This window comes from Oryzias latipes, chromosome 23 (genome assembly GCF_002234675.1).
Source record: "Oryzias latipes chromosome 23, ASM223467v1".
Lineage (NCBI taxonomy): Eukaryota > Metazoa > Chordata > Actinopteri > Beloniformes > Adrianichthyidae > Oryzias > Oryzias latipes.
In genome coordinates, this window is record NC_019881.2 from 23,704,609 (window position 1) to 23,931,585 (window position 226,977).

At 49.7% G+C, this 226,977-nt stretch overlaps 21 protein-coding genes, 4 long non-coding RNA genes and 2 other non-coding genes across 41 annotated transcripts; 12 read left to right on the forward strand and 15 right to left on the reverse strand.

Moving 5' to 3' along the window:
- Positions 1 to 21,236: 21,236 nt before the first annotated feature.
- On the reverse strand, positions 21,237 to 23,886 carry rpl18a (ribosomal protein L18a). The gene is made up of 5 exons (XM_004086966.4): positions 23,762 to 23,886; positions 22,781 to 22,960; positions 22,563 to 22,692; positions 21,574 to 21,683; positions 21,237 to 21,366 (listed from the first exon to the last, which is right to left on the reverse strand). Exons 1-5 carry the CDS (start codon positions 23,777 to 23,779, stop codon positions 21,274 to 21,276), a joined length of 531 nt encoding a protein of 176 aa, XP_004087014.1. The 5' UTR covers positions 23,780 to 23,886; the 3' UTR covers positions 21,237 to 21,273.
- Positions 23,012 to 23,140, reverse strand: LOC111946975. The gene has a single exon (XR_002872841.1). It is a non-coding gene; the product is annotated as a small nucleolar RNA SNORA68 (small nucleolar RNA).
- A 12,322-nt stretch (positions 23,887 to 36,208) lies between the features above and the next one.
- On the forward strand, positions 36,209 to 44,648 carry xpot (exportin for tRNA). 2 transcript variants are annotated; one of them, XM_023952674.1, is made up of 26 exons: positions 36,209 to 36,365; positions 36,738 to 36,831; positions 37,636 to 37,846; positions 37,941 to 38,023; positions 38,098 to 38,154; positions 38,221 to 38,290; positions 38,373 to 38,591; positions 40,246 to 40,430; positions 40,506 to 40,674; positions 40,743 to 40,979; positions 41,048 to 41,086; positions 41,154 to 41,216; positions 41,283 to 41,407; positions 41,480 to 41,624; positions 41,695 to 41,814; positions 41,883 to 41,977; positions 42,059 to 42,128; positions 42,198 to 42,436; positions 42,505 to 42,790; positions 42,862 to 43,051; positions 43,133 to 43,249; positions 43,322 to 43,437; positions 43,539 to 43,586; positions 43,653 to 43,724; positions 43,856 to 43,912; positions 43,993 to 44,648. In XM_023952674.1, exons 3-26 carry the CDS (start codon positions 37,757 to 37,759, stop codon positions 44,017 to 44,019), a joined length of 2,919 nt encoding a protein of 972 aa, XP_023808442.1. In that variant the 5' UTR covers positions 36,209 to 36,365; positions 36,738 to 36,831; positions 37,636 to 37,756; the 3' UTR covers positions 44,020 to 44,648. The 2 variants fall into 2 exon arrangements, with proteins under 2 accessions (XP_023808442.1, XP_023808441.1); XM_023952673.1 differs by lacking the exon at positions 36,738 to 36,831.
- Positions 44,649 to 45,377: 729 nt separating this feature from the next.
- Positions 45,378 to 49,140, reverse strand: rtcb (RNA 2',3'-cyclic phosphate and 5'-OH ligase). Its single transcript, XM_004086964.2, has 12 exons — positions 48,767 to 49,140; positions 48,387 to 48,465; positions 48,249 to 48,316; positions 48,078 to 48,177; positions 47,849 to 48,005; positions 47,627 to 47,783; positions 47,399 to 47,558; positions 47,152 to 47,327; positions 46,139 to 46,327; positions 45,961 to 46,071; positions 45,766 to 45,885; positions 45,378 to 45,694 (listed from the first exon to the last, which is right to left on the reverse strand). The coding sequence occupies exons 1-12, from the start codon at positions 48,857 to 48,859 to the stop codon at positions 45,587 to 45,589; spliced, it is 1,518 nt and encodes a 505-aa protein (XP_004087012.1). The 5' UTR covers positions 48,860 to 49,140; the 3' UTR covers positions 45,378 to 45,586.
- A 126-nt stretch (positions 49,141 to 49,266) lies between these two features.
- On the forward strand, positions 49,267 to 56,596 carry fbxo7 (F-box protein 7). Of its 2 annotated transcripts, none has more exons than XM_004086965.4 (10): positions 49,267 to 49,652; positions 50,438 to 50,560; positions 50,638 to 50,833; positions 52,069 to 52,278; positions 52,355 to 52,499; positions 52,568 to 52,651; positions 52,720 to 52,815; positions 53,239 to 53,415; positions 53,679 to 53,719; positions 56,151 to 56,596. In XM_004086965.4, exons 2-10 carry the CDS (start codon positions 50,439 to 50,441, stop codon positions 56,436 to 56,438), a joined length of 1,359 nt encoding a protein of 452 aa, XP_004087013.1. In that variant the 5' UTR covers positions 49,267 to 49,652; position 50,438; the 3' UTR covers positions 56,439 to 56,596. The 2 variants fall into 2 exon arrangements, with proteins under 2 accessions (XP_004087013.1, XP_020557846.1); XM_020702187.2 differs by having other exon boundaries at positions 49,267 to 49,625.
- A 1,533-nt stretch (positions 56,597 to 58,129) lies between these two features.
- kiaa0930 (KIAA0930 ortholog) lies at positions 58,130 to 66,112 on the forward strand. Its single transcript, XM_023952235.1, has 10 exons — positions 58,130 to 59,084; positions 62,386 to 62,534; positions 63,013 to 63,117; positions 63,199 to 63,276; positions 63,351 to 63,452; positions 63,958 to 64,098; positions 64,355 to 64,543; positions 64,611 to 64,770; positions 64,845 to 65,000; positions 65,067 to 66,112. The coding sequence occupies exons 1-10, from the start codon at positions 58,940 to 58,942 to the stop codon at positions 65,105 to 65,107; spliced, it is 1,266 nt and encodes a 421-aa protein (XP_023808003.1). The 5' UTR covers positions 58,130 to 58,939; the 3' UTR covers positions 65,108 to 66,112.
- A 374-nt stretch (positions 66,113 to 66,486) lies between these two features.
- Positions 66,487 to 71,114, reverse strand: nup50 (nucleoporin 50). Of its 2 annotated transcripts, none has more exons than XM_023952234.1 (8): positions 70,709 to 71,114; positions 68,637 to 68,738; positions 68,479 to 68,562; positions 68,225 to 68,408; positions 67,529 to 68,146; positions 67,361 to 67,445; positions 67,120 to 67,238; positions 66,487 to 66,952 (listed from the first exon to the last, which is right to left on the reverse strand). In XM_023952234.1, exons 2-8 carry the CDS (start codon positions 68,703 to 68,705, stop codon positions 66,753 to 66,755), a joined length of 1,359 nt encoding a protein of 452 aa, XP_023808002.1. In that variant the 5' UTR covers positions 68,706 to 68,738; positions 70,709 to 71,114; the 3' UTR covers positions 66,487 to 66,752. The 2 variants fall into 2 exon arrangements, with proteins under 2 accessions (XP_023808002.1, XP_023808001.1); XM_023952233.1 differs by having other exon boundaries at positions 70,697 to 71,111.
- On the forward strand, positions 68,696 to 70,933 carry LOC105353864. Its single transcript, XR_002289929.2, has 2 exons — positions 68,696 to 69,159; positions 69,219 to 70,933. It is a non-coding gene; the product is annotated as an uncharacterized LOC105353864 (long non-coding RNA).
- Positions 71,115 to 73,011: 1,897 nt separating the features above from the next.
- LOC111946906 lies at positions 73,012 to 74,900 on the reverse strand. Its single transcript, XR_002872716.1, has 2 exons — positions 74,660 to 74,900; positions 73,012 to 74,099 (listed from the first exon to the last, which is right to left on the reverse strand). It is a non-coding gene; the product is annotated as an uncharacterized LOC111946906 (long non-coding RNA).
- Positions 74,873 to 97,342, forward strand: phf21b (PHD finger protein 21B). 5 transcript variants are annotated; one of them, XM_023952105.1, is made up of 13 exons: positions 74,873 to 75,181; positions 86,320 to 86,583; positions 89,522 to 89,614; positions 89,823 to 90,137; positions 90,228 to 90,374; positions 90,453 to 90,504; positions 90,785 to 90,861; positions 91,001 to 91,049; positions 95,083 to 95,105; positions 95,190 to 95,348; positions 95,417 to 95,483; positions 95,559 to 95,662; positions 95,735 to 97,342. In XM_023952105.1, the coding sequence occupies exons 1-13, from the start codon at positions 75,128 to 75,130 to the stop codon at positions 95,957 to 95,959; spliced, it is 1,629 nt and encodes a 542-aa protein (XP_023807873.1). In that variant the 5' UTR covers positions 74,873 to 75,127; the 3' UTR covers positions 95,960 to 97,342. The 5 variants fall into 5 exon arrangements, with proteins under 5 accessions (XP_023807873.1, XP_023807871.1, XP_023807872.1 ...); XM_023952103.1 differs by having other exon boundaries at positions 95,083 to 95,348; XM_023952104.1 differs by having other exon boundaries at positions 90,246 to 90,374; positions 95,083 to 95,348.
- A 215-nt stretch (positions 97,343 to 97,557) lies between these two features.
- arhgap8 (Rho GTPase activating protein 8) lies at positions 97,558 to 102,521 on the reverse strand. The gene is made up of 12 exons (XM_004084786.3): positions 102,146 to 102,521; positions 101,775 to 101,879; positions 101,397 to 101,484; positions 101,120 to 101,251; positions 100,710 to 100,796; positions 100,516 to 100,614; positions 99,139 to 99,249; positions 98,998 to 99,071; positions 98,838 to 98,915; positions 98,638 to 98,766; positions 98,463 to 98,566; positions 97,558 to 97,861 (listed from the first exon to the last, which is right to left on the reverse strand). The coding sequence occupies exons 1-12, from the start codon at positions 102,177 to 102,179 to the stop codon at positions 97,655 to 97,657; spliced, it is 1,248 nt and encodes a 415-aa protein (XP_004084834.1). The 5' UTR covers positions 102,180 to 102,521; the 3' UTR covers positions 97,558 to 97,654.
- Positions 102,522 to 102,588: 67 nt separating this feature from the next.
- LOC101164618 (death domain-containing protein CRADD-like) lies at positions 102,589 to 107,609 on the reverse strand. Its single transcript, XM_004084789.4, has 2 exons — positions 107,136 to 107,609; positions 102,589 to 103,880 (listed from the first exon to the last, which is right to left on the reverse strand). The coding sequence occupies exons 1-2, from the start codon at positions 107,431 to 107,433 to the stop codon at positions 103,573 to 103,575; spliced, it is 606 nt and encodes a 201-aa protein (XP_004084837.1). The 5' UTR covers positions 107,434 to 107,609; the 3' UTR covers positions 102,589 to 103,572.
- Positions 107,610 to 108,513: 904 nt separating this feature from the next.
- LOC110013716 lies at positions 108,514 to 111,983 on the forward strand. The gene is made up of 3 exons (XR_002288862.1): positions 108,514 to 108,723; positions 108,838 to 108,996; positions 111,873 to 111,983. It is a non-coding gene; the product is annotated as an uncharacterized LOC110013716 (long non-coding RNA).
- LOC101164124 (suppressor of cytokine signaling 2) lies at positions 111,672 to 118,970 on the reverse strand. Of its 3 annotated transcripts, none has more exons than XM_023952356.1 (5): positions 118,636 to 118,970; positions 117,933 to 118,082; positions 112,325 to 114,197; positions 112,145 to 112,225; positions 111,672 to 112,020 (listed from the first exon to the last, which is right to left on the reverse strand). In XM_023952356.1, the coding sequence occupies exons 2-3, from the start codon at positions 118,048 to 118,050 to the stop codon at positions 113,722 to 113,724; spliced, it is 594 nt and encodes a 197-aa protein (XP_023808124.1). In that variant the 5' UTR covers positions 118,051 to 118,082; positions 118,636 to 118,970; the 3' UTR covers positions 111,672 to 112,020; positions 112,145 to 112,225; positions 112,325 to 113,721. The 3 variants fall into 3 exon arrangements, 2 of the variants coding, with proteins under 2 accessions (XP_023808124.1, XP_004084835.1); XM_004084787.4 differs by having other exon boundaries at positions 112,107 to 112,225; XR_911608.3 differs by lacking the exons at positions 111,672 to 112,020; positions 112,145 to 112,225; positions 112,325 to 114,197 and adding an exon at positions 116,585 to 116,871 and having other exon boundaries at positions 118,636 to 118,961.
- Positions 118,971 to 119,428: 458 nt separating this feature from the next.
- opn1sw (opsin 1, short wave sensitive) lies at positions 119,429 to 121,008 on the reverse strand. Its single transcript, NM_001104656.1, is given in 5 exon segments — positions 119,429 to 119,732; positions 119,831 to 120,070; positions 120,181 to 120,346; positions 120,414 to 120,582; positions 120,657 to 121,008. Coding segments are annotated over 5 exon segments (1,008 nt in total). The 5' UTR covers positions 120,997 to 121,008; the 3' UTR covers positions 119,429 to 119,639.
- Positions 121,009 to 122,187: 1,179 nt separating this feature from the next.
- mir729 (microRNA 729) lies at positions 122,188 to 122,287 on the forward strand. Its single transcript, NR_107219.1, has one exon. It is a non-coding gene; the product is annotated as a microRNA 729 (primary transcript).
- Positions 122,288 to 128,438: 6,151 nt separating this feature from the next.
- Positions 128,439 to 143,145, forward strand: tnpo3 (transportin 3). Its single transcript, XM_023952159.1, has 23 exons — positions 128,439 to 128,673; positions 129,505 to 129,705; positions 131,677 to 131,750; positions 131,837 to 131,993; positions 132,193 to 132,336; positions 132,415 to 132,590; positions 132,669 to 132,807; positions 133,051 to 133,197; positions 133,271 to 133,378; positions 133,454 to 133,545; positions 133,615 to 133,754; positions 133,825 to 134,016; positions 134,473 to 134,564; positions 134,664 to 134,740; positions 134,979 to 135,039; positions 139,358 to 139,498; positions 139,687 to 139,803; positions 139,987 to 140,081; positions 140,368 to 140,524; positions 140,594 to 140,761; positions 140,830 to 140,942; positions 142,353 to 142,436; positions 142,568 to 143,145. The coding sequence occupies exons 1-22, from the start codon at positions 128,554 to 128,556 to the stop codon at positions 142,411 to 142,413; spliced, it is 2,772 nt and encodes a 923-aa protein (XP_023807927.1). The 5' UTR covers positions 128,439 to 128,553; the 3' UTR covers positions 142,414 to 142,436; positions 142,568 to 143,145.
- Positions 143,146 to 143,417: 272 nt separating this feature from the next.
- Positions 143,418 to 149,594, reverse strand: irf5 (interferon regulatory factor 5). Of its 4 annotated transcripts, none has more exons than XM_004085025.4 (9): positions 148,800 to 149,594; positions 148,076 to 148,250; positions 147,470 to 147,656; positions 147,363 to 147,385; positions 147,261 to 147,288; positions 146,906 to 147,175; positions 144,167 to 144,556; positions 143,979 to 144,097; positions 143,716 to 143,904 (listed from the first exon to the last, which is right to left on the reverse strand). In XM_004085025.4, exons 2-9 carry the CDS (start codon positions 148,247 to 148,249, stop codon positions 143,716 to 143,718), a joined length of 1,380 nt encoding a protein of 459 aa, XP_004085073.1. In that variant the 5' UTR covers position 148,250; positions 148,800 to 149,594. The 4 variants fall into 4 exon arrangements, with proteins under 4 accessions (XP_020556101.1, XP_020556100.1, XP_004085073.1 ...); XM_011493415.3 differs by lacking the exon at positions 148,800 to 149,594 and adding an exon at positions 148,356 to 148,779; XM_020700442.2 differs by lacking the exon at positions 146,906 to 147,175 and having other exon boundaries at positions 143,418 to 143,904.
- A 102-nt stretch (positions 149,595 to 149,696) lies between these two features.
- Positions 149,697 to 161,198, reverse strand: LOC105357947 (cadherin-related family member 5-like). 3 transcript variants are annotated; one of them, XM_011493416.3, is made up of 15 exons: positions 161,073 to 161,198; positions 155,414 to 155,516; positions 155,118 to 155,323; positions 154,995 to 155,051; positions 154,829 to 154,921; positions 154,168 to 154,254; positions 153,987 to 154,097; positions 153,715 to 153,879; positions 153,160 to 153,256; positions 152,980 to 153,086; positions 152,707 to 152,907; positions 152,510 to 152,632; positions 152,172 to 152,250; positions 150,506 to 150,693; positions 149,697 to 150,211 (listed from the first exon to the last, which is right to left on the reverse strand). In XM_011493416.3, the coding sequence occupies exons 2-15, from the start codon at positions 155,484 to 155,486 to the stop codon at positions 149,918 to 149,920; spliced, it is 1,881 nt and encodes a 626-aa protein (XP_011491718.1). In that variant the 5' UTR covers positions 155,487 to 155,516; positions 161,073 to 161,198; the 3' UTR covers positions 149,697 to 149,917. The 3 variants fall into 3 exon arrangements, with proteins under 3 accessions (XP_011491718.1, XP_020556098.1, XP_020556097.1); XM_020700439.2 differs by having other exon boundaries at positions 155,414 to 155,537; XM_020700438.2 differs by lacking the exon at positions 161,073 to 161,198 and having other exon boundaries at positions 155,414 to 156,087.
- Positions 161,199 to 165,127: 3,929 nt separating this feature from the next.
- On the reverse strand, positions 165,128 to 173,964 carry LOC101173120 (D(4) dopamine receptor-like). Its single transcript, XM_004085024.2, has 4 exons — positions 171,276 to 173,964; positions 171,093 to 171,205; positions 167,363 to 168,024; positions 165,128 to 166,753 (listed from the first exon to the last, which is right to left on the reverse strand). Exons 1-4 carry the CDS (start codon positions 171,468 to 171,470, stop codon positions 166,551 to 166,553), a joined length of 1,173 nt encoding a protein of 390 aa, XP_004085072.1. The 5' UTR covers positions 171,471 to 173,964; the 3' UTR covers positions 165,128 to 166,550.
- Positions 173,965 to 177,923: 3,959 nt separating this feature from the next.
- On the reverse strand, positions 177,924 to 178,880 carry atp6v1f (ATPase H+ transporting V1 subunit F). The gene is made up of 2 exons (XM_004085894.4): positions 178,653 to 178,880; positions 177,924 to 178,270 (listed from the first exon to the last, which is right to left on the reverse strand). Exons 1-2 carry the CDS (start codon positions 178,808 to 178,810, stop codon positions 178,069 to 178,071), a joined length of 360 nt encoding a protein of 119 aa, XP_004085942.1. The 5' UTR covers positions 178,811 to 178,880; the 3' UTR covers positions 177,924 to 178,068.
- A 5,796-nt stretch (positions 178,881 to 184,676) lies between these two features.
- lamtor4 (late endosomal/lysosomal adaptor, MAPK and MTOR activator 4) lies at positions 184,677 to 185,673 on the forward strand. The gene is made up of 4 exons (XM_004084087.4): positions 184,677 to 184,785; positions 184,859 to 184,942; positions 185,005 to 185,149; positions 185,215 to 185,673. Exons 1-4 carry the CDS (start codon positions 184,783 to 184,785, stop codon positions 185,310 to 185,312), a joined length of 330 nt encoding a protein of 109 aa, XP_004084135.1. The 5' UTR covers positions 184,677 to 184,782; the 3' UTR covers positions 185,313 to 185,673.
- Positions 185,674 to 185,771: 98 nt separating this feature from the next.
- LOC101172462 (ADP-ribosylation factor 4) lies at positions 185,772 to 197,888 on the reverse strand. Its single transcript, XM_023952394.1, has 6 exons — positions 197,741 to 197,888; positions 197,444 to 197,524; positions 193,934 to 194,043; positions 191,864 to 191,935; positions 191,667 to 191,792; positions 185,772 to 186,209 (listed from the first exon to the last, which is right to left on the reverse strand). The coding sequence occupies exons 1-6, from the start codon at positions 197,805 to 197,807 to the stop codon at positions 186,123 to 186,125; spliced, it is 543 nt and encodes a 180-aa protein (XP_023808162.1). The 5' UTR covers positions 197,808 to 197,888; the 3' UTR covers positions 185,772 to 186,122.
- A 298-nt stretch (positions 197,889 to 198,186) lies between these two features.
- gcc1 (GRIP and coiled-coil domain containing 1) lies at positions 198,187 to 201,025 on the forward strand. Its single transcript, XM_023952393.1, has 4 exons — positions 198,187 to 198,310; positions 198,533 to 198,957; positions 199,027 to 199,668; positions 199,731 to 201,025. The coding sequence occupies exons 2-4, from the start codon at positions 198,622 to 198,624 to the stop codon at positions 200,976 to 200,978; spliced, it is 2,226 nt and encodes a 741-aa protein (XP_023808161.1). The 5' UTR covers positions 198,187 to 198,310; positions 198,533 to 198,621; the 3' UTR covers positions 200,979 to 201,025.
- Positions 201,026 to 201,203: 178 nt separating this feature from the next.
- Positions 201,204 to 211,198, reverse strand: dennd6b (DENN domain containing 6B). The gene is given in 21 exon segments (XM_004084947.4): positions 201,204 to 201,440; positions 202,872 to 202,946; positions 203,022 to 203,124; positions 203,209 to 203,318; positions 203,379 to 203,432; positions 203,519 to 203,608; positions 203,672 to 203,736; positions 203,799 to 203,864; positions 205,855 to 205,949; positions 206,029 to 206,124; positions 206,199 to 206,259; positions 206,262 to 206,320; positions 206,391 to 206,446; positions 206,514 to 206,576; positions 209,427 to 209,506; positions 209,586 to 209,691; positions 209,763 to 209,843; positions 209,911 to 210,017; positions 210,088 to 210,130; positions 210,200 to 210,238; positions 210,854 to 211,198. Coding segments are annotated over 21 exon segments (1,848 nt in total). The 5' UTR covers positions 211,130 to 211,198; the 3' UTR covers positions 201,204 to 201,317.
- Positions 211,199 to 211,233: 35 nt separating this feature from the next.
- lta4h (leukotriene A4 hydrolase) lies at positions 211,234 to 216,545 on the forward strand. Its single transcript, XM_004084948.3, has 19 exons — positions 211,234 to 211,380; positions 211,863 to 211,993; positions 212,071 to 212,191; positions 212,560 to 212,628; positions 213,884 to 213,988; positions 214,073 to 214,125; positions 214,202 to 214,274; positions 214,375 to 214,515; positions 214,597 to 214,620; positions 214,706 to 214,776; positions 214,844 to 214,955; positions 215,031 to 215,175; positions 215,250 to 215,353; positions 215,454 to 215,524; positions 215,614 to 215,668; positions 215,737 to 215,832; positions 215,914 to 215,996; positions 216,064 to 216,168; positions 216,287 to 216,545. Exons 1-19 carry the CDS (start codon positions 211,234 to 211,236, stop codon positions 216,423 to 216,425), a joined length of 1,845 nt encoding a protein of 614 aa, XP_004084996.1. The 3' UTR covers positions 216,426 to 216,545.
- Positions 216,546 to 217,064: 519 nt separating this feature from the next.
- Positions 217,065 to 220,791, forward strand: LOC111946933. The gene is made up of 2 exons (XR_002872750.1): positions 217,065 to 217,169; positions 218,961 to 220,791. It is a non-coding gene; the product is annotated as an uncharacterized LOC111946933 (long non-coding RNA).
- Positions 220,792 to 226,977: the final 6,186 nt, after the last annotated feature.

The window sequence follows — 226,977 nt, forward strand, 5'->3', positions numbered from 1 at the left end:
AAAGCAGGTGACCTCTCGGGCCTCTCTGTCGCCTCCCTGCTGGTTTCTTGGTTTCCTCCTCGCTGAACTTCGAACGACGTAACTGAAGAACGGCGACGTTACGAAAGCCAAACACGAACAGAACCCGGAACATTCCATCTCCTTCACCTTCAACAGGACTATGGGTCGGGGGGAAGAGGTCTCGTTGGGTCATGAATAACAGCCCCCCCCCGGGCTATCTATCATGTGGTCTGCCCCCCCCCGGCCAGTCCTGACTTCAGCTAGCAAGCATGTGTCACCTTACGGCCAGAGAAGGTTCTGCTGCAGACCCCCCCCTGCAAGCTAACATGCTGTTCTTGGGGGGCACCAGGCTTCTGGACGGTGGCACAGGGAGCAGTGGGCCTCCTCCGTGGAGCAGAGGAGCGGGGGATCTATTTTTGGAGCTGCTGTTTCCGTTTGGAGCTCCAGCGTCGTGGAGGAGACGCAGGAACGCCGCTCTTTGTTTGGGTTGCGGCCTGTGGAGCTCAGAGCGTCAGTTATTCTGGGAGCAGAACCGGGTCACAGGCTTATTTTGGAGGTTCCATGCAGCGTGGGCCGTCCTGCTGCGACCATCTCTGCAGCAGTGATGCAACCAGGAGGACGGGTTCTCTGACGCAGTTCACTGGGAAACCCCTTCCTGATTCCCAAAGCCCACCGTCTGGACCGCTGCCACCAGCGTGCGGGTCCAGAGCGCGCGGTCAGATCCGGCACCGCAGGTCTGACAGCCGCTCCGTAGAAGATGCAGAAACAAACAGTTATTTCTGTTTGGAAAAGAGTTTATTTTCATCCAGAAAAAATATTAAAAAAAGATCTTCAAGCATCTGGAGCTGAAAAGGTTTCCAAGAGGCTTCAGCCTGAAGACTACGTCACCCAAAGACACAGATCCACGAGGAAAAACATTTGGAACTTTTCATTCAGTCCCAAAAACCGCAAATGTCTTCAAGGATCCAGACACTGATCTACAGATTCTACAGATTAATGTGAACCTTTTTAGAAGGAAACCACACAGATCATGACGTCACGGTCAAACAGCAGGAGGTCAGAACCTCATCAGATACAAACATCTGTCGGTGGTTCTTCTAACTTCTGGGCCGTGTGAGGTCAGGCCTTCTAAAGCTTGCTGGACCTACATGCTGCCTTCAGGTTCAAGGTTACGGATCCAGTTCACTCCAGATCCACTGAAGACAGAATCTGATCAGCTGAAGGTCCACTAAGGACACACATGAGATGTGAACCACAGACAGATAAAAGTCAGAAAAACGAAGACCCTAATGAACGCCAACACCAGTGAGGAGCTCCTCCCACCATCTTCATCGCCGCTCTTCGTCAACAGACAAACATGAAGAGAAATGAGGCCCAGAGAAACCAGGAGAAAATACTTCAGATTAAAGACAATAATCAGAGATGGAGAGTTCAGCAGAGCTGCAGTTTGGTTTGAAGAAAGTCTGGATCTGCTCTAGAAAGTCTGGATCTGCTCTAGAAAGTCTGGATCTGTTCTAGAAAGTCTGGATCTGTTCTAGAAAGTCTGGATCTGCTCTAGAAAGTTTGGATCAGCTTTAGAAAGTCTGGATCTGATCAAGAAACTCTGGATCTGTCCTAGAAAGTCTGGATCTGCTCTAGAAAGTCTGGATCTGCTCTAGAAAGTCTGGATCTGTTCTAGAAAGTCTGGATCTGCTCTAGAAAGTCTGGTTCTGTTCTAGAAAGTCTGGATCTGCTCTAGAAAGTCTGGATCTGCTCTACAAAGTTTGGATCAGCTTTAGAAAGTCTGGATCTGCTCTAGAATGTTTGGATCAGGGCTAGAAAGTCTGGATCTGTTCTAGAAAGTTTGGATCAGCTTTAGAAAATCTGGATCTGTTCTAGAATGTCTGGATCAGGGCTAGAAAGTCTGGATCTGCTCTAGAAAGTCTGGATCCACTCTAGAAAGTCTGGATCTGTTCTAGAAAGTCTGGATCTGCTCTAGAAAGTTTGGATCAGCTTTAGAAAGTCTGGATCTGATCAAGAAACTCTGGATCTGTCCTAGAAAGTCTGGATCTGCTCTAGAAAGTCTGGATCTGCTCTAGAAAGTCTGGATCTGCTCTAGAAAGTCTGGATCTGCTCTAGAAAGTCTGGTTCTGCTCTAGAAAGTCTGGTTCTGTTCTAGAAAGTCTGGATCTGCTCTAGAAAGTCTGGATCTGCTCTAGAAAGTCTGGATCTGTTCTAAAAACTCTGGATCAGTTCTAAAAACTCTGGATCTGTTCTAGAAAGTCTGGATCTGCTCTAGAAAGTCTGGATCTGTTCTAGAAAGTCTGGATCTGTTCTAGAAAGTCTGGATCTGCTCTAGAAAGTCTGGATCTGCTCTAGAAAGTTTGGATCAGCTTTAGAAAGTCTGGATCTGCTCTAGAAAGTCTGGATCTGCTCTAGAAAGTCTGGATCTGCTCTAGAAAGTCTGGATCTGTTCTAGAAAGTCTGGATCTGCTCTAGAAAGTCTGGTTCTGCTCTAGAAAGTCTGGTTCTGTTCTAGAAAGTCTGGATCTGCTCTACAAAGTTTGGATCAGCTTTAGAAAGTCTGGATCTGCTCTAGAATGTCTGGATCAGGGCTAGAAAGTCTGGATCTGTTCTAGAAAGTTTGGATCAGCTTAAGAAAGTCTGGATCTGTTCTAGAAAGTCTGGATCTGCTCTAGAAAGTTTGGATCAGCTTTAGAAAGTCTGGATCTGATCAAGAAACTCTGGATCTGTCCTAGAAAGTCTGGATCTGTTCTAGAAAGTTTGGATCAGCTTTAGAAAGTCTGGATCTGTTCTAGAATGTCTGGATCAGGGCTAGAAAGTCTGGATCTGCTCTAGAAAGTCTGGATCCACTCTAGAAAGTCTGGATCTGTTCTAGAAAGTCTGGATCTGCTCTAGAAAGTTTGGATCAGCTTTAGAAAGTCTGGATCTGATCAAGAAACTCTGGATCTGTCCTAGAAAGTCTGGATCTGCTCTAGAAAGTCTGGATCTGCTCTAGAAAGTCTGGATCTGCTCTAGAAAGTCTGGTTCTGCTCTAGAAAGTCTGGTTCTGTTCTAGAAAGTCTGGATCTGCTCTAGAAATTCTGGATCTGCTCTAGAAAGTATGGATCTGTTCTAAAAACTCTGGATCAGTTCTAAAAACTCTGGATCTGTTCTAGAAAGTCTGGATCTGCTCTAGAAAGTCTGGATCTGTTCTAGAAAGTCTGGATCTGCTCTAGAAAGTCTGGATCTGCTCTAGAAAGTCTGGATCTGTTCTAGAAAGTCTGGATCTGCTCTAGAAAGTCTGGATCTGCTCTAGAAAGAAGAAAGGATTTTTACTTTGTAACCATTTACATAAAAAATATTCTAAAACTGGAATCACATCATAAAGACAACAACACACAACTGCATTATAGTAACACAGCTGCATGATTGCAACACAACTGTACAATCACTACACTGCTTAATTAGATCCCTAATCTGGTCATAACTCTGGGTCTCCAGGATCTGTACCCCTCTAAAAATTCTGCGGCTGTTTTTCAGCGCACAACACGCTCCGTCACTAAACCAAACGACGTGCAGAACGAGGAAAGCCGTGTCCTCTCATGAGGACAGACGTTCTTCCATGGCGTACGTTAGCAACACAAAACACAGAGAAAGCAAACTGCTGTTGGGCAGCTTGGCCATCACAGCCTGGGTATTTATGACATCACAGGGGAGGCTTCTTAATCTGTCCTGCAGAGTCATGGAAACCGTGTGGGCGTGGCCATGCTCGGTAAGATTGGAGAGTGTCCTTTGATGGGGAGACGAGAAATCTCCAAACACGTTTAAGGGCTCAGACGGTGAAAACTGTGGGGTTGCCATGGAGCCACCATCTTCAGTGGGCGGGGCTTTCACCAAAGAGCGCTGTTGTGGGGATAAGCAGGGGCTCGGCTCTCACCTGTAATTGCTGTTGTGCTCCCGCTCAGCAGTGAAAGCAGACTCACCTGAGCAGGTGAGCGGCAAACGTGGAGATTACCGACGCCTTTGATGTTGGCGGCTCTGATGGCCGCCATTGTTCATCTGCTTACATAATGACACCCTGCCCCCCCATCCCGACATGTTTATGATAGTTAGCAGAATTACAGCAGACGGCGGCTGACAGAAAGTCTGATTGTTCCGCTAAACCAGCACATGGGGGGTCATTAAACACAACTGTTGTGAAATCTTTCTACAAACTTTCTGCAAACATTCTTACTGCTGCTGCACCAGCAACCAATTCAGCAGGACTTCTGCAGGATGGAGATCAACATTTGTTGTTTTTTTGTCACTTTCATTTTTACTTTATTATTCAGATGTTTTTTCTATTTTCATGTTTCATTTCAGGCTGTTTGTGAACCAACTTCAACTTCAGTTTTTGTTTGAAAGTTGTACAGATATATTTATTTTTCCACTATCTGTCACACCTAGGTGTGCGAAATTTGTTCTCCGTATTCAACCCATCCCCTGGGGGAGCGGTGAGCTGCAGACACAGCCGTGCTCAGGGACCATTTGGTGGATTTAACCCCCCAATCCAACCCCTTAATCTTAATGCTGAACTGACTCGGCCTGGGTTTGAACCCAGTTACAGGGCGGACACTCTAACCACAAGGCCACTGAGCTGGTCCCCTGTTACCCAGTGTGAACCAGCCAAGCTCCGCCCACTTAGCACCTGCAATGACGGTAGATTTTACCAATCACCACTGAAATCCACAATCCACAGCTGGATCACATGATACTTCCACAAAAAGAGGCTCCGAGTTCCTGGAGGAACCTGGATCTGAGTCAGGTTCCTCTGGGACAATGGCAGGTCCGCTCAGCAGCAGGAACCCGGAGAAACGCAGTGCATGAAAGTCGGAGAAAGAAGGAAAGAGGTCAGAAGATGAAGCTCAGAAGAAACAGTCACAGAAAACTGACTCCATGGTGCTAATCCTGTTCTAACCTGGACAGTAACATCATAGATAATCACAGTGTCATCTGCATAGAAACAAGGTTTTTGTGGAGCTGTGTGAGCTCATTCCATAACATCAAGTTATCATCAACTCTTTTACTGGAAAGTCAGCGTGCAGACATGAACTTTATTCCACAGAAAGGATGAATGTTTTGAACAGAACAATGACTCAGCGTTTCTGCTGACCTAAACGAGGCAGAAGGTTTGAGGTCCCTCTGCTTCTGCAGGTGGTTCTGATGTCTGGGAGGTCCATCTCAGCTGCATCATCTCCCTCCTGCAGCTCAGAGTGATGTCAGCCTCTTCGTCAGAGGGGAATGACTCAGAGCAGTCCCCCCCCTCCTGAGGATTACCTTCAGACAGGTATGCACCACATGAAAGCAGCTCTGGCTGCAATTACAGCTCGCTGGAGGCTTCGGCTCCAGCAGCGCGTCTGCAGACTCACTGCTGCAAATGTTTGCAGGAGCCTGCAGCAGCGTGCACGGCTGCAGATGCATGCTGGCCGCCTCATCACAGGAGGCGCCGAAATACAGAACCATCTCCAAACTGACCATCAAACTCAGCCTCAACAGAATTTACAGAAGCTTGTCAGTTCTGGGGAGCCTCACCGATAGCCTCCTCCGTTACCATGGTAACGTCAGGGGGAACACCCCCCCTTCTACGTAGGGTCTCCTAAACCCCACGAGGGAGCATCCATTACCTCCTTCACACCAACTGTGAGGAGAACTTTGTCCCTGCAGAGCTGGTCTCTGAAGACCGCCCCCTACAGGCCAAAGCCTCCACGCTTAGAGGGATGGCGTGAGGCGCGAGGAGTCCAGGTTAAACGCTCTGAGTTCAACTTAGTGACCTGACTCCTCCCTCACTGCTGACACCATTAGTGAGAAGAAGATTCCAAATGAAGAAGTTGTGTTTAATCATTTCTAAAATGTTTTACTGTGCTGGAGTTGTATTTAACAAACTTATTTCTCACAAACAGCTTTAAGGCCAGAAACTCCCAATCAATCAATCAATCCTGTTGTTCTATTAAAGGCTGAGCATAAAAGCAGAGAGATGGCAGCTTCTCCTGCCAGGACACAGCTTCGGTTCGGGGTCTGGGGGGTCAGGTTGGGTTAAGGTGCATCTGCTGCCATTAAATGATGGGGGAGACCATGGCTGTGTGGGGGTGCACACTCACATCAGAGTCCAGCCTGCTCATTTTTGACCTTAAATAGACCTCCCTGTGACAGAGGCTCCGCCCACGCCTGGTCTGGACTCTGATTTGCAGATTTACAGCCGCTGGTCTTTGTTTGGACTCACACTTCCTGATGTGTCTTTTCCAAATAAATGGAATCTCTGGAAGCGGCTCAGGACACCCGCAGCAACCGGAAAATTCCTGCGAGTGGGAGCAGAATTTGGTGGCGTGTTTACCAATTCTGAGCAGATGTGGAAGGAGATGGGAATACCGCTCCGAGGAGGAATATTTATGAGGGAAATCCACACTCTTTGGCTAACGTACGTTCAATCTGAAGGGTGAAAGTTTTCAAGCAGCCAAAGTCGTGAAAGCAGATCTGCTCCTGAGCTCTGAAACCGGCAGGAAAAAAACAGATTTACGGCTAAACCTAAAGCCTGACAGAAAGTAATGATGGAGGATTACAGCTCTGCTCTGAATAAAAGCTCTGAATCCCATCAGGATCTCCTGGAGCTGAAGACTTGTTGGTGCTAACAGAGTGTCTGCTCAGCAGCTCCATCAGGAACTGCAGGAGATGCAGATGTCTGCAGGTCTTCACGGTCAAACCTGCAGCTGACTTCATCAAAGTCCTGAAAAGTCTGAGAATCTTCTGAGAAGAGAAACAAAGGAGCAGCAGCTGCTGCTTTGAAGTCCAGCATTAAGGACTTCACGCCGCCGCGGCTGTTTGTCTTCTCACCGCGTGAACCTCCACTCTCTCTTCATCTGTAATTCTTACAACAACAGGCTCCACAGCAGCAACAAACCAAAGCTTTCATTTCACTCTGCAATGCCAAACACCACAGGTCCACCTCTGCTGTGCGAGGTCAGGATGGAGGGTTTGGCCCTGAACGGTCGGGTACCAAATGTTTACCTACTGGGCGTTCACCCGTTAATCTAGTGGATGGAAGTGGGGCCCAGCAGATTGGCAGGCTGTCAGGAGCGTCGATAGGATCAGAGAGGTGGACTCTGCCGTCAGCTCAGGTTTGAGATCTGAGAATCCGGTTATCGCAGACCACTTCAGTACAGACCAATTCACTATAGACCCGTTCACCACAGAACCGAATACAGTACTGCAGACCAGCTCAGTACGGACCTGTTTAATACAGCTAAAGATGTTGAGGTTCTCTGTGGGACCAGGATGGATCAGGAATGAATCCATCGGAAGAACAGATCATGGTAGACGTTCTTGAGATCCACGCAGGTAGGGGGAGATGTTTGGACATGTTGAGAGGAGGAACAATGATGCAGAGGTTGGAGCTACCAGGAAAGAGGAGGACCAAAGAGGTTCATGGATGAAGCAGGACATGAGGGAGGAAGAGGCAGTGGATAAGGTTGGCGGGAGGCAGAGAGCAGCCGAAATGTAAAGAGAAAAAGAAAACAAGTTTTATTTAGTGCTGATCAGCCTTAATTCAGCTGAGCATTTGATCACAATTTCACAAGAAATAGGATTTTTGTGAAGTTGTGTACTTTGGTTTACGGTGTTTAAATTTGGTGAACGGTGTGTACTTTTGGTGAAGGGTGTGTACTTTTGGTGAACGGTGTATACTTTTGGTGAACGGTGTGTACTTTTGGTGAATGGTGTGTATTTTTGGTGAAGGGTGTGTACTTTTGGTGAACGGTGTGTACTTTTGGTGAACGGTGTGTACTTTTGGTGAATGGTGTGTATTTTTGGTGAAGGGTGTGTATTTTTGGTGAACGGTGTATACTTTTGGTGAACGGTGTGTACTTTTGGTGAACGGTGTGTACTTTTGGTGAACGGTGTGTATTTTTGGTGAACGGTGTGTACTTTTGGTGAATAGTGTGTATTTTTGGTGAACGTTGTATACTTTTGGTGAACGGTGTTTAAATTTGGTGAACGGTGTGTACTTTTGGTGAAGGGTGTGTACTTTTGGTGAAGGGTGTGTACTTTTGGTGAACGGTGTTTACTTTTGGTTAACGGTGTGTATTTTTGGTGAACGGTGTGTACTTTTGGTGAACGGTGTGTACTTTTGGTGAACGGTGTGTACTTTTGGAGAACGGTGTGTACTTTTGGTGAACGGTGTGTACTTTTGGTGAACGGTGTGTAATTTTGGTGAACGGTGTGTACTTTTGGTGAATGGTGTGTATTTTTGGTGAATGGTGTGTATGTTTGGTGAACGGTGTATACTTTTGGTGAACAGTGTGTACTTTTGGTGAACGGTGTGTACTTTTGGTGAACGGTGTGTATTTTTGGTGAACGGTGTGTACTTTTGGTGAACGGTGTGTATTTTTGGTGAACGGTGTTTAAATTTGGTGAACGGTGTGTACTTTTGGTGAAGGGTGTGTACTTTTGGTGAAGGGTGTGTACTTTTGGTGAACGGTGTGTACTTTTGGTGAACGGTGTGTATTTTTGGTGAACGGTGTGTACTTTTGGTGAACGGTGTGTACTTTTGGAGAACGGTGTGTACTTTTGGTGAACGGTGTGTACTTTTGGTGAACGGTGTGTAATTTTGGTGAACGTTGTGTATTTTTGGTGAACGGTGTGTATTTTTGGTGAACGGTGTGTATTTTTGGTGAACGGTGTGTACTTTGGTGAACGGTGTGTATTTTTGGTGAATAGTGTGTATTTTTGGTGAACGGTGTGTACTATTGGTGAACAGTGTGTATTTTTGGTGAATAGTGTGTATTTTTGGTGAATAGTGTGTATTTTTGGTGAATAGTGTGTATCTTTGGTGAACGGTGTGTATTTTTGGTGAACGGTGTATACTTTTGGTGAACGGTGTGTATTTTTGGTGAACGGTGTGTACTTTTGGTGAAGGGTGTGTATTTTTGGTGAACGTTGTATACTTTTGGTGAACGGTGTGTACTTTTGGTGAACGGTGTGTACTTTTGGTGAACGGTGTGTATTTTTGGTGAACGGTGTGTACTTTTGGTGAACGGTGTGTATTTTTGGTGAACGGTGTTTAAATTTGGTGAACGGTGTGTACTTTTGGTGAACGGTGTTTAAATTTGGTGAACGGTGTGTACTTTTGGTGAAGGGTGTGTACTTTTGGTGAAGGGTGTGTACTTTTGGTGAACGGTGTGTACTTTTGGTTAACGGTGTGTATTTTTGGTGAACGGTGTGTACTTTTGGTGAACGGTGTGTACTTTTGGAGAACGGTGTGTACTTTTGGTGAACGGTGTGTACTTTTGGTGAACGGTGTGTAATTTTGGTGAACGGTGTGTACTTTTGGTGAACGGTGTGTACTTTTGGTGAATGGTGTGTATTTTTGGTGAATGGTGTGTATGTTTGGTGAACGGTGTATACTTTTGGTGAACGGTGTGTACTTTTGGTGAACGGTGTGTACTTTTGGTGAACGGTGTGTATTTTTGGTGAACGGTGTGTACTTTTGGTGAACGGTGTGTATTTTTGGTGAACGGTGTTTAAATTTGGTGAACGGTGTGTAATTTTGGTGAAGGGTGTGTACTTTTGGTGAACGGTGTGTACTTTTGGTGAACGGTGTGTATTTTTGGTGAACGGTGTGTACTTTTGGTGAACGGTGTGTACTTTTGGAGAACGGTGTGTACTTTTGGTGAACGGTGTGTACTTTTGGTGAACGGTGTGTAATTTTGGTGAACGGTGTGTATTTTTGGTGAACGGTGTGTATTTTTGGTGAACGGTGTGTATTTTTGGTGAACGGTGTGTACTTTGGTGAACGGTGTGTATTTTTGGTGAACGGTGTGTACTATTGGTGAACAGTGTGTACTATTGGTGAACAGTGTGTATTTTTGGTGAATAGTGTGTATTTTTGGTGAATAGTGTGTATTTTTGGTGAATAGTGTGTATTTTTGGTGAACGGTGTGTACTTTTGGTGAATAGTGTGTATTTTTGGTGAACGGTGTGTACTTTTGGTGAACGGTGTGTATTTTTGGTGAATAGTGTGTATTTTTGGTGAATAGTGTGTATTTTTGGTGAATAGTGTGTATTTTTGGTGAACGGTGTGTATTTTTGGTGAATAGTGTGTATTTTTGGTGAACGGTGTGTATTTCTGGTGAATAGTGTGTATTTTTGGTGAACGGTGTGTATTTTTGGTGAATAGTGTGTATTTTTGGTGAATAGTGTGTATTTTTGGTGAATAGTGTGTATTTTTGGTGAACGGTGTGTACTTTTGGTGAATAGTGTGTATTTTTGGTGAACGGTGTGTATTTTTGGTGAACGGTGTGTATTTTTGGTGAATAGTGTGTATTTTTGGTGAATAGTGTGTATTTTTGGTGAACGGTGTGTATTTCTGGTGAATAGTGTGTATTTTTGGTGAACGGTGTGTATTTTTGGTGAATAGTGTGTATTTTTGGTGAATAGTGTGTATTTTTGGTGAACGGTGTGTATTTCTGGTGAATAGTGTGTATTTTTGGTGAACGGTGTGTATTTTTGGTGAATAGTGTGTATTTTTGGTGAACGGTGTGTACTTTTGGTGAATAGTGTGTACTTTTGGTGAACGGTGTGTACTTTTGGTGAATGGTGTGTATTTTTGGTGAAGGGTGTGTATTTTTGGTGAACGGTGTATACTTTTGGTGAACGGTGTGTACTTTTGGTGAACGGTGTGTACTTTTGGTGAACGGTGTGTATTTTTGGTGAACGGTGTGTACTTTGGTGAATTGTCTCCGTCTTTATCCCGGCATGTTTATCTACCTGCAGAAGGAGGAGGCGGACTAAGTTGTTGGCCCCACCCCCTACAGCCGACTGCAACAGAAAATGGTTTGACCGTCTTTGTGGAGTTTGTACAAACACATGTGGAACCTTTTATTGTATTAAGTGGAAAAGCATGAGCTTTTTCACTTAATTTCTTCAAAATCGGGACCATACCTTATCCGTTTGGAGAGCTTCAGTTTCTGCAGAGGATTGGAAATTTCTTCTTCTCCCTGCGGTCACAGAAGTTTGTCTTAAACAAGGCCGAGCCTTTGTGTCAGTCCGGACATGGTTGTGATGTCTGCCGGCTCTGATGTGGTCTTTGCTTATGTTTCCACCACATGTGTCCCAGAAGAAGAGCTGCAGCTAAAAATATGTGCAGCTCTATTTTTGACAGCAGAAGTCGCCCAGATGGAGCAGCAGCTCAGAAACATCCAACCTGGTTTGAAACATCAGGAATGAAAACATCTGAGAGGATGTCAGGTCTCTGTCCGAGTTCTATATCCACCTTTGGTTATGGTGAGGTTTCAGAAAACCTCTGGTTTGTGGCGGTTTCTCAGACAGGTCAGCTGTACACAAACAGGAATGTTTCAGATGACATCGTTCTTTGATTCCACTTCAGTTTAAACGGGTTTGTTAACCAAAAAGGATGACTTGTTGCATACAGCTCCGTCTAGTGGAACCGCTCTGCATGACAATGATCTGCACGGTTCAATGAGTGATGTCACTGCGACACGGTTCAAACACCAACACGTTCCGGCCACAGATACACGACTGTATTCAGTATTTAGTTTTCAGAAGTCTCACATTCTCGGGGGTAAACCTTCCCGTAATCAGTCTGGAGGGTTTCAGGGTTCTGATTCAGGCTTAGTCGTTAATGACCTTGAATGCAGCATCACCTAGCAACATCTGCGCATGCAGCTGCGCCTGCTGAAGAACCCAAAATCTTGGTCCCAGCTGTCCTTGAGGGTGGATATGGCCCGTCTGCAGGTGATTACGGTCAAACCTGTTCGGGACACACAGGTGACCTGCAGGAAATATGGTTATGGAGAGAGTACCAGTACAAGTACCAGAAATAAGAGCCGTCCACCACCACCATATATGGAGAGAAATTAGACTCAGTCGGATTTGTGCGTGCGTAATACTTGATTTGTGCGTAAATTAGGATTTGTGTATGCATATTCTTGCTTTCTGCGTTTGTAAATTAGGATTTGTGCATAAATTTGGATTTGTGTGTGATTTGTTACTCACATAATACGTTTTGTGTATAAATTAAAAAAATATAAAATGAAAAAATACAAAATGCAATTTACGTATGCACAAATTAAGATTACAACAGCTTGAAACTACTTACACACACACACATCTTTAAAAAACACGCACGAATCCCTTGTTACGCACACACAAAGCCAAAGTTACGCACGGATCTACCGTGAGACTGTTTTCACGTCTCACAAATTCGTCTGTAAGTGCTGCGTTTAAATACCAGTGGAATGCTCGGTCATTAGAATTTTCCTATCAGCCTTCCCTTCTAAACGTATTTCCTTCAGTGGGTGTAGCAGGGCTTAAAAAAACTTTAAAGGAAAATAGAAATTATCGTCTGAGAATATTACGTTCACTTTTAAAGGCATATATATATATTAAAAGTATATTATTTTCCGAGACACCGAATTGATACAAAATGCGTAACAGGAACGACCAGTAGGGGCACTGTTTTTTTCTTCCGGAAAAATCAAAGGCAGTCAGACTGAGAGAGTCACGGGAAGAATGGCGGCCCATCTTGGTGGTCAGCGCCCCGAAGTAAGTAGCCTCTATGTTCAACACTAACATCTACTGTCTTCATGTTTTGATTGAGTCATTGTCTGGATACGTTTAGAAGGGAAGACTGATAGGAAAATTCTAATGACCGAGCATTCCACTGGTATTTAAACGCAGCACTTACAGACGAATTTGTGAGACGTGAAAACAGTCTCACGGTAGATCCGTGCGTAACTTTGGCTTTGTGTGTGCGTAACAAGGGATTTGTGCGTGTTTTTTAAAGATGTGTGTGTGTAAGTAGTTTCAAGCTGTTGCAATCTTAATTTGTGCATACGTAAATTGCATTTTGTATTTTTTTCATTTTATATGTTTTTAATTTATACACAAAACGTATTATGTGAGTAACAAATCACGCACAAATCCAAATTTATGCACAAATCCTAATTTACAAACGCACAAAGCAAGAATATGCATACACAAATCCTAATTTACGCACAAATCAAGTATTACGCACACACAAATCTGACTGAGTCTAATTTCTCTCCATATATGGTGGTGGTGGACGGCTCTGTGAACCCGTAGAGAGAAAATGTTTGATTTTTATGTTCATGCTGCAGGCGCAGGGTGCATGTCAGGGTGAGAAAGGGGGGAGTAGGCGACACGCAGGCATCTTGTACAGATTTGGTATTTTTTCAATTCTCCTAATGCTACGGATGTACGAGGAGCCTATCAGTGCTGTTCATGTCATACGTGCACGCTCTGTCTGCGCAGCCTGGGGGCATGTGACTACGGCGCCAGAAGCATCGCCCTTTACAGCCACACCCACACGCTGCAGGTCCCGTTCTCTAGGACCTGGTGGGTGTGTCTGAAAACCAAACACCAGAAACCCCCAAAGACCCCGCATTCTGTCCCTGTGGGGAGTTATGTACACTGGTGGTAATCGTCTGTTTCAGTGTGGACTCTGTACCAAAGATTAGAAAGGAAATGACTTCACTGACGTACGTTTCAAAATAAAATACCTGAGGAACATAAAAGACTTTCCAGCATCAAGTCATTGTGGAGTCTCGATTCTTAAACCTGTACGACTCCTGTCTGACTGGAGTCAAGGCATGTGACTGAAGCAGACGCAGACTGAAGCAGACGCAGACTGAAGCAGACGCTGAAGCTCTGAGGGGTGTGGGGCACACAAGGACCAAAGCTAAGCTTCAGCATGAAGGTTAATCCAAGAACTGATCCTAACAACAAAGCCTGTAGCCTGAGGGCTGAAGCTGGGATTAATAAAGAACAAAGGTTGTTTATGGCGCGACCCCCCCAAAACACATATAGTCAGGTAATCCCCACCCCCCTAACACTCAGACAGACAGGTCACCCCTGCAGGAAGAGCTGTTATGGAGCAGCAGTGCAGCCAAAGATCGCCTCGTTTCAGTGAAACCCTCCACTCCAGTCGGCTCTGCGAGGCTGAAACGACCGCAGAAGAAGTCCAAACAAACCCTATTTACCCACAATGCCTCTGCAGCACCTGCAGCTCTTAGCGCAACTCAGCCTGAGGTTTGCAGGAATTCCATCCTTATTCCACAGGAATATTCCCCAGAGCTCCCATCAGGCCTGAAAATCCTCTTTATGAGCTCCTCGTTCACATCTGCTTCAAAGATGAGGAGCTGGAGAACGTTTCCTTGTTCTCATTTACAGACGCTTTCATCCAAACGAGGAACAATATCAGCTCGGTTTGGGTCAGCGTCACATGAACAGAATCACAAAGGAACCCTAAAGGAACTTGTGAACATTCTCAGAGGAACCTTGGAGGAATGTCAGAAGGATTTTGGTGGAAACCAGTGGAGTCTCAGAGGAACTTCAAGAAATTCAATGCCTTCATTTTCACTGTGTACGAGTACCAAAACGAGTACCAGTATGAGTACCAGAACGAGTACCAGTATGAGTACCAGTACCAGTACAAGTACCAGTACGAGTACCAGTACGAGTACCAGTACGAGTACCAGAACGAGTACCAGAACGAGTACCAAAACAAGTACCAGTACCAGTACAAGTACCAGTATGAGTACCAGTATGAGTACCAGAACGAGTACCAGAACGAGTACCAGTATGAGTATCAGTATGAGTACCAGTACGAGTACCGGTACAAGTACCAGTACCAGTACCAGTACAAGTACCAATACGAGTACCAGTATGAGTACCAGAACGAGTACCAGTAGGAGTACCAGTATGAGTACCAGTACCAGTACCAGTATGAGTACCAGTACCAGTACAAGTACCAGTACAAGTACCAGTACGAGTACCAGTACGAGTACCAGTACGAGTACCAGAACGAGTACCAGCTCGAGTACCAGTACAAGTACCATCAAGAGTACCAGTACAAGTACCAGAACGAGTACCAGAACGAGTACCAAAACGAGTACCAAAACGAGTACCAGTACAAGTACCAGCTCGAGTACCAGTACCAGTACAAGTACCAGAAAAGTTTTTCCAGAAAAATGGAGACTCTGAGGAAGACGAGATCCAGGAGGAGAGAAACATCCTATTCTATAAGAGCTAGAAGAGGAAGAACTTCAGAAGAACCATGAAGGTTCTCAGAGGAGCTGGGCCAGAGTCTGAGAACAACCTCAATGGAAAATCTTAGAGGAACCTCACAAGGACTTCAGAGGGGCCAAACAGGAGCCGTATCAGAACCTCACTGGGTTCTGAAAGCTCAAATGGACTTTCAGAAGAACCTTGGAGCTGATCGGAGCCAGAACTGTGCAGAATTTCCTAAAAAGCACACGCTAACTTCAGCCTTGTCGGGTCTAAGTTGTAGCGGATTTGTTAGCAGCGTCGCGGTAACATCAGAATCCAGATTGACCTGAACCAGTTTGATCTGTACAGAACTTCTGGGTTTTATTCATTATGCTTTTATTTTGAAGTCAAAGGTTGGAATTCCGTTCACTTTATATTTATAACCCGGGGTGGGGTGTGTGTGTGTGTGGGGGGGGGGGGGGGGTAGTCCTCCGTCAGGATGTGACGGACCAGAGACTGGAAACAAGCGCCAGCTTTCTTTCTGGACAACCTGCAGGAACTCTGCTCTGGAATAAACGTCTGAACTCCGACCTCTCTCAATGTTCTTCACCAGAACCCGGTTCAGTTTACGGAACGTCTCCACACGGCTGAGAGCAAACGCTAGACAGCCACGCCAAAGCCAAAGAACTGCAAGAAACAGAAACGGCTGCAGGAGAAGGCAGCTTCAAGTAAAGCAAAGGGGCTGCAGCTCCCTCTAGTGTTTGTCAGAGGAATTACACGTCAATGTGAAACCAACCAGAATACTGACAGAACCGCAACAGAACCAAGAACGCAGTCAAACCCTCACCGGACAACCCAACAGAACCCAGATGTTCTGAAACACGGAGATGAAAGAACCGCAGACGCTGAAATGTTCGAACCCCAGCGTCCGTCCGTTCGTCCAGACGCTTTCTCTGCAGCATCACCTCCACCTGTGGCTTCCAGACGTCTGAAACCCGGAGCAGCAGTCGGCCTGCTGACCCCAGATGGAGAGACGCGAGGAGCTCTGTGGAAAAAGGAGGTAAGATGCTGGAGGAGCCGCGGATTCAGACTCTCACAATGGCTGCAGTGATTCAAAGCTAAATTTAGCTCAGGAAGTCTGGGCGGGGCTTGTATTCTCACCAGAGGTATTATTCAGCCAGTGATGTCAGCGAGTTGCTGGTTCCAAACTGGAACAGGAGAACAGTAAATACATTGATGCATGCAGACTCTTAGAACCAAGAACCGTCTCTGACGCACAAACACCTCAGCAGCTTCCTGATCCAGATGGAGCATCCTTCAGAACCAGCTGATGAACACGACCGGATCAAAAGGAACAAATGAATGCTGAAGAACCCAAGAACAGCAGCCAGAGAACGAAAAGAAAGATGTTATTTAAGAAGAACAGAGGACAAAGAGGAGTTGCTGTTTTAATTAATAAAAACATTAAATTTACTCATAAGGATACAGTTACTGACCCAGAAGGCAGATTTGTAATCATTAATATATCCATTCAGAATAAGGACTATTGCATAGCCAGTATCTATGGCCCTAATGTTGACGACTCTTCCTTCTTTCACAGATTCTTCACCTCACTCTCAGTTCACTCTGACTCCACAATCATTATAGGAGGAGACTTCAACCTGGTTTTGGACCCTGAACTTGACAGACTCAGCACAGCAGTAAATCAGCGTACATGGCGGTCTGCAAGTATTCTAAAGCAGCACATGAATGATTTGGGTCATCCAAGCACTAAGGGGTTCACCTTTTTCTCTCCAGTTCACCACTCACACTCCCGTTTAGACTATTTATTAATCAGTAACTCTCTTTTAAAAAATATTCAAAGCTCCAATATCCATCCAATTATTATCAGTGATCATGCACCAGTCTCTGTAAACATTTCTAGGGAAAAATCCACACCCTCCGGTACAACCTGGAGGTTTAATACGTCTCTGTTAAAGGACCAGGAATTTATTGAATTCTTTAAAAAAGAGTGGGAAACCTTCTTAGAATTCAACAATACTTCTGAAATATCACCAAGTGTTCTTTGGGAAACAGCAAAGGCAGTCATGAGAGGGAAAATCATTTCTTATTCAACGCATAAAAAACGCAAAGAGAAAGCAGATTTATTAGAATTAGAAAATAAAATCAAAACCCTGGAGACTGCTTATGCTGCTTCTGCACAGGAACACATACTGGGCGACCTGAAAAATTTAAAGCTGCAGTTAAATGACATCATTAATAAACGAACACAATTTCAAATACAAAGGCTACGACTTGAAAGGTTTGAAAACTCTAATAAATCTGGCAAATTTCTGGCTAATCAGCTTAAAATTAATAGAGAAAAATCAACAATCACTTCTATTATGGACCAAACAGGGAATGTCACTCACGACCCGGTCAAAATTTTTAAAAACTTGTACACACCACAGATCAATCCGTCAGAGCAAAGTATCGACTCATTTCTTAATAATGTAAACCTACCCAGGCTAAATGAGGATCAAATCACAAACTTAGACTCTCCGCTCTCGTTGTCTGAACTTCATGAAGCTCTGTTACTTATGCCTAATGGTAAAGCACCAGGACCTGACGGCTTTCCTGCAGAGTTTTATAAAGAATTCTGGGAACAACTGGCACCAACATTTTATAAAACGATCACATCTATTAATGAGAGCCAATCAATGCCACCTAACATGAACTCAGCCAACATAATTCTTCTTCTAAAACCAGACAAAGATCCCACTAGTCCTTCAAGCTATCGCCCTATTTCTCTAATCAATGCAGATGTAAAAATTATCTGCAAAGCACTAGCACAGAGAATAGAAAAAATCACTCCTCACATAATTGACTTTGACCAAACTGGATTCATCACAACCCCAATGCATCAGTTAGAACTAATAAACAGACTTCCAACAGGTTTTTTCTTGGAAGAGGAACTAGACAGGGCTGCCCACTCTCTCCTTCTCTTTTTGCTATATTCATTGAGCCTTTAGCTGCAGCAATAAGACAGAATGAGAGCATTATAGGAATAAAAACCAAACACAGCCATCATAAAATTAGTCTCTATGCAGATGACATATTACTGTTTTTAAGTAATTTACATTCTGTAAATGAAACAGCAAAAATCATTAATGAATTCTCCTCCATATCAGACTATTCCATTAATTGGAATAAATCTGTTTTTTTACCACTGAACAGTAATGTGGAGCAAAGACTCACGATACCAGTCAAATCAGGAAATATCAAATATCTGGGTATCTATTTTCCCCCCAAACTATCAGAACTGGTGCAGCTTAACCACACCCCATTACTGAAAAGCATACAGGACGATCTAACACACTGGACCAACCTGCCTCTGTCCCTTATGGGCAAGGTAGCCACGGTAAAAATGAAAGTCTTACCTAAAGTTAATTATCTCTTCTCAATGATTCCCACACAACCGCCATTAAAATGGTTCAAAACATTAGACTCATCCATATCAAGCTTTCTATGGAACAATAAACCTGCAAGAATTAGTCTAAAAACTTTAAAATCTGCAAAAAGCTGTGGAGGATTAGAACTACCTAACTTCCACAAATACTTTCTTGCAAATAGATTACAATATATCTTAAAATGGTTAAAAAATAATCCAGAAACTAACTCATGGTTAGACTTGGAACAGGCGTTATGTGGAAAGATCAACCTGTCAGATCTTCCATTTATTAGCCAAACAGTTAAAAAACAGGATTGTTTCAAAAGTATAAATATAAATGCCACTTTAACAGCCTGGTGGGAATTTATCAAAATATCAAAATCATCAATTCAACCGTGCAAAATGACACCCATCTGGAACAACCCGGACATCCTTATAAACCAAAAAATGATATATATCCCAGCTTGGCAAGCAGGGGGCATAAAACAACTAGAGCACGTAACTATTGATAGAAGATTCATAACTCCCCAGGAACTTCAAGGCAACAAGACAAACATGGAATAAATAACTTCTCGGAATATCAGCCCAGTTCTGATCGGTTCTGAACGTCAGATGCTGCAGCTCCTCTGGGGACGGCCCACTGAAGCGACTCCTCACGGGAGAACCAGAGCACATTCTGCAGGGAAACAGCGGATTGGACCGGTTCTGATTGGTTCTGTTGTCGGATCTCACTTTGACATGTTTGTGGGGTTTTCGGTGAGGACCACGGCGTTCCTCTGATGTTCTGTGGCGTCAGTCAGACCTGCACTCACCTGCTGTGCCACGCCCACTCAGTCCCACCTGGCCTTTGACTTTCTGAAACTTTTGGTTCACCTGCTTGTTTGAAATGAATTCATTTGAATTTTTGTCTGTTTTTTAATTGTTTTTTTTTTTCCTGATTAATTTTCCTTGAAATATTAAACAAAGCTCCCCCACCAAAAACGGAAGCTGCTCCTCCTCTGCTGACGGTTACCTGGATCAGGTGTGTTCAGTCCATCAGGAAGCAGACTCACATGAGGATGATGAGGGTTGGAGACCCAGCTGTGAAGGTTCAGCTTCATGCCCGCCTCACCCCCCCAGCACAGCATCTGTGTTCCCCCTGAAGGTCAGTTCAGAATTCACGCTGTCAATCCCATTCCTGGGGGGGGGGGGACGACAATCCGTTTCTGAGGAGGTCCTGGAGGCTCTAGAACAAACCTCCTGATCTTCGTCCTCTGGGTTTGAAGCAGAACTCTCCTGAAGTTCTGGTGTGGAAGCAACCCCATACCATGACACCACCACCACAGGACGGGTCCAAACAGACTGAGAACAGGACGGGGGAGTCTGTTTTCACGCTTATCCCCCCATCGTCCTGACATGGGGGATGCTGTCAGGACTCGGCCAATCAGAGGCCAGCGGCTCATCAGCCAGTCGTGACTTTCCTCCTGCTGGCTCACTAACGAGCGCTGACCTTAACGAGCTTAACGAGAACAGACAAACCTTCAAAGTTCACTGCATGACCAGACGTCAGCGTGACGCCGACGCCTGACAGGAGAACGGCGCCGGGAGGAGACACCTGAACTTAAAGCACATAATGGGGGGGGGGGCATTTTCCCACAGTTTGACAGCCAACGTGGAGGATGTGGGAGGGGTCCTCTGGAGATGACTGACACAGAGGCATGATCCTCTGATCCTGCTCTTCTTCCAGAGGATGGAGGTCTTCAGTGCATCTGTGCTCCGCCTCCTTCAGGACAGGGGGAGGAGCTGAAGAGCCTCCTCCTCCTCAACTCATTCATCTTCACAATGTGAACTGCAAACACTTGGAAAAGTCCTAAAAGTTTCAGTAAAAAATGTCACTTTGGGTCCAAATTCACTGTAAACGTTTTCAGTGAAGTGATTGTAATGTTGTAAAGCATAAATAAAGTTTTATTTGCATTTCTGATCCGTTTCGCTAAAGTTTCAGTAAATTTGAACCAATCTGACATTTCTGTCTCCTTGATGAAGACCGAGGAAGAGGAGGAAACCCTGCTCTGCTTCTCCAGTCCAGACCCTGAACTTCCCTGTCTGGATAAGGGGCCCTCTGTTCGCGGCGCCACGGCCTCACCGCCGCTGACGGTTTGTCTCACCAGAATTTAATCTGAGGCTGACCCGGGTCAGACACGGTTCTTGTCAGATGAACTTCTGCATCAGAACAGGGGTGACTCAGCAGCGCCCCCCAGTGGACGTCTGAGGGAGCCAAAACTCCACCTCCGCTGAAAGCTACGGCAGCCTCTGAGGAACAAATGCCTGACAGGAACCACAAGCCGCTGGATCCAGTTCTGCACCGGTACTTAAGAACCTCTGGAGGCGTCTCCATGTCGGAGCAACTTCAGCCTCCGGTTCTGCTGACGTTACAAGGATTAGCGTTGATTGGTTCCACTTCTTGGTTCCATTTACCCATGTGGGTGTTCCCTGGTTCCTGAGCCCCCCCCCCCGACGACATCACAGATCACCGGGGGGTCCTGGACTGTGTGGTCACTGCTTCTGAGGAAAAGCTTTTTTTTTTTTTATAAAGAACATGTAGACCGGTTCTGCCCTCTCCACCCAAACATAAGGAGCAGCTCAGAGGTGGGTCAGAACCTGCCACAGAGCCCTTGGTTCACCGGGTAACCGGACCCAGCAGAACCAAACCGTGACTGACCAAACTGAGCATCGGGACACCCCTCCCCCCGAGGATGAGGGGCAATAAAGGTCAAAGACGAGTCGGTGTCTGTGGTCAGAACATTTTATTTCCCGGCCCGGTTCTAGAAGAAGGTGTTGGGTCTCTTGGTGGTGAAGCGGGGCTGGTGCTGGCGGCGCAGGACCCTGTGCGGCAGCGGGAACTTGATCTTGGAGTCCTGCGGGGAGACGGGTCACACGGTCAGGCGGCGCAAAACCAACATCAACCATCAAGTCTGTGGCCAGTTTCAGAACCGCCGAGTTTCAGGATGGAGGCCCGAACCCGGAAGAGGAGCCTGGCGATTTCTGTGGCGGGTATTTATCCGGAGCGGCCCGTGGCGAGGCCGACCGGAGAGAGACCCGCTCCGTACGGCGAGCGTACTCACATGGAACTGCTTGATGGCGGGTCGGCGGCACTTGTTAGCAGCGATGACCTGCACCTTCATGATTTGGATGGCGTGGGCTCGGGCGCGGTGGCGAGCCCCCATGTCGCGATCTGAAAGACAGAGAGGCGGGGTCAGACGTGCGGTTCTGGTGTGCAAACATAGGAGAGAGCCGTCCAATCACAAGAGGACGTTCATCCGGCGTCAGACGGCGGGTTTAACTTCCAGCACGCCATCAGCAAACTCCTGTCCAGAGACCACCACCGCACAGAAAACTAGCATAGCGGCGGGTCAACGCCAGCGTTTGGGACGCAGACGTACGCCGAGTCCCAACCCCCGCCCTAACCCCTAAAAGCCTTTGAAAGCAATGCAGACGCCACGCTCACTCACCACGGCGGATATGACATCATCCATTCCCCAAAGTTAAAATCTGATCTGTGAGCGTTTTAGAACAATTCTTTATGATCCACCGTCTGAAGACATAAACCTGGACGCTTTATTAAAAACATACTTTTAAATACTTCCGACGCAATGCATTGTGGTCTATATTCACCGATCTAGTGAGCATCAATGCACACTGGTTTTTCACAGAGACTTCTGGGAAATTTCTAGGGTTCTGGATCGTGAAATTGTAGATTCAGACACCATAGAATGGAGAACGCTCTATATAGAAGGAGGGGGGTTGGGGGGATTCAGACACAATCATAGAATTTACGTCTAAAAACGGGCGCTTCAATGCAGCTGGCGTGAACGCGGCGTGAAGATCACGAGCAGCGGGAGCCGGTGGAATCGGAACCGGCAGGATTCGTTTGACCAGAATCTTCAGATCCTAAAAACAGACGGCGGTTCTGACGTTTCCGTGAACTTCCTTCCCACCCCAGGAGGACATGAAGACCCCCCAGAGTTCTGACGGGTCACCGCTAGGACCAGGACCTCTGAGGTGTTTTCCCCGAGAAGGACACGCCCACTTCCTTCATGGTGGGGGGACTCACAGCACTGGGTGACGGCTCCAGACGTGGTCAGGTCCCGGTACTCTCTGTACATGTTGTGAGTGCCGCTGCGAGAGTCGTAGCGCAGCCAGATCCCGAAGTTCTTCACCTTCAGGGGCGATTTCTCATGCACCTGTGGGGGGGGGGGACATAGGTACTTTATTGTGAAAGGCAGCGGAGCAACAGAACCGTTTGTCGGTTCTGAAAAACCCGACACCTACCAGACCACAGTAGACGATCTCGCCAGAGGCCTTTTTCATCTTCCTCAGCTGGGAGACGAAGTACCAGAAGCGGGACTTGGCCACCACGTGGTTGGGGGCAAATATCCTCATGCGGTACAGAGGAGGGGTGGGGTTCTTGGCGGAGGGCAGCAGCCGCCCGATGACTTTGTACTCCCGAAGCTGCAGGTAGGATTCACAGGTGAGAAGGGGGCGGAGCAGGAGTGGGTGTGGGGGTGTTGGTCCCTGAATTCACTTTCAAAGGCACAGCGGCTCAGAGAAAGGCGACAGGGACCAGTTCCTGTCGGCACCCAGGACAGAGCGGCCCCACGGACAGGGGCCGCCTTTGGGTTAGGGCGCCCACGTCATCACTCAACAGGGTTTCATCAGAGCCCCTGCAGTAACCATGACAACGAACAGCAACAAGCACAGACCCCAGGGGCATCACGTGCAGCTGAGTTTGGCTCAAATTTCAATTAATACATGAAAACCATAAACTAGTTTCTATGGCGCGTGCGTGATCCTCGCGCGTTACTGTTACGATTATTTTGACATTTCTGTTCTTTTTAGCCTTAAGTCTGAACTCTTACTTTGAAAGTTTCAACTCAAGCTTTTCGTATTAAACCCCGGATGTACCAGCAGGTCTGAGACGGAGAACTGGACCTGGTTCCGGTGCTACAACTGCTAGACTGTAAACTACAATAAACGGTTTCAAAACCCGAAACCATCTGCGGCGGGTTCGGGTCTGAATTTGAACCGGACCGAGAGCTGCTCCGCTTCGACAGGACTCCCGTCCACATGGAGCCGCGCCGCCATGTTGGAGTAGCACGAGCAGCCGCACTAAAAAGACCAAACTCTCGCTTTAATCCGAATTTTTACGTCCGGTAAACAATCCAACAACGTTGGTAAAGATTCCCGCGGTCCTAGCAGCCCCGAGCGGCCGAGGAGGCGCCGCTCACAGCGGGAAAAGAAGCTTTTACTTACAGTTCCTGACGCCTTCATGGTTTCGCGCTGACGGCGGCGGAGAAAGAGAAGGCAGCGGAGCGACGACTGCGCATGTCAGCAATTACCGCTTCTTCCTCGTGTGTAAAGATGACGAAACTGCGCTGCAGCGACCCCCTCAGGCCACACCCCGAAACACAACCCCCCAAATGATGAGTTTTTACAGCAAAAGAACATGATCAGGGTCGTTTCTGGCTTCGTGGGGACCCTGTGCAGCGTGCTGTTTGGGGGCCCCCAGTTTAAAAAACTGTAATGAAGAGATTCCTCTTCTCGGTTAAACAATTTAAGAGTTAACTTTCTTAATGAGGAATTTTGGAGGGATTTTAATCCTGAGATCGTTTTTAAACTAAACATAAAAAGGCTTGACCTAATGTTAGACATGTCTTCTTTTGAAAAGGTTTGGGACCAAATTTTCCTTCTGACAGGTAACAGGAATAATTTAGCCGTGAAGGAAGCTCTTGAAAAGTCTGTTTGGTTGATGTTGTCTGTGTATCAGAAAGGAGTACAGGACATTGTTCAACGGATGAAAAGCCATGGCACATTTCTTTGTCACACAGAATTTAAAAGCAAATATCATGTGGAGTGCACATCTACAGTCATTAAGTCACTAATCTAACTCAACTGATCAAAGCAAATGCACAACATTCCTTGATTTTACCTCAAATCCCATCTTTGTTTCCTGATAATACTTTCAGATCTAAAGCGCAATAAAACATTTTTAGAGCATCCCTGACATCAACACTATTTCCTCTAGAAGAAAACTGGTTTTCAAAAAAGACACTTTTTGAAAATGAAAGGGGTCCATTTTGAAACCACATGTATCCCTGCAAAGAAGATCTGCATTCAAGGTTTAATATTCAAGATAATGTATGTCAAATAGATAGAAATGACATTGAAAGTCAAAAGCATCTGTTTTATGAATTTAACTTGGTAAAGAATTTCTGGGGAGAGACGGCTCTCAACAAAAAATATGATTCCGTTATTTATGCATTCTATATTTAACATGTTTGTATTGACAGAGGAAAGAAAATTCTGTTTTTCTTCAACATCTCAGCTATTTTTGGTCAATTTTTGTTTACAAATGTCGATTTCTTTATTTATTTATTTTTTTGAATGGATTGAAAATGGTTTATTTCAAGCTCAAAAAACAAAAATAAAACTAAACAAACAGCAGAAAGACACATGAAACCACAGATATACCAATTTTAGGACAATAAGTTGTGACGTTGATTGGAAAATACATAGATGCATACATCCACTTACACTTGTAAACAATTAAGTTGTTACTCTTAATCATAAATAGACACATCAACTCTTAAGCACACAGGATGTGACACATGAAACTATTACATATTAGAGTTTTCTAAAGGAGTTTCATTATTTGCTTGAAAGGGAAAAAGCGAGTTTATGTAATTCTACCCCTGTTTTTCTTTACATAACTTTTTATTTTCTTTACCTAAATTATTATTATCCCGTTTTTAACTTCTAATCGGTTATTTATACTATCAACACAGATTCAGGTCATTAAAAATCCATAATTATCAATAAGTCGAATGATAAAGAGGAAGTACATATTCTGTGAGCAGACATCCCATTATTTCACAAATCCTTATAGCTATGCACATCAAAAAGAAGTCATATTCCTTGTCATTGGAAAAAACGAATTTAAATCACATATCAGGAAACAAACCTTTTGATATGATGAGAACAAATATTGCTTTAATCATCTTTAATAATTGATTTATATTATTTTTTTGTTTAACATTTTTTTCTTTGGTCAAAGTCAGTGTCCTTCTGCCAGCTAATTCAGGTTACAGACATGGATAAAGTGTTAAATGGGAAGATTCTTTTGTTTTATAATTATTTATTTATTTAAGCGAGACAACAGAACAACAAAACAAAACAACAAACACTTGAAAAAACAGATGTGACAAACACAGACAGCTACCAACCCTAACACATGAAGTTTGTGTGTGTGTGTGTGTGTGTGTGTGATCTAAGGGCAACGAGAAAGAATTCCATCCCCAAGCTTGAACTAACCGTCAAATATTTAGGGCTACATCATTAGAGAATCATATAGATGGACTCGGCTCGAAACAACATATATAATTATGCATTCATTGTATTCTTGATACTGGAAAAAAATCAATAGTGGTCTCCCTCCTGGAACCCACTCTGTACATAATCATCTTGTCATTGTTTCAAAAATAAAGAAATAGATAAAACAAATAAACAAACAAAGTTGAGAGTCAGACGCCTGCAAATGAAGTGAATAGGACATTAGAGAGAGAAAAGGGTGAGAAAGGTGAGGGTACATGACAGTCACATATTTGATTCTCAGATGAAACTTAATATTGGTCTAGGAACTCCATGAAGGCTGACCATACTGATAGTGGTTTGGTCGTGTTGGGGGGAGAAGGTAATAAACTGGCTAAAGAAATATATTCAAGAAATAAATGTTTCCATATAGACAGGTTTATGGTGTTCTTTGATTTCCAGCTCATGAAAATTGTTTTTTTAGCTATTGTTATTGCTACAAGAGTGAATTTAATCTTAGACAAGTCAATATTCAAATGTGTTAATTCTGATAGGTCTTCTAAAAGACACAATGAGGGTGATAAAGGGATGGGGCGGGCCAAGAAGGTAGATAAGGTTTGGGTGATTTCTTCCCAGAATTCTTTAACGGGTGTGCATGAATATATGTGTCCGGGGTATTCTGAGTGCAAAATGAGCAGATCTCTGAATCATATCCCATTTTTGATATTTTCTCTCTTGTGTAGTGAATTCTATGGAGGGGTTTGTATAGTATTAGTTGTAAGTTAGTGTTTTTTGTCATAGTATAGATGTTTTTACATATTTGAACCCAGTGGCGGTTCTACACTGACTTACTCCCTGGGCGAGTAACCCCACAGCCCCCCCCCCCCCCCCCCCGCACACCTACAAAATTTGACAACATCCTGTTGTGTTCCCTATCTTCTATTTAGCTATTTTACACAAAAAATGCATGAATTTTCTAGACTCGTATTACAGGGGGGTCAAACGCAGTCACACAGTGGCCTAAGTTAAAAACACGCTTAAGGTTTTGGGCCGAAGAAGATAAACATTTACTGAACACACTAAAGCTAAACTTTTAAACCTTTTAAACTGAACTTTTTGAACATAAATATAAATAAAAACAGGAACACAAGTTAAACCTTAAATAATATTTTGCTCCCCATAGAAATATATTCTGTCAAAATTATACAAATATGAACATGCTGCAGGACAAAAAGCAAAGAAAGCCTGGAAATATTAATAAGAAATTACAAATCAAATAATTCCATTTTTTTTGCTCTTTTATCATTTTTTAGAGCATTTTTTGACTTTTTTTTTTTTTTTTTTGACTCCTGCTTCATTTTTAGCAATAATTTCTTAATGTGTGACGTCCTGTGTGTGTCTTTGTGAAACATAGAGAGATTAGATCTAAAAAAAAACTTATTGTGATTAATATGTTTAGGTCTTATAAAACATTAAAGACTAAATCATAGAACTCATCAGTGGGATTACTCCAAAAATATTTGGCATTTCCCTAAATTTGTGCAACACCAACAGCAGAAATCCTCCAAAAAAACTCAATCCATAAAAAATGGTCTGCGCTCACCCCCCCCCCCCCCTTCCCCTTCCCTCTGACACACGCGGCTCCGTCTCTATGACGGGAGGCGCAGCTGCGGCCCAGAGTTGATAGTCAGATAGAAAAAGACTCCCAATCACCTGTTAGTGTGATTCAGCCAGCCACCGGCGAGTTGCGCCCCCCTCTCGAGTTTTTTGACTTATGTTCCAAAGACTACCGCAAAGAGGTGTGGCCGCAAGCGTCTTGCAGCAGAGGGCGGTGGTCACGTGCGTGTCGGGTCTGCCATGTCAGCGCAAAGTATTGTGGGAAATAATCCCCATTGCCTGCTTTTGTCGAAATTGAGTTGAGCACGGGTGTTTGTTCTGCCCTATTCCTTTTCATGTGCCTGTTTTACGTTGTTTCACTCTGAGTTATTTCATCTAATTTTTTTTTTTTTTTTTGCACCATAAGTGTGAAGAGCAAATAGGATGAAGACATTCTTAAGAGTCTGATGTGTCAAAGTAAAAGTGCGAAGTGTTGGCAGCTGAAGCAATTTCAAATTAAAAGCTGCAAACTTCCTCTTTGAATATCGTAGCACAATCGGGCACGGCAAATGCCGCCCCCCATGAAGTGCCGCCCTGGGCGACCGCCCATATCTAAACCCGCCACTGTTTGAACCCAGAACTCAGTGTTACCAGAAATGGGAAGATCGTTTTCCCACTTTGTTTTGGGAAGTGATAAAGATTCATCTGAGAATATGATTATTTTACATATTTTACAGAGAAGTTTCCTAGTTTATTAAATCTGTTATGCAGGTGGAAGATCTAGATTTATTGTAGTTACAGATATTTTGGCTTCTATTGAAGATTTAAGTTGTAGGTATTCTAAAAATTGACAATTCCTGATGCCGTATTCTTGGATAAAATAAGAAAATTGTACTAGAGCACTGGAATTAAAAATATGTTTGAGGTGCGTAATCCCCTTTGTAGCCCAGAATTGTAGATTGATTGGATTTTTATTGCTTAAAAAATCTGGATTATTCCAAATAGGTGTAGAATGAGATACAGATAGACTTGAGTTTGTAATTTTATAGGCATTGAGAGTGGAGGCTATTGTCATTACTTTATAACATGATGACTCTTGATAGATTGAATTAGAAATGGGATGTCGGAGATTTGGAGTTCTTTGCACAGTTCTTTTTCACTATCTAACCAGATGGTGTCTGACTGAGTCGGATGAATCCACTCATAGATATATTGCAGCTGGTTAGCTAGCGAGTAATAGTAAATGTTTGGAGCGTCCAAACCTCCCTGAGATTTGGGTTTTTGCAAGGTGGCTAATTGTATTCGTGGCGATTTATTTTTCCAATAGAATTTTGTAATGATTGAGTCAAAGGATTTGAACCAGCTGGGAGGGGGTGGCACTGGAATCATTGAAAATAAACAATTTATTTTAGGAAGAATTGTCATTTTAATTACTGCTATTCTGTCCATGATGGAGATAGGTAGATTTACCCAGCGTTGCAGGTCATCCCTTACTGTTTTCAACAGAGGTGTAAGGTTGAGGCTAATCAGCTCTGAGGCCACTGGGGAAATTTTAATACCCAAGTAGGTGATGTGATCTATGCATACTGGAATAGCTGAAGTAAAGGCTGTATTTCCCCATTTAGTTTTATTCAGTGGAAGGATAGCTGATTTGTTCCAGTTAACCGAGTAATCTGCAATTTTTGAGAATTGATTCATTAATTGTATAACTACTTGTAATGATGATTGAGGATTTTGTAGAAACAATAAAACACCATCAGCATATAAACTAATTTTATGGTGGGCTAGAGACGTCTGGATTCCAGTTATGTTGAGGTTCTGTCGCATAGCTGCTGCTAAAGGTTCAAGAAAAATGATAAATAAGGAAGGAGAAAGTGGACATCCTTGTCTAGTTCCTCTGTGCAGCGTAAAGCTCTGTGATGTAATACCATTGGTGGTTATTGTGGCTGAAGGGGCGTTGTAGAGAGTCTTAATCCAGTTAATGAATGACTCCCCAAAACCAAATTTTTCCATGACACTAAAGAGAAATGTCCAATTGACTTTATCAAAGGCCTTTTCTGCATCTAGGGTAGCTAGGATGGTGTCTTCTTGCTGTAGAATAGAATGATGTCTTAAATTAAAGTCTTCGTGTGTTGCTAGAGGAAAGTCTTCTTCCTTTAATGAAGCCAGTTTGATCTGGGTGAATTATATGGGAGGTTACTTTTTCAATCCTGTAAACTAAAGCTCTGCTGATGATTTTTAAGTCTACATCAATAATAGAGATTGGGCGATAATTTGATGGGAGAGTTAGGTCTTTATTAGGCTTTGGGAGCAGAGAGATGACTGCTGTATTCATGTGTTTTGGAATTCTTCTGCGCTTGTTTCACCTTCATGAAACAGAGTGGTTCAGCACAATGTTTCGGGGCGTGTGTCAAATAGCAGAGATCACGTGGTTGATGACATATGAAGCGCCAAATGTATTGTTTGGTTGAACCACGGTTCAGATGTCACTTGTGTTCGAACAGGGGCGTATTCCAGAAAGCAGGTTATGCTAGCTCCCACGGTAAGTTTGAGGCTAAGGAAGTTGATAACCTCAGCTTTCGGTTCCAGAAATGGAGGTATGTTTGAGGGTAGGTCAAGTTGCCATAGCAACTCATGCTCTGAACATAACCTGGTCGGGAGCAGGTTTAGTTGAAGGTTAGTTTGTTTTCAGAGAGGTGAAGGAGCATGGCGTGTCCATTTGAAGATGATTTAGTGGATGAAGAAGCTCAGATAATACTTTTTCCACCATGAGAGGCTGATAAGACCACATATGGATGTTGGAAAGAGAAACTTTATACTTTGATCTAACTTCATTATTTGCTTCAGTTAAGATAAATCATTTTTTTGTTTAGTCAGTTTAAAAATAACACGTAGTTATCAGACAGTTATTTTACTTTCATTCAAATTAATTCAATTAAGTAGGTGTAACTTTGGTGCTGCTGTTAGATTGGCACCGCAAGGGATTGTGGGATACCATTCCCTTCGCCTGTCTGGACGGATTTGGGTTTAAGTGTGGCTTTTTGACCAAATGTGTTTAGTTATTTAGCTGTTTTACTGTGTTTAGTCTAGTTATTTGTCCTGTTATGTTTAATTCTTTCTGCACCATGAGTGAGAGGGAGGAAGAGTTTATATAGTAGCCCTACTGTGACGTGGCAGAATGATAGAGTCAGAGAAAGGGTTGTGTGATATCTTTAAGTTTGTCCATTTTGTTTAATTATTTTCATGTTATAAAAATGAGAATATCTGCAGGTTCAAACTTAGAAGTATGAGAGTTCAAGAATTACAATAAATTAAGATGGAAAAACATTTAATTGAATTGGAGAAATATGACATTTAGTTAGATAAATATGTAAATTTGAGTTGTATAAACAATTATTGAGTTTTATAGACGTAAGAAATTAAGTTTAATAAATTTAACTCAATTATTTGTTACCAATAGAAGTAATTCATTTAAGTTGGTTAAGTTTTATATGTCTATATACAGCGGGGAAAATAAGTATTGAACACGTCAACATTTCTCTCAAAAAACATTTTTCTAATCAAGCTATTGACATGAAATTTTCACCAGATGTCGGCTTCAACCCAAGTAATGCACACATAGAAAGAAATCCAAACATTTATGTCCATTAATGAAGTTATGTGTGATAAAGTGAAATGGCACAGGGAATAAGTATTGAACACGCTTACTGAAATTTATTTACTACTTAGTGCAAAAACCTTTGTTGGTGATTCCAGCCTCAAGACGCCTCCTGTATGGAGAAACCAGTGGAATACATTGCTCAGGTGGGATTTTGGCCCATTCATCCACACAAACTGCCTTCAAATCTTCAAGGTTCCGGGGGTCTCTTCTGTGAACCCGGATCTTCAGTTCTTTCCAAAGATTTTCAATTGGATTCAAGTCTGGTGATTGACTGGGCCATTCTAGCAGCTTTCTTTTCTTTTTCTTCAACCAGTTGAGTGTCACCTTGGCTGTGTGCTTGGGATGGTTGTCTTGCTGAAAGATCCACCCTCTTTTCATCTTCAGCAGCCTGGCAGATGACAGCAGATTCTGATCAAGAATGTCTCCATACTTTTCTCCAGTCATTATTCCTTCAATGATATGAAGTCTACCAGTACCACATGCTGAAAAACAGCCCCACGCCATGATGCTCCCACCTCCAAACTTGACTGTTGGTATGGTGTTTTGGGGGCTATGTGCGGTGCCATTTTTCCTCCAAACATGTTGTGTCTTATGACATCCGAAGAGTTCAATTTTGGTCTCATCTGACCAGAGTATCTTCTCCCAGAATGTCACGGGTTTATCCAAATGTTGTGTGGCAAACTCCAAACGAGCTTCAACATGCTTCTTCTTCAAAAATGGAGTCTTGCGTGGTGTGCGTGCATGGAGGCCATGGCGGTTGAGTGCATTACTTATTGTTTTCTTTGAAACACCGGTACCTGCTGATTCCAGGTCTTTCTGAAGCTCTCCAGGAGTGGTCCTGGGCTGCTGGAGAACCCTTCTGAGGATTGTTCTGACTCCTCTGTTTGAAATCTTGCGAGGAGCACCTGGCCGTGGCAGGTTTATGGTAATGCCGTGTTCTTTCCACTTCCGGATGATGGCCCCAATGGTACTCACTGGAACTTTCAGAAGTTTAGAAATGCGCCTGTAACCAATGCCTTCAGTGTGTTTTGCAACAATAAGGTTGCGTAGGTCTTTGGACAGCTCTTTGCTTTTACCCATCATGCAATGCTTCTTGTCTAACACCTTGCTGGTGAGAAACCTTTTTAAAAGGCATCAATCAGGACTATATTAGCTGATGTTACTTTGCACTAATGGGGGGCAGGTTAACCTTCTGAATACTGACAACCTCCAGCTGCTTTCTTGGCTTGCCAGACCTTTTTACTCCTCCTTTTCTTCATGTGTTCAATACTTATTCCCTGTGCCATTTCACTTTATCACACATAACTTCATTTATGGACATAAATGTTTGGATTTCTTTCTATGTGTGCATTACTTGGGTTGATGCCGACATCTGGTGAAAAATTCATGTCAATGGCTCGATTAGAAATATGTTTTTTGAGAGAAATGTTGACGTGTTCAATACTTATTTTCCCCGCTGTATGAAGGTTCTGAAGGGTTCTACTCACATTCTGAATCCGATCCAGATTGTTTTTATTGACCCTCAGCATCATGAGAGATAAAAACAATCTGGATCGGATTCAGAATGTGAGTAGAACCCTTCAATGTGACTTCAATGCAAAGGTCGGACAACATCATCAAAGCGACGGAGTGACAGTTGGAAAGTTTGGTCTTGGAGAAAGGAACTAAAGGGGAACCAGACTGGTGCAATTTGCAAAATCAAAAGGTTTGAAGATCGGAAATACCTTCTATGGGAAGAGGAAGATCAGAAAATGGACCTGGATAAGTCCAAATGGTGAAACCAGGAACGAGATCGATTATATTTTGGCAAACAAAAACATGATTCAGAATATCAATGTCATCAAACGGGTAAACATCGGTAGAATGGTCAGAAGTAAGATCAAAATGAATACAAGACTGGAAAGAATGAAAATGATGAGACCAAAAGGAGTGAAAGTAAACATCAACACCCTGAAACAAAAAGAAAATGAATTTCAACTGAAGTTGCAAAATCGCTTCAAAGCCTTGCAAGAAGAGGACAGTGTGGAGGAAATGGCACTTAACATCACAAAGACCATTAAGGACTGTGCTATGGAAACAGCAGGAAAAGAGGAAAGACGGCGAGAGGAGAAGCTCAAGCAGGAAACTAAAGAACTGCTGAAAGAAAGGAGAGCAATGGCTAAAGAAAGATCTGAATGACCAAGACAGAAGAGAGTACAACAAATTGTGTCAAACCATCAGGAAAAGACTGAGAGAAGATCTTAGAGAGCACAACACCAGGCGAGTGAAAGAGGCAATTGAGAGTGGGAAAGGATTGAAGAGAGCAAAAGAAAAAGAAGGCTAGAAGGTTCTTATATCAGCTTTGAAAGAGCAAGATGGAACCGTCCATCAACAGAGAGAGAATTCTGGAGAGGTGCGCAGAATTCTATGAAACGCTGTACAAAGATGCAGCCCAGAACCTCAGAAAAGAAGAAGCAGAGGATGTACCATCAATCCTTGATAGTGAAATTGAGCATGCCATAAAAGGTTTGAAGAATAACAAAGCACCTGGAGAAGATCAGATTGTGATTGAAATGCTCAAAGCCGGAGGTGAAGCTGTGAGATGGAAGCTGAGAACACTCTTCAATAAAGTGATAACTGAAGAAAAGGTACCCAACGAGTGGAAAAATGCCATTATAACACTCATATTTAAGAAGGGAGACAAGAAAGACCTTGCTAATTATAGACCAATCAGCTTACTCTCCCAAGTCTACAAACTCTTCATGAAGATCTTGAAGAATGGGATGAATAACAATCTGAGGGACCACCAGCCGCCAGAACAAGCTGCCTACAGAAGATGTCATTCAACTATCGACCATCTGCAGTCAGTCGTGCAAATACTCGAGAAAACCAATGAGTATAAAATACCCATTTATATGGCGTTTGTAGACTACGAAAAAGCCTTTGATTCTATCCTGCACAAGGCTGTTTTTGAGGCGCTAAAACAACACAGCGTAGAGGAGAACTAAATCAACATCCTGAAAGAGACATATGATGGAGGCACTGCTCAGGTTCAGAACGAATCACTTAGCCGAATGATTAAGATCATGAAGGGAGTGCGACAAGGAGACACCTTGTCACCAGTGATGTTCACAGCAGCGTTGGAAGAAATATTCAGGAGAATGGAAGCTGAAGCGGGAATTAACATCAATGGAGAGAGGATGAACAAGCTGAGATTTGCAGATGATATCATCTTATTTGTAGAAAAGGAAGAGGATCTCAGGAAGCTGCTCAACGATCTGAACAAGGAAGGGAGAAAAGATGGCATGAAAATGAACAAAAAAAAAACAAAATCATGTGCAATGAAATAGCAAGGAAAATGAGAAGGAAAGGAATAATTGTGGTTGAGAACAACTGGAGGAGGTGGATGAGTATAAGTATTTGGGAAGACTGCTAACACCAGGAAATGAGATGGCGAAAGAAATAGACGAGAGAGTAACATCCGCTTGGAAGAGATTCGGACAGTACAGCACGTTTCTGAGAGATCAAAAAATGTCCATGTGTCTCAAGAGGAAGATCATGAACACTGTCATACTGCCATGAATGACGTATGGAGCTGAGACATGGTCACTTACCAACCGCCAAAGAGAGAAACTAGCAATCACCCAGAGGAGCATGGAACGATCAATGCTGGGTGTTACGAGGAGAGATAAGGTCAGGAACGAAGACTTAAGATCAAGAACAGGGGTGAAGGATGTCATAGAGAAAGTGATTGAAGCCAAAGGCATATATATATATACATACATATATATATATATATATATATATATATATATATATATATATATATATATATATATATATATATATATATATATATATATATATATATATATATATATATATATATATATATACACACACATATATTCACCAAGTGTAGCGTAATTACGTTAACTCATATCCGGTCTTTGGGAACCGACATACCCAGAGTAAGCAAGTTTCAGCCAGAGTTCAGGCTTACAGTCAGGCTAGTTTAAACATGCTTTCTGGATTACCCCCCAGTAGTTGGACGCGCTATTCTCTAGAAATACTAAATGAATCCCGTATGTTTCCCGACCAGTTCTAATGTTTCCCCTGTATCTGAATCAGCATCAGTTCATTGCACTTTACCATGACTCCTCGTAAAAAAAAGTTCTGTGCCTCATGATCGGTTCAACTTGATTTCTCATAATAAAACAATACACTATGAACGTTGTGTAAAAAAGAAAAAACACTACAAGGAATTTACAATGGCATAGTCAATCAGTCTTAGTAGAGATAGCTTAGTGGAAAAATCAACGGGGTTTGTATCTAGAACTCCCGGGTTGAAGACCAGCATTAAAATTTTTTTCTTTTTGCTTTGCGTTCATTTTCTTCATGTGATGTGTGTTTTGCTGCGTCAAGCACTTCTCTCAGAAAATGTCACATGTTGTGTTACGTTGTTTTTTTTAATCATCATTAACAACATTGTTTTGTTTTACGGTTTTTCATCATCATTTACACATTGAAGTGTTACAAGGAGCTTGGTTGAAGCATAAGAAATACATCCAGTCCGCCACCAGAGGCCGCTGTTCTGTGGGGTTTCAAAGCCCTGAATGGTTGGTTCATCTTTCCGGCACAATGACATGAACCCCAACGAGGCTTCATGGGGCTTCTATTCCCATCCCTGAATGATGGCCGCTCGTTTTTCTGTACTTAACTGTTTTTTTCTTGCCATAATCCAAATTCTAACAGTCTATTCATTAGGACAATCAGCTGTGGATCCACCTGACTTCTGCACAACACAACTGATGGTCCCAACCCCATTTAGAAGTCAAGGAATCACACTTATTAAACCTGACAGGCAGTAATCAAAGCAAAAGGTGGCTACTATGAAGATCCTACAATATGACATCTTTTCAGTTGTTTCACATGTTTTTATTGTGTATATAATTCCACATGTGTTCATTCATAGTTTTGATGCCTTCAGTGTGAATCTACAATTTTCATAGTCATAAAAATAAAGAAAACTCTTTGAATGAGAAGGTGTGTCCAAACTTTTCCTCTGTACTGTACACATGTCTGTTATGTATGGATTGTTACTTTTGTTAATAAAGTTTTTCAGGGGAAATAAAAAACAACGTCTGTGCCGGTGCGCACTGACAGTGCGCAGGCTCGTGACCCGGATGTAAACCAGCACCGGACACGCCGTCCTGCCGAATCCACCGACATGCGTCTGAATTCCAGAGGACCCCCGGCTCTGTGCTGAGCGGAGAGCATCGGTTAACGGCGGAACAGCTCCGCTAATATACGGTGAGCCTCGCGCGCGTGTTTCGCTGCTCTGCGGGACGGAAACGCAGAGAAACGGCGGCTGCGCGCCGAGATGGACTCATGAGAGATGGTGGGTCCTCCTCGTGAGGGTGAAGAGTAGACAGGCTGGTGCTACGGGACCAGAACCGGGTCTAGAACACGTTAAAGCCGCCTCCATCTGCCTTTCACAGTTAGCGCTTTTCTGCCCGGGAGGTTCCGTTAGGGGCTGGGCGGGTTTTCTGTCCGGTTCCTCCCGGGTTGAGTCAGCCAGCCGCAGCTAACGCTAACTCACAGCCGTCAGCTGCGGTCCGCTTGTCGGTTCTGGTTCGGGTTCGGAGCCGAACTGCTAACGGTTACTTTCGGTTTCATTTGCAGAAACGTGTACCGTGCAGAACCGAGACTGACGCTTAGTGACGGAGGGCCGAACTGTTAACGTTACATTACGGTGTCATCCGGACACACGCGCCAGGTGAGGCCGGTCCTCCTCGGTTCTGGTGTCGCTCGGGCCCCAACGCTCTGGAAAGGGTGTGTCACGGGTTCGGTTCGATGCAGCCTCCGGGACTGTCGCTGCGTGACTGCCGCCGGTGTTGATCTGGTGTTCAGAAGTTGTTTACGTCACACGTTTGATAACGGCCTATTATCAAGACCGCAGGAAGTGACGTGTACCTACTGTACTACTGGACCCGACTGCAGGGACCCGACTGCAGGGACCCGACTGCATGGACCCGACTGCATGGACTCGTCTGCATCAACTCGACTGCATGGACCCGACTGCAAGGACCTGACTGCATCAACTCGGCTGCATTGACCCGACTGCATTGACCCGACTGCATTGACCCGACTGCATCATCTCGACTGCATCGACCCGACTGCAGGGACCCGACTGCATGGACCCGACTGCATGGACCCGACTGCATGGACCCGACTGCAAGGACCTGACTGCATCAACTCGGCTGCATCGACTCGACTGCATCGACCCGACTGCATCGACCCGACTGCATCGACCCGACTGCATTGACCCGACTGCATGGACCCGACTGCATGGACCCGACTGCATGGACCCGACTGCAAGGACCTGACTGCATCAACTCGGCTGCATTGACCCGACTGCATTGACCTGCTACGCCCGTCTGCATGAACCGGTTACCCCTCGGTTACACAGTCGGTCTGGCTGAAGGACCTGCAGGTTTGCAGATGCTCACCTGAACCTGTGGCGCTCCTGTCGTGGACGTGACCACCCGTCCTGGTTCTGATCAAAGCCGTTTCCCTGCAGACTCACCTGTGTCACCCGTGAGTGTGCAGGGGTGAGGGGTCGTCATCGATCCTGCCCCTCACCTTCCCCCCCCCCCCCCAGCAGATGACAGGAGTGTGTGTCAGACCACAGCTAACCACGAATGGCCTGCCAGTCTGTCACCGCCGCAGTCATGGACGAGCAGGCCCTGCTCGGGCTGAACCCCAACGCCGACGCCCCCTACAGGCAGAGGGTGAGAAGTGCTTCCTGATCCTTCATCTTAAGTCAGGGTCCCGGTGCTGTACTTCAATACGTGTGTGTGTGTGTGCATGTGCGTGTGCATGCAGGCCATGGCGTACTTTGAGCAGCTGAAGGAGTCTCCGGATGCCTGGGAGGTGTGTGCCGAGGCGCTCTCTCAAGGACTGTACAGGTGAGTGTCACGTGGGCTGACCCCCCCCCCCCCCCCCGGTTACCCTGTGATCATGTGACCTACTCTGTCTGCAGAGACGACCACGTGAAGTTCTTCTGTTTCCAAGTGCTGGAGCATCAGATCAAGTTCAGGTGAGGATCCTGTTAGTGAGGGTTCTGGTCCAAACGGAACCGGCCTCACCTGCTGTTCTGTTGCAGACACGCGGGTCTGAGTGCGGCGCAGCAGCAGCTCGTCAGGGAGACCCTGATGAAGTGGCTGCAGTCTCAGGTATGTTCTGGTTCTGCAGAACCAGCTGGCACTTTGTGGTCCTGACCGTAGTTTCCTCAAACGTCGGTGCGATTCCCGGCAGCTGATGAACGCTCAGCCTGAGAAGGCCTTCATCAGGAACAAGGCGGCCCAGGTGTTTGCGCTCACCTTCGTCAGCGAGTACCTGACTCTGTGGCCCAAGTTCTTCTTCGACATCTTGTCCATGGTGGGTCTGAACCCCAACGGCGTGGACATCTACCTGAGGACGCTGATGGCCATCGACGCCGAGGTGGTGGACCGGGACATCCTGCACAGCGCAGAGGTGAGGCAGAGCGGTCCGTCTGGGCGTGTGACGCAGTGGATGAGCTGCTGTTTACTGTCCTCCACCTGCAGGTGTGGAATGTCGTCGCGTGAGAATCTGACTTTTTCTTTCACAGCTCTATTCCGATACACCAACAACTCTCAGACGCACACAAACTGCAGTTATTTGTCTCCTGCGTGATAAATTTGCAAACAGTTTTTCCAGCTCTGTGCAGCAAATGGAACAGAAAGCAACAACTGGACTTCAGATCTGAAGGAGGGAGATTCCACACTTCTCCTTATGATTCAAGAACAAATGTAGGGAGGCAGAAATCCAAGCAAGGCCTTGGACATCAAAGTGTACCAATGTTCCGCCTCCTAGTGGCCAGAAACGGCCATTGCACTCCTGAATACAAGTCACAATGATGCATCATGGATCTACAGTTGGTGACGAACCTCAGGGAAGCCTGATGCATGGTGACAACCGTTTGGAGACATGAAGACGAGGCATTCATGTATCACCATAATCCAGCACAGATAGAAAAGTTGCAGCAACAAGACGCTTTTTTACTTGAAAAGAAAAACAAAACTTGTTACGGAAAAAAAGCCAAGTTTAAGTTTGAGCTGTTTTACAAGTTTTTCTATGAGGTTTAAAGGTGAGAGAGTCGTCAATCCAGACACCAAGGTACCCATGAACCCCCTCTATGACGTTTCCATCCAAGGTGGACACCATTGGAATTGTTTCAGGGAGCTTCTTTGGGTTTGAAAAGGTTAGCTCAGTCGTGTCAGCATTGAGAACTAACTTTAACTGAATAAGTGATGCAGGACAACAAAAGCTTTCTGCAGGGTTTCAATGGCCTGAGCAAGAGATGACCCATAACAGTAAATGACTGTGTCATCAGCATAAAGATGTAGATTAGCGTCAGACATTTTCTTCCAAGTCTATAATGTTTAACATAAATAGTAGGGGGCCCAGAACTGAGCCCTGTGGCACCCCCCTGTGGACAGTAACAAACGTAGAACATAGACCCTCATGTTTAATGCATTGGGTCCTGTTATCATGCAACTGCATCTCTGACAATCCAAGGCTGAGTAGTCTGCTTTTTATGGTCAACGGGGTCAAAAGCTTTGGACAAATCGATAAAAAGTGATGGACGGCACAGTTTTTCATCAAGTGCCACTATAATGTCATTTATCACATTCATAGTATTGCTGGTACTGTGCTTTTTTCTAAAACCTGATTGAAATATAGAAAGAATGTTTTCAGAGTAAAAGAAGTATTTCAACTGGTCACAGACTAAAGATTCCAGAATTGTGGATAAACACATAAACGTGTTATTGGCCTGTAGTTGGTCACGGATGGATCACCTCCTTTTAATAAACGCAAAACAAAAGCCGATTTCCAAACTGATGGAATGTCTTTAGTTTTGATTGAAAGATTAAACAGAATTGTGACTTTAATCAGCCGTGCGTCTGGTACGTCGACTCAAACGGCAGGAAAACCAACATTTACGCGCCTTCATACAGACTTTTCATTGGAAGTGGCCACTTGAACGCACGCCGCCACGGCCGGTGGAGACGGAGCCAAAGCTTGGCGCTCCAAACGGACGGGAGCGGAGACGATGCTCTTCTGCTAAAGGTCTTCTGCTCTCTGATTGGCTGAATGTGTGGCTCAGGACATCCGCAGAAACACTCTGATCAAGGACACCATGAGGGAGCAGTGCAACCCCAGCCTGGTGGAGTCCTGGTTCCAGATCCTGCAGACCTACCAGCGCTCCCACCCTGAGCTCACCTGCCAGTGTCTGGAGGTGGTGGGGGCCTATGTGTCATGGATCGACCTGAACCTCATCGCTAATGACCGGTAGGTGCTTGCCGTGCGGGGGCTCGGTGACACCTCAGTCCGCGGAGCAGCAGGTCTGAGCGGCGTCCGTTGCAGGTTCGTGAACCTGCTCCTGGCTCAGATGTCCATGGAGGAGCTGCGGGAGGAGGCCTGCGACTGCCTGTTCGAGATCATCAATAAGGGGATGGACCCCGTGGACAAAACCAAGCTGGTGGAGTCCCTCTGCCAGGCTCTGCACAGTGCCGGCTTCTTCAGCGTGGAGCAGGTGAGGCTCTGCTGCTCTGGCAGCCGTCTCCATGGGAACGCTCCTCCACAGAGCTCCTGTGCTTTCAGGAGGAAGACGTGGACTTTCTGGCCAAGTTCTCCCGGCTGGTGAACGGGATGGGTCAGAGCCTGGTGCTGAGCTGGACCAAGCTGGCTAAAGCCGGGAGCGGCAAGGAGGCGGGCGCCACGCTGCAGGCGCTGGAGGCCAAGGTGCCGCTGCTGCTGCAGCTGCTGATGCACGAGGACGACGACATCTCCGCCAACGTGGTGGGCTTCTGCTACGACTACCTGCACGTCCTGAAGCAGGCGAGTGTCCCTGTAGGTCACAGCCGCCTGGTTTCTGCTGTTGGTGAGCTCATCTTCTCTTCTTGCAGCTTCCTCAGCTGACGGAGCAGCAGAAGGCCCACATCGAGGTGAGTTCTGGTTCCTCTGGTTCTGGTTGGACCCAGCAGAACTTCAGCCGCTGTCTCCTCCCTGCAGGCCATCATGCTCGCCGTCATAAAGAAGCTGACCTACGACGACGAGTACAACTTTGAGAACGAGGTGAGTGTGTTTGACCCGAGCCGCTGGAGCCGGAGAACCCGCACTGACCCGGCGCCGCCGTTGCAGGGCGAGGACGAGGCCATGTTCGTGGAGTACAGGAAGCAGCTGAAGATGCTGCTGGATCGCCTGGCCCAGGTGTCTCCAGAGCTGCTGCTGGAGGCCGTGCTCCGCGTCTTCTCCAACACCATGCAGTGAGCAAAGCGCAGGCTGCTTCACGGACGCCTGCAGCTGCGCAGCTTCAGCTCCACCTCTGATCTCTGCAGGAACTGGCAGGCGGTGCCCTTCATGGAGGTGGAGGTGGCCATCAGGCTGCTGTACATGCTGGGAGAGGCTCTGCCGGCGTCTCACGGCGCCCATTTCTCTGGAGACGCGATGAAGACGACCACGCTGCAGGAGATGATGAGGACGGTCAGTCTCTCGCGTAGGGGCGGGGCTCTCGCGTGGGGGCGGGGCTCTCAGGTTTGTGGTTTCTCCTCAGTTGGTGTCCTGCGGCGTCAGCAGCTACCAGCACACGTCTGTTTCTCTGGAGTTCTTTGAGACGGTGGTGAGATACGACAAGTTCTTCATCGTGGAACCGCAGCTCATCCCCAGCGTCCTGGTGAGCGGGAGCCTCGGAGATGACGCACGTTCGAGCCCCAGGGTCTGAATGTTCCTCTCTGCCCTCAGATGGCGTTTCTGGACCACAGAGGTCTGAGGAACAACAGCCCAAAGGTCCGCAGCAGAGTGGCCTACCTGTTCTCCAGGTTCATCAAGACCCTGCAGTGAGTCCTGCGTGTGCGTGTGTGTGTGTGTGCACGCTCAGCTCTGTGCACGTGAGCCTCACTGCTGCCCCCTGTTGACAGCAAACACATGAACACATTTGTGGAGGACATCCTGACCCGGATCCAGGACCTGCTGGCGTTGGCTCCTCCTGTAAGAATTGGCGTTTCTTCGTCGTCTGCGCCGCCGTCTCCCCGCCTGACCTCGCTGTCGTTCCCACAGGAGAACGGCTTCACGCCGCTGCTGACCAGCGACGATCAGCTCTTCATGTTCGAGGCGGCGGGCGTTCTGATCGTGAACGGCGAGAGTCCGGTGGAGCGGAAACAGGCCCTGATGAGGAGCCTGCTGACGCCGCTGATGGACGCCTTCCAGCTGCTGCTCGCCAAGCTGTTGCAGGAGACGGAGGAGGAGCAGCAGGCGTCGCTTGCCGACGCCCTGAGCCACGCTGTGGGGTTCGCCAGGTAAGGTCTCAGGTGTGAGGCAGAGTCTAGTCTGTCTTCCGCTGTCAACCATGCGGCGTTTCCTGCAGCCGCACCAGTAAGGCGTTCAGCAACAAGCAGACGGTGAAGCAGTGCGGCTGCACCGAGGTCTACCGCGACTGCCTGCACTGCTTCCTGCCTGCGCTCAGCTGCCCCGTCCAGCGCGGCGTGCTGCGCAGCTCCGTGCGCTCCTTCCTGCACAGGATGATCATCTGCCTGGAGGAGGAGGTGCTGCCCTTCATCCCCGCCGCCTCGGAGCACATGCTGAAGGACTGCGAGGCCAAAGACCTGCAGGAGTTCATCCCGCTCATCAGCCAGATCACCGCCAAGTTCAAGGTACAGGAGCGGCGGAGGAGCCGCCCGCTACTGCACCGGCGCCCGCTGACCGCCCGCTTCTCCTGTTGCAGCGGCAGGTGGCGCCCTTCCTGCAGCAGATCTTCATGCCGTTGGTGCTCGCCATCTTCGAGGTCATGGCCCGACCAGCAGAGGAGAACGACCAGACGGCGGCCCTGGAGAAGCAGATGCTGAGGAGGAGCTACTTCAGCTTCATCCAGACCATGACAGGAAGTGGGATCAACGAGGTGATGGCGAACCAGGGTGAGCGGCGGCGGCGGCAGATAAGCCCGTCTTTGGTTTTGGGCAGTTGGACTGGCGTTCTGAGTCCGGTTCCTCCTCCAGGAGCAGAGAACATGGAGCGGATCCTGTTCACCATCATCCAGGGAGCAGCGGACCTGCCTGACCCCGTGGCCCAGAAGACCTGCTTCATCATCCTCTCCAGGCTGGTGGAGCTGTGGGGTGAGTGGACACCCCTCCTTCCTCCGCGTTCGCTCCTCTGTTCTCCTGCTGACGCTCTGCCCCGCCCCCCAGGAGGCAAAGACGGCCTGGTGGGCTTCTCGGACTTCATCTACAAGCACATCGTCCCGGCGTGCTTCCTGGCGCCGCTCAAACCCAGCTTCGACCTGTCGGACGCTCAGACAGTTCTGGTGAGTGTGGAGCCTGCAGAACCTCCTGCGTGCGTGTGTGTGTGTGTGTGTGTTCTCCTCTGAGCCTCCGTGTGTGTGTGTGTGTGTGTGTGTGTGTGCAGACGCTGTCGGAGTGCGCGCTCACGCTGAAGACGATTCACCTGAAGCAGGTAAGAACCGCACCGCACGCTTCCTGTCTGCGGGCCGCTGGCGCTGATTCTGCTGTCTCTGGTCAGGGACCCGAGTTCCTCCAGTTCCTGCAGCAGGAGTACCTCCCCTCGCTGCAGGTGACGCCGCAGATCGCTCAGGTAACTCCGCCCAGACCCAAAGGAGCCGCTTCCATGTAAACTTTGGGTTCTGGCTGAGCTGAGGTCCGGTTGGTCGTTACGTAGCTGCTGTTAACCTTTGAACTGTCCCCCCACCCCACCCCACCCCCCAGGAGCTGTGCCAGGTCCTTCAGCAGCCGGACATCAAAGTTCTGAAGAACTACATCAAGGTAGGAGGTGTCTGCTCCCCCCCCCGGCCTTTGTGTCACAGGCAAAGCCACGCCCCTGACCCCTCCCCATGTCGCTGCAGGCGTTTTTCCAGAGAGCGAGGCTGTAACCGACCCGAGCAGTTCGGACCCGAAAGGACTCTGCTGGACGTGCCCCCCATGCAGGAAGTGGGCTCAACTGCTTTGCACTTAGAAGAGGAAGCCGAGGAAACCCCCTCCCCCCTCGCCGATGGATGAGCCGTCCCCCTGAGGACTGACCCCAGACCAGACGCCGCGGTCTGTTGGGATGGGGGGGTCGGCAGGACCCCATAGATGTTTGCGATTGACGAGGTCATCGGGTCGGAGTCTGAGGACGTTTCAGGAACGGCGTGGAGACGACCACCAGAACCGCCTGGCTTTTATTGTGGAGGTCCGGCGGTCGACGACACAGAACTCTGGGTCTGGTGGTGGACCTCATCAGAACCACGGAGCTGCTGTCCTGCAGACGGGCCGTCTTCCTGCCCCGGACCCTCGTTTGGTTTGTTTTTTTAGGAAGGGATTTCATTTGACCTGCGGGTCGGAACATCGGTTCCTCTGAACTTTAGCGGGAACCTCTTTGATTTCAGGTTTAGGATGGATTCTTTGAGTTTCTGTACAAACATGCGGGTCAGACGGAACCTCCTGCCCCCCCCCTGTACTCTGAGGAAAGTGCCTGAGTGTTTTCATTGAAACGGTTGAATAAATCCTGCTGAGGTCTCCGCTCTGGCTGCTGTTTCCTCACACCACGCCTGCTGGGGGGGGGCTGGATAGCGGGGAGCGATGACGATACCATCAGCAGCTGAACGGCGAGGCGCCGCCCGACCGGACCGGACCTCCCTGGTTGAACCGAGCCCAGACCCCACTGAAAGCAGTGAAAAGAGGGAGCGGGAAAGCGGCCAAACACTGATGGAGGGGGGGCCGTCCATCAGTGTTATTCTTTTTTTTAATGTGTCCAATAACTGAGCAAACATGAGAGCGGAAGGACGGGTTCTACTGGTACAGAACGGGTTCCTGCATCTGCTGTTTGGATGAAGCTTTGTTTCATTTATGTTTGAAGTTTAGATTTTCTTCTTCTACAGAGGGAAAAGTGAGGGGGGGGACGAGTGCTGGACGGACAATTGTTCCTAAGATATTCCACCAGTGGGCCGGGTCAGGTCGGGTCCACTTCCTGTACCGTTGCAGACCCAGAAGAGCATCCGGGTCAGCATCTTTGTGTCAGACATTGTTTTCTAAACCAAGCTCTTATTGTGGGATCCACATTTTTGGTTCTAACCAGACCAAAAATTCAAAGTGATCCCAACTAGAACCAGAACTAGAACCAGAACCAGCTGCTTAAACTGAAGAGAGGATTTCAGCTGGTCCTGAAAAACTCCAAGAGGCAGGTTTGTGTAGAAGACCTGCTCCAGAATTTGCCGGATGGATCCAAAATAAACTCCCTTTAAGCTCAGACTTCAGCTTGCTCATCTTTTATTGTGAAAGTCAACAGGAAGTGTCAGGTCTTCAGCAAGACCTCCACGTGCAGAAGACGTTGGATCAGAGCCCGCTCATGCTGGAAAATAGAACCTTTATTTGAAACGGACCGGTCCCACAGCAGAACCGGACCTGAACATAAATTCACTGGTAAACAGGAAACCTGGGAGCCGTTTGGCTCGGCGGCGCTCAGCCTTTGATGACGGCGATGGGCCGTAGCTTGATGGCCTTCCTGCTGATGCCGGCGTCGTGACACGTGTTGACCACATCCGTCACGTTTTTGTACGACTCCGGAGCCTGAAACCACACCAGAACTTTAGGCTCTCAGCGCAACAGTCCAGTTCCCGGTGCTGGAGCGCCGGCCTCACCTCCTCCATGACCAGCTTGGGTGACGCCACCCGGATGGCGATGCCCATGTCAGCCAGCTTGTCAAGAACGTCCTGAAAGTCCAGGTTCCGGCGGGACTTTGCCCGGGACAGGGCCCGGCCCTGAAACCCCAATAGGAAGACGGGTCACTGACGGACCGATCACACCGCAAAGAACCGCAAACGAGCGACCCGTACCGCTCCGTGGCAGGTGGTGCCGAACGTTTCCGTCATGCCTTGCTCGGTGCCCGTCAGGACGTAGCTGCAGGTTCCCATGGTGCCCCCGATCAGAACCGGCTGACCTGTGAGCTGCAACGACAAGAAGGCGTGAGCGCGGTCCCGGCCTGCTACAGGTCCGGCGGCGGCGGCGGCCTACCTGGTAATCCACGGGGATCAGAGGGTGGTGCGGCGGGAAGGCGCGGGTGGAGCCTTTGCGGTGAACCAGCAGCGTCCTCTGCTTGCCGTCCACTATGTGCTCCTCCACCTTGGCGATGTTGTGGGACACGTCGTAGATGACGTGCATGTCCAGGTCGTCCGGCGTGGTTCCGAACACTTTGGAGAAGGCCTGACAGACGGAGACAGACGGAACACGTTCTGCGGTTCTGAGACTTTTCCCCAGTTCAGAAACGTCCTGGTTTGGCCATTGACTGTATAAGAGGATGAGTGGCCACGCCTCCCTGGCGTTCCAAACAGGAAGTGGCTCCAAGAAGCCAAAATCCCACAGACTTCTACAGAGAAATAAACAACTGTTTGGCAGAAGAACAGTTCTGGATCCGATACATTTGCTTTTTGTTTTTAAAATATTTTTTCTGTAGTTCAAGTCATAAAACGACCAATCAGATGCCTCGGTAAAAGCATGCGGTGCCCGCTGGCCCCCACCTCAGTATTTGATTGACAGATCTGAGTCGCCTTCAGTGGAAGGGGGTTTTTTAGAACAAGCTTACTACTGATTGGTGACAGCAGTTGCCATAGAAACGTTGTCTCACTGTCATCTGGCTCCAACATGGCGACTGAATTGGCTTCCTGGCTGGAGCCAGACGTAAGACGTTTTCTACACCAGTCCAGCTCAGTCCAGTTCTCTGATACAGTCGATGGGTTTGACCGACAGGCCCAGATAAACCCAGTTTCCACGTTCACCTGTTCAGAACCAGAACTGTTGTCTGGATACCTGACGGCACTTCCTGGTCACATGATGGCGGTGGACCGGCTCTAAACAGACCACCAGAACCAGTGTGGGGTCCAGGGTCCAGCCCAAGAACACTTTGACACACAGGTCAGAGGTCGACCGCCAGCTGCCCCAAAAGGCATTGGAGCCAAAGCCAGACGGCTCAAGAACCCGACCAGAATACAACCAGCGGATGGGTCGACACTTCAATGACCTGCAGGTACCTGTCTGGTGAGAAAGGTCATGGAGGAGCGGTTGACCCAGGCGTAGTTCCCTGCGGCCGCCATGCCCTTCAGGTAGTCCTGCCCCTCCTGGGAGGTGATGCGGGCGCACGCCAGCTGTCGGTCATTCACTGTGATGTTGTCGCGCTTCATGGCCTTCTCCATGGCAACCAGCGCATCTGTCAATAACAGCGCCAAAGGTTCACAGCTCTGCGGTCTCCACCACTGCTGGGCGGGTCACAGCGCTCACCTGTGGCCACCTGGTGTCCGAGGCCTCTGCTGCCGCTGTGGATCATCACGCACACCTGCCCCTTGTGGTCGATGCCCATCTTCTTGGCTGCGTAGTCGTTGTAGATCTCATCCACCACCTGGATCTCGGCGTAATGGTTTCCTGCTCCCAGAGTTCCCAGCTACCACACAAACACAGCCATCAGATTAAGCCACGCCCCTCAGAGCTCACCCGTGGGGGCAGGGGTACCTGCGGCAGGCCTCTCTTCTTGGCTTTGGACGACACCTTGTTGGGGTCGGCCTGCAGCATCCGGCCGTACTCCTCGCAGTGCTCCTTGTCCTCGGCCCAGGCGTACCCCTCCCTCAGAGACCAGTCCACGCCCATCTCCAGCGCCTCCTCCAGGTCTCTGTGGGGGGACAGGTGAGACACATCTCTGTGGGCGGTCCCTGCTGAGAAGGGGACATCACTCACTTGGCTCCCATCGGGATGACTCCTTTGGAGCCGACCCCCACCGGGATGTGGTCGAACAGCGACTGGGCCAGCTGCTCCTTCACGGGCTGGACGTCCCGCTCGTCCAGGTTAGTCCTTAGAAGACGGACGCCACAGTTGATGTCGAATCCCACGCCGCCTGAGAGGGAGCAGAAGAGTCATTCCCGGGAAGAGTCCTGACAGGAAGCGGCTTCATGGCGCCATCGGTTACCTGGAGACACCACGGCGTTGGGATCACTCATGTCAAACGCAGCCATGTTTCCGATGGCGAATCCGTAACCGGAGTGGACGTCCGGCAGACCGATGGACCTCTGCGGCAGGAGACACCAGTGTGAGTGCAAGATGGCGTGCACGCCCTAGAAAGTGTCACGCTCATGCTCACGTTCACGATGCCAGGCAGCGCCGCCACGTTTCCGATCTGCTTCATGGCAGGAAGGAACCCACCCACACCTGGGGAGAGAACCGAGCCGGTGAAATCCCGAACACGCAAGAGCTTTTGGCGGCGTGGCGATCAGCTGACCTCCTCCTCGACAGGCGTTACGAAGCTCCTCGAACATCAGCTTCTCCAGAGGCTCGTTCACGTAGAAGATCCCTTCAACCTGTCAGGCAGAGGCGGAGCCTAGCTTTATTGATCCCAAGACACGCCCACATGGTACCTCAACAGGTTGCGTCACATCACGTGCTACACTTTTGCTGGTCCAGAACACAAACCCAAAACTGTTTGGGGGAAAAACACTTCGTCATGTTGTAGAACAGTTAGTCTCACAGAAACGGTTCACTTCCGGCCCATTAGACACGGGACCATGTAGAATAACTGAACTGCAGTCAGAACCCGTCCAGCCCTCCCGAACCCGCTCCTGTTCTGTACGACTGTCCGGAACCAGATGCTAACCGGCTAACCTGCATGTTGGGCACGAAGCCCTTCTTAATCCTCCAGCAAGTCCCGGACAGCTTCTCCAGGTACTGCAGCTCATCGTTGTAGCTTCTGCTCATGGTTCCGATCCAAACGGGCCCCACGAGGCAGATTCACGTCTGAGAGCGGCGGTTACTCCACGCAGAAAAGCTCCCAACTCTACGGAGGCCGGGAGGCTCCAAAAAGCGATGTGACGCTCTAAATGACTCAGCAGAATCTTTAATAAAACACACTGAAGAAAAAAAGCTAAAATGATTTAAATTAATTAATCAAACATTTACTTTTTATTTACTTTTTGCAGAATTATAGTTTACGTTAGTTTTCTAAGCATTGAGCTGCTCAGTTTCCGTATTTTTCTTATGAAGTGATCAGATTCCGGTTGTTTTTCAAAATAAATTCAGCACCACGTAACATTTTAACAAGAAGTTTGTCCAAACATGATTGTGTGGCTGAGAATCAAAAGAAAAACTGTTGACCATCTATTAACTAATAAAGTAATATAGAAACTTTACATAAAAGCTACTTTTGATTTAAGGATTAGATTTCACGAAGTATCTATTTGGGCTCTTCAGTTTTAGTTTGCATTTAATTCATATTTTTATGCCAAATTTCTTAGTACATATTTGAAAAATAACAATGGCCAGACTAGTTACTAGTAAGGGTATTCGTTCATTTGTCTGCTGCTCCTCTAGTGGTCGCAATGACTTTTGTTCTGAAAATCCAGAGCGGAAGCTGTGCACGCGGCTCGACGCTGTTTGTGTTGTTGAGGTAAAAGGCCCCCAAAAGAGCCGATAACGACCCGTTTCCTTCATCCCGAGGTTCTCCGGGTTCTTTTCTGCAGCACAGGTGCGTCTTAACCGGCAGGTGAAGCAGGTGAGTGAACTTTAAGCCGAACCTCACGGACGTTACGCAGCAGTTTGAAGGTTAGCGCACGCGCTAAAGCGAAAATGATGAATTCTTGGTTTATGCAGTGATGCTGTTCATCCGTCTGCTGTGGTTTTGTGTAGTTAAACGCTGTAAAAGTAACGGTACTCCTGCCCGCAGTAACTAAGTACATCATTCAATTTACAGACATTAAAACTGCATCAAACCTCTGTTATTTATGCCCCCCCCCCGTAAAGAGACAGTTGGTATTAAAACTTTAAAACTTCCTTCCTGTTTATCATTATTATTACAACTTTCTAGAGGTTGTAAGAAAACTAATAATTCTATTTTAGTAAAGGGCGGGGCTTAATTAGAGCGCAGCAGTTCTGAACTCCGCCCACGTGCGCGCGGGGGGGGGGGGGGTAGCTGTCACAGGAATCTTTCCGCTCAGTTTCAATTCAGTTCTACGTTCAGAACCTCAAGGTTTGATATTTTGAAGCTGGTTTAGCTTTCCCAGTGAAGTATGAGAACATTGCAGGAGCGCGCCTGAACGTGCAGGAGCGCGCCTGAGCGTGCAGGAGCGCGCCTGAGCGTGCAGGAGCGCGCCTGAGCGTGCAGGAGCGCGTCCACGCGACCAAACCTGCATGACACCAAAGCAAAAGTGAGCAAATAAAGCAGCTTCTGCTGGAAACCATCAGTTTACTTCTGTGGGGCTCAACGTGTGGCTGCAGCTGCTGTTGTGTTTGTGGGTGCTCAGCTGTTTGTAAGTGGGGGGCACGTGGCTTTATCTGCAGCATGAAGCTGCGGGTTCGAATCCAGCGGCAGACCAGCAGGCTGGAGGTCCAGGGAGAGGCGCCCACCCTGCAGGAGCTGGCAGAGCTGATCCGGCAGACGCTGCTGCCGTCTCACGGACTCAGGTTCCTCCACCGCTGCTCGTCCGTATTGATCCTGATGTTTGAGGAAGACCTCCTGAACTCTGCCTCCATCCTCTCAGCGCCGACACGGCCTTCGGACTGTCCCTGAACGGCTCGGATCTGCTGTCCGACTCCGCCCAGACCCTGGTGTCCTGCGGCATCGACTCTGGAGATCTGATCTGGGTCCTGCTGCCCCCGTCTGCAGCTCCAGAGACCAGCGCAGTGACCGATGCTCAGCAGAGCTGCGGCTCCGCCTGCAGCTCCGCCCACAGCCAGGTGAGTCGTTTGGCTTAGTAAGTGAATGTTTTGACACAAAAGGAGGTCAGAAACCTTCATCCTGAAGAAGATTGGCCTTAGGAGGTCTGGACTTTAGAGAACTTCAGAGAGGAAGATGAATCCAGTGGCTTTCTGTGACGTCACTTTCTCAGTGGGGCGCCCCCTGGAGGCCAGACAGCCGTTGTGACATCATCATCACTGACGTCACTGACGCAGCGGACCATCAGGAGTCTGGTGGTCACGTGACTGTCGCTGTGCAGACACGCTTCTCTTCAGGTCTCCTGTCCTTCAAACTGAAGCGTTCTTGGGGGGTTCTGCGATGTCCTGAGGGGTTCTGGGATGTCCCGAGGGGTTCTGAAGGGTTCTGCGATGTCCTGAGGGGTTCTGTGATGTTTTAAGGGGTTCTGCGATGTCCTGAGGGGTTCTGCGATGTCCTGAGGGGTTCTGAAGGGTTCTGCGATGTTCTGAGGGGTTCTGCGATGTCCTGAGGGGTTCTGCGATGTCCTGAGGGGTTCTGCGATGTCCTGAGGGGTTCTGCGATGTTCTGAGGGGTTCTGCGATGTCCTGAGGGGTTCTGCGATGTCCTGAGGGGTTCTGCGATGTCCTGAGGGGTTCTGCGATGTCCTGAGGGGTTCTGCGATGTCCTGAGGGGTTCTGCGATGTCCTGATGGGTTCTGAAGGGTTCTGCGGTGTCCTGAAGGGTTCTGCGATGTCCTGAGGGGTTCTGGGATGTCCTGAGGGGTTCTGGGATGTCCTGAGGGGTTCTGCGATGTCCTGAGGGGTTCTGGGAAGTCCTGAGGGGTTCTGCGAATGTCCTGAGGGGTTCTGCGATGTCCTCAGGGGTTCTGGGAAGTCCTGAGGGGTTCTGCGATGTCCTGAGGGGTTCTGCGATGTCCTGAGGGGTTCTGCGAATGTCCTGAGGGGTTCTGCGATGTCCTCAGGGGTTCTGGGAAGTCCTGAGGGGTTCTGCAGTAGACAGGAGGAGCTTCTTGTCTGACTCAGCGGTGAGGAGCAGAAGCTCCTCAGAATCCAAAGGTGAAGATGGATCCAGACCTCGGTTCATTTTCAGAAGAACCTGTCCAGCGTTCTTCCTCCCCGCCGTTCCTGAAATGTTCCGGTTGATCTTCTGATGATGAAGATCTGCGTTCAGCCTCCTCTGTCTCCTCCATCTGCGACCTCTTGTTGTCTTCACGTCTTTCTGGTCCGAATGAAACGGCTTCTGTTCTTCCCTCCAGCCGCCTGGCAGCATCGAACCCGCGGGCTCGGCCCAGCCAGACGCTGACCCGGCGCCGCTCTGGGAGCCCATCCTGTGCAGCGAGGCGGAGGACGGTCAGGCCCCCCTGTCCCTGGACCTCCTCTACCACACGGCGCAGGTCAGCTGTCCTGACGACGCCGTGGTGGTGGCGTCGCACGTTCTCATGCTGGAGGCCGGCTTCACGTCGCAAGTGAGTGGAACGGGGGCTTTTTCTCTGTCCTGGGGGGTCCTCGGGGGCCCGGCGGTCTCACCTCTGCTGTCTTCAGGGCTGTGCGATGAAGCCTGCTGAAATGCCGGCAGGGTGGAGGTCCAGCGCCACCACCTACAGGCTGCAGTACACTCACCCTCTGTGTGGCAGCAGCTCTGCCTCCGTGGTGGGCGTGGTCATGGGCCCCCAGCTCGTCGTCAACGGTGAGGTTTTTCAGCGTCTTCAGAGGAAGGCGTCCCAGACTCTGACGTTTCCGGTTGGTGTTCTGTAGCCACCCTGAAGGTTCTAGAGAATGTGGGTTCGGTCCGGAAGCTCCAGTTGAAGGCGTCCAGCTTCGTGACTCAGGAGTGGGCAGGTAGGCAGGCGGCGGGGAGGCTCGACGCCGCAGCGCCGCTGAGTAATGCTGTGTGTGCTGTCCTTCAGGGGGAAGTGCCGCCGCGGCCTTCAAGGACCTCCGAAAGCTGTCCCGCGTCTTCAAAGACCAGCTGGCCTACCCTCTGATCGCCGCCGCCAGAGAAGGTAAACGCAGCCGAGGGGGCCGGTCTGCTTTTGTGAGCCACGCCCACAAGGAGGCAGAGGGTGGAGCTACCAGGAAGCTGTGGCGCCCCCTACAGGGAGCAGCAGAACGTTTGATCAAATGTTAGGGGTGCAGGTAGGGCCGGGAGAATGTTTGATATCACAATATCGTTTTATTCATCCTTTTTAAAAAAAGATTGAAATATTGTTGTGGCACAGACTTAGTATGTTTCTTGATATCCATCGTATCGCCAATACATGCCGCTATAAAATATTAAAAAGAACAGAAAATGCTGTCAAACAGGAAACGCATCATTTGAACGGCGATGGACTTCCTGGTGTCTCCCTGCTGTGGCTTTCTGTACCACTGGGGGGCGCCAGAGTGTGAATCAGAGTGGAGCAGAAAGCGTTTTCTTTCCGTTGCAGCCATGGCTCTGCCCTGGGCGTTCGGCCTGCAGGCCCTCCCTCCAGAGCTTCTCCTCAGGGTGCTCCGCCTGCTGGACGTGCGCTCGCTTCTCAGGCTGTCCGCCGTCTGTCGACTTCTGAACGCCGCAGCAGCAGACTCCTCGCTGTGGAGACACCTGTACCGCCGTGATTTCCCAGGTTAGAGCTGCTTCTCCGCCACGTTTTTTTAAACTTCAGAATCAGAGAAGCTGCACGTTCTTCAGCCAGAGACCAGCTGCGGACCAGGATTCACCAGGAAAACAGACATTTCTGTGTTTTTACACACATGTAGAGAATAAATGAAGCTACTAGTCTGATCTAAAGACGTCAGCAGATTATTCTTCAGTTTCTGTTGAATGTGAAGGAACCGCGTTTTCAGTCTGAAACATTTGGACCTCAATGATGTCATGTTTGTGCTTCAGGTTCTGGTGGAAACAGATCAAATGACTCGGACTGGAAGGAGGTGAGGAGGGAGTGAAACTGTCACACGGGTGTGAGATGTGTGGGGACCCACAGTGATGGGTCCTCCACGGCTTTGATTTCAGTCAAAGGAGGCTTTTAATTAGAAAATCTAACTAATATGTGTGAAGCTTAGAGGACAAACCAGAACATGAACAGAAGGAAGGTGGGCTTAATTCATGAATGAATCAGCCTGTAAACAGCCTGCAAACAGTCTGTAAACATTCTGCAAACAGCCTGCAAACAGTCTGTAAACAGTCTGCAAACAGCCTGCAAACAGTCTGCAAACAGCCTGCAAACAGCCTGCAAACAGTCTGCAAACAGTCTGCAAACAGTCTGCAATCAGCCTGTAAACAGTCTGCAAACATTCTGCAAACAGCCTGCAATCAGCCTGCAGACAGTCTGCAATCAGCCTGCAAACAGTCTGTAAACAGCCTGGAAACAGTCTGTAAACAGCCTGCAATCAGCCTGCAGACAGTCTGCAATCAGCCTGCAAACAGTCTGTAAACAGCCTGCAAACAGTCTGTAAACAGTCTGTAAACAGTCTGCAAACAGCCTGCAAACAGTCTGTAAACATTCTGCAATCAGCCTGCAAACAGTCTGTAAACAGCCTGCAATCAGCCTGCAGACAGTCTGCAATCAGCCTGCAAACAGTCTGTAAACAGCCTGCAAACAGCCTGCAAACAGTCTGTAAACAGTCTGCAAACAGCCTGCAAACAGTCTGCAAAAAGCCTGTAAACAGTCTGTAAACAGCCTGCAAACAGTCTGTAAACAGTCTGCAAACAGCCTGCAAACAGTCTGCAAACAGTCTGCAAACAGTCTGCAATCAGCCTGTAAACAGTCTGCAAACATTCTGCAAACAGCCTGCAATCAGCCTGCAGACAGTCTGCAATCAGCCTGCAAACAGTCTGTAAACAGCCTGGAAACAGTCTGTAAACAGCCTGCAATCAGCCTGCAGACAGTCTGCAATCAGCCTGCAAACAGTCTGTAAACAGCCTGCAAACAGTCTGTAAACAGTCTGTAAACAGTCTGCAAACAGCCTGCAAACAGTCTGTAAACATTCTGCAATCAGCCTGCAGACAGTCTGCAATCAGCCTGCAAACAGTCTGTAAACAGCCTGCAAACAGTCTGTAAACAGTCTGCAAACAGCCTGCAAACAGCCTGCAAACATTCTGCAAACAGTCTGCAATCAGCCTGCAGACAGTCTGCAATCAGCCTGCAAACAGTCTGTAAACAGCCTGCAAACAGTCTGTAAACAGTCTGCAAACAGCCTGCAAACAGTCTGTAAACATTCTGCAATCAGCCTGCAAACAGCCTGCAATCAGCCTGCAATCAGCCTGTAAACAGTCTGCAAACAGTCTGCAAACAGTCTGCAAACAGTCTGTTAACAGTCTGCAAACAGTCTGCAAACAGTCTGCAATCAGCCTGCAAACAGCCTGTAAACAGTCTGCAAAAAGTCTGTAAACAGCCAGCAAACAGTCTGCAAACATTCTGCAAACAGCCTGCAATCAGCCTGCAAACAGCCTGTAAACAGTCTGCAAACAGCCTGTAAACAGCCTGCAAACAGTCTGTAAACAGCCTGCAAACAGTCTGTAAACATTCTGCAATCAGCCTGCAAACAGTCTGTAAACAGCCTGTAAACAGTCTGCAAACAGTCTGTAAACAGTTTGCAAACAGTCTGCAATCAGCCTGTAAACATTCTGCAAACAGCCTGTAATCAGCCTGCAAACAGTCTGTAAACAGCCTGTAAACAGTCTCCAATCAGCCTGCAAACATTCTGCAATCAGCCTGCAAACAGCCTGTAAACAGTTTGCAAACATTCTGCAATCAGCCTGCAAACAGTTTGCAAACAGTCTGCAATCAGCCTGCAACCAGCCTGTAAACAGCCTGTAAACAGTCTGCAAACAGTCTGCAACCAGCCTGTAAACAGTCTGTAAACATTCTGCAATCAGCCTGCAAACATTCTGCAATCAGCCTGCAAACAGTTTGCAAACAGTCTGCAATCAGCCTGCAACCAGCCTGCAAACAGTCTGCAATCAGCCTGCAAACAGCCTGTAAACAGCCTGTAAACAGTCTGCAAACAGTCTGCAACCAGCCTGTAAACAGTCTGTAAACATTCTGCAATCAGCCTGCAAACAGTCTGCAATCAGCCTGCAAACATTCTGCAATCAGCCTGCAAACAGCCTGTAAACAGTCTGCAATCAGCCTTTAAACAGCCTGTAAACAGTCTGCAATCAGCCTGCAAACAGCCTGTAAACATTCTGCAATCAGCCTGCAACCAGCCTGTAAACAGTCTGCAATCAGCCTTTAAACAGCCTGTAAACAGTCTGCAATCAGCCTGCAAACAGCCTGTAAACATTCTGCAATCAGCCTGCAACCAGCCTGTAAACAGTCTGCAAACAGCCTGTCTCACCTGTTGCCATGTTTCCTTTCAGCTCTACAAAACGATGTTTGTCTTTCGCTCTGAAAGCCGCCGCAGCGCCACCCGACTGATGACCCCTCCTATTGGCCATCACATCTTTCATCCTTTGCCCCGCCCCTTCCCCCCTGTGCCAGGCATTATTGGGGGGGATTATGACCAAAGACCCAATCTCCCGCACGGCCTCCTGCCCCGCCCCCGACACGACCCCATTGGGCCCCTTTCAGACCCCCTTGGTCGACCGCTACCCCGGTTCAGATCATTTGGGGGCAAGGCAGCCGACATCCGGCGGGGTTTCATCTGAACATTGAATCCTGGAAGGAACGCCATGACCACACGTGGGGGGTGTGGCCTCCATGTGAGAGCCCCGTGATCCAAAGAAGAAATGACACTGTGCTGGAAAGCTTGATTTATTATTATTTTGGTTTTTTTTATAAACAGCTGAAGACCAGTGTGAAACAATCTGACTGTTCCTGTGTGTCCCTGAATGCACCACAGTGTTTTAGCCTGAAAGACTAACGCGGGTTTCTGGGTCAGAGCGAGCTGTGGTCGCCCTGACAAAACCACGTGACACACCAACACCTGAGTGACGGAGAAGGCTCCGTCCATCTGGTCTCAAACGTACAGGAACTTCCTTCAGAACCAGCGGGTTCTGCTCCTGATTCCGTCACTAAACTGCTGTATTCAGTCTTTACTGTCAAAAACGGCAGAAGAAACTTTGGCTTCCGGGGGGTATTCCAGAAAGCAGATTATGCTAGCTCCCACGATAAGTTTGAGGCTAAGGAAGTTGATAACCTCGGCTTTCGGTTCCAGAAATGGAGGTATGTTTCAGGGTGGGTCAAGTTGCCATAGCAACGCATGCTCTGAACATAACCTGGTCTGGAGCAGGTTTAGTTGAAGGTTAGTTTGTTTTCAGAGAGGAGAAGCAGCATGGCGTGTCCATTTGAAGATGATTTAGTGGATGAAGAAGCTCAGATAATACTTTTTCCACCGTGAGAGGGTGATAAGACCACGTATGGATGTTGGAAAGAGAAACTTATTACTTTGATCTAACTTAATTATTTGCTTCAGTTAAGATAAATCATTTTTTTTGTTAGAAATTTTTTTGTTAAAAATAACACGTAGTTTTCAGACAGTTATTTTCCTTTCGTTCAAATTAATTCAATTAAGTAGGTGTAACTTTGATGCTGCTGTTAGATCGGCACCGCAAGGGATTGTGGGATACCATTCCCTTTGCCTGTCTGGACGGATTTGGGTTTAAGTGTGGGTTTTTTACTAAATGTGTTTAGTTGTATAGCTGTTTTACTGTGTTTCACCGTGTTTAGCCGAGCTATTTTGTCCTACTATGCTTACGTCTCTGCACCATGAGTGAGAGGGAGGGAGAGGATGATGAGTTTATATAGCACCCCTACCGCTTAGTGCTGTTATGACAGTGACGGAAAATTCTTTAGTGAGTTTTTGCACTCGGTGCATTGTCTTTCCGTTCTTTTTATTGTTATACAAATGAGAATATCTGCCGGCTCAAACTTAGACATATGAAAGTTCAAGAAATATAAGTAATTAAGATGGAAAAAAGATTAATGGAGTAATGTGACATTTAGTTAGATAAATACGTAGATTTGAGTTGTATAAACAATTATTGAGTTTGAATTAATTTAACTAAATTATCTTTCAGCCGTGTTACTTTTTTGATGGACTTATAATTTTTAACCGCCGTCATTAAAATCTCAGACTCCGTCTCACTTCCGTCTCAAGTGTCGCGCTTTCTTTTTTTTTTCTCCACGCGTTTCCATGGTGACTCCAGAAATCGGCGATCTATTGAGAATGTCTTTATGTACCTTCCGTGCACGAGCATTAACCCAGGGTTACCAAGTCGAGCGTAATTACGCCAAATCATATCCGGTCTTTTGGAACCGACATACCCAGAGTAAGCAAGTTCAGGCGGATTTCAGCCAGAGTTCAGGCTCAAAGTCAGGCTAGTTTAATCTTGCTTCCTGGAATACCCCCCAGGTCATCACCCGGCGCGGGGCGTCCTCGTAAATAAAATGACGTCATCTTTTGTCTAAAACGGGGGGAGGGGGTACGTTCGTTGATCAGGCACGCTCGGCCTGTGGGGCGGTGCAGTCCGAACGGCCGAAGTCCGCGTGCGCGCACCGGCGTCATCCCCTGGAAATGGGTCTCTTTTTTTTTTTTAGGCAGCACGTGACCCCGCAGCGGTAAACACGCACCAGGCCGAGCCGGAATCCCGCACGCGCCGCCGTCTGTCCAGGATGCTCGGCTAATGCTAGCTTTGGTTCCGAATTCACAAATTAATTAAGGCTTTACTCATTGCTCGGTCCAAACCGAACCAGAACCTAGGGAGGTGTCTCCAACCCCAAATCGAGTGAAGCCAAAAACGCTTTGTTCGAGTCGCGCGTGAGAAAACCTAGAGTTCCCGCCATAACTTTTCCAGAACTGTTATGTCCTTGTTCCTGTTAAATTGCATTTAGGCTCTGGTTCGGGTTTCGTGACATTGGGTTTCTGTTGGTTCGGACGGGAGCCGCGGCTCCCGTCGGTACAGCGGATTCGCCGTGCGCGCGCCCGCTTCGCTGCTCTGTGCCTTTAAGAGCGTCACGTTGTTACCGGAAGTGTGAGGGGTGTTTCCAGCTGACCACAGTCCCCCCACCCCCCGCTCGGCGCCCCCGTTCAGACCCGCCATCCGCGCCGGAAACCGAGAAGTCGGGGATCCACCCCGCCCGGCGCCCCCCCCCCTCCCTCCATTCCAGCCGCCGTCGGTCTCCGGACTGTCATGATCCCGGCGCGGAGATGGCGTCCTTTCCCGGTTCGTGTCAGGCCGTCGCGCCCGCGCAGGAGGAGAACGGGGAGCTGGACGGCTCCCTGCAGCAGATGCTGAAGGCCATCGCCGACGAGAGGAACCGCCTGAACAGCCGCCAGGAGCTCAGCGGGATCGGTGAGTCCCGCCTCCGCGCGTCGGACGGAGAACCGGGAGCTCCAGAACCCCCCCCCCCCCCCCCCCCCCCGGGGGGGCCGATCAGACCCTGAAGCTCCGGTTTTTGTTGCTGCCGATCTACCCGCTGTGTGGATCCTTTACCTTCGTCATCATCACCTAGAAGGTTCTGTTTATTCACCCAGTTGTGCCGAAGGTCCAGGAGGTTCTGGTTCTGATCGGTTCTCCTGGTCAGCTGGTTCTCAGATCCTCAAAATAAAACGGGAAGCTGCAGAGTCTGCTTCCGGTTCTGCCATGAAGAACAAAAGGGTGAAAGTTCTAGGATTTCCTCCAGACAGACGGTACAGATTAGTGTTCAAAAGTAATCTATTACTTTACTACTGATTACTTGTTTTTTAATTAATCCATTAGCCTGATAACCCTAATTATCAATATTAAACCGGTTTCATTAAGGTCACCTGAACACCCCCATTTGCTTAGGTTGGTTTGTTCCATCTCCAGGTGAGCAGACTTCAGCCGAGGAAACAGGAAGTTTGTGAACCCTGACAGGAAGTTGGCCAGAAGGTCAACATGACAGGAAAAAGATGGAGAAAGATCCAGATGGCCTTTCTGTCCGTGAACGCCTCGCGGTGGGTCTGTCCGAAGACGTAATGAAGTGAAAATCAGCACTAATGTGAGAGTAACGAAAAGTACACGTTACTCTCCTACAGTACTTCAGTAATACTCCACACGGCTGACTTCAGTAGTGAAACCGTTTTATCCGAGTCCACGTGAAACCCAGAACCGGTTCCTCTAGGTAACGGAAGGAACCATCCGGTGTCGCTCTGCCTCACAGGTGACGTGACAGAGTTCTGCTCAAGGACACGGTCCTTCATGTGGGTCAGATTCCAGCAGCTGGTCTCAGTTCTCAGGGTTCTCCTGCTCAAACTATTGGTATGCTTTAGAGTGGTCTTATTTTGTAGGAAAGTACCTTTATTTTGGAGGTTTCATTGTTTTGAAGCTTCATCTAAGAAGGATCTTGTTTCTGGAAAAGCTCAGAACGTTCAGGTGTGTAGGAGGAGACGGCTGTGAGGTCAGTGAAGGCATCGCGGCCTGCTGGCGGGTCAGTGAAGGCACCGCGCCTCGCTGACGGGTCAGTGAAGGCATCGCTGACAGGTCAGTGAAGGCACCGCGCCTCGCTGACGGGTCAGTGAAGGCACCGCGCCTCGCTGGCGGGTCAGTGAAGGCATCGCTGACAGGTCAGTGAAGGCACCGCGCCTCGCTGACGGGTCAGTGAAGGCACCGCGCCTCGCTGGCAGGTCAGTGAAGGCATCGCTGACAGATCAGTGAAGGCACCGCGCCTCGCTGACGGGTCAGTGAAGGCACCGCGCCTCGCTGGCAGGTCAGTGAAGGCATCGCTGACAGATCAGTGAAGGCACCGCGCCTCGCTGACGGGTCAGTGAAGGCACCGCGCCTCGCTGACGGGTCAGTGAAGGCACCGCGCCTCGCTGGCAGGTCAGTGAAGGCATCGCTGACAGATCAGTGAAGGCACCGCGCCTCGCTGACGGGTCAGTGAAGGCACCGCGCCTCGCTGGCGGGTCAGTGAAGGCACCGCGCCTCGCTGGCAGGTCAGTGAAGGCATCGCTGACAGGTCAGTGAAGGCATCGCTGACAGGTCAGTGAAGGCACCGCGCCTCGCTGACGGGTCAGTGAAGGCACCGCGCCTCGCTGGCAGGTCAGTGAAGGCATCGCTGACAGATCAGTGAAGGCACCGCGCCTCGCTGACGGGTCAGTGAAGGCACCGCGCCTCGCTGGCGGGTCAGTGAAGGCACCGCGCCTCGCTGGCAGGTCAGTGAAGGCACCGCGCCTCGCTGACGGGTCAGTGAAGGCACCGCGCCTCGCTGACGGGTCAGTGAAGGCATCGCTGACAGGTCAGTGAAGGCACCGCGCCTCGCTGGCGGGTCAGTGAAGGCACCGCTCCTCGCTGACGGGTCAGTGAAGGCATCGCTGACAGGTCAGTGAAGGCACCGCGGCCTGCTGGCGGGTCAGTGAAGGCATCGCGCCTCGCTGACGGGTCAGTGAAGGCATCGCTGACAGGTCAGTGAAGGCACCGCGGCCTGCTGGCGGGTCAGTGAAGGCACCGCGCCTCACTGACGGGTCAGTGAAGGCATCGCTGACAGGTCAGTGAAGGCACCGCGGCCTGCTGGCGGGTCAGTGAAGGCACCGCGCCTCGCTGACGGGTCAGTGAAGGCATCGTTGACAGGTCAGTGAAGGCACCGCGGCCTGCTGGCGGGTCAGTGAAGGCACCGCGCCTCGCTGGCGGGTCAGTGAAGGCACCGCGCCTCGCTGACGGGTCAGTGAAGGCATCGCTGACAGGTCAGTGAAGGCACCGCGGCCTGCTGGCGGGTCAGTGAAGGCACCGCGGCCTGCTGGCGGGTCAGTGAAGGCACCGCGCCTCCCTGACGGGTCAGTGAAGGCACCGCGCCTCGCTGACGGGTCAGTGAAGGCACCGCGCCTCGCTGACGGGTCAGTGAAGGCACCGCGCCTCGCTGGCGGGTCAGTGAAGGCATCGCGCCTCGCTGACGGGTCAGTGAAGGCATCGCTGACAGGTCAGTGAAGGCACCGCGGCCTGCTGGCGGGTCAGTGAAGGCACCGCGCCTCGCTGACGGGTCAGTGAAGGCACCGCGCCTCGCTGGCGGGTCAGTGAAGGCACCGCGCCTCGCTGACGGGTCAGTGAAGGCACCGCGCCTCGCTGACGGGTCAGTGAAGGCATCGTTGACAGGTCAGTGAAGGCACCGCGGCCTGCTGGCGGGTCAGTGAAGGCACCGCGCCTCGCTGGCGGGTCAGTGAAGGCACCGCGCCTCGCTGACGGGTCAGTGAAGGCACCGCGCCTCGCTGACGGGTCAGTGAAGGCACCGCGCCTCGCTGGCGGGTCAGTGAAGGCACCGCGCCTCGCTGGCGGGTCAGTGAAGGCACTGCGCCTCGCTGACGGGTCAGTGAAGGCACCGCGCCCCGCTGACGGGTCAGTGAAGGCATCGTTGACAGGTCAGTGAAGGCACCGCGGCCTGCTGGCGGGTCAGTGAAGGCATCGCGCCTCGCTGACGGGTCAGTGAAGGCATCGCTGACAGGTCAGTGAAGGCACCGCGCCTCGCTGACGGGTCAGTGAAGGCACCGCGCCTCGCTGGCGGGTCAGTGAAGGCACCGCGCCTCGCTGGCGGGTCAGTGAAGGCACCGCGCCTCGCTGACAGGTCAGTGAAGGCACAGCGCCTCGCTGACAGGTCAGTGAAGGCACCAGGCCGCTCTGACCTCCTGCTCTGTGCCTGCAGGCTGCTTTAAGGACGACCGCATCGTTTTCTGGACCTGGATGTTCTCCACCTACTTCATGGAGAAGTGGGCGCCGCGGCAGGACGATATGCTGTTCTACGTGCGCAGGAAGCCGGCCTACATGAGCGCGGACAACGGCGAGGGCAGAAAGGTGAGGAGTTACCCAGACCAGGAGCTGCTGTCACAGATCTCTGAGGAGAACACACTGAAGAACCTCAAATGGACAAAAGGCAGAGCCTTTCTGTTCTATTATCCAGACGTCGCTGGTCTGAGCTGCCAGAACCTTTCTGCTGTTCTGGTCCAGTCCTCCTGAACAGACTCCAGGTGTTCTGGCTTGGAAGGTGGCCGCAGGTTCTGTTCAGCAGATCTGGGCTCACAGCAGAAGAAAAGTTCTAGACGTTCTTCAGTGGTTGGGTCTGCAGGAACACAGAACTTCCTGAAGCTTTATCCAACCCAGAAAAGCAGCAGAACCTCCACCTGTGTGCTTTTTGGCGTTCTGACGGGTCACATGACCCCTAATGACGGAGCAGGAGGTTCAGGTCAGACCCTCAGATTCTGTGTATCCCCTCCGCCTTTGCTGTGAGTGATGGGCCAGCCGGCTCCTCCCTGATCCAGGTGCTGTGTTCCAGGTGGAGGTGGAGGTCTACAGGAGGGACTCCAAGAAGCTGCCGGGCCTCGGAGACCCTGACATCGACTGGGAGGAGAGCGTCTACCTGAACCTCATCCTGCAGAAGGTGAAGCCGCCAGTCATCGTGGCGTTGGCACGGCGCCACCTGCAGGCCTGTGCCTGTCTGTTAACCTCCGCTGTTTTGCAGCTGGACTACGTGGTGACGTGCGCGGTCTGCACGCGCTCAGACGCGGGGGACATCCACATCCACAGGAAGAAGTGTCAGGTGCGGGAGGTCAGAAGGTCAGGCTCCGCCTTCTCAGCTGGACGTCTCACGCGTTCTTCATTGTTCTCTGACAGGAAGTGTTCGCCTCGCCCAGTAAACACGCCATGGACAGCAAAGGGGAGGAGTCCAAGATGAGCTACCCCAACATCTTCTTCATGATCGACAACTTTGAAGAGGTACGGCGCCGATCAGGGCGGGTCCCGCCTCCTCCTCGCCGCCATCAGGAGAAACCATCCTGAAATGTTTCTGTTGGTTCGGCGCTCCTGCGAACCAAACTTCCTCACACCTGAAGAGAATGTCCAGGAACCTCTGCAGCAGGGTTCCTCTGAGGTTCTCAGCACGCCAGAGGAACCGGGTCATAATAATAATGGATTAGAGGCGTGGCTGCCAGTTCCCGGCTACGTTTCCTCTGTCCGTCACCATTCATGCTGGGAGGCAGTAGCGTTAAGGGTCTTGCCCAAGGGCCCCAACTGAGAGATGTTAATTGGTAATTGCCCCCAGTACCATTGTTGATTCCCCTCTGGGAATCGAACCCTGGATTTCTGCGTGGCAGCCTTCCACCTTTCCAACCGAGCTACCCAGACCTGCAAACGCTTGGAGCGGGTGCAGGCCTGGAATCTGGATCCCGGATGGGGGGAGGCGGGGCTGATGCGAGTGCAGTCACATGACGCGTGTGTGCAGGTGTTCAGGGACATGACGGTCGGCGAGGGCGAGATGGTCTGCGTGGAGCTGGTGGCCAGCGACAAGAGCAACACCTTCCAGGGCGTCATCTTCCAGGGCTCCATTCGCTACGAGGCGCTGAAGAAGGTCTACGACAACCGGGTGAGGAGGCGGGGCTTCAGTCACATCAGCCAATGACAGGGGGCGCCGTGAAACCCACCAATCACAGAGCTGAGACTCAGGACGCTAGCGCCAGCGTCTGACAGAAGCTAGCTTACGGCTTCCTCTGAATGCAGCAGCTTTTAGGTGCACTGAGCGCGCTCAGAAACGGCTGTCAGCAGGGAGGGTTGCTAGTTGAAGTCTGGACTGACTGGTTTGTTTTAAGGCTCGGTTCTGGACTGACCCGGTCTCCCTGCAGGTGAGCGTGGCCGCTAAAATGGCGCAGCGGATGTCTTTCGGCTTCTACAAGTACAACAACATGGAGTTTGTGAGGATGAAGGGGCCGCAGGGCAAAGGTCACGCAGAGATGGCGGTCAGCAGGGTCCCCACGGGCGACACGTCGCCCTGCGGCACCGAGGAGGAGCAGCCCTCCCCCGTGCAGGAGAGGGTGAGGAGCGCCTCCATCAATCTGTCAACAGCTCCGCCCCCTTCCCGCTCACGCTGTGTCTCCTCAGGTGACGTCGTTCAGTACCCCCCCCACGCCGGAGAGGACCCGCCCCTCCTTCTTCTCGCCGTCTCTGAGGAGGAAAATGCCTCGAAACCGGATCACAGAGATGAAGAAGTCCCACTCCGCCAACGACAGCGAGGAGTTCTTCAGGGAGGAGGAGGACGAAGGTCAGCCCCGCCCACTCAGACTCTGGTTCAGGCGGGTCACGGGTCTGTTCTGAGTTTGTGGTGTGTACCCCCAGATCTCCACGCCACCACCAACCTCCGCTCGCGCTCGCTGTCCGGAACCGGCCGCTCGCTCGTCGGCTCCTGGCTGAAACTGAACCGGACGGAGGACTACTTCCTGCTGTACTCGCACCTGACCTACGTCACGCTGCCGCTGCACCGCATCACCACAGGTGAGGGCGCCGCCCGCCACGCCCAGCGGGGGTTCTGCTGGTTCTGACGCGCTGGTTGTGTTGCAGACATCCTGGAGGTGCGGCAGAAGCCCATCCTGATGACGTAACAGAGCCGGACCCCCACCACGACCAAGTGCCTCCCCGCAGCAGCGCCCCCTGGTGTCCAGGCGGAGGCGCGCCACAGAAAACCAGCCGTTCAAAAAGTGCCTCGTCTCCATGGAAACGGGCCAGGCCTCAGGACCACGGGCCGAGTCTGACCCGGAAGGAGGGGAGAGAGGAAAGCGAGCTTTACTGTAAATAACCTGCTGCCTTGCTCACTGAACTGTGCAGCGCCACCTGCAGGACGTCCGACGTGGAGTCGGGTGGGTCGGGTCGGACCTGCCCAGCTCACTGACTGGTTCTCAGTTAACCCGTTCACCTGAAAGTCACAGGAACCAAAGGAACCAACGCAGAACTGTTCATGTCTGAAACCAGCAGCTCTGGATCAGAACCGCTTGTGGGTTTGACTCCCTTTCATTTTGGTTCAAGCATGACGTCACGCACACCGTCACCCTCGCCGCGTCACCTCAGTACTGGTTCTGGAAGGAACATTTGTCCCACGTGCTCCTGAAGCCTTAACCCGACTCAGTCCTCCTGCTCCTGACCCGGTTCTGCCTCGTTTACACCACAGAACCTCCCTGGGTCTCCAACTGAGATTCGGTCTCAGGTCACAACGCAGGCTTCAGTGGGCGTGTCCCAACGTCACCGTTTTTTTAAAAAGGTCGATCTTAACGGCGTCAAACCCCGGAGACGACGTGGAGCCCAGCCCACTGACGGGTCACATGACCCTGGTGCGGTTTCCCTGGTGATGTTGTTAAAGGGGCGGGGTCACACTGAGACGTGATTGACAGTGATCAGAGTAGTTTTCACATCTGGACTGTTTCAGAAGAACCAGAACTCTTCCAGAACCGTTCGTGCAGATCAGCGGGTTTCCCAGCTGACGGCTCACTTTGTTTTCATATTCTGTCCTTTCTGGGGAATTGAACCGTCGTCGTGTGACGGCGTCATCCCCACCACTAGATGTCAGTAAGCCCCTCCCACCAGGAAGGAACATTAAACTTTCATAGAACTTCTTCTTCTGCGTTTTTTATCAGAATGTTGGTTTTGAAACGAGGTTTGTGTTTTAAACTGGATCGCTAGGCTGAACGGATCAGAACCTGTATTGACCAGGTATTGATAGATCTGGGTGTTCAGGGCTCTGCTGGAGGTTTGGATCGTTCCACCTCTGGTTCTGGATCCGTGTCTGAGCTTCAGAATGTTCATCCCTCGCTATGAGCGACCCAAAGCGGAGCTCTGGTCCGTGTGCCAAAGGTCATACATGATCCTTTACATGCAGCACGCTAAAGGCCCCAACACCCCGCCCCTTCATGTCTGACCCGTTTCCCATGGCAACAGCAGCTCTGCGGTGCCGGGAAGAGCAACAAGAACCCTTGAGAACATCCAGAGACCCGGACTGTGGATTTATTTGTTTATTCCTGAAGAAAAGTCTTTACAAAGGAGGTCCGAGCCGAGGACGCCCCACGCCACCGCCGGACCGCACAGGACGACAGGAAGTGCGGCCAGACGAGGGAACATGGAAACAAACGCCGCGTAGCTGCAGAACAATTTGTAAAACCAAATCAGTGGCCTCAGAACCGGGTCACAGCAGGCCGGGCCTCCAACATTCACAGCATCAACACATGGTTCTGTGCACGTGAGCGAGCGGCGGCGGCCTCAGCCTTTCTTCTCCTCCAGCGTCTTGTGCAGCTCGTCTGCGTCCTCGGCAGTTTTGACCCGGATCAGGAGGGGGACGGGGGCGCCGGGGTTCTTCTCATCTATGGGGGGGTTGGGCACGGACACCACCATCACGTTGTTCTTCCCCACACGCGTGCAGGGCATGGACACGTGCACCATGACGTTGAGCAGGATGTTACCTGACGGGCGACACAACGTTTACTGCCTCATGCCAGAGCGGGAGGCGCCGCCTGAGCGGGAGGCGCCGCCTGAGCGGGAGGCGCCGCCTGAGCGGGAGGCGCCGCCTGAGCGGGAGGCGCCGCCTGAGCGGGTGACCTCCCCGTCCATCAGAACAAACGGTTCTTACCCAGGTTGGTGTCGGCCCGGATGATCATCTGGGTCTTCCCCTCGCCGGTCCGCTTCAGGTGCAGCGTTCCCACGCCCTTCTCCTTGAACTCCGACTCCTTCTTATAGAAGAGTTTACACCTGAAGGCAACAGACGCCACTTCCTGTTACATTTCAAAATAAAGGTACCAGACTCCAGTACAGAATCTGCGGGTGAGGTCATCGGGATGTAAAGCAGCAGAACCGGGCCCTCGGTAGCGTACTTCTTGGAGTAAAAGGCGTCGTCCTCCTTCACCTCCTTCACCTCCGGTTTGGGAGGCTCCTCCGACTCTGCTTCTCCGGTTTCATCTGCGGACAGAAACCGTGAAGGAAAGCGGGAACAGAAGCAGAGGCCATTTGTCTCTTCGTGGATGGGCGGGGCTTCTGCTCACCTGTGGGCGGGGTTTCCTCTGTCTTTGTTCCGCCAAAAGGCAGAGGGGCTGAAGAGGAGGCGGCTCCAAACAGGGGCGTCTGGCTGGAGGAGGCGCTGGATGAAGAAGGGGTGAAAGAGAAGGCGGGGCCGAGGGGTTTGGACCCCAACGAGTTCAGGACCGAGCCGTCCACCTTCTGCCCGAAGTTGAAGGTGATGCCGGCGGGGGCGGGGTCAAAGCTGGCGCCTGTGAGACGGCGGTCTGCTGAGGAGTCCCTGCTGAAGGAGAACAGAGCAGCTGAGGGAGGCGCTGTGGCACCGCCAGACGATGGAGGAGGGGGGGGCTCCGTGGGGGCTGGCGTCTCCTCAGAGTTGTCCCGCCCCCCGCCGAACTTCCGCTCGATGCTGGCCAGGTGGCGCTCGTAGTCCCTGAAGATGGGGTTGAGGTCGCACAGGGGGTTGTCGTCCACATGTTTGCTGATCCAGTCGCGCACCGAGCGGTTGAGCGCCGCCAGCTGCCGGCTGTACTCCCTACTTCTGCTGCAGGTCGGGGCCGCGCCGGGGGCGGAGCCATTGGCCTGACTGGGGCTGCTGTCGGCAGGCAGCTTTGAAGAGGAGGAGCCTCCATTAAACGTCACACCTGAGAGGAAGACAAGAGGATTCATGACACAGTGGGAGGGGCTAATCCTCAGACGATGCTTGTAATCCCGCCTCTTACTCGCCGCAGCAGAGGATGCTGGGAGGGCGGAGAAACCCCTGAACGCAGGAGCACTCCCATTGGTCGCGCCGCTGAAACCTTTAAATCCTTCTGCGTTACCAAAGCCAGGGGCGGTGGGCTTGGTGGAGGCTGACGCAGAGAACGCAAAGCCCCTGAAGCCTTTGAAAGCTCCTCCCACATCAGCCTGGAGGTAGAAAAAAACAGAGTCAGATCCAGTTCAGAAGGACCGGCTCGTCAGGAGGCCCGGTTCTGACCTCTGAGCCCACATTTCTGCGTTTGGCCTTCTTGATGGGCCGACTCTTCAACACGTCCTCGCTGGCCAGGCAGAAGGTCCCGGCCTGCAGAAGAGCAGCGGCGGCGTTACAGACCAGAACATCCATCACCCTCCTCACCCCCCTCCTCCCCCACTCACCTCCTCCCCCTCCTCCTCCTGATCCCAGTTCCTGTCAGTCAGTTCTTTGTCCGCGATCCTTTTGGCCATCGCAGCAGCGTCAGAACACAAACGCCCGGGAGTCTGTGAAGGCAGCGCGGATGTTTGATCAGAATGCAGACCCTCGCACAATACCTGAATGTGGGCGGGGCTTCAGAGAAACTGACCCTGGGCTGACTATACTGCATCTTTGGTTTGGTTTGCATAACATTACAGATCTTTGGCACAGCGAGTAGCAGGCCAGGTACCAGGCCAGGAACCAGGCCAGGGACAGGTACCAGACCAGGTACCAGACAAGGAACCAGGCTAAGCAGGTATCAGGCCAGGAACAAGACCAGGGACCAGGTACCAGGCCAGGAACCAGGCCAGGGACAGGTACCAGACCAGGTACCAGACAAGGAACCAGGCTAAGCAGGTATCAGGCCAGGAACAAGACCAGGAACCAGGTACCAGACAAGGAACCAGGCTAAGCAGGTATCAGGCCAGGAACAAGACCAGGAACCAGGTACCAGACAAGGAACCAGGCTAAGCAGGTATCAGGCCAGGAACAAGACCAGGAACCAGGCCAGGGACCAGACCAGGTAACAGACAAGGAACCAGGCTAAGCAGGTTTCAGGCCAGGAACAAGACCAGGAACCAGGCCAGGGACCAGGTACCAGACAAGGAACCAGGCTAAGCAGGTATCAGGCCAGGAACAAGACCAGGAACCAGGCCAGGGACAGGTACCAGACCAAGTACCAGACAAGGAACCAGGCTAAGCAGGTATCAGGCCAGGAACAAGACCAGGGACCAGACCAGGTAACAGACAAGGAACCAGGCTAAGCAGATTTCAGGCCAGGAACCAGGCCAGGGACCAGGTACCAGACAAGGAACCACGCTAACCAGGTATCAGGCCAGGAACAAGACCAGGGACCAAGGAACCAGGCTAAGCAGGCATCAGGCCAGGAACCAGGTACCAGACAAGGAACCAGGCTAAGCAGGTATCAGACCAGGGACCAAGTTAAGCAGCTACCAGGCCAGGAACCAGGCCAGGGACCAGGTACTAGACCAGGTACCAGACAAGGAACCAGGCTAAGCAGGTATCAGACCAGGGACCAAGTTAAGCAGCCACCAGGCCAGGAAAAAGACCAGGAACCAGGCCAGGTACCAGACCAGGGACCAGGCCAGTGACCAGGTACCAGACAAGGGACCAGGTACCAGGCTAAGCAGGTATCAGGCCAGGAACAAGACCAGGAACCAGGCCAGGGACAGGTACCAGACCAAGTACCAGACAAGGAACCAGGCTAAGCAGGTATCAGGCCAGGAACAAGACCAGGGACCAGGTACCAGACCAGGTACCAGACCAAGTACCAGACAAGGAACCAGGCTAAGCAGGTATCAGGCCAGGAACAAGACCAGGAACCAGGCCAGGGACCAGGTACCAGACAAGGAACTAGGCTAAGCAGGTATCAGGCCAGGAACAAGACCAGGGACCAGGTACCAGACCAGGTACCAGACAAGGAACCAGGCTAAGCAGGTATCAGGCCAGGAACCAGGTACCAGACCAGGTACCAGGCCAGTGACCAGGTACCAGACCAGGGACCAGGCCAGGAACCAGACAAGGCCAGGAACAAGACCAGGGACCAGGTACCAGACCAGGTACCAGACAAGGAACCAGGTTAAGCAGATACCAGGCCAGGAAGAACCAAGTCAGGTACCACCACGCGGGCGGTCATATCAACAACCCAGTTTCGGACCAGAACATGAAAACGGATCTTCAGATAATCAGTCTACTCATGAGATCCGGTTTTCATTTTCCGACCGGATCATCCACCAGGTGGTTCTGCAACGGTCCAGATTCTGGAGCGACTTCCTGCTGAGCTTCGGGTTCGGTCCGAATCCTCACAGTCTGGCGGGTTTTGTGGTGTCACTATGGTAACAAAATCCGGGCGGTTCTTCTGTTCGGTTCCTCCGGTTGGATTGCCTCACTTCGCTTTGCCGCTGGCCGCTCCCGTTACTTTAACCGGTTACAGTTATAGAGGCAGGATATTTGGTTTACTCACCGTGCTGGTTACCTTTGGCCGAAGTCTCCAAACCGGACCGGAACCCGTTCCGTCGCTTAACCGTTTCCCGCTGAGAAGCTAACCGGGCCGCGCGACAGCTCCTGACGTCACGGCTAGCGCTCAGTGGCGGTCTTTGGTCTCGGTCACCCGAGACCCGAACTCTGTCTGTGAGCGACTTTCCGCCCGGTCTCGGTTCTACAGACCGACCAGAACCGCAGATTCTCGATCGCCTTCAAATCTTGACTCACTCAGTGATTTTGAAAAAGCTTCCTCACGCGGCCATTTTGCACAACGGTACATCCGCGTGGGTGCACGCGCCCCACCTCTCTGCTCATGCGCAGAGTAAAGAGCCTATAGCTGGGATTTGTAGTCGGGTAGAGTATTTATTTATCTCGTTTTTATCCTCCTGAGAACCGAGGAAAAAAAGTGTCTTCCAATTTTTGTTTTTGTGTGATTTCCTTTCTATTTGGGCTTAAAAAAACACCTTACAATTTTAATTTTTAAAAAAATATTTTTTATTTTAATTTCCCAACACGTCCACTGTAGAGGACAACAGGACAACATTTCTGTGAAAATAGAACTCGGGTAGGAAAATCAGAAAAAAGGAGCAGATTAAATCTTTAGAGTGATACTCACCCAAAAAACATTAAATTTTGTTCTAAAACAATAAAACTCTATATCACTTTATTGTTACTTGTTGGACCTTCTGCTACAGAGGAAGATCGACCGGTAAATTGAGAGCTTTGCTTTCTGGCTCAGCTCTCTCCTCACCACAACGGACGCTGCTCCGATCCACCTGTCAATCTCACGCTCCGGTCTTCCCCCGCTCATGGACAAGACCCCAAGATATTTAAACTTCTCCACCTGGGGCAGGGACACTCTACCCACCGAGAGACGGCAAACTACCTTTCTTCGGTTAAGAACCATGGCCTCAGATTTAGCGTTGCTGACCCTCATCCCAGCCGCTTCACACTCGGCCGCAATCCCCCCCCAATGCATGCTGGAGGTCCCGGTTCGATGAAGCCAACAGGACAACATCATCTGCAAAAAGCAGAGAGGAAATCCTGTGGTCTCCAAACCAGACCCCCTCCAGCCCCTGGCTGTGCCCTAGAAATTCTGTCCATAAAAACTATGAACAGAACCGGTGATAAAGAGCAGACCTGCCAGAGTCCAACATGCACCGGGAACAGGTTTGACTCACTGCCGGCTATGCGAACCAAGCTCTTGCTCCGGTCATGCAGAGACCGGACACCCCTCAGTAAGGCTCCCCGGACCCCATAATCCCAGACCACCCTCCACAGGATATGGGGGACGCGGTCGAACAGCTTCTCCAAATCCACATAACACATATGGACTGGATGAGTGAACTCCCGCAATCCCTCCAGCACCCTAGGTTAGGGTGTAGAGCTGCTCCACTGTTCCACGACCAGGACGGAAACCGAACTGTTGTTCCTGGATCTGAGGTTCGACTATGGGACGGACTCTCCTCCCCAGTACCCTGGCATAGACTTTCCCAGGGAGGCTGAGGAGTGTGATTCCCCGGTAGTTGGAACAAAACTAGATCAAAAACAGATCTTCAAAAATGTTATCAATGTACTGTGAAAAGTACAGGATTGAACTCCGGTATTCACAAACTTTGGGGTCATCTTGATAGGCAGGGCGCCCTGCTAGCACAGGTGTAAACCTGTTATGATGGACGTTTAAAAAAAACAAAAAAAAAAATCAAGTTAATTATAAAAACAAGTTATTTTTTCCTGAATCTCATCCTTTTCATCATCTGAAAGCTCCAAATCTGAATCTTCTCCGACTATCTGGCGCAGAATCCTCTCTGCTTCCCTTTTTTCTCCAAACATTATGTGCATTGTGCAGCCATTAAATACATTGAAATGGTCCCGGTGTCCTCTACAGTGTAGAGTAGGATTTGGAAAGGTATCTCTTAATTCCTTAAAAATATACAGGTAAACAAAATGTCCATTATAGAGGACATAAATGACTGGGCCGGGTCTCAGGAGGATATGGAGCATTTTGTGTCCATTCCCTATATAGTTCCTTATTGGAATAATCTAGTTTACCACTTAGAGCGGGAAAAGATCTGTTAACCAATGAAGTGAGAGAAATGTCCTTTAAATGAATCCATACATTCTACCCATCTATTGATGTAGATAAGAACGCCCTGAAGATGCTGTTTATGGCCTTTTTCCACTAAACTCTGGTCTAAAGTTTGTAATTTCATTTCCACATAGACCCAGACTTCCTCCTGTGCTTAGAAAATGTTTGGCCTCATCCAGTCCTTCCCATAAAAAAGAACAATTATACTTCATTAATCTTATTTTTAATGCAAATGGCACATTCATGAATCCAAATGTATGTATAATACCATCATTTCTGTCTTTGTCAATGAGTTCAAACAACTCAGAAACACAATAAGATAGGAAACGGTTCAAACACTCGATCTGTGCGTCACTTTCAATGTCTTTGTGTGACCTGGAATCCTTAAACCGGCGGCCTCTTCTCCTGTTATTGTATTGCACTGTTTTGTATTGGATTGTTGTGATCAATAAAGTTCCTGTTAAAAAAACCAGTATCATATTTGTAAGTGAAGACCAGACCGTAAGTACTATGGAGTCCTATACTGTTCATAATTAAATAAATAAATATTTAATTCAATAAATAAATATTTAATTAAATAAATAAATATGGCCTCATGCAAATAAACAACCAATAAATCTCTCATAAATATATAAAAAGATCATGAAATGGTGAAAAACATGCACACACATTTTAAATTAGCCATTATATTATTCAATACATTTCATTTTGCTTTAAAAACCTGTTCATTATTTTAAAACAGCATTTTCAAATATTCATTTTATTCATGTGGAATATTATCATAAGTCTACGTCTTTTTTCAGAACCTTGGATTTCAAAATCAATATTTTCCAAAGTAGCTTTGTTTTTATTTCATGTTGCTGTTTTTCAAAATGACTGATTTATTTCATGAAGAGCTTTTTCAGGAGATAACCTGCAGATGGAACCAGAACTCTTTTCTCTGAACCTGAAGACCTCCCGTGGCGGCGTGAGCGTCCACCAGTCAGGACGTGGCGGCGGGCCGCCTGCAGCATCAAGCCGGGCTCGCTGGTTCTGCCTGCAGGGACAGGTGGCCTGACCCGGCCCGGCCCGGTCGTCCTCAGAGACCGTTTCTGTCATCAGGCCTTCACGGATTCACCAAGACCAGGTCCACTGGATGCTGTGAGGACAGAAGAACATCCCAAATGTTACGAGCACATGAACAAAGACGGATGGAGACGAAAGCCCTCCAGGTCCAGCAGAGCGGGAAACGGGCCTTAGGAACCCGGAACCAGCAGCAGACCGTCAGCTGATGACGCTCGGGGGTCCGGTCTTACTGGGTAAGAAAGAACAGAGAAAATCTGAGACTGGAGTAAAATGATAATTGACCTGCCAGAGGTGAAGATGAGAGGAACCTCCTCCCCGTCATCCAGAGGACAGACAGGAAGTAGTGAGTCTGTTTACCATCACAGAGTTAGGGCTTCATTAAAGAAATATATGAAAATCAAGTCAAAAACGCTCCAGAATAAGTCATCAAATTATGAAAAAAAGGTCCAAATTTCATGTGAAGAAAGTTTTAATTTCTCAGATCATAAATTGAGATTTTACTAGATTAAAGTGATATATTTATGAGGCGAAAGGCTGTTTGCTAAGAAACATAGCAACATGCCTGTCGGCCCTCATCACCTTTAGTTTATTGTTGCTAAAATTACAACTTTTGAATTATAATTTCATGGGTTTATTTTTGAAAAAATTTTGTCTTTTCTCGTCTCACTCCTATGACTTTATTTGAATGTATCTTTTTCTTTAACGGTGGCCTCAAAACTGCATCGTAGTTCACAGAGTTTCCCATAAACAGAAAGTTATTTTCTGTAGTTTTTATCTCGAGTCTCTAACCTTCAACCTCCCCTCTCTGCTGCGCACTGCGCATGCCCGACCGGGTGGGGGTGCGGGGGACGCTCGCGATGCTCCATCCGGGAACTTCAGAATTACCATTGACAGCCGAAGCGCAACTTTTCCGCAGGCAAAGTGAAATCAAGCCGCGGACTCGGACACAATGTAGTCCCAAGTGTTCAACTTAAAATCAGCGAAACAAAAGCGAAGCCGGCCCCCGCCGCACGCGCCGAAGCCCGGCCGTTTACCGGAGAGCAGCTGGTCCAGGCCGGATCCCCCCGTGGCCGGTGTGGAGCACTTTTGAAGACGGGCGGAAAGTGTGTGATGAGTCCGAGCCTGGAAAGCAGCGAGAACTTGCTCTGCAGCCGGAGTTCTTCTTTCATTGTTATTGTGGCTTAAAAACCTCCAATCCGGTCAAAGTTCGCGTCCGCCGCGTCCAAAGTCCGACCAAAGTGCTTTAGTGGGCGGAACATGGACGTACCGGGCCTGCAAGAGGCGCTGAAAGTGGAAATCCAATGTCATCAGGTACGGAACCGCCGTGTTGTTCTGCCGTGAGGAGAAGTGAGAGCGGAGCCGAGCGGAGCCGAGCGGGCTCGGGGCGACCGCTGTGGGGGCAGCCGCGCGGCGACACCCCGTCCCTCTCCGCCCGACCACCGAACGTACTCTCAGCGGCTCCCGGTCCCGCGGCGGGGGCTTTTCTGCGGGAACCGGAGCGATCATGCGGCGGAGCGGCGAGGCGTTCGGGACGCGAGCTGCATATTTATGAGGCGCGGAAACTGCTTTGTTCCTCCGTAAACTTGGGGCGCTGCGCCCCCCCCCCCCTCCCCCCGTGGCTCCTAACTAGTTGCTGATGGGTTAACGTGGCCTTTACCGGCAGCCCGCGAGCCTTTGGCCACGCGGGTTCAGCAGAAACTTTATCAGCAGAAATGTGGTGGACTGCAACCCCCCCCCCCCCCCCCCCCCCCCGAGACTTTGGTCCCACCCCCCCACCCCGGGACTTTGTTGTGGTGAAGTTTCATCGTGTGTACCGTTAGACCCCCCCTCCCCCTATGTTTGGGTCTGATTGTTTGGTGGGGGCAGCCCCTCTCCGGGGTGGAGTGGGGGGTAGTGTTCACGGATTCACCCCCCGAGGAGGTCGTGGTCCGGTCCGGACGCGTTCGGTTTGTGTCTTGTCTCCAAAGTTGTGTAATGTTGGAACATTTTAGCGTCCATTTTGAGAGGGTCGACATGTTTCTGCTGGGGAGGGGGGCATCCCGGCCCACACTTTTACTGGTACCGTGCCCGCAGTGTCAGCAGGAGAAACGGTCCGGTTCGAAACCACGTGGGTCTCGTTTTAGCGGCTTTATTCCTTTGAAGAGTCTAGTTTTGTCACTTTATACTTTGTCTGCCGGCGTTATTCCTCGCCGCCCACGTGACCCCGCCACGGCGTTTCATTGGCTGAGAAGCAGGCTTCCATTCACGCCACCTTCTGGGCTGCCGAGCCCGTCCTCCGCGGACCTGGAGGCGGCTTCTGCTCGGGCAGCAGCCGGCGGAGGCGGCCACGGGGCGGATGCCGGCGGAGGCTGTGCGGCGGCGTTCAGCACCTCGGCCAGCTCCGCGCCTGCGCCTTTCGGTCGCAGCTTCGAAAACTTGGTTGTATGGCCTTCCTCCTCGGTCCTCCTCTTCCTCCGATCACGGTTCTTCACTAGTGTTCATTTGGAGCTCGTTGAAAACGACGAGGCTCGGAACCGGGCTGGTCTGGAGCCGTGTTTGTGTTTTCCTTCTCGCTCAGTTTTGTAGTGGAAGCTTCCATTTTGAGGGAGGACGGGGGTGACCCCCCCTCCTCCCCCCATCGAGAGAAAAGTCTGCAGAGTTTGATGCGGGAGGAAGGGGGAGGGGCCTCATTCATGCCGAACATTACCATTTTGATTGCTTTGATGCTGTGTTTGGTTTGGACGGAGGGGGAGGGGAGGCAGTCAGCACGCCTGCGCGTCCAGGTTTGGTTCTTCTGGTCTCAGCGCCAGCAGAACCAGCAGAACCAGAACCAGCAGCAGCAGCAGGCTGTGAGCCTCTGAGGGGCGGGCTGAGGAGATGCAGCTCCTCCATGTGATCAGAATAAAGTTTATTTAGGAAATTCTGAGGATTTGGCCCTTTTGAAACTTTAGGTTCTGGGTTTAACAACCCGGCATCGGTCCATCTGCAGCTCAGATGCTCCTCAGGTCCAGCACTTTTGGCTCTTCAGACCCCAGAACTGTGGAGCATGCTCAGAGTGACAGTCAGTGCTCTGGTTCTGGTGGGATGCGGGTCTGGGTCCTGCCGTTTTCTAAAGTTCTTCCCCGGTTTTCAGTCGACCGTGTTAACCTGAACGTCTCCAGAGGTTTTCCTGATGTATGATTGGAGACGGCCCACTTGAGAAAAGAACCGCTGATCTGGACCTGTTGAAAGACCGGAGGAAGATCTGGACCTTATCTGAAGCATAAGTGAAGGGAGGAACCGGGTTCTCCTCTCTGGTTCTACTTTAGAAGACGTTAAAGAGAACATGACGCCTTTGAGGAGCTCTAAAAAGCAAACATACTGTCGGGTTGAAGCTTTCATCCTGTCTCAGAGCCGGTTCTGATCAGGAGAAGCCCGAGGAGCGATCGGACCCACCGTCCTCTTCTTGCATCAGTACGTCCTGGTTCTTCAACTCACAGAGACCTGCTGGTTTTGCTCTGTTTCTGGAACCAGCTGTAGGAAGTCCAAACAGAACCACGTCTCCTGGACCAGAAAGGCAGCAGCTGGAGGAAACAGTTTTCAGAGGCAGCATCCGTTACCATGGAGACGACAGCTTTCAGAGTCTGAGCGCGCATCGTTTGTAAAGCTCCATGTAAAGGTCCATATCCATGGAGACTTGAGGCTCTGGTCTTTGCAGTGAAGTAACCTTAAAAGAATTCTGGGCCAGAACCAGAACCTCCCTGTTTGTGGTTCTGCTGCATGGATTTTCTGGAAGAGCTCCAGAGCTCCCTGACAGAACCTGACTGTAGGTAGGAACCGTGTCCTTCCAATGATCCCGGTGGTGTCCCGGGACGCTGAACCCGTCCTCCAGGCTGCTGCGTTCTGGGATGTGAGGTTCATTCTCAGCTCAGTTCTGCTCAGAACACGGCTGCATCTGTGGTCCACTTCTGTAAAACATACCTGATCACGGGTTCCTGGACTGAGAACGTTCAGAGCGGCGTCTCCACAGGGAGGCGGGGCTGCTACAGATCTGAACGTCATCTGTACACCAAGATGGAGCATCTGAGGCGTCCAGCACATTATTGTTCACAACAGCTGCTTCCTAATAAAACATAGTTGTCATCCATAAAATTAATATCATTTATAAGGTTTACTGGATTTAAAGAAAAAATAAATAAATAGACAGGAGTCTGGATCAAAGTGAATTTGTTTCCATCTTCTTAACTCTGGTGTTTGACAGACAGAAAAGTCTATTCAAGGTTGTGGAAAATGGACAAAAGATCAAAGGAAACATCACGCTCATAAAGAATACAAATAATTACATAATGAAATAAATATCCTGACAGCATTTTGAATCAGTACGGTAAACTCTTGTTTTTTGCGGGGGTTACGTTCCAAAAAGACCCCGTGATAGGCAAAATCCGTGAAGTAGAAACCGTTATTTTTTTAAACTATTATTATACAATTAAATACTCTATTATACATTGAAAAGAAAGAACAAACCAATTTACAGGCTCAAGCATTTGTTTCACAAATAAAAGTACTTTAGAAACCTTTTTTTCAACAAATAACTCTGTACTGTACTGTCAAATAATAATTTTAATGAATGTGTACAGAAGGCTTCAAATCGCGGAGATTAGCCCCGCCCACCGCGACCCGAGTATTGGAATAAACGGGAGAAAATTTAAAATGATCATGAAAAAAATACAAAGTACAGTCGGACAATCAGTGACTCAGGTGTATTTCACTGCTCTTCAGACTGAGCCGCTGCATCCTGACTCCGCTCTGCAGTGTTTTTCTTCTTTTGAAGCCCGCGGTGCAGCTGTGTTTGTTCGGGAGAAGAACATAGTGATAGGCAGTTGTTGTCGCTCTTTTTTCTGCTTTGCAAAAAGTTCCTTATACACCGACATGCCACCATCAAGAGAATTTGCACGTAGTAATGAAAATTTGGCAAGCTGATTTACATACGTGCTCATATTAAACTGCAACGTTACTGACGCACAGGTAGAGAAGAAGCGGAGTGACTTTTTAGCCAATCAGAATGCAGAACACAATGCACGATGCAAATCCGTGAAGTAGCGAAACCGTGAAAAGCAAACCGCGTTATAGCAAGGGATCACTGTACAAGTATCACCAAATGAACTATTGCTATATATCGTCAAAAACATTTTTTCCCACACATCTAGTGTTTTAGCTCCCTGTGTTTTCATCTGAGTGAGAAACTGATCCAAATGGCTCTTTGAGAGGTTCAGGTCTCTGACCGCTGGTCTAACACACATTCCAGGTATTGGAACATTATCATGTTCCATAAAGTAACATGTTTTGTTAAAAAAACATTGTTGCATAATGAGGAAATAAAACACTTAATGTTCTGAATTTGTTATTTATTTATGTATTTATCATCCTCAGAAGTATCGATAAGAGTATCGTTAAAATACCAGATTGATAAGCAGTATCAATAAGAGTAGTGGTAGCGTTAAAACCTTAACGATACCCATCCGTAGTTCTTAGCTTGGTGGCAGTCATTTAACCTGCTTACAGAACCTGTTAACTGGGTATAGAAAATGGTTATACGGTTATAGAACCCGTTAACTGGGTATACAACATGGTTATACGGTTATAGAACCCGTTTACCTGGTTATAGAACCCGTTAACTAGCTATACAACATGGTTATACAGTTATAGAACCCGTTTACCTGGTTATAGAACCGGTTAACTGGGTATAGAACATGGTTATTCGGTTATAGAACCGGTTAACTGGGTATAGAACATGGTTATTCCTGGTCCTTGTGGTTGAGTCCTGATTGTATTTACGCCTGTGACGTCATTTCCGGGTGAGCTATTCCCAGTGCTAGCTGTGTGACTGCTGTCCTCTTGTTTGGCATTAGCCTTACTACTATTGCTTACTCTAAGGGTTATCTGGGTTAATATTCACATCTAGTACCTTTTATTAGCGAATTCACCACTGTTAAACCGCTTGCTGTTCACTTTTCTCATTTTGCTAAATAAACCACTTCTCTTTACTTAAACACCGCTAGCCTTAGCTTAGAACCTAGTATGGCCACCACCACTCCTTCCGCCTCTCCTCCTCTCTCCTGCCCCATGTGCCATATGTTCAGTGATGACCCTGCCTCCTTTAGTGAAGATAGGGGTAGGTGTGTTAAGTGTAGTCTTGTGTTAGACTTGGAGGCCAGGCTGGAGCAGTTAGAAGCGCGGCTCCGCACAGTGGAAGCTAAGCCGGCTAGCCAGGTCGTTACTCGTAGCGCGGGCCGCGCTACCAGGGCTAACTTAGCTAGCACCCCAGCGCCCTCCCAACAGCCGGGAAACAGTCAGGGGTTTGTACCGGTTGGGAGGAAACATAGTGCTAAACGCAAAAACTTAGAGCACCCGAGACTCCACGTTAGTAATAGGTTCTCCCCCCTCAGCGACACACCCGCTGAACACTCAACTCTGGTTATAGGGTCTTCTGAAGTTAGAAACGTGGAGCTCCCAGCGGCTACTGTCAGGTGTTATCCGGGGGCCAGAGTTGGTGACATCGAGGGGAACCTTAGGATGTTAGCTCAGAGTAAGTCCAGGTTCCGTCGAGTCGTGATTCACGCAGGCGGTAATGATGCCCGACGGAGACAGTCAGAGGTGGTTAAGTTAAACGTAACTTCGGTGTGTAAACTGGCTAAGACGATGTCCGACACTGTAATTTTCTCTGGTCCCCTGCCGAACTTAGTCAATGATGAAATGTACAGCCGCTTTTCATCATTTAACCGCTGGCTTTCTAGATGGTGCCCAGAAAACGGCGTTGGTTTTGTGGATAACTGGAGCGCGTTTTGGGGGAAGCCCGGTCTCATGCGGAGAGACGGCGTCCATCCCACTCGGGACGGTGCCGCTCTTCTTTCTAGAAACATTTCTGCTAGGCTTAGTCTGTTAACCTGACAATCCAGAGACGAGACCCGGGCGCAGAGCAGCAGTGGAAAACGCTCCTCTGAGCCTCCCTTAGGGTTAGTGCCGGTGCAAAACCCATGCAGGGGAAGTCAAGCAGGTCCTAGCTTTAGCTTATGTGCTGAAAGACAAATGAAAGGAGCGCGTCATAGAAACCTTAAAGTGACAGACAGCAGTTCTCACAAGCAGAATTATGATGTCATTAAATGCGGTTTATTAAACATTCGATCCATTTCCTCCAAGTCCCTCTTAGTCAACGAGTTAATTACTGATAACAATCTTAGTCTTTTAGCCTTAACAGAAACTTGGCTCCATCAGGATGACTATGTTAGATTGAATGAAGCAACCCCCCCACTTATGCTAACTATCAGAAATCCAGGATTTCAGGGAAAGGAGGTGGTTTGGCAGTAATATCACAGTCTAGCTTACTTCTCAGCCCTAAAGTTAAAAATGCTTATAATTCATTTGAAAGCATCATATTGTCTTTAAGTCACCCAAACAGGAAAACTCGAAAACCTGTTTTACTCATAATTATTTATCGCCCCCCCGGCCCATATTCAGAATTTTTAACTGAGTTTTCCGACTTCCTATCGACTATTGTCTTAGATTCTGATCAAATTATAATATTAGGGGATTTTAATATTCATGTTGATGACCCCAGTGACTGCCTAGGAACGGCTTTTGCAGCTTTATTAGATGATGTTGGTTTCACCCAAAGTGTGAATGAACCCACTCACTGTCATAAGCACAACCTGGACCTTGTTCTAACCCATGGGATACAGATCAGCCAGCTGAGTGTCCTTCCTCTTAACCCCATCATTTCTGATCACTTTATGATTACCTTCCAGCTTACACTGGAACATCCTTCTGCCCCAGTGAATAAGAAACAGCTTAGAAGAACCTTAACTGACCGTTCTGTGTCTGAGTTTAAACACACAGTTCAGCCAGTACTTAGTGATATTCTGAGAAAATACTCTGAGACCAGCTCCCATAGTATCAGTCCTAGTATAAATGACCACTTTGTTAATGATGCCTTACAAGCCCTCAGGAGTACACTCGATGTTGTTGCCCCCTTGAAACCTAAGTTCGTCAGACAAAACCGAGTAGCACCGTGGTTTAACGCTGAAACTCGTTCTCTTAAACGAGAAACCCGTAAGTTGGAAAGAGAATGGCGCCGCTCCGGTTCAGAGCAGTCTCTGGATATCTGGAAACATAGCCTATTAAATTATAAAAAAGCTCTGCGTAGAGCTAGAAGCCAGTACTATTCAACCTTAATATCAGAGAATGGAAACAATCCAAGATTTCTTTTTAGCACTATAGCTAAATTAACTCGCAGTCAGAGCTCAGTAGAACCACATGTTCCTGTTTCTCTCAGCTCTGATGATTTTCTTACATTTTTCGATAGTAAAATCTCAAATATTAGACATAAGTTAAATCAAGTTATTCCTACTATCAGCCCAGAACAGGCTGAAGCGGTAGAAATGGAGGCATCCATAGAAACCTCTGTAACATTAGACTGCTTCACTGCTGTGGATCAAGCGGAAATAACATCAATTATTACGTCCTCCAAATCCTCAACGTGTCTGTTAGACCCAATTCCCACTAGACTTTTTAAAGAAACTTTTCCCCTAATTAATGATCCCATATTAACAATGATAAATACCTCTCTGGAAACGGGTTACGTGCCACAGTCTTTTAAATATGCAGTTGTTAAACCTCTTCTGAAAAAGCCCAGTTTGGATCCTAGCATCTTGGCCAACTATAGACCGATATCAAACCTGCCCTTTATTTCTAAAATCCTAGAAAGAGTTGTAGTTAAGCAGCTTTACTGCCACCTACAGGACAACAGCCACTTTGAAGACTTTCAGTCGGGGTTTAGACCTCACCACAGTACGGAAACTGCACTAGTTAGAGTCTCTAATGACTTGTTATTGGCCTCAGAAAAGGGACTACTTTCTATTCTGGTCCTGTTGGACCTCAGTGCAGCCTTTGACACTATCGACCACGGTATTTTACTCCATAGATTAGAGCAGGACATAGGGATCAGAGGATCTGCTCTCCAGTGGTTTGAATCCTATTTATCCGATAGGTATCAGTTCGTTACTGTAAATGGCCATTCCTCTCAGTGCACTCGAGTCAACTATGGAGTCCCACAGGGCTCAGTCTTGGGACCGATCCTGTTTACGCTTTATATGTTACCCCTAGGAAACATAATCAGGAAACACAGCATTAATTTTCATTGTTATGCCGACGATACGCAGTTGTATTTATCCATGAAGCCTGACCAGAATGACCAGATAGAGAAACTGAACGCCTGCATCAGTGACATCAAGACCTGGATGACAATTACTTACCTCCTCTTGAACCCAGAAAAAACTGAGGTCATTATACTTGGTCCTAAAAACCTCAGAGATGCTCTGTCTGCTCAGATAGTCTCCCTGGATGGTATAAGTATAGCCCCCAATTCCACAGTTAGAAACCTTGGGGTTTTACTTGACCAGGATTTATCATTTAAGGCTCATATATCTCAGGCGTGTAGAACTGCCTTTTTTCACCTGCGGAATATTGCTAAGATCAGAAATATACTTTCTAAGAGTGATGCTGAAAAACTCATCCATGCATTTGTTACGTCGAGGCTGGATTACTGTAACTCCTTGTTAGCAGCGTGTCCTAAGAGTTCCTTAAGAAGTCTCCAGCTTGTTCAGAACGCAGCAGCTAGATTGTTAGCAGGAACCAGCAGAAGAGATCACATCACTCCTGTGTTAGTTTCGCTCCATTGGCTCCCAGTTGATTCTAGAATTAAGTTCAAGATCCTCCTGTTAACCTATAAGGCCTTACATGGAATGGCCCCGTCCTATATTAAGGACCTCATAGTCCCTTACCAACCAATCAGAACACTTTGCTCGCAAAATGCAGGACTGCTTGTGGTTCCTAGAATTGGTAAAAGTACGGTTGGAGGTAGAGCGTTTAGCCACCAAGCCCCTGTCTTATGGAATAAACTCCCAGCTCATGTAAGAGAGGCCGACTCAGTTTCTACATTCAAAGCTAGACTGAAAACATTCCTCTTTGGACAGGCTTATTGTCAGACTAGTTAGTATTCAGAGATTATTTAACTTAATGTTAGTTTGTTTAAATTAAACTTAATAATAACTATTTCTTTTAAAAGGCTGCTAGAAGTTGAAGCTGGGGTAACTATGGTGCTCTGGGGTTCTGTCCTCTTTCCTTTTTTACTTCTACCCTTCCTCTCCTCTATTCTTGATCATAATTTATCATTTAGTTCTCCATGCCTCTGTTTGGTGCAGTGCGATTCATGTATTGTCCCTCTTTTCCTCTCCCCTCCTGGGGAGTGGGAGTGCTTCCAGACTCCAGTTGGCTCATCCGTGCTCCAGTTCCTGACCGTTTACCTCGCCTTTGCTCCTGCTCCTACACCTGGCTGTGGATCCTGCCTCTGGCTCATCTCTGGCTCGTCTCTGCTCTGTGCCTGACCGAGTACCTCGTCTCTGGTCCTGCTCCTACACCTGGCTGTGGTTCCTGTCTCCGGCTCGACTCGCGCCTTTGACTGTCCCGATAACCACGGCTGGATGAAGCTCGTCTGCTGGACTTTTATATATGTAGTTGTAGATTTAGATAAGTTAATTCTTCTCTAAGATTTCTGGTAAATCGCCTGTCCGTCCTGGGGGAGGATCCCTCCTTCATGTGGGCACCCCTGAGGTTTCTTCGTTTTTTCCGGAATCCGGTTTTTTTGGGAGTTTTTCCTTACCGCGAAGGGGGGTCTAAGGGCAGGGATGCCAGTATAGCTTAGTCAGTTTGTTAGTTCATTTTAGTATTTTTCTATTGAACTCTTTGTATTCGTGATCCTTTTGATTTCATGTTTTACTTCGAAGCCCATCGAGACGACTGTTGTTGTGATTTTGGGCTATACAAATAAAATTGAATTGAATTGAATTGAATTATAGAACCGGTTAACTGGGTATAAAAGATGGTTATTCGGTTATAGAACCCGTTAACTGGGTATAGAACATGGTTATACGGTTATAGAACTGGTTAACTGGGTATAGACCATGGTTATTCTGTTATAAAACCCGTTAACTGGGTATAGAACCTGTTTACCTGGTTATAGAACATGGTTATTCGGTTATAAAACCCGTTTACCTGCTTATAGAACCCGTTAACTGGCTATAGAACATGGTTATTCAGTTATAGAACCCGTTTACCTGGTTATAGAACTGGTTAACTGGGTATACAACATGGTTATACGGTTATAGAACCTGTTTAGCTGGTTATAGAACCCGTTAACTAGGTATAGAACCTGGTTTGTCTCTTATAGAACCGGTTAACTGGGTATAGAACATGGTAATTCGGTTATAGACCCTGTTAACTGGGTATAGAACATGGTTATACGGTTATAGAACTGGTTAACTGGGTATAGACCATGGTTATTCTGTTATAAAACCCGTTAACTGGGTATAGAACCTGTTTACCTGGTTATAGAACATGGTTATTCGGTTATAGAACCCGTTTACCTGCTTATAGAACCCGTTAACTGGCTATAGAACATGGTTATTCAGTTATAGAACCCGTTTACCTGGTTATAGAACTGGTTAACTGGGTATACAACATGGTTATACGGTTATAGAACATGTTTAGCTGGTTATAGAACCCGTTAACTAGGTCTAGAACCTGGTTTGTCTGTTATAGAACCGGTTAACTGGGTATAGAACATGGTAATTCGGTTATAGACCCTGTTAACTGGGTATAGAACATGGTTATTCAGTTATAGACCCTGTTAACTGGGTATAGAACATGGTTATTCAGTTATAGACCGGTTAACTGGGTATAGAACATGGTTATTCAGTTATAGAACCCGTTAACTGGGTATAGAACATGGTTTTTCTGTTATAGAACCCGTTAACTGGGTATAGAACATGGTTATTCGGTTATAGAACCCGTTTACCTGCTTATAGAACCCGTTAACTGGCTATAGAACATGGTTATTCAGTTATAGAACCCGTTTACCTGGTTATAGAACCCGTTAACTGGCTATAGAACATGGTTATTCGGTTATAGAACCCGTTTACCTGGTTATAGAACCCGTTAACTGGTTATAGATCATGGTTTTTTGGTTATAGAACCCGTTAACTGGGTATAGAACCATGGTTATTCGGTTATAGAACCCGTTCACCTGGTTATAGAATCCGTAAACTGGCTACAGAACATGGTTAAATGGTTATAGAACCTGTTAATCTGTTGTTGTAACAGCGGCCTCCTCGGTTCCGTCAACGTTCTGCTGGTTCCTCTTTGGTTTCTCTCACATAACTGTGTCCCTGCCCCCCCCCCCCCCCCCCCCACACACACACACACGCTTGGGCTGCGTGGGGTCAGTAAGGTTAGAAACTATCAGGAAATTACCTGGAATGGTGGCGAGGCATTCAGGACGACAGTCGTTAAGGGTCACACATTTGCAGATGATGTGGGTTTATTCAGGACTAAACCTGAAACATCAAATCCATGCTAGACTCAGTCTCTCTCCCTCACAGAAGCTGGCGGTCCACAGTAGGCCCGTTGGGACGACAAAGGCTCTGTCCCTCATCAAGCCCTCTGGCCAGAGCATCGCCATCTCTGTGGTTCCGGCCAAGACTCCTGTCTCCATGGTGACGACACACATGAACGGTCAAAAGGCAGCGGGCCCCGAGCCGCTGCAAATCAGTCCCATTGATCTACAGGCAGGCGGCAGAGCGCCCCCCACTGGAGTACGCCCGCATGCCACTAACAAGAGAACCGGGGAACTTGCTCCCCCGCAGGTAACACGCACCTGCACCTGGACCCCTGACCGGCGGGGGGGGGGGGGGGGGGGGGGGGGGGGTGCTCTGAGAGAGCAGTTCCTGAATTGAAAGGCCTCACACTTTCATCAGTGCAGTTGCCATAGAAACCGTGCCATGCGTCCTTCTCCCCCTGTGTTGCAGAGCCACTCTGCAAAACAATAAAGGGGGGGGGGGGGTGATTATTCCAACAAAGACTTATTAAAAAAGTTTCAATGAAATCGTTTTCATCCATTTTTCTGCCTCAGGTTTAAAGAATGAAACAGTTCCAAACTGACATCAATTCCTGCACACGTTACTACCCGGGTGGTTCTGAACCCCTTCTGTGGCGATCCTCTCTGGTGAGGCCGAGTCCGTTATTGGAGAAAAAAGAGGCGGGAAACCAGCTCCCACAACATATGCATTATAACACCTACAGCTCTAGGGAAATGTACTGAACCTCCCAACAACCCTCTGACCAATCCCCGCCTCTTGTCCTCTCTGGGTATTCTGGGTAGTGTAGTCATACCACAGGTTCCATAACTCAAACTGTCCCCAACAAAGACATTTAGAGGCTCAAATATAGGTGTGTGTGTGATTCAGTGGCGATTTCTTTAAGACTGCAAGGGAAGGTTCCCTTATAATGTCACAAATGAATGGTCAAATATGTACTATTGTATTAACATTATATTGACTAAAATGCGTTAGAAAACGTTCATCTCATAGACGAGTTCCTACAGAATCAGTTACATTTAGCAGGTCGCCTGACTCCATTTCCTTCTCTTACAGCCTCACAGTGCATTTCCCTATTGAAGCCCAGCGTCCATTGACTTCAATGGGGCTGCTTGGAACACTGTTTTTCAGTGCTTTGAAACTAGACGGTCATTGGATAAACGCTGCGATTATGTCCCGCCCACGGACGCTCAGCGTCTCTGGGGGTGAATGTGGAGTGGGCTGGCCCAGACTCCGAGCTTCTGCGTGACGATTGGAGGGTCTGTGGAAAGACTGCCTCTCCTTTTGACTGACAGCGATTCTGTCCTATAAGACACATTCCTTGTTTCAGTTATACAGAGTTAAAAAAAAATTTATATCGTTCATTCCTGACTTTGATTCAGGAAGACTGAGGTCAGAACTTCAAGTCTTGTGTTCAGATCAGGACTTGCAGGGGAACAGGGGAAGGCTGTGTGATTACTTGGTGTTCCTTACAGACATGGAGTTGGACAGTGCAATGCCTCAGCTTTACAAACTGTTCTCATTAGTGGCAACATTTGGAGCTACATCTGCAGGTGTAGAAAGGAGCTTCTCCGAAACACAATGGGCCAAGGCCGTTTAAGCAGCCTGGCTCTGCTGGCCATTGAGAGGACTCTGGTCAAGTCACATGAAAAGACTCCTAGTTAGTACGACAGGAACAACAAGGAACGTAGGGCAGAATTTACTTTTAAATAAATAGACAATTTTATGATGTAGGGCGAAAAGGAGCTTCCCCTCTCTGACAGACCAGGAGCTGCCACTGGTGTGAATGTACAGTCTGTGAATATACCGTGTGTGAATGTACCGTGTGTGTGTGTGAATGTACCGCGAGTATGTGAATGTACCGTGTGTGAATGTACCGTGTGTGAATGTACCGCGAGTGTGTGTGAATGTACCGTGTGTGAATGTACCGCGAGTGTGTGAATGTACCGTGTGTGAATGTACAGTCTGTGAATATACCGTGTGTGAATGTACCGCGAGTGTGTGTGAATGTACCGTGTGTGAATGTACCGCGTGTGGGTGTGTATGTACCGTGTGTGAATGTACCGTGTGTGAATGTAGCGCGAGTGTGTGAATGTACCGTGTGTGAATGTACCGCAAATGTGTGAATGTACCGTGTGTGAATGTACAGTCTGTGAACATACCGTGTGTGAATGTACCGTGTGTGTGTATGTACCGTGTGTGAATGTACCGCGAGTGTGTGAATGTACCGCGTGTGTGTGTGAATGTACCGCGTGTGTGTGAATGTACCGTGTGTGTGAATGTACCGTGTGTGAATATACCATGTGTGAATGTACTGTGTTTGAATGTACCGTTTGTGAATGTACTGTGTGTGTGTGTGTGAATGTACTGTGTGTGTGAGTGAATGTTCCGGTGTGTGAATGTACCGCGTGCGTGTGTGAATGTACCGTGTGTGTGAATGTACCGTGTGTGAATGTACCGTGTGTAAATGTACCGTGTGTGAATGTACAGTGTGTGTGTGTGTGTGAATGTACAGTGTGTGTGAATGTACCGCGTGTGAATGTACCGTGTGTGTGTGTGTGAATGTACCGTGTGTGTGTGAGTGAATGTACCGTGTGTGAATGTACTGTGTGTGTGTGAATGTAGCGTGTGTGAATGTACTGTGTGTGTGTTTGTGAATGTACTGTGTGTGTGAATGTACTGTGTGTGTGTGTGTGTGAATGTTCTGTGTGTGTGAATGTACCGTGTGTGTGAATGTACCGTGTGTGAATGTACCGTTTGTGTGTGAGTGAATGTACCGTGTGTGAATTAACGTGTGAGGGACTTTGTTGGTTTAGGATTTCTTATTCTGAAGGAATAACACAGTTTTTTTCTGTTTTTGTTTCTAAATGTTGTGATTTTCTGTGACCTTCATCTAGAAAACAAACTTTAGTTTGAACTTTTGACCTTTAGGCACATTGACCCTTCAGGGGACGCCACAGCCAATCAGATCCAAACAGGTGGTTCTGCAGAGTTCTGCGCCGTGCTTCAAGTCCGCCATCTGCTCCCAGCTAAAGCCCAGTGAGCTTCCTGGTGCTTCTGATCCAGTCAGACCCGTTGTTACAACAGATCCTCTCTAGCTGGTTCTGGAGCATCTTAAGGAACTCCTGCTCCCTCTCTTTGGACTCCCAGCCTAGAGGCATCGGTGGATTTGGACCTGCGGTTCTGACTGCCGTGTTGTGTGTTTCAGGTTCTGGGAGCTCTCACGGCTGTGCCCGTCAAGATGCCCCATGTGGGCTCACTGCAGCAGTTAGCGGGACACACGGCCTCCGTCCTGCCACAGGTAACTCACCTGGTGACTCTGGACCTCCCGTAGCCTATTTGGTCTGTTTAGAACCTGATCCGGGGGTCCAGTTCCAGGTCTGGCCTTCTCTGAACCTGCAGGTTCTGTCCAGCGGGGGGCAATAGAGGGTTCTGCTGTGGCTTTTATTTTGAAGGGACAGCAGTAGCTTGCTCTCCGGGTCCTGGCTGAAGTTCTGGTTCTCCTGCAGGTCCGGCCAAAGACCCAGATCCCTGACAGCCTGCCCCCCCCTCCCTGCCAGGAGCTGCAGCCGCTCAGCCTGCAGAGGGCCGCCACCGTGCTCTGCCCCAGGAGCCAGGCCCCCACGCTGCCCACCGCCAACAGCACCTTCAGCCCCAACGGCCAGAGGGACGCCTCGCCGCCCACCCTTCCTCTGCATGTCCCCCTGGGGGGGGGCGACTCCAACAGCGCCACTCAGCATGCGACTGCTGGGCCTGGCGTGGCGTACGCCATCATCGCTGCTTCCCCCGGCAACAGCGCGTCCCCCGTCAGCGAGGCCGTGAAGGTACCGCCGACAGCCGTGCATGTTGGGGGGTGGAGGGGGGTTAAGGGTCACGACGTGGGGGGAGAACATCCAACTTTACACCATGTTCAGTCCTTCACCTGCTTTCAGGTGATCATAATCCAGCCTCAGGCCCCACCCACCACTGGGGGCTCCCCAAGGGCCCAGCCTGACCTCCTGCCACAGGACGTCCCACCCCCGCCGAAGGCCCTGCCTCTGAAGAAGGACCAGGACTCCGAGGTGAGTCCACGTCGTCTCTGAGGGAGGTTCTCCAGACCGTCTGCAGAGGTTCTTCATCCTCCTCTTCTTCACCTCCAGAAAGTCGCCTTCATGGTGGCCCTGGGGCTCGTCACCACCGAACAGCTGGAAGGTGAGCATCTGGGCGCCATGGCGATCCGTGAGCGGGCGTTTCTGCTGAGCGGTCCCAAAGAACATCCCATAATTATAAAGACGCTGTTGAGAGAGCCGGTGTGGCGTTGAGTCCAAACATTTCTAGAGTTCAGGAAGTTTCTCATGTAAAATCTGGTCGGGACTCCTGCTGCATGATGGGATATGTAGTCTTTGCTCACAAACAGGAAGCTGATGGTTTGACACTGAGGAGCTTCAGAAGTGTCATGTCTTTCTGCTGAAAAGGGTTTTCTTCTGAACAGAGATCCAGGCCAGGAGGCAGGAGAGGAAGAGGAGGAGCACAGCTAACCCCGCCTACAGCAGCCTGTTCGAACCCGAGGTGAGTTGTTCAGGGTTCAGGTGTGGAGAAGTTCAAGTCCTCCTTGAGGCTGGGATCTTCTCTGCCCGTCTGGAGCTCAGACCTTCCGTCTGCAGGATCTCTTCCTCTCGGTGTAACCGCATCTTCTGCTTGTGTGCAGCGGAAGCGGCTGACATCCCACTACCTGAGCAGCTTCCTATCGGCAAGAGGTAACATCAACCGCGGCTGTGCTGCAGCGGCACACCACACAAACTGAGCTTTACACGACTTCCCCCAAACGCAGGATCTGCCCCCATCATGGCAGAGGTTATGAGGTCAGAGCAGCCATCATCCACCCAAACCGAACCCATCTGAAGTCAACACCTGAGCTCTCACCTGCAGCCACATTGGCCTTGACCACGCCCCCTCACCATTTCCTGCCAGAGCTGCTGCTTTTAGCCCATGGAGCCAAAAAATGTCCAACAGGCTGATTCAGTCCAGTCCCAGTCTGTAACCCTTGTTCTATCCTAGGCACTTTAACGTTGGGAGTGGGGTCATCTAGACCCACTAGACAGTGCTCTGAACCTTTTTTCTTCACTGATTTATGATCTTCACTGGTGTCCATGGATTACATGAAATCTTTCCACCTTTATCCACCTTTGTCATGGTAGGGAGAACACCTCAATGGAAGGGGGGGGGGGTCATCTAAGATAGCACAAGGGTTACACACTGTTGGCGCCAACAGAAAGAGCAGTTTGGCGTTTGGCCAGCAGAGCGGCGGCTTCGCTCCTCTCCGGCTGAATACCATCCGCCGAGCGGCGCCTCCTTCAGTGACAACCAGAACGGTCAACGTTCCACCAAGTGTGGAACATTACGTAATTGAGTATTATCTCTTTGTACTCAGAGTAATAGAGTATTCTCTCTTCATACTTAGAGTACAGAGTAATAGAGTATTCTCAGAGTAATAAAATATTCTCTCTTCATACTCAGAGTAGAGAGTAATAGAGTAATCTCTCTTCATACTCAGAGTAATAGAGTATTCTCTCTTGATTCTCAGAGTAATAGAGTATTCTCTCTTTATACTCAGAGCAATAGAGTATTCTCTCTTTATACTCAGAGTACAGAGTAATAGAGTATTCTCTCTTTATTCTCAGAGTAATAAAATATTCTCTCTTCATACTCAGAGTACAGAGTAATAGAGTATTCTATCTTCATACTCAGAGTAATAGAGTATTCTTTCTTTATACTCAGAGTACAGATTCTGTCTTCATACTCAGAGTAGAGAGTAATAGAGTAATCTCGCTTTATACTCAGAGTAATAGAGTATTCTCTCTTTATACTCAGAGCAATAGAGTATTCTCTCTTTGTACTCAGAGTACAGAGTAATAGAGTATTCTTTCTTTATTCTCAGAGTAATAGAGTATTCTCTCTTTATACTCAGAGTACAGAGTAATAGAGTATTCTTTCTTTATTCTCAGAGAAATAGAGTATTCTCTCTTCATACTGAGAGTACAGAGTAATAGAACATTCTCTCTTTATTCTCAGAGTAATAGAGTATTCTTTCTTTATTCTCAGAGTAATAGAGTATTCTCTCTATATTCTCAGGGTAATAGAGTATTCTCTCTTCATACTTATAGTACTTGATAATAGAGTATTCTCTACATACTCAGAGTAATAGAGTATTCTCTCTTTATACTCAGAGTACAGAGTAATAGAGTATTCTCTCTTTATTCTCAGAGTAATAGAGTATTCTCTCTTCATACTCAAAGTACAGAGAAATAGAGTGTCCTCTATTTATTCTCAGAGTAATAAAGTATTCTGTCTTTATACTCAGAGTACAGAGTAATAGAGTATTCTCTCTTCATACTCAGAGTGCAGAGTAATAGGGTTTTCTCTCTTTATTCTCAGAGTAATAGAGTATTCTCTCTTTATACTCAGAGTACAGAGTAAGAAAGTATTCTCTCTTTATTCTCAGAGTAATAAAATATTCTCTCTTCATACTCAGAGTACAGAGTAATAGAGTATGCTATCTTCATACTCAGAGTAATAGAGTATTCTTTCTTTATACTCAGAGCAATAGAGTATTCTCTCTTCATACTCAGAGTAGAGAGTAATAGAATATTCTCTCTTTATACTCAGAGCAATAGAGTATTCTCTCTTTATACTCAGAGTACAGAGTAATAGAGTATTCTCTCTTTATTCTCAGAGTAATAAAGTATTCTCTCTTTATACTAAGAGTGCAGAGTAATAGAGTATTCTCTCTTCATACTCAGAGTACAGAGTAATAGAGTATTCTTTCTTTATTCTCAGAGTAATAGAGTATTCTGTCTTTATACTCAGAGTACAGAGTAATAGAACATTCTCTCTTTATTCTCAGAGTAATAGAGTATTCTTTCTTTATTCTCAGAGTAATAGAGTATTCTCTCTATATTCGCAGGGTAATAGAGTATTCTCTCTTCATACTTATAGTATTTAATAATAGAGTATTCTCTACATACTCAGAGTAATAGAGTATTCTCTCTTTATACTCAGAGTACAGAGTAATAGAGTATTCTCTCTTTATTCCCAGAGTAATAGAGTATTCTCTCTTCATACTCAGAGTACAAAGTAATAGATTATTCTTTCTTTATTCTCAGAGTAACAGAGTATTCTCTCTTCATACCCAGAGTACAGAGTAATAGAGCATTCTCTCTTTATTCTCAGAGTAATAGAGTATTCTTTCTTTATTCTCAGAGTAATATAGTATTCTCTCTTTATTCTCAGGGTAATAAAGTATTCTCTAGTCATACTTAGAGTACTTAACAGAGTATTCTCTTCATACTCAGAGTAATAGAGTATCCCTTTCTTTATTCTCAGAGTAATAGAGTATTCTCCCTTTATACTCAGAGTACAGAGTAATAGAGTATTCTCTCTTTATACTCAGAGTAAAGAGTAATAGAGTATTCTCTCTTTATTCTCAGAGTAATAGAGTATTCTCTCTTCATACTCAGAGTACATAGAAATAGAGTATTCTCTCTTTATTCTCAGAGTAATAGAGTATTCTTTCTTTATTCTCAGAGTAATATAGTATTCTCTCTTTATTCTCAGGGTAATAGAGTATTCTCTATTCATACTTAGAGTACTTAATAACAGAGTATTCTCTTCATATTCAGAGTAATAGAGTATTCTCTCTTCATACTCAGAGTACATAGAAATAGAGTATTCTCTCTTTATTCTCAGAGTAATAGAGTATTCTCTCTTTATACTCAGAGTACAGAGTAATAGAGCAATCTCTCTTTATCCTCAGAGTAATAGAGTATCTTTCTTTATTCTCAGAGTAATATAGTATCCTCTTTATTCTCAGGGTAATAGAGTATTCTCTATTCATACTTAGAGTACTTAATAACAGAGTATTCTCTTCATATTCAGAGTAATAGAGTATTCTCTCTTCATACTCAGAGTACATAGAAATAGAGTATTCTCTCTTTATTCTCAGAGTAATAGAGTATTCTCTCTTTATACTCAGAGTACAGAGTAATAAAGCAATCTCTCTTTATTCTCAGAGTAATAGAGTATCTTTCTTTATTCTCAGAGTAATAGAGTATTCTCTCTTTATACTCAGAGTACAGAGTAATAAAGCAATCTCTCTTTATTCTCAGAGTAATAGAGTATCTTTCTTTATTCTCAGGGTAATAGAGTATTCTCTATTCATACTTAGAGTACTTAATAACAGAGTATTCTCTTCATACTCAGAGTAATAGAGTATTCTCTTCTCTTAATTCTGGTCTCATCTGACCACACAGTTCTCCCGTCCTCCAGATGGTTTCTGGACAGAGAACTTCTTAAGGAGGACGTTGCAGGTCTGTGAGGACCAGAACTCTGGTTTGTAGAGAAATCTTTCTTTTCTGCTCCGTTAAACAAAGAAATTCTTTACAATCAAACTTCCTGGATTTCGTGTTTACTGCTGAAGTTCTGAAGAACCTCACAGACTCAGAACTTGCAGAACCTGTGTGGTTTCTACGGTAACAGTCCCTGCATAGAGCTGGATCATCTGGACTCTGTTGTAAATCTTTATAAATAAAGGTTTTCATTTTGAACGTCAGTCAGCTCCTCAAACATCTCGACTCCTTTCAGCGTAGAAAGTTCCGATCCGATCTGCTCGTAGCGGGTCCGGCCTCAGGGCGGCGCTGCAACTCTTTTCTGTTTGTCTCACCTGAGTGTTAACCTGCAGCATGGTCCCGCCCCCCGCCACTAACCTGTGCTCTGCTTTGATCCACATGCTAGACTCTGAGGATTTCTGCTGGAAGGTAGGTCACCGGACTCTGGCGCCGCACCTAGGCAGACGTGGTCTCTGTGGCGCCGCCGCTGATGGCGTCTGCGTGTCGTTTCAGGATGACGTGGAGCACGAGGAGCGCTGCGCCGTCTGTAAGGAGGACGGCGAGCTGCAGCCCTGCCACAACTGCCCCCGCGTTTTCCACCCCACCTGCCTGCACCCGCCCCTCAGGACTCCGCCCAGAGGACCCTGGTACTGCCCCAAGTGTCAGAAGAAGGTAGTGTTTCCGAGGGGCGTGGCCTGATGTGGCGGCAGCGCCGAACTCTGACCGCTGCTGTGTTTCAGGTGCTGAACAAGGAGAACGCGTCATGGCCGCACAGCTTCGTCCAGTCCTACGTGACGCACAAGACGGGTGAGGAGCACACGCATGAGCACAAGAACCCAGGTGCACGCACACATGCTGACGTGCACAAACCTGTTTGAGCAGTGAGGCAGGAGGAGAAGAGGAGGCTGCTGAGGAGGAACAGCGAGCTGCAGAGGGAGTGCGCTCACCTGCAGGAGGAGGACCAGAAAGTCCACAGCACGCTCAAAGTAAAGGAAGCGCTCCCCGCTCCGCGCCGGCGGCCCGCTCGGCCGGTTCTGATGTTCTGGTTCTGTCCGCAGCTCTGCATGGACCAGCGGGAGCGTCTGCTCGTCCTGAAGAGAGACACGCAGACGTCCCTGGACCGCCTCCGAGCGCTGGTCCGGATGATCCAAGGCGAGCAGCTCGTCCAGGTCACCATGACCACCACTGTGCCCGCCCCCTCACGGATCAAAACCACCACCGGCGCCAGCCCGGGCCCCTCCGCGCCGCCCCGCCAAACCAGCCAGGTGGACGTTAACGTCTAGCCTGCCGCCGAACGTCCTGATGGGGGGCGGGGCGATGTGCTGAGGTCATCTCTTTTGAAGAGGCTCCGCCCTCCACAGTGTTTGAAACACCGTCAGTGCTTACGAGATTTCTTTGAGTTCTTTTCCATTTATTCTTGGCCTTAAAGTATTTATGACCGGACTCCAGCGTTGCAGAGGAAACGTCCAACCAGACTCTTGCGGCGAATGGCGGCCTCGCCAGCAGCGTTCCTGCCATGAGGCTTGAGGAAGCGCCTGAAGGCGGCGCCGCCGAGAGTCCAGACAAACCCTGTTCAGTATTATAGAGAATCTCAAAGGAAACTACAGAAATTAGCGTTCTAGTGAAAAAGTTTGTCTTTTCATGTGACGCCTGAAGGCGGGGCTCCAGCTCCGGAGGCCCCGCCCACATCCAAGTTCAAAACTGAGCCGCCAAACAACCGCTTGGCTCTGAGAAACCAGAGGCTTCCCGCCCAGCAGAACCACAGCGGCGCCGCTGCTTCTGTCGGAGCTCAGAAAGCATTATGGGATGTTCTGGCTCCTGTCTGTGTCGCACTGGGCGGACCAACAACAGTCCGCTGTACCTGAACAAACACACCAGGGGCGTGTCCATGAAGCCCCGCCCACTTCAGCCAGAATGAAAGATGCCAAAACTGTTTGTTTTTATTTGGACCCGCTCATCGCATCACGTCTCATGAGCGCCGCCTTCGCCACGCCGCTCAGGGAGGGTGGACCTGTGGGGGGGTCACTGCCCCCCAGGTCCGTAGGCATCACCTGTCTTCCTGCTGATTTCTGCCTTTTCTTTGTTTGATGCTCCTGGTGACTGAGGGGCGGGGCGGTGGGGGTGTGTTCAGAACCATATCAGCTTTAAAGTGGGGGGGGGGGGGGTCTGTTCTGAAGCGTTTTCAGAACCTGTGTCTGGTCTGGGTTGGACCCAAAGTCAGTGTGAAACGGATCAACTCATCGTTTTGGTGCCATGTGATGCATCTCATGACGCATATCGTCACCCTGATGCTCCGCCCCCTTTTACACCGCCGTCCCTCCTCTGCAGAGAAACTGAGCGGTTCTATTTTACTGAGCGACACGCGAACAAAAGTTTTTTTTATTCTCTCACAGAAACAGAGGGCTCGCTTTCTGTCTTCTGAACTCAGACTCTGGCGGCAGTTCCATGTTTCTCCAGCAGGCGGCGCCACTGTGAAGAAAAGGTAGATCTGGTTTGTGTAGAGCGCTGTGTGGATAGTGTGTATAGGAAAGTGTTTGTCTTAAAATGCCAACGTAGTTTTTCTTCTCTGCCGCATAAAGACACGACGGACGCCGGTCCCGGTAGAATCACTTTTGTACGAAGTTCTTATGAAAATATGAATCATCAATAAACAAACTCAAGAACAAGTGGAGTCTGTGAGTCCAGGCCGATGGTTCCACATTCAGCCTGCAGAGGGCGACGTGTTGTTTCAGCTGGAGCTAAGGTAACATCCAGAGAAGACCCCAAACCAGTGGATCCTGTTCTGGATCCGGACTCCAGGGCACAAAGTCCGGCCATGTTGTCCCCCCCGTGACCACGTGTTTGATGTCATTTCGTCTCCATGGAAACCAGAACAGCCAGATTCATAGCTTTTCAAACTTTATTACCAAAACATTTCATGCAAACTGAAAGCTGCTTCTGCACAGGAGACGTTTCTTTGGGGGTGGGACCTCCTGGTTTCATCCGGGCCGTGTTCGGAGCACTTCCCGGCCGTCTTCGGACCCGAACACGGCCGGGAAGTGCTCGATCAGGATCTCCGTAAAGATGTTGATGGGTGTGAGCGCGCTCAGAGAGATGGAGCCGTGCCGCGGCCACACCAGGTTCACGCCGAACACGCACGCCAGGTTGGAGGCGCTCATCTTGTTGAAGATAATCTCCTGGGTCACCTGAGATCAGACATCAGGAGAATGAGCAGACACTCCACCACAGCCCTCACCACACTCCCTCCTCTATGACCCCCACCCACTGTTTCATCCAGTCCCTGCACAAGCCCCGCCCTCTGAACCATTTCTGGCTGTGGAATAGTCGACCGGAACCTTATCGTGGTTAACCCTTTAACGCCCGACACGCCGCTGGCGACAGCCAGACAACGCCCTGACCGTCAGCTGATTCTAAGGGGGAGGAAGGAGGCGGTCGGCGACAGAATCATCAGACTCGAGTCGATTACGTTTTCTCCACGTCAACGGTTGAAGAGGTTTGTGGTCGGAAGGATGTGGACGTGGCTGAACCGGTTAAAGAGGTCCTGCTCTGGAACCAAAACCCAAACCCTGTGGGGATGACGGCCAATCAGAGCAGCTGATGATGGGCGTGGTCTCTGCGTTTCCTGGGAGACAGTCATGTGACCAGCAAAAGCGTCTTTGAGGGTCTGATAGACTTTCAAAATGCTTCACTATCCGACCTAGAAGGACTTTTCTGGAGAGTTCTTCCTCAATATTTTCATGGGCTCAAGCTGATGTCGTCACGACCGAGAACCGGACCGGGACCTACCGTGTGCAGGAAACCCAGCAGGAACTTCAGAACGGTGAAGTTGTGCTCAGGCAGACCCTCCACCACCTGTTTGCACCGGGACACTCTGAGGCTGCTTTCCACACCTGAGGAGGCATTCAGAGTCAGGACCTGGACCTCCTGGGGCGGCGCGGCCCAAAGCGGCGGCAGGACTCACCCAGGATCTCCTGGACCTGATTGTAGACTCTGAAGGTCAGCAGCGGTTCTGGCAGCTCTCTGAGGAAGGACTTGAGGATGACGGCGGGAACGTGGACGTTCTGGTAGACGTCAAAGTCCACAGGTTTCCCTGACAAGAGGAACCATGACTACAACCACCTCTTCACCTGAAGATGTCCCGCCCCTTGCAGCGCCACTCACCCTGGTTGTAGAGTTTTTGGACGTCCTTGATGATCTGGACCTGAACCGAACGTCTGAAGATGCCTTCAGTCCTCAGACCTGCAAGCAGAAGACGCTGCAGACGGACCAGCGTCTCCCAAGCACAGGGGGCGGAGCTTCTCCAAGAGCAATGCTGACTCACCTTTCAGCTTCAGGTAGTCGATGGTCTGCGCCATGACCGGGGGGATGAGGGCGCCGCCGCTCCGCTCCCTGATGCTGACGAGAAACGTCTGGTCAGCTGACAGGGAGAAACCACAGGGGGGAGGGAGAGGGGGGCACTCACTAATGCAGGGTGACTCCAAACTGCTGCGTGGGCAGGGGGGGGCGAGGCGGGGGCGTCCGTGCTGCAGGGGGCGGGGCGTCGCTCTGAGCCGCTCGCAGCTTCTCATCGTGTCTGAAAGCAGAAAACAGGTCAGGAAGAGGAGCGGCGGCTTCAGGGGAGGAACCTGGAGGAACAACCGGGGGAGGAGCCAGAGGAGGAACCAAAGGAGGAACCGGGGGAGGAACCAGAGGAGGAACCAGAGGAGGAACCGGGAGGAGGAACCGGGGGAGGAACCAGAGGAGGAACCGGGGGGAGGATCCGGGCGGAGGATCCGGGCGGAGGATCCGGGAGGAGGAACCGGAGGAGGAACCGGGAGGAGGAACCGGGAGGAGGAACCAGAGGAGGAACCAGAGGAGGAACCAGAGGAGGAACCGGGTGGAGGAACCGGGGGGAGGATCCGGAGGAGGAACCGGGAGGAGGAACCAGGAGGAGGAACCGGGGGAAGAACCAGGAGGAGGAACCGGGGGAGGAACCAGAGGAGGAACCGGGAGGAGGAACCGGGAGGAGGAACCGGGGGAGGAACCGGGTGGAGGAACCGGGAGGAGGAACCGGAGGAGGAACCGGGAGGAGGAACCGGGAGGAGGAACCGGGAGGAGGAACCGGGAGGAGGAACCGGGGGAGGAACCGGGTGGAGGAACCGGGAGGAGGAACCGGAGGAGGAACCGGGGGAGGAACCAGAGGAGGAACCGGGTGGAGGAACCGGGGGGAGGAACCGGGTGGAGGAACCGGGGGGAGGAACCGGGGGGAGGAACCGGGAGGAGGAACCGGGGGGAGGAACCGGGGGGAGGAACCGGGAGGAGGAACCGGGAGGAGGAACCGGGAGGAGGAACCGGGGGAGGAACCAGACGAGGAACCGGGTGGAGGAACCGGGAGGAGGAACCGGGGGAGGAACCGGGAGGAGGAACCGGGAGGAGAAACCGGGAGGAGGAACCGGGAGGAGGAACCGGGAGGAGGAACCGGGGGAGGAACCAGAGGAGGAACCGGGTGGAGGAACCGGGGGGAGGAACCGGGGGGAGGAACCGGGAGGAGGAACCAGAGGAGGAACCGGGAGGAGGAACCGGGGGAGGAACCAGACGAGGAACCGGGTGGAGGAACCGGGAGGAGGAAGCGGGGGAGGAACCGGGGGAGGAACCGGGAGGAGGAACCGGGTGGAGGAACCAGAGGAGGAACCGAGAGGAGGATCCGGGGGGGAGGAACCGGAGGAGGAACCGGAGGAGGAACCGGGAGGAGAAACCGGGAGGAGGAAGCGGGAGGAGGAACCGGGAGGAGAAACCGGGAGGAGGAACCGGGTGGAGGAACCAGAGGAGGAACCAGAGGAGGAAGAACTGCAGGAGCCACCTGAGAACGTCTGCGGGAATGAAGAGCTGCTCGTAGTTCAGGTGTTCTCGCAGCTCGTCCAGGTAATTCACGTACTTTAGCTTCTTCCCAAACTTGCGGCTGAATCATAAAGCAGAGAGAACAGGTGAGAACAGGTGAGAACAGGTGAGAACAGGTGCAGTCCGCTTCAGCTTCAGCTTCAGGTGAGGCTGTACCTGATCAGAGGTTTGAAGATATTCCACACAATCCGGATAAAGTTGGTGGGATGGACCACGTACAAAGCCTTCAGGTTCTTCTTGTACCTGAAAATGCAAGAACACCACAGCTGCTGGACTGTGTAGAGAACATGTGAAGAACATGTGAAGAAACTGTGGGGAACACGTGAGGAAAATCCATAGCATGCAGAGAACACATGTAGAACATGGAACACGTAAGGAACATGTGAGGATCATGTTAGTAAAAGCTCAGACCTTGAGAAACAGAATGTTCTGGTTCTGAAGCAGCCCCGTCAGGAAAAGAAGGTTAGCGAAGAACCTGCAGGGTTTTGGGGGAAGTGGAACCTCCTCCCAGTTTTCAGGTGGCAGCGCGGCGAAGACGAGAAGCAATGAAGGTCAGTCCAACGTACTTCCTGTCAAACTCGCCGTACGCCTCCCTCAGCCATTTGACTGACGGCTTGTTGCTGCTCCTCAGGCCGCAGTGGAAGTAGACCAGGATGTAGTCCATCTCCACGTACTGGTCCAACGTGAACTTCAGGAACCTGAAGGAGTAGAACAGCATGGAAACGATGAGGAGGAGGAGCTTCAGAAAGGAGGAGGAGGACGAGGAGCAACAGACAGCAGGAGAACAGCGTAGAAGCCAGCTGCAGGAGAAGGAGGTGGAGCCACAGACAGGAGGAGGCGTACTGGAGCAGGCGGCGGTGGTCCAGCTGGTGGGACGGAGGGAGTCGGCAGCTGCTGAAGACGATCTGTTTCCTGCCGAAAAGGTCGTCTCCTGAGGAGGAGGAGGAGCAGAGGAGGTCAGACTGCTTCAGCTGAAGGAGGTGCTCCTCTGAAGCTGCACAAAAGGGTTGGGGGAGGAGCTTCCAGCTTCCTGTTGTTACCACGGCGATGGGCGTCAAACATCAACCAGGTTTTTTAGGAACTTATGATACAACACTCAGAGGGTTGACAGCAGGTCAAAGGTCAGGATGTTCTGATGAAGCCGTGAGGACCACGCTCCCTCCTGTACCCGACCAGAACAATAAAAGCCCAGCAGCTGGGAGGGTTCTGACCCGTCCTGACCTGACACCTGGATGATGCCGTGCCGAGCCACATCGTAGAACGGGTTGGACGGGTCATCCGCAGTGATGGGAACCTTCCTCTGCTCCTCCTCCTCCCTCTGAAGTTCTGTGGAGATGAGGAGTGACGTCATGTTTCTGAGGATCAGGGGGGCCGCCACAGGAAGGAGCCCGGCCCGGTCCGGATGGAGACACTATCAGGGCCGTTCCGCCTCTGCTCGCTGGCATTTCCTGCTCCTCTGGGAGCCGGACCTCCAGGACAGAACCGGAACCGTAGACCTGTAGGTCCAACTGTCAGACTAGAACCCCTCCCCCCACCGACACAATCCAGAAGTCCTGCGGAGAGCGCGTCACGTGACCCCCAGGTAAACTCACCTATGTCTGCCAGCTGCTCCGCGCACGCGGCCATGCCCACCACCGGCTCGCGACGCTACCAACAGCTCGCGGACGGACACTCTTTCCTGGTTTATGACGTCATTACCCGACTTACAGGTGAATACCGGAGCAGCGTCACACTTCCGGACAGGGGGGAGGAGCGGTCGATCACTCGCGGTGTACCACGAAGCGCGCCGACCCGAACGAGCTCCAACACAACTCAGTGCGCGCGCACAACTTCGAGGAATCCGGATGTTTCCACGTCAGGAAAACTCCGCCCCCTGAATTAAAATACCCGGACGACACCTGCGCGCGCAAAGCGCCACAAGGTTGACCCGTCGGATGCGCGCAGGTCTGTCAAAGTCCGGACCGAAGCCCAGAGCGTTATGGCGACGCGCATGACGTCACGGAGGTTTTTCCCTGTAATAATTAAAGAATTAGGATCTTATTTACATACTATTTCCAGTAGCTTTAACAAAAAGGCCAAACATATTTATGAAAACTGTCTTTGAATATTTTCAATGCATAGTAATCTGTTTCTGTAATCTTTCTTTTGTAAAACATGAACCCTCCCCGAGGTTCTCGTTATGACTGTTGTTCCTGTCATACATGTTTGTTCTATTTGTTGTTTTCACCGGTTCCGGTGCTGCAGAACACGCCGGAGCCGTGCTGCCCCCAGGCAGGGGGCTTTAAGGCAGTAGAAAGCTCAGATGTTTAGTAAATGAAGAGATTTCCGTTTTTAAACTTTTATTCCTTCACTTTTGAATGAATATTTATTTTTTCTTGGTCCGTTTCTCATTAGAATTCTTCCATCAGATCTTTTCGGTCTCCTTCTGAGTCAAAGTCCCGGTTTCGTTTAGAACCGGGATTACAGATGCCCGGTAGGGGGCAGCAGAGAGCTTCAGACCCGGTTCTGACGTCGATCTGCTGACTCTTTTAGGAATATGAAACCAAAAATGTTTCACTAGAAACCAAAGTTCAGCTCAGATTTCAGTCGTTTTGCTGACAGTCATACATTTAGAATCTCCCAAAGGATCCGGATGTTTTCCTGAATTTAAACCTAAGAACCAGACCCCCTCCCTGCGGAGGATCGCTTCAGTCCACCTTAAAAACGCAACCTGGGCTAGTGGGCGGGGCATCGCAGTCTAACGAACCCTTCAGTTTCAGCTGATGATCAAACCATCCGCGGTGGGGGGGGGGGGGTGTCAGCTGAAGTCAAACTAATAAAGTTTTATTCAAAGCAGAGCTTTGGTTCCTCCTCACACCATAGTGGGTCAGGACCAGAATCAGAACCCGGATCTGGACCTTTAGTCGGTTCTCTAGAGAGTCAGAACTTGGGCTGATCCCGATCCGTTTGGTCATGTGACCTGGCCCGCTTCCCGGTGAGGTTCTTTGGGCTTTGGCCGGTTCTGGAGCAGTTTCCGAGGTCAGCTGCTGGGTGGCGTCAGAACCTCCCCCAGCACCGACTCGTGCACGCCGGCGGCCTGCAGGCTCTGCAGCAGCCTCCTCGCCGTGGCGCTCCTCCCTCCGGACCGTCTCCACAGAACCAGTCCGGACAGCGCCGCCGCCTGGGTGCTCAGACTGTGATCGGAGCGGCACCGGAACACGGCCTCTGCTGGCAGACCCAGATCCATCAGCATCGCCTCCCACTCGGCTCCGAGGCGGAATGACAGCCGGCACAGCTCCTGATCCGACAGAACCCTCTCCAGAACCGAGTCCGAGAGGCCACAGGCGTCTGCAAACAGAACCTTCCAGTCAGAACTCAGCAGAACATTTGCTCAATGCTTTACATTTCCTCTACACAGATGTGTCTAAAACCAGGTTGGTTCTGACACTGATGGGAATTAACCCCGCCCACCTAATGTTCCAAACACGCTGATTGGGCGGGTCAAAGTGAGAGTTGTGTAGGCTCCGCCCACTACAATCAGCAGCCTGTGGGCTCATGGTGAAGTGACTGTCCTGACCCGATTCAGGACTGATTCAAAGTCCAGTCCGTTCTCTGATGAAGAACCACGTCTCAGCCCGCCTCAGGAGGTTCCCGGGCTCGGATCATGTGACCCAGCTGGAGTCTCGTAGCTTCGTGTTTGCAGGCGGGGACGGTGCTTTGGTACAGTGTGCGGTCCAGAGGGTTCTGACTGCAGTCTGTTCATCTGCAAATGCACTTAATAACAATCCTAACAATAATAAAAGTTTAGAAGATAATCTCGCTCTGTGTCGGCGCTCCGCTTGTTTACAACGGACCGCTGGATTTCTTCTTCTATGGTGTGACGGTGTGGCAGCGTCAGCTGGCGGTGCTTTCCACCCTGTTAGTTATTTTATGTGTTCTTTATTACAAGAAGCCATCACTAAACCGCTCCACGCGGGGCCACATCAGCACATGACACCCTCCAACTCTCCCTTTTCACTTCCTGTGATGCTCCCTTTTGAATGATAAGCCCCTCCTATTGGGCGTTGCCCTTCATTACCTCCCAGGTAACATAGCAGGAGTCAGTCTTAGACATTAAAACATAAAATAAATAACAGGGTGGAAAGCACCGCCAGCTGACGCTGCCACACCGTCACATTTGGTAGTATGGTCATTTACAGACCAATCACTGTCTGACACGTCATGTGACGTCAGCACTAGTCCCATGACCCCGAACGGGGGGGTATTCCAGGAAGCATGTTTAAACTAGCCTGACTTTAAGCCTGAACTCTGGCTGAAATCCGCCTGAACTTGCTTACTCTGGGTATGTCGGTTACAAAAGACCGGATATGAGTTGGCGTAATCACGCTCCACTTGGTAACCCTGGGTTAACGCACGTGCACAGCAGGGGCCTGTTTCAGAAAGGAGGTTTAGTGTAAACTCTGAGTATGTTAACCCTGAAATCAGGGAAACCCTGGGTTTTCCGTTTCAGAATGGGAGGTTTGTTAAACCAGAGTAATCAGAGTAAGTCAAACCCGTTTCTGAAAGAGAGGTAACTTATACTCGGAGTCAGTGTCCATGGTTACTTATGCTGTGAACCTAACCTGGTCGGGAGCAGGTTTTATTCTCTAAACTCAAGGTTTCTGCCGGTCCCCTCCCCTTTTTAAAGACGAAGCGGTATTTTTCACTTTAACCTTCATTGCCCACATTTCCGTCACACAGAGACGGTCTAAGTGACAAGAATGGCTTGTCCTTTTCTGGAGGACCCAATAGACGAGGAGGCTGCATTAATTCCTAGAGAATTACATTAACGTCGTGCGAGGATTTTGAGAAGACTCGATGTTTTGTCATTTCCCCAGACGTTTTTGTTTGAGCGTTACCGTTTTTCGTTGCAGTCAATTACATATATACAATGAAAACAACATTAGATATTGCTATGTAGATGTTTCATATGTCAAATATTGTCAACATGCCTACATCCATGACATGCTCAACTTTGACCTGATTGAATTATGTTTTTATACTTCATTTTTAACTGCTGCCATGTTCTTTTAATTCCTGCAGGATTGAATCTACATGAAAATGAAATCAGGGACATTGAATTACATTAATGTACCAATTACTTTATGGAAACACAATTTGCTAGCACTGCTTACTTTCTTAATCCCATATAAACCACTTGATCAATACAAGGGTAGACAAAAGGTCACTTTTAAAAACACAATTGCATGTATTAATATTAAACTGACCAACGTTTGCAAGAGGGGAAGGTTAACAAAAAAGTCCTCTAAACATTACTGACGTTAAATGCATTTTTCCCCCAGATTGGTTCTGTACACTATGCAGCATTTCATGCAATTACACCAGGAATAACACTTCAAAAGTAAACCTAAATATCACCATTTTTTATTTCACACCTTACGCTATTTAAAAAGTTATTACAGCCAATATTTTATAACAATGATTTAAATGCAAACTTAGGCATAAACTTGAGCAGCTATGTTTTCCACGCTAACTGTCTCTGTTTTGCAGATGCAGCGGTGTTGCTTTTCTTCTGGAACATGTGCTCATATTCACTGTAACTCTGCAGCAGCACGTCAAGTTCAGCTGGAGAAAAATACGCAGACCTCTTTTTTTCACGGTTGCCATGGTGACTCGTAATATCTGCGCTCCATTGATAATGGCTTCTTATAGTCGCGGTGCGCACGCTTAACTCTGAATTAGTCCACTCAGAATTGATTGATCTAACTCCGATCAGCTTCTCTGAAACAGAAAACTCAGAGTTGTTAATCTCTCGATTGACCAACTCAGAGTTCAGGTTTAACCTCAGAGTTGGTTGAACCTCCTTTCTGAAACAGGCCCCAGGTACATGAAGACATTTTCAATAGATCACATATTTCTGGAGTCACCATGGAAACGCGTGGAGAACCAAAGAGAGCGCTATACTTCAGTGAGACGGAGTCGGAGATTTAAATGACGGCGTATGAAGATTATACGACCATCAAAAAAGTAACACGGCTGCATCATCAGCAAAGAAAGAGTTTCTGCTTGGAGTAGAACAGACAAAGTAAACGCACGAGTTTCTGATCTCATTTCCATTTTCCTTTTGACGCATAAATACATATATATATATATACATATATATATATATATATATATATATATATACATATATATATATATATATATATATATATATATATATATATATATATATATATGTATATAAATTATAAAATTATCCAACTTAAATTAATTATTTCAATTGGTAACAACTCAATATTTTTTTACAACTCAAATTTCCATATTTATCTAACTGAATGTCATTTTACTCCAATTCAATTAAATGTTTTTCCATCTTCATTTATTGGACTTTCATATGTCTAAGTTTGAGCCGCAGAGATTCTCATTTTTATGACATGAAATGATTGAAACCGAACAGATTTGCATCATGAAACCTGCTGACTGTCACCATTTCTCTGACGTCATCATCACACCACTGAACAGTAGTGGTGCTCTAAACTCATCCTCCTCTTCCTCCCTGGTTATGGTACCACACCGCTCCCAAGTGTACTCCACTCGCACCTGCGGCTCTTGGTTCCGGTTCGGTCCTCAGCTCGTGCACCAGCCGGTCCCGGATCCAGCTGAAGTCCGCCAAAGACTGCATGAAGGCGGGGAAAGCTCGCGGCCCGCGGTTCGGGAGGATGTCCAGCAGCTTCTGGCTCTTTCTCGTGTCGGTCGGTTCCGATTCGATGTCCTCTACGTGCGCATGGGTCAGCACGCCCTCCTGAAACAGAACCGGAACTATGGATTCGCTGACCATCAACTGGCTGCAGAGTTCCGCGCGGAGCTTCCGGAGCACAGCTTTGTGCGCGGGATCCATCCGAACCCGAACCACACCCGTGCTGGGTCCGTCGCTGCGGCCAGCTCCAACTAACCGGTCCAGTTAGTCATTGTCCGTCCATGTTATTGTGCCCGACTGGAAACAACAAAACCGGTGTGGGTACCGGATGTTCTCGGGTTGCCGGATGTTCTCGGGGTCCTTCGGGGTCCTTCGACCAATGATGACGTCACACTATTTGATTGGCTGTAAGTTGCCACGACCAATGAGTTAACGTCGCTAAGTTTTTTAAAAACTTTATTGACAATTGCGGTATCATACATTAACAATGACATTAACGTTAACAACGAACAATAACGATGTAATCAATATTGCCTCGAAGATCAGTCACCATTGCCAAACATAACATATTAACATAGAAAATAAAGAATAGAGGGGAAAAAAGAAACAATGAACATAACACACAAATAAATAAAAACATAAGTAAAATAAAATAAAGGAACATAGAAAAAATCTAAGTAGTCTAATACTAGTTAAGTTAGGGGTACTCGTGAAGTTTGTATTTCTGAACAAAACTAAGCAATTTCAAGCCATTCTTCTTTTTCATATAATGAAGTGATTGAAAGCAAAAACAGAGCTCTTTATTAAATGTTATAAAAGTGGTTTGGGCTTCAAAACTTGACCTCACCAAGATGGCGGTGCTCTCCTCCCATGAGGAACCACGTGATGTCTCCTCTAGTGATATAACTCATTGGAAGGACCCTGAAGGACCCCGAGAACATCCGGCAACCCGAGAACATCCGGTACCTACACCGGAACTGAAGTTGTAGAACAGAAATGTCCGCATTCAACAATTCCAATTTAGATTTATTTATTTATTTTTATATATTTATTTTTTATTGAACAATTGCAAAACGGTCATTTGATTAAAATGACGTCATAGTGACGTCAAAAAGGAAAAGTTGAGCTCTTTATTCAAATCTACCCAAACGATCATTTGGAGATAAGTCGAGTTTTCCTCCTTGATCAGATATAAATCTTTATGTTTTTGGATAAAAACCTGCGTAGTGCTGTAAATATAATCTGTGAATATAATGTAGCGACCTGAGGGAAAGCCCCGCCTTCTGCCCCCAAGACTCATAGGAAGTGGGGAATCTTGTTGTGAAAACCATGAGTGAGAATGCTGGGAACACAAGCCCCTTCCATGCTGTTTGTGTGTGTTCGAATAGATGGACGTTGATGCTGAAAAGGAGACTTTGATTCTCTGCCTAACTCTTCCCCCCTGAGACTGTCCGGGGCGTGGGTGGATGGGGCACAGACAGCACCAGCAGGGTCGTAACAATAATCTGTTAATATTACTTTGCTTGTTTTCACATTGACCACAAAAATAACAACTAATAACAGATGATCCTGCTTTACATCCAATATGATCCATCTTGGTTCCAGGATGAACCCTGCAGAACGAAGAGGAGAGAACCGGATCCCCTGTGAGGAGAGGACCGGATCCCCTGTGAGGAGAGGACCGGATCCCCTGTGAGGAAAGGACCGGATCCCCTGTGAGGAGAGGACCGGATCCCCTGTGAGGAAAGGACCGGATCCCCTGTTGTGAGTCCCCAAACCTTTCCTTTTTTCAAAGAGTTCAACATCCAATCAGCCGTTGTTTACCGAGCACAAAGCTTGAAAATAAAAAAACGAAGAACAAGACAACAAATGTTTACCAGCCGACCTGCTCCAGGAAAGAAACTGGAGACCAGAACTTTCCAGAAGTCTAAAATATCTTCATACAGCGACTGAATGACAGAACTGGACGGAGTGACATCACCCACAGAAAACTGTGGCCAAACTTTGATGTTTGGCTCCGGCCAAAGGAAGGAGATGGAGTCGCCATTTTTTTGGAATGCGGACGCCGCCATTTGGAGCCAGACGACTTCAATAAGCAGTGATTGGTCTGAGTCAGTTTGAGAACACGTTTCCATGGCAACCACTTTCTCCAATCAGAATTGAGCATGTTTAAAGTCCACACTGAAAGTGGGCTCAGGGGCCTGTTTCAGAAAGGAGGTTCAACCAACTCTGAGGTTAAACCTGAACTCTGAGTTGGTCAATCGAGAGATTAACAACTCTGAGTTTTCTGTTTCAGAGCAGCTGATCGGAGTTAGATCAATCAACTCTGAGTGGACTGATTCAGAGTTAGGCGTGCGCACCGCGACTATAAGAAGCCATTATCAATGGAGCGCAGATATTACGAGTCACCATGGCAACCGTGAAAAAAAGAGGTCTGCATATTTTTCTCCAGCTGAACTTGACGTGCTGCTGCAGAGTTACAGTGAATATGAGCACATATTCCAGAAGAAAAGCAACACCGCTGCATCTGCAAAACAGAGACAGTTACACCCCAGTTACAAAACATAGCTGCTCAAGTTTATGCCTAAGTTTGCATTTAAATCATTGTTATAAAATATTGGCTGTAATAACTTTTTAAATAGCGTAAGGTGTGAAATAAAAAATGGTGATATTTAGGTTTACTTTTGAAGTGTTATTCCTGGTGTAATTGCATGAAATGCTGCATAGTGTACAGAACCAATCTGGGGGAAAATGCATTTGACGTCGGTAATGTTTAGAGGACTTTTTTGTTAACCTTCCCCTCTTGCAAACGTTGGTCAGTTTAATATTAATACATGCAATTGTGTTTTTAAAAGTGACCTTTTGTCTACCCTTGTATTGATCAAGTGGTTTATATGGGATTAAGAAAGTAAGCAGTGCTAGCAAATTGTGTTTCCATAAAGTAATTGGTACATTAATGTAATTCAATGTCCCTGATTTCATTTTCATGTAGATTCAATCCTGCAGGAATTAAAAGAACATGGCAGCAGCTAAAAATGAAGTATAAAAACATAATTCAATCAGGTCAAATGTGAGCATGTCATGGATGTAGGCATGTTGACAATATTTGACATATGAAACATCTACATAGCAATACATATCTAATGTTGTTTTCATTGTATATATGTGATTGACTGCAACGAAAAACGGTAACGCTCAAACAAAAACGTCTGGGGAAATGACAAAACATCGAGTCTTCTCAAAATCCTCGCACGACGTTAATGTAATTCTCTAGGAATTAATGCAGCCTCCTCGTCTATTGGGTCCTCCAGAAAAGGACAAGCCATTCTTGTCACTTAGACCGTCTCTGTGTGACGGAAATGTGGGCAATGAAGGTTAAAGTGAAAAATACCGCTTCGTCTTTAAAAAGGGGAGGGGACCGGCAGAAACCTTGAGTTTAGAGAATAAAACCTGCTCCCGACCAGGTTAGGTTCACAGCATAAGTAACCATGGACACTGACTCCGAGTATAAGTTACCTCTCTTTCAGAAACGGGTTTGACTTACTCTGCTTTCTCTGGTTTAACAAACCTCCCATTCTGAAATGGAAAACCCAGGGTTTCCCTGATTTCAGGGTTAACATACTCAGAGTTTACACTAAACCTCCTTTCTGAAACAGGCCCCTGGAGATTCTGTCAAACGTTTGGAAGGTTGGGGTCAGCAGGCTCCACCCACTTTGAGACATCTGATTGGTCAGTTTAGAACTTGAACTAAAGACAAAATATCCTGAAAAAATGGAGGATTGTCAAGATGTTAAAGGTATCAGATCCAGAACGGTTCTCCTGACCAATAGAACGACTGAGGAACAGCTGTTTATTTCTCTGTAGATGTGGGATTTTGGCTTCTTGGAGCCACTTCCTGTTTGGAACGCCAGGGGGGAGGAGTCACTCAGTCCAGTTCTTTTATAGGATCAATGGGTTTATTTAATGAATCAATTTTTCTAATGGATTCAGGATCCATCCTTGTTCAACTGCAGAGTTAGTTATTTTAATAAAAGCAATTATTGGAACCAGCAGACCGCTTTCCCATCATGCAGTTCTGCGTTCTATTGTGACAGAGTCCTGTAGCTTCACTCACTGCTCTGGTGGGAAACATCTGCTGAACATCAGTGTGACATTTTCTCCTCATGGCAGCTGAAGACATAAAGCTCTCCGTTTGCGTCCTCTGTAAATGTTGAAGCTCATTATTAGGTCGTACAGCGACCGTCTGTCACGGCGGAAGGAAGACGCTTTTCTTTCCAGAGGACTGTGGTAGTCCAAGCAGCAGGTTGTTTTAGCACTAAGTCGGGGAAACTCCTAAGTGTGTCTGCTGTGCTGCCTAGAAAAAGAAAACCAGGACTTCCTGGATTCATCAGGATGTGGAACTAAAAGAAATGCTAGTTTTTGTGCTGAGTACTTTCTGGGGGGGGGGGGGTTGTTTTTACTGTCTTTACCGAAGCACAGTTCAGAAATCCCAGCTGACAGATCTTTACTTGCAGGGTCCTCAAAGCTGGAATAGTTTCATGGTGAGACTGTACACGTTAACCTAATTTACAATTAGCACTTAGCAATGTGGGCGGAGTCTTGAGTTTCTTCTGGCAAATGTTTCCTGTTTTGACTGACAGATCTGCGTTTGAAGGACTTTTGCGTCCTTCGAATCAGAAGTGAATCCAGGACGACCACAGAGACCCGCTGAGCTTTGGAGCAGCTGGAAGTGTTTCTGATCAAACAGGAAGTGACCACGGAGACACAGGAAGGCGAGTCGGAGCAGCTCTTCAGACAGATGCCAGAGGAAATGAATGAACAGCACAACCATGGCTTTGTCATTCATCAATATTATTGATCCTCAGGTGACTCACTGAGGCTACAGCAGCAAATCCATCAGTCGTCCTCCCACCTGTCTGAGGTCACCTCGATGCTCCAGACGGAACTGAGGCGGCCTTCATCTGGACCAGCTGACGAAGAGCCAATCGGACATCTGTGATGTCACAGCAGCAACATGTAAACAACAGCAAAAGAAGAAAACATGACATAAACACAGAACAACAACAGCCGCTGTGTGTTTGATGTGCGCCACCTCCTGATTGGCTTTGAGCCTCAAAACGAAATCCTGCAGGAACAACATGTACAGAAGCCCAGAAGGGTCAAACCCCTTCCCCTGTTCTGATGCCTGTCAACAACCTGGAGTACGTCTGTTTGTTTTAGACATCGATGAGCCACAAACACACGTGGTCATGGTCAGCTGTGGACCAATCAGAAGGCTCCACTCCAGTGTTGGGGGGGGGGGGGGGGGGGGTGCAGGGTCTTTCAGTGGAGTCATGAAGTTCAGTCCACCCGGAGGTTCAGACGGGAGCTGTCGGCGGTCTGAGCGATTCTACAACTGTTCCCTCAGCAAAACCCAGAGGCGGACCTCTGCAGGCCAGCCCCAGCACCTCCTCCAAAGTCCAGGAGGCGCGGGTGCCTCCAGGAGGACGATGGAGCTGCTGCAGTGTTCCTCCGAACTAGAGGACTCCTCTTTGCTCCCGCTGAAGGTCTGAAGCTGAAGAAACTCAACCATCAACGGAATCCAACCTTTTAATCGTGGATGAAACGGTCTGAACGTTTGGGATCTCTGATGAAACCACAAAAACACAAATGTCCCACAACATCCATCATCTAGAAAACAGTGACTTTGGTTTATGAAGGAGTGAGCACCCCCCCCCACCCGACTCAAGATGAGCAGTACAAAAAGGGCGAAAGGTTAAAGGTCACAGGCGTCCTGCAGGTTCGGAAGCTTGGCCCCGCTGTAGCTTAAATAGCTTCTGCTGTGCAGTTCCAGCAGATGATGAAGTGTTAGCATTAGCAGTTAGCATGGACTAGCGATTAGCATGAGGGACACAGCTCAGACTGAGGATGAATGAGTGACAGAAGGAACGCAGACGCATGACCTGTGGATTTGCCGTGTCAAACCTGTGGTGGTGAAGGCGGAACCGACCGTGAACCTGGGTTTGGGATCCACCTGAGGGCGGAGGATGAGACCTCCCCTCTCATTATCACAGCTTAGATCTGGGAGAAACCTGCGTTCCACAAATTCACAGAGACAGCAAGAACTCCAAAGTCCTAGCGGTGAGCCTGGAGGATAAATAAAAGGGCTCCCCCCTCACGTGCTGCCTTCAGGGACAGCAGGACTTCTCCTTCCACAACATTTTGTTGGTAAAATAAAAGCTTTTTAATCTAAGCTGTGTATCATCACAGGGTTCTGACTGACAGTCATAGGCTCCTCCCATGGTTCTGCTGCTGGAGGAGCGGGTCATTTGGAAGTAAAAACCTTTGTTTTACACAGAATCATGTCTGTTTCTTCTGTTTTGCAGTTCAGCAGCACATAAACCTGGTTCTGATTCTACAGAACCCATTTAACTGAAGGCCTTTCCACACTTGGATGAAGCCATAGCTGCGGTGAGGCGAAGGCGGTTCAGAGCCACGGCGGATGGTCTCCTACACGTTGTAGGTGTAGTTGGTCAGGAAGTCCTTCAACCTGTTGGGAATGGGCAGGTGGTGCGTCTGCTGCGTCCTTCTGTTGATTGCGATGCGGCACAAATGCTGCAGCGATGGCATGGCGGTGTACATGGGTTTGGTGAGCAGCAGCTGCACCGTGCCGTTGGGCCCCGTGGCCACAGCCTGAGGGTTTGATGCCGCCTTGTCGGTGCTCCTCGACAGCTGAACGTAGTAGTCCACCAGGTGGACCACGCTGTCAAACTGCCGCAGCTTTGGCTTGACCAGGACCACCGAGTCCAGCTTGAACTTTCCGTGTTTGTACTCGATCCGTAAGTTGGTGGGACCTGCTGACGTCATGGCAGAAATGGTAAAGAGGTAGTCCCTCTGGGAGCTGTCCCGCAGCAGAAAAGTGCCCTCTGGGGAGTCCTGCAGGATGGCTTTGGCCTCGTTGGCAGTCAAGTTGCCCCAGTACCAACCTAAAGGGACAGGAACGGTGCAGGACATGAGCAACATGCTAAAATGAGGGGCTTAGCAGGGGCTAATGCTAATACAAAAACAACAGCCAATGCTAAAGTAGCAGCTAATGCTATATTGAGGGTGAACAATGAACCCTTTAGCTCGAGTGTTGGCATTCTTTTGGCTGCTTTTCTCTGCAACACAATCAGCTGGAATGATTGCGTAACCGAGTGTGTGTTATTTTGACGTCACTGGCGACGGCTCAGGTGTTAAAGAGTTCAACACAAGTAATGCTTACGCAATAGATGAAGCTAATTCTACGCTAGCAGTTAGCATTCGGGGTGGTTTGGGATTGGGATGTCTTTCATAAAAGTTATCGTCTTTAGCTTGATGTGTGAACTGGTGAATATTGATAATGATGCAGTCTAAGTAGAAAGAAGTGGTTGGATCACGGTCAACCGAGATACGGACTGACTGATGGTCATAGGGGCCGTACCAGCAGCCACGCCTCTGTCCGTCTGCCCCAGGGCAGCTGTGGTACATCAGTAGTTACCATCACCAAGAATGAATGAATGATGGACACATTGGAAGAACTTTGAGTGTCTATTACTATCTCTAGTGTCTGCAGCATCTGCATCGTCTGCAGCATCTGGTGTCTGCAGCATCTGCATCGTCTGCAGCATCTGCATCGTCTGCAGCATCTGGTGTCTGCAGCATCTGCATCATCTGGCTTTCAGCCTTTTTGCCCTCTTGTCTCTCTTGTCTTAAAGTCTCAGTTCTTTCCTGTTCAAATCCTGTAGTTCTGTGCTGGAAAAGGTTGTGGATGAACTCTGGAATTGTAAAGGAATTCTTGTGTGACTAAGTTGGACTGCTTTGTGAGAAAATAGAGCTTTACGTCTCAGAAGGCGATGTTTTCTTTGGTGCAGAAACCTCAGATAGAGAATCCACCTGTGGGACTTTGTATATAGGGCATACATGCAGATTGGTAGCAATCTGGGTTTCACTTGGTACCGAACCACAAAGAAAAAAAACATAACTGACATTGTTCTGTGTTACTGATGATGTTTTATTTTGTAATTCTAGCAGGTAAATTCGTCTCTGACTCTATTGACGTACGTCAAGTTGTCTAAAGAACGTTTACAAACTTCTGCTGCTCCAACTGATCTGAAAATATCGTCTGACATTAAACTAGTCTGTGGTCTGGAAAAGCTTGGGGATGACTGTATTCATGTGATTCTCTTCTCACCCTCCGTGGGTGGTTTCTCCTCCAAGCTGGGGTCCTCTACCAGAGGCCTGGGAGCTTGAGGGTCCTGCAGTATCTTAGCTGTTCCTGTTCTTTTCTGGACTGAGAGGTCTGAGGTCTTTCCAGGTATCTGTTGTAGCCACTCCTCCAGCTTGGGGGTTACTGCCCCGAGTGCTCCAATTACCACAGGCACCACTGTCACCTTCACTTTCCAGGCTTTCTCCAGTTTTTCTCTGAGTCCCTGGTATTTCTCCAGTTTCTCATGTTCCTTCTTCCTGATGTTCCCATCGCTTGGCACTGCCGCATCCACCACAACGGCTTTCCTCTGTTCTTTATCCACCACTACAATGTCTGGTTGGTTCTCCATTACCATCCTATCAGTCTGGATCTGGAAGTCCCACAGGATCTTTGTCCTCTCATTCTCTACCACCTTCAGGGGTGTTTCCCATTTTGACCTTGGGGTTTCCAGTTCATATTCTGCACACATGTTCCTGTATATTATTCCAGCCATTTGATTGTGGCGCTCCATGTAAGCTTTCCCTGCCAGCATCTTACACCCTGCAGTTATGCTGGATTGTTTCAGGCGCCTCTTTGCTCAGCCTACACCTTGGGTCTTGTCTGGTGTGGTAGATCTACTCCTTGGGTCTTGTCTGGTGTGGTAGATCTACTCCTTGGGTCTTGTCTGGTGTGGTAGATCTACACCTTGGGTCTTGTCTGGTGTGGTAGATCTACTCCTTGGGTCTTGTCTGGTGTGGTAGATCTACACCTTGGGTCTTGTCTGGTGTGGTAGATCTACACCTTGGGTCTTGTCTGGTGTGGTAGATCTACACCTTGGGTCTTGTCTGGTGTGGTAGATCTACATCGTGGGTCTTGTCTGGTGTGGTAGATCTACACCTTGGGTCTTGTCTGGTGTGGTAGATCTACACCTTGGGTCTTGTCTGGTGTGGTAGATCTACACCTTGGGTCTTGTCTGGTGTGGTAGATCTACACCTTGGGTCTTGTCTGGTGTGGTAGATCTACACCTTGGGTCTTGTCTGGTGTGGTAGATCTACACCTTGGGTCTTGTCTGGTGTGGTAGATCTACACCTTGGGTCTTGTCTGGTGTGGTAGATCTACATCGTGGGTCTTGTCTGGTGTGGTAGATCTACACCTTGGGTCTTGTCTGGTGTGGTAGATCTACACCTTGGGTCTTGTCTGGTGTGGTAGATCTACACCTTGGGTCTTGTCTGGTGTGGTAGATCTACACCTTGGGTCTTGTCTGGTGTGGTAGATCTACACCTTGGGTCTTGTCTGGTGTGGTAGATCTACACCTTGGGTCTTGTCTGGTGTGGTAGATCTACACCTTGGGTCTTGTCTGGTGTGGTAGATCTGAGTCTCTATAGCTCTGGTGTTCAGGGCTTGTTCCTGTCTTCAGGTCTCAGTCTGCAATGTTCTGAGTAGGACCACCCAAACTAGAAGCACACACAGGAAGAAGTATGTTATATTCTAGATCCCAGTCATCAGGCAGCAGGTGAGTGGGAGACTGGAGATCACGGCAGGAAACGCTCACAGATCAGGACCCGGTCTCAGAAAGAACTCTGAAGAAAAGCTGCTTCAGAATCTGCTGGATTTACGGTTGAAGAGTTCCGGTTCTTCAAACAACGTCAACGCCGGAGCATCGGTTCTTTAATCGGTTTAATTTCTGTTTCGCCGAATGAAAGATTGGTTCCTGTTTATATTTCAGTTTTCTCTATAGGTGATGATGATGAAGATGTCAAGAGTCCACACAGGTTCAGGCTTTCCTTTAAATAAAGATTAAAGATTCAACCCAGAAATCTCTTTCTAATCATTCGTTAACAAGCCATTAACGCGTTGGCGTCAGGTATTTGGTTTCCATCTGTAAACATGGACTGTTCTGAGGTTCTGATACCAGAACATGTTGTGGTTCTATTGAAAAAAGATCTGTTCAATTCTGACTGTAGTCTGGAGACTGAAGCTAAATTATTTCATTTTTCCTTTTTTGAACAAAATATTTTCAGATTAAAATATTCAAATCAAACAAAAAGAAATAAAAAGACAGAGAGGAAAACCAGCCGGAAACGGTTTTACCTCCGGCCCGTCTCCGCCGTCAGACGGTAAACGCAGCTTTTGGCTCCGAGTCCAGAATGGAGGCCCAGAACCAGAACCTGGAGGTCTTCCTGCTCGTCTTCCAAGAACAGAATGAAGAAGCAGAACCTTCAGTTTGTTTTCTTCAATGCAGCCTCCAGATCTCCTCCAGATCTCCTCTAGATCTCCATCAGATCTCCACAACAGCTGACCGGACTGTCCACTGGTGGGAGTTTCTCTAAAAAGCGGTTTTACTGGAACCAGTCTTTCCTCCCAAGTGAACCTCAGAGGTGTACAGACTAAAGGGGCGTGGTCAGACAGGTGGAGGTGACTGTAACCCCGCCTTCCCTCCATGTTTTTGTTTTTCACGTCACAAAGGTTTTTCCTGCTCTACTGAAACCGTTTTCTGCTGAGTCTAGAACCTCACCGGTGCTCCGCAGCTCCTTCATGGCGGAGGCGATGCGGTTCTGGTCGGTGTCCGCCGCCGCGGCGCCGTCGGCCTCCTGCGGCCCCCCCTCTATGGTCTGGGAGGACTGGCAGGTCATGGGACGGGTCCGGGTCCGGTCTGGATTCAGACCTGAAGAAGATCCACTTCATTACTTCAGTAACCCGCCGCTGACGGCGCGCGCGCCTCCCACTGTCCTCCTCCTCCTCATCTTCATCATAGTAACGATTCGATACTTTAGAAATATTCGTTTTTAATTCTTAAACTTTTTTCGTTTAATAAAAATTTATAAGAAACTAAAATGACGGAGAGAAACGAAGAAAAGGGCAGAGAATCTTCTGATCTTTTGCGTTTGTTTGGTTTTTACTGTCATCTGACCGGAACTCAGGAGGAATCCCGTTTTTCTGTCTTTGTCTTTCATGGAAACAAACAAAAGTTCGGACTCCAGCAGAAACGGTTCCGTCTGCGGTTCTGACGGAACATTCGGCACGAGGCGCGTGCGCGTCAGCTCTAACAGCCAGTGGTTCTGATGAGAAAGTCAGCAAAATAAACGGGCTCTCTGTTGCGTGCGCGCGATGTGGGCGCGCGCAGCCCGAAGACGCAGAATTCCCGGGTCCGGGTTTACTGCAGGTCCGCATCCGCGCGCGTGCGAGAACCCCCTGAGCTACCTGCAGGCTGGACTCACCAGAGGCGCGTGGAGCGGCATGCTGACGGACCGACCCAGCTTTATGCTGAACGGGACCGAACCATGCCGCATCCGAGCCGAATCGAATGCACACCCGCGCGGAGGCTCGCGCCCCCCTCCAGCCCCCTTTCCCCGAGCGGCACAGGCGGGGCGCGCGCCGTGGGTCCGCGCCGTGCTCTTAGCCAAGCAAACACCGATCTGAGTCACGGCGAGCACGAGTGGCACCGACGCGTCCGAACCAAGCACAGTGTCAGAACCGAACGGCGCGCCACCGCGGCCTGATAACCGAGATCAACACAAACACGGCGGCGCGTTTCCAGGAACTTTCCAGGAACATGGTCACGTGGTACGCACCAACCCAGATTTAAGGTGGACCGCTGGCTGCTGTGGCGGTACCGAAGTTCTGTCCCCGCGTGCGTGCGTGTGAAAGTGACGGTGCACATGTGTGTGTGGTCTAGTCTGGTCTGGTCTAGCCATCAGCTGTTGTATTTCAGAACTGATTCTGTGTTCCGGACGTTTAGTGAGGCCCGCTGAGACGCCTGTTGTGATGTTGGACCACAGACATGAAACTGATTCCACCAGCAGGTGGAGCTGGCCTCAGACACGGTCCTGCCCCCCCATGGGTTCACTGATGCTTCTTCTACCATCAACGGGTCCATAATGGTTCTGGTGGTTTCATTTTCCTCCACCACACCTGAAATGTTCTGACAAACCTCCCCGTGACCCAGCACAGGCCCGGCAGGTTCTGATGAGGATCCACTGGTTCTCCAATAACAAAGGGCGAGAGACAAACAAGAGTCCATTTTTTATTTGCTTTTTGCTGCCTTTTCTCTAAACAAATCCTTCTACAGAGAAGCGAACAGTCAGGTCTGGTATAAACCGTATTTACATGGCGGTCGGACGTCTTTTGCGAGTTTACAGCGAATCTTCTGGTCTTAGACCTTTGAGAGTTCTTATGGGAAGTCACATGTCCATCAGAGGTTTGTTGCTTTTTGTCCCAAACCTTAAGAGGCCGTGGACACCTCCGTCTTGGAGGACACCTCAGACGCTTCCTCCATCTTCTTTCCGAAAACCATCTCCATGATGCAGCCGTTAAACTGAAGGCAGAAAGACAGAGACCGGTTGAAGCTCTGAACACGTTCATGTCTAGACGTTCTGCGTGTCGTAGGGACAGGGAAGGGGGGCGGCGTTTCACCTGTTTGTTCATGAAGGCGTAGATGAGCGGGTTGTACACGCAGGAGCTCTTGGAGAAGAAAGCTGGGATGGTGACGAGCCGGTAGTCTTTGTTCTCATCCTGGGAGTATGCGTAGTACTGGGCGGTCAGAGCGTACGGACCGTAGCAGGTGACGAAGGACGCCACCATGACGATGATCATCCTGGACACTTCCTTCTCAGCCTTCTGCGTGGACGCTGACTCGGCCTGCTGTGCTGCGACCTGTGGGTAAGACCTGGAGGGTTAAACGCTCACCCAACCAAAAAACCCAGAACCCAACCGGGAAGTCCCGCCAGCCTCCAGGGGTCAAAGGTTTCTCCGGGATCACTCACCGCTCTGAGCGCGCCCAGGAGCTGGGAATAGGAGAAAATGATGATGGTGATGGGGCAGATGAAGCAGGTCACCAGGAGGAACTTGGAATAGCTGGCGCAACTGAACTCCTCGCAGTTCGTGTACCAATCCGGTCCACAGGAGCAGCCCAGACCTTCAGGGATGTACCTGTAACCAAGGACGACCCCTCGCATCACGTCACTCTACGGTTTCCTCACTCAGGCGTGTCACTTACCGACTCCAGCCAAAGAAAGGTGGGCAGGCGCAGCCCACCCCCATGAACCAGGTGAAGATGACAGCAGCCAGGGCGTGGTTGCTGCCAAACTTGAAGGCTCCAAATGGTTTACAGATAACCAGGTATCTCTCAAAGGAGAGGACGGCCAGAGACCAGGACGTCACCAGGCCTGCAGAGAAAGCACCGTGGAGTTTACCTGCCGCCTCAGAGCTCACCTGGGAACGTCCCGTTAGCCAGCTGTACCTGCCACAGCGCCCACTGCTGCTTCCAGGGCGCACAGCGTTTGACCAAAGAAGTAGTAGCCCCTCACGCTGGCCAGGAACACCTGGCTGACAGAGAAGGTGACGAAGATGAAACCAGCAAAGGTGATGTTGACAAGAATGTAGTTGAGCGGGACTCGAAGCTTCTTGTATTTGGCCGTCGCCAGAAGAACGACAAAGTTCAGAGGCGTCCCCACAAAGAACACGAAGCCCATGAAGGCCGCCTGCAGGTAGAAGGCCCACGTCGGGGCCAGGTAGTACTGGGGCCCGTCGTAGGGGCCCACTTTGGAGATGTTCTCATACAGGTAGAAGTATTTTCCCATCGTGAAGCTGAGCTCTGAACCGCAGCAAAAGCCGGCGGCCCCCTTATATACGCTCATAAACCACTTACACCGAAGACGAGCTTACGGCTTTGTCTAAACTTCACAGATTAGGAACATTTCCCTCCTGACACCTTAATCCTCTTACGGACTGAACCAGGACCTTCTCATAACTTTGAGGTCCGCTTTTCATGACGGCCAGCAGCTCCTGGTTTTGGTCCACGCAGGTCCAGGTCCACCAAAGTCAGAGAATGTTCAGTTCTGAATGAAGGGAGAGCGAGTTATCCCTGCTGACCAGAACTGGGTCCAGGTGAGCTGCGCTCACAAAGGCTGGGAATTGGGAATTGAATCTGGGAGTTGAACCAGAACCGGTCCATCACGTGCAGCCCGCCTAGCTCTGCATTAAGGCTCCAAACGGCGTGGGAGCTCCAGCAGCACAAACCTGGGTCATTGTGTTTGTGGACTCAGCTCCGGTTCCTTTTGGACTCTAACCGGGCTTTAATTGGATTTGGAATTAAATGTGGAAAACAGTTCAGACAAAAGTCCAAACAAAGACAAACCCTGCAGCGCCGTGTTTGCTGACATGATGACATGATCAGGCTTCATGTGAGCCGTCACATGGAGGCCCGGTCCATCTGCGAGAGCAGAACCGCGGATGGACCGGGCCTTCGGTCTATCTGCGGTTCTGCCCTCGCTGGAACTGATCTGGTACTGCTGGGATCTGAATCTGTCTTTTGGGCTTAGATAAAAACTTTCAAGTGCCAGAGATACTTTCCCATCATGCACTCAGCTCATCCTGTAACTGCAGCGGCAGACCAGAACCCAAACTGGGTCGAGCCCCGATGACCCGGCTGAAGAAGCTCAGAGATGAAAAGCAGGTGGCTGACAGATAAAAAACCCCTAAGAACCTTTACTTTTCCGTGACTTCAAGTTTAATCCGGATGTTTCAGATTTACCTAAGAAGTCATCCTCCTCAATCCTGCAAATCCAGAAAACCCAATCAGATTAGGAGGTAATGACTCCACCGCCGCCGCCGCAGCGCTCTGCTCCCAACAGACAACCGGGTCAACCTGGAGAAGACGGATCAAGACGAAGCCCCAAACCCTTTTTAAAACTCAACACTCACTTCTGCAGTCAGGAGGAGTCTGGGCTGCAGTCCGGGACAGCTCCAGTGACCCGCCAGGACCAGAACCAGAGGATCCGTACCCTCCAGAGCAGGGGCTGTATCATAACCAGGCTGTGAGCTGAACGAGCATGGGTATGATACGACCTCAGTTTGGAGGAGCTCCTCCTCGCAAGGACCGCTCAGCCGCCTCAGATCCGGATCTTCAGAACCTTCAGAACCAGATGTGTTTGAGTAAGGCTGTTTGTGATGTTGATTGTGTCTGCGGGGTTGCTTCTGTAAGATGTTCTCCATCTGCCCCCCCCTTGGGTCCAACAGCACCACCGTGTTCTGTGTGACCTGTACAGGGTTCTGAGGTAGGCCCAGTCCGTTTCTGGTTCTGGGCATCTGATCCTGAGGTTTTGGCTCTAGAACAGTCTCAGAATGACATTATGACTCTGCGCTGATCCGGTTTTGTTCCGGGTCGGAGCATCTTGATGTGACATTTGAAGGTTGTGCATGTGCCTCCGTGCACAACCATGAACGGGTTACATGTTGAATAAACCGGTGTTAACACGCGTGTGAGCAGCAGTCCTTCCATCTGACGTCACGGTTCTGTCCTCTGAGTCCAGTTTGAGAACGTTTGGATCGCTCTCCTGGAAGCTGCTGCTTCTCTGGAGGTTCTCCAAGATCCTCATCGGTTCTGTCCACGGAACTCTAGCACAGCCGTCGCCTTCTGATCGTCTTCAAGTGTGAAGGACGACCCTCCGGGTTGGACAGGGAAAGACGTCAAAGGTCATCGATGCTGCTCTGAGGGTCAACCGCTCTGGAGTCCTCTGACGGAAAATCCAGAATTCTTTTTTTTTTTTTTTTTTTTAACTTGTCCTGTCCAACAGCTGGGCAGACAGATGAGAGCTGAGGGCCTCTTGTGTTGGACATATTTTACTTTAACAAGAGGGGTTATTAATCTTCAGATAAACCAAAGGTATGTCTGAATAAACCCCTTTTGGAATTGAGGCCAAACTTTATTAATTTCAATCATGTTTGAAAATCTTTGGTGTTGGACCGGACGGAAAAGGAAAGAAGGGAAGAAGAGAGAGGGACGTTAGAGAGAGGGGGGGTAGGGGGTGATAATAGGAGGGGGGGGGGTAAGACCATGAAGCAGCATAAAGCAACAAGTTTACTGGTTGTTAATCATTATGATAAGGTTCAAATGCAGTACAAAAAGGGCGGGGCCTGTTCACACACACACTCAAATGTTATAAACACACCTGCTAGCTGCAAAAATGTCCACATGTCAACATGCACACAAAACAGATAGTGTTCACGAACGCATACCTATGCCTTAAAACCAACTAGTGTGAAATCTTTCATTTATTCCATCATGCGAACTATTAGTGCAAAGGTGAGCTAACACCTGTGCTCAGGTGAGTGTTTATGTATCCAGAAAATCCAGAATTCTGTTTGGAAGCTGGACGAGGACGGCAGACGGAGAAAGAAGAAAATCAAGAAGAACTCAGCAAAACCTGTTCGGTTCTGCCGAGACAAATGGATCTGATGAAGCTGAAGTCGCCCTGAAAGGAGTCAGACATCTTCATCCTCTCCTGTAGGCCTGGTGGAGTCATCTTCATCTCCTCGAGGAGTCGGTCCCCGTTGTTTGTTTCCAAACATTTATGTTTTTAATCATTGGTATCACAGATCTGGTTTGTTTTTGGGTCATTCCAGAGTGAACCGGTCTGATCCAGAACCGCTTTTAAAGCTTTCATGCTGTGACACCAAAATACTCAGTAGTTCTATTGTGGCTCCTAAATGCAGCTAATTCTGGAACCAAGCTGCTGGGTTCTGCTGCTCTCAGAACCAGGCGGGTTCCTGAAGGTCCAGAACTTTTCCTAAACATCTAAATCTGAGAACGTTGTTCCTTTCTGCTGCCTTTGTTTGAAGACTCGACGGCCGCTGATTGAAACAGAGTTTCAGGTCTTTGGTTCTGGAGGATCGAGGCTGATTCATTCCAGTCAGTCAATCAATCAGTGATCAATAATTCAACTGTTGAACTTCTGCTCTCTCTTATTGTGAAGCCCTCAGCTGTTCAGTTCTCTGTGAATAAAGTGTCATTCATTCATTCATGATCCTTTGAATAAGAGACTATGACTGTGGTTAGAAATAAAACATGGGTGTCAAAAGCATCACCAGTATTTAGTCTGTCTTTGTCCCTGTGAGACTCAGAGGCTGCAGCTCCCCATGAACGTCAGGAATCAAGCTGCTCTGCTGTGTCTGAGCGTCCGCCTCTCATCCAGTGAGAAGGAAAAAGTCCAGCTCTGGTGTCTGCAGCTGCGCAGACATCTGCATCCCGGTTTACTGTGAGGATGGATGTACTTCCTCTGTGGAGGGTTACAAACGTTTCTGGCAGGAAAACTCCTCACTGCACACTTTGTCACTTTTCTCAGACACACATGAACATTTTCACACTTTTGTTTAAATTCTCAACCTTCATAGAAATGAAAACAAAGATCTGATGGCGTTCAAAGATTTCTGGAGATGTCTCCCACCACATCTTTGCTGATGACATCCTGCTATCTTTTAAGGCCTCTGAGACGAAAGCTGGACTCTGATCAACTGTCTGATGCACATTAAATGATTGATGGATTGATTGATTTTCAGCATTGTAGTCAAACCAATAAAATGTATCAAACTGGTTACAGAAATGATGAAATGCATAGTTTAAAAAAGCAGAAACAAAAACACTTACATCACATTTGCTTAATTAATATAGTGTCAACGATTTAGCTCAAGAAATTAAGAAAACTAACTTAAGTATTGATATTAATATTTGGAACTTGAGCATATTACTTTATGCTGATGATATTGTTTTGATGGCTGATGAGGAAATAAAATTACAAGGAATGTTAAATACAATGAAAGACTGGTGTAACAAATGGAGACTCACTATTAATGGGGATAAAACACAAATGGTTCATTTTAGAAAGCGTTTTGGACCTTAAAGTAATTTTCTGTTTTATTTTGGTAAAACTACTCTTATGTTTACTGATAAATATCTTGTTTTCAGTTTTGACACGCTTAGTAAATTGCACGATGCCATGGTGGATCTGTGTCATTTATGCTGCAGGAGTCTGGGGTTATGAAGACGCTCCTGAGTGTGATAAGGTTCAATACAGGCCAATGAGATCCTTTCTGGGTGAACACAGGTTCACCACTAAAGCCGCCATTGAGGGGGACATGGGGGGGGGGGGGGCATGTGTGATCAAACAAAGAGCAGAAGTTCTCAGATTATGGAACCGGCTGGTGACTTTACCTGCAGAGAGACTTGCACGTAAAATATTTGATTGGGATAGAGCTCATATTTATCCCTGCTGTAAAGATGTATTTAACATTCTGTGAACCTACAATCAATTATTTTTTAATTGTTTGAAATGTGAGATAGATAATGTTAAGGAAACTTTAGTTGGTTCTTATGAAAAAGACTGGAAAATGAAACTGCTTCAAAAACCAAAATTACGAACTTATTTGCAAATTAAGGACACATTTTCTGCTGAACCATATGTTATATATAACTTAAAAAGAGGACAAAGATCCTTATGTGTTCCACTGAGAGCAGGAGTGCGCCCCCTACAGGTGGAAGTAGGGCGCTTTAAGGCGTTCCTGGGGAGGAAAGACTCTGTGAGGTCTGTGAACTGCGAGTGGTGGAGGATGAATTCCATTTTCTGTTTTATTGTCCTCTGTATGAAAAACAGAGACTTAGTTTGTATGACGTCATAGAATAGAAATGTCCTGATTTATTTTGGTTACCTGAAGATAAAATCTTAGGTTGGCTTTTTGAAAATGAAATCTTTTGTTTGGCAAAAGATTTCAGGAATGAACAATAAGAATGGAGACTTTGTATTCTGTTAGACTCTGATTGGGGGGGCTATTGGATTTTTGTGATGGGCGTGTTTATTTATGTATTTTGTCTCTCAGTGTCACATAAGCCAGTGTGGGCTGCAGTGCATGACACTTAAATAAATATAATCAATCAAAAATATAGTGATCAATAACTAAAGTCAAGTAGAGTTTGATTTATTGAAAAGGAGCGTGAAGAAGGGATCTTATGTAACCCCACCTCTACTGAGTTCATTCATTTGATGGTTTTACATAGTTTTTGTAATCTGGTTCTGATCCGATAGATTCTTCTTCAGACATTCATTCATGATTTCAGTAAACAATAACCGTCATGTAATAATCATTGATTATTAGAACACATGATCACATTGAACCAGGAATTATTGCTACACATTCAGATCAAGTTATCAATAACACAATCAGGTGCTTATTGATTACCCTCAGACAGAATTCCTCCATCTTTCCATCCTTTCTTTGGTGGATTATTGTCTTTGCTGGTTTTGCTTTTTGGAAGTTCTGCTGCCACCTCTGGATCCACGTTTATAAGATGGTTCTGAGTCCGTTTGCTGCTTCGTTGCTGTTCTGCTCTGACCCTTCTCATCTGGAAAGTATGTTTGCTTTTCGTCCCATGATGTTATTTAATATTTCCCAAACTCTCTTCACGTTGTTTTCATTTCATGCAGTAGATTATTGAAGGACACTTTCCCACCGTGACTTCAGTTTATTCTTGTATGATTTATATCTTTGTCCTGTTTTAGGAGTTTTTTATCAAGGTTATTTTGCTTCTTACAAGCATTTTGTAGACCGGTGCTTAACCAAGATCATTTGGTACATTTGTTCTTGAATTCATAAACTGGACAGTTCTCATTGTAAAGTGAGTTAAATATTTCTAACAAACATCTCTAAGCGACGTCGTTCTTTCTGTACACAGAGTTCCAGTTTTGTCTGGATAAATCTTTATTAAGAGAATTGATAGTTTTTCCATTTCTTAACCTTTTATTGACTGGTTGGTTCTTTCATTATTTTCTTTGTCGTCACATTGATGTCAAAAGGGAAAACCTGGTAAATGACATTTACGTCACACATTAGTCCACTCATGTGAGTGTATTCTGTGTTATTGGTGAAGATGTTATCAATAAGAGCAGCACTTTGAGTAGAGGAAACAGTTATTGCCCCTGATGATGCCACACCAGGGAGGAAGCAGCTCTTGGGTTCTCCTGGCCAGGCTGTCAATCAAACCCAGCCTCAGAAACCTGGGGGTCATTTCAGTCCAAACAGCTGATCCAGAACTGTTTCCTCCAGACGAAGAACATTTCTAAGCTCAGTGTCATATGAAGATCTGGAACTTCTTATTCATGCCTTTGTTTCTACACGGTTAGACTTCTGTGACACTCTGTTTTCCTGTCTGAATCAGAAGGAGCTGTCTCGTCTGCAGCTGATCCAGAACTCTGCTGAGAGGATCCTGACCCGCACTAAGAGAACCAATCCCACCCCCCCGATCCTAAAAGCTCTCCATCGGCTCCCGGTTGTTTACCGGTTTCAGTATAGAGTCTAGGTGTTGACTTTTAGGGCCTCCATGGTCAAACTGCTCCGTGTGTCTGTGACCTGATCGCCCCCTACAGACCATCTGGTGCACTGAGGTCTGTGGATCAGAACCTGTTGATGGTTCCAGGAAAACGGTTCTGGACCAGAGGAGACAGAACCTCGCGGGCTGCTGCTCTGGACTCTGTGCATTCTTGTCAAAGTCAACAGGAAACGTTTTATTTTGCATTGCAACGGTTTTATTTGGCTTCAGAGGAATGTCTCCATGGTCCATGTTTAGTCTCTGGTGTTTTTTCACCCTGTGTCTCATCTTGTGACTTCTGTTCTGTGAACAGCTCTAGAAATCACGTCTACTGACTGACGTCCAGCCTTTACAGGTATTAAGGCCGAGTTGAACCAGAACCAGAACCAGAACAGGGTTTATCTCCACAAAGACGGTAGATTCGTGAACGCTTCTCCGTAATCCCTCCATCATCCTCCGACCTCTCTTTAAAGTTGTCATGTTTCCTCTGAACATTTCTGATTTTCTTTCAGAAATGATCCAGAATCTGTTTGCTGTCGATAAATCGGAGTCACAGAAGTCCTGAAATGGTTGAGAAACATATTAAGCAGAAAGTGATCACTTCCCACGTCCAGAACTCTCAAAACACCTTTTTTGGGTCATCTTTACACTTCCGCTGACGCAATCACTACGTCACAAACGGCGAGGTCCGGGTCTGCACAGTTCAGGGTCTATTCTCGTGGCTGTCCCGGTTCTTCTTCATTGGTCTAGAACGGTTCGGAACGGTTCGGTTCCCGAGAAGGAAAAGAGCGGGCAGACGGAGGCAGGCGGCGCGCAGGCGCAGACGGACCCTTCTGTGTCACACTGAAATCAGCGCGGAACTAAAGTTCCCGCTCGAGTTTCCGCAGGAGTACGATCAATGCCGCACGCCCGAAGTCTGTGCGAGATGGCGGTCGGAACCCGGACAGCGTAGAACTCTCTCCGAACCGTCTGTGAAGTGGTATCGTCCCTCTGAGCCGCGATGGAGGGTGGGAAACCGAACCTGGCTCTGGTCTACCAGGCGGTCCAGGCCCTGTACAACGACCCGGACCCAGCGGGGAAGGAGCGAGCCTCGGTGTGGCTCGGGGAGCTGCAGAGATCGGTGAGAGCGCAGCGTTGGGCCGGGCCGGCGGGGTGTTGGTGGGGCCGGTGTGGGTTTGGACCGATCACCTGCTCGGACAGGTGCGCTAATGCGCAGTCTCAGAGGAGCTTCCTCTTCGGTCCTCTTGCTAAGCTAACGGGATGAATGGGCTCGAGCCGAACCGCGCCGGTCCCCTTTGGGTTTGGGGCTCATGGGCGCGGACAGAACTTGTCCCGCGCGCCTCCTCTCGAGTTCTGTGGTGTTTTGGAGAACATGGGGGGGTCTATATGGGGGGTCTGAGCCCCAGCGGCCCGGCGCTGTTAGCCGGGCTAATGTAGCTGCTGGACCGACTTCCTGTTGAAGCTGCGCAGATCCCGAAGCGGCTGCCTCTGTCCACGTCACTGCTGACGGTCGGGCGCATGCGTGCGATCACTGACAGCTCAGGTGCGCGTGCCCCCGCTCCGCCCTAAGCCAGCCGAGTCTGTCGGACCCAAACAGAAACCGAGCCGACGCCAGGCTCCGCTGGCTGATGGGGGGGAGGAGGCAGATGTTTGGGTCTGGGGGCAACAGAGTTTTAAAAGCTGCTCAGATCCAGAAGCCCACGCAGACCTGGACCCAGACAGCCAGGGGGACATTATGGACTGGGCTTGTCAGTCCAGGTGACAGAAGAACCTTGGTCAGAAGCTCAGCTCAGACCAGAACAGGTCCGGGTGTTGGTTGGGTTCCTGCTCAGCACCAGAAGGCCCAATTTGAGCTGGTTCTGATATAAATAGATGTTGCTTTTTACTGCTTATGGGTTCTGTTGGGAGCAGAGTGATGGACCACTCAGTGACATCACTTCCTGTCCTGCAGATGTACGCCTGGGAGATTTCAGACCAGCTGCTGCAGCTCAGACAGGACGTTGAGTCCTGTTACTTTGCTGCTCAGACCATGAAGATGAAGATCCAGATGTGCTTCTACGAGCTTCCACCAGAAACCCACAATGCACTACGGGATTCTCTCCTGACCCACATCCAGAACCTCAAAGACCTGTCGCCCATCATCGTCACACAGGTAAGGGCACCTGCAGCTCTGCAGAACCTCTGGTTCTGGATGGAAACACTCGCCTGTCTCCTCGTGTGAGGTCACTTCCTGTTTCCTGTCTCTGTATCTCCTCTGCAAACCTCAGTTTGTGGAAAAACGTAAGGTTCTGCATAAAACCTCCAAAGTGAGGTGAAGTCATCAGGATTCACTGAATCTGATTCCAGGGAAGTGCGGTTATTAGGACCGTCCTAGACCGAGTCTCGGTTCCTTCTGGATCAAATTCTGACATGGCCTCAGTTTTTCTGACAAGTCTATCGGAGGACGTTCTAGTTCTGCAGGTTCTGTAGCCCTGTAGAAGCACACAGCATAGAACTCCTCATTAAGCGGGGATTTACTGGACAGTTGTCTGTGAGGAACCCAGAACTGTTGACATCTAGGGTTGTGCCGATGGACCATATCATCGTCCATCGTGATGGGTGACTGACATCCCGATGGAGAGACACCATCGTGATGCCACGCCCCCGCCACGTTGCGAGTCGACACCATAAGCCCCGGTTACATGTACAAAATATCTTGATGGGATCAATGGTCGGATTAGAATCCAACCGTGTACATGGGCCCAGAAAAATGTTTTCAGAATATAAAAACGTTCACTAAGGTCACACTTTCAGTCGGAATAAATCATTCGCACATGCGCAGTAGGGTTTGAAAAACCGGAAGCGGATATCAGTTCCGCCGAGCGGCTATTTTTATCTCAAACTTTATTGAATGTAACAATTCAATACAAAACAATGTTAAACAGCGCTGAGCGGCTAGTTACATTGACATGTCAGCTCGGTAAAATACGAGATGATCTTCTAAACGTGCTTTTAATAATGTTACGGTTACTATGAAACACCTGTTCGCTCATCATTTGAATTTTAATCCGTGTGGTCAGGGCTTTTTCTGAACGAAGCCAGAGTTAGCAGTATGCTAACACGGGCTAACAACAATAGCTTTGGGTGGCGCTGCAATCTGCATCTTGGCTGCATGTAAACATGTGGGAATAACATCAGCCTTTATTTAGTCGGGACACGACTGGAAACACAAATCCACGTGATTGTTTGAACGATTTCTAAGGACTGAGCGACATTTCTGCTTTGAAGCTCACACCGCCCCAAAGCGCTGTGTGTGTGCTCACGATCCTCTGCTCAGACACACACTTTTAGACCCGGTTCTGAGTTCGGTAGGCCGTTCACCTAGAGCTGCGGGACGGATCGCAGTTCTAAATCTCCCACATAGCGCTCATGTAACAAAGCACCCCCCCCCCCCCCCCCCCCCTTCCACTCAAACACAAAGCTGTAAGTCCGCGCTCCGCCGGTCCACTTGACTAGTGAAGTGTGGGAGCCGACCATTTCTTCTAGTTTGTTTGTTACTTTTTTAAAGTCACTTCCCTCAGTTTATACTGGATCATTGCGGATTAGTCATTAGTTGGGAAATAAAATAAAGTAAAATAACGAATAGCAGTTATATAAGACCGAAAAATGTAAAAATACCCCCCCCCCCCTCCATGGGAACAGGAACTGTGGGAGGGAGGGAGACTGAAGAGACATGGGGGTGGGGGGTGATTCTGAAAATATCTTAATGGAGCCGGTTTCTGTGGGGTGGGGGTGCTTACACCAAAACCTGCATCTTAACACTCACAGCATCCTGCTGCTCTTCCTGATTTTATTGGTCTGGACCTTGAAGGTTCTAGAGCAGGGGGTCCAAATGTTTCCTACCATCCTGCCACTGACGCTCCTTATTGGCTAAACACGACTGATCCAGGTAACCGGCAGTAGAAAAGGTGGGCCTTCTGGCAGGCCTGGGGTCTGACCCCCCTGGTCTAGAAGGAACCTCAGTTACCAAACTGTATTGTTGTCAGAACATCGGGTCGAGGCGCACTGATGTCCCGGGACGGGCCGGTGCTTCTGCAGGGACTGTCTTGTGGTTTCTTCTGACGTTCTGTGTTTGTGGTCTCAGCTGGCGCTGGCGATCGCTGATCTCGCTCTGCAGATGGCGTCCTGGAAAGGATGCGTTCACACACTCTTAGAAAAGTAAGAGTTCACAGTTCTCTGGTCCTGCTCTGATGCCGTGACGGTGAAACAACACACCTGTGCTTCTGTGTCTCCGCCTCCTTCAGGTACAACAACGACGTCAGCTCCATGCCTTTCCTCATTGAGATTCTCACCGTTCTGCCAGAAGAAGTCCACAGCCGGTCTCTGCGGATCGGAGCCAATCGAAGGACGGAGATCATCGAGGATCTGGCGTATTACTCCAGCACCGTGGTCACACTTCTGGTCTGTACCTGAACGTTTCAACTTCACAGTTCTTGTGTCTGGGAGATCCTCTCCGTAGAGAATCCACTTCCTGGTTCAGCTGGGATTTGTGCTGCTGCTCCTCACTGTGACCCGTCCTGGTGGTTCCTGCAGCTCGTGAAAGGTGTCGTCACACCAGCGCCGTCCGTCAGACTCTGCTGAAGGTCTCTTCTCTCTGCAGACGTCGTGTGTGGAGAAGACGGGCCACGATGAGAAGATGCTCATCAAGGTGTTCCGCTGTCTGGGCAGCTGGTTCAACCTGGGCGTGCTGGACAGTAACTTCATGGCGGGAAACCAGCTGCTCATGGTGCTCTTCCAGGTTCTGGTGAGGATCCCGTCTTTGTGGATCAAAGGGTCCAGGTTCTGCTGGGTTCTTTTTCTGAACTACTGCTCTGGTCCACAGCAGAGGGATGAAACCACCACCAACTTACACGAGGCGGCTTCGGACTGCGTTTGCTCCGCCCTCTACGCCACAGAGAACGTGGACAACAACATGGCGTTGGCCCTGCAGCTCTTCCAGGGCGTCCTCACGCTGGAGACGGCGTATCACATGGCGACAGCGCGGGAAGACCTGGACAAGTGCGCTGGCCGCGGTGCTGCAGCTCGGTGGGCGTGCCAGCGGTCCTGGGTCTCACCTCGTTGGGTTTGTGCTTCCAGGGTGCTGAACTACTGCCGGATCTTCACCGAACTCTGCGAGACCTTTCTGGAGACGATGGTCCGGAGTCCGGGTCAGGGCATGGGGGACCTGAGGACCCTGGAGCTGCTGCTGATCTGTGCAGGAAACCCACAGTATGAGGTGAGAAGGTCATCTGGGCCGTCTGGCGTTTGTGCGGATGTGACCCTCCATGACGCTCAGCGGCTCTGGGATGTGGGTTGCTCTGAGCCTCAAATGACATGAGGTCCGCTTCTGGAAGGTCACAGCTTTCTCAGAGTTTTTAGGATCATTCCAGGTGCTTTGGTTCGCAGTGTTCTGTAGGGTTCTTGAAGGTTCGGTTTGGTCCAGTATGTGTAGAGGGTGACTGTGGTCTCTGCGGTTCAGGTGGTGGAGATCTCCTTCAACTTCTGGTACCGTCTGGGAGAACATCTGTATAAGATCAACGACCCGGCGCTGCACTCCGTCTTCAGACCCTACATCCAGAGACTCCTGCACTGTTTGGCGCGGCACTGCCAGCTGGACCCGGACCACGTAAGAAGCCCGTTTGGCCGCGCAGAACCGTTCGCTGCGCTGCTCCGCTCTGACCGGTTCTTCTGGCTGACAGGAGGGAATCCCCGAGGACACGGACGACTTCGGGGAGTTCCGGGTCCGGGTGTCGGATCTGGTGAAGGACGTGATCTTCCTGGTTGGGTCCATGGAGTGCTTCTCTCAGGTAGCGGGACCTTGGGTGCAGCGGCTGGTGGTCACCTGCTGACCTCCGCTGACCTTTCCTCTCCTCCGCCCACAGCTTTATTCCACGCTAAAAGATGGGAACCCCCCCTGGGAGGTGACGGAGGCGGTGCTCTTCATCATGGCCTCCATTTCCAAGAGTGTAGATCCGTGAGTATGGCGAGGAGCTCGTCTGTCCTCCCCCGCCGCCGCGGTGTAACCGGAGCGTCTTTCTTTCAGGGATAACAACCCCACCCTGTCGGAGGTGCTGCAGCAGGTGGTGCTGCTGCCTGAGGGCGTCCACATGGCGGTCAGGTACACCAGCATCGAGCTGGTTGGAGAGATGAGCGAGGTGGTGGACAGAAACCCGCGATTCTTGGGTAAGAGGATGCCGGCGCTGACCCTGACATGCTGCCCCCCCCCAACCACTCAGACCGTGTCCTGTTCCAGATCCGGTCCTCAGCTACCTGATGAAAGGGCTCAGAGAGAAACCTTTGGCGTCTGCGGCGGCGAAGGCCATCCACAACATCTGCTCGGTGTGCAGAGACCACATGGCCCAGCACTTCCAGGGTCTGCTGGACATCGCCCGCTCCCTGGACTCCTTCGCCCTGTCCACAGAGGCCGCCGTGGGGCTGCTCAAAGGTGAGGGCCCCCGCCATTGCTGTGCCGAGCTACTCATGGTCACACCCGTCATGTTGTGACCCCGCCCTCAATCACTGGAGAAAATGATTGGCTAGAATTCTACCACAACGTTGAATCGTATGAAAGAAACACAAAAATCTGTTTTTGTTCGGTACCGGTTGTATCACGTATGATGGTACCGGTACCAGCGTGCCCCCGAGTTCCTGTATCCGTCCCTTCTGAAGACCTGGTAGTGAGATGAAGCCAGACTTCAGGTGTGGGAGCAGAACCACGGATCTGGGTCTGGAACATGTAGTCCAACCTGCTAACAACTGTACCTCTGTGGGCTCATGGGCTGGGTCAGAACCTTTCAGAAGTTTTCTATGTTCTGTGAGCAAGTAAACGATGGCATGGTCTTTAGTCCTGGGGGGTCAGAGTCTTCTGGAAGACTACAATGAACCCATGTGACCTCCACAGGTACGGCGCTTGTCCTGGCCCGGCTTCCTCTGGAGAAGATCTCAGAGTGTCTTAGTGACCTCTGTGCAGTTCAAGTGATAGCTCTAAAAAAGGTAAACCGGCCCCACCTGCATTCAACAACCTGAATGAAGGTGCATTCGGGTGCACTCTGTACACCTTAGTTGTGACTAAAGGTGGGTTTTTTGTTTCAGCTTCTCACTGAACAGTCCACAAACGGGAAGTCAGCTGATCCCACCGTGTGGCTGGACCGGCTGGCTGTCATCTTCAGGTGAGTTTACCTGTGGCTCTCCAGCACCTTCAGGATGAGAACATCTGCTTTGAAGCAGCCCAACGTAGACCTAGTTACCGAAGGACAGTCAGCTCTGCAGTGGGTCTGGATTCAGGGGGAACCAGCAGCAGGATCAGCCTCACGCGGAGTTCCGAAGATCCAGACCTGGATCAGGGGCAACTTGGAGGTTGTGATCGTACCTGCAGGCGGTTTCAGGCTTTTGTTGTTTGTTTTTCAGACACACGAACCCCATCGTGGAGAACGGACAGACTCACCCCTGTCAAAAGGTCATCCAGGAGGTAAAACACCTTCATGCACCTGCGGCTCACGCAGACACACCCGCCGCCCACGCAGACACACCCGCCGCCCACTCGCAGACACACCCGCCGCCCACTCGCAGACACACCGTCCGCCCACGCAGACACAACCTCCGCCCACTCGCAGACACACCCTCCGCCCACTCGCAGACACACCGTCCGCCCACTCGCAGCTCACGCAGACACACCCGCCGCTCACGCAGACACACCCGCCGCCCACGCAGACACACCCGCCGCCCACGCAGACACACCCGCCGCCCACGCAGACACACCCTCCGCCCACTCCCAGACACACCCTCCGCCCACTCCCAGACACACTCTCCGCCCACTCCCAGACACACTCTCCGCCCATTCGCATACACACCCGCTCCCCTCGCAGACACACCCGCCGCCCACTCGCAGACACACCCGCCGCCCACTCGCAGACACACCCGCCGCCCACTCGCAGACACACCCGCCGCCCTCGCAGACACACCCGCCGCCCACTCGCAGACACACCCGCCGCCCACGCAGACACACCCGCCGCCCACGCAGACACACCCTCCGCCCACTCCCAGACACACCCTCCGCCCACTCCCAGACACACTCTCCGCCCATTCGCATACACACCCGCTCCCCTCGCAGACACACCCGCCGCCCACTCGCAGACACACCCGCCGCCCACTCGCAGACACACCCGGCGCTCAGGCAGACACATCATTCGCCCACTCGCAGCACACGCAGACACACCCGCCGGTCACGCAGACACACCCGCCGGTCACGCAGACACACCTGCCGGTCACGCAGACACACCCGCCGCCCACGCAGACACACCCTCCGCCCTCGCGCAGTCACACCCGCCGCTCAGGCAGACACACCCTCCGCCCTCGCGCAGTCACACCCGGCGCTCAGGCAGACACACCCGCCGCCCACTCGCAGACACACCCGCCGCTCACTCGCAGACACACCCGCCGCCCACTCGCAGACACACCCGCCGCCCACTCGCAGACACACCTGCCGCCCACTCGCAGACACACCCACCGCCCACTCGCAGACACACTTTCGCCCACTCGCAGACACACCCGCCGCCCACTCGCAGACACACCCGCCGCCCACTCGCAGACACACCCGCCGCCCACTCGCAGACACACCCGCCGCCCACTCGCAGACACACCCGCCGCCCACTCGCAAACACACCCGCCGCCCACTCGCAGACACACCCGCCGCCCACTCGCAGACACACCCCCCGCCCACTCGCAGACACACCCGGCGCTCAGGCAGACACAACCGCCGCCCACGCAGACACAACCGCTGCCCACTCGCAGACACACCCGCTGCTCACGCAGACACACCTGCCGCCCACTTGCAGACACACTTTTGCCCACTCCCAGACACACTTTCGCCCACTCGCAGACACGCCCGCCGCCCACTCGCAGACACGCCCGCCGCCCAGGCAGACACAACCGCCGCCCACGCAGACACACCCGCTGCTCACGCAGACACACCCGCTGCTCACGCAGACACACCCTCCACCCACTCGCAGACTCACCCTCCGCCCACTCGCAGACACACCCTCCGCCCACTCGCAGACACACCCGCCGCCCACGCAGTCACACCCGCCGCCCACGCAGACACACCCGCCGCCCACGCAGACACACCCTCCGCCCTCGCGCAGTCACACCCGGCGCCCAGGCAGACACACCCGCCGCCCACTCGCAGACACACCCGCCGCTCACTCGCAGACATACCTGCCGCCCACTCGCAGACACACCCGCCGCCCACTCGCAGACACACTTTCGCCTACTCGCAGACACACCCGCCGCCCACTCGCAGACACACTTTCGCCCACTCGCAGACACACCCGCCGCCCACTCGCAAACACACCCGCCGCCCACTCGCAGACACACCCCCCGCCCACTCGCAGACACACCCGGCGCTCAGGCAGACACAACCGCCGCCCACGCAGACACAACCGCTGCCCACTCGCAGACACACCCGCTGCTCACGCAGACACACCTGCCGCCCACTTGCAGACACACTTTTGCCCACTCCCAGACACACTTTCGCCCACTCGCAGACACACCCGCCGCCCACTCGCAGACACACCCGGCGCTCAGGCAGACACAACCGCCGCCCACGCAGACACACCCGCTGCCCACTCGCAGACACACCCGCTGCTCACGCAGACACACCTGCCGCCCACTTGCAGACACACTTTCGCCCACTCCCAGACACACTTCGCCCACTCGCAGACACACCCGGCGCTCAGGCAGACACACCATTCGCCCACTCGCAGCACACGCAGACACACCCGCCGGTCACGCAGACACACCCGCCGGTCACGCAGACACACCCGCCGGTCACGCAGACACACCCGCCGGTCACGCAGACACACCCTCCGCCCACGCAGACACACCCTCCGCCCACTCGCAGACACACCCTCCGCCCACTCGCAGACACACCCGCCGCCCACGCAGTCACACCCGCCGCCCACGCAGTCACACCCGCCGCCCACGCAGACACACCCGCCGCCCACGCAGACACACCCTCCGCCCTCGCGCAGTCACACCCGGCGCTCAGGCAGACACACCCGCCGCCCACTCGCAGACACACCCGCCGCTCACTCGCAGACATACCTGCCGCCCACTCGCAGACACACCCGCCGCCCACTCGCAGACACACTTTCGCCCACTCGCAGACACACTTTCGCCCACTCGCAGACACACTTTCGCCCACTCGCAGACACACCAGCCGCCCACTCGCAAACACACCCGGCGCCCACTCGCAGACACAGCCGCCGCCCACTCGCAGACATACCCGTCCGCCCACGCAGACACACCCTCCGCCCACTCGCAGACACACCCGCCGCCCACGCAGACACACCCGCCGCTCAGGCAGACACACCGTCCGCCCACTCGCAGCTCACGCAGACACACCCGCCGCCCACGCAGACACAACCGCCGCCCACGCAGACACACCCGCCGCCCACTCGCAGACACACCCGGCGCTCAGGCAGACACACCCGCCGCCCTCGCGCAGTCACACCCGCCGCCCACTCCCAGATACGCCTGTAGCTCAGGCAGACACACCCGCCGCCCACTCGCAGACACACTTTCGCCCACTCGCAGACACACCCGCCGCCCACTCGCAGACACACCCGGCGGTCAGGCAGACACAACCGCCGCCCACTCCCAGATACGCCCGTCGCTCAGGCAGACACACACGTTGCCCTCGCGCAGACACACCCGCCGCTCAGGCAGTCACACCCGTCGCCCTCGCGCAGACACAACCGCCGCCCACGCGCAGACACACCCTCCGCCCACTCGCAGACACACCCTCCGCCCACGCAGACACACCCACTCCCCTCGCAGATACACCCGCCGCTCAGGCAGACACACCGTCCGCCCACTCGCAGCTGACGCAGACACACCCGCCGCCCACGCAGACACACCCGCCGCTCACGCAGACACACCCGCCGCTCACGCAGACACACCCGCCGCTCACGCAGACACACCCGCCGCCCACTCGCAGACACACCCGCCGCCCACTCGCAGATACGCCTGTAGCTCAGGCAGACACACCCGCCGCCCACTCGCAGACACACTTTCGCCCACTCCAAGACACACTTCCGCCCACTCGCAGACCCACCCCCCGCCCACTCGCAGACACACCCGGCGCTCAGGCAGACACAACCGCCGCCCACGCAGACACACCCGCTGCCCACTCGCAGACACACCCGCTGCCCACTCGCAGACACACCCGCTGCTCACGCAGACACACCTGCCACCCACTTGCAGACACACTTTTGCCCACTCCCAGACACACTTTCGCCCACTCGCAGACACACCCGCCGCCCACTCGCAGACACACCCGGCGCTCAGGCAGACACAACCGCCGCCCACGCAGACACACCCGCTGCCCACTCGCAGACACACCCGCTGCTCACGCAGACACACCTGCCGCCCACTTGCAGACACACTTTCGCCCACTCCCAGACACACTTTCGCCCATTCGCAGACACACCCGGCGCTCAGGCAGTCACACCCGCCGCCCACTCCCAGATATGCCCGTCGCTCAGGCAGACACACCCGTCGCCCTCGCGCAGACACACCCGCCGCTCAGGCAATCACACCCGCCGCCCACTCCCAGATACACCCGTCGCTCAGGCAGACACACCCGTCGCCCTCGCGTAGACACAACCACCGCCCACGCGCAGACACACCCGCCGCCCACTTTCGCATATACACCCGCCGCCCACTGGCAGACACACCTGCACATCTAGGAGGTGTGAATTCTCATGGGGGTTTGATGACTCGTGCAGATCTGGCCGGTGCTGTCGGAGACGTTGAACGCCCATCAGGCAGATAACAGGATCGTGGAGAGGTGCTGCCGCTGCCTCAGGTTTGCTGTGCGGTGTGTTGGAAAAGGCTCCGCCTCTCTGCTGCAGCCGCTTGTCACTCAGGTATGAACTGGTGGGGCCTTTTTAAAGTAAGGGGACCAAGTTTAGATTGTGGTCATGAACGCTGGTGTAAATAGGATGACGGGGGCGGGGTTTAGGGTCATCCCACAGATTGTGGTCATAATGGCGTCTCATTGGGTAAACCAGAGAATAATCCCTTCTCTGACCCCCGATGGCGTGTTTGTCTGCAGATGGTGAGCGTGTACCAGGTGTTTCCACACTCCTGCTTCCTTTACCTCGGCAGCATCCTGGTGGACGAGTACGGCATGGAGGAGGGCTGCAGGCAGGGGCTGCTGGACATGCTGCAGGTGAGTACCCACCCCCTACAAGGAACTGGTCCTCAGGGAGGGGTCTGAACTTCAGTTTACCTGACGGCGTCGCAGGTACTTTATGCACTTGACCCCTCCCCCAGGGAAGCAGGCAGCGGCTATCACAGCAGAGTCCGATGCTGGTCAAACACTGATGATGATGAGGTCACCTTCCTCTTTCAGGCTCTGTGCATGCCCACCTTCCAGCTGCTGGAGCAGCCTAACGGTCTGAGGAACCACCCCGACACCGTGGATGACTTGTTCAGACTGGCCACCAGGTAAGTCTGCAGGAACGGACAGCTACACCTGCCGGGATTCAAACCCAGCATCTCCCAACCGCCACCACTAATGAGCGCCTCCTTGGAGAAGGTTCTGAACACGGTCCGACCGCCGGTTCTGAAGGACCATTTTTACCATGATGGTCAGAGCTCCTCAGGTTCCAGCAGCCTGACCCGGTCTCTGTTTGGACCTACTTGGCATCCCTTGTCCTGGTCCGGTTTCTCCTCCATCACAGGAGGTTCTGTCGGTACCGGACTGCGGCTGAGCCGGTGTCTCTGTGTCCAGGTTCGTCCAGAGGAGTCCCGTCACTTTGCTCAGCAGCAGCATTATCGTCCACATCATCCAGTGCGCCGTCGCTGCCACCTCCCTGGACCACCGGGACGCCAACTGCAGCGTCATGAAGTTTGTGCGAGACCTGATCCACACCGGAGTCGCCAACGACGTGAGTCAACCTGCTGATCATGCGGTTCTGGTCCGGTGAAGAACAAAATCTGAAAGGCTGTGTCTGCAGCACGAGGAGGACTTTGAGGTGAGGAAGCGCCTGATTGGTCAGGCCATGGAGCAGCACGGCCAGCAGCTCATCAGCCAGCTGCTGCACTCCTGCTGCTTCTGTCTGCCGCCGTACACGCTGCCCGACGTGGCCGAGGTGCTGTGGGAGGTCATGGTGTTCGACCGGCCGGTAAGATGGGGCCTCAGCGGCGCTCCTGCGGCCGCAGCACGCCGCTGAGGTCCCGCCCTCTCTTCTAGACCTTCTGCCGCTGGTTAGAGAACGCCCTGAAGGCGTTACCCAAGGAGACGTCAGGCGGCGCTGTGACCGTCACCCACAAACAGCTGACAGACTTCCACAGACAGGTGACCAGGTGAGACAGACAGCAGGGCTCCTATTGGTCCAAAGCTTCTCAAAACATTTCATTGGTGATGCTTTCGTTTTCTTCCTCTGTGACTGAAACCGAGCGCTTCCTCTCATGTGTCAACTAAGAGCTGGTTCTGTTGGGCGGTTCTGACCCGAGTTGGGCTGCTTTACGAGAGCTTTAACAGGAAACAGAAGTCTGAATCGTCTCATCTGAGCGTTAAAAAAGCTCCATGGCGTGAGGCGTTCAGGGACACCAGGACCAGAGCGTGAGGCGTTCAGGGACTGGCACCAGAGCGTGAGGCGTTCAGGGACAGTGGCACCAGAGCGTGAGGCCTTCAGGGACACCAAGACCAGAGCGTGAGGCGTTTAGGGACACCAGGACCAGAGCGTGAGGCGTTTAGGGACACCAGGACCAGAGCGTGAGGCGTTCAGGGACACAGGCGCCAGAGCGTGAGGCGTTCAGGGACACCGGCACCAGAGCGTGAGGCGTTTAGGGACACCGGCACCAGAGCGTGAGGCGTTTAGGGACACCGGCACCAGAGCGTGAGGCGTTCAGGGACACCGGCACCAGAGCGTGAGGCGTTCAGGGACACCGGCACCAGAGCGTGAGGCGTTTAGGGACACCAGGACCAAAGCGTGAGGCGTTCAGGGACACAGGCACCAGAGCGTGAGGCGTTCAGGGACACCGGCACCAGAGCGTGAGGCGTTCGGGGACACCGGCACCAGAGCGTGAGGCGTTTAGGGACACCGGCACCAGAGCGTGAGGCGTTTAGGGACACCGGCACCAGAGCGTGAGGCGTTTAGGGACACAGGCACCAGAGCGTGAGGCGTTCAGGGACACAGGCACCAGAGCGTGAGGCGTTCGGGGACACAGGCACCAGAGCGTGAGGCGTTCGGGGACACCGGCACCAGAGCGTGAGGCGTTCGGGGACACCGGCACCAGAGCGTGAGGCGTTTAGGGACACCGGCACCAGAGCGTGAGGCGTTTAGGGACACCGGCACCAGAGCGTGAGGCGTTTAGGGACACCGGCACCAGAGCGTGAGGCGTTTAGGGACACCGGCACCAGAGCGTGAGGCGTTTAGGGACACCGGCACCAGAGCGTGAGGCGTTTAGGGACACCGGCACCAGAGCGTGAGGCGTTTAGGGACACCGGCACCAGAGCGTGAGGCGTTTAGGGACACCGGCACCAGAGCGTGAGGCGTTTAGGGACACCGGCACCAGAGCGTGAGGCGTTTAGGGACACCGGCACCAGAGCGTGAGGCGTTCAGGGACACCGGCACCAGAGCGTGAGGCGTTTAGGGACACCGGCACCAGAGTGTGAGGCGTTCAGGGACACCGGCACCAGAGCGTGAGGCGTTCAGGGACACGAGGCGTCGGTGTGCCGCTGCGTTAATCACCTGTCTGGTCCGTCCTCAGTGCTGAAGAGTGTAAGCAGGTGTGCTGGGCCGTCAGAGAGTTCACCAGACTGTTCCGATAGCTGCGACCTTCACACAACTCCAGGTAAGCAGGTACCAGCGCTGGTCTGGACCACGAAGCGACCCGGGTTCTGGGGACACGGCACAGATCCCGACCTCGTGGTCCAAAAGCCCGGTGCTGTTGTGCGGTCACTCAGCTGTGCAGTCTCCTTGCAGCTTCAGTCTTTAGTTGACCAGCGTTCAGAGGTGACGACAAAAGCTGCCACGGCAGACGAGGATCCACAGCGATGAAGACGATGAAGATGGAGCGACTTTGAATGTGGAACTGAACGAAGCTCTGAGAAACCGGCACGCCGAACACTGACTTGATGGGCCGAGTCCACCCCGCCTCACCTGAGCCGACCTGCAGCGGGCAGCGTTGGGGAGGAGGGGTCAGGCCGGGCTGGTGGGAGGGGTCAGCACAGGAAGGTCGCGTGAGGACCGGTGCGGATCAGTCCTGCTGGATCTTCATGGATGGGAGGACGTGCCTGGTCAACACTTTTTCAGACATTGTGAGCTTTTTTTTTTGCCCGTGCCATAAACGAGCCAAAAGTTTTCCCATGATGCTTTTGGCTGAGCGGCTGCGTTAGGATCGTTCTGGAGGATTTGGCGTCACCTTTGACCTTTTTAACTTTGTTTATTTTAGTTGTTTTCATAAAGTGACAGAGTGAACTCTGGGAAGGAGGCGGACAGACCGACACCGTGGCATCATTGTTGATGTAGCCTTGTTGTAAACAATAAAAAAACAAACAGGTTCTGGTTCTGAGTTTGCTCTTCTCAAAGCCGCGGGTTTGGACCGGTACCTTTTAGGTAATCGCATTACTTTGTTACTGCAGGGAGGGGTTTTGACCAATCAAAGGCAGAAGCCCAAACCCGCTAATGGGACAGAACCGACATGGATGAAAGGCTCCACGTCTGTTTAACCCCCCCCCCGCCGGTGTTTTTTGGTTGGAAAAATGTTTCTGCAAACTTTGAGATAAAATTTATTTAATATTTGTATCCAAAACGTATAAAAGTTTTTTTAACCCCCCCCCCCCCCCCACCATCCTTTGGGGGGGGGGGTCATATACAGGTTTCTATGAAGACATCGTCTTTCCTTTGGGGGTGGTCCTAAGTGTTCTGGCGAAGGTCATTATCGGGTACCGGACATGCAGGTCTGTTGAAGCAGCAGTAAAAATCCGGAAATCCCAGCTTCACCGTGAACTCATCGCTCAGCAGTTTGACTTAAGCTGCTCAAACTTGGCACAGAAAAGACCACGCTGCCCTGAATGTTCTAGGGGCGACGGGGGTCCAGGGCCCCTGGAGTGATTTCGGGTGGGGCGGCTTTAGGGGGCGATGGCGGTCCAGGGCCCCTGGATGTTCTGGCTCTGCAGGAGTCTCTGCAGCTCTTTGAACTGCTCCACCGTCTGGTCCTTCACGTCGGGGTTGGAGATCTGCAGCCGGATGCTGTCCGTGGACCAACTCATTTCTCCAGAGAACATCTCCGTTAGGATCCGGGCCACCACCGGAACCACCTTAGAACAGAAGAACTCGTCAAAATCAGATCCAGGAGAACAGCCAGCTTCTGCTGCCCGACCCAACGGCCGACCTGGACAATGATGAGCTTCCTCTCTTTGGGCTTCTTGTCTGGCCAGTCCTCGCCAAAGCAGAAGTAGACCTCGAAGGGTGGAGGGTTCGGAGCTTCGCCCTTCTGGTACAGAATCAGACCTGCAGATGGAGGAGGAGACGTTGAACCTCAGCCGGTTGGAGAACCACGCTGACCGGGAGAAAGCCCACCTTGAAGGAAGTCGTTCAGACTGAACACTTTGATCCTCTTCTCCCTCTCTATGGGGTTTGGTGGTCCTGGTTCTGGCAGGCCTGGCCCAGACCAGAACACCTTACACTGACACAGACGAATGGCGTAAATGTCCTGGTCCAGGATCTCCAGGATCAGACCTCGATCCATGACATCCAACAGGGCATCTGTGTAGAACCGCTGCTTCTGGTTCTGGATCTCAGAGGTTCCAGGGAACCGGACTTGCTGCAGACTGACGGGACCAAACAGGTCCACCTGGTCTGGGGTGGGCTCCAGGTGTCCATAATACAGCCTGCAGCCCTGGGGGTTACTGACCGTTTCGGATCCCATCGTTGTGCCTCGGTACTGGAACTTCAGGTCCAGGTCTGTTACTGCAGCAGAGGGAGGCAGGACATGGGTCAGACGTGTTACCATGGTGACGACGAAGGGTCTGCTCCAGAGATGGAAACAGGATCCATCCAGCAGAAACATCGTGAAGATGCGCCAGAACCGGACTCGTGCTCTGTTCTCTGGAACCAAAGCCACATTCTTAACCAGACCAGATCTAGAACTTTAGAACAGGGAGACTGGAACTTCTTTATTTATGGCTCTATTCAGACTGGACACATTTGGTTCTCCTAAACTGAACTGATAATCCAGAACTCATTTTCCGTCTGAATACAACCAAGTGGAGCCTGGTCTGGTACCAGGAACCGATCTCTGACCCATCTTTGGAGGTGGTCTCTGTTCGTTTCCAATTAGGCTGAGCTTCGGTTCGCTCTAGGATAGAGAACGATCCGTTCCTGGAGCGTAGCGACGGAACCGGAGCAGGAATGAAAGACCAGATGAGCGACGGACAAATGGAAACAACCTGTCTGCTCTATGCTGCTTCATGGTCTTACCCCCCTTCCCCTCCTATTATCACCCTCCTACCCCCCCCCCCTCTCTTCTTCCCCTCTTTCCTTTTCCGTCCGGTCCAACACCAAAGATTTTCAAACATGTTTGAAATTAATAAAGTTTGGCCTCAATTCCAAAAGGGGTTTATTCAGACATACCTTTGGTTTGTCTGAAGATTAATAACCCCTGTTGTTAAAGTAAAATATGTCCAACACAAGAGGCCCTCAGCTCTCATCTGTTTGCCCAGCTGTTGGACAGGACAAGTTAAAAAAAAAAAAAAAAAAAAAAAATGGAAACAACGATTGTTGTTTTATCAAACGGGAGAAAGAGTCGGGCTGAAAACCCGTCTTTCCTGCTCTTCTGTGGCGTCACGCGCCCAGCGCTGTGATGTCCGCCTAAAAACTAGCTTGTGGTTCCATAACAGAATTCTCTAAAAACAAACCACCACCGTGAGACACAGACACTCATGAATGCAGACTCATTACAACCGTCTTCAACGTGATCCACATCGTTTCTCACTGTTGTCCAGACAGTCTGTCCGTCATGAACATTCATCCGCGTCCTTCTTAGCCGTCTTCCTGTCAGTAACCGTCCTGCAGCCGGACTCCACCGGACCAAAGCAGCAGTAAACGTGTCGAGCCTGACGTTGATACAGACGTTCAAACCTTGAGTCAAATCTAAAGTTTGTAGGACTTCCATTATTCTGTCTCTACTTTGCCTCCCCCTCGTATTTCCTGACCAATGAGTGAAGAAATCTTTAGTCACCTGGTTTTGTTTACAAGCTTCGGTCCAGAACAGGAAGTCTGCTTGACGGCAGTCTGGGTACAGACCAAACACACGGTTCAGGACTCCATCCGGACCAAATTGAGCGCACTGGAACAACGGATTTTCCAGTCTGAATACACTCTTAAATTTTCACAGTAAAAACTAACTAATCATCAAATCTATTGTCTCTGCTTGAGGAAAAGGATGTTTGATGTCTGGAACCTGTTCTGTTAATGCTCTTGTATTTTATTTTCACATTGCCATAAATTTATGTACATTATAACCGTTATGGAATAATCGTAAAATGTTGAAAATCTGCTCTGGTTCTGGTCCGTCCTTTCAGCAGTGAAGTGTTTTTATAGGTACGCTGATGACACACAGCTTTACATCGCTTTGACTCCTGATGAAGACTCAGCCAATGAACTGGAATTTGACTCCACAAATTGTAACAAACATTACCAGGCTCCGCCCATTTCTGTCTCTTCTGCACAAATGCTTTTATTTGTATCAGATCATGATCATGGCCTGCTCTGGTCTCACCCCTGAAAGAACATCTTAAACCTTCAGATTCTTCAGAACTCGAGCTTCCAGGTTCTTTTCGATGTTCTGGACTAAACCTTCTCAGTGGAATCAGTGGTTTGAAATGTATTTTGCTGTGAAAGCATTCAATAAAGTGGGATTGAAACTGAACCATCAGAAATCTTCCAGCATGTCCTACAGTTTGGAAGACGTAGATCCTTCAGGTCAAAGCGGTTCTTCTTTGGTATCCGGACCTGCTGTGAGAAGACGTGACTCTGGGCTCAAAGATTCCAGAACTTTCTTCTTTCATCTCCACATTTCTACAGTCAGAGCTTCATGTCTGCAGAGAAATGAATTCCTGCTGTTGTTCCTTCAGGATCGAACGGTTCTGTCACATCTGAAGGTTCTTTTGTTTCAAACTGCAGCAGAGCTCCTGATTTAAATATCAGGAAGGTTCTGCTTTATCGACCCGATAGTTTCTGAAACACTTTAAACCTGGGTTTGGACCTGTGAGACCCAAACCGCTTCCTGTCGACCCAACAGATAGAGGCTGGACTCACGTGGAACGCTGCTCAGCAAGTCGTACTTGAAGGTCTGCTGGTTCTGAGAGCCTGTCTGGTTCTGCACAGCCTCCATGGTACTGGCCTCCATCAGGCCCGGTTCTGCCTGGGTGGCAGGCAGCGAGTTCAGGTCATTGAGTCCATTTGGAAGTCCTGTATGTTGAACAAAACCCCTCTGCTCCACCTGGAGCTGCAGGTCAGAGGCGATGGGGAGGTCCAGGGGAATGAGCCGGGGGGGTTCAGAGAAGGGCGGCTCGCCGATGGGGGGGTCTGGAAACACACAGGGAACATCAGCTGCTGCCGTCACGGTGACAGCAGACCACGGCAGACCACCGTGACCGCAGAGCTGACTTACTGATGCTGAGGTCCATCAGGTTGGGCATCTGCAAAAACATCATCTGATGAGACAAATGAGATCAGAAGTGAAAGTTCTAGATGTTCTCCTCTGAATCCTCACCTCCTCCTCCTCCTCGGCCCCGTCTGAAACAAAGGTCAGAGGTCAGGAGGTTCACCACCATGTATTAGTCAGAACCTCTGGTTCTCAGCACAGGCCGTGGAGCTCACCTGTGACACCTGGATGCTCGCAGACTTCATAGATCTTGTACGGCTGCAGTGGCGTCTCCTTGGTTCCGTCGTACTTCAGCTGGAACTCACGGCTCTTGTTCAGCGCACAGCGCAGGTTGGCCTTCCATTTGGCCGGGTCGGGCTCGTCCACCCCCTCCAGGTACTTCCCCGTCTCTACAGCCCACGCCTGCCAGACACAGAGCAGGGGAAAGGGGCCCATGTAGCAGTCAGGGTGTGGCGCCGGACTCAGCATAGTTTGAGGAAGTGGGCCGTTCACCGTCCCTGCTGTCAGTTCTGAGCTCAGACAAGAATTGGGTCAGAACATTGAGAAACCAAAGTTAGTGTCAGGCAGAACCAGGGTCAGATCCTCTCAGAGGAACCGCTTGGACTCGAAGCCTCCGCAGCACTAAAGAGGAAGCTGCCACTGCGAAAGAGGAAGTGACATCACCATCTGCAGGTTAACAGGGAAATGAAACCGGGGGGTGTTGCCACACCGACATGTTCCGGCCTTTTGCAAGTTCGGCTGGATGAGCATGTCTAAGAACGGTTTGGACCGGTTCTACTTGGCCCAAACGCCTCAGACCAGCAGAACTTCGCACACTTTACCTTGAAGATGGTGTTCTCCTCGTCTGATACCGGCGTGTGGCGGGTCGCGTGTTTCCACGGGATCTGGAAGAGCCGGTGGTCCGGACCGAGCCACTGCAGACCGGGATACCTGCCGCTGTTCACCTGAGCCAGGAGCCATGGCTTCAGCCGAACCCTCCGGGGCTGGACGCTCATGCTGGAACAGAACACAGCATGAAGGCCCGGTTCTGGGGGTTCAGATTAAACACAACATGAGAAGCTGACACCAAGAAGAACCCTCAGGAAAAATGCTCCTCTGTACCCCCAGGTCCAGTTCTGACACTGATCCCAACAGAACTTCTGAGACCTTCTGTCCCATGGGCGACCTTTGACCTCTCCCTAAGCTAAAGCACCTGTAGAATCCTTTCCTGCCCCCAGTGGTCATGTCGGGAACTGCACCGAGCGGTACTTTCAGGTTGGGTCAGAGGGCAGGAGCTCGGTTCTGACGCATCATGACGCTTTGACAGTTCTGATTGGACTCAGCTAAATGGTCCCATGTTTTTCCCGCCGAACTGAACGGAAGTTCTACAGGTGAGAACTGTTTTTGTGTTTACTGGGTCTCCGGGATAATCCGGTTCGGTTCCGGTTTGATGGATGTCTGAAGGAAGAGCTGTGCTGTTCGGGAAGCCCAAATGAAACAGAACCGACCTCATGCCGGCTCCCGTTCGTTCCTCCACGCGTGCGTAGTCCGCGCAGACAGACTCACCTGCTCCGGTGACGGTTCTTCTGCACGCGGCGACAGGTAGGAAGAGCCGCGAGCGCACGCGGCGTTAACGCGGAGTGACGTCAAAAAAACAACAACAAGAAAGTTTACCGGAAAAAAGAAACGAGCGGAAGCGGAGACACGGAACGCCTTCTGATGACGTCAAGGCAGACACCGCGAAACAGAGAACTACTTCCTGACAAAATAAAAGCTTCTTTTTTTGAGAGCAGTTTCGATCAAACGGCACAAACCATTTCAGGTTACATTCATTTGTAAATGTAAACGGCTCAGAACAAAGCAGTAAACAAGAACAAACATTTCAAAGAGAATGAAAAAAACAATAATGAGGTCTGAGTGGAGTTTCAGCCCAAAGGCTCTTCCGGTCAGTCACCATGGCAACCGAAAAGCAAACATTCATCCGATTTGTGATTCTATTATGGTTTTGAAGAGGAACACGTGAATTTCTTCCTTTACTCGAATATTTTTATTGTCTTTTTAACTATTCCTTGGAGTGGGCGGGGCCTCTCATCAGCGGAAATGAGTCCAAATCCTGTTCTGACCAAAGTTCTGAGGACGATCCACCTTCAGTCAGGAGGAACCGCTGAGCTGCAGACCCTCCTGCCTTCATGCTGGTGGGGGACTCAGGTAGGAAGGGGACAAAGTTTCAGATCAGTTGATGCAGCGCAGAGGAAAATGATTCTCCAGTACAAAACATTTAGGGCCCTTCCAGGGCCCGGTTCTGGTCCAGATATCAGAGAACAGACTCAGAACTTGTCAGAAACTCTCTAATAAAGCCCACATCACTTCATTCTCATGACTGTAGGACGGACATCAGTTTCCTGGGTTACTCAGAACTCACTTGGGTGTGTTGTGGTGTTTTGGGTTTCCATGGTTACAGGCCTGTTTTTAAAGCAGTTTTTATTTTTTAAAAGATCAACATTTTCCATAAAATCAAACCAAAGTGATTCTGAACAAATCCAGCGGTGGGACTGAAGTGGAGCCTCTTCCTCAGGTGTTGCTTCTGCAGGTGAGTGGGTTCCTGCTCTTTGATTGGCTGGGCTGCTCGTCCATCAGGTGTTCCTTTAGTCCTTCTGGTTTCGTGTCGCCGTCCCTATGCGCTGTCATGTCCCTTCTGGGCTCACCTGCAACCTCAGGTGAGCCCACTGTGTCCGGGTGTGAGCGCCACCCTCAGGTTTCTCCAGGACAGTGCAGAGGTCTGACTGAAACGGACGGCGTCCGGCTGTTTCTCTGAGGAAGAGCTGTGACGAAGGCGGGGGGGGCATGGACGGCCTCCTGGTGTAGACCCCCTCTCTGCCATGCAGGCTCTCAGACGGTAAGGACGGTTCACCGTGTCCACTACTGGTTCCACCGGAGAACAAAGACTGGCTCTCAGAGACAGATGGATCGGAGTGCACCTGAGAGCCACAGAGGACACTTCAGTGACTGCTCTGGAAAAGACAACACTCAGCCTTCTCAGGTGAACTAACGTGCTATGTTCTGTCTGCACGCAGCCCCCAGGGAGCCGTGCTGCTGTGGGCGGACCGCCTCCAATTTTATGGTTCATTTAGAGAAGCAAGAAAATGTCCTCGTCTGTGTTTGTTCCAGAACCTGGTTCTGGAGGAGAACTAAAGTCTACAAGTTTACCTCACAGGGGACGAAACAAACACCTTTCACAAACACAGGACTGCAACAAACTACTCAGCTCATACCAGAGCTGCACGTTTCCCCACAGACACGGGTTCTTCAGGGTTCTGCGCTTGGCTCCTCCGGCTGATCCAAACCAGCACAAACAGGAAAAACAACAGAACCATCAACAAAACCACAGCTGAGACCAGAACCGCGAGCCTGCTGTCCACGTCCGCAAAGAGCTGCTGCTCCATGAACGCACCACGGGGCACTGAAACACAGAAAAGGCCCAGTCAGTGAATGCGTCATATGGTACAGAAACAGTGTGCAGCATAGTACAGTACAGTAAAGTACACTGTACTGTACAGTATAGTACAGTATGGTACATTACTATACTGTACTATAGTACACTGTACTGTAGTATACTGTACATTATAGTACAGGATGGTACATTACTATACTGTACTATAGTACACTGTACTGTAGTATACTGCACAATATAGTACAGGATGGTACATTACTGTACTGTAGTACACTGTACTGTAGTATACTGCACAGTATAGTACAGGATGGTACATTACTATACTGTACTATAGTACACTGTACTGTAGTATACTGTACAATATAGTACAGGATGGTACATTACTATACTGTACTATAGTACACTGTACTGTAGTATACTGCACAGTATAGTACAGGATGGTACATTACTATACTGTACTATAGTACACTGTACTGTAGTATACTGTACAGTATAGTACAGGATGGTACATTTCTATACTGTACTATAGTACACTGTACTGTAGTATACTGTACAGTATAGTACAGGATGGTACATTACTATACTGTACTATAGTGCACTGTACTGTAGTATACTGCACAGTATAGTACAGGATGGTACATTTCTATACTGTACTATAGTACACTGTACTGTAGTATACTGCACAGTATAGTACAGGATGGTACATTACTATACTGTACTATAGTACACTGTACTGTAGTATACTGCACAGTATAGTACAGGATGGTACATTACTATACTGTACTATAGTACACTGTACTGTAGTATACTGCACAGTATAGTACAGTATGGTACATTACTATACTGTACTATAGTACACTGTACTGTAGTATACTGTACAGTATAGTACAGGACGGTACATTACTATACTGTACTATAGTACACTGTACTGTAGTATACTGTACAATATAGTACAGGATGGTACATTACTATACTGTACTATAGTACACTGTACTGTAGTATACTGCACAGTATAGTACAGGATGGTACATTACTATACTGTACTATAGTACACTGTACTGTAGTATACTGTACAGTATAGTACAGGATGGTACATTTCTATACTGTACTATAGTACACTGTACTGTAGTATACTGTACAGTATAGTACAGGATGGTACATTACTATACTGTACTATAGTGCACTGTACTGTAGTATACTGCACAGTATAGTACAGGATGGTACATTACTATACTGTACTATAGTACACTGTACTGTAGTATACTGCACAGTATAGTACAGGATGGTACATTACTATACTGTACTATAGTACACTGTACTGTAGTATACTGTACAGTATAGTACAGGATGGTGCAGCCGTGAGTTTTTGGTCTGCCTGATCAGAGCTGCTGCTGATTCTGGGGGAGGTCCTAGTCAGACAGAACCCTCCTGTGATCCGGGTCATGACCTGGAGGTGGTGACCTGGAGGTCGTGGCCGTCATTCTCACCTGCTTGTCCTCTCTGTAAGACCTCCACATCCACTAAGGCAGAAGCTTCTTCTCCAGATTCTTCATCTCTGGCCACGACCTGCAGAGCCAACATGGAGGACAAACGGTAGATTCTGCATGTTTCCTCCACTCTGCTTCACTTTGGACGGTTGCTTTTCCTGACTGGAGTCACACTGTGAAGCTTTCAGTCTCTGATGCTTCTGCTGCTTCCATTTAATCTGCTCCTGCTGGGAGGCACTGAATGAGCTCACCTGGGGAGTCCCACCTGAACTCAGGCATCACTGGAGCAAAGCATGAAACGTGTTCCCGGCTTCATTACAGACAAGAGTTAAAGTCACCTGCAAAACGTGTCTGTCAAAAGCTTGCAGTTGGTCAGTTCTGCCGATCAGAACCCCCTCTTGGGTCACTTGGTACAGTCCAGATGGAGGCAGAAGGAAGTAGCGGATGTTTTGGTTCAGTCCCTGTTACAGACAGCATGGATGAGTTCTGTGTGGCGTAAGAACAGAACAAGATGTGTGTGGGGGGGGGTGTTTACATCAGAGAAGTCGGGGTCTAATGCCTGAACCTGTAACACCTGGTTCCCGTATGTGGAGACAATGGAGGCGGGGCTAGAGTTCTGGATGATGAATCCTTTGAAGGTGGTTCTGTTGAAGACCGGGGGGAACATATTCTCACCCAGAACTCTGACCAGAACTGTTGCCACGCTGTATTTCAGCGGATCGTCTACCTGGCACACCTGGATATAAGGAGATTGCAGGTGGCCTGGTGTTGATAAAAGTTATCTACAGAACAGGAAGTGATGCGTTACCATGATGTTGAGTTTGATGGTCGAGGGCAGACGGGGTCTCTTCACGCCTCCTGTTATCCTGAGCTCACCTGTTCTGTTGTCGATCACAAACCTGCCCCCCTCATCACCTGTGGGGTCAGACACACCTGGTTCACGCCAGCATTCATTCCATGTTGGACTGAACCTCACAGCGCTCCTTACCTGACAGGATGGAATAGGTGAGAGGACAGTTGATTCCTCTGTCCCCGTCCTGTGCTTTTATTGGACCCGGAGAAAACTCCAGAACCTTGTCCTGAAACTGAAGCAGACTCACCTGCTTAACATGACAACCCAACCTGAACCCATCCCCTGCCTGAAAGAACCAGAACTGCTGGAGTTGCTTCTAAACCCTTTCATACTCTGCATCCCCATTTAAGCAAGGCTAGGTTCCCATGGCAACAGGTCCCCCTGAGGCATCGGGGTCTCATCGGTAGGTCCTGTCAGTGCAGGAACAACCTGCTGATTGTTACGCTCCCACCACCTTGGGGGCATCAGAGAGCGTATTTCCGACCTTCAGAACAAGCTGCCTGCAGACAAAAACCTGCTCCCGTCAAGCTAAAGCAAGGGGTCAAACCAAACAAGAAGTCCCTCAACCGAAAGGCGTCACCCTGTTGACGTCTAAGCAAAAGACGTGAAGGTGTCTACGCTGCTTCCAGGAGAACCAACCGTGTTCCGGTTCTGTGAGGGCGCTGACCTGCAGAGCTGCTTCAGGGGTACCTGGTGTTTGTGGGAGATGTTTGCTGTGTAGACGGGGTTCATGCAGACCGGAAAACTCTGAGACACCAGCATGCAGGGCAGGAAGTGAGGGTACTGGTCATCCCCGTCCTGGACGTTTATGGTGAGGACTGCCGACACGTTGAACCTTTCCACGGTGTTCCATTCCTGGGAGTTTATTCCACAGGACAGTCACATTCTGGTTTGTGAACGACGGCGAGCAGAGGCCTCCAGATGGAGTCTGAGCTTTGCAAAGGGTGGAAGCAGTCCCTTACCTCGGCCCACAAGACGAGCTGCAGGCAGGTTCTGCTCTCAAAGTCCAGAGGTTTGTTCAGAACCACTTCCCCAGAGTTTGGCACATCGATCCTGAAGAACCACGTGTCTGCCTGGAGGCAGGAACGATGCTGGATGTCATCGGGGCGAATGTTTAGTGGAGCCATGAGAGGGGAACCTTACCGATGACCGATCGATGTCGTAGCGGATTTCGTCTCCGTCTGCATCCACTGCCTTCACCGAGAAAAGAACGGAGTCCACAGCAGCCAGCTGCAGAACAGAACCGGATCAGCACCAGTGTGTTTCTCTGGACCCGCTCCAGCCCCAATGACCCTCCTGCAGTTATCTGCTGCCCAGAAACATCAGCTCCTCTGTGGCTGTTCTGGGTCCCTGTACAACTGAAGCATCCAGACCTGAACCTGAACCTGAACCTGGACCTGGACCTGGACCTGGACCTGGACCTGGACCTGGACCTGAACCTGGACCTGGACCTTGGGTAAGACACTGAACCCCCCCCCCCCCTTGCCTCTGGTGGTTGGCGCCAGTGTTCAGCAGTGGAGCCGCCACCAGTGTGTGACTGTAAAGCGCTTTGGGCCTTGTAGGTAAAAAAAAGCGCTAGATAAGTATACGCCATTTATCTGGATCTGGATCTGGACCTGGACCGGAACCTTAACCTGAGCCTTAAATCTGAAGCTGAACTACTGTTAGAGTTTAACTACCCCTCCCCCCTCCCACCAAGTCTGGGGGTTTCAGTTCTGCTTTTGGTCAAGGTCTCTGCTGTGACTTCTGCCTACTGTCTGCACACTGACGGATGAAGACCATGGTGGCCAGTTGGATGCTTTACCTCGCTGATGCTCAGCGGTTGGATGCTTTCCTGCAGGAACACAGGCTTGTTGTCGTTTACATTCAGGATCTCCACTAGGATTCGGTTCTGAATCTGAAGGAATTTCACAAACCCGGAATGACTTTGAGGAAACACCTCTGTTTGTTCACCAGCATTTGTGACTTACCTGCATGACATCATGTTCGTAACAGGTGAGCTCTGCCTTCAGAACGGATCCGTGAACCTAAGTGGTAGACACACCTGAGTCAGTGGTTGAAGGGAAACCGGCCTGATGAGCATCCAGGTGTACCTCTCGGTCCAGGACTCGGGATGCAGAGGAGTTGAGTCTGATGGACCGACCCTCTAAGTAGAACCAGTCGGCGTTCCTGCCTGTCAGACACAGGCGGACGGGACGGGCTCCTGGATCAGTACCAATGCTGATGTTGGAGATGAACTGACCCTTTGGACTGTTTTCTCTGACCGAGGCGAAAATGTCCGAGCCGCCACGACACAGACCTGCAGGGGGCAGGGGGGCAGGCGGAGGATCCGCTAAATGGTTTCACTGATCCGGACTTGATCTGGAACCACACACTGTGACGAGCTCACCTGCAACAAGGTGACACGATGCTCTGACAGCCAGCTGCCACAGCAGCAGCCTGCACAGCCTCAGCATCCTCATTTGGATCGGTACCAGACCACTGAGCCGGGTCTGGAGATGGACATGTGAGACCTTCATGAGAGGGGAACAGACTGGACTGACCATCCTGATCACTTTGGTCTACCTGCCTGCTGGATCAACCACACAGTCTGCGTCTGTAGTATTATGCAGTACACTGCAGTACTCCGCAGTACTCTGCAGTACTCTGCAGTAAGTAACAGTTCTCTGTATCTGTGACCTTAAGCCGTCAGCTCCGGGGGTGACGTTCTTTGACTTCCTCACTCATCAGCCCTTCATGCCATGAAGTCAAACAGCTGATTCTGGTGTGGACAAAGACAGCAGTGTGTGATCAAGAACTCTATAAGTGGTCTCGTGTTGCACATTGGCGTTCGTGCTGTCGCATGGCGCCAGTGGTCTGATGACATTTCATTTCCCTGCAGTCCTTAATAAAGACATCATATCTTCTTCTTCTCCTTTGGGCGTTTCCCTCCAGGGTCTCCACAGCCAATCAGCTTCCTCCGTCTTTCTCCTGCATCCTCTACCGGCAGCTACCTTCATGTCTTCCTTCTCTGCATCCAGAATCCTCCTCTCTGGTCTTCCTTTAGACTCAGCATCTTTCAGTCTCAACTAATCAAATCTAGCCACAGGGGTTGTAATCTAGCCACAGGGGTTGCAAGCCAGTTACTTCTGTGCCGGTCCCAAGCCCGGATAAATAGAGAGGGTTGCGTCAGGAAGGGCATCCGGCGTAAAAATTGCCAAAATAACCATGCGAATCATCCACAACACTTTAGACATACCGGATCGGTCGAGGCCCGGGTTAACAACGACCGCCACCGATGCTGTTAACCTACAGGGTGTCGGTGGAAATTTGACTACTGTTGGTCGAAGAAAGAGGGGAGGCAGAAGGGTCCGTGACCAGAGAGAGAAGGAAAAAGGCAGGAACATAGGTTTGAGAATAGGGACTCTTAACGTTGGCACAATGACAGGGAAAGGCAGAGAGCTGGCAGACATGATGGAGAGAAGGAAGGTAGATGTACTGTGTGTGCAGGAGACAAGGTGGAAGGGCAGCAAGGCACGTAGTATTGGAGGAGGATACAAACTGTTCTATCATGGTGTTGATAGGAAGAGAAACGGGGTAGGAGTGATTCTGAAGGGGGAGTTTGTAAACAGTGTTCTAGAGGTGAAAAGAGTCTCAGACAGGATGATGAGCCTAAAGTTAGAAATTGAAGGGGTGATGGTGAATGTAGTCAGTGGGTATGCGCCACAGGTTGGCTGTGAGTTAGAAGTGAAGGAGAGATTCTGGAGTGAGTTGGATGAGGTCATAGAGAGTTTTCCCAGAGGAGAGAGAGTTGTTATTGGAGCAGACTTTAATGGGCATGTTGGTGAGGGCAACAGAGGTGATGAGGAGGTGATGGGGAGGTTTGGTGTGAAGGAAAGGAATCTGGAGGGACAGATGGTGGTGGACTTTGCAAAGAGGATGGAAATGGCTGTAGTCAACACTTACTTCCAGAAGAGAGAGGAACATAGAGTGACATACAGAAGTGGAGGTAGGAGTACTCAGGTGGACTACATCCTATGTAGACGAGGTCATTTGAGAGAGGTTAATGACTGCAAAGTGGTGGTAGGAGAGAGTGTAGCCAGACAGCACCGCATGGTGGTGTGTAAGATGACTCTGGAGGTCAGGAAGAAGAAGAGAGGGAAAACAGAAAAGAAGACCAAGTGGTGGAAGCTACAGAATGAAGAAACTTGTGAGGAATTTAGGCAGAAGTTGAGACAGGTCCTGGGTGGTCAGGATGAGCTTCCAGATGACTGGGAAACTACAGCAGAGATTATCAGGGAAACAGGTAGGAAGGTGCTTGGTGTGTCATCTGGAAAGAGGAAAGACGGTAAAGAGACTTGGTGGTGGAATGAGGAAGTACGGGAATGCGTCCAGAGGAAGAGGTTGGCTAAAAGGAAGTGGGATGTAGAAAGGACTGAGGAAGGTAGACAGGAGTACAAGGAAGCGCAGCGTAAAGTGAAGAGAGAGGTGGCAAAGGCCAAACAGAAAGCTTACGATGAACTATATGACAGGTTAGACACAAAGGAAGGAGAGAAGGACTTGTACAGGCTAGCCAGACAGAGAGACAGAGATGGGAAGGACGTGCAACAGATAAGGGTGATTAAGGACAGAGATGGAAAGGTGCTAACAACCCAAGAGAGTGTACAGAAAAGATGGAAGGAGTATTTTGAGGAGCTGATGAACGTGGAAAATGACAGGGAAAGAAGGGAGGAAGATGTGGTTGTTGTGGAGCAGGAAGTAGCCGAGATTGGAAAGGATGAGGTTAGGAAGGCTCTGAAAAGGATGAAGAGCGGAAAGGCCGTTGGTCCTGATGACGTACCTGTGGAGGTATGGAAGTGCCTAGGAGAGACAGCAGTGGAATTTCTAACAAGGTTGTTCAATAGGATTTTAGAGAGTGAGAAGATGCCCGAGGAATGGAGGAGAAGCGTTCTGGTTCCGATCTTTAAGAACAAGGGTGACACGCAGAACTGCAGCAACTATAGAGGAATAAAGTTGATGAGCCACACAATGAAGCTGTGGGAAAGAGTAGTGGAAGCCAGGCTTAGGAAGAATGTGGAGATTTTTGAGCAGCAGTATGGTTTCATGCCCCGTAAGAGCACCACTGATGCCATTTTTGCTTTGAGAATGTTGATGGAAAAGTACAGAGAAGGTCAGAAGGAGCTGCATTGTGTGTTCATAGATTTAGAGAAGGCGTATGACAGGGTGCCGAGGGAGGAGCTGTGGTACTGTATGAGGTCGTCTGGAGTGGCAGAGAAGTATGTCAGAGTAGTTCAGGACATGTATGAGAGAAGTATGACGGTGGTGAGATGTGCTGTAGGTCAGACAGAGGAGTTCAAGGTGGAGGTGGGACTACACCAAGGATCAGCTTTGAGTCCTTTTTTGTTTGCTATGCTGATGGACAGGCTGACAGACGAGGTAAGACAGGAATCTCCCTGGACAATGATGTTTGCGGATGACATTGTAATTTGCAGTGAGAGTAGAGAGCAGGTGGAGGAACAGCTAGAGAGGTGGAGGTTTGCTCTGGAAAGAAGAGGCATGAAGGTCAGTCGTAGTAAGACAGAATACATGTGTCTGAACGAGAGGGATCAAGGTAGAAGCGTTAGGCTACAGGGGGCTGAGGTGAAGAAGGTGCAGGAGTTTAAGTACTTGGGGTCAACAGTTCAGTGTGATGGGGAGTGTGGAAAAGAGGTGAAGAGGCGAGTGCAGGCAGGTTGGAGCGGGTGGAGGAAAGTGTCAGGAGTGTTGTGTGACAGAAGAGTGTCAGCAAGACTCAAAGGAAAGGTGTACAAGACAGTGGTGAGACCAGCTCTGCTCTATGGGTTAGAGACGGTAGCAGTGAGACAGAGACAAGAGGCTGAGATGGAGGTAGCGGAGATGAAGATGTTGAGGTTCTCCTTAGGAGTGACCAGGTTAGACAGGATAAGGAACGAGTACATCAGAGGGACGGCTCATGTTGCCTGTGTTAGCGACAAAGTCAGAGAAGCCAGACTGAGATGGTTTGGACATGTTCAGAGGAGGGATAGTGGATATATTGGTAGAAGGATGTTGGAGATGGAGCTGCCTGGCAGGAGGGCAAGAGGACGGCCAAAGAGGAGATATATGGATGTCTTAACAGAGGACATGAAGTTGGCTAATGTTAGAGTAGAAGATGTTCATGATAGAGTGAGGTGGAAAAGGATGATTCGCTGTGGCGACCCCTGATGGGAAAAGCCGAAAGAGAAAGAAGATCTTTCAGTCTCAACCATCTCAGTCTGGCTTTATCTCCAGAACCTCTAACATGTTCTGTCCCTCTGATGTCCTCATTCCTGATCCATCCTGGTCCCTCCCAAAGAGAACCTCAGCATCTTCATCTCTGCTTCCTGTCTTCCTCAGTGTCTCTAGGAAACAACATGGCTGCTCTCTCCACACTTTTCTCCACCCATTCCAACCTGCCTGCACTCTTCTTTTCCACTCTCTCCGTTCCTCTGGACTGTTGACCCTAGATCCTTCAGATCCTCCTTCCTCATCTCTTCTTCCTGTAACCTCACTCTTCCTCTTGGGTTCCTCTCATTCACACACATGTTCTCCGTCTCACTGCCGCTAACCTTCATTCCTCTCCTTTCCAGGGCAAACCTCCACCTCTCTAGCTTCTCCTCCACCTGTTCTCTGCTCTCACTACAAATCACAGTATCGTCTGCAAACATCATGGTCCGTGGTGGTTCCTGTCAAAGCTGATCTATCAGCCTGTCCATCACTATTGCAAACCCCACCTCCACCTAAAACTCCTCTGTCCCCCCTACAGCACACCTCCCACTGTCTTACAGCCCTCATACATGTCCTGCACTAACATACTTCTCTGTCATTCCGGACCTCCTCATACTTTACCACACTTCCTCTCTGGACATAAACTTTCTCCAGATCTACAGACCGTGTCTCTCTGACCTTCTCATCTCTATCAACATCCTCAAAGCAAAGATTCCATCTGTAGTTCTCTTTCTTGGCATGAAACTCTCCTGCTGCTCACAAATGTTCACTTCTCCTCTTCGTCTGGTTTCAGCTACTCTTTCCTATCACTTCATTGTATATAAACTTTATTCCTCTGAAATGAAGACATGAAATACTAACAAGAGAAAGAAGGAGTAGCTTTTAGCAACAAAAGTAACAACAGAAATCTAAAGATGCAACAATTCAGTTGAATTTCCGGGCCACAGTTTTGATTCAGTTCAATTAATCATTTGTGGGTCCAAAACAAATTTTATTTTTGAATTTCTGAAGTTCTTCCTTATTTTGCTAATAAGTGAGCAACAATGAAGAAAAGTTTCTACTAAGCCTGGTAAAGTGGAATAAAACTATAAAAATGTAAGAACTACAATAAATTAACCTGTTTGACATTTCAACCTAAACACACTGAAATTCATCCAAACGTTCAGACGGAACAGACGAGAAGTCCGGATCACCGTCACCCCAATGAACCAGAACCTTCGTCTACCAGGAACAGGAAGGAGGGATCAGAGCCTTTTCACAGCTACCCAATGAAGCATACCTCCCTCAACCAACACCGTTTGGGATGTAAGGCTGGAGCTTTAAGACGTTCTCAACAGTAAGAAGAGAACGTCGGATTCAGCAATGTCCCTCTGTAAAGTATGGAAATGCACCATCACACACCCCTACCATTACCCTGGAAGAACTGCCCTCTCCTGGGGGTACAAATGCACAGATCCTTCAAGGATCTAGTGAAGGGGAAGAGCTGCTCACATCAGAACCCAAACGTTCTTCAATCTGAGGTTCCATCAACAACCACCCTCTGCTCCAGAACTCAGAGACTGAAGAGCAGGAAGTACTAAAAAAAAAACATCCTGAAACTGAAATCCAGTCGGGTCTTCTCATCTTCATCATCCTCATCCTCATCAGCTCCTTCGTTGTTATTTGTTCCTTTGGTTCTTTTGGGTGGGGGGGTCACATGGGGGGTTGCTTTCATTTTTCATGGAGGACTGTAGTTTGATTCCACAGTGAGAGGTGGCGTCTGCGGCTGACCACGAGTCCCTGCCCCCCCACAGCCGAGTACTCACCTTCCCGCGTTACTGCAGGTAGCTAACGCCTCTCCATCCGGCTCAGTTCAGTCCAGACTTCAGCTCCATGTGTTCCTGTTTCTGCAGCAGACTGCAGCTCTTTGTTGGAGCTTTTGGGGGGGGGGGGGGGGGGTCAGCTGCTGGGTGTGCTGCAGTGCATGCGTCGGATCGGGAGGCAGCTTTAGAGGGATTAGACGCATTAGGCAACTGCATAATTGGGCCACAACACTGAGGAACTTAAACCGATAGCAGCCCAGTACCGGCAGCTCTTTGCTGTGTTCTTCATCATCATGTCATCATCATCGTCATTCAACTTTTCGTTTGAAGTTCATCTTCTTTTTTAGTCTCCTAACGAGTTCTAGAAGCTGCAGCTCTTCTTCTCAGAGAACATCCGTCTTTCGTTGCGTTTGTGTCTTTGGTCAGAGTTTAGGAAACTGAAACTTTGTTCAAACTGAAACTGTCAGATGTTTCTCAGTCAGATGCAAACGGCTAGACTGCTGGTTTGAGCTCAGAATGTTGATCCATGGAGATCTGTAGATAAGAGACCTCCAGACCTTCACGCTGCACAACATGCATGCAGACGGCAGGCAGCAGGCGTGTTATGCAGACGGGAGGCAGCAAGCGTGTTATGCAGACGGCAGGCAGCATGCGTGTTGTGCAGACGGGAGGCAGCAAGCGTGTTATGCAGACGGCAGGCAGCATGCGTGTTGTGCAGACGGCAGGCAGCAAGCGTGTTATGCAGACGGGAGGCAGCAAGCGTGTTATGCAGACGGCAGGCAGCATGCGTGTTGTGCAGACGGCAGGCAGCAGGCGTGTTATGCAGACGGGAGGCAGCAAGCGTGTTATGCAGACGGCAGGCAGCATGCGTTTTGTGCAGACAGCAGGCAGCAAGCGTGTTATGCAGACGGCAGGCAGCATGCGTGTTATACAGACGGCAGGCAGCAAGCGTGTTATGCAGACGGCAGGCAGCATGCGTGTTATGCAGACGGGAGGCAGCAAGCGTGTTATGCAGACGGCAGGCAGCATGCGTGTTGTGCAGACGGCAGGCAGCAAGCGTGTTATGCAGACGGGAGGCAGCAAGCGTGTTATGCAGACGGCAGGCAGCATGCGTGTTGTGCAGACGGCAGGCAGCAAGCGTGTTATGCAGACGGGAGGCAGCAAGCGTGTTATGCAGACGGCAGGCAGCATGCGTGTTGTGCAGACGGCAGGCAGCAGGCGTGTTATGCAGACGGGAGGCAGCAAGCGTGTTATGCAGACGGCAGACGGCAGGCAGCATGCGTTTTGTGCAGACAGCAGGCAGCAAGCGTGTTATGCAGACGGCAGGCAGCATGCGTGTTATACAGACGGCAGGCAGCAAGCGTGTTATGCAGACGGCAGGCAGCATGCGTGTTATGCAGACGGGAGGCAGCAAGCGTGTTATGCAGACGGCAGGCAGCATGCGTGTTATGCAGACGGCAGGCAGCATGCGTGTTGTGCAGACGGCAGGCAGCAAGCGTGTTATGCAGACGGGAGGCAGCAAGCGTGTTATGCAGACGGCAGGCAGCATGCGTTTTGTGCAGACAGCAGGCAGCAAGCGTGTTATGCAGACGGCAGGCGTGTTGTGCAGATGGAACGCAGCCAATGGCGGTTTTTGACATGGGTGAGGTGGGCGGTGGCCCAGGGCGGCACATCATGGGAGGCGGCATTACCTGTGCCCGCAGCATTACACTTGAGGACACACCTAAGTCTAAGAGGAGACTTTCAGCTTCTATCGCACATCCATTCCCCTCTCCACACTTCTGGTGCAAAAAAAAAAGGATGAAATTACTAAGATTGAAACAACGTAAAACAGCGCCATGAAAAGGAATTAGGCAGAAGAAAAAACTGTGCTCAACCCAATTTAGACCAGAGCAATTCCCCGCTCCGACACAGCAGACCACCGCCCTCTGCTGCAAAAAAACTTGTGCCCCCACCTCTTTGCGGTAGTCTTTGGAACATAAGTCAAAAAAATTGAGAGGGGGGGCAACTCACCGGTGGCTGAATCACACTAACAGGTAATCGGGAGTCTTTTTCACTCCAGCAATCATCTCTAGGCCGCAGCTGCGCCTCCCGTCATAGAGACGGAGCCGCATCTGTCAGAAGGAGGGGAGGGGGGGGGGGGGGGGGGGGTGAGCGCAGGCAGCGAGGAGCGCAGCCTCCATTACGCAACACCTGGATCATGGCGTGCTGTTGGATCACTCAGCAGCTCATGTTAATAATGTCAGTATTTACCAACTATTGTAGATATTTTTATGACGTGTCTTTTCTGTGGTTTAGTTGGTGTCAGTATTTGACACAAAGACAGCAGGAAATGCAGGAAAACAGCTGCACTTTATGACATCAGAAATAAACTAGAGTTTGTTTTTTATGAATGGATAGAGGTTTTTGGAGGATTTTTATTGTTGCTGTTGCAAAAAATTAGGGAGTAATCCCACTGATGAGTTCTATGATTTACTTTGTAATGTTTGAAAAGACCTAAAAATAGTATTCACATTAAGTTTTTTTTTAGATCCAATCCCTCTGATATTTTTCACAAAGACACACACAGAACGTCACACACCAAGAAATTATTGCTAAAAATGATGCAGCTCTAAAAAACAATAAAAGAGCAAAGAAAACGGAATAATTTGATTTGTTATTTCTCATTATTATTATTATTTCCAGGGTTTGTTTGTTTTGTCCTGCAGCATCTTCATATTTGTATAATTTTGCCAGAGAATATTTAATGGAGAGCAAAATATTAAACGTTATTTAAGGTTTAACTTGAGTTATTCTGGATTAATGTTCCTGTTTTATTCATATTTATGTTCAAAAAGTTCAGTTTAAAAGGTGTACAAGTTTAGCTTTAGTGTGTTTAGTTAATGTTTCTCTTCTGCTGCCCAAAACCTAAAGCGTCTTTTTAATTTAGGCCCCTGGGTGACTGAGTTTGACCCCCCTGTAATACCAGTCTAGAAAATCCATGCAGTTTTTGTGTAAAATGGACAAATAGAAGACAGGGAACACAACAGGATGGGGGGGGGGGGGGGGCTCCTCGCCCAGGGAGTAAGTTAGTGTAGAACCGCCACGGCACGCAGCATGCCTGTTGCAACACGCATGCTGCGTGTCGTCTGCATTACACGGAGACGGTCTGTCCCCACACGGAGGGACACGCACTTCATCGTTTCCATCATCCCCTCTTCTCTAACAGAGTGGAAACCACCTGCTGAACCCTGTCAGGTGAGAATCCTGTTTCTGGTCTCAGGTCGTCGCCTTAAATCCTCATAGAGGGATCTGGTGCGCCTGCATGTCTTCCTTTTTCTGCTTCGCATAGGAAAGCCTAAACCCAGCGAGGTCTGGTTGATCCTGCCAATGGCACAAACTCCTTAAAAAGATGATCCAAAAAACGTTTTTCTTCCTCCTCATCTTCAGAAAGGTGTGAGCGTTAGTGTCCTCACCGTGGATCTACCTGCTAACGCACCTTTTTTCTCCCCTCAGTGACCAGTCATTAAAAACAGAACCTGGAACAAAATGGACACAATCAACACTTTATTATTTGTGTAGCACCTTTACAATAGGCACAACCAAAGTGCTGAACGTAAAACTAAACATAAATACAATTATTAAACAGTAAAATACAATGAGAGGGACAATGACAGCAATAAAACATTAAAGTCAACAAGCCACCAGATCTGCTGGCTGTAGTTAAAGGAAGAGTTTTCAAAAGTGACTTAGGTTCACAGACGGTTCTGGCAGAACCTTCTAGGGTTCAGGAGCTGCAGCGGAAAAGGGTCCGTGTCCTCGAGTCACAAGCCGAGTCCATGAAGGCCTCCAAAGCATTTGATCTTCAGATCTCAGGTCTCATGATCAGTAAATATGTAAAAAGTGTGAAAGACCATTTAAACATATAACCCTTGTGCTATCTTAGATGACCCCCCCCCCCTTCCATTGAGGTGTTCTCCCTACCATGACAAAGGTGGATAAAGGTGGAAAGATTTCATGTAATCCATGGACACCAGTGAAGATCACAAATCATTGAAGAAAAAAGGTTCAGAGCACTGTCTAGTGGGTCTAGATGACCCCACTCCCAACGTTAAAGTGCCTAGGATAGAACAAGGGTTAAGCATTGAAAGCAGCTGGGACACACCGCGAAACAAGAGAAGAGTTATGAGACCAATTATTCAGGGGCCTACGGGAACCAAGACCTCCTCCAGGAGTCACCTGGGCAGGGGGAAGGGCTCAGGTGCTGGACCATGTCAGAGATCTGAGAGCGTGACAGAGCGCTCCACAACAGCAGCTGGTGCTGTTACAACAGAGGGGTCAGGGGGAAAACCCTGACAGCCTTGACTGGCAATGAAAAACGGTAAAAACTGAGTAACAGAAGGAGTCAGGCACGACAAAACACAATGTTTGCAGTTGTCAGCGCCCCGCACACAACTGCAATTGTGTCTTAATTCCCGCCCTAACTACTGAAAACTATGTAGTGTTCTGGATTTTAAAAGCAATTCAGACACCATGCTCACTACTTTTTTCTTTCCAAATGGCAGGATAGCATGAGGGTAGCATTTTTGGTAAAAAATGTTCCGACGCAATGCATTGTGGTCTATATTCACCCATCTAGTGAGCATCAATGCACATTGGTTTTTCACAGAGACTTCTGGGAAATTTCTAGGTTTCTGGATAGTGAAATTGTAGACTCAGACACCATAGAATGGAGAACACTCTATATAGAGAACCATGGAGGGGTTAGGGGGGAATCCAGACACAGTCTTGTTTCCTGCATTTGACCCCTCCCCTGGGGGAGCAGTGAGATGCAGACAGGAAGCATTTGTTGGTTTAACCCCCAATCCGACCCTCCCTCCATGCTGACTGTTAAACAGGGAGGCTTTGGGTTGACTCGGCCTGGATTTGAACTCACAGCCTTCCTGTCTCTGGGCGGACGCTCTACCACTTGGCCACTGAGCTTTTCATAATAAGTCTGTATATTTACGTATGAGCCCCCCTGCATATCTACATATATACCTCAGACAACCTCTTTATGGATCTGATCTGCACGTTAACTTCCTGCTCTGATGGACTCTCTGGGAAAGTCCTGAACACTTAAGCTCCGCCCCCAGGACTGGGTCAGCGTGTGGTTTTAGTCTGCCACTGTTGTCCTGGTTTGTTTTCATCCATGAGATGAAGTTCAGATTAGAGACGACTCGATCAACAGAACATCATTGATATTTTCTACTGTGGTCACAGTAGGTCACGCGTGTCAAGCAGACGTCACGGAGAAAAACATCCTCCATGTTTCAGGCCCAAAGACATTCATCACGATGTCATCGTCACCAAAGAAAAGAAGCCTCCCAAACACTGGCGTAAGAACGAGGAACCCTCATGGTTCTGCTAGTCCTCTGGGCTGAGGTGTCAGGTCACTGCAGACCACTAGGGGGAGCTCTGCCTCCAGAGAACTTTGCTTCTGGACCCAGAGGAGCGGGCGGTTCAGGTGTGACAGCACATCATCTTCTGAAAGACAGTCCTGAACTCAGCGTTGAAGGCGGTGTAGATTATCGGGTTTACGGCACTGTTGACGTAGCCCAGCCATGTGACCACAGAGATGAGGGTGGGGCCAATATCACATGACTTGCACAGCACTTTGGTGACGTGGACGACGAAGAACGGCGTCCAGCAGACCAGAAACGCACCTAAGACACAGAGACGTGGTCACTTGCATTTCTGAGAGCTACGATTCCGACATGAAACTGTATCAGAACCAGAACCAAGAGAACTGAACTATGGGACATGTGTGTGTGATTGTGTTTAGTCTAGTGCCCCCTAATGGACTTAGACGGAACAACACCTTTGGTTTGCTTTGACTGATGAAGGCATCCCATAAAACTCGTTAGCAGCTCTAGTGTTTACATTCCTTTAACTACTGTAACTCTTTAACCGTCCGTGCAATGAACCGAATTCCAGCTGAGAAAAGCAGCTGAGCTCTGATTGACAGTGTGGCGTGTTTACATGATCAAGGTAAATCAGCTGATGTGGAGAAAAGCAGCTCGATCTCCAAGCTGCTTGTCTCCACACGAGAGAGTCACGAGAGAGCGAGCTATTCAGCTGCCACCGGCAACGTCTCCAGTGTTAAAGGGTTAATGAGTTCAATGTGCCCTCCTCTTCCTCCTCCTCCTCCTCCTCAGTTTACACTGCTTATGTCTTCTTCATGAAGCATGTCAAAGAACAGCTGCATGGAGTAAAGTTTGGTTGAGAACGTGTGGATGTTCAGGTCCAGAACAGCTTTTGGTACTGGTACTCACCAACAACAACGGGCAGGACTTTCATGGCCTTGCGCTCCTTCCTGCTGACTCTGCTGGTTTTGCTGGAGCTTCTCCTTTGTTTTCTAGCGCTGCTGTTCGAGCTGTTTCCTCTCCTCATCCGCCCTCCTTCTGCAGGCTGCTTATCTGACACACTGTTCATCTGCGCCGTCACCGGGTCGCTCTCAGCAACCACCGCGACTCCGTCCAGGTTCTGTTCTGCGTGCGAGGCTGTGCGGGTGTTTGTCCTTGGAGGAGCGGTGGGGCTGAGCTCGGATGCTGCTCCAAAAGCTTTGTTTGGCTGTTGTGGGGTGTTAGCTTGATGCAGAGCTGCACCAAAATGCAAAGAAAACGCTTGGTGACGAGCTGTGTCTGTCTGAGATCGGCTCCGGGCGCTCCACCGCCGCAGGCCCCGAAACATCCAGTAATATAAGAAAAGCATGACGGGGCAAGGCACAAAGAAGGAGCAGACCGAGGAGTACACCACAAAGCGATCATCCTCCAGTTTACATACAGCCGGGTCACGACCGGGAACCTGGTTGAGCCCAAAGATGACTGGACTTGCTACAACCATAGAAAGAACCCACGTGGCGGTGATGAGAAGCAGCTGGCGAGCGCTGAACCGGTTTCTGCTGTACGTTAACGGCACTGCCACTGCGATGTACCTTCAATGTATAGAAAGGAGGACAGAAAGAGTTTGAACTTAATCTGGAGTCTGTGGTTCAAATCTAGGATCAAACGGTCAAAGGACATTTGGTTTGGCGCTGACATCAGTCACCTCTGACCTTCTAAGAGACTTTTTAATTTTTCAGTCTTTAACCCTTGTGCTATCTTAGATGACCCCCCCCCCCCTTCCATTGAGGTGTTCTTCCTACCATGACAAAGGTGGATAAAGGTGGAAAGATTTCATGTAATCCATGGACACCAGTGAAGATCACAAATCATTGAAGAAAAAAGGTTCAGAGCTCTGTCTAGTGCAGGGGGGTCAAACTCATTTCCACCGAGGGCCACATCAGTATAGCAGCTGTCCTCAAAGGGCCGGATATAACTTATACATGTAACTAAATGTAATGAAACATACATGTAACTACTCCTTAATGCTAAACAACTAATTTATTTATTTATTATAACTTTTGAAAGTGACAATTACAGTTGCATAGAAAACATGTGTTTGCTTGTTACTCTATCATAAATCCTTTTAAATTTGATTCTGTCAGGTTAGGTTATATGGATAGTGTTTAAGTCCTAATGTATAGTTGCCCAATCTGATATTTCAAGGCAGATTCCCCCTATATATATATATAAATACACACCAATTTTTATTTTTATTTTAAGAAATCAAAAACTTTCATGCTCTCGGGGGCCCCATAAAATGACATAGAGGGCCACATTTGGCCCCCGGGCCTTGAGTTTGACATATGTGGTCTAGTGGGTCTAGATGACCCACCTCCCAATGTTAAAGTGCCTAGGATAGCACGAGGGTTAAAGTCCACAAAGCTAACTCAGGGTCAGGCAGCAGGGGTTGACATGGCCCAGGAATTTGCACTGGCCCAGGGGGCCAGTAGTTTTTGAAAGTCACTGGCCCGACACCGCGCACAGCGCGACCCGCTGCCACAGGCGGCACTCAAGCGAAGGACGCCGCAACTTTAGGGGATGTCTCCCCTGAAAATTTTAATATGGTGCAACTTGGTGCATTCTGGTGACATGTAGCACTTAATTCTACACTTTTCAATGACTGAAAATAGAGCATATCAAACTTAAATCTGCTCTAGTCTGTTTCAGATTGAAGAGAGCAGCACTGCAGTGTAGTAGGTAACACTGGTTAAGAAGTTTTCATGCTGCTTCTAAAATCGCTGCTATTTCACATTTGTTCCTAATCAATAGTTAAGTAATAATACTAATAATCAATAGTTAAGAATTTCATTTACTTTTTTGCTCTGACTGCCTTAAGGTTCTGCTTTTTGTTACTGTTGCAAAGTTACATTTACTTTTTAGTTACTTTAGTTACTTAATTAAATTAAATAATTGAAAAATGAAATACAATTAAATTACTAAGATCATTTAGCTTTTGACTAGAAATACTTACTGCTTACAGTGTTGTAAAGAAAAACAAACTGAAGTACTTTGACATTATACTGCATTTGAGTCTGAGATTCAGGTATTTGGAGTTGCCTTTGATTCTTTGACATTCAGCTTAAAGCTTAGTGCATACAGTTTCATCTTCAGTGCATTCATTAAATATCTTGCTGTCCATTAACTAATTCCACCCATTACTCCATCTTAGGGAGGTTTGAGAAACATCTTTGTGCGTTCGTTGTCTCCTTGTCCAACTTCCCAAGCTAATTTCGCCCCATTAAGTTGCTCCGACAGAGTGAACAGTGTTCACTCTCCACATCCGGAGATACGTGCACACCACGCGGAGCGTGCGCACCACGTGACCAAAACAATCATGGCGAACGTCAAACTTTCCAAGCAATGAAGACGAGGTAAATCTACACATTTTCGCAAAATATACTTTATTGAAAAAGGTGAAAAATATATTAACCGTTAGATATTTTAGTAGCCCGAGCGGACAAGTGAAAAATAAAGTCTTGAACTGCTCGAGAAACAGGACCGGGCCAGCAGGCAAATGGCTATGTCGAGCCCTGGGCAGGCAGGAGTCAATAACAGACATGAAATCATCAAAGGAGAGACGGGTAATCAGGATCCAGACAAGAGTCAGGGCAGGCACCAGGGTCAGGGTCAGGGTCAGGGTCAGGAGACAGGAGACAGGAGACAGGAGACAGGAGATCATGTCCAGCCATAACACTCGCTAATGAAGGCAGAGTGGCACAAACAACACTTCACACTGAGTGAGGCTCAGAGCAGAGTTGAAGTATGCTGTGGTTGATTGAGTGAATGAGAGTCAGGAGTGCGGCATCCAGGAAGTGCATGCTGGGGATGCTGGGAGCTGTAGTGCATTCAGTACTCTGGAGGCGGTTTCCGCCGGTGACCAGGGGGGGGGGGGGGGGGGGGGGCAGATTTCTGACGTCTGACACTTTGTTCCCCAGAATTCCCAGAACCCTAACCCAGGTGATTGGTCAGAGGGGTTGATGGGATGTTTTTGGAGTGACCTATGTTGTTCTTCATGTTCTTCTTTGCATAGAAACAAAAGATGATGGAACTTTATTGATAATGACTCAACAAGGTTCAGTTGGAAGATAAAACACTAAACTTCAGGTCATCATGTAGAAGCGCAGCACGCATCACTCTGCCAGGTTCTTAACTACATTACCCATAATGCTGCAACAAGCCATCAAGCTGTGCAGCTTCTTAGTTTAACCCTTGTGCTATCCTAGGCACTTTACCATTGGGAGTTGGGTCATCTAGACCCACTAGACAGTGCTCTGAACCTTTTTTCTTCAATGATTTGTGATCTTCACTGGTGTCCATGGATTACATGAAATCTTTCCACCTTTATCCACCTTTGTCATGGTAGGGAGAACACCTCAATGGAAGGGGGGGGGGGGGGGTCATCTGAGACAGCACAAGGGTTAACAAATTGAACCTCACCTCAAAACATCTGGACATATTTCTGATTCCACAGAAAACCGGTTCCTGGCCAGTAACCAGAACCAGAATTCAGACATAAGATGAACTGATGCTTTCTGAAGGGATTTGATGCCTTTAGCAGTAGAGTTGTCACAATCTGCTTGTGGGTTTTGCCATCATGGAGTCTGTTTTCATTACTCACCTGTCCACACTAATGGCACACAGGTTCAGGATGGAGGCCGTACACAGCATCACATCCATGCTCATCAGAGCGTCACAGGTCAGGGTGCTCAGAGTCCAGATTCCTCCCAGGAACTACAAACAGAGCAGGGTCATGTGACATACTGACCTCTGACCTCTGTTTCTACGGTACCGAGTCACCAACCTCAGAGTAAACGTAGAGCGGCAACACCAGCGTGGCCAGCAGGAGGTCGGCCACCGACAGGCTGATGATGAAGTAGTTGGTGGGAGTCTTCAAGGACTGCTCAGTGAGCACGCTCAGACACACCAGGATGTTCCCCAGGAGGATGATGATGATCAAAGGGATGCCAAGGACCAACGCCGTGTAGTTGTAGTCCATCAGTCAGCTGTTGAACCTGCGGTGTCACTCTGTCCCTGAAGAACTCACACTGCGTCCCTTCAGAGGAAATCTGGAGCTGACAGACGGGTCCCTCCTCTCAGCTGTGGACCAGTGGTCGACCAGAACTATTCTGCTGCACAGATTTCTCCTCTGTGCTGGTCTTCAGGCTGCTGGTCCTCATGAGACCGTGGACGACGAGTACGAGCATCACTGGAGGAGGAAACGGGCTGGAGACGCCAGAAAAAGTCATTCAAATGTCAAATTCATTTAGACTTTCAGTATGAAGAGGAGGAGGATGATGAAGATGATCAGATATTGGTAATGAGGATGAAGATGATGATGCATCTGATGGCCCCAGAGCTTCTTCAGAACATCAGGTCCAGCTGGTCTGTTGGAAGCTTCATCACAGCGGCCGGGTTTCCTCCAGACTCGGCTGCAGACTCCGGCGACAGCATGAACGCTGCAGCCCGTTTGTTCTTCTGACTCTAAGCTCCTGAAACCTGAGATGTTCACCTGCAAGAGCTGCTGCTTCATCACCTTCACGCTCCATCTGAGCTCCACGCCGCTGAAGGTCTGGAAGCTGATCCAACCCCGGCAGGAGAACCGGTTCAGACGGAAATCTGCTTTCTGAAAGGAAACGGAGCTTCAGGAAGTCAGAGCTCCAGCTCAGCTCTTCACTGAGAACCTTTCTTTTTCTGCAGCTGGTTCTCCCTCCTCCTCCTCTCCTCCAAACAGCTTAATCTCTGTCCCCGCCTCTCACTCACTCTGCTCTCTGATTGGCTGTCTGTGAGCAGAGGCCCTCCTCCCTTTGTGTGACCGAGAACCTTCTGTTAACAGAAGCCGAACAGGAAAAGGATTGCAGTTCCTCAGCAGACCACCAGGGGCTGGTTCCCCGGCAGGAAGTTGTTTTTTTCCTCTCTGTGAATGTGTGAGCGGTCCGCTGATGAAAACAGCTGCCAGGAATCGGGTTACAGAATCGGGTCAGAACTCCGGTCGACGTTTTCGTTCCTCTTCATCAGCTTCTATCCGTTAGCCAGTGCGTGCTAGCTTCATCATTTGTGTTGGCGCGTGGACAGATGCAAGGATGATCCCAGAGGATGTGCAGATCATGTGACCACAGACGCCTCTTTGGTCTAAAGCTTCTCCTCGTCATGAAACTCAGCAGTAAAAAGTACAGATCTGTAGATGTCTGGAGTAAATCTTCTCAGATACTTTCCACAAAGACCAGGACTGGAGGTCAGAGGTCAGAGTGTCTTCTGTTGCTCCCCCCAAAGGTTCTGAAACTTCCACATGTTCTGTCTGCACTCAGGATGTCCCATGAGACGTTGTCCCCAGAACCTCTGGGGACAGACATCATCTTTGGACTTTGAATGAGCTTTTGGTTCAGGTAGGTTCTTCCTGTTCTGTTGTCAGCCGGGTTCCTTCAGACCAGCTGCTCCTCTGGTTCTGCGTTGATGAGGGAGAGAAGAACGTCCTGCAGATCAAACATGAACCTGGATCATAGCTTCCCAGCGTTTAGACGCATCCACATGGAACCACCAGCTGATCAACCAGAGTTACGGCTGTCTGGTTTCAGAGGACAAACCTCAGAACATTCTGACCGTCCAGAGGAGCTCTATGCTCTGTGGACGTGGACGGGTTCTGTGGTCTCAGACAGACGTGTGGATGTGCTGCTGCTGCACGTGAAGCTGTCATTAGCATTTGTGAGAGCCGCTGCTCTTCGGCGGAGCTTCATCCGTTATTCATGAGCGATCAGCAGGAGAACCTGGAGCTGCTGTGATGAAAGCACTGCTGCTCAGATGAGAAGTGCAGGGATCCACTCACGCATCTCATTTGGTTCTGGATGAGGAGCGTCAAGGAGAACACGCGCAGACCTGGACCCTGAAGGTCATTCTCTGTAGATTAGTTCCTGGATCTCATAAGTCAACCGCCTGGACCTCAGCAGGAACGTCGTGGCAGAAGGTTGAGGTTAAATTCCAGGAAGTATTTGAGAAGTCCGGAGCTTTGTTCCTCTCTGGTTCTGCAGAATCAGAACTTCTTGCACTTGTTCTGACAATACAAATAGTCATTGTATAGAACAAATGACATCATCAAAACAAACAAAAACAGATCTTTCTTAGAATCAAAGTTGTGGTTCCAGCTTGGAGGCAGAACCACAGGAAATTCTGGATATAAGGGTACAGATGCATACAGAAAAACGGATCTAGTACTGACAGTAACTGCAGTGTCAGTTCAAAACCACAAGATTCTGAAGTATCCAGTCGATCTGGAAGGAAATAGTCGGTTTCTGTCCAGCTTTGTCCGGTTCTCATCCTGTTGTGTTTTCACGTTCATGTGATGCAAACAAGAAGACGTCCAATCACAAGCTAGCTTTTAGCATGTCAGGACATTTGAACTGGCTGAAGGAGAACCACAGTGATGGACATGCATGTTCTGTACCCCTTGGTCTATCCTAGGCACTTTACCATTGGGAGGTGGGTCATCTAGACCCACTAGACAGTGCTCTGAACCTTTTTTCTTCAATGATTTGTGACCTTCACTGGTGTCCATGGATTACATGAAATCTTTCCACCTTTATCCACCTTTGTCATGGTAGGGAGAACACGTCAATGGAAGGGGGGGGGTCATCTAAGATAGCACAAGGGTTAAACATGTGGGGACTTGTTGTTATTCACAGCACTGCAAACAATCCCTGAATAAATGGATATGACAAACTTTATTTATTCACACAGAACAAAAACGCAGGTTTGACTGTTTGAATCTGTTCAGACATGAAAGTAAAACAGTCAGAGGAGAACAGCATCTCCACGAATATACAGGTTCTGAACACCAACCCAAACAAGCCACACCCACACCCACCGACACAAGACACACCCATCCAAACAAGCCACACCCACCCATACAAGACACACCCACCCAGACAAGACACGCCCACCCAGACAAGCCACACCCAACAACACAAGACACACCCATAAACACAAGACACACCCACCCAGACAAGCCACACCCACCCAGACAAGACACACCCACCGACACAAGACACACCCACCCAGACAAGACACACCCATCCAGACAAGCCACACCCACCCAGACAAGCCACACCCACCGACACAAGACACACCCACCCAGACAAAACACACCCACCCAGACAAGACACACCCATCCAGACAAGACACACCCACCCAGACAAGCCACACCCACCCAGACAAAACACACCCACCGACACAAGACACACCCACCCAGACAAGACACACCCATCCAAACAAGACACACCCACCCAGACAAGACACACCCACCGACACAAGACACACCCATCAACATAAGACACAAGCCACACCCACCCAAACAAGACACACCCACAGACACAAGACACACCCATCAACATAAGACACACCCACCCAGACAAGACACACCCACCGACACAAGACACATCTATCCAGACAAGCCACACCCACCCATACAAGACACACCCACCAACACAAGACACACCCATCAACACAAGACACACCCACCCAGACAAGCCACACCCACCCAGACAAGACACACCCATCAACATAAGACACACCCACCCAGACAAGCCACACCCACCCAAACAAGACACGCCCACAGACACAAGACACATATCCCATCCAATGACACACACTCTTATTTAGGAAATGCATCTTATCAATTTGTTTTGTGATGACAACAAATGACCGTGATTCTAATCAAGAAGGTTTTTCTGCTGTGAACAAACTTTATTGATCGTACAGGATCTTCACGGTGCAAGGCTGTGATTGGTCAGTTGGGTGTGGGCAGCACGTTGACGTCATTTTCCAGGTCCAAAGGCATCAGAAGAGGATTTCCCAGCTTCCTCGTCTCCTCCGCTCTGAAGGTCATGTCCCAGGTTGCTAATGGCACAAAGACTGAGTGGACACCGCCGATACCCCATGATGGATTGATTCACCATCTGTGACCTGAGGTGGAAACAGGCAACCTATCAGGGCAAATCACTTGAAATGTAATGGGGGGGGGGTAGACCCCAGACCACGGGGTTAGGGCTACAAAAGGCAATACCTGGAGGAGGCCCCCAGGATTAGCCCCTCCCCAGGGTGTGTCGTCTGATTGGAAATGAAATCAGCAGCCCCCCCCCTGCTGTTAGACGGTCTGTAGCTGAAGTCAGAACCTCCTTTTCACTAACAGAACCGCTCTGTCTTCAGGACTGAGTACCAGAACCTGGTCAGCCTGTCCTGGTTGTTGTCATCTTCCTCATCTTAGCAGATGAACTCCTCCTGGTGTCTCTGTGGAGAACTCTTCATGGCTTTTCATCTCCATTCTTTTGGGTTTGATCTAATCACACACCAGTGTGGCTCCACTGGTGTGTGATTGTGCATGAATGTCCCGGTGATGGTCAGAGGGGCCGTAGGCGCGAACTGGCAGCCACGCCTCTGTCAGTCTACCCCAGGGCAGCTGTGGCTACAACAGTAGCTACCATCACCAAGTATGAATGAATGATGGACACACTGTAAGCACTTTGAGTGACTTGAAAAGCGTAAATAAATCCAATCCATTATAATCAGAACCTGAGTCAGAGCGGCTCATGGTCCCACACTGCCATCTAGAGGCTTCTCTCAAAATCAAACCCATCTGCTTCCTGAAGGAGAGCGGAGTCCAGCAGGAACCAGACTCTTCAGGGGACGGCCCGGTGGACGGCACCTGCAGCTCTCACGGCAGATCAATCCTGTCCTAACCTGTCAGAAGATCCATTCTTCAGCGTGTCAGAGTTCAGGACTCACCTTGAGATGTTTGAAGTGTTGACCAGCTGAGGGGATGAGGTGGTGGCTTCCTCAGGCCTGCTGACAGGAACCAGAACCCCCTGTGAGCCCGTTTGATCTTTAGAGAACCGCAGCTATCGCGTCTCACCTGAAGCTCTGCGGCAGGGCGGGGAGAGGAGTAGAAAAGACCTGCGCCATCATCATCATCACCATCATCATCATCATCATGGCGGCCTGAACCTGAGAGGACTTCCTCTTGATCTGCCTCAGACCGTCGGAACCGAGGCATTTATACTGCAAGCTGAGGCCCGCCTGCTCGTTCTTGGGCCTGGTGTTTGCAGACCGTGAGGGTCCACGGCTGCAGCTGGAGGACGCCGTCCATCAGCTGACGGACGGCGTCCTCAGTCCTGTTTGTTGACGTTTGATCTGCAGAGATTTGAGGGGCAGTGAAGGACATCATGAAGGACAGCAGAGACGTTCCTCCCAGCCAGTCCGAGAACCGGTGGTAGAACATGTCGGTTCTCGATTTCAGGGAAAGAGACTCAGTCAGGACCTGCGGGGCGGAGGGGGGCCAGGCTACTCTGAAGGTTTTCGTCATGGAGGTCTTCGTCACAAACAAGGACATGTTTGTGCATGTCTGGGAAAATCATGTTGTGGGACCCCCGTTGTCATCTGGGGGCGGGGTTGTCTTCGTGGGGGACTCTACCACGTCTGTTAACGACCGACTCGTCTTTATCAACAGTTTTCTGCGCACGGTTCCATCTTTGGTGTGTAGGGTTCTCTAGGTTCCATCAGGACCCCTCTGTGGCCTGTTGGCGGGGGTCTGTCCTCTCTCCTAACCCTCCGTCACTCAGACTTCCTGCGTGGCTGAAACCGCGGTCGCCTCCAAACGTCCTGGGACGACCAGCCGCAGCAGAGCCTGTGGAGAGAATGACCTTGAAAACAGGAAGCTGGTCGAGGACGTCATCTACTGCTGCCAGCTCCGCCCCCGTCATACCAACGACACCGAGATGAAGGAGATGGTTTGGACCTCTGGTTCCGTCAGAGTCCAGCAGTGAACATGCATGGCCTGTCATGGGGGGGTCCTGGGGGTCAACAACAAACTGGAATGTCCAAAACACACTTTTGTTTTATTCAAGAAGGGCCACAGTGGCCCCCCTCCTCCTGAAGAGCCGGCGGCTCCATGGCGAGTAGCGCCTGCAGCTGTGGGGTCTACCACTGAGGGGACTGCTGAAGACTCCTACCCCCTCCTGAATGAGACCATGGGGAGGTTCCTCTAGCTGCTCCCCCTCAGACCAGTACCAGAGGTCCTGGATCCGGACACCAGTCTGCTGTGTAACAGCGTCTGACCGTTTCCCCTTTCACTGAAGAGCAGTAACAGCGTTCTGAGGGAATGTTCCATGAAGGATTCCAACGTTCCGTCTGACCAGGACTTTGGATGACATCAGCCTCACTTTGGCTAAAGTATGATGTCATTACTCTCTGATGGAGGACTGTGATGTCACGAATAGTGACGTCCTTTACCTCCCACTATCGTTTTCATGATGTCATCATCAATCAAACGCGTCTATGGTTCCGTGTTTTCCGATCCACGGCTGAACGCAGCAGTGGAACCAACCTTCCTCCCAGCACCATCAGGGTCCCGCAGGAACCATCAGACTTCCCGCTGCCGGGTTGGAGGCGAGTCAAGAGAACGGAGCGGCGTTCAACATTTTATTTCAAGGCGTCAAAATCACAGCGGAATAATTTAACAAACAGGAAGTGGGAGCGTGGAATAATTTAACAAACAGGAAGTGGGAGCGGGTCGGACCCCACTACAACCACATGAAGGCGTGGCGAGCGGTTCATCGGAAGTCCTCTGCAGAGAACATGCCCTTGGCGCGGCGCAGGATGGAGTCCTTGGACGCGTCGTAGGGGTGCTCCTTAGACGGGATCTCCAGCACCGCCGGGATGGACTGCACGTGCGCGTCGATGGCGTGCCGGATCATTTCTGCGATGAACTGGTTGATCAGGATGATGCCGATGTCGTTCCTCGCCAGAAAGCTCCTGCAGAGGAGGAAGCTCAGTTAGAACCACAGGAGACTGGAACCAGAACCAGTCCGGCACCAAACACTCGGACCTGCAGCCAGACCCGGGTTCTGGCTGAAGCCCCCGTGGTGATGACGTCATCGGACCAAAGGATCTACTGGGAACCCCGATGTCCTTAAGGTTCTGTAAGAGCCGTAAAGGAACGTCTGGGTTCTGGTCGTTCCTCCCTCCACCGGCAGGAACCGGGAAAGTTCCTCCGTGATTCGGTCCCACACAGAACTCGTTTCCCTTTGATGTTCCAGCGCTTAGAGGCCTCGCGCTCATAATGATCCCGGTCAAAAGAGCGGACACGACGGTGCGTGCATGCGTGCGTGTTCATATGGGGGTGGGGGGGTCTTACTTGAACGTTTCCTCGATCTCAGTGACGCTCGTGTCTTTCTCCACCACCAGGAAGTTCGGTTTCCGGTTCTTGTTCAGCTCCCCGATCCCGCCCAGCAGGAACCCGGTGCACGTGTCCTCATCACCGATCACGGCGATCAGCTTCCCGCGGCCCGCCATCACGCGCTGTTCGGTTCGGTTCTGTAGTCACGAAGCTCACGTCACGTGAGCAAGTCAGCTGACTTTGTCACTTCCGTTTCAGGCTGCTGAGTTTTCGTCATTTCCGGCCCCTCCCCCCTCGATGCTCGTTAAAAAACGTTTATTTTCCTGAAAATATTCCTTTGCAATCCGTTTTTAAATACCTGTGGAGGTGAACAGGGGCTCCATTCTATTTTCTGTGATCTTTTATTCTGCATTTAATGGATTCTATATATGCATGTCTATTGTACTGCAGAAATATGCAGATTCCTGCCTTCAGGAACAGATAATATGTACAGAGGTCACCATAGGGGTCACCATAGGCCTGTTTTTGACTGTTGGTCTGTTTTCTTTCTGTACTGGAGTATTTATGGAGCCACGACAGGCGCAATGCAGACTAGACACAAACACACCATTCTAGTGACGTATCTAGTATGTTTTCATCTTCCCTCACTGAAGAATAAAATAGAAAGAAGAAAACTCATTATCTGCCCCATTGCTGCATCGACAACAGTAAATCAAAGTCAATCAAACAAAGAGAAGGATTTTTACATAAATATCCTATTAGAGAATATTTTTTTATTTACAATATTTAATAAAGATATTCTATATTCTATTCATTTTTGTGTTTTTATGCATTTTTTTCAGAACTACAAACAGGCTGGGCTCTAAACTCATCTACTCAGGTAAACGAGATCAGCTGGGATGAAACGTTGAAAAGCACAAAGTGTCTGACGGGCGTGACGGGCGTCTAATCTGAGCTTTCTGGCAAAGCCAGGAGCCGGGGGTGTCTGTGTCCCTGTGGTGTGGGTTCCGGTCCTTGCCCCTGAGTGATGGGACTCGCCAAATTTCCAACTGTGGCCGAGCCTGGTCGGGCCATGTTTACAACACTTCTTGTGGACCCCCTCTTCTCTTGGGTGACCTCCCCCTGGGCGGGGACGGCTGGCCCCTGCCTTGCTCTTTTCTGGACCAGCCGTGGGCCTGGTGGGTGGATGTGATCGCCCGGGAGCAGTTGTTCTCTGCCTGCTGCCGTGTGGCGTTGGGGGGTTGTGGCTGCCGCTGCTGCTGCGGTGGGGGTGTGTGGATGGCTGGACACTCTCCTTCCTTCTTTTCACATTCCATCATCCATTCAAAAAGAACATAAACACTCACCTGAGCACAGGTGTTAGCTCACCTTTGCACTAAAATTATGCGTGATTGAATGAAATGTTTCACACTATTTGGTTTGAATGCATAAGTATGAGTATATGAACATTATTTGTATTGTGTACATGTTGACATGTGAACATTTTTTGGAGCCAACAGGTGTGTTATAACATGTGTGTGTGTGTATGTGTGTATGTGTGGACACGCCCCACCCTTAAAGACCTGTTTTACATCTGAACCTCACTGTAATGATTACAACCATCCAGAAACTTGTTGCTTTATGCTGCTTCATGGTTTTACCCCCCCCCCCCTTATAATCACCCTCCTACCCCCCCCCCCCCACTCTAACATCCCTCTCTCTTCCTCCCTTCTTTCCTTTTCCGTCCGGTCCAACACCAAAGATTTTCAAATACGATTAAAATTAATAAAGTTTGCCTCGATTCCAAAAGGGGTTTATTCAGACATACCTCTGGTTTGTGTGAAGATTAATAACCCCTCTTGTTAAAGTAAAATATGTCCAACACAAGAGGCCCTTCTTCAGTTCTCATCCGTTTGCCCAGCTGTTGGACAGGACAAGTTGAAAAAAAAGAAGAAAAAAAATCTAATTTGACAATTAAAATGGATTAAGAGAAATGCATTTTCATTTTCAAAATATAACTGACTGAAAATAAAATTAAAAATCATTCGTCCAAAAAGTTTTTTCCTTTTCTTCTTCAACAACACTCGTTCTGTGACATAATTACAGCCAAAATGCAAAGATTGGATTGCATTTTTGTCTTCACATCATTCAAAAAGTGGCGCATACATTTATTTCCAGTCAGCATTTCTAGGTAGCGTTTGGGGCATAATTTATCTTGTATATTAAACTAAAAATTCCACACATGGATAGATGTCGTTAATTGTTATAAAGTGGACCTCTGTCATTTTTGGAGGGAAACGTAAGAAAACAGGATCTGATGTGAGAATTGTCTGTTTTTTTTAATGTGACTGAATTGTCCTGACAGGAAGGGAATATAATTTAGGCTCTTAAAACACTTTTAATCTGTAAAACAAACCTGAATTACCAGTTTTGGAAGTTGAGGTAAAATCGATGAATTTTGTACACTTGCTCTGATTAAATGGGTTAAATCTGTAGAAATTGAACATTCTGTGAATGTGAAATCCAAAATGTTTTATCTAAGGAAAGTTCCTCACTGTCCATCAGGAGGACGACAGCCCAACTTCTGTAAAACCTGATGTCAAAGCTGTTTGGGATTTTCAGTTTGATGGGTAATTAAAGTGGATCAAAATCCCATTTAAAAAGAAATTCAATACCAACCTTCTGAAATAGACGTGAGGGAATGGTAATGTTTGTTTTTCTGTCTGCTGTTATTTCATGACCTGGATGACCTTCATCCTCTGTAGGTTTTCCAGGTGAAGGTTTGTTGTTTCTGATAAAATCATTCTGTAGTTGATGGATCTTTTGAATGTTTGTGTTGGAAGTAGCTACGGCATAATGGATGCTCTCCGTTCATGTTCAAAGCATTCTATCAAACATTCAAATGTTAGAATTCTTGTTTTATTGTCGTCAATTGTTCTGATCTGACTCTAGTTTGTGTTTTCACAGCAGTGTTGAACAGTAACGCAGTAACAGTAACTTAAACAGCCTCGAAGCGACAAACACGTTTTCACTAAGTAAACAATTGAAAACAGACTTTTAGTCTTTCAAGAGTCACATTCTAGCAGTAATGATAGAAACTTCTGGAAATCTCAGTGGGGTGAAGATGTTTATGGTGGTCAGCTGGAACTCTCAGTTCAAAACACATTCTTCTGAGCAAATGTGACATTCAGGGTCATTCTGTGTTTCTGATAATGTCCACTCAAAGTAACATCTTTATTACTATTAACAGATACGGTTACAACTCCAAACTTGAAAACGTTGAGCTCATTTCTTTGAATGAAAATGATATAATTTCTGGTCTAAACAACTTTCCCGATTAATACAGCTTGAAAATAATCAGCTGGACAAATGGCCCCCACGTGTTCTATCACCTGATAGTTACATTCATTCATGCAGAGACAGAACCTGAAAGATGTCTGCAGAGAAAGATTCCCATCAGACTCTGTTCTTACCTGCAGTAATAATTATGGATCCAAACAATCTGGCATAGATTACTGGCTGGTGTCTGATTGTCTAAATGCAGATGATATTGAAGTCAACATTCTTCCTTCTCCACTAACAGATCATAAAGCAATTTACATTTCTATTAAATTATCCGAAACTAGATCCCAAAATAAGAGAGCATACTGGATGTTAAATAACTCACTGCTTAAGCTAGACACAGTACAACAAAAGGTTTCTGAATTCATCTCTTACTTTTATAATCTAGCAAAAGAAGAAAACTGTTACGGTAAAAACTGGGAACTTTTTAAATTTGAAATCACTAATTTTTGTTAGAAAGTTTAGTTCAGAACTAAATAAAACTAAAAAGGCTAAAGAAAGCCAAATTATCAATGACATTATGACAATTTCAAAAAGAAATCCTGCAGAGTTATCAGATGATGATAAAATAAATTTGGCATTATTACAAAAAGAATTAGACAGTATTTATAAGAACAGAGCTGAAGGAGCCTTTGGAAGATCAAGGCTGAAATGGTTAAAAGAGGGGGAGAAGAATTCCTCTTACTTTTTTCAACTGGAGAAACGTCGTTCCAAGACAAATACACTACAGCAGTTAAACATTGAAGGCCAGATGACCTCTGATCCCAAAGTTATTGCAGATGATGTTAGCCTGTTCTACAGTAAACTGTCTGCCTTTGAACCCAGCGTAGATCCTGATCACTTCCTAAACTAGAATCTACAACAATACAGGCTTCTGAACGGGATCTCTGTGATTCTCCTCTTTCAGAAAATGAAATACTTTTCTCTATTAACCATCTTAAGAATAACAAATCTCCTGGACCAGATGGCTTAACGGGAGAATTTTATAAACAATTTAGTGATAAAATGAGCCCCTTTCTGACACAGGTATTTGTAGAGAGCATAGAAAAAGGCTTCCTTCCTCCAACATTAAATCAAGGCGTTCTTACTCTGATACCCAAACCCAAAAAAGATGGACTTCTCATTGACAACTGGCGTCCCGTATATCTATTAAATAATGACTACAAGATTCTTGCATCTGTCTTTGCAAAGAGACTTAAATCTGTTCTAAACTCAGTTATTGCAGAGACACAATCAGGATTCAGACACATCTCCAATAACATTGGTCTAGTTCTTGATATTCTAGATTCCTCACACCTGATCTCTGATGACAGTTGATTCTCTTTTTAGACTTTTATAAAGCGTTTGACTCTGTTAATCATCATTTTATCTTCAGCTGTCTTCATACATTTCTTCTGTAATACAGTTAAAACTCTGTATGCTAATGCTAACTGTTCTGTCAAACTAAAAAATGCCCCCCCCCAGATTCAATCCCAATAGAGGAATCAGATGGGGGGGGGGGTCCTATTTCACCGTATCTTTTTCTTCTAGTTACCCAAACTCTTGCTGATTGTATCAATATTCATAAATTAAAAGGCGTCTCAGTTCTTAATAAAGAAATGTTAATGAGTCAGTTTGCTGATGACACGACTCTCTTCTTCAGAGACAGCAGTCAGGTTTCCTGATCTCTGAACCGTATCCAGTCTGTCTCTGATGTCTCAGGTCTACGTCTCAGTCTGAACAAATAAGAACTTCTTTCTGTTGAAGATTGTGCTTTAGAATCTGCAACAGTCCTGTAATAGAAACTGTAACATATTTAGGCGTTAATATTTCCAAAAGTAGTTTAGAAAGATGCTCATTAAATTTCCCTCCCCCTCATTGATGAAGCCAAAAAACGTTTGAACCAAAGGCTTCAGAGAGACCAGAGTCTGAGGAAGGATTCACTCTCCACAGCAGAGGGGATTTCTAGACTGACTAATTCTGGACAATCAGACTCTGAAATCTATTGATCAAATGCTGCTAAACTTCATCTGGAAAAACCGGATTCATTATTTAAAAAATCTGTATTAATGAACTCCTATGAAAAAGGAGGCCTAAATTTTCTTGATCTTACTACTTTAAATAATACTTTTAAAATAAACTGGATGATATTTCAAAAATCCACTCTCCATTTGGAATATTTTCCCTCGTCACATGTTTGCTAAAGTAGCTTTTCTCCATTTTCTTCTGCTTTGTGATTATAATATCGACAGAATCCCAGTGAAAATCTCTGCTTTTCACAGATTCTTCTTTCTTATCTATAAACACAACTTTTCTCCTCATAAGTTTTTTATTTGGAATAACAGAGATATCCTTTACAAGAACAAATCTTTATTTTACAATCATTGGTTTGACAATAATATCCTACTGGGGACGCCGTTCCTACTGAATCTGTGAACTCTTTAAAAATACTGTACTTGATGCAAATATTCCCTTCATGTCTCTAAGTGACACTAATGTTGGAAAATCTTGTTTCAACTAAAGAATAACAAGATCATCCGTGTTTCAGCTAAACGTCATTTCTGTTCCTCTGCTGTTTTCTATTGGAGAACATTTATTCCTGACTCGTCCTGGAAAAATGTTTGGACCCTGAATCAGAAATGATTAATTAATAACAAGATGAGAGACGTCTGCTACAAACGTCTACATAGAATCTACCCCATAATCAATACATGCTCAGATAGAAGAAAACTATTGACTAAGTAAACAGGAAGTGTAGCGAAACAGACCGGAAGTCGCTTGGAAGGCCTGAAAGGCACCGCCCACCAGCCTACGTCAGCAGTCACGTGAAGGATCATCTTCCGGAAGAATGGTGAGTTCGCTCTCTGTCTCCGTGCCGCTTTTCCGAACCGAACCTCACCGAACCTCACGTGTGTTGTGTGCAGAGCACGGCGGCGCTGACGGCGGGTCTGGACCGGATCCCGGACCAGCTCGGGTACTTGGTGATCAGCGAGGACGGAGTTCTGGCGGTAAGTAGTATCCGGGCCCAGCTTTGTTACCGAACCGAACCTGAGCAGGCTCACCTGTGCAGTCGGCAGGTGAGCTGGAGAACGACGAGCACACGGCGAGCGTCATAATGCAGATGGTCCGGACCGCGAACCGCTTCCGGTTATCTGGATCTGCGGACCACTTCCGGTCACCCGGATCCGAGGACGTCCCGTTTAAGCGCATGTCCGGTAAGTCACACCTGACAGGTGAGCTCGGCTGGTGATGCCCCGCCCTGACTCGGTTCTGTTCGCAGTGGTTCTGGAGGACTTCGTCTTGGCGGTGACCGTTTCCGGTCAGAAGGTGTTTGTGGTCAAACGTCAGCACGCGCATCCTGAGCACGTCACAGCGTGAAGGCGGGGCCAGGCGGAGAGGACGACAGTCCACCTTTGGACCGAGTCGGAACCGACTTGCTCAGTAATGAACTGATGTGACCCACCAATCGCACAGAACTGGAGCAAGTTCTCTAAACAGTTTCGGTTCTGTTTGGATCATTGGACAGAACCCAGTTACGTTTAGGTTCTGGACCTTTACAGAACAAGGTCAGCTACAGTGGTTCTGAAGGCAGAGCGGAAGACCGATCCTGCAAAGGTTCTGCTGCATGTTTTGGATTCTGAAATAAAATCTTCATCTCCCAAAGAAACCAGATTTTCTGTCAGAACTTGTCATTTAAATAAAGTTTTAATGTTTTGAAAACTGATTCAAATAAACATACGAAAACCTGAAGTTTGTCTGATCCTTAACCAGATTCAGTTCTGAGACCGGTCTGGTCTAGAGTCTGCAGGTTCTGGTTCAGAACAAAGCCCACCAGCGTGACAAGAAAAAGCTTTATTGCGTCATCTTCTTCATCTCTTCTTCACATTAGGCAGGAATGACGGGGGCGCCGGTCCGGCTGTGGAATGACTCGTCACCTGCCCAGGTAGCTCTCACCTGCCCCAAGCCCCACCCCTCTCCCAAAACATCCTGTCACATGATCTGGATTTAAAACATGCGCATAAAAGAACAAACACCGGCAGAAGAAGAAGAGGATGATGGGAAACCTCAGAGTCTGTGACATCACTTCCTTCTACAGCTATAATTTAAAAAAAGAAAAAAAAAACAGGAACAGTCTGGCGGAAGGCTCCTCCTCTTCCTCTGTACACGGTGACATCATCAGTCAGCTGCTTAGCGTTTGGACAACTCATTGGACAGCCAGTCCAGCCCCTCGTACAGACCGGTCCCCTGAGTGGCACAGGTGGCCTGGACGTGCCACTGCAACACACAAACACACACATGTCAGGAGGAGCGGTTCTGACCCACGTCTGCTTAAGATCCCCCCCCATGGTTCTGGCTCCATAAGTCAGGGGGGCCAAAGGGGTGGAGCTGTTCTGACCCACGTCTGCTTAAGCCCCCCCCCCCCCCCCATGGTTCTGGCTCCATGAGTCAGGGGGCCAAAGGGGTGGAGCGGTTCTGACCCACGTCTGCTTAAGATCCCCCCCAATGGTTCTGGCTCCATGAGTCAGGGGGCCAAAGGGGTGGAGCGGTTCTGACCCACGTCTGCCCAAGGCCCCCCCCCCATGGTTCTGGCTACATGAGTCAGGGGGCCAAAGGGGTGGAGCGGTTCTGACCCACGTCTGCCCAAGGCCCCCCCCCATGGTTCTGGCTACATGAGTCAGGGGGCCAAAGGGGTGGAGCGGTTCTGACCCACGTCTGCTTAAGCCCCCCCCCCATGGTTCTGGCTCCATGAGTCAGGGGGCCAAAGGGGTGGAGCGGTTCTGACCCACGTCTGCCCAAGGCCCCCCCCCATGGTTCTGGCTACATGAGTCAGGGAGCCAAAGGGGTGGAGCGGTTCTGACCCACGTCTGCTTAAGGCCCCCCCCCATGGTTCTGGCTCCATGAGTCAGGGGGCCAAAGGGGTGGAGCGGTTCTGACCCAAGTTTGCTTAAGGCCCCCCCCCATGGTTCTGGCTCCATGAGTCAGGGGGCCAAAGGGGTGGAGCGGTTCTGACCCACGTGTGCTTAAGGCCCCCCTCCATAGGGTTCTGGCTCCATGAGTCAGGGGGCCAAAGGGGTGGAGCGGTTCTGACCCACGTTTGCTTAAGGCCCCCCCCCATAGGGTTCTGGCTCCATGAGTCAGGGGGCCAAAGGGGTGGAGCGGTTCTGACCCACGTTTGCTTAAGGCCCCCCCCCCCATGGTTCTGGCTCCATGAGTCAGGGGGCCAAAGGGGTGGAGCGGTTCTGACCCACGTTTGCTTAAAGCCCCCCCCCATGGTTCTGGCTACATGAGTCAGGGGGCCAAAGGGGTGGAGCGGTTCTGACCCACGTCTGCTTAAGCCCCCCCCCCATGGTTCTGGCTCCATGAGTCAGGGGGCCAAAGGGGTGGAGCGGTTCTGACCCACGTCTGCCCAAGGCCCCCCCCCATGGTTCTGGCTACATGAGTCAGGGAGCCAAAGGGGTGGAGCGGTTCTGACCCACGTCTGCTTAAGGCCCCCCCCCATGGTTCTGGCTCCATGAGTCAGGGGGCCAAAGGGGTGGAGCGGTTCTGACCCAAGTTTGCTTAAGGCCCCCCCCCATGGTTCTGGCTCCATGAGTCAGGGGGCCAAAGGGGTGGAGCGGTTCTGACCCACGTGTGCTTAAGGCCCCCCCCCCTAGGGTTCTGGCTCCATGAGTCAGGGGGCCAAAGGGGTGGAGCGGTTCTGACCCACGTCTGCCCAAGGCCCCCCCCCATGGTTCTGGCTACATGAGTCAGGGGGCCAAAGGGGGTGGAGCGGTTCTGACCCACGTGTGCTTAAGCCCCCCCCCCCCCCCCCTAGGGTTCTGGCTCCATGAGTCAGGGGGCCAAAGGGGTGGAGCGGTTCTGACCCACGTGTCCTTAAGGCCCCCCCCCCTAGGGTTCTGGCTCCATGAGTCAGGGGGCCAAAGGGGTGGAGCGGTTCTGACCCACGTCTGCTTAAGCCCCCCCCCTAGGGTTCTGGCTCCATGAGTCAGGGGGCCAAAGGGGTGGAGCGGTTCTGACCCACGTCTGCCCAAGGCCCCCCCCCATGGTTCTGGCTACATGAGTCAGGGGGCCAAAGGGGGTGGAGCGGTTCTGACCCACGTGTGCTTAAGCCCCCCCCCCCCCCCCCCTAGGGTTCTGGCTCCATGAGTCAGGGGGCCAAAGGGGTGGAGCGGTTCTGACCCACGTGTGCTTAAGGCCCCCCCCCCTAGGGTTTTGGCTCCATGAGTCAGGGGGCCAAAGGGGTGGAGCGGTTCTGACCCACGTCTGCCCAAGGCCCCCCCCCATGGTTCTGGCTACATGAGTCAGGGGGCCAAAGGGGTGGAGCGGTTCTGACCCACGTTTGCTTAAGCCCCCCCCCCCATGGTTCTGGCTACATGAGTCAGGGGGCCAAAGGGGTGGAGCGGTTCTGACCCACGTCTGCTTAAGCCCCCCCCCCATGGTTCTGGCTCCATGAGTCAGGGGGCCAAAGGGGTGGAGCGGTTCTGACCCACGTCTGCCCAAGGCCCCCCCCCATGGTTCTGGCTACATGAGTCAGGGGGCCAAAGGGGTGGAGCGGTTCTGACCCACGTCTGCTTAAGCCCCCCCCCCATGGTTCTGGCTCCATGAGTCAGGGGGCCAAAGGGGTGGAGCGGTTCTGACCCACGTCTGCTTAAGCCCCCCCCCCCTAGGGTTCTGGCTCCATGAGTCAGGGGGCCAAAGGGGTGGAGCGGTTTTGACCCACGTGTGCTTAAGGCCCCCCCCCCTAGGTTTCTGGCTCCATGAGTCAGGGGGCCAAAGGGGTGGAGCGGTTCTGACCCACGTGTGCTTAAGGCCCCCCCCCATAGGGTTCTGGCTCCATGAGTCAGGGGGCCAAAGGGGTGGAGCGGTTCTGACCCACGTGTGCTTAAGGCCCCCCCCCTAGGGTTCTGGCTCCATGAGTCAGGGGGCCAAAGGGGTGGAGCGGTTCTGACCCACGTGTGCTTAAGCCCCCCCCCCATGGTTTTGGCTCCATGAGTCAGGGGGCCAAAGGGGTGGAGCGGTTCTGACCCACGTGTGCTTAAGCCCCCCCCCCCCCCCCCCCCCATGGTTCTGGCTCCATGAGTCAGGGGGCCAAAGGGGTGGAGCGGTTCTGACCCACGTTTGCTTAAGCCCCCCCCCTCATGGTTCTGGCTCCATGAGTCAGGGGGCCAAAGGGGTGGAGCGGTTCTGACCCACGTTTGCTTAAGCCCCCCCCCCCATGGTTCTGGCTCCATGAGTCAGGGGGCCAAAGGGGTGGAGCGGTTCTGACCCACGTTTGCTTAAGCCCCCCCCCATGGTTCTGGCTCCATGAGTCAGGGGGCCAAAGGGGTGGAGCGGTTCTGACCCACGTGTGCTTAAGGCCCCCCCCCCCCCCCCATGGTTTTGGCTCCATGAGTCAGGGGGCCAAAGGGGTGGAGCGGTTCGGACCCACGTTTGCTTAAGCCCCCCCCCCATGGTTCTGGCTCCATGAGTCAGGGGGCCAAAGGGGTGGAGCGGTTCTGACCCACGTTTGCTTAAGCCCCCCCCCCCATGGTTCTGGCTCCATGAGTCAGGGGGCCAAAGGGGTGGAGCGGTTCTGACCCACGTGTGCTTAAGGCCCCCCCCCCCCCATGGTTTTGGCTCCATGAGTCAGGGGGCCAAAGGGGTGGAGCGGTTCTGACCCACGTTTGCTTAAGCCCCCCCCCCCCCATGGTTCTGGCTCCATGAGTCAGGGGGCCAAAGGGGTGGAGCGGTTCTGACCCACGTTTGCTTAAGCCCCCCCACCCATGGTTCTGGCTCCATGAGTCAGGGGGCCAAAGGGGTGGAGCGGTTCTGACCCACGTTTGCTTAAGCCCCCCCACCCATGGTTCTGGCTCCATGAGTCAGGGGGCCAAAGGGGTGGAGCGGTTCTGACCCACGTTTGCTTAAGCCCCCCCCCCCATGGTTCTGGCTCCATGAGTCAGGGGGCCAAAGGGGTGGAGCGGTTCTGACCCACGTTTGCTTAAGCCCCCCCCCCCATGGTTCTGGCTCCATGAGTCAGGGGGCCAAAGGGGTGGAGCGGTTCTGACCCACGTGTGCTTAAGGCCCCCCCCCCCCCCCATGGTTTTGGCTCCATGAGTCAGGGGGCCAAAGGGGTGGAGCGGTTCTGACCCACGTGTGCTTAAGCCCCCCCCCCCCCCCCCCCACGTGTGCTTAAGGCCCCCCCCCTAGGGTTCTGGCTCCATGAGTCAGGGGGCCAAAGGGGTGGAGCGGTTCTGACCCACGTGTGCTTAAGGCCCCCCCCCCCCTAGGGTTCTGGCTCCATGAGTCAGGGGGCCAAAGGGGTGGAGCGGTTCTGACCCACGTGTGCTTAAGGCCCCCCCCCTAGGGTTCTGGTTCCATGAGTCAGGGGGCCAAAGGGGTGGAGCGGTTCTGACCCACGTGTGCTTAAGGCCCCCCCCTAGGGTTCTGGCTCCATGAGTCAGGGGGCCAAAGGGGTGGAGCGGTTCTGACCCACGTGTGCTTAAAGCCCCCCCCCCCCCCCCCCCCATGGTTCTGGCTCCATGAGTCAGGGGGCCAAAGGGGTGGAGCGGTTCTGACCCACGTTTGCTTAAGCCCCCCCCCCCCCATGGTTCTGGCTCCATGAGTCAGGGGGCCAAAGGGGTGGAGCGGTTCTGACCCACGTCTGCTTAATGCCCCCCCCCCCCATGGTTCTGGCACGTCCAAAGTCTTCCCAGTCTGAATCGTGATGAAGCCGTCCTCTAGGACAGTGTTTTTCAACCTTTTCTGAGCCACGGCACACTTTAACCTTAAAAAAATCCCGCGGCACACCAGCATCCAAAAATTAAAAAAAAGGAGAAACTCATAGTCTGTATTGATCTACAGCCCCTCCCTCCACAATCTCACATGCATTTTTGAGATAATTGTTACAGAAAAAGCTGGAAACTGCAGCTGTTTTTTTTTTTTTCTAAAAGATGCAATAAAAGTTAAGTTAGAAGATTTAAAAACAATTTGTGTGTTCGTTAGTTTCAAGACGTTTAACAACAGATCTCCTTTTGCGCTGTCCCTCTCACAACCCAATGCATCATGGGAAATGTAGTGCATAAAACGGCCGAAGATCGGTTTTCGGAGCTTCATGGTTTTGTTCACTTGTTCCACGGTCTGATACCGGATTCTGTGGAAAGCTACACCGCTAAAGACGAGCTTTAGCTGGTATTTTTGTTAGAACTGAGCGACTTTATCAGCAGAATCAGAACAAGGAAGTGAAGACTTTAACCACTTCTGATTGGTCAGACCGATGACATGTGATTAACCCGCCCAACACGGGACTTTTCCAAAATACAGCCGAAGGTGCAGCTGAATCGCGGTACGTCATTCTTATCAAAATGTCTTTAATAAAATAAAATAAACGCAAAGAAAAGGTATTTTACGATCTTTTATATTCCTAACTCCTTAGTGTTTTATCAGGGCCTGTTTGGATGAACACAGAGCAAAAATCCTGGAGATGGGAAATGTTTTTAGATCAGTTAATGAGGGCAATTTCCCACGGCACACTAGTGTGCCGCGGCACACTGGTTGAAAAACACTGCTCTAGGACATAGTTCCTGCAGAGCGGCAGGAGCTCATCACAAACTCACCCTCCTTAGAACCGATTTTATGTTTAGTACATTTAGTGAAACCTGTTGAGACGACTGTGTACTAATGTTGGACTATAGACAAAAAAGAATGGAGGGACCACCAGGTTCTGACCCGACCCACGGAGGAGGGGGTACTCACAGTTCTGCTGCGCAGGCTGTGCAGGCCCAGTTTGTCGGTGAGTTCACTGACCCCCATGGCATTGGGAAGATCTTGTTTGTTTGCAAAAACCAGAAGCACCGCCTCTTTGAGCTCATCCTCTTGGATCTGAGGAGAGAGGCGATCATGTGACAAAGTGGGCGGAGCTTTAATAACAATGTTAAACATAGAAGACTTACCATCTTTGAGAGTTCCTCTGCCGACTCCGCTACGCGCTCCCTGTCATTGCTGTCCACCACGAAGATCAGGCCCTGTGGAGGGGCACAGGCACGTGAGTGAGCACGCGCACGAGAGCGTGCACACGCATGAGAGCGTGCACAGGCACGTGAGCGAGCACGCGCACGAGAGCGTGCACGCGCATGAGAGCGTGCACAGGCACGTGAGCGAGCACGCGCACGAGAGCGTGCACACGCATGAGAGCTTGCACAGGCACGTGAGCGAGCACACGCATGAGAGCGTGCACACGCATGAGAGCTTGCACAGGCACGTGAGCGAGCACGCGCACGAGAGCGTGCACACGCATGAGAGCTTGCACAGGCACGTGAGCGAGCACACGCATGAGAGCGTGCACACGCATGAGAGCTTGCACAGGCACGTGAGCGAGCACACGCATGAGAGCGTGCGCACAAACGTGCACAGCAGCGTTGAGACCAGCTCAGAGGAATCGTTTCGATTCTCTGAAATGTTTCAGGCTCAAACATGAACGTCTTCCAGCTGCAGGCCAGACTGACGGATCAACCTTCTCTAAGTTCAAAGGTCATCCACAGGACGCGTCCACAGACCTGATGAGGGAGGGGCGGGGTCATCTTGTCCTTTTACTCCACACCCTCTCCAGGAACTGGTCGGCTGTTGTTGAAACTCTTCATCATTCCTTTATTTTCATAACTGATCCCATCTAAACTCCAGAGAACTTCAGATCCAGAACGCCGCCTGACCACTTTGTTCTTCAACCAACGGCCATAAGTTCTAGAAGAGACGTTCTCCTGCAGCTCAGAGCTGACGCTGCTTCCTCACCTCCTCAGCTTCAGGAGACCCGGTCAGTCTGAAGGCCTCAGATCCTCTCAGCTCCCCTAAGGAGGAGATCCTATCTCCTATCGTAAGAATCTGGTCCATCTAAACTAGATCAGGAACATTTGATCTTGATCGTTTTCTCCAGAGTTTCTCTGAAATTGTTCTCAGGCCACAAACACGGAACCCACAGATGATCCTGAAGGTCCTTAAGGCCTGTTCACACCGGGACGAATTTGTTTAACGCCTCATGACTAAACAAAGGGCACCAATGTGAGTGTGCACACCGAGGCGAAAAAACGCCACGCGCCAAAGCGTCAAAAAAAAAAAACGCCTCGGGTTCGTTTTTTTTTTTCGACGCGTCGCGTCGAAATCTATTCGACCAATGAGAATGGCGCTTTTGCACACGGGTCTGGAGCTTCTGAAGTTACAGTAAAACACAACTTGGGGGCGCTCAAACACAAAACTGCCTTGCTGAGCACACATACCAGCGAAGAAGATAGACGCAAAGTAGCGTCTACACTGCCGCGAAGCAATAATGACGGACATTCTAAAATATCCCCGAACCAAGCACCAGTTGGAGCTACTGGTGCTTGAAATATTCATGTTTTCTTTGTATTATTCTGACAAGCGCGTAAATACTTGCTCTCTTCTTCTGAGTGAAAAGCGACTTTAAGAAGCGTAAAGTTGCGCAGCGCCACCTTGTGTACAGGAGTATTTCTGTTTTACATTAAGCGCCATCTAATGTCAGGGAATGAAATTGCATGTTCGCTCGGCTCATCGTCAGCGAAAATCGCCTGGGTGTGAACACAAAAAACGTGGCGAAAAACGCTGGCGAATAACGCCTGGCGAATATTCGTCCCGGTGTGTATGGGCCTTTAATCCGTAATCTCAGATTGATCAATCTTCATTTGTCAATGGTTTTTCTTTCGTTCAGGAACCTGCTTCTGCTTATGACGCATTATTCAGAACCTCACAGTTTATAAAGACGCCTTTGTCGGACTCCTGATGGACTGACCCCGTTGTGACAACCAGAACTCTGCAGATCCACCAGGACATTCAGAGAACACCTGATGGAGGCTAAGCCCCGCCTCCGTCTGCAGAAGATTCAACCACATTCAGCCACCAGAACCCAGCAAACCCAAAGGTTCTGCTGGTGGTTCGGGTCTTCTTGGCTTTTCCACTCACACATCCAGTTACAGAACCAGAACCACACCCAGGTCTGGTTCTGGAAGCCTTACCTGTGTGTTCTGGAAGTAATGTCTCCACAGAGGTCTGATTTTGTCCTGACCGCCCACGTCCCACACGGTGAAGCAGATGTTCTTGTACTCCACCGTCTCCACGTTGAACCCTGAAACACACGGCAGGTGACGCTAACGCCACAGGTCCCCAACCCCCCAGGGCGTGGCCCGGTACCGGCCCGTGGTCCACTTGGTACCGGGCCACAGACAGAACCAAAATTCCATCTCTGACTTGGAATTTTTCCATTTAGTTTATTTTCGGACACTAAAAGAAGTTTTATTTTGGAAAACCACATCCGTCTGTCTTGGTGCGTCACATGACTTCAAGAGCTAAATTAGCTTAAAAGCTAAAAATCTCACAATGTTTGGAAAGTTTCTTTGAGAGAAAAGATCAGCGAGGAAGAAGAAGGAAACATAAAGTTGCTGTTGACAGAAAAACTAGGAGTTTTCCTCCAAATAGGATTTATGGAGATGGTTGTTCTCACGGACCAGAAGCCGCTCCGCCTGAAACGCCGCAACTGACTCCAATGGTTCACAAGCGATAATAAAGATGCATAAAGATCATCTTGCTCTGTGTCAGAGCTTTGTTGTTTACAACTGGACCTCCAAGTTCATCTTCTATAGATTTATCCAGACCAATCACTATCTTTCATGTCATCAGACCAACGTACGGCCAATCAAATAGTGTGATGTCATTATTAGTCGCAGGCCCCCGAACACGGCCTGAACCAATGATGACATCACAGCATAGAAGAATAAAATTGGTGGATCCCTTGTAAACAAAGCTCCGACATTGAGCGGGCTTTTTTTTTTAAATCCGTGCGGCCAGTGCTTAAAGTCTGACGTTAGACCGGTCCATCAATCTACAGTCTGACGTTAGACCGGTCCATCAATCTACAGTCAGACGTTAGACCGGTCCGTCAATCTACAGTCAGACGTTAGACCGGTCCATCAATCTACAGTCTGACGTTAGACCGGTCCATCAATCTACAGTCAGACGTTAGACCGGTCCGTCAATCTACAGTCAGACGTTAGACCGGTCCATCAATCTACAGTCAGACGTTAGACCGGTCCGTCAATCTACAGTCTGACGTTAGACTGGTCCATCAATCTACAGTCTGACGTTAGACCGGTCCATCAATCTACAGTCGGACGTTAGACCGGTCCGTCAATCTACAGTCTGACGTTAGACCGGTCCGTCAATCTACAGTCTGACGTTAGACCGGTCCGTCAATCTACAGTCTGACGTTAGACCGGTCCATCAATCTACAGTCTGACGTTAGACCGGTGCGTGAATCTACAGTCAGACGTTAGACCGGTCCGTCAATCTACAGTCTGACGTTAGACCGGTCCATCAATCTACAGTCTGACGTTAGACCGGTCCATCAATCTACAGTCAGACGTCAGACCGGTCCGTCAATCTACAGTCTGAGGTTAGACCGGTCCATCAATCTACAGTCTGAGGTTAGACCGGTCCATCAATCTACAGTCAGACGTCAGACCGGTCCATCAATCTACAGTCTGACGGTCCGCCAATCTACAGTCTGACGTTAGACCGGTCCGTGAATCTACAGCCTGATGTTAGACCGGTCCGTCAATCTACAGTCTGACGTTAGACCGGTCCGTGAATCTACAGTCTGACGTTAGACCGGTCCATCAATCTACAGTCTGACGTTAGACCGGTCCATCAATCTACAGTCTGAGGTTAGACCGGTCCGTCAATCTACAGTCTGACGTTAGACCGGTCCGTGAATCTACAGTCAGACGCAAGACCGGTCCATCAATCTACAGTCAAACGTCAGACCAGTCCGTGAATCTACAGTCTGACGGTCCGTCAATCTACAGTCTTACATTAGAGCGGTCCGTCAATCTACAGCCTGACGTTAGACAGGTCCGTGAATCTACAGTCTGACGTTAGACCGGTCCGTGAATCTACAGTCTGACGTTAGACCGGTCCATCAATCTACAGTCTGAGGTTAGACCGGTCCATCAATCTACAGTCAGACGTAAGACCGGTCCATCAATCTACAGTCAGAAGTTAGACCGGTCCGTGAATCTACGGTCTGCCGTTAGACCGGTCCGTGAATCTACAGTCTGACGGTCCGTCAATCTACAGTCTGACGTTAGACCGGTCCGTGAATCTACAGCCTGACGTTAGACCGGTCCGTGAATCTACAGTCTGACTTTAGACTGGTCCGTGAATCTACAGTCTGACGGTCCGTCAATCTACAGTCTGACGTTAGACCGGTCCGTGAATCTACAGCCTGACGTTAGACCGGTCCGTGAAACTACAGTCTGACTTTAGACTGGTCCGTGAATCTACAGTCAGACGTTACACCGGTCCGTGAATCTACAGTCAGACGTTAGACCGGTCCATCAATCTACAGTCAGACGTTAGACCAGTCCATCAATCCACAGTCAGACGATAGACCGGTCCGTGAATCTACAGTCAGACGTTAGACCGATCCGTGAATCTACAGTCAGATGTCAGACCGGTCCGTCAATCTACAGTCTGACGTTAGACGGGTCCGTGAAACTACAGTCAGACGTTAGACCGGTCCGTGAAACTACAGTCAGACGTTAGACCGGTCCGTGAAACTACAGTCAGACGTTAGACCGGTCCGTGAATCTACAGTCTGACGATAGACCGGTCCGTGAATCTACAGTCAGACGTTAGACCGGTCCATCAATCCACAGTCAGACGTTAGACCGGTCCGTGAATCTACAGTCAGACGTTAGACCGGTCCGTGAAACTACAGTCAGACGTTAGACCGGTCCGTGAATCTACAGTCTGACGTTAGACCGGTCCATCAGTCTACAGTCAGACGTTAGACCGGTCCATCAATCTACAGTCTGACGTTAGACGGGTCCGTGAATCTACAGTCAGACGTTAGACTGGTCCGTGAATCTACAGTCAGACGTTAGACCGGTCCGTGAATCTACAATCAGACGTTAGACCGGTCCGTGAATCTACAGTCAGACGGTAGACACCATGGCCTCAAAAAGGTTGGAGACCTTTCCTGACAGCTCCCATCTCTGGAGAGATTCAGGTGGTCCACATCCAGACCTTAAGATCCACACACAGAAGTTTGGACCTGAAACTTTTTTAGTTCCAGAGAGTTCCATTTGGAGTCTGTGGATTTGAACCCACACTGTACCAGCATCAGGGTGGACGCTCTACACTAGGCCACTCAGCTGTGTGGACTTTGTAGAAGTCCTTTAAGAAACTTTAAGGAAGTCAGAGAGAGCAGACTTTCAGTACAACCAGTACCAGCGAGAAGTACCAGTAAAGATGCTGGATCCAGACTGCAAAGCATTATGGGACAGGATGACTTCACACAGGTCAACCACTACTGGGCTGTGGATCACACCAAGGATTCACGTGACTCCACACCTGCTCACCTGGACCGTGAACGCCTCGCTCAGACCGATGACGTCACCGATAACTGATCATCGAACGCTCCCAGTACCAGACCTGTACTAAGCCCCGCCCCTCGGGGGCTCACTCACCGATCGTGGGGATGGTGGTGACGATCTCTCCGAGCTTGAGTTTGTACAGGATGGTGGTCTTTCCGGCCGCGTCCAGACCCACTGAAACAACAGACAGCCATCAGGTTCCGAACAGTTTCCGGTCCACTCCGACGGGGGCGGAAACACGGCTGCCGTTAGCTTAGCTAGCTCCGCTGGCCGGAAGTTTGATGGATTTCTGCTGAGCGGAATGCCAACGGGTCCGGCCCGAGCGGAGTAACCCTAGCGGGGGCAACCCGGTTCGTTTGGACCTGCGACCCGGAGCCCGGCGGCGCTCACCCATCAGGATCCTCATCTGCTTCTTCCCGAACAGCCTGGAGAACAGCGACGAGATGGTCAGACCCATTTCAGCGGAGGTTCGGTTCGCACAGCCTCGGTTGGACTGGTGGGGCAGCTCCTCCTCGGTGCCACGTCCAGGCCAACGCGGAATAAATGACGTCACAGCCGCCTCACAACTTTATTGACAGGGTTGAGTGCTGCGTTCAGTGCCCAAGGGAAGAACTGTGTAAAAGGCTTTTCGGTACGTTTAGAAAATACTATCTTCTATTTTTTTCGAACAATTTTATTTATATGATTGAAATAAATAAGATCGTCTTTCAAGCAGAAAGTACTAGAAGTCCTAAAGCCCGTTTTCACTTCATTTGTTTCTGAGTGGTGTTTGCTCCTGAAGGCAGCACTATGCCCCGCCTCCTTCTCTTGCAGCACTTCCGGGTTGAAGGAACGTTGAACATGGCGGCCGAGCGGCACTAAAGCCTTCAAACTCATCAGAGCTGGCCCAGAGGCGGTTCTCCGTCCGGGATTTACTTTTACAAACCAGGACATCGAAGAAAGTTCAGAAACGAAGCGAAGGTGAGAAGAAAAGACATTTTTAAAGCCTTATGTGTTCCGCCTTTAAACCCAGAATGTTCCGGCTCCAAACGCAGGTACCCTCCCGGTTCGGAACTAAAGAATCGTCAGTTAACTGAGGAAGAAGTGGTCTCAGTTTGTACCAAACCGGGCCGGTCTGACTGTATGGATCACACGGCCTTGAAGGAGAAATAAGGACTAACGTGAGAAAAATTCTATTGACAGATTTGGACTGGTTCCAGGTTCAGAGATCCTGATGGATCCCGGATCCTGACGGAACCGGAGTCTCCAGTCTCCTGTGGCTCGGCTTAGACATGGATAAGTTCGGGATGAGTTTTGGAGGCGGGCCCTCTAGGAAGGAGCTGCTGGACACCATTGAGTCGCAGAAGAAGCAGTTGGTCCAGTACCAGACCCGGTTCAAGGATGTTGTCCGGGCCTACAAAAGCCTCCTGAAGGAGAAGGAGGCCCTGGAAGCCAGTCTGAGGGTCCTGACTGTCAGCCAAGAGGTGGACCTGAACCAGCAGCTCACCACTGGAGGCCCAAACTTCCTGGAGGACTGCAGCTCGGTGCACAGCGAGGACAGCGGGAGCGTCCGAGAGGACCGGAGCGAGGAGGAGCAGGGAGAGTCCAGACCTGGACCAGACTCCACGGTTCGTCCGAGCACGCTCACTCCAGCCTGACCTCCCGTCAGCAGCTTACCATCGGGCTTTTCTCCACAGCCGCCCCGCTCTGAGCCGGACGTGGACATCGGAGAGGCGGAGCAGCAACAGGCCACGCCCCCTCAGAACCTGGAGCCGGAGCGCCGCCTCTCCCAGCTGAGGAGCCAGCTGAGCACACTGACCGCGGCGCTGGCCACCGTCACGCAGGAGAAGTCTCGGATGGAGGCCAGCTTCCAGGCCGACAAGCGGCAGCTGAAGCAGGAGGTGGAGGAGCTGCAGGAGCGGCTGTCCGCCGTGACGGCGCAGCAGGAGGCGGAGCTGGGCGACCTGCAGCAGCAGCTGGCGGAGTGCCGCGCCCGCGTCATCACGCAGCAGCACGAGCGGCAGCGGGAGCAGGAGGACCACGCCCAGCAGCTGCGCGAGCTGCAGAAGCTGCTGCAGCAGGAGCGGGACGCCCGGCAGGACGCGGAGCTGCGCCTGCAGGACGCCAGCTCCGCCCTCATCGCATCCTCACAGGATCGAGGGGCGGAGCTTGAGCTCCACCTGAGCCAGGTGAAGGAGCAGAGAGACGAGCTGCAGAGGCGGCTGCACAGCCTCGAGGAAGGCCAGAAGAAGCCCGACCCCCGAGTGGAGGAGCTGCAGAGGGAGGTGCAGGAGCTGAAGACGCGATTGCATCAGCAGGTCCAGACGGAGACCAAGAAGGTGAGTCCGACACGGCGCCGCTCAGAACCGGACCAGGACCTCCAGCGTTCTCTGTGTCGCAGGCGGCCGTGGCAGAGGAGCGCGCCGTGGAGCGGGCGAAGGCGGCGGAGCTGCGGGTGGCGGGCCTGGAGCAGCGGGTGTCAGAGCTGTCAGAGCTGCTCGGGTCCTGCGAAAAGGCGAGGCAGCGGGACCAGCACGCCGCGCAGAGACTCCGGGACCGGATCCTGCAGCTGGATACCGAGAACAAGACGCTGGCGCTCGCCGCCTCCGGCAGGTCCGGCGCCGACCTCCGGCTGGACGAGGCGCAGCTGGACGTGGAGACGCTCAAGGGCAAACTGCAGACGGTGAAGAAGCTGCTGGTGCTGGCGGCACAGAAGAACCCGGACCAGAACATTCAGGACCTGACGGAGCCAGCCGACCACCCGCCCTCGGCGGCGGTCCAGCAGGAGCTGCGGCAGCTGAAGGAGGAGTTTGAGCGCTACAAGCAGCGGGCGCAGGTGGTGCTGAAGAACAAGAACGCCAAAGACGGCTGCCAGGCCCAGGAGCTGGAGGAGGTCCGGGCCCAGCAGGCCGAGCTGCGCGAGAAGTACATCAGCCTGCGGATCCAGGCCGACGAGGCCGAGGCTCAACACCGCCGGCAGCTGGAGGAGCGGCAGCAGCAGATGGCGGCGCTGCAGCAGGCCCACCGTCAGGATCTGGAGCGGGCCGAGGCGCTCCACCGTGAACGGCTGCTGTGCCTGGAGGCGGAGCTTCACAAACACCGGAACCGCGCCATGGTGCTGCTGGACGAGAAGGACCAAGAACTGGAGAGGCTCCGGGCCGCAACCCTGAGCTGCAGGCGGGAAACCCAGGAGGACGGAGGCGCGGAGGCTAGTTCTGACGGCGAGGGCGACGCCGTCAGCCAGGCCCTGCAGCAGGCCACGCCCACGGAGTCCACGCTGCTACTGTACGCCCAGCAGCTGGCCCGCATGGAGGTGGAGGCGGGGGCTCTGCGGCGGCAGAAGCACCAGCTGGAGGAAGACCTGCACCAACTGCAGGCTAAGCTCATCGCCAACGCCGAGCGGCACGACGAGGACGCCGCCCAGCTCCGAGCTCAACTCGACAAGCTGGTCCGCGACCAGAGCCGCGAGGGCGCCAACCTGGAGTACCTGAAGAACGTCATCTACAAGTTCCTGACCCTGCCGGACAGCGGCGGGCGGCAGCAGACGCTGGGCGCCATCCTCACCATCCTGCACTTCAGTCCGCAGGAGAAGAGCGATGTCCTGAAGCTGCAGGGGCCTGCCTGGTGGGGCCCCGCCCACAAGAAGTGAGACCGCCATTGTCAACCGTCTATTTGAATTAAAGTATTTTTCTGCTCTGTCGGTCTCCGTCTTTTCCCAGTTCTGCTGGACCGGACGGTCCGTTAGCAAAGCTCGTCTGAAAGGAATGTGCAGCCAATCAGGAAACAGATCCAGCAGGGGAAGCGCAAGTTCTGGTTCTGGTTGACAGGGACTGGGTCAACCTGAGCATTTCTCAAGCTTTCATGCATACAGATGTCAGGGTGGTTCAGACTTTATTGGACCTTCACAGCCTCCAGGTTCTGTAAACACTTCAGGGGATCATCTGTCCAACAGCAGAGCGGCGACCCGGTTCTGCGGGTCCAGAAACCATCAGCCCGTTTCAAAAACCTCATGCAGATTGTCCCGCAGTGATCCGATCAAAGTTCTGATGAAAGTGTCCAGGTTCTGTAAGACTCCGTCTTGGACCGGCAGCTGCTGTCTGCGAGCTTTAATCTGAAAGGAACAGGAAGTAGAAAGGTGAGGGCAAAGCTTTCCGTTCTAAAACTCAATTGAAGGGCAGATGTGGAGAAGAGAGAGAATCTGCACAAAGACGTGTGGACACTAAATTCATTTCAAACGGGACATTTCTGAGTTTTTGTCTCTAAACTGCTCATTTTAGAGCCGTTTGACGTACGTCTATAAAACGTAGAAATGCTGCGTTCAAGCGGTGTTTGAATGACGGGAAGAAGGAAAAACAAATGTTGGATGCTAGAGCGGGCCCTGAACCTTTGTCCTCTCATTTGAAACTTCAGTCTTTTATTTTGATGGTTCCCCTGAAGGAAGTGCTACATGAAGAAAGTTTCAGTCATTCATTAAAAATTCATTCAATAAAACTATTTACCAAATAAAAAACAACCAAATAACTGTGATTGTCAAAGAAATTCAATCTAGTGGATCCTCTGCCGTCATGGTCCGGGGAGGGGGGGAGGGGGTCAGGGATCAAACTGAGCAGCTGATTCCTGCACGTCTGTTTCTCATCCAGTAAGAATGAGAAAAGCAGCAGCTCAGCATTTCTCTCCAGAACAGAATTCCCTCGTTCATCGCAGGAGTTCTAAAATGAAATCCAGGGAGACGTTTCTGGCAGAGAAACTCCTCTGCACTCTTTCTACGCTTCTCTCTTATTTAAATTCTCAAGCCTTCATAGACATTTAGCCCAGCATCTTAGAATGAAAACAAAGACCTGATCGCGATCAAAGATTTCTGACTCGGCAGAATTGATTGACAAGGTCTCCAGCCAATCAGCACACAGGACAAGGTGCACTTTTGGAAAAAAAAAAGAAAAAGAGGCATAAAGATGAGCTGTGCCGTAGAAAGGTGTTAGGATCATGTAATTATCATTTACTTACAGGCTATTATCAACAGATGGTCTCAGTTCAAAAACAATAACTGAAAAGTTCTGACTACACAAGATATGATGTTCCTGTTCTGCTTGATTGAATGACCAGCTTTCATGGTATCGACCAATAAAAGCAGACTGGATCCACCGGGAAGGCAGCTTTGCGCTGTGACCTTCTGCAGACGTCTCTCATCTCCTGTGTGGTTCTTCTCAGAACCCCGACTAAAGGAAGCCCGTCTCCTGATTTGACAGGGACTTTAGAGGGTTCAGGTCGGGGCACAGACTGCAGAACGGTGGACTAAAACGTGTTCTATGTGGGTCTCTGATATTGTTTAGGGGCCGGACCAAGCATGGAGGCGGGCCGGATCAGGACCACGGGCCGTAGATCGTCCAACCCTGCAGCCACAGAAGCGGCTGGAAGACAGCAGCCCGGTTCTGTTGGGTCACCGGGTTTGACTTTGGTGGGGAGGTCATGCTTTCTCCTGACCTGATTTTGGAGCAGACTGGGAGAGGAGGTGGAGGAGGAGGTGTCATAAGGAGAAACTCACCAGCTTCTCTCTGAGCTTCAGGATCAGGTCCACAATCTCCACCTCAGATTTGTCCCTGGTCCATCCCAGCAGGTCCTGAGGGGAGACGCCTCAGAGTCAGGACAAAAAGACCAATCAGCTGTCGCGGCTGGGAGGGAGGGCGGGGCTTACCGCATCACAGATCACCTCCAGGTGGAGGCTCTCCAGCTTTTGCATCATCTCCTTGTGTCGCTGACGGTACCAGCCATCAAAGTTGGGAGATCTGAAGAACTTTCTGAGAGCAGGGGGACATGGACCAGAGGATGGGAGGCGGGGCTAATCACTCACTGACCACACATGACGACACCACCGGACTCACCTGTACAAACCCACCCAGTCCCCTCTGAGCGGGGAGGTAAGCTGAGGGCCTGCATGCTCCAGCGTGGACAGGAAGTCTTCCTGGACGAAGGGGCGGATCTGAGGAGGAGTCTGAGCACAAACACACCTGAGAACCTCTGCGGAGGACGGGATGCTGCACCTGCTGTTTACCTTCCAGGGGGTCACGGATCTCTGCAGGGGCATCAGGCTGGCCATGTACCGCTCCTGCCACACAGAGCACAGGGCTCAGGTCTCTGTCATGTGCGTCTGCTCAGGTGGGAGGAACCACCACACCTGCTCTTTGCGCTCACCAAAGGAATGATGAAGCTCTGCGTCAGCTCCAGCAGGTGGCGCCTCAGGATGGCGCTCTGCGCCTCCGACGGCCGCCTCCTCTGAATGCCCTGCAGATCCGCATAAACACTTCAGATGAAGCCACGCCCACCCAGGTGTGTCCACCTGCTCACCTTCAGCAGTCTCTTGATGAGGATCTTGTCTTTGTGTAGGAAGGTTTTGTAGGCTGTGTAGATACCTGTGCAGACACATGCATCAGGTAGCAGACGTGAGCAGAGGCTCAGGTGAGTTTGTTCTTACCTGGTTTGGTGTCGAGAGTCTTTAGTTTGGACGACTTCTTCACCTTCACCTGCTTCGGTAGGTCAGCTGCAGGACGATATTTGATGAGCTACACCAGACAAGCGTGTGGCACATGTCATGTGTTGGTGGCGTGTTTATAACGTGTAGGCAGCGTGTTTACAGCATGATTTGTCATGTAGGTAGCGTGTTTACAGCGGTCTGTTGTCATGTAGGTAGCGTGTTAACAGCGTAGTGTTGTTGTGTAGGTAGCGTGTTTACAGCGTGTTGTTGGCATGTAGGTAGCGTGTTTACAGCGTGCTGTTGGCATGTAGGTAGCATGTTTACAGCGGGCTGTTGTCATGTAGGTAGCGTGTTAACAGCGTAGTGTTGTTGTGTAGGTACCGTGTTTACATCGTGTTGTTGGCATGTAGGTAGCGTGTTTACAGCGTGCTGTTGGCATGTAGGTAGCGTGTTTACAGCGTAGTGTTGTTGTGTAGGTAGCGTGTTTACAGCGTGTTGTTGGCATGTAGGTAGCGTGTTTACAGCGTGCTGTTGGCATGTAGGTAGCGTGTTTACAGTGTGCTGTTGGCATGTAGGTAGCGTGTTTACAGCGTGCTGTTGGCATGTAGGTAGCGTGTTTACAGTGTGCTGTTGGCATGTAGGTAGCGTGTCTACAGCGTGCTGTTGGCATGTAGGTAGCGTGTTTACAGTGTGCTGTTGGCATGTAAGTAGCGTGTTTACAGCGTGCTGTTGGCATGTAGGTAGCGTGTTTACAGCGTGCTGTTGGCATGTAGGTAGCGTGTTTACAGTGTGCTGTTGGCATGTAAGTAGCGTGTTTACAGTGTGCTGTTGGCATGTAGGTAGCGTGTTTACAGCGTGCTGTTGGCATGTAGGTAGCGTGTTTACAGTGTGCTGTTGGCATGTAGGTAGCGTGTCTACAGCGTGCTGTTGGCATGTAGGTAGCGTGTTTACAGTGTGCTGTTGGCATGTAGGTAGCGTGTTTACAGCGTGCTGTTGGCATGTAGGTAGCGTGTTTACAGCGTGCTGTTGGCATGTAGGTAGCATGTTTACAGCGTGCTGTTGGCATGTAGGTAGCATGTTTACAGCGTGCTGTTGGCATGTAGGTAGCGTGTTTACAGCGTGCTGTTGGCATGTAGATAACGTGTTTACAGCGTGCTGTTGGCATGTAGGTAGCGTGTTTACAGCGTGCTGTTGGCATGTAGGTAGCGTGTTTACAGCGTAGTGTTGTGTAGGTAGCGTGTTTACAGCGTGTTGTTGGCATGTAGGTAACGTGTTTACAGCGTGCTGTTGGCATGTAGGTAGCGTGTTTACAGCGGGCTGTTGTCATGTAGTTAGCGTGTTAATAGCGTAGTGTTGTTGTGTAGGTAGCGTGTTTACAGCGTGTTGTTGGCATGTAGGTAGCGTGTTTACAGTGTGCTGTTGGCATGTAGGTAGCGTGTCTACAGCGTGCTGTTGGCATGTAGGTAGCGTGTTTACAGCGTGCTGTTGGCATGTAGGTAGCGTGCTTACAGTGTGCTGTTGGCATGTAGGTAGCGTGTCTACAGCGTGCTGTTGGCATGTAGGTAGCGTGTCTACAGCGTGCTGTTGGCATGTAGGTAGCGTGTTTACAGCGTGCTGTTGGCATGTAGGTAGCGTGTCTACAGCGTGCTGTTGGCATGTAGGTAGCGTGTTTACAGCGTGCTGTTGGCATGTAGGTAGCGTGTTTACAGTGTGCTGTTGGCATGTAGGTAGCGTGTTTACAGCGTGTTGTTGGCATGTAGGTAGCGTGTTTACAGCGGGCTGTTGTCATGTAGGTAGTAGCGTGTTAACAGCGTAGTGTTGTTGTGTAGGTAGCGTGTTTACAGCGTGTTGTTGGCATGTAGTTAGCGTGTTTACAGCGTGCTGTTGGCATGTAGGTAGCGTGTTTACAGCGGGCTGTTGTCATGTAGGTAGCGTGTTTACAGCGTGCTTTTTTTGTCTCAGAAGCCCAACAAACAGGCAGACTACAACACTCCACTGGGCCTCAAGTGTGAAGGTGCTTTCTCAGAGCAGAACGGTAGCAAACGGCGGAATCTACCGTCCATCTTGACGTCTCCCAGTCGTACGATGTGTGGCCAGCTCTGGAACGTCTTGATGAAGAACGGGTTGGTGACTCCCAGGACCACGTTCGGCCTGAACACAGAGGAGGTGCAGACAGGTGTGAGGACTGCAGGTGGACTTTATAGGCGCTGTGCGGGTTTTGGGGACTCACGGCGCTTGTGTTCTGGTGGTGTACTCCTTGAACTCGCTGTCATGGATGGTGAAATAAGGACGGAAGTCGCAGCAGAACTTCAGCGGACTGATTGACCTGATGGTACCGAGCAAACATCAGAAGCTGCTGTTCCTGAACAGTAAGACTTGAACCGTGGACCACTCAGTTACCTAGTGAGAGCCAGCACCATTTCAGAAGAAATCGTTGGAGATGGCGCCATGACAATGAGCGGTTCCCGAGCAACACCAGCTCCCAAAGCATCTGCAGGTGGATCAGAACCGACTGGAAACACCTGAGAGGAGCACAGATGCAGCTGAGAGGAAGACCTCTCTATGACAGAGGCAGGAACATGGGGGGCTGACCTGAAGAAGTCCAGTTCATGGACGGACGGCAGCAGCGTCGGAACCGGTATGAGGTTCTAAGGAGAGAGAATCTTCATCAACATCAAAACCTGCAGAGCCTGAAGAAGGTGGAGAAGCTCTGACCTCTGCAGCCGTCTGTCTCAGAGGACTTCCTCCCAGTTTGTCTGCTTTGGCGGGAATCCTCACCTGAACAAGAAAACAGCAGACAGGTGGGTCACATGACTCAGGTGTCTGACAGCAGCTGTGGGTCTGGAAGAACCTCCTAAAACAGGGGTGGGCAAACTACGGCCTCCATGTTTGGTCCGTCCCACTGAACAATATCAGAGACCCATGTTTTTTTATTTTGATCACGATCAAGACCCTCTTCTGCAGTCTGTGTCCCGATCTGAAACCCTCCAAAAATCTAACATCTCTGTCAAACAGAACAGCAGACAGTCTTCCTTTTCTACGTCACAGTTCATCTTTCCCGGTTAAGCTCATTCTTTTAGAGCGATCTTGCTGCTTTTTTTAAACAGCTTTTTTAAACAATCAGGTGTGTCCTGATTGGCTGGAGACCCTGTCAATCAATCTCCTCCAAGCCGTGTCTCCTGTAAAGAAGCGCGGAGCTCTTCAGATCAGAAATCTGTGATCGATCAGATCTTTGTTTTCAATCTAAGATCCTGGACCTCATTACTATGAAGGTTTGAGAATTTAAACCAGAGAAAAGTGTGAAAATGTTCATGTCTGTGTGAGAAAAAGTGTATTTATGCAGTGAGGAGTTTTACTGCCATAAACGTCTGGAATCAGACCATGGATTTCACTGATCACGGTTATTTTTAACGCAACTCCTGCAATAAACGAGGAACTCTGTTCTGGTAAAAAGGTAACACAGAAATATGATTAGCTGCAGCAGAAGACACAGAAATTAGTTATTTTTCATGATCACTGGATGAGAGACAGACATGCAGGACACAGAACAGCTGCACAAACTGTGAGACATGTGAGGAGATGCAGCCTCAAAGTCTTTATTAGGATTACGACGGCAGAGGATACACTATTTATTGTTTCTTCTTTATAACATATCAGTATATTTTTTCTTGACTTTTTGTCTTTGAAAATCACAGTTATTTGCTCATTTTTTTATTTCATAAATAGTGTTATTAATTTTATTAAAAGGATCATGAATTATTTAAACTTCATTATAGGACAATAAAAGAAAGAAAAGAAGTTGAGAGAAACAGACTTATTGTGGCCCTCAGTAGAAAATGTTTGGGGCCCCGCTCTAGCATCCATGTGGTGTTTGTTGTGTGTCATTCTTCCATCATTCAAACTCCACATGAATGCAGCATTTCTCTATGTTTTACATGAGGTACATAAAGCCGTTGGTGCAATTGACTCTAAAATGAAAACAAAAGTTTGAACCTAAAAACTCTAAAATGTTCTGTTTTGAAATATAATTTTCTTTTCTTTTTTTTTTTTTAACTTGTCCTGTCCAACAGCTGGGCAGACAGATGAGAGCTGAGGGCCTCTTGGGTTGGACATATTTTATTTTAACAAGAGGGGTTATTAATCTTCAGACAAACCAGAGGTATGTCTGAATAAACCCCTTTTGGAATTGAGGCCAAACTTTATTCATTTTAATTGTTTTTGAAATTCTTTTGTGTTGGACCGGACGGAAAAGGAAAGGAGGGAAGAAGAGAGAGGGACGTTAGAGAGGGGGGGATAGGAGGGTCATCATGGGGGGGGATAAAACCATGAAGCAGCATAAAGCAACAAGCTACTGGATGTTTATTACGGTAAGGTTCAGATAGAATACAAATCTTAAAGGGGCGGGGCCTGTCCAAACACACTCAAATGTTACAGACACACCTGCTAGCTGCAAAAATGTCCACATGTCAACATGTACACAATACAGATATTGTTCACACACGCATACTTATGCCTACTAGCCAACTGGTGTGAGAAATTTCATTCAATCACGCATAATATTAGTGCAAAGGTGAGCTAACACCTGTGCTCAGGTGAGTGTTTATGTTCTTCTAAAATGGATGACCGACCCCCAGGTGACCACGTCCGCCTCCCAGGCCAGGGCCGGCAGGACCGCCGCAGAGCCAGAGAGCAGGGAGGCATGGGGGGAAAGAGAGTGCAGCCCCAGCCCAACCACGCCAGTCAAAATACCCCCCCCCCCCCCCCCCCCAAAAAAAAAAAAAAGCCTGTTCACTTCAACCCTAAATGCCACACAGAACCTCTCCATGTTCCTCTGTTCTGCTTTTGTGTTCTCCTGCGTTCCTGTCCGGAATGCCAAACGCCTCCATCACCTCCTCCTCCCTCTGGATCTCCTCATCCATCTCCCTCCAACGCTTCTCCTTCTCCAGCTCACATACTACCTGCAGGCTAGAACCACGGACAACCTTCATCCTCCATCTTCAGACTTGTCCTCCTCCCTGACCCTCTCTTCTCCTTCTAACCCCTCCTTCAGGATCTCACCTCCTCTGTTCCTCCTTCTATCCCCTTCATGACCAACATCTAAACTGCTTCCAATCTCTCCTCCTTAATCTCCTTCTATCTTTTCTGAACACACAGGAGATCCAGCTGGTCTGGTTGAAGTTCCTCCTCAGTCTCAGGAATGTTCACAAGAACCTTCGTCTCCTCAGGACGTTGGGGTCCTTGGGTGTGAGGAGCGGCCTCCTGATTGATTCAACACCTGAGAAGCTCCTCCTCCAGCTTGCAGGTGAGGTCTTAGCCTGCATCAGACCCTCTGAACAGCGTTCTTTGACAGAACCTTTCTGTGTTTTCGTTCTCCTCTCTGTGCTGGTGACAAGAACAAAGTCAGACTTCAGAGTTCTTCCTCCTCCACTCGTCATCATGATGGTGGAGGAACTACAGCAGGAGGTCGTGAGGTGGGAGGGACGTCCCGCCCGGGCTGCAGGAAGTCTGCGTCACATGACCTGAAGTCATGCCTATAGTCAGGTAAGGACAGGTGAGTTGCTGCTTCTGTTCCTCAGTCCTTCTACACTGAATGACTGGGGCCTGTTAAGCCCCGCCCCCCTGACTGACCTGGAAGATCATGCCCATCACAGGTAAGTTGAGGGTGACTCCAGGTGTGGGAGCTGGCCATTGGTCGATCTCATTACAAACTGCAGAGAGGACAGGAGTAAAGCAGAAATCCTCAAAGCTGATTGGCTGGCGGTGATGATGCTAGCAGGACGAGCTCACCTGTTTCCAGGCACGGCTGCAGCTTCTCAAAGAATTCAGGTGCGAGGATCTGCAGAATGGAGTGGAACAGGATGGAATAGGGCAGCCTGGACACCAGCACCAAAGACTGAAAAACAGCCAAGATTGTCACATGACCACTCCGCAGTGACATCACAGGTGAGCAAACAGGTGAGTCACCTTCTGGAAGTAGCCTCTCTTCACAGAGGTGTCCTTCACCTGGCGGAAGTAGGCGTATCCAAAGAAATGTGCAGCTTCCAACTGGAGAGATTGACCTCAGCATCAGGACCTCCTGTTCTCTGACCGGTGAACAGGTGAGTGGTCTTACCTGCAGGCTGGCGGGGGCGTCTCTGTTGTAGGCGTCGATGGCGCTGGAGCCTCTGCGGCCAACAGACTGACGGAACCTGAAGGTGAACTGCGTGTCGCCATGGCATCCTGGAAAATCACACAAAGACCGCGTGACCTCACAGCTCACCTGCTCAGCCGCCCAGTTACCTGGACTCACCTGAGTAGGAGTCGGGGAAGGACAGGTAACAGATGCTGGTTTTCTGACAACAGAGCACAGATACGGTTAGAGTCTGATCAGAGCATCGATCGGGTTATTGATCAACAATCACCTCTTTCTCCGTTAACCGGGCGTCGGGCGGATGCAGCAGCTGCGAGCAGAAAACACAGACTCAGGGGGCGGGGCTACAGGATGGGGGAGGGGGGCACTCCAAAAACCCTCTGCTGTCAGTCACCACATGTCTTATTCATACAGAACCATATATTACAGAGTTTGGACCTTAAAAACAGGCTGGGGTTGCCTTAACCCCGCCCTCATCCATCATGCATGGATGGATGGATGGATGAATGGGTGACTGGATGGATGACTTGATGGATGACTGGATGGATGGATGACTGGATGGATGACTGGATGGGTGACTTGAGGACTGCATGGATGGATGGATGACTGGATGGATGACTGGATGGATGACTGGATGGATGACTGGATGGATGGATAGACCATAAATTCTAGATTGACCATAAAAACTGGGTCAGGAACAGGAACCCGTTTGCGGTATGAACCCTCAGCCTTCCAGGTCCCACGGCAGACACTCGTCCACTAGTAGGTTGGCAGTGAGGAGGGGGGCATTTGGGCCCCCGTCTGTACATGCAGCAGCTTCAGAACCAGACGGATGTTCTGAGGTTCTAAAGCGGGCTTTAATGCGCATGTCTGAGCCCAGGATGAAAACCTGCACGCGAGAAACGGTCATGCTAAGCTAACGCACCTCGAGGGCCTGTCCGAGCTCCAGATCAAAGGTCACCACGCACGCGCACTCCAGCCAGCGCGAGAAGCGCGTCCACGTGCCGGTTCCTTCGCCGTGAGGACCTGGACCGTCATGCAGATTCATCGTGACCGGGTCTGGACCGCCGCGCGCCTCACGGAGAAAGGGGAGGGGCTCCGGACAGCCCCCGATGGAGAATGCTTCAGAAAAAAAGGAGAAAACGTCTGACGTCATTTTTTTTTCAGTTAGGGAGCGACGATCTTTCCAAAACAAAAGCATGTGTTCGCCTTCTATTTTGAAGGGGCGCCGGCGGAAGTGTCTCGTGTTCCGGGGAGCCGGCGGGAGCTCCCTCTCATTCTGTGCTGGGTTACCGGACGGTCAGCATGTCGGACCCCTGCTCCTTCTCGTCCCCCTCCAGGTGCGTCACCAAACACCTGAACCTGCACCTGCGAGTGGACTTCCGGCGGCGCGTGATCGCGGGGACCGTGGAGCTCACGGTGGAGGCGCTCGAGGACAACTTTTCTCTACTGGTAACTAACTGGCGGTTCTGGTTTTGGTCCTGATCTGATGATCCGAGCGTGGTTCTGAAGTCCAGGCGCGCGTGCACCTGATGTCCGCCACTCACGCGCCTTCCAATCAGCTGGAGAAAGCATTAGTGACCTCTCCAGGGCTGTGCGGCAGCGGCTCCTGCACCCCACTCAGAGGTCCCAGTCAAATTGTCGAAGTGTCATTGAGCAAGAACCGAACCGAGCTGCGTTTGGAAGCTCGATCCATCAGGTTGATCTCCACTCTGTAAACCAGGTCACGTGGTCACTTGATCGTTTTAACTTAAACCCTGGATCTGTGAGGAAAGAGAACCCGTCCGGTTCTTAGAAGTTCGGCTGCATTTGGACTTGAATCCAAAACGTTAACTCAATCCTGAAATGAGAAAATCTAGGGGCAGAGTTTCAGACCTGGACTCTGGCTGAAGGACAGGTGTGCTGACTCAGCAGGTGTGTGGTTTTTTTTGCAGACTTTGGACACCAGAGATCTGAACGTCGTGTCGGTGTCGGCCAACCAGCAGCCTGCTCGCTTTACTTTAGCCTCCAAACACAGCTTCAAGGGGACACAGCTGGACATCACGCTTCCCTTTCACCTGTCCAGGTGAGACTCCGCCCACTGTGCCTTTCGCCTGAACTTTCAGAGTAGACCTAATGACATTTTCTGCACGGACCAATCAGGGGGCAGCATGTCATCGTCCAGGTGGTGTATGAGACGTCTCCGTCTGCATCAGCACTGCAGTGGCTCACACCTGAGCAGACTGCTGGGAAGAAGCAGCCTTACCTGTTCAGCCAGTGTCAGGTGAGCATCACCTGTGGCCCCACGGATGGAGCCGCAGAGTTTGATGTAGCAGAACATTTGTTCCGAGTCAGAGGCTGAAACCCAAACCTCAGAGTTTCACCTCCGGACGGTTCTTCCTCTTTCACCTGTTGCTTCATCAAAATGTGGAACTGGTCTTCAGACCGACGCCCTCTTTCTTCACCTTTAACCGGAGGCCATGACTTCCTGTTGCTCCACCTTCCTGTCGATAATTGTGTGATGCAGAAATGTCCAAAAAGAATGTCGTCTGTGTTGGACCGTGTATAGTTCTGGTGCTGTTTACCCCAACCGACTCTAGAACCCAGCAGTGCAACAGTCCACAGATTATAACCCTGTGTTCTGTCTGACAGGCTCATCACTGCAGGAGCATGGTCCCCTGTCAGGACACCCCATCAGTAAAGCACACCTACTACGCCCAGGTAACCAGCACACCTAGTCAGCCCACACAAAGGGGAATAATGGGAAATCTACCAGAAAAATCTGCCTCCCCTCCCTCTATGTCTCTCTACCCGTCTCAGGTGTCTCTCTCTACCTGTCTCCGGTGTCTCTCTACCTGTCTCCGGTGTCTCTCTACCCGTCTCCAGTGTCTCTCTCTCTACCTGTCTTCAGTCTCTCTCTACCTGTCTTCAGTGTCTCTCTACCCGTCTCTGGTGTCTCTCTCTACCTGTCTCAGGTGTCTCTCTCTCCCTGTCTCCGGTGTCTCTCTACCCGTCTCCAGTGTCTCTCTCTCTACCTGTCTTCAGTCTCTCTCTACCTGTCTTCAGTGTCTCTCTACCCGTCTCTGGTGTCTCTCTCTACCTGTCTTCAGTGTCTCTCTACCCGTCTCCGGTTTCTCTCTCTACCTGTCTGAGGTGTCTCTCTACCCGTCTCAGGTGTCTCTCTCTACCTGTCTCAGGTGTCTCTCTCTACCTGTCTTCAGTCTCTCTCTACCCGTCTCCGGTGTCTCTCTCTACCCGTCTCCGGTGTCTCTCTCTACCCGTCTCCGGTGTCTCTCTACCCGTCTCAGGTGTCTCTCTCTACCCGTCTCAGGTGTCTCTCTCTACCCGTCTCAGGTGTCTCTCTCTACCCGTCTCAGGTGTCTCTCTCTACCCGTCTCAGGTGTCTCTCTCTACCCGTCTCAGGTGTCTCTCTCTACCCGTCTCAGGTGTCTCTCTCTACCCGTCTCAGGTGTCTCTCTCTACCTGTCTCAGGTGTCTCTCTCTCTACCTGTCTTCAGTGTCTCTCTACCCGTCTCCGGTGTCTCTCTCTACCCGTCTCCGGTGTCTCTCTCTACCTGTCTTCAGTGTCTCTCTACCCGTCTCCGGTCTCTCTCTACCCGTCTCAGGTGTCTCTCTCTACCCGTCTCAGGTGTCTCTCTCTACCTGTCTCCGGTGTCTCTCTACCCGTCTCCGGTGTCTCTCTCTCTACCTGTCTTCAGTCTCTCTCTACCTGTCTTCAGTGTCTCTCTTCCTGTCTCTGGTTTCTCTCTCTACCTTTCTCCGGTGTCTCTCTACCCGTCTCCAGTGTCTATCTCTCTACCTGTCTTCAGTCTCTCTCTACCTGTCTTCAGTGTCTCTCTCTACCCGTCTCAGGTGTCTCTCTCTACCTGTCTTCAGTGTCTCTCTACCCGTCTCTGGTGTCTCTCTCTACCCGTCTTCAGTCTCTCTCTCTCAGGTGTCTCTCTACCTGTCTCAGGTGTCTGTCCCTAAGGACTTGGTGGCAGTGATGAGTGCTGTGAGGGATGGTCAAGAGGAGGACCCTGAGGACAGCAGTCGTATTGTCTACAGGTTCCGGCAGCCGGTAGGCGTCGGCATTACCTTTACTTGTTGTGTGTGACACCATTACTTGATGTTTGACGGCCCTTTCTTTGACCTTTGACTTTAGGTGCCGATGCCATCCTATCTCATTGCCATTGTTGTTGGAGCTCTGGAGAGCAGGTACCGTGTGTCTCACCTGTGCACTGGTGTCATGGTGCTACCTGTGCTGGTGACAGCTGTTTTGTCTGGTCCACAGGGAGATCGGCCCCAGGTCTAGAGTCTGGTCTGAGAAGGAGTTTGTGGATAAAGCAGCGTTCGAGTTCTCTGAGGTGCATCATAGAGGCCACTGGGAAGAGACACACCTGGGGTTGGACTTTCTGAGTAACTGTTTAATGAACTTACCTGAGTGGTTGTCTACCTGTCCATCAGACTGAAACCATGCTGAAGACAGCCGAGGATCTGGCTGGACCGTATGTTTGGGGTCAGTACGACATTCTGGTTCTTCCTCCATCTTTTCCATACGGCGGCATGGAGAACCCCTGCCTCACCTTTGCCACGCCTACTTTACTGGTAAATCTAAGCTGAGTCAGCTGACCCACCAGAGTCATGTGACCAATCGTGTGACCATTGTTTCCTTCTGGTTCATTGTAGGCTGGAGACAAATCTCTGTCTACTGTGAGTACATTGCAGAGTCGCTTGAGCGCACACCTGCTGTAGATAATCATCCAGGTGCGTTCATGCTTGTCCACATGTCATCCAGGTAATTGCCCATGAGATCTCCCACAGCTGGACAGGGAACCTGGTCACCAACAAAACCTGGGAACATTTCTGGTAAAAGCACAGAGGTGAGTTTTGGCCCTGGGGTCAGGTCTGCGTTTGACACTCATCATTGCTTCAGGCTCAACGAAGGTCACACGGTTTACCTGGAGAGGATGATCGGCAGACAAATGTACGGCGAGCAGTTCAGGCAGTTTAAGGCCATGGGCGGTTGGAAGGACCTGCAGGACTCTGTGAGAACCCATTCAGATTTCTGTAGGTGGGAATGTGGGAGGTTCCCACTCTGACTGGTTCTAGCTGTCCTTCAGGTGAACACCTTTGGACCCAACAACCCTTTGACCAACCTGGTTCCTAGTCTTCAGGACGTCGACCCAGACGATGCCTTTTCCTCTGTGCCGTACGAAAAGGGCTTCGCTCTCTTGTACCACCTGGAGGAGCTGATGGGAGGACCAGGTAACACCTGTCTCTGAAGCTCCTTCCCCCCTCTAAGGTTCTGTTTGACCCGTTATGGTTCTGTGTCTCCGTAGAGGTCTTCATGGGTTTCGTGAAGTCGTACATTCAGCTCTATGCGTACGGCAGCGTCACCACTGATGACTGGAAGAACTACCTGTTCACCTACTTCAAGGACCAGGTTTGTGGGGGGGGCTAAGGTGCTATATGAGGGGGAACCAGAATCTCTGGGCTTGGTTCAGACTGAGCTGCTCCAAGTACAAGTGTGCTGTTGTTCTCAGGCAGAGGCCCTGAACCGGGTGGACTGGAACGCCTGGATGTTCACTCCTGGGATGCCTCCTGTCAAACCTCAGTAAGTGGGTCCAGCCAGACCTCCGTCTGGTTCCTGAGCCTCCTCAGTTCTGATGAAATGGTTCTGAACCGTAATGGTTGCTGTTTCAGGTATGACACCACGCTGGCCGATGCTTGCATTGCTCTGAGTCAGAGGTGGACCAAAGTAAGTTCTGCACCTGATCCCCGTCTGCTCTCATGGAGCATCCGTCTGAGTTCTCTCCACTGCTTCAGGCCGGAGACCAGGACCTGGACGGCTTCAGCGAGTCCGACGTGAAGACTCTGTCTTCCCACCAGCTCATCGAGTTTCTGTCCCTGCTGCTTCATGAGGTACGGCCGCCCTGTAGAGGCTGAGGTCCACGACAGTCCTGCTACTCGTGCGTTCTGACTGTTCTCCTGTTGGTCCTGCAGAACCCGCTCCCTCTGACTCATGTGAAGAAGATGCAGGAGGTTTATGGTCTCAACACTTGTACCAATTCTGAAATCCGCTTCAGGTGAGTCTGTGGCATCCATTTGAACAGCCAGACCATGCTCACTGCTGATTGGTTGATCTCTTCTCAGGTGGCTGAAGCTGTGTGTTCGCTCCAAGTGGGAAGAGGCGGTTCCGCTGGCGCTGAAAATGGCCACCGAGCAGGGCAGGATGAAGTTCACTCGGCCGCTCTTTAGGTATGAATTCAGAACCAAATGCTGGTCTTGGGTGACTGGACCTGACCTCCTGCATGTGGTTCTGCTGATCTCCATCCTGAACCACACCTTTTGACCCAAAGTTATTTTTGTCCTTCAGGGAGGTTTTCAACTTCAACAAGTACAGAGACGAAGCCGTTCAAGTGTTTGCGGCCCACCGGACAGCCATGCACCCGGTCACTGCAGGACTGGTTGCCAAGGACCTGAAGGTGGATGTCAGTGGCACCACTGCTCAGTGAGACCAGAACCTCTAATGTGGGACCAACAGAACCAGCAGGAGGGTCAAAATTGTTGGTTTCAAACGGGTCTGTAAGAACAAAAAATGCTTTGAGCAGAAATAAAATCTTTGCTGAACCGAACTGTGTGGTTCTTCAGAACTGGAACCAGAACTGAGCTTTGTTTTGCAGGAGGATGAACCGAGTATATCTTTTCTTCAGAACTTGGGGAAGAACCGAATCGTGTGGTTCTTTGTTTGTCCTTAAACTTGTGTTATTGAGACTAAGACCTCAGTTCAGACTGACAGGATGTGGTTTGTGAGGCAACAGGAAATGAGGGAGGGAGGGGGGGCAAAGGAAGCACAAGAACCACACAGCTGAACTGCTTCGACTGTGAGGTTGACTCAGTGTGTAGTGCTTATAGTCTATTTCGTTGTACTACAATTAAATTATAATTGTAGTACAATGAAATAGTAGTTAATCTATAAATAGTTAATCTGACCCAAGTCTATACTACAAATGAAGCAGTATACTTGAAGTTAAGCTTTTATATACTATCCATATATTTTGTAGGATTCCCTTATTTCTGCTACAATTCTAATCAGACAATGGATGTGTTGATTATAGCACCAAAGGGGAATTTTAAACATAATCACTGGGGAACAGCAAGTGAGTGGCAGGGTTATCATTGGTACATCCGAGGATTGTCAGGGGATGAAGGATGGGGATCTATATTTAGATCCACAGCAGAATCATCTTGGAAGAAAGGTACCTTTGTGGTGGTCTGGCTTGGCTTGGGGGGGTGGTCCCTTTGCCTGTGCTGGGGGGGGTTGGCGGGGGGCCCTGCTCGGGGGGGGGGGGGGGGCAGCGGCCTTAGACATGTAGGGTCCTTGGTAGGGGGGGTGCTTGGACATCACTGCAAGCAAGCAGCAGATGTCCTCCTGGCACCCTACCCGCCAATTTTAACCGCACCTTAGACATTTAGGGCCCCTTGGTGGGGAGGGTGAGGGGACATCACTGTGAGTAATCAGGAGATGTCCCCTTAGTGCCCTACTCGCCAATTTTAACTGCACCCCCCTTAGTACACACACCCCTCCCCCTTCAATATATACATTCAAACATAAACACACACACATGCATACAAACACCCATACACGCACACACATTTTACAAGGAAGGTGGGACCTGGGTCCATCTGTCCCCTACCCCTTCCCTGGTGGGGGGTGCGGGCCCCTTGGCGATGGCGGCCATGTCCCTTGGGTGCCGGCTCCCTGGGCCCGGCGGTGCTCTCTCCGCACGGTGGGGGGGTTCATATTACACCTGAGCCGGGGGTGTTCGTGTCCCTGGGGGGTGGGTCCTGGTCCTTGCCCCTGGGCGCTGGGCCCCGCCAAACTTCCAACATGGCCGAGCCTGGTCGGGCTATATTTATAACACCCCTTGTGGGCCGCCCTTTTTTCCCCGGGGTTCCCCCCTCCTGGGCTGGGGCGGCGGGCCCCTGCCTTGCTCCTACCTGGACCAACCGTGGGCCGGGTGGGTGGCTGCCTGGAGTGCGGAGCGGGTCTCCCTTGGGGGGTCCTGGCTCGTACCTTGGGTCGGGGCGGGGGGATGCCCGGAACTCCTGGGTGGTGGTGGGGTGCTCGTCTGGGGCTGTGGGCGTCCCTCTCCGGTGGGGCCCTGCGTTGGGCTCTTCCGGCGCGGCGGGGGGGCTGCTTTCCTGGCTGGGCTGGGGCGGCGCTCTCTTTCCCTCTGCGCCTCCCTGCTCTCTGGCTCTGGGGGCCTCGCGGCGGTCCGGCTGGCCCTGGCCTGGGTGGCGGTCTTGGTCGCCCGGGGGGCGGTTGTTCCCTGCCTGTTCCCGTATGGCGTTGGGGGAATTCCGGCTGCCGCTGCTGCTGCGGCAGGGGTCTGGGTGTGGGGGTGGCTGGGCGCTCCTCCTCCTTCTTTTCACATTCCACCATCCATTTTAGAAGAACATAAACACTCACCTGAGCACAGGTGTTAGCTCACCTTTGCACTAATAGTTTGCATGATTGAATGAATGAAAGATTTCACACTAGTTGGTTTAAAAGCATAGGTATGCGTTCGTGAACACTATCTGTTTGGTGTACATGTTGACATGTGGACATTCTTGCAGCTAGCAGGTGTGTTGATAATATTTGAGTGTGTGTGAACAGGCCCCGCCCTTTTTGTACTACATTTGAACCGTACCATAATGATTAACAACCAGTAAACTTGTTGCTTTATGCTGCTTCATGGTCTTACCCCCCTTCCCCTCCTATTATCACCCTCCTACCCCCCCATCTCTCTAACGTCCCTCTCTCTTCTTCCCCTCTTTCCTTTTCCGTCCGGTCCAACACCAAAGATTTTCAAACATGATTGAAATTAATAAAGTTTGGCCTCAATTACAAAAGGGGTTTATTCAGACATACCTTTGGTTTGTCTGAAGATTAATAACCCCTCTTGTTAAAATAAAATATGTCCAACACAAGAGGCCCTCAGCTTTCATCTGTTTGCCTAGCTGTTGGACAGGACAAGTTAAAAAAAAATAAAAATAAAAGAAAGGTACCTTTGGTTGGACATCCCAGGCTCAACAGTGGTCCAGAATAATTTCTAATTTTACTGTTTCAGATTTGTTTTTCACTTTCCGTGTTAACAGTACTGGTCAACCTTTCCTTTTATCCCCAACAATACACAGTCTGATGGAAAATTGACAGTGGCTATTGAAGGTATGCGCACATTTGTAACACTCAGCATTAAATGAGAGTATTTACAAAAAAATTAATCAGGGATCTACTTCTTTATCTGAATGTGCTTGATTCCTTTTCTCCATTTATTCAAAACAACTCCAACACAATGAGGTTTCCCAGGTAATGGTGGTATATTGAAATATACACATATACTTACAACTTCACCTTTAGAAGAAACCACCACCCAACTACACCGTCTTTTTCTTATTTACACAGTACTTTAAAGTTTCTAAAGTTTCTTTGGCGTCTTTTGTCCCTCTGGACAAAGCAGTCTCAAAGATAGTGGGGCCTGTGATGCTCCGTTCGCCTTCTGATGGTCAACGACTTCTTACCGGATCAGCTGTGATGGAAATCGTGAGACTTTCTGTTGAAGGAAGACCTTAGGAAGTGTGGCAGAAAGTTCCGGTATATTCCTCAGCTTTTTTAATCCATAGAACCATCCGTTGCTTTAATCCATCCTTCAAGCGGCAGTCAAACATCACCCCAGCCAGTTTGTTTCCCCTTCCTCCTGCTTGGCTCCATCTTTCTCTCTTTTCTGCTGTCATTAGCTGTCATCAGCCACACACCTGAGTGACCGGAAGTCACCAGCAGGAAGTCTCTTGGCCGCCATATTTGTAGTCCACAAAAACATAATCCAAAACCAAATACAAATCAAACTATTATAATGTGCTCACCTGGAAACTTAATGACATACTGGACCATTAATATTGGTGGATAATTTGGAAAGTATTTTTTTTTCCCAACAGCGAAATGAAAATCCTATATTTGTGTGGCAATGCTACACATTGAATAACAAAATGAAGGAACATTAAGGTGTAGAAACATCTATGTGGGATGACTGGCTGAAAATGTTTGGTCCATGGAAAACTTTAGTCTCCTCCGTTCTCGTTGCAGTAGCAGTTTTTTCAGCGATTCTCACACTCTGTGGTTGTTGTTGTATTCCCTGCCTTAGGACCCTTATGACACGCCTCATAGAGCAGGCTCTGGGAGAAAAGGTTCGGGAGTACGGACAGTATACAATGTTACCTGTCAGTGATCCCTTTTCACCACCTTGGTTGGGAAATCAGTCTGTGAGTTTGTTCTGTTTAACCTATCTCCATTATTTCCCTTAATTCTAGGTGTTTTCTTTTCTTGATAGGAAGTGTTATCTTTGTTGTATTTTTTACCTTTTTACTTTTATATTTTGACTTTTAAATTTTGAATTTGACTTTGAATGTTTTATTTTTCTGTCTTTACTGTTTCATGTCTTGTTCTCTGTAAATGCCAATGTGCCAAATATCTAATGAAGCATAAGTATCTTTAGGGATGGTCGCCGATGGGGCACGGGACCGTGGCGAGAATTTTTCCTGTCCAACTGAACGCTTCTTAAAGATGGTTAATGCAAGCTTTGACAGGTTTTCGCTCCTACACTTATGAATAGATCATCCACACCTTTGAAGTGCACATTGGTTCGGCTATAGATTGTGAGGGCTCGAGACCACAGCTGTTTTGATTGCATGATGTGATAATCTGTTTTTATTTTTTGTGTGACCTCACGAAGTGAGGTCAAGAGAGGGAAACTGAAGGAATTTATATTTTTTTGTGGTCCTTATTTCTCTTAGGCTTTTTATCTCATCTTTATTTCATTAAAGGTTTTCTTTCAGGTTTACTGTGTGTGGTTCCAGCCATTTGAATTTAAAAGGGACTTCCTGAAAATTGCATATGTAAAGAGGTTTTGATGCTGCAGCTCCGAACTCATCCCCCTTCAGGAGAAAACGGTCTTTGATCTTCTAAGACCATCTGGAAGCCTCAGCTGCAGATCTGACATGGACCAGAATTAAATTGCCTCCAGGATTCGATTCAATGGGTGGGAACCCCTGAAGGTGCCAACTCACATGAGAAGGACAAAGAGTTGGGACTGACTGCCTGCGGAGAAGGATCCGGGCGACTGTGCTGGACCCCCATGGGGACACAGTTTGTGGTCGGACAGATGTCTGTCTGTGAAATAACCCCCTGGACGTCTGAAGCAGGAAGCCAGTACCAAATGCTGTAATTCCAAATATGGACTGAAGGAAGTGGGCAGACTTTTCGACCGGCCAATCCGATCGGCCAGAGGCGGAGATACAGCAGCCATCTTGCTTCCAGAGGAGGAGACTCTGACCACCTGTTTAAAAGTCTGCACTCAAGGAACTTTCTTTGTTCTCATCAGGCTGGCACGTTAAGACGCTGGTAATTTGGCGCTGTGCAAGCTCTGAAACTGGGAACCCGGATGTCTGTTTTATTTTGTTTTACTCTGTTTTTAGAAATCTTGTTAGGGAAATAAATTTGTTAATCTTTAATCCGGCTGAGTCCATTGGTTTCTTCTTCTCGACTTTTTTGAGCACGCAAGGAAAGTAATCTCAAAGCGACTGATTATTTCCTACAATTTCAAACTTCAAATGTTCCTATTTAGTATAAAGAAGTATTCAGATTTACTTCCTACACTACAGTACAGGGTCTGGATCAGGCGTGGAACCTTTCACACTAAAATGTGGTCCAGTTTCTGAGCAAAACCCACAGAATCCCACTTTACCGCTTTTTATTTAGGACTTTTTTTTTAGAGATTTACAATACACTACTTTAATAAATCACATTAAAATAAAGACACACTGTACATTAACCCTTGTGCTATCCTAGGCACTTAACATTGGGAGTGGGGTCATCTAGGCCCACTAAACATTGGGAATGGGGTCATCTAGACCCACTAGACCGGGGGTCGGCAACCCGCGGCTCTTAAGCGCTGCCCTAGTGGCTCCCTGGAGCATTTTCAAAAATGTTTGAAAATGTAAAAAGATGGGGGAGAGAAATATATTTTTTGTTTTAATATGGTTTCTGTAGGAGGAAAAACAAGACACAAACATTCTTAAGGTATTCCAATGCTGTGAGAATGTGTAGAATAAATATTGTAACATCCGGCAGGTACGTCACTTGCAGCGAACAAAACAGGAGCCAAACTGTCAAAAATGTTGAGCTGTCAATCAACTGGCAGCGCTAGAAAACTGTCGGTGTCCTACACACCACACGACACCAAACAGTCTCTGACAGGAGGGGGCGGAAAGAGAAGATGAGAGCGCAGCCTCTTCCCGGCCATTCAAGCCCGTTTATTATGAACACACACAACATTGAACATTGCACAGGGGTCATCAACCTCTCCCCCTCCCACAATCATGGTGCAACATAAAGAAACAACATAACAGGAAGAATAAACTAAGGTGGAACAACAAAACTGCCATATGAAAAGAAACGTGGGCAAACAGAAACGCTCCTGCTGAACCCTAATCAGATCAGGAGACCGCATCCCACAATCCCCTGCTGCTAACAGACCTAAAATGCACATGACCGCCACTACAATTTCAACATTTCTGTCAACGAAGATTTGCGTCATAGCCTGCGACACACATTTCTACCAGCAGGGCGGCGGACCGCTAGGCAGGTGGCTGACGGAAATCGAACCACCATCGGTTCCGTGCATTGCTTGATGAAGTAGAAAGCAAATATTCTGATCTCCTGCTACACAACACAGTCCGATGGCTGTCCAGGGGGGACGTTTGTCGTCTTTGTCGTCTGTTTAGAACACGTGAAAACATTCCTGAAAAGCAAAGACCTGAACTACCCACAACTGGAAGAGAGTGGCTCTAAAAGCTGCACGTTTTGGTGGATATGACTGACAAGCCAGCTAAAGGAGCTGAATGAAAGTCTGCTTGAAGCTGTTCTGTCATTCCAGCTGACTGTCATGGGGAACGTCGTCACGCACGTTCCATTTTATGGGTTTGTGTTTGAATCCTCAAAATAAAAATGACATCAAAAATCGGATTTCTTTATTACATTTCTTTAATTTTATCAAAGCAATGAAACTAAATCATTGATATTGTAATGAAGTTAAACTTGCACAACAGAGCAGTCACGTGACGCGTCGTTCTCCCAGAATGCACTGCAGAGCAAATAAACATTTAATCCTTAATAATTATGTATTTGTAGCCAACTAGTCATTTTGATAGCAGGCTAATATAGCTAATATAGATACATATTGCATGTGTTGCCTTCATTATAAGGCTTAAATAGGGCTTTTAATATTATGCGGCTCCAGACAGATTTGCTTTTTGTTTTTTTCGTCCAATTTGGCTCTTTCAACATTTTGTGATCTTCACTGGTGTCCATGGATTACATGAAATCTTTCCACCTTTATCCACCTTTGTCATGGTAGGAAGAACACGTCAAAGTAAGGGGGGGTCATCTAAGATAGCACAAGGGTTAAAAGAAAAATAAAACCTAAAGGGACCCCATTGCGGAGCAAAAAACAGTATGTAGCCTGTAATCCGTCAATGTTGTTATCCTCCCTGATAGAACACAGAACACCCTCCAGAGCTCACATACTTTTGAACTTTTGAAGGTCGTCGGTCAACATAAAATGAGCAAATTCAACATTCACATGACTTTTCAGAAGAGAAAAAAATCATAAAGGGAACATCCACACAACCAACAGAGTAACCAATTTTTCCTTGTTAACCAGATAGCGAGTTTAGCTGTTGCAAAAATAAAATTGAGAATGGTGTGTACATGTTTCCTTTGGGCCATATATTTGGGACCAAAAATGAACAATGGGAAGGAGAACACCTCCCCGAGCCTGAGACACCAGTCTTCCTAGACTGTGAACAAACCCCTTAGCCTGTTACACTCCATTACCAAATCTGCCAGAGTTTCAGATGTCCCACAAAATTCAAATCCGTCTGATTGAGTTGGAGCAAAGTGTGCTTTTATCTGTTTGTAGCTATGGCAACGTGTACAATTCTCCATTGGAGATCAGCTACGCGTTTTTCAACAGGCAGCTTGTACAGAGACCACCAGCGTCTTTTTGGAGTGTGGCTTGTTCCTAAAACCTTAGTCCACTTGGAGGCATCTATGTCCATGACTGCAAATGTCGAACTTTCACGCACGTGGTGTAGTGTCTTCTTTGCCATGGTCTCAAACTCCCCATCTCCTGCATTACCAAAGGCAAGCAGTTTGTCCTCATCCTCTGTCCAATCCTCCACATTCGGGGAGACAGTCAAGGACGGAAAAGAATAATGCGAGGTTGCGAGGTACCAGTCCAGCCGTCATTGGGAATTGGAAGAAAATGTTTCCTCTGAGCAGGAACAGATGTCATGAGGTCATCCACCACTTTAGCTAGGAGCCTGGGACGTAGACTAACCCGTTGTCTCATGGCTTCCAGGGGTGAGAGAAGTGAGCCAGCTTCACACAGCCAACATTTCTCAATGCTGATCTAACTGAGTACGAGTTCAGGAGATAAGAGTCAATCAGAGTGTTAAAAAACAAGGGTTCTTCCAGTATCCACAGTCCAGGAGTGGCAGCCTGAGCCCGAGTAAACTTTAGAGCTCTCCAGGCTTTAAGAACTGAACTATAGAAAGGAGGGAGACCGCTTGAATCTAGATGTCCTCTGCTTGTCATAGCCAAGACCCCCAGCTCTTCTTAGGAGGATTCTGGCAGTGTCGAGCCATCGCATGCCGCTGTGATACAGCAGCCGCTGGGCAGTTTGCAGTCTGAAGGCCATCAGTCTGTGACGTCAACTAATCCCTGCCCCCCTTCCGAGAGCGGCAGAAACAGGGAAGCTTCTCGTGTCCAATGTTTACTGTTCCAAAAAAAGTCGGTAAGCACACGCTGCACCTTGGTGAGTGGATCCTTAGGAGGGGAGAGAACCAGCAGTTTGTGCCAGAGCATCAAGGCCACTAGGTTGTTTGCAATCAGGACGCGTCCTCTGTAAGACAGCTGAGGTAGCAACCATTTCCATTTAGACAACCTAGCACAAACCTTGTCCAACATCCCATCCTAATTTTTCATCTGAAACTCATTTGTACCCAAATAAACCCCAAGAACTTTTAAACCCCTTGTGGTACAAACTATATCTACAGGCGATGTAGGAGATGTTTTTTTCCCCCCATTACCCGAACATGCAGGCCGTGCATTTCGACCAATTAACCATGGCAGAAGATACCCTGGCATAGATCTGAAAACACTCGCTAAGGGCGGTGACATCATCTTGATTGGTCAAAAATATAGTGACATCGTCGGCGTAGGCACTCACTACCAATGGAGATGAAGCCACATCCCCCAACCCTGGTAAAGAAACCCTGCTCATCTTAAATCGTAGTCTACACAAGAGAGGTTCAATGGCCAAAACATACAGCAGCCCAGTAATAGGACAGCTTTGCAGTATACCACGAGACATTGGAAAAGGTCTACTAAGAGCGCCACCAACCTTCACCAAACACCAGTAAAAGAGCAATTTCACCCAAGAAAGAAAGTTCTTTAACTGGCCCAGATCTCCCTTCTTGGGGAGGAGCGACAGTACAGCTCTCAGACAAGAAGTAGGCATCATGCCCACAGAGAAACAACTCAAGACCACTTTATGGAAATCATGTCCTAGTAGATCCCAAAAGTGTTTGTAGAATTCCACGGTTAGTCCATCCAACCCCGGGACTCGTCCGAGGGCCACACCCTGTAAAGCATCTGAGAGCTCATCCAGTGTTACGGGCCTGTCAGCAGACTCTCGGTCTACAGCACTGAGTTGAGGAAGGCCGCTCAGAAGGTCAGCGCAGTACTCTCAGGGCAGCAGTCCTCAGCTGAGAAAAAGTTCCTGTAAAGATCCAAGGCACAGTTCCACATGTCACGGCGTTCAGTTGTAAGTTCTCCATTCGGGAACTTCAGACAGGACATTTGCTTTCTACGGCAAGCTGTTTGTTCCAAGCCAAAAAAATAAGAGCTGGATGCATCCATATCCTTGAGGCTGAGGTATCGGCTCCTAATGAGGGCCCCCTCAGCCCTTTCCTCCATAAGATGAGAGAGCTCACGCTGTTTCAGGTGAAGATCGTCAGCCGCTGAGGCATCACGACCAACAAACAGAGTCCGCTCAATAGTTTTACTTCCATCTTGAAGAGCTAAAACAGTGGACATCAATCTTGCTGTAGAATGCGAGGTGTACTGCTGACAAAAAGCACGGATCTGGGTCTTCCCCATCTCCCACCATTTATCCAGTAAAGCAAACTCAGCCGTCTCCAAACACCACTGTTTCCAAAAAATGTTAAAACTCCTGCAGAAATAACTGTCTTAAAGGAGCTTATTGTTAAAGTGCCAAAAGGACCCATTTTCCCGCCCTGAAGCCAAGAGCAGACTAATACAGACCAGGTGGTGCTCGCTAAAGGTGGTAGGAACAATCAGACTCTCAACCAGGCTGGGTCTAAGAGAGTCAGCGATGTAAAAACGATCCAATCGCGCTGCATGGGGGACACCATCAGTAATCATAAACCATGTGTGCTGCATGACCCTCCAAGCATCAAATGTATTTAGATGTTTGTTTGTTTTGTTGAACAGTATTGTAATCTCTAGGACTTTGTTAGAACACAAAACATTTGCTCACATATAAAAGGAAGCTTTTAAATATTAACTATTAATAATTTTTATATTTTTTATATATAATAGATTAAACCTATTTTACATTTGACACCAGAAGTTCCTTTCAAAATAAAATCATTCTGGAGCAGATTTACTTAAATTAAAAGTGTAAGAAAGTCAATTCGAACCTTTTCCGTCATGACTTATGTCAGTCAAATTACTAAAGAAAATAAATACAAGGTTTTTAAAATCTGCACATGAATTTGAAACTTTGTCTTCTTTTTTATTTATTTGTCCCTAAACAGCAACTCTTCCCTGTATTTCCTAGTACTTTCTAGTACTTCAGTGTACTTAAATAGACTACAGGTGTAGTAGTTTTTGCTAAAAGGCGGAACACCTGTGGTACACCTGGACTGAAGGAACCTGAT

Excerpts from the sequence above, each read along its gene's own strand:
- rpl18a (XM_004086966.4), bottom strand. Across the intron at positions 22,693-22,780 it reads AGATCGTCTACTGTGGTCTG|GTGCATGAGAAATCGCCCCT; the intron begins GTAGGTGTCGGG and ends CCCCCCCCACAG. Across the intron at positions 21,684-22,562 it reads TGGAGCCGTCACCCAGTGCT|ATCGCGACATGGGGGCTCGC; the intron begins GTGAGTCCCCCC and ends TCTGTCTTTCAG.
- xpot (XM_023952674.1), top strand. The coding sequence starts at position 37,757 with ATGGCCTGCCAGTCTGTCACCGCCGCAGTCATGGACGAGCAGGCCCTG. Across the intron at positions 41,408-41,479 it reads GTCTTCTCCAACACCATGCA|GAACTGGCAGGCGGTGCCCT; the intron begins GTGAGCAAAGCG and ends TGATCTCTGCAG. Across the intron at positions 43,587-43,652 it reads AGACGATTCACCTGAAGCAG|GGACCCGAGTTCCTCCAGTT; the intron begins GTAAGAACCGCA and ends GTCTCTGGTCAG.
- rtcb (XM_004086964.2), bottom strand. The coding sequence starts at position 48,859 with ATGAGCAGAAGCTACAACGATGAGCTGCAGTACCTGGAGAAGCTGTCC. Across the intron at positions 48,178-48,248 it reads CGCTGCCTGGCATCGTGAAC|AGGTCCATCGGTCTGCCGGA; the intron begins GTGAGCATGAGC and ends CTCCTGCCGCAG. Across the intron at positions 47,784-47,848 it reads GTCATCCCGATGGGAGCCAA|AGACCTGGAGGAGGCGCTGG; the intron begins GTGAGTGATGTC and ends GTCCCCCCACAG.
- fbxo7 (XM_004086965.4), top strand. The coding sequence starts at position 50,439 with ATGAAGCTGCGGGTTCGAATCCAGCGGCAGACCAGCAGGCTGGAGGTC. Across the intron at positions 50,834-52,068 it reads GCAGCTCCGCCCACAGCCAG|CCGCCTGGCAGCATCGAACC; the intron begins GTGAGTCGTTTG and ends TCTTCCCTCCAG. Across the intron at positions 53,720-56,150 it reads ATGACTCGGACTGGAAGGAG|CTCTACAAAACGATGTTTGT; the intron begins GTGAGGAGGGAG and ends GTTTCCTTTCAG.
- kiaa0930 (XM_023952235.1), top strand. The coding sequence starts at position 58,940 with ATGGCGTCCTTTCCCGGTTCGTGTCAGGCCGTCGCGCCCGCGCAGGAG. Across the intron at positions 63,277-63,350 it reads TCCACAGGAAGAAGTGTCAG|GAAGTGTTCGCCTCGCCCAG; the intron begins GTGCGGGAGGTC and ends GTTCTCTGACAG. Across the intron at positions 64,099-64,354 it reads AGAAGGTCTACGACAACCGG|GTGAGCGTGGCCGCTAAAAT; the intron begins GTGAGGAGGCGG and ends GTCTCCCTGCAG.
- nup50 (XM_023952234.1), bottom strand. The coding sequence starts at position 68,705 with ATGGCCAAAAGGATCGCGGACAAAGAACTGACTGACAGGAACTGGGAT. Across the intron at positions 67,239-67,360 it reads GACGCCTTTTACTCCAAGAA|GTGTAAACTCTTCTATAAGA; the intron begins GTACGCTACCGA and ends TGTTGCCTTCAG. Across the intron at positions 66,953-67,119 it reads CCGGGCCGACACCAACCTGG|GTAACATCCTGCTCAACGTC; the intron begins GTAAGAACCGTT and ends GTCGCCCGTCAG.
- phf21b (XM_023952103.1), top strand. The coding sequence starts at position 75,128 with ATGGACGTACCGGGCCTGCAAGAGGCGCTGAAAGTGGAAATCCAATGT. Across the intron at positions 90,138-90,227 it reads CCGTCAGCGAGGCCGTGAAG|TCCTTCACCTGCTTTCAGGT; the intron begins GTACCGCCGACA and ends CACCATGTTCAG. Across the intron at positions 91,050-95,082 it reads CAGCTTCCTATCGGCAAGAG|ACTCTGAGGATTTCTGCTGG; the intron begins GTAACATCAACC and ends TCCACATGCTAG.
- arhgap8 (XM_004084786.3), bottom strand. The coding sequence starts at position 102,179 with ATGGCCGCGTGCGCGGAGCAGCTGGCAGACATAG. Across the intron at positions 99,072-99,138 it reads TTTGGAGTCACCCTGCATTA|CATCAGGGAGCGGAGCGGCG; the intron begins GTGAGTGCCCCC and ends GTTTCTCGTCAG. Across the intron at positions 98,916-98,997 it reads CGACTACCTGAAGCTGAAAG|GTCTGAGGACTGAAGGCATC; the intron begins GTGAGTCAGCAT and ends TTCTGCTTGCAG.
- LOC101164618 (XM_004084789.4), bottom strand. The coding sequence starts at position 107,433 with ATGGATCCCGCGCACAAAGCTGTGCTCCGGAAGCTCCGCGCGGAACTC. Across the intron at positions 103,881-107,135 it reads ACCGGAACCAAGAGCCGCAG|ACGCCTGTGGCCTCTCGGAC; the intron begins GTGCGAGTGGAG and ends TTCTGTTTGCAG.
- LOC101164124 (XM_023952356.1), bottom strand. The coding sequence starts at position 118,050 with ATGACCTGCCAGTCCTCCCAGACCATAGAGGGGGGGCCGCAGGAGGCC. Across the intron at positions 114,198-117,932 it reads GAAGGAGCTGCGGAGCACCG|GTTGGTACTGGGGCAACTTG; the intron begins GTGAGGTTCTAG and ends CTGTCCCTTTAG.
- tnpo3 (XM_023952159.1), top strand. The coding sequence starts at position 128,554 with ATGGAGGGTGGGAAACCGAACCTGGCTCTGGTCTACCAGGCGGTCCAG. Across the intron at positions 128,674-129,504 it reads TCGGGGAGCTGCAGAGATCG|ATGTACGCCTGGGAGATTTC; the intron begins GTGAGAGCGCAG and ends CCTGTCCTGCAG. Across the intron at positions 132,808-133,050 it reads CAGGAAACCCACAGTATGAG|GTGGTGGAGATCTCCTTCAA; the intron begins GTGAGAAGGTCA and ends TCTGCGGTTCAG.
- irf5 (XM_020700441.2), bottom strand. The coding sequence starts at position 148,249 with ATGAGCGTCCAGCCCCGGAGGGTTCGGCTGAAGCCATGGCTCCTGGCT. Across the intron at positions 147,386-147,469 it reads CGAGCATCCAGGTGTCACAG|ACGGGGCCGAGGAGGAGGAG; the intron begins GTGAGCTCCACG and ends CCTTTGTTTCAG. Across the intron at positions 144,557-146,905 it reads CTTGCTGAGCAGCGTTCCAC|TAACAGACCTGGACCTGAAG; the intron begins GTGAGTCCAGCC and ends CCTCTGCTGCAG.
- LOC105357947 (XM_020700438.2), bottom strand. The coding sequence starts at position 155,570 with ATGGTCAGTCCAGTCTGTTCCCCTCTCATGAAGGTCTCACATGTCCAT. Across the intron at positions 153,880-153,986 it reads AGCTCGTCTTGTGGGCCGAG|GAATGGAACACCGTGGAAAG; the intron begins GTAAGGGACTGC and ends ATAAACTCCCAG. Across the intron at positions 150,694-152,171 it reads CTTACAGAGAGGACAAGCAG|TGCCCCGTGGTGCGTTCATG; the intron begins GTGAGAATGACG and ends TCTGTGTTTCAG.
- LOC101173120 (XM_004085024.2), bottom strand. The coding sequence starts at position 171,470 with ATGGACTACAACTACACGGCGTTGGTCCTTGGCATCCCTTTGATCATC. Across the intron at positions 171,206-171,275 it reads CGCTCTACGTTTACTCTGAG|TTCCTGGGAGGAATCTGGAC; the intron begins GTTGGTGACTCG and ends CTCTGTTTGTAG. Across the intron at positions 166,754-167,362 it reads AGTCCTGCCCGTTGTTGTTG|GTGCGTTTCTGGTCTGCTGG; the intron begins GTGAGTACCAGT and ends TCTGTGTCTTAG.
- atp6v1f (XM_004085894.4), bottom strand. The coding sequence starts at position 178,810 with ATGGCGGGCCGCGGGAAGCTGATCGCCGTGATCGGTGATGAGGACACG. Across the intron at positions 178,271-178,652 it reads GAGATCGAGGAAACGTTCAA|GAGCTTTCTGGCGAGGAACG; the intron begins GTAAGACCCCCC and ends CCTCCTCTGCAG.
- lamtor4 (XM_004084087.4), top strand. Across the intron at positions 184,943-185,004 it reads GCGAGGACGGAGTTCTGGCG|TCGGCAGGTGAGCTGGAGAA; the intron begins GTAAGTAGTATC and ends TCACCTGTGCAG. Across the intron at positions 185,150-185,214 it reads CCCGTTTAAGCGCATGTCCG|TGGTTCTGGAGGACTTCGTC; the intron begins GTAAGTCACACC and ends TTCTGTTCGCAG.
- LOC101172462 (XM_023952394.1), bottom strand. The coding sequence starts at position 197,807 with ATGGGTCTGACCATCTCGTCGCTGTTCTCCAGGCTGTTCGGGAAGAAG. Across the intron at positions 197,525-197,740 it reads GCAGATGAGGATCCTGATGG|TGGGTCTGGACGCGGCCGGA; the intron begins GTGAGCGCCGCC and ends CTGTTGTTTCAG. Across the intron at positions 194,044-197,443 it reads CACCACCATCCCCACGATCG|GGTTCAACGTGGAGACGGTG; the intron begins GTGAGTGAGCCC and ends CGTGTGTTTCAG.
- gcc1 (XM_023952393.1), top strand. The coding sequence starts at position 198,622 with ATGGATAAGTTCGGGATGAGTTTTGGAGGCGGGCCCTCTAGGAAGGAG. Across the intron at positions 198,958-199,026 it reads GACCTGGACCAGACTCCACG|CCGCCCCGCTCTGAGCCGGA; the intron begins GTTCGTCCGAGC and ends TTTTCTCCACAG. Across the intron at positions 199,669-199,730 it reads TCCAGACGGAGACCAAGAAG|GCGGCCGTGGCAGAGGAGCG; the intron begins GTGAGTCCGACA and ends TCTGTGTCGCAG.
- lta4h (XM_004084948.3), top strand. The coding sequence starts at position 211,234 with ATGTCGGACCCCTGCTCCTTCTCGTCCCCCTCCAGGTGCGTCACCAAA. Across the intron at positions 211,994-212,070 it reads CTTCCCTTTCACCTGTCCAG|GGGGCAGCATGTCATCGTCC; the intron begins GTGAGACTCCGC and ends CGGACCAATCAG. Across the intron at positions 214,516-214,596 it reads TTGCCACGCCTACTTTACTG|GCTGGAGACAAATCTCTGTC; the intron begins GTAAATCTAAGC and ends GGTTCATTGTAG.